The following is a 281380-nucleotide window of genomic DNA, read 5'->3' on the forward strand; positions in this document are numbered from 1 at the left end:
CACCAAGGACCGCGGCAGATTTTGACTCCTTGCCCCGAGTGCTACAGGGCCCCCCTCAGGGGGTGGGCAGCCGCCTTCAGGTCTTCTAGCCGACCTGGGCAGCCATTACGGACGACGCCTTCGTGCTCTCTGTTGGTGGTGGCTTCTCCATTGAGCTGACCACTCCCTTACCTGGAGGCGTCATCCGTCTCTTGTCCCCTCGCTTGCGGCCGAGATCACCGCCTTGTTAGCGAAGGGGGCAGTGGAACAGATCCACGACTACCTGCAGCTCTCCCTCTCCCCTACCTTTTTGGTACCCAAGAGCTTTCACCTGATTCTCAATCTCAAGAGAATCAATCGGCACATCAGTACGGATCACTTTCAATAGAGACCTTGGCATCCATACTTCCATGCCTCAAGCCAAGCGATTCGACAGTATCCATAGACCTGAAGGATGCTTACCTTCATGTCCCTAAAGCCCCAGCATCCAGGGATCTGCTAGGCTTTTCCTTCAGGGGGGACATGTTTCGTTTTCGTGCCCTACCTTTTGGCCTGAAACCTGCACCACGCCTGTTTACCAGGCTTGTATCGTGCATGGCGGCTTTTCTCCGGCAGCGAGGCATGAGGGTGTTTTTTGCTAACTGGACGAGTGGCTGTTAGCAGCCAGCTCCCAGACCCTGCTCTCTCACCAGTTAGCATATCTGCTGAGAACAGTGCAGTTGCTCGGGTTTCTTATCAATTGGGTGAAGTTGGAACTCGTGCCTACAGTGTCCAACCTTCCTGGGTGCAGTGATTGACATCCTCCAGCAGAGCTGGTGCGCCCCAGCCCAGCGTGGATGGCTACAATCATATCCACCACCAGAACCTGGCTTCAATTCCTTGGGTATCTGGCGAGCCTGGTTGATGTGTTACTGGATTGTTGGCTACACATGCACCCACTTCAGATTCACCTCCTCAGACATTACCACCTGTCATGCAACCGCCTGATGAGGATGGTATCCCTGCCCCCGGCTGCCCGCCTGCTGCTCAGGCAGTGGTGCCGCCTGGAGTTTCTGAGCAGGGGCAACCCCCTGCAGCACCCGCAGCCCTCAATTACAGTGACCACTGATGCATACCTGCCAACTTTTGAGAATGAAAAATAGGAATCCAAAATACGACAACGCGAACATCCTACTTGATTCTCACACTATTCTTCCTTACCACTCTCTGTGTTCCTTTCTCTACCGTCTCCACTAGTGCAACTTCAACCTCTAGCCCATTACTGTCTCCCACTCTTCACTTTCTGCCCTCCTCACAACCCCCATATGTCGCTTCCCTCTTCGTTTCTCCTCTTTCTAGGCTCTTCTGCCAAACAGCGATCCGATTAAGGACTACATACACATGGTGTCACCGCAAATCTTTCTTCCTCATTTACTTCACCATGCAAACCTTCAAACAACACATGTCGAATGTTTGCTTTGATGTTCTGAAGTGAATAACAATAATATTCAACTCCGTACGCTGATAAAATAAATGCCGGATGTGTGCTTTTACGTTCGAAAGTAAATGTCAATAGCATTCAGCTCCGGAAGATGCTAAAATACATGTCGAATGATTGCTTTTACGTTTGGCATGTTTGGAAGTGAACAGCAGTAACATTCTGCCCCATACGATGATAAAAAAAAAAATATTGGATATTTGCTACGGTACATTTCAAAATAAATATCAGTAACATTCAGCTATACGTTTCATAGTCCAAAATGTCTGATGTCTGCCTTGACGTTCAAAAATGAAAAACAGTAACATTCGGCTCCGTGCGATGATAAAATAATTGTCAGATGATTCATTTCACTTTCGGAAGTGGACAGCAGTAACATTCGGCTCCGTTCGATAATGAAATAAATGTTGGATGTTTGAAATGAATAACGGTAATATTCTGCTCCGTACGATGCAAAAATAAATAACAGATTGTTGCTTTAAATTTTGGAAATGATTACTGGTATTAATCCGCTCAGTTAGATGCTAAAACAAATAGCAGATGTTTGCTTTCACGTTTGGAAATGGATTAGGATAGTATTCAGCTCCGTAAGATTCTAAAATGAATGTCGGTTGTTTGCTTTTACATTTAAAAATGAATAACGGTAACTTTCGGCTTTTTACAAAGCTAAAACAAATGTCGGATGCTAACAAATGTCAGCAAATGCTCCCATTTTCTCATTTCAAACGTAAGTTTTGACCTCCTCAATATATGGCCATCAACTTTTATAATAATATCTACGCCTATTTGTCAAATCTTTAAACACAGAGTAAGATGATTGAATTTTCTATTCATTTGTTTTAGACATGGACATCTGTATCACTTCAATAATGCTTAATATTAATTTGTCTATGTTTAGTAGGACCGATTTAGTTTTTCTAATATTTTTCCAGATTTTTTTTTGTCACCAGATTTTACTTTCGACCACCAGAAAATAAAAATCAATGATATTGGTGGCCCGATAAAACTTAGTGCGGAGCCCTGTGTATTCTATTCTTCACTGTGATCGGCCTATACTTCCAGATTTTCATAATCGCATTGCTGGGAAAAAAAAAAAGTTTCAGTGCTTGCGTTCTCGGGGAAGTAAACTTCGTGAAAGGCAAAAAAAAAAATAGTTTAAAAAAAGGCACTACGAGGTAGATTGATGTTTTGACAGTGTACAGAGCGTGATTAATGGCAGAGATATAACTGTCAACGTAAGCAGGTGCGCCCCGACGGTTGAGAAATCTACGCGCACGGTCTGACTGTCTCGATCAAAATCAAAACACAGTGGTTCAAGAAAAGCAAATGATGGGGCAGCGCGTAGTGCTATCGTAAAGCACTCCATTCGCACGGGTGCTATGTGCATACCATGTACGTGTGTTGGTAGGTGTTGGGGATTTTCCTTGTCAGCTGTGTATCGGGTATTTCTTCTTGGGCGCGCGATTGTTCTGGTCTCAGAATATTTACAATCGAGTGTGAAAACATGTGACATGTCTTCGCTGTCCACGCGCGCTTAATCGGAGATGCTGAGTGATGTTTACAATTTCGATTCGAGCAACATGCTGGGAAAAACAATAAGTTGATTAAGATCGGGACATTAGATTTCCCTTCAAGGTAACCGAATTTCGAGTTATCTTTTTCGAGCTACGCGAATTTTAATACACGGAAACTCCATAGGAACAATCGGGACTTTCATTTCGCCCCCGAGGTAAGTGAGATTCGGCTTATCCGACGTCGAGGTATCCGAGTTTGACTGTAGATTGTTCTAGAGTCAAACGTGAGATCTAGTTCTAGTATACGTCTTAAAAGTGTCTAATGAGTAGATTCTAACTAGGAAGTAAGAACCTAGCTGGATCAAACATTAGATCGATTAGTACATTGATATAGGTGATACTATAGATAGAACTACTTTATAATTAGAGAACTAGATCTAACTTTTAGGCCTAGTAGAGTCTACTAGCTGTTCTACTGCGTTTCCGACTTCTGCACTGAAATCTTTCCAGAAATGAATGAACAAACAGTGCGCAGTAGTTCTCCTAGTCCAATTCCCAGCTGAATTGTTTCCAGGATGGCAGCATTGGTAGCTCCGAGTCTAAGTGGGGCTAACCAGAGAAATTTAGATTTAACCTGTGGTCAGAGAGCTAAGGTTAAATAACTCGAGTTTCGTAAACATTAACCTGAGAAAAAACTATGGTTAAGCTTTATGCAATAGAAAAACTCTGGTTAAAAATTCTTAACCAGAGTTTCTGGATTTAACCATAAAAAAAAAACTCTGTATAAGGCTTTATGCAACAGGGCCCAGGGGGATTAGTGCATACTGGGCCCTTTTCACCGGAGTGTCGGTTGAGGAGATTCAGAAGGTGGCTTATTGGTGCTGCCCGAACTCCTTCATCTCCTATCTTAGGGACATCCCCGCTGTAGTGCCCTCCTTTTCTTGGGCAGCCCTCCTGTCGGCGGCTCAGTCCCGCTAATACACCGCTCTTTGCAGCCAAGCCTCCCGCTTAGTCCATGTCGGTCTAGCATACTATAACAGATAGGTGGTCGGATGTACTGATAGTAGATCATGAGGATCAGGCGTGATCCTCTTATCTACGAGGTACATACGACCACCTGTGTCCCCCCCCCCTCCTTCCCCTCGCCTCGCGGCGCGACATGTCTGTGTGTCCTGGTTGCGAGTGCCCTTGGTGCGTGGAACTGGAGGAATAGTCATGGCGGGTGACAGGTTACGTGTGTACGTCCCGTGGGACACGGGTGGTGTATGGTAGGCCATCAGTGTAAAAATTTAGTTTGATGTATGGGCAATTATAGGGAATAAGAGCATACTATAACAGATAGGTGGTCGTATGTACCTCGTAGATAAGAGGATCACACGCCTGATCCTCATGTTTTACAAAAGTATTCAATGGAAAGTACAATAGCACGCAGTTCAAGATATGTTTTGCATAAAAACAATGTCAAATTCTAAATTTTGAAGCAAAGTCTCATCACGGTTGAAAAGCCAATACAAAAGCTGTAACTATTTCCATATCAGTCATTCTCTCATACCATACGAAACATTCATAATGCTGTATTGACTTTCTTGTGTAGTATGAATTAAAATCGTATTTTGTATGTTTCCAAGCAGTGATGTGACCCATCTGCATATTTAGAGAATATACATATACATTTGCAGTCAACCTCGCGTAAGTCGACATAATCGGGACTGAGCAAAACATGTCGACTTACGTGAAAGTCGACTTGTAAGTCAACATTTCGTTGACTTATAAATGAAAACTAATTTCCCCTGTACAGAGTAACATTTGGATCACGACACGGATCGCTACCCAAATCTTACTCCTTTTGCCGCCAAAACATGCCTACTGACATTAGCAACAATGTTTTAGTTCATGCGTAAGTCTCATGTGGATAAGTGACAACGCACAATTCCCAAATCTCTAGAGAGATTTTGAGAGAGCAGGATCGGAAACCTGGGCCCGTTTCTAGACACTTTACGTTTTAAATCTGATATGAAAACTCAAATGCAAATTCCCCAAATTGCATGCAATGTTGCGATTTAAATTCAAGTGCATTGCTGCCGAGATATGCTTGTGAATTAGTACGATTCTGTCGAGATAATTTTTCAGTGCCGACTGAGTTGATATATGTGTGATTTTCCTTCCCTATGTCACGATATTTGTTTTGCTTAAATTTCTATTGCCATACTCTGAAAATAGATTGTTCTCACGCTTTGACTTGCAACATTACCGCTCTGTACGGCGTGGGCCCATCTGAAATAAAAAGAAGAAAAGTTTGTTAATCCGAAAACAACATCTTTCAGATTACTAACCTTCGTAAAAACAAACATCTTTCCATTGTTGGAATAATTTAACTTTGGACTGAGATTTAAACCTTTGGCATAGCGAACTGTAACAATAATTCGCTACCATTTTTTCATTGACATTTCATGAAGCAGCATGCGTTTCGGTATAGTTTGAAACGTGTAAATGTTGCGATGTCTTTCCCCTGCTAGTGCAGACTAAGTTCGGTCACGGCGAAAGTTCTGTTATGAAATACAAAATAATGCATATCTTTTCAACAATAATGCACTTCCGTATAGATTTTTATGCGTTTAAATGCAATTTCTAGTTTCGTACAAAAACCGCAAGTCTTTTGTGCAACGCTCTTGCATTGTAAATACAGCATTGTTTGTGATTTGAATGACTTGCATTTGATTTTTAGAGTTGCATTTAAATGCAATTAAGTTTTAAGTTTCCTACAATTTTCTAGTTTCGTATGATTATCAAACGTAAGTCTTTTCAGCGTTTCGTGTGATTTGATGGACTTGCATTTGATTTTCAGAGTTAAGTTTAATTGTTGATTTTCCATACGAAATAAAGAATAATGCAAGTCTTTTCAACAATAATGCACTTCCGTAGATGTTTAGAGATGCTTTTATACGCAGTTTCTAGTTTGGTACAAAAACTGCAAGTCTTCTCTGCAACGCTCTTGCGTTTAAATACAGCGTTGCGTGTGATTTGATGGACTTGCATTTGATTTCTAGAGTTGTGTTTGATTTTTTAATTTTGCGTACAAATTAGAAATGCAAGTCTTTTCAACAATAACGCACTTCCGTAGATGTTTAGAGATGCTTTTAAATGCAGTTTCTAGTTTCGTACGAAAACAGCAAGTCTTCTCTGCAACGCTCTTGCGTTTGAATACAGCGTTGCGTGTGATTTGATAGACTGATTTTTAGAGTTGCATTTAAACGCAATTGATTAAAAAAAAGTTCCCTACAATTTTCTAGTTTCATATGATTATCAAACGCAAGTCTTTTGTGATTTGATGGACTTGCATTTGGTTTTCAGAGTTGCGTTTGATTTTTAATTTTACGTACGAAATAAAAATGGAAGTCTTTTCAACGATAATGCACTTGCGTAGATGTTTAGAGATGCTTCTAAATGCAATTTCTAGTTTCGTATGAAAACCGCAAGTCTTCTGTGCAACGCTCTTGCATTTGAATACAGCATTGCGTGTGATTTGATGAACTTGCATTTGATTTTAAGAGATGCGTTTGAACGCAATTGAGTTTCAGGTTCGCACAATTATTTTCTAGTTTCATATGATTATCAAACGCAAGTCTTTTCAGCAACGCACTTGTGTTTAAATGCAGTTACACATGATTTGATACACCTGCATTTGATTTTTTTTTTTTAAAGTTGCATTTAATTACAATGTAGTTGCATTTTAATTAATTTTCCAAAAACGGACCCAGGTTTCTAATACTGTCTCGGAATAATTAACATTAGAATATTCAGATTAACGAAAACACCTATTTCATGTTCGGATAATGAATCTATACTAGGACCTATATACAGTGGACTCCCGTTATAACGAAGTCCTCGGGACCGGCAGTTTTCTTTCGTTATAACGAAATTTCGTTATAACCGAATGAATAAACAATAAAAATACATAGAGTTGATGTTGCGGCCCTAAATTTTATTTTGTTGTAACCGGAATTTCGTTCTAACCGTTTGTTATAACGGGAGTGCACTGTATATGGGTGTACAAAATTTGTGCGTTTTGAGAATAAGGAGAGGGAGAAAAGGGGGAGAGTGAACTGCCTTGGGTACTACATGTAATACTCCAGTGTAAATGAGTGTATGCCCCTTCTATTCTGGCATACGACGCATGGCGCGAATGCTACCGCGCCATACATTAGCGAATTACCGAGTAGAAATGCGAATCGGAGCGGGAAAACAATTCATTTTCAGAGAATGGCGATAAGATTTCGAGCAAAAAAATTGTCGACTTAGACGAGGGAATTAACACGTATCTCAGCTCAGTCGGCACTGAAAATCAGGTCGACTTACGCGAGTTGTCAACTTAAAAATGTCGACTAAGACGAGGAAATTTTCAAGGATTAACAAAGGCAAAAATCGGGACTTTTCTATCGTGTCGACTTAGACGAGGTTTACTGTACATGTATCACAGATATGACTGAAGGTGGACTTTGATGATTTAGTCGATTTGTGCATAATTAATACTTACTTCTCATGAGTGTTACCATCAAGCATTTCTCATTTGTGCAAAGTGTATGCTTAAACATGCATGGGTGTGCAAAATCTCTTCCCTATGTGAAATGTAATGTAAAAGAAAATAGATTACTCTTCATTTATGATTTTAGGTAAAGATAAGCAATGCAATTGTACTTCGTGTATTCTGTTGCACGAATAGACAACACCATCCTATCACTGTGATGCACATCTCTTCAGTAAGATTCCCATTGCTCATTTCATTACATCAGAAAAAAATGGGTATGTCTGAGTCACAAGATGAGTAATCAGAAGAATAACTGCACATCAAAATTACTGTGATTTGGTTATTTTATTGCACAATGTCAAAATTAACCAAATACTGACAGAAAAAAACAAAGTCATTGACAAGACAGGCTACACAAGTGGTATAAAGCAAAGTATAAATAGCTGCAGTATACATGTACATGAATGAACTACATGTACTAAATTGAAGTTGGTGTACCTTTTTCTACCAAGAGGAAACATGCATCATACACATTGTGGACCAGCCATTTTAATTTAACATATTTTCACATAAATGTTCTTAACATCTAAGAACAAAGAACAAAAATGTATGACCAATCTTTCAAGAAAATAAAATCAAACATATGTTTGTCCTCCATATGCAGGTGTGCAAAAGTCTGATACCGAGTAGCATTATGAAGACCCTGTCTGTTATGGTGCTTCGGTTATAACGAACATGGTTATAATGGAATTCTTTTTACAACGCAGTAAAAATTCTTGTCCCAAAATTATCAGACCCAGTCACACTATGCATGATTTCACTTTCCGGTATTTTGCATGGCGTAGTTTGGGCAGTGTGACCACCCACTTCTCTAGAAGTCACCAGTGAAATTTCCCACAAAACTTCCTGCACGCACTTGCGAAGTTTCTCACTTCTCGTGAAACTAAGTGTAGTTCTGTGTAGTGTGGGTGCGTGGCTGAAACTTCAAGAAGTTGGTGACATGAAAAAAAAAATCCATTCATGTTGTTCATGCACTATGTGCATTCTTTTTGTATCCTGCTGCGCATTGGCATTTTTCCGTTAGAGACTGAAACTATGTGTACATGTAGTTTTGTATCACTGAAACTACACACCGCGTGCTCAATCTTCAGGAAATTATCATGAAGGAAACTACAAGTGTCATAGTTTCTGGTAGTGTGACAGCAGCTATCTACATGGATATAGCTATACAGTGCACTCCCATAATAATGAACACAGTTATAACAAAATACCGCTAACAATGAAATAACAAGAGACCCGGGGGTCTTGCGCTCACCTGAGTATCGCAAGATCACCTTCAATGCATTCTTGCAGACTCTTACCTATTGAAGATTTACAAGTTACTAAGACACATTAGAAACTTGTGGTGGGGGTATCTTTGACGGCTGGGGGCATAGTGTCCATTTGCATATTCCATCACATTGGTAAAAATACCTGCCAAGTACACTGTACTTTATAGAACGTTGGATTACGCAGTTTGGGAAAAAAGAAGACTCAAAGCCCTATCACTTTTGATTCTAGAGAAGAGTAGGTTTGGACTACCTGGGGCCCCCAACGAAAGCATGATGCGCATTCAAACACTTTGAGATCCTATCCCCATAGGAATTCTACTAGCCAAGTTTGGTGAAAATCCACTATGTTGTTTTCAGCAAGATGGAAATTTAGGTTCCCCCTCCCCTCGACTCAGGGGTGGGGGTGGGGGCAGCCTTCGATCTGCATGAACAAACTTGGAACTACAGTCATCAATGAACAAACTCAAAGTAACTTTGCTTTATCACTTCTGGTTTTAGAGAAGAATTGTAAATATTCCTCAATGTGGGGGGGGGGGGGGGCGAGGGGAATTAGGCCCCCTCGGGTCCCCAAAGGGCTGCATGGTGCCCTATTGAATAAATTGAGATCTTAACCACCTGGCATGCTACCTGTCAAGTTTGATGAATATTCATCAAGGGGTTTTCGACAATTACAAACATTTACATCACCATTTGGACCCATTACATCCCACTCCCTTGGGTCCCGGAGGGGGGGGGGGGGGGGGGTCACCCCTGATTCTGCCATGAACAAACTTGAAACAACAGTCATCAATATACTGACTCATTGTATCAACTTAGCTCAATCACTTCTGGTTCTAGAGAAAATCTTTAAAGATTCCTTACTGGGGGTGGGCCCCCAGGTGGGGCACAGTGCCCATTTGATGGAATTGAGATTCTATCCCCCCCCCCCTAGGGATGCTACCTGACAAGTTTGGTAAAAATTCATAGTGGGGTTTTCAAGAAAAAGATGAAAATTTATAATTTTGGTCCAAATTTAGGCCCCCTGGGGCCCCCAGGTGGGTCATGGTGCCCATGTGATGGGAATGAGATTCTATCCTCGTGGGGATGCTACCTGCCAAGTTTTGTGAAAATCCGTCATGGCATTTTCAAGAAAAAGATGAATATAATTGGGCCCCATTAGGACCCCTCCCCATTCCCTCCCTTGGGTCCCAAGGGGGGCACCCCTGATTCCACCATGACCAAACTTGAAACTTCAGTCATCAATGTATAACTCATAGTACAGTGGAAACTCGATATAACGAGTCGTTTTCCTCGTTATAGCCAATATCTCGTTATATCAGTAGGCATAAAAGAAAGCATAACATAAAGACATTAATTTGCACATGTGGGACTACCCATCATCTTTCAATCAATACTGATAACTAGGTAATTTGTGTGAGGTAATTACTCACCTTTATAGGTAAGATGTTTTTTTGCCAATGAAATCTGATATCAAGAATGTTTTTCTTAGTAATTGTAGATGTTTGATTTGTAAAATCTATATAGCTTGCGATTGTGTGAAGATCGTCTGTGGATTGGTGTTTGGTTATGGTATGGGTGTGTGTTGTGTGTGGAAAGCTTGAATATGGTCTGCACAATGCTGTGTGTGTGTGTGACACAGTCTGTATATATTATGACTGCGTGTGTGTGAAGATGGGGAATTCCCTATGATGTAGAAAGCCAATCACCGCATCAGATTGTCTCACACTTGCTAAACGTCATCATGATGTCATGTATACGGCCGTCCGGCCCACATTTTCTGCATGTATCAGTGCGCGCACACACACACGTACAACATGCAGTGCTAGCTGTAGAGTGAACTGAAGAAAATATGTGTGTGCAAGACAGTTTTTGGCGCATCGAGCTTTACAATCTCGGAACATGATGCACAGGCGAAGTAGAGCTTTACCCGAAGACATTTTGCTTTACCTCGCTATAACAAGTTTGACTGGCTATGTTTTTCTTTGTTTGGAAATCACAAAATTTATCTCGTTACAGCAGTTATTTCGTTATAGCCGATCTCGCTATAAGAGTAGCATTTTACGTAGACTTGTGTGGAAGGAAGTTTGGGACCGGGAAAATTTCCTCGTAATAACCGATATCTTGTTATAGCAGTGTTCGTTATACCGAGTTTCCCCTGTATTAACATAGCTCTAGGTCAATAGCACAATCAGGGTATGCAAATGCATAACAGGGGAAAATGAAGAAACTTAGTGAAAATGTGTTTTTTGCTGTTTGTTGTAGCTGAGTGTTCAAATTTTCATTTCATGTAAAGAAAGAGTCAACATTTCGCTTAAAAATGTGCATGAATTAGCATTCTAATTAGGGGTTCAATTACATTGAAATGACTAATATATTGGAAAAATTCATTAAAAAAAGGAGAATGTTTTTTTCATCTGAAATTGCTTTTAGATATTCCTGATAAATACCCCTTTCATTCACCACTAGCACGTAGCCATGACATATCACAAAATATGAATTAATGTCATATTTTCACTACTCAAAATGCACGATCAATTTCGTAGGCATTACAAATGTACTTTGAATTCATATAAAACCACTTTTATATATTTTATATTTCACTTTTTCCAGAAAGTGAAGAGGTGAAACTTTCAGGAGTAGATAACAGACATATACTGGCCATTATTACAAAGTTTTATCAAATTAGGGCTGGTATTTTGGAAGATATATTTTTCATCAAAAAATTATCTGTACAGTTTGACCTTGAATGTGCGCATAGTGTTTGGACCCACTCTCGTATTTGTAAACACAGATAGAGGAATGAATATGAGATTTATGATGACTTGAGTTGATATCCAAGCTGTGACACTAAAAAATGACATATTAAACCAAAATACTGTTTTGTTTATATCTTTAAAAATTGAAAAAGCATTGAAATCAGAACACTGAACACTTATCACATGACCTTCATGCAGTAGAAGGTGGGCGTGGATCAGTCTTATTTTTCCTCAGCAATTTGTAAATATATAAGAAAATAAGTTCTTATAGCTCAAATTTGCTAAAATTTTCACACAATGGATTACGTATAATTCATGGAGCACTAAAAAAACCAAGGATATTCAATACAGGGAAAAGATTCTTTTAAGTAGTCAAATTAGGATATCCCTCACTGAAAATACTAAAAAACAGCTGCACTTATTTTCCTCAGCATTTGAAAATGGCTCAAAACTGGCTGAACATTTATTGGCAAACAGCACACCATATTGTAGTGTATCTTCAGTACTTTTACGAAAAGCAGAAAAATAAGCTGTTTCTCCGTGTATAGCTGTACAGCATGGGTTGAAAGGTCACAATGTCACAAAAATAAGCTAGCATTACACTCCTACCATGACAGGACTTCAGACTTCATAACTTTCTCCAGCAGAAAGGAAGCACTGTTTTTTATTGCATGCAAGCAATGCCAGAAAAAAAATCCATCAATTTGATACCAAACACATAGGGGTAGACTTAAAAGTCGGACCTCAAATCTTGATTTTACGTAAGTTGTAAAACACTTTTTTTGATGCATTACGTGGGTTTGGGGGGACTTTTTGGTTATCAATCTTCAATAATTAACAGTAAATGAGAAGAAATTATTGTATTACCACATGTGATTATTGATGTCTAAGCATACTGCATGTGAATTTTGAAGTCAGTTGGTGCATTCTTTGAGAAGTTACAATTTTTTAAAGTGAGAAAACCATGATTGCATACCCTGAGTGTGCTTATCACCTCTATCACTTCTGGTTCTAGAGACAGATTTTCTAAGATCCCCTAATTTGGGAGATTTGCGTCCCTCTGGGGGCCCCTTGGTGGGGTATGGTGCCCACTTGTCGATCGGACGATTTATCTTGTTACAAGTGGATTCTTGTTGTATCCAATCTCATCATAACGGGATTCCCCTGTACTAATGCTGTTCCATCGCGGCCTTCGGAAAGACGCTTCATGAACTTAACGGCACTTCTTGATTGCATTCTGTTACTGGCAGTATAGTCACTGCATGCACGCTAACAGTAATTCAGACAATTACACGGATAGTGGACCTCATATTCAACAGTAGTTTTGGGTTTTTAAAACAGCGCGTGATTTTGCCCGCTGTTATAAGTTGAAATAAAAATGCCCTTATATCTGCAGATTCAAAATGCCCTTGTATCTGCCCAGATTTGGTTTTTTTTTTTTTCTTTGTTTTGGGGCACGAAAACTATCTCGAAATAACAGGAACTTTGAATTCCCATAAGATGCAAAGTTAGTTGGGACCGGACAATTTCTCTCGTTATAAGCAGACTCTCTTATCTGATCTTCCAACAGGATTCCCCTGTACTTACTGTAAAAGTGAAGGCCACCCTAAATTTTCATAAGTCCATTTGCCTAATGCTCTCATAATACAATATTTCTTAACCATGAAGGGGGAAAAAACACTATAAGAGGATATTTGTGTGGAATGACTGCTGCTACAAAACAGCACCAGATAAGTGTAAATTTGTGTAAAACTGGACAAGAGCATATTGTACTCATTTTAAAGGGATCATACAGTTTTGGTTGAGACCTTATTTCATGTTTCTAACAGTTTTTGGTGAGATAATGAGAAACCTCTTATGAAATATGAAAGAGCATGTAATTCTATGAGGAATTCAACATTTATTTGATGAAAATTGGTTTTGAAATGGCTGAATTATCCAAAAAAAAAGAGCGATTCTAATAAAGTGTGGGACCCACACTTTATTACGATCACTTTGTTTTACTTTGTTTTTGGATGTTTCAGTCATTCCAAACCCAATTTTCATCAAATAAACTTTGAATTCCTCTTAAAATGGTATGCTCTGTGCTATATCATATGTGTTTCTAGGTATCTCGCAAAAAGTTAAAAGCCCAATTCTCATCTCCACCAATACTGTACTATCCCTTTAAGTCTTCTTAATAAAAGAAAAAATATATATTTTCACAGGATTTCTGTTTTTGTTATCAAAATAACTATTGATATCCTTCCATCTAAAACTGTAATATATAAATAAACTATAAATGGGTGAGTAAGATTGGCCTTTGACCTACATGTATCACCACTAGCATGCTGAAAATTACCTGATGTACCCTTGTTACCATATCTTATTGCCACTAAACATTTCCAGCTGAAGCTGCTGGGAAATTTAATATTTAGCTAAAGTTCATTGAAATTTGACCATAAGGGATTTTGCCAAATATCTCGTCTGCACATCTACAGTTTACATGTACAGTAGGCCTACATCTCATGTACCATATATGTCCACAAATAGGTGCTGGTCAACAAATATTAACCGGATGCTTTTGTCTTCAATAGTAATGATATCTAGGAAAGATGGATGAACAGACATCCTCAAAACAGAAATTTTGAGTAGAGGAACAAAGTGAGGAAAGCTTTAAAACAATTCGCATGTAAACACACGGTATTACCGCATCTGTCCACCTTGTGTAAATCCAGAAAAGATGCATTAAAACTTTCCTCACTTTGTTCCTCTTCTCAAAATTCCTTTGTATGTGTACACTGACATTTACAAGTTGAAAAATTGACTACCATGTCAACATGATATAATACTCTCACTGAGGAAATCCCATATAAATGGCCATGCACAAGTAGAGTATAATGCACATGTGTGTATGTACATACTGTAACTGTGTCCAGAATGGGAAAGAGAATTATATGGATTAGGATAGCATGAATTCGGTTCTCAATGTTTTGTTTGTCGGGTGTTTGAAAGCGGCAGGTCAAGAAATAGAACCTCATTGTATCCAATCAGATTGCTGATCAGATGTTTTTCTTTATCGAGATGCACTGAAAATGTCCTCCTTATAACCAAACTCTCGTTATAACCGAGCTCGTTATAACCAATTTGTTCTGCCATAGGTTTACATGCAAAGGAAAATGGGATTAACACGATCACCTCGTTAAAAGCGGTTCCTTGTTATATATAATGGAACTCGTTATGACAGGGTTTCACTGTATAACACTGTTATCATACTGGGACACACTTTGTAAAGAATTGCTGACATAATTCAATCATTTCTTACAGTGACTATGCCTTTATCAAAATATGATACTTTGCTTCAGTTTGTCCAGTATTAAATGTTATCATTCATTCAGTTACCTGCTTTATATTTATTTTATCTTTCACTGTAATTCACTTTTATTCAGAAATAGCAAAGAACAATCACAGTTCTTTTGGCAAGAAATTCATACCCTGTAGGGTCATGCTATACACTTATGTATGACAGTTGCAGCAAAACAAGTTTGTGAGCTTAAAGACATCCAACTCATGCATATCAGCCTCTAGCCTCCTACCACCCCCATAATGTTTGCAAACTGAGAGGCTCACAGGCACAGAACTCGAGTGCAAATTCCTTTCCTTCTACCAGTATTGTAGTTCATGCCAAGAAAACATGTACTTGGATAGTCTGGACCATACACAAACCACACATGAAATCACTGATGAATACACTACTCACAGATGAATAACTAGTTTGTGGTGAATAACTAGGACCTCACTTTTACATGAAATAAGCATTCACCATACATTACCTTTAAGCATGACTCATTCATAACAATGTATACATAATTTCACTAATGATAAGAAATCCCCCAAATTATGGCAATAAGAATACAGAACAATAACCAACAGTACGTGTATTTGGTACCAATTTTACCACATCATAGTATCTGAGCACTCGAGTTTTACATCATTTAAAGGTCACTGACTTTAAATAACAACTGCATCTGAAGTGCACATTTCCCCCTCTAAAGCAGCACATACTTAAATCTTCCAGGTGGGGTGCACAGTTGTAAACTGAAAGAAAAAGAAACATGATTGTATAATGTAAAGTATCCTACTTCATGGTGTAAACCCTTTGCAGATCTTTTCTCCCCCTCCCCCCCCCCCCCAAAAAAAAAAATAGAGAAGAAAATCCATAACTGAAGCATTGTGTACAATCTGCTGGACCATGCGACAAGAAACTTTACAGCACTTTTCCCCTATAAAACAAATCATTCATTTTATACTATATGTATCAAGGCTGCTATCACACTAATAGATAGACAGCATTAAAGTGAAAAATCAAGGAATATAGCTCGGTAGATTTTCTGCATGACTTCAACAATTACATATGAGTAATTACTGCTCACATGAATGTTTCATGGGAACACACAAGATATATCTATATGGGGTAAATCAGAAATACATGTACACGCATATATGAAACTGGATTTCAGACACAAAAACAACAAAATTATTGTAATATGCTGCTAAAAATACCTCTGACAGCTTTGGCCCCCTGCACTACAAACCTTTTTCCCCCTTCATTACCAAATAACATAAATGAACAATTCAATATCCTTTGATTGGATGGTAGCAATATGACACAATGAAGGTGACACAAGGTGAAAAACAAACAAAAAATTCCTTAATTGTATTCCCTATACAGGCAAATAGGAATACAATATAAAGCCTTGTCACTATTGCACAACTACACACAACTGTACATGTATCTATTCTTCATTAATCTATACCAGAACCCAAATAACGTTGCAGTCTTTCACTGCCATTCAAGGTGTTTTAATAGTGTCACAACAATAAATAATGAATGGCCACTTTGGTCGCAAATATGGGAAAGAAACACGTGCAGGACAAAAAAAAAAAAAAAAAAAAAAAAAAAAAAAAAAAAATCAGAGAAATTAACCTGCAGGCATCATGCCGTTTTTCCACCAAAAAAGACAAAAAAAGGAAAAAAAAATGTTGAAAAGATGAAGTCCTTTGAGGAAGATCCATTGTTCTAGTCTCATGTCACTGTCGGCCTTGATCTCTCAGCGACAATGGAGAATATAAACATGCATGCCAAGCAGAGCTTACACTATTGAAACAAAGTATGAATAACAAAACATTAATAACAAGAAACACATGTGTTCTTCATACATGTAGTGTGCTGAATTCATTCATTCAAAATGAATTTATGACAACTGATACATAATCTACAGCTACATTGTATTTCAAGCCTAAGAATATGACAATGAGCTAGTGGTAATACGGAACTTCTCCTTTTTGTGAGCTATGTACATTTGTATAAATCAAAATTTGACGCACAAAATAAGTCACTAGCACACAGAAACAAGTGATCACAACAAATACATCAGCACTTGACTGTAGGATTGAGAAGGTCTCGATCTTAAAATCTTTGTTGTATAGTAGAGGTATTCTCTCCCACATCACCAATCCTGTCAGCTTTGACATAAAAAAAATATATATATCCACTCTGAGAAAAGCAGTAAGAAACATATGCTAGTATTTAAAAGCATCACAAACAAGAGTGATCAGAATGCAGTAGGCAGTCAACTGGGATACTTTTACACAATTACGCACTGAAGACTTTTATCTCCTATAAAATGTACATGGCCCTTATGCGCATTTTGATGAAGTGCACCTTTTCTCTACATAGTGACAGAGGGCCGACTTTTAAACTTTCTGCACAGAGGAAATATTTCCAAGCTGATTTCCATCCATTATACCAAACAACACCCAACAATAACAGAAAAGTATTGCCTACTCGTTTAACCCTGAAAAGGCCCGGGGGAGGGTTGAATCAACCCCTCCATCGACATTTTTCGCGACTATTCCGCGACTATACTCGCGACACAGACATTCTCCGAAATTGGTCATGAGGTCGATCCATGTTTGCTTGTGTATGACAAGTTCTGTGCATTTTGAATGTGCGATCAAAGATCCTACACTACATAGGATCTTTGGTACGATTTTCCAGAACCACAAAAATTCGATCGATCAGATATTGGTATCGCAAGGTGATATCGCTTGATATCGGCTACAAGCACAATTGCATATGCAATAGGGAGAATTGCAGTAATACTGGCCTCATAAATATCTGTAGAATGGATGAATACTGCACATTCAGTGCAGCAGTTGTAACTGTTCATTCAGCACTAACAGCAGTGCAATGGGTCTCCAGTTAGCCAGGGCCAGCGGGGCAGGTGTAAAGTGCAATGAAGCCTGAAGCTGCACAGTGTTCACGCAGTGAAGATGAAAAACAAACAAATGTGATTTCAAACTCAACTTTAAATCCTACAAAACTTACATGCTTTACATGTATACCTAAAGTACTCCAAAGAGAATTAACATACATTCAGGCTAAATTACCATTGTAACAGTACGTAGTTGTGATCAGAAGTTCAGACACGTACTACTGTACTCACTGTAAGAACATGAACTTTAAAAAACTTTTTATAGTGCATGCGATTGGTCATTGAATGAGCTAACAGAAAAATGAGAATGCAGACAAGATGGTGATCCTTATCACCTAACACTGCCAAAAACTTCAGATTGCCCCCACCATGCCAGCCTGCGATGACTAAGATCAGATCAAAATGTTGGCTGCGATGTCTACAAATGTGCTGCAACCTTCACAAACCATGCATAACACAAACACATGCAAATTCATCAATTGTACACACACAAATCAACACACACAAATTTCACCCAATGCGGCTGCAAACATGTCATTATTGGGGCATCCGCCGGTCAGCCAATGCCAGTTAGCGCATGCCGTCAAACCCCCGTTTGAGACGAGACCCCATTGGCAAACAAAGCTGATGGGGTGCTATACCCCCCTAACGAGTCCTCGTTTGAGAAGTGGGAGGATATGTATTTGCCCATTGCAAAATAACTTTCTACTTAGGCGTGGCAAACCTGGAGGCCAAGACAGGGTTTAATGACTACAACAGCTGTCATATTACGTAAGAGCATGATAAGGACATCTGCCTGTGGCAGACCATTCAAATTGAACTCAATTTTCTCTATTCTTTCTCAAATTTTCAATTTTATATTCTATTGAGAAATTCTATGGTCATCCGTTTTAAATTTCGAACGAAAAAATTTGACCCATAAATAACGAAAATGTATACACTCACACATACATACACACACACGCACCATGGAGCTACATAGCCCATGCCAAAACCAGAACAATCTCCCCCTCTCGTGGGTGCCAGAGGGTACTTTCATGCATAGTTAACATGCCCATCAACTCTACACGAGTATAAAGTGTGCAGGTGATAAAAAGGACTAAATTGTGAATCCAGTCACGATAAAGACACTGCACGATAAATGACATTATTTCAATAGTGAGAATGGAACTGTTGGCCATGATGCTGCTTTCCAACATTAGTGTCCACACCATCCTGCTCTAATATATCTGGAAATACTCCAGCAGGCAAGAGCCACATAATTTGCTTAAGGTGTGTTGCAAGTGTCCCAGAATACATTTGTTGATTGATGTTATCCTCTTGAAAGGATCCCATGGTATATCTCTCATTTGGCAAGTGTACATACACATTGGAGAAAACAAAATAAATTCAACCTTTTTCCCATGCACTGACGTTCTTATTCTGAATCACTCAATCAATAACCCTTGAGGTGACTCATCAAGGAGAGGACATGGAGGTTGTCCATAACAAATGCAGCATGACTATCATCAGGATATGCCCTCACATGATGGCTGTCTGGTGTCTTCAGTATTGTAAACATTGGGATCCCTCTGTTGAGATGCAAAATAGGAATGAACAAAGTAAACACTTTCTGTTTTAAAAAAAAAAATCATATACTTCATGCCAATATTCTATATTCAAAATCTAATAATTTATGAAACACATTGTATGTCAGCTTTAATTCATACCTACCTGGTAAACAAATTCCATGATATAAATTTGGATCATATCAAATAGTGCACATAAACAAAGACGTGCATAGAGGCAGATAACTCAAGACATGATTGCTGATGCACAGATAGTGGTATACCAGGTAGTTTACTAATACTTCACTATGTCTGTACCTGCTAGAGACCCTTTTTCATCACGACAGTTATATTACAGAATATTAAAAAATTTGCAACTTTCATAGTCATTTCTAAATTCTGTACCACTAGGTAAAATCCAAAAACTGCAACCACACCTCCCATCATATACATGCACAAAACTGTAGATCTATTCTCAGAAATCCTTATATAATAATGCCAAATCTACTATTCCACAATTAGTAGAGCGGTTAAGCCCTCAAAATCATGAGAATTGTGCAAAATTTGACTAAAGCATGAAACTTTCACCAGTGTTAGTACATACCATAAGATTCACTTTAAAGGTATTAGCCCACATTTGCAAACCCACGAAAATCAAAACTGCATAAAACAGGTCCAATATGACTTCAAGTACAAGTTATAACAGTAACATATATCTCACCTGTTGCTCTTTGTCTATACCATTCGATAAAAGAGAGAAAATCATCGTTTTAAAATCAATTTTCAAACCGGGTCAACCCGACCCAAAATCCAATTACGAGCGCGGGCTAGCTACGTACATGTAACTTACACATGTCATGTATCGCATGCATGTAGTACGTACGTGGACCAGAGCTAGCGAGCGTTATACGTATGCATACGGTGCATTTTCAGTTATTTTTATGAAAGTAATGGACTAATTGGAACGAAATTTTGCACAGGTGTTACTGCAATCATACCCAGTCTCCATGCTAACTATGAGACCAATTGCTGCAGGTTTACAAATGTGGGCTAATACCTTTAAGATCAGGAGGTAAGTCTGATTTGACCTCTGATGACCTCCAGAGGTCAATGAACTTTACATATCACAACTGTTCAGAGACATTTATGAATGATAGATGTGGTTATGTTCTACTAAACATGCATTTATACTAAAGAGAAATCATTTTCTGATTCAACAGAGCACTGAAAGGTTTTTCCCTTCGACCTCTGATGACCTCAAGAGGTCAACGACCTTTAAATATCAGAATATCGATGTTCTGAGACATTTGTGAAATGATATATGTGGTTATGTTGCACTTAATATGCATCTCTACTTCAGGGAAACCATTTTTCGATTCCACAGAGCATTGACAGGTTTTTACTTTTGACCTCTGATGACCTTTAGTGGTCAATGACCTCAAAATATCATAATGATCTGTGATGTCATTGGTTAATGATAAACATTGTTAAGATGTACAAAACAAGTAGATTTATCTTATATTGAAATTGTCTTCATATTCTAAAGAGCAGACAGGTTTCTACCTTTGACCTCTGATGACCTTGAGAAGTTAATGACCTCAGAATATCAGAATATTAAACTATGACATCATTGGTTGGTGATGAACAAAGACCTTGAGAGGTTGATGACCTCAGAATATCAGAATATTAAACTATGACATCATTGGTTGGTGATAAACATGGTAAAGATGTACAAATCAAGGATATCTGTCTTACAATAACATTGTCTTCATATTCCAAGGCACACAGACGAGTTTCTGCCTTTGACCTCTGATGATCTTGAGAGGTCAATGCCCTCTATAGATTATCAGAATAGTTTGGCATCATTAATGGTAAACATGATGATGTTCTAGAGAGCACTCTTAGGCCCTGCTTATTAACGAGCCATTACCTTTCACCTATGAAAATCACACAAGGTCAAAGACCTCTAATGAAATGTGAGGATATTGATATTGATATTGTGATAGTTAATACCGTAAAACGGGGTGAAAAGGGACGGCGAGGTGAATAGGGACAAAACCGAGAAAAGTTTTTTGAATGTGTATGTTTCAAATTTGCTTGAACTTGTTTTCTTATTTTTATCACAGGATGGAAGGACCATCCAACAGTGTCCAGAAAGTGGTCCTCCTGATGTGAAAATTTTTTAAAAGGGTACTGGAGGTCCAAATAAAAAGTTTTCAAAAAATCACAAAAAAATCAGGGCGGTCAAAACTTTTCTGCTCCTGTGGCCATTGATAAATGAAATCTGCTAAAAAAGGTTCATGAATCTAGCCTATTAGGTCCTACAACATACCTTTAAATTTGAAATAATTATTTCAACAGGAATTTGTGACAGCACATTTTTTCTTCTCTTGGGCAAAAAATCAGTTAGACTGGGGTGAATAGGGACACCATGGTGTTGTTTGATTGGCCCTTTAAATTTTCTGTATGATTAACTATTATAATGTCATAAATTGCTCTGAAATGTTTGTTATGTCCAGCTATTTCCAATAGTGTGAATTTTTATTCTAAATCTCTTGACAAGAGAGCAATAAGATCTTTGGATATGTGGCTTCACTTTTGTATACATAGATGAGAGTGAACTTCGCTGTCTTAACCCTAACTTGGGGAGGAAGGGTCTGGGAACCCTGGCCCCACCCACCCTCTTGGGAATTTTTTTCACTGCCTAAGACAGGCTAGGACTTTACCACTTGTATTTCATGACCCTTTTCTCTGTCTTCTGCATGTTTTAACGCCAACAACACATCTGTTTGGGTCAGACCCATACTATAGGTGCCAGCTTATAATTGCTGTAAGAACTCCCAAAATATTCCCGACATCATAAGAGTCAAGTTACACTGAATTTAGAGTGTATGAATAAGATTGTACATCATGATTTGCCACTTGAAGAAGAAATGGGTTAATATTTGAGTGTAATTAAATGGATTAGTAAAGTTTTGACTTACTTTTCAATCTTAACCTTTGACCTGATGGGTCACATTTTTTTATATCAGCTCATTTTGTTGGGCTGTTGAAATTTTTGTTAAAGATTGATTTAACAATGGAATAGATTGCTCTTAAATGTTTGTATATCATTTTTAAACTCTGTAGTTGTTCTCTTAATCCAATTCATTGGATGGATTGAAAAAAAAATGCCTTCAAACAGCTTTTTTTGGATCAAAATTAAGTGTTGTCCCTGTTGACCCCAAATTTGGGGTCAAAAGGGACAGCATCATTTTATCAAAAAACATACTTTTCCCCAAAATATTCATTTTCTTTCACAATACCAAATTAAAGGTATTTTAGGTGGACATAAAATCCCCACATAAGATTGAGTCTCTGGGCTGCATGAAAAAAAATACAATCATGAGAACTTTAAATTTGTCCCTATTCACCCCATTTTACGGTAGTTAATTGTTTATAATGTAGGGCTTACAAACCATGCATATTCTGTTACCCCCCCCCCCCCCCCCCCCCCAAAAAAAAAAAAAAAAAAAAAAAAAAATTGGCTACTCATTCCACAGAACTTCTCGGGTAATTATCCACATCGGGTATGTGCACAGAGCAATGGGTGTCGATCTGTTTTCATGTGGGGGGGACTTGGAAAATATGTGTAAGCATAAGTCCATGGTGCAAAGGAGTGGAGCGGAGGGGGAGGGGGAGGGTGCGGGTGGGGGATTGGATTTTTGCAGTTTTAGACCTGAAATCAGTGAATTAGTGCAGCTCTTGTTTAATGTGTGCGTCATCACTTATATGGAAGTTGATGGGGGTGTGCGCGCTTCTCACGCCCCCCCCCCCCCCCCTCCCGAAGACGAAGTTTTGGAATTTTTAGAATCTGATGCATACGTTTTGGGGAATATTTGGAAAATCATGGATCGCCAAAGTGTACCGAGTCTATATGGATGGGAACCCAACAAGGGCAGCGTTGGCGAGGGTAGGGTATTCCACTCCCATCCGAGAGAGCTCTTGTATTTTGAGAAATGAGATTCAACGATCTGGCACACATGCACTTTTAAAGGAATACCTCAAAATTTGTATCAGGTGTAGTAAGTCAGCCATCTATGGAGGGAGACCAATCGAGGGATGGATGTGGGTGGAGGTATCCCCCTCCCACATTATGGAGCTTTTGTATTCTTCTGTTTGCAATTCAATGATCTCGTGCCACTCTTGGTTTAACTACTATTTTGAAGAAAAAAAAAGGTCCATCCCCAAATGTGTAGCCATAATCAATGCATGGTGGGGAGGTTGATATAGTGAAAGAAGGGTATGAAACGGGCTGTCCCCCAAACCTTCCCATGCGAGGGAGCCTTTGCATTAAGAATAGAAAAAAAAAATCTTGTAAACACATCTAGGATGGAACATTTGGGAAATTGTCAGTAAAAGGAGTGTAATGAATCATAGGGTAGAAACTGAGGAGGGAAGGGCTAATTGAAACAGGATGCCCTACCCCCTCAATAAGAGGGACTTTCTTTAATTTGTTGGAACTGAAATTAAAGATCTAGAACATACTTTTTGATGTTATAGAAACAAAAATGGTTACCCAGTAATCTCAAAAGCACTTAGTTTATATTGAAGGGGACCTAACGGAAGATAGTGTGGAGGGGGTATGCAAAGGAAATTTTGCCTTTTAATTTGGTGCGTACTATAGTTGAAATGTGCAGTCAATTTATTTGTTATCAAAAAAGTGTTTAAAAAAATCCGCAACTCAGGAAATACTTGGAGGCAAAGTTTTATGTCCCCACCACTCACCCTCCCATATTTTATCGGGAGGCGGAGCAACTGCCTCTTGCCCTCCAAGATGAACACTCATGTATACATAGGAAAGCCTTTTCATCTTTAGAATTCAAATTAAAATATCCCTTTAAAATTTTTTTCATAGAATTAGGGAAATTATCAATCCTCAAAGTATGTTTATATCTGAAGGAGCCTATTGGAAGGAGATATCCCCTCTCACAGAAGGGAGATTTTGCATTTCAGAATCAACAATCTGACACACACTTAAAGTGAAAAACCTGGGCAGTTTTCTGTCTAACAAGCAAAAAAACAAAACAAAACAACAAAACAAAATAAAACAACACACAACAAAGTCCACATCTCACAAGTTATTGGGACGGGGGTCAACTATCCCTGCCACCACACCACCCCTCCTCCAAACTGATGTATGTGCATGTGTTTTATTCCACTTGTTGAAAAGAAGAGAGAATTGGAAGAAACAATATTGTTCAGTGGTCGCTATCCCAGTCAAGTAAATTGTTTATCAATAAGGTGATTTCCTTCACCTGTATACCTTAACCCTAAAAGGGCCGGGGGGGGGGGGGGGGGGGGGGGGGGGGCGGAATCCCCCTCGACATTTCACGCTATAATTCTGTAATGCGAGAAGGCCTCGTCGCAAGGCTTGTCTTTGTTTGTTCAAGTCTCGCGCAACTTTTGAAACCAAATTTGCGACGTCCGCGCATACTTTTGCCAAGCCACGCCCGTTTTTGTAACGGAATGTCGCCCCAAAACGGGCACAGTTTTATGATTTTGTGTACATTTCCTATGGAAAACAGTGCTCTGTCATGAAAGTCATAAAAACCTGATTATTTTTACAATTAATCACTTTCATTGATCAGTTTTGTGCTAATTATGGTAGAAAAATGGTCAGTGACAATTTCCAATGAAAAAACAAAGAAAAAACAAAAGTTGAGAAACAAGGAAATACATAAGAAATTCTGAAACAATAAAATACATAAGAATTGAAATGAGTTTTGGAAGTTTTTGTGATGTACAATTGTTGAATATGCTAAAACAGATTTACAGATCAAAAATTAGACTCTCACTGCTTTTAATTAGGCTAAAATATGATCTTGAGCTTAATTTGCATAATTAATTAATTAAAATTAGAAATTGAGTGTTTGAAAAAATCTTATGACATAATCTTGTAGATTATGACGCGGGTCTCATGCATTTAAAATTTCTTTGCGATCGCACCACTGATGGCTGAGATCTCGGGGGGGGGGCGGAATCCATCCCCCCTTGTTCACTTTGCCATGATTTTCTTTGTACACGTATAAAAAATAATTCAAGACTGAAAATGAAACTGATACATTACTAAATGCTAGACATGATGCACATATTGTGTATTCTATAGCAATAAAAGTCAGCAACTCAAAAGGCATGTGCTCATTTCACATGAATATTAGCGATTATCCTCTAGACTCTGGAGGATATTGAAAGATATGCATCGAAATGTAAGAATATTGATGTCTGCTTTCATTGGTTTGTAATGGCCAGCTGTTTATGAAATAAACCGAAAAAATGTGTTTTGTGTGTGTGTGTCCAAAATTGTTTGCAGAGTATTCCACACGCTGTTCAATTCTGAGTTCCATTTAGGACAATGAGAAGGTTGTTTTTTTTTTTCTCAACTACACTGTAATATCAAAATCTATTGAAAAAACACATTATCATTCCTTTGTGTTGGAGATCCATGCCGGATGGTCAAAACAAACATTAAAAAACCCAGATATCTCAGAGCTAATTGTTATTACAAAAAAAGATTCTTTGGGAGTAGGCCTACTTTGTGTTCTTGCAAATGATGCCTGACATTTCTGGTCATTGGCAGTTTTTGAAGAATGCAGCAATGGAGCCACAACTTCCTGCGGAGTGGATATTGTGGAGTTCTTGATACAGAACATCGTCGCTGAATTTGCCTGTGCTGTACTTTCTTACAGGGATTGGCATTGTAGTTTGTTCTTTTTCTTCTTCTTTTTTTTCTTTTTTTTTTTAAAGTGTGGCTGTAACACTGCTTGTTTTGCATGTGATGGTCATTGCAGCTGAAGAGTGCATATCTTCTCTGGATCATTCCAAACTTCATGATGTTTGCCTGGGTGAGTGGATCCCAGAGGACAGTCCTGAGCAGTATGGAGTAGCAAAGCACCTGAACTTTATCTTTGTCTGGAGAGAGTCTTTGGTTGAAGTATAGCCTTTTTAAGCTGCTGTGGTGATGTGATTCCAGCTGAGATTCCTGTGGGAGTAGACTCCAAAATATTTTGCACAATCCGCTTTCTCCATGGTTTGCCATGAATGCTTATCTATTCCCTGGGTAGAACTCGGATGGCAAAAGCTAGTTGCAAAGCACAAGATTGCTTCATGTGGAATGCATGTTGCGCCTCACAGTATGTCGAAGTTTTCAAGATGGTCCATGATGTCGCAGCTATGGACTGTATACTGTAAAAGTGGTTTCTTTCGCGGTGGTTTTATTTTCGCGCTTTTCGCGCTTTGAGGTTGAACCGCGAATTTAACATCACACGAAAATTTTTTGAACTCATCGCTTGTTACAACGCTATCATTAATGACTGCGAATTTAAACACACGCGAAAAAGTCGGCACCGATGGAAACCGCAAAAGTTTCTGTACGCGAAAGAAACCACTTTTACAGTACTCCAGGACCATAAGTCATTCATCGCAGTCATACTGTAACAACCCACAAGCTTGACACTGGCCAATACAGGCCCACCAGCTGGAAACTATGCAAATATTGCACATGAGCTTGACACTATAGGCAATAAGTTGACCATTGACTATACATAAAATATCAATATTCTGATATTTTGAGGTCATTAACCTGTCACCTTCGTCAGAGGTCAAAGGTAGAGACACGTAATTTCTCTTGCTCTGTGGAATAGGAAAACAATTCAATTGTAATACAAGTGAACATGACATCTTAATCATGTTTATCATCAACCTATTGCACCAAATATCAATGTTCCCATATTTTGAGGTCATTGACCTCGTCATACCTCATCATAGGTCATCTGAGGTCATCAGAGGTCAAAGGTAGAAACTTGACTTGAAACTCTGTGGAACATTGAGGCAATTCCACTTACAAAAATTAGAACATAATTATTGTGTTTCAGTTACGAGTGATGCATCAAATATCAATTTTGTGACATTTTGAGGTCATTGACCTCTGGTGGTCATCAGAGGTCAAAGGTAGAAACCTGTCAGGGCTCTGTGGAACATGAGAACAATTCCACTGTAACAAGAATTAGTTTTAGTACACCATTACCGTGTTAATCATTAACGAATAACGCAAAATATCAATTTTCTGACATTTTGAGGTCATTGACCTCTGGAGGTCGTCAGAGGTCAAAGGTAGAAACCTGTCAAGGCTCTGTTGAACATGAAGACAATTTCACTGTGACAAAAATAAAGTTTTAGCACATCATTACTGTGTTTATCATGAACCAATGACGCAAAATATAAATTTTCTTACATTTTGTCATCAGAGGTCAATTCAGACTTACCTCCCGATCTTAAGATTAATCTTATAGCATGTACTAACAATGGTGAAAGTTTCATGCTTTAGTCAAATTTTGCACTATTCTTCAGCTTATCTGGGCCCCGTTTTATCAAAATATAAATTTAACGTTAAGTCAAGATAATCTATGATTAACTTCTCATATCAATTCTAAGTCCACTTAATCTATGATTAACTTCCAAGCTAACTTGAAGTCCGTTTTATCAAGACACCCACAGTTGGAAAAAACTTTAACTTCCTCCAAAATCAACATATAAGTTTTCTCAATCGCTCCAAATCCATGATAACTTGATAGTTGATAAATTATTAACTTTACGTTGAGACAGCTAGGTAGACTCAATTGTAAGGCAATTTACAGAAGAAAGATGACTGTCACACTTTCTGACATGCGTAGGCCTACGTAGAGCTAGTCCGTCAATAGATACTAATTAAGAGTTTAGTAGGCCTATACAGAAAATAAAGAGTTCAATTCTGTAGCACCAAGTACGACAGTAAGATCTAACCAGTGAATAGGCCTAACGTTTAATAGGCCTAAGTAACGTTACAGCGAGTCGTTTGTACTTACCGTAACACAGCAGATTAGAGTCTAGAGCGTCTAGGTCTAGAATTTCAACATGTATAGACTCGCGATCTATTCTTTACAAAGCCGATCTGCGCCGTAGAGGTAAAAACAAGCTACTGTAGTCACCACACTCACAAGTTTCCATAATCCTACACGTAAACACACAAGACTTGAAACAAATGCATACACGACCTTCACCTTGGACAGTCAGTTACTGTACGTTTATAGTCCAGGCTAGAAGGCACCCAACCTTGTTTTTTGATATATACAATGTTTTTTGACGGTTTCTTGTCAATTCGAGGGTGCTGATTCCAAATCCGATTGATGCCACTTGCGTAACCTTGAGCATTTTCGGCAAAATGCAGAAATCCAAAATGGCCGCCAGATATGCTAATTCGGCCATGATAAACACAAAAACGTGCATTATATGACCAATTATTCCACCAAACTTTGTACATTTCTGCTCCTAGAGTTACTCAATCTGCATTTGCAAGAGAATTTTCGTTTCATATAGGTTCATTAATAGTATTTAAAGATCATTTTTTATTCAAAATGGCCGCCATTCCTATGCTTATGTACTATATGAATGGCAAAACATATACATGGACAGTCATATAGAACAAAATTACTGTATTTGCAGTCCCACACCTACGCTATCATAAAGTGTTGCATGTGCAATACAAATATGTTGGGTATCACTTACAATATAGAGGGCCTACATGTATATTTGAGCATTTAATATTCATAAACCTTACGATGTTTAACACAATTTCTTATATATTTCATTTTGTCTCAACAACGAATATAAGTGCACTAAACGTCTCGCAAGAAATCAATATACCATCATATTCTACATGCAGGTTGAATATAAAAAGGTAATACTAACACAATATATCAAGAAGCCTAGATACAAGGTATTTATCAAATAATGTTGAAAATGGAGGGGAAGCTAGAAAGTAAAGCTTCTAATATGCATTCCCCTAAAACCATAAACAAAGTACAGAAAAATCCTGTACAGTAAGTGCAGAGATACATGGTTGCAGATAAAAACACATTGGACATTAATGACACAGCTAAATACCCTTTACATTGTAGATTTGTTTTTTTTTTTCCAGCAAGGAGTTGGGGAGGGAGGAGTCCTGAGGCGAGTTTGAAATGGATCATAACCTCCATCGCTTTGATATGATATAATTTAGAAGTACCGCCTTGATATTATCGAGCAAACTTGATTTTCTTATTGAAGTAAAACAATAACAAAAACTGGTAAAGGCATAAACGAAACTATCCAAACGCAATACCGAACAAAATATTCATTGAACATCAATCGAGGAGCAATGTGAGATACCTCTTTCAGTTCTCTCACAGTTCCCAGGTGTTGATAATATACACTTTGACATCATGATTTCATTCAGTCTTGTCTTAAAACTAAAACTGTCATTTTTATTGTCTTTAAAGAACCCTTTAATTGCATGTTTGGCAGCAGGCGACATCAGCCCCAAATTTGCAGAATTCTCAGGCTTATTAGTCCTGCAATTTCTTTAATTGCAACCACATCTTATGTGGTTCAGCACTTCCTCAGGGGTCAGAGGGCGATTATTTGCCATAGAAACAGAATGAAGACATGAAGACTTGCTTGATCACCACCCGTTGAAGCCCTATGGCTTTGTTGCCAGGCCAGAGACAGTGTTGTAGGTAACTTGGGTGGTATCAGAGATGACATCAGACCAGCATCTTCACCAACCTGTTTTGGGGTCAAAGCTTTCAAGTTACGGGAGGGAAATCTAGGCTTGTGGGATTTCAGATGCATTGATGGCAGGTTGTTCAAGGGGGCCTTTCATGAAGCCTTTTGTCAGATCTTTTCTTATTGACAAACTGTTATAAGCTACTAAAATCCTTGCATCTGATTGGCTGAGAGCAAATTTGTCAGACAAAACGCTTCATGAAATACCCCCCATGCTATCGTGTTTGGAAGGTCAGGGTATGCGTTGACGGCACTGGTGACACTTGCCATCCTTTCCTTCCAGCGTGAGGGAGAGTGATCGATTGCCATTGAAGGAGGGTGTACTTCCTTAGCCTATGCTTGGAAGGCTTGCCACAGAGGGCTACCTTGAACATAGCGTTGGCAAGATGGTTACTAAGATGGAAGGCATGGGTCTGATGATAATCTTATAAAGGTTGGGGCAAAGTCTCCAGAAGGTGAAGTACATTTGAACCTCTCTTATCCGGCCTCCCTTTATCCGGATCTCTCTATTATACAGACGCAATCTCGCCGTGATTTTTTTAAATAATTACGGGAGGAAAGGGGGATTCTCAACTCCTTGAGAACTCCTACACAAACACACATGAATAACATATTAATTCCAACATGATTAACATACATTACATCAAATTTCCTTCCAAATTGCTTACCTTCAGACATTTTAACACCCCCAAACATCCCCAAATCATCGCAAGAACATGGACAGATTATGCGCTCGAGTCCTCTCATATCGCATTGCCACATATAGGTCCATACACAGCCGACGATATGACTAGATAGGCATGCATTGTTTCGAGTCATTGGCTGAGCAGCGAATGACATTGAACACTCAAAAATTGTTCACACACAGTACACACACAAAGAGAGAGAGGGAGACCATCTACCAATGGCGACCTACAGTCGACTTTGCCGAGCCGTGATGATCGGATTTTGAAGCGTAGTTTCGTCGCCTCGTACTGTTTATTTTCAAGATCTACTTGATATATTTCTTAATAATTATATAGGTAAATCATCCCAAGAATTTATAAAAGAAAATGATTTCATTCTTGCAAACACGAACCTCTATTTTGGGGTCTGTTACTGAGTGTAACAATGAAAAGGTTGCAGTATACACATTACTACATGACTGTGGTACTACAATGGGCTGCATCAGTACATGTGTATATATATATGTACATTTATATAAAGCATTGAGTCTCCTGTATCCGGCCAAATCTCTTATCCGGATGAGCCCCGGTCCCGACTTGTCCGGATACGAGAGGTTCAACTGTACTCCTCCATTGTCTTGAGATGGTTCAGTACTCAGCTCATGTCATCCAAGGACTTTCTATGAAACGTGAAGGCAAGATCATGTGCAAACTTCCTACGCGAAGTGAATGTTATGTCACCATGTATATGTTTAAAAGAGTTCTAGTGGACTTAGTTTACAGCCACCTTAAGGAGGCCATCATTCAGAGTCCTAACACAGTTGGTCTGGTTACCTAGAGCAATCCTGAATCTGCAAGTGCTGTAGATTAAAGACAAGCAGTGTGAAGGGGTGCACATCACGAGACCGACACCCACTAGTCATACAGCTCACGAGTAATATAACCCATGAGTTATACAGCTCACGAGTCATACAGCCCATGAGTTTGACACTAAGCTAACAAGGCCCACGAGACCGACACATTAAGCCCCGTGTTGAGTCTGTCGAACTCGCGGGCTGTTTTTGCCGATTGTCGAACTCATGGGTTTTATTTGCCTAATGTCGAACATATGGGCTGTATGACTCGTGAGCTGTATGACTCATGGACCTGTTTTCAATGTCGAACTCGTAGGCTGTATGACTTGTGGGTGTCGGTCTTGTGGGATGACCCCGTGTGAAGTTGTTATAGCACTGCTTTCAGAATGAGGCAGCACTGTACATATCTCAGAGTCTCCCTTGACATCATATTATACGCAAACACATTCACTCCGAAAAAAACTGGTGGTAAGTTCATCTACCATATATAATTCATCTGGGTTAACATGAAAAACTTTCGGCCATTGTTTTCATTTCAGAGATTTGACGACAGGAAGTGAGGTGGTCCCTTTTTTCCAATTTCCCCTGCCTCATGTTCTTTCTCGGATAAGGGGACTGAATGTATGATATCGCTTTTTGACAGTTAATTGGGAATTTAATTTGTGTCATCACCTAGGATTCAGCCTTTTCATTCAGTAAAGTAGAGTGAATATTATGATGTTGAACATCTCAAGGCAAGTAAGTGTCAAATGTTCATATCTAATAATTCCTGATAAACGATCTTGACGTTGGCGTCAATTCAACTTTTGGTGGATTTTTCCAAATTCCTAGGGGAAAATTCAGATTGAGGGAGTAAATTTGGATGTTTGCATCAAAAAACAAAACAGCTTTTGTTAGGAACAACCTTCTGATTTATAATCAGCACACAAATTGATAAACAGTGTACCTGAGTGACAGAAAAAAAAGAAGAAAATTTGTTTATTTCCATGCACACTTTGCCGTCCATAATTGTGATGGGGTATATGACTGGCATCCATTTTGAAGTTTTGTATTAAGAAGGATATAATAAGCCTAAAAACAATAAATTTTCTGTTTGTTTGCTTGTCTGTTTGCTTGTGGCACTTAACAGATTTGCATTGCACATGCAAAACTTCATAAAAGCGTAGGTATGTGACTGAAAATTCGTCTTCTATTTCTATGCATGTGTTTTGCCATTCATATAGTACATGAGTATAGGAGTGGCGGCCATTTTGAATTGAAAATAAGCTTAAAATACTAAATGCACCTCTTCAAAAGAAAAATTTCTTGCATATGTAGAATTACTCAAGGAACAAAAATTTAAACAACTTTGATGGAATAATTGGTCATAAAATTGACATAACTGGGATTATGATGGCCAAATTAGCATATCTGGCGGCCATTTTGGATTTTTGCATTTTGCCGAAAATGCTCAAGGTTACGCGAGTGGCATCAATCGGATTTGGAATCAGCACCCTCGAATTGACAAGAAACCATCAAAAAACACTGTACATATAAAAAAACAAGGTTAGGTGCACTTTCTATGGAGCCTAGCCTGGACTATTATATCCATGTCAAAAGGTTAGATCCTACGTAGTGTGCGTGATCTTTATGGTACGCGCGTACGCAGATTTTCGTTGAGCTCGAGATGTGCTGGATCTATCGACCTACTTTCTTCAATAAAACGCAAAACAACCAATTTTGCGATTCTGTTGCAAACCCAGCGCTGTAGCGCTAACATAGAGATATCTCTATGAGCGCTAATAATACTGTGTCGCACTAGCAGACTATACGCTTCCGTGGCCGTGGCAATCATGTATTATACGTGTTTATGTTGTTTTGCTTTATGTATTGTATTGTTTTTAAGCAGACTGTAACGGAAACCAGCCTCGTCCTGTGATTTTTGTTTTGACTAAATCAATAATTAAGTCATGGTGATCAGCCGTAACTATAATCGACTATTAAGTCTCTTCGTAAAACGGAAACAAACAGTTGATTTAAAGTTATAGCGGACTTCAAGTTGGATAAAATTAGCGTTGATTTCACAATCAACGCTAACTTTATCTTGATAAAATAGGGCCCTGCTCTACTAAATGTAGCTCTGCCACTGATACCTAGACAATGACATACAGTAGCAGTGGTGCCCAATGAAAGACAGTAGAATTGTTAAAGGCCCTGTCACACCTTTCCGGGTAAGCTACGCGGGCTTGTTGCAAGTAGGGATTTTCCAGCAAAGCAGGAAAATTTTCTGCAGGCAGACAAGGATGTTGACGAGTTCTGTACTTGCGTCTTACCTGCTAGACACATGCTACTTACCTGCTACTTGCGTGTATTCTGGGTGACCTGTGTGAGAGCTTCAAAACCGTTTCTGTTACAAGCGACATAAAGGGGCTGCGAAGTACATTGTACCTGCGTTCCAGCTGCGAAGTACCCTCGTATGAGTTGCCTGCGAGGTGCTGCCACTAAGGGCCTCCTACTGGTGTTCTATGTGTACCTCTGCGGGCAAACCCCCACGACTCAACCGGAACGAGTTTTGAGCATGCCCAAGGCCTTGTCACACCGTGTCTGGGAAAGCATTGCAGGTTGATTTGCTGGGAAATTTTTTGCTACCCAGACCTTCCAGCAGTTGGCTCGCACCTGACAGTACATAGTGCGTATCTCGCCTGTAGTTGGCCATAGTTGCCCTGAGGTGCGCATGCAAGTCCCATTAACCTGCAGCCAAGTTTTGAGCATGACCAAAATTTTTCCGGGTGAGTTGTGGGGATTGCCCGCAGAGGTCCACGCAGAACACCAGTAGGAGGCCTGTAGCTGCAGCAGGTCACAGGCAGTTGACCCGCTTAAAGTACATAAGTTATGCGTGTCATCTGCATAACATTCTGTGGGACATCTGGGCCCTGATTTATCAAGATAAAGTTAGCGTTGATTGTGAAATCAACGCTAACTTTATCCAACTTGAAGTCCGCTATAACTTAATCAACTGCAAGTTTCCGTCTTAGGAAGAGACTTAATAGTCGATTATAGTTACAGCTCATCACCATGACTTAATTATTGATTTAGTCAAAACAAAAAACACGGGACGAGGCTGGTTTCCGGTACTGTCTGCTTAAAAAACAATACAATACATTAAGCAAAACAAACAACAAAAACATAATTGTTTGCCATGGCCACGGAAGCGTAGTCTGCTAGTGCGACGCAGTATTATTATTAGCGCTAACAGCCGCTGACTTAGAGGTATAAGTTTGCAACAGAACCGCAAAATACGCCGTTTTGCATTGTATCGAAGAAAGTAGGTCGATATATCTAGCACATCTCGAGCTCAACGAAAATCCACGTACCGTAAAGATTCCGCCGCACACTACGTAGGATCTCAGTAAATCTAATGCTAAAACGTCACACTCAAGTATTCATTAAACATACAGTAACTGACTGTCCCAAGGTGAAGGTCGTGTAGGCCTACAGAATGCATTGTTTTAAGTCTCCCACTAGGCTGAAGTCCTGTGTGTTTACGTGTAGGATTATGGAAACTTGTGAGAGTGTGGTGACTACAGTAGCTTGTTTTTACCTCTACGGCGCAGATCGGCTTTGTAACGAATAGATGGCGAGTCTACATCAACATGTCAAAATTCTAGACTTAAGGCCACCGCACACTACACGATCAGACTGGTCTTAAAGTCTTAAGCCAAGCTGGGTCTTAAGACCAGTCGTACGACCCGACACCGCACACTATACGACCCGACTGTAAAGCGCGCGTAGTGCGCACTGCGTGCGCTTGCATTTTACTGCATTGTGAATGGCTGAAAGCCTACAACCAGTCGTAGAAATTCAACATGTCAAATCTTTACGACTGGCGCTAAGACTCAGTCGTACTGGCAAGACTGTGACGTTACACTTCTAGTCTTAAGGTCTTAAGACCGGTGAATCGGGGCAAAATCGTGTAGTGTGCGGCGGGCTTTAGACGCTCTAACAGTACGTGTTACGGTAAGTACAAACGACTCGCTGAATGTTACTTAGGCCTAACGTTAAGCCTATTATTGGTTAGCCTAACTTAGATCTCAAGTTACTGTCGTACTCAGTGCTATAGAATTAAACTTTTTATTTTCTGTATAGGCCTACTAAAGTTTTAATTAGTATCTATTGACGAACTAGCTCTACGTAGGCCTACGCACGTCAGAAGTCACTGGTTTCCTCGCATATGGGTTCTTTGGCAAGATATGCATTGCTTGCACACAGACGCGGTTCCAGTTACAGTACCGTACTCGCTTAGTTGCCCTTGCTGGCGATGGCTTGACTTGATTGGCGGGCGGGCGGGCCGAGGTGCCGGGCGCGCAGGCTGGGATATGAGACTGCTGTCTAGGGTGTTTGCGTGCAGCAGTCGCGAAAGCAATGCGTGCCGATCGTGAATTTCATGCAAGGAAAAGACCATAATTACATGAAAGAAACGCAACTAAATGTTAGAGAAAGTGAGCAGCAGTTAACAGACAAACATTTGTGACAAGACCCCAGCTAGACTAGGAAAGTGTGACAGTCATCTTTCTTCTGTAATTTGCCTTACAATTGAATCTACCTAGACTGTTTCTACTTAAAGTTGATATTTATCAACTGTTAAGTTAATCATGGATTTGGAGCGGTTGAGAAAACTTATATGTTGATTTTGGAGGAAGTTAAATTTTTTCCAACTGTGGGTGTCTTGATAAAATGGATTTTAAGTTAACTTGGAAGTTAATCATAGATTAAGTGGACTTAGAGTTGATTTTAGAAGTTAATCATAGATTATTTTGACTTAACATTAAATTTATCTTTTGATAAAACGGGGCCCTGCCATATCAAATTCCTTCAGAAGAATTCCTTAACTGAGTTGTCAGCCCTCACTCGCCACCCATGTGCCTACACGCGGGTCAAATGGAATGGACGTAAGTCGAACGTAAGTAGCACAGGTCAAGCAGGTAAGACGCATGCGAAACTCCCCCAAATCCTTGTCCGCCTGCAAAAATTGTCCTGCGTGCTGGAAAATCCCCACACAAATCAAGCCCATGTATCTTGCCCGGAAAGGTGTGACAGGGCCAAAACTTGGCTGCCGGAAAGAGGACTTGCGTGCGCAACTGCGGGTAACTACAGGGAAGATACGTGCTTGGTACTGTCATGTGTGGGTCATCTGCGGGGACCTCCGGGTAGCAAAAATTGTTCTTCGCAAGTCACACACAAGGCTTGTCCGGAAAGGTGTGACAGGGCTTTAAGACAGATATAACACAGAACATGAATGACCAAATCCTATTCCTGTATAAAAGCAAGAACACACTCACCAGTGAATATGGAGGAGGAGGTTGCCTGAACTCATAGTTGGAGACATACGTGTACATTGGAGTGAACATTGGGTCACCAGTCATCTCTGCATCTCCTGGCTCATCATCTCGTATATCCACTCCACCAAAGACACACTCTGCATAACTAGGGGGAGCTGATGGTCCAAAAGCAATTTGAGACCATGCATCACAAACATATATATACATTTTTTTCATTTTGAATTCATGACAACATTTTTATTAAAACTAGAAATGTTGCTATGGTGACTGGAATGCCTCCACCATATCACATTATTCTACCAATAGGTCTGGAGTAAATCTTGACAGTGTGGAAAGAGAACAGTTACACATGACTGATAAAAAAAAAATATGACATGTTTAAAAATTTTTGGTCAAACCCCACCTGTATTGAGTGTTTATTCATGTACATAACTTAAACTAGATTTCATTGGGATGGCTAAATTGTCATTTGATGTTTAACCCTTGCCCTTTGACTCCATGGCCCACATCTTTCTTCAAATAATCACTTGATACTTCATACTTGATAAGTAATCCCTTAAGCAGCTCACACAGGATGCTATGCTGGGATGATAGTTGAAGTGAGCCATTTGAAAGAGTGTCACTATGTGCAGAAATGGTGGTGGGCAGACATTAACAATTAACTAACATAAAAAGTTAAAAAATTGCTACGTCACGTGCAATTAAAAACCAATCCAATGTATCTAAATCATATGGGCTGCATCACTCTGATGAAGGGGAGGGCAGCCTCCTTGAACCTGGACATTCCCTTGAATTGACAATTTAGCTAGCCAGTTTGTTCCAGATCCTTATTGTTCTTGGGCAAAAAGAGAACTTGAAGGTGTCAATGGTTGCTTCAGGTATAACATACTTCAAGTTGTGATCACGTCTTTTGAAGAATTTTGCTGGGATGTTATGGAAAAGGTAACATTAGGCAAGGATCCGGCATGTGTGAAGTGAGTCCCATTCCAGTGATGACACAAGAGCAGAAGGTGATGCAGAGTTCACGTAGTCAGAGTACACAAAGTGAGCCGCTGATCTCAGTACTTGCTCAGGCATGTTTTTTACCGTGACAGTGTGTGGGTTCCAAGCCTCACAGTCATACTCAAGTTGGAGTGCACCACAGCTGCGTAAGCCTTTGACTTCACATCTCTTGTACAAGAGGTAAGAGTCCTGCGAAGGAGACCAAGAGTATGACTGGCTTTCTGTTGGATGAGTTGGCAATGCTTGGTCCAACGCACATCAGAAGACTCCTAAGTACTAATCTGTAGTTGCCAACTCTGGGGATCAGTCCATATAACAGGGGATATTGTTGGATGATTGGAGTACGTTTGCACGTAATAGTAAGCTCTGAACACTTATTGATGTTAAAGTCCATCATCCATTCAGTAGACCAACTTGACAGCTGTTGGAGATCATTCTATAGGATTTGGTGGTCATCAGAATGCTGGATCCCACATTAGATAAATGTCATCTGCAAACAGATGCATTATTGACTGTACAATGTACAATATCTTGGATGTTGTTGATGTACAGTCAGAACAGGGTTGGCCCAATTACAGATCCCTGCAGCATGCCAGATGTTACATCCCTCCAAGTACACTTTGACCATCAACTACAACTACCTGTTTCTAATCACTAAGGAGCGTCATGATCCATTTGCAGAGAGTTACCTATAATTGTATAGAATTCAAGTTTAGTACACAGGAGATGGTTAGGATTCAGTCAAAAGCCTGCTTGAAGTTGAAGAAGATGATGTCTACCCGAGTTCAACATTGAAGAATAACAGAACAATATAATCATGTGTGGCTGATATTAAAGCCAAAACATAGTTCTGGTATACGCCTGCAAAAATTGTCAAATTTAGCTCCCAAATGTACACATATGCCTTAGAAATGTGTGGAATAATGCTGTAGTAACAACATATTTGTTAGGTAATAACAAAAATGTAAAATATTAATCAAAAAGGTTTGCTGGAGTTGCAATCTCTGAACTTACCCGATCGGGGTCAGGCTAACTCAGAATTGGGGACAACTTGGCCTTGCTTTGATGGCGGGGCCAAGTTGTCCCACTGGATTGTACAGTGTTGTACTATGGGGGCGCCTCACGTTCTGGCTGGTCGCAGTCATGGGCCAAGTTGATACAACAGTATGCACACGCATCAAAGAACCTTTTTGGCATGCATGCAAAATTAATGTGCACCTATCAAGTGCCTATGTATAGAATATGGTGATCACGAACTGTGTGTAAATTGTCTGATATAGGCCGAGTTTTCCCTGAGACTGAGTTAGTCTGGATCCTTCTGGAATAAAAGTCAGTATACCGACCACATTTTTGATCTCAAAATACTCCAAAACAACTCATCCCAGCAAATCGCGTCACCCAGGTAAGTTTCTTGGTAGACTCTTTCAATATATTCAGGGTTCATACACTTTCACATTTTCAAAATTCCCTGACTTTCCATGACTTTCCAGAGCAGAAAATGTAAATTTCCATGACCATTTTACACGATGTACACATCTTATTCTAAAGTGTGTAAAAATACATCATCATAATACTAGGAAGCAAAAACAAAACAAGTGTGTATACGCGGTTATACACACTTATGCTTTGTTCTGAAAGCAGCTCCTTAAAGGGGAATTTTCCCCAAACAACAATGTGGATTAGGTGAGTAGAAAACAATTTTAGAAACCCAACAGTAAAATGTTGAGCAAATTTTGATAACCTGTTAACAAGAATTATGCAAAATTGTGTATGTTGCCCTCTTTGGACAGAACTGTTTTCTTCCATGTTTTCTTCTAAACATGATAAAACACAGGGATGCCTTCCATTGTTCCTACTAAATTATTGAACATTTAACATTCTATTTTCTTTTTCGCGAGATACAATGTACACATGCGTGATATTAGGTCAGATCACAGCACAACAAGAAAAAAAAAAGATAACGCATTCAAAAAATTTTCATGTAGCGACACTTGTGGCCAAAAATGGACAATTGGAATGCGTGTGCAACTCATCATTATATCCTTTTCATTTTTAGATCCGACTTCCAGTTCTTTTGCTGGTTAGCAAATATGAGTGTGGATGATTAAAGCCGAAATAATTTATGAAATCATTGCGATCTCGCCAGGTGACAGTAGCGTAAAAATAGTTGAATAGCACATGTTAACCTATTATACTTAATCGGTGTTCAGAAAAATAAACAAATGCATCTTACAGTTCAAGAACTGATGTACAAAACGCGAAGAGATTTTCGGAAGAAAATGAAGAACGCATTTTTAATCCCTTCGGGCGCAACGATGATACATTGTATAAAATTACAGCTGAAAGAATTCATGAAATCATTGAATTCCCGCTGGGCACAAAAAGCGTAAAATACCTCGCAAATTAACGGTAAACAATGCATGTATATTACTCTGAAATCATCGCGATCTCGCCAGCTGACATTAGCGTAAAAATAGTTGAATAACACATATTAACCTAAATCAGAAAAAGAAACAAACGCATTTGAATAGATCTGGATTTGTCCATTATCATTTAACAAATGATAATTTAAATATGAGTGTGTATGATTAAAGTCAAAATAATTCCTGAAATCATCGCGATCTCGCCGGGTGACAGTAGCATAAAAATAGTTGAATAACGCATGTTAACCTATCATACTTAATCGGTGTTCAGAAAAAGAAACAAATGCATCTAACAGTTCAAGAACGGATGTACAAAACGTGAAGAGATTTTCGGAAGAAAATAAAGAACGCATTTTTAATCCTCTCGGGCGCAACGATCATACATTGTATAAAATTACAGCCGAAATGATTCATGAAATCATTGAATTCCTGCTGGGCACCAACAGCGTAAAATACCTCGCAAGTTAACGGTAAATAACGCATGTATGTTACTCTGAAATCATCGCGATCTCGCCAGGTGACAGTAGCGTAAAAGTAGTTAAATAACACATGTTAACCTAAATCAGAAAAAGTAACAAACGCTTTTATTAGTTTGAATAGATCTGGGTTTGTTCATTATCACAATTTTAACACTGCATTTCACAATGAAGATTTTTCTTTCTTTCAGAATGGTCTACCAGGTAGATTTGCGTAAAAATGATCTTAACCTTCCAAATTCAATCCTGTCGCATATTTTTCAAGAACGGGAGTACAAAACGCGAAGAGATTTTCGGAAGAAAATAAAGAACGCATTTTCAATCCCTTCAGACACAACGATCATACATTGTATAAGATTACAGCCGAAATGATTCATGAAATCATCGAATTCCTGCTGGGCACCAACAGTGTAAAATACCTCGCAAGTTAACAGTAAACAACACATGTATGTTACTCTGAAATCATCGCAATCTCGCCAGGTGACAGTAGCATAAAAATAGTTGAATAACACATATTAACCTAAATCAGAAAAAGAAACAAACACATTTATTAGTTTGAATAGATCTGGATTTGTCCATTATCATTTAACAAATGATAATTTAAATATGAGTGTGTATGATTAAAGCCAAAATAATTTATGAAATCATCGCGATCTCGCCGGGTGACAGTAGCGTAAAGATAGTTGAATAACGCATGTTAACCTATCATACTTACTCGGTGTTCAGAAAAAGAAACAAACGCATCTAACAGTTCAAGAACGGATGTACAAAACGCGAAGAGATTTTCGGAAGAAAATAAAGAAAACATTTTTAATCCTCTCGGGCGCAACGATCATACATTGTATAAAATTACAGCCGAAATGATTCATGAAATCATCGAATTCCTGCTGGGCACCAACAGCGTAAAATACCTCGCAAGTTAACCGTAAACAACGCATGTATGTTACTCTGAAATCATCGCGATCTCGTCAGGTGACAGTAGCATAAAAATAGTTGAACAACACATGTTAACCTAAATCAGTAAAAGAAACAAACGCATTTATCAGTTTGAATAGATCTGGTTTTGTCCATTATCATTTAACAAATGATGATTTCAATATGAGTGTGTATGATCAAAGCCGATATAATTTATGAAATCATCGCGATCTCGCCGGGTGACAGTAGCGTAAAAATAGTTGAATAACGCATGTTAACCTATTATACTTAATCGGTCTTCAGAAAAAGAAACAAACGCATCTAACAGTTCAAGAACGGATGTACAAAAGGCGAAGAGATTTTCGGAAGAAAATAAAGAACGCATTTTTAATCCCTTCGGGCGAAAAGATCATACATTGTATACAATTACAGCCGAAATGATTCATGAAATCATAGAATTCCCGCTGGGCACCAACAGCGTAATATACCTCGCAATTTAACGGTAAACAACGCATGTATGTTACTCTGAAATCATTGCGATCTCGCCAGGTGACAGTAGCGTAAAAATAGTTAAATAACACAAGTTAATCTAAATCGGAATAGTTTGAATAGATCTGGGTTTGTTCATTATCACAATTTTAACACTGCATTTCACAATGAAGATTTTTCTTTCTTTCAGAATGGTCTACCAGGTAGATTTGCGTAAAAAGGATCTTAACCTTCCAAATTCAATCCTGTCGCATATTTTTCAAGAACGGGAGTACAAAACGAGAAGAGATTTTCGGAAGAAAATAAAGAACGCATTTTCAATCCCTTCAGACACAACGATCATACATTGTATAAGATTACAGCCAAAATGATTCATGAAATCATCGAATTCCTGCTGGGCACCAACAGCGTAAAATACCTCGCAAGTTAACAGTAAACAACACATGTATGTTACTCTGAAATCATCGCAATCTGGCCAGGTGACAGTAGCATAAAAATAGTTGAATAACACATATTAACCTAAATCAGAAAAAGAAACAAACACATTTATTAGTTTGAATAGATCTGGATTTGTCCATTGTCATTTAACAAATGATAGTTTAAATATGAGTGTGTATGATTAAAGCCAAAATAATTTATGAAATCATCGCGATCTCGCTGGGTGACAGTAGCGTAAAAATAGTTGAATAACGCATGTTAACCTATCATACTTAATCGGTGTTCAGAAAAAGAAACAAATGCATCTAACAGTTCAAGAACGGATGTACAAAACGTGAAGAGATTTTCGGAAGAAAATAAAGAACGCATTTTCAATCTGTTCGGACGCAACGATCATACATTGTATAAGATTACAGCCGAAATGATTCATGAAATCATCGCATTCCCGCTGGGCACCAACAGCGTAAAAATACCTCGTAAGTTAACAGTAAAGAACGCATCGTCCATCGAGTAAGCTAAGCAGACACAATTTTTTGAAAGGTTCTTGAGAACACATGAGTGGCAATATGATGCAAAATTATTTACATTGAAATGATTGTGTTGTCAATATTCTGTAATAAAATGCTTTAATTCAAATTTTATATAAAAAATCAAAGCACTATCACGACTATCTCGATCCAAAAGTAATCATACATTCGTGTTATTAGATGACTGACGCTTCGATCATGCACGCAATTAATGCCAATCACATCACCAGTAGCGCTCATGTCACACGTGTACACAAAGGCACCACGGCACCTTACACCACTGCAAGTCGATAGTCATACACACAAGTACACGTGCACATGCACATGAAGGACGCAATAGACACAATATCTGCGTGGAGTCTATTACGAAAACGGTCTTAATATAAGAAACCATAAATTTGACAAACTATTTTTCCTTTGTTGACAAGAGAAATCAAATACCATTTTAACAAATATCTTGAAAAAATGATTTTCCCTGACTTTCCAGAAGAAAAAATTCCCTGACTTTCCCTGACTTTTTGCTTCTGGAAAAAGTATTTTTAAATTCCCTGACTTTCCAGAAATTCCCTGACACGTACGAGCCCTGTATATTGCAAGCAAATATGAAATGGTGCCAGACGGGTTCTCAAACCCTTACCAGAACTATGTTTACACTGTAATTGGGTCAATTTGAACAATTCCACTGTGAGGGAGCATCATATCTCAGTAATGGAATGGGTTCTGATTTCAAGATTTGGTCAAGAGTTAGATTATACTAAAATAAGCTGAAATATGTGACTAAGTCAATTTTCATGAATTTTCAACATACGTTGTTTTGCCATCTCAAGGCCGGACTGAGCTGGAACAATGCCACTGTTGTAGCTGGGAGGTGTTAGAAAAGGAGTTCAATCTGTGTCTAATTAATTTGTGCAAATTTATGCATTGGTTCTACAACATGACAATTGAAAGCTCAGCATTCCACTGGCTTTGATGTTCTATGCTCCAACTCACTCTTCTATAGAGTTTTGATCAGAATACTCAATAGTGAGTTTCTTATTTACTAGCGAAGCCATACTCACCCATCCTCATTTTAGCATTGCTATTTGTTACCCTCGATGCTAATAGCCACCGGTAAATATGATGTATTTCTCCTTTTAAGCCCCTATATTCCAAAATGGGTAACCCCGCCAGAAGCCTATACTGTGAAACGAGGAATGTTCGCATGCATTTTAATTTCGCGAATTTCGCGAGCGCCAAGATTTGCGAAATGAAAATGCACACGAAAGTTCTTGTCTACACTAAATGCATTGAATGCCAGTGGCAGTTCGCGAGAATTTCATGCCGCAAAAAAGGCCGTCTGCTCCAATTCTCGAAAAATTCATGCCGCGAATATATCATGTTTTACAGTATAAGTGGCCCTCCCACCGCCTCTTTCCTCTTTCGTACTTCTTATGAAAGTGGTGTGATTGCCACCGGGGAGGAGGGAGGGTTCATGGGTAAGTATGGCTTTGCTAGTAAATGAGATACTCACTATTGAGTATTCTGATTTATGGCAATTTGCCATACTTGCCCATCCTTGTTTAACCCTAACTGCACGAGGGGGGGGGGGGGGGGGGGGCCTGGGAGGCCCCCCTCCATACTTTTGGCGATTGCATCGCGACCGCTGGGAATTTTGGATTCTCGCTTCATGACTTTTTCCCCTGAAGTCTTGCGCACATTTTGATACCACATTTGTCCATATCGGACCTACCTAGGGGGTGTTATGGGCCAATTAGTATGCGCATGTCATTAAAACGGCTAATCGCTGCATATATTTGGGTACAGTTACATACTGTCGATAGACCATGGCTTGCATTACTTTATAAATTTTGCTCAGGAATTGGTTTTCCACTTGGTTCATGCTTCTATATTGTTCTGAAATAAATTGGGCAAAGTTTAGAAACAATGATATACATAAGGAATATAAAACAATAGAAAACATAAGAAATAAAAACAATACAAAACATAACAAAAAAGTTATTTTTTCTCGGTTTTTTTCCTCTCTCTGAGGGGGAAATTGAGTTTTTATCCACAAAGATGATTCAAATAACTCTTATCCTTCCACATGATCTACTGGGCACTCTTAGAAAACAATAAAATACATAACAAATTTAAACACTAAAAACAAAAGAAATAAAAACATTGGAAAAACAAAAGAATAACAGTGATATTTTCACTTTTTGAGACAAAAAACATGATTCTGTAAAGTTAATTTCAAAAATGTTTTATGAGTATGGCAAATAACTTGTTTGATTTTTCTCACATTTCTATACTTTTTTGTGTATTCATTGATATTTCTTATATTTTGCACGCAAAATAACATATAAGCTAATTCTTATTTAAAAAATCATAAATTTACATAAATTTGCATAAATTATACTGCAAGTTTACAATATCAGGGACATCAGAATACAGTTGAAAAGTATGGTAGTGCCCATGGGTGTGTAAAAGGATAATTTTACTTCCAGTTTCATTTTAATACGTCATACATTTCAAAAGTATGCAAACATTCATAAGGAGTAAATTTGCATATTAATAGTTTATGCAAATCTGCTGTACTCATAAAAATAGATAAGAATTGATTTATTTCACGTTTGGGAAATATTATTCTTCATTATTACACAGTTTTCATGTTATTTTGTACTTGCTTAGGCTGAAATTATGAAAATATCCCCCAAATGAATAAAATACACATTATGAATAATTAATTAGGTAATTATGCATAAAAAATTGCATAATTGATTGAAATAAATTACACCATCAGATTCAGCACACGAAGATCTATCAGCATGCAAATTTTCAAGTTCATCGGATATTGCGTTTCCGAGATCAGCTTTCATGGCTGGAAGGACCACCTCACATGGTTTTCAAGATTCTCTGATTTTTGGCTACTAAACCCGATTTTGGAATCACATGAACTCTGTTCTTTTCCTAGCAAATGTGACCTGATTCTAGCGAGAGTGCATGGATCAGACTACGTCTTTCATTTGTGGCTATAGCTAAGATAAATACAGTCTTCACTGACAAATCAAGCAAGGAAGCCTTATGCATTGGTTCACAGGGAGCTTTAGTAAGTCTCCGTAGGACATTGGGCAGGTTCCATCTTGGACACAGAACTCGCCGAGGGGGATTCTGTAGGAAGAAAGCTCTGGTTAGTCTACACAGAAATTTCCACTTAGATACTGTTTCTCCATTACTAAAAACCTTTATGGATTGCTCAAACAGCTGATCTATATCCTCTAATGGAAGAAATGCCAAGTCCCTCATCAAATGGTAAGAGTAAGAAGTCCGCTATCTTACCTAGAGGGGCTGAGGTTGGATCAATCTTTATGCTGTCACATCATGTGTAGAATCGTTGCAGTCTTGAATCGTAAGTGTTCCTTGTGGAGGGTCTGAGAAATCTAGCAGCCATATTGGCAGCCCTCTCTGATAGGCCTGCATCTTTTGCACTTCTCCTGAAATGGGCCAGAGTGTCAGGCTTAGCTTCCCAGGATTTGGGTAATACGTCTGTGTCCCTGGTTGTTCCAGAAAGTCTTTCTTCACTGGGAGTGTTCTGGGAACGTCCACGTCCAGTTTCATCAGACGTGGTAACCATGGTCTCCGTGGCCACCACGGAGCGACAAGAAAGATTGTTGCATTGTCCACTATCACCTTCTCGAGCACTTTTGGGATCATTGAGAATAGTGGGAAGGCATAATCCAGTATCCCTTTCCATGACATTGAGAGTGAGTCTACTGCACAGGCTTGTGGGTCGTGATGTTTTGTGCAGTATGTGGGAAGTTGTTTGTTTAAAGCAGATGCAAACAGGTTGATTTGAGACTGCATATTGATTATCTGTTTCCCGGTTTTTCCCGTTTGAGTTGCCACTAAGTGGGGAGAAACTTCAAGCGGGACAGAAAGTCTACTATGTAGTTCTTTCCCTGGTATGTGGCATGCTTTCAGAGAAATGTTGTGTTTCAGACACCACTCTAGAATCTGCACTGTCAGACGGCAAAGGGTTGGAGATCTTGTGCCCCCTAGTCTGTATATGTAGGACACTACCGTCTTGTTGTGCTTCCCCAACATCCCAAACTTTTTCTGTCTGTGATGTGAGCTCCCAAACCATGTAGGGATGCATCTGTCGTTATGGTCAAAGAGAGGGAGAGGGGTTCCTTGCTGCTTTCCCTTTGCATAATATGTGAGGATTGATCCACTTCTTGATCACAGTCGTAATCTCTGATGACAGTACATGAATGTGCTAAGTTTCACTTGGATACCTCCAACAGTTCTTAAAGCCTCTCTTACATCCCGTCGTGCGTGTTTAGAGATCGTGCGGACTCAGAGATTCCTGTCAGGAAGTATGTAGTAAGTACTTAATGAGTGGGTGTGTCTTGCTCAAAAAGTGAGGCCCGCAAGTGGTCTGTACGCCTTTATTGGAAGTAGGAAGAAGTAAGGAGCACGTAAGATCTCTACTTCTGTCGCACACAATGAGTGTGATAATTGTACGTGAATTGCAAGTGAAGCGTACGTTTTCAGAAATCGTACTTATGAAGTAAGAGAAACGTAAGGAGCACGGAAGTGTTAAGCACGACAATCGTGCGTCAAATTGGAAGAACGCATAGATAATCCTGCTACCTGATTTTCCCTTGGGAGCCATTGTGCACAAAATGTGAACTCACTGCAGAAAATGTCGACGCAGAACTGAAAGCATGCTGTCCGTATCAGCTTTTATATAGGAGCACGATGTACCTGAGCATGTCTCAACATGTACTTCTGACGCACTTTTTATCGTGCTGATCACGTTCGTCGCGTCTGAGCGTGACGTACTTGACAAGTAAGGTGGTAGTACTCACCATGCATTTTGGAAGTAGGTAATACGCACGGAGGAAGTGCGCTCACCCCCCCCCCCTTTTGTTAACACATACATTGAAAGCAAGTGGAGAGTAAGCGCCTCTTGCGTGCTAAGTACGCCTTCATGGGAAAATACCCGGAATTGTTGCATGTTTTGCCTGCGTTACACGCACGCCTATCAAACTTACTTGGTACTTTTGTCTTGCGTACTCCGAGCGTGCCCCACGCGACGAAAAACTGGCCGGCCAGTTTTCAGGCTGCGTGCTTTGCGTCGTGTTTGCGACCACCAAAAAAAGTACTTTCCACTTAAGTGCATCTCACTACTTGGCCCATTTTTGGCACACAAACCACTTGTAGTACCACGCACAACCAGATGTAAGAGAGTCTTAAGTTACACTGTCTACAAAATCAATATCAGACAGAAGAACGAATGGACAACCCGAAAACGTAATGCCTCTGGCGACACTTCGTGGCTGAAGCATAAAAACTGAATTGATCAAACATCAGTAAGCATATATCTGCTATGGGTATTTTGTTCTTCTTTACTATTCAATTCACAAAATGATTTTGCAGGTGATGGCATTGTGCAATAATATCAATTTGTCTTTACTTTTTACTACCATCCTACAGTATACATGTATAGCTTGCTATCAATGAAGTTGAAACTTCTCTCTTGTTTTTACAAATATCTTACCCTCTTCTGGTGACAGTGGCGGGGTGTACATTCCCGGAAAGCTCATATCTATCCCTCCAGAGCTCACGGCTAGCATGTCAAAAGGGGTGTAAGGTGGTGCTCTGAGGGGGACGGTGCCAATAACGATGGATAGATGCAAGTAAAGATTCATTGCGCCAGTAATGTCCAGACAAACCTGAAATGCGAAATGGAACTGACATGACTTGAAAGAAAATAAGCTTGGGTAATTTCCCAAGTTCTTTTGATGACAAATTTCACGTTTAGCTTCCAACATTACAGAATTCCAAGAATCTTTCTTGAATGTATTGCATTCTTTAAAATTGGATAGACATAATTGTTTGATTATGGGTGATTTTAACATCGATCTTATTGATATTGGAAAAGATTCAGAAAACTTTCTAATTGTCATGCATTGTATTGGATTGTCTCAAGTGATCTCTTTTCCAACTAGATTAACCCGAAATTCTGCTTCCTTGATTGATCATTTGTAAACAAATATGGACATGTTTAATATACATGCAGGTGTTATCGAGGCTGATGTTTCAGACCATCTTCCAATCTTTACTGTCTTTGAAAGTATGTTTAATTTTAAAAGTATCGTCCCAACTTTTGGGAAAGTTGTACGATTGTATAAACATTATGATGTCGATTTATATTGTTTAGACTTAGCCAATGCAAGGTGGGATTATGTGTATAAGTGTAAAGATGTGAATGATGCATATTCTGTATTCTATGGTATATTTCGGGAAATATGTGATAAACATGCTCCATTAAGAAAAAAACAGTAGTACTAGTCATTCAAAATGTTACCCTAAAAATCCATGGGTAACAAAGGCAATTTTAAAATCAATTAAAAAGTTATACAAATTGTATAAAAAGTATAGGTCATCAAATTTTGATCTAAGATATGAAAGGGAGTACAAGGTATATCGAAATATTTTAACTACTGTTTTGAAAAATGCCAAACGGGTTTATTATAGTTACAGTATGTTTAATGATAATAAGCAAGATTCGGGTAAAACATGGAAATGCTGGTAAAGAACATACTGCAAGTTTAGAAATTGAAGAGTTGGTGGTTAATAAAGTTGATGAAGTTAAATCTGTTTTTATGCAAAAGAAATAGCAGAAGAGCTTAATGACTATTTTGTTACTGTAGGACCAAAGTTGGCAACTAAGATTCCTGAAACACAAATTAATCTATTATGAAAAGAATTCTTGGGGGAAAAGAATAATAAATCGTTATTTTGGAGGCCAGTTACAGAGAAAGAAGTGTTCGATATTTTATTCGCATTAGACTCTAAGAAATCACATGGATATGATAATTTACCAGTAAGATTATTAAAGGATGCAGCAAGTTTTGTTTGTAAGCCACTGCTTTACATTTTTAATTTGTCCTTAGAAACTGGAATTAATCCTCAAGCCTTAAAGATGGCCAAAGTAACACCAATATATAAAAAAGGACCAAAATCGGATCCTGGAAAATACCGACCTATCTCCGTTCTGCCAATAATTGGAAAGGTTTTAGAGAAAATTGTAAATGATAGACTGGTTGATTTTTTTGAGTCCAATGATATTTTTTATAAACACCAGTATGGCTTTCGTAAAAGATACAGTACGAAATTGTCTTTAATGGATCTTGTAAATACACTAATGACATCACTTGATGAAGGAAAAGTGACAGTTGGTATCTTTATAGATTTTAAAAAGGCTTTTGATACGATAAATCATGATATTCTTCTATGTTAACTGGCTCATTATGGTATTCGTGGAATTCCACTTCAATGGTTTGCTGATTATCTGTCCAACAGATCTCAGCTGCTATCTTATAGAGGAATGGTCTCGACACCGAAGACTATAACTTGTGGTGTCCCGCTAAGGGTCAGTTTTGGGGCCTACACTCTTTTTGATATTCATAAATGATTTGCCACGCTCTTGCTCTTTCTTTAAATTCAGATTGCTTGCTGCGATTCAAATATTTTTCATACTTATGCTGCTCGCCAAAAAGAAATAGATGTGAATGAAGTAAATGAAAACCTGCACAAAGTTCAAACATGAAAACAAATTATATGGTAATCAGAAGAAAACGCCAGTTAGTTGCGATGAGGGGTGCAATAAAACTATCTGACACAGACATTGATGAAGTGAGTGTTGCATCCTTCATCGGAACTCAGATTGATTGTCATCTTACTTGGAAACCTCACATTCAGTTGGTACATAAATGTGTTCGAAGGAAAGTAGGTGTATTGTATAAATTAAGACAGTATGTTCCGCAGCGCATTCTTGTTGCTTTTGTATAAATCTTTTATACAACCACACATATCATATGGTATTGAGGTATGGGGCAGTACTTATAAATCTCACTTAAATTGTATACATATTTCTCAAAAAGTAGCTCTGAGAGCTATAACATTTTCGACTTTACGAACACATTCAGAACCATTGTTCCAACGATTCAAACTTCTAGATGTTGTTAGGTTACATAAGTTCTCAGTTTATGTACGATCTCTGCAATGGAACTATTCCGCACCCTCTGTATGACTATTGCCAAATTGTGCATCATACTTACAGGACAAGAGCAAATGAAAAAAGAATGTTGTACTTATCAAAATTTAGAACCACACAGGGACAATTTTCGATTTCTTACTTAGGACCAAAACTTTGGAACACATTGCCACGAGAAATACGTGAACAAAGCAAAAGATCTACATTTCGTAAATGCCTTGCAGATTTCCTTCTCTAATAGATATTATATACTGTATCAAGTATAATTGGTTTTCTATGTTAGAAAATGAATGATGTACATTGTATAAATATGAACAGCCATTTCAACTAACCATGTAATAATTTTTCTTTTGTGTTCAGCTTTTAGTATGAAGATCAAGGTGACCAATCTCGGCTAGCACTTGTGCTAACTTTTCATTTCCTTGTTAACAACAACAACTTTGTAGAATTAGGCTACATGTATCATATTTAAATCTCAAATGTCATCATTTAATCATGTTATTGTAAAGGAGTAATAGATAAGTTTTGTTTTTCATATATGTATGTAAATACAATTGTATTATGATTGAAAATGCACATGTTCAAATGTTGTTGCTAATAAAAAACTTCAAACTTCAGACTGATATTAGATTAGAAGGAATGACTTTATCAATGTTTTACTGGATAAAGAGATAATTGAAATCTTACGATGTTTGCCCTAAGGAGCCCATCCCCCAAGGCATCTATGGGGACCACCATTTGGGTTAAGTTTATCAATGAGATCTTACTTCAAATGCCATGAAAAAAAAATGAAATTCTCTGTACAAATACGCAAGATAAACATAAATCATGTTATAAGGACTGTCACCATGACAGCACAGCAGAAAAGAGGAAAATCCTTGAGTCCCAATGTTACAAAATGTACATTCATGTTGACCCATGGCAATCTGGAGATTCTGTTGGAACAAGGTGATGGTCACACTACCCAAAAGGAGGGCGGAATGGGGATTTTCAGTGCGGATATGGGGCCTGTTTCATAAAGAGTTGTGATTGATCTTATACTCGATTTATTGAGCGTAACTTGGTAAATCAAGCATAAATTCAATATTGAGCGAAAGTCCTGCTTCATAAGACACGATTGATTTCAAGAAAAATCAAGCGTAACAGCAGACTGAGCGTTAATTGCCATCAATCGCAAAGTTATTTATGAAATGCAATTTGCCACTGAGTGCAACTTACGCTCGATTTATGGACAAATAGATATACTGATAAAGTTATGAGGCCCATTGTAACATATAAAATGTCACTCAATGCTTGACTCCACTTGTTTTGTAGTCTTATACCCCCATCTCACTAGATGGCGATTCCGCTACGATCATAAAAAAATCGACAAAGCGCGGTGGATCGTGGCTTGATCGCTTTAAATCTTCTCCATCGTATCTTGAGCGGTTCAGAAGCACGGAGGGTCGCCACCATCACTACGGTCAGCGACCTCGCTACGGAAGTTTTGAACATGTCCAAAACTTCCATAGTGAGGTCGCCGTGGTTTTAGAGCGTATCACAATCGCCTCACGAGCGGATTAAAAGCGCCACATTCGTAACTCTGACGGGGTAGCAACGTGTTAGGCATAACTCAAGCACATCGAAAGCAGCCCCCAACACCTATGATAATTACCACTTTTACAGTATTACGTAACAGGAACCAACCATGAACGAAAGAAAGTGATGCACAGACCACGAAAGTTCATTTTTCCATGTACACTCAGTACAAATCTACTCTGTTTGTTTGTCATATACCACTGCAAGTCAATGAAAGTAAATTAAGTTGTAATCTTTTCAAATATATCTTCCTAATTGTATCCTTGTAGGATACGATTTGTAGTTTGTTCGTAAGCCGGTTCTTTATTACTATAAATTTTACCCTTTTAATTGAATGGATGACTTAACTACTAGTGCAATTTCACATCACATTCTAACTGGTGTGTTCTAGAATGCTAAGATGCAAGGGTAAAACCATATTCTGTATACAGTGAAACCCCGTTATAACGAGGTCCGTGGGACCGGCGATATTACCTCGTTATAACCGGTACCTCGTTATATCCGTACGCATCAAAAACAAAGAAAAACATAGGCACGACATCATATACCTATAAATGAAACCTAAGGACATCCTTTGCGTTATTTACACAATTATGGATCATTATCATTGAGAGAATAAAGGGAAATTATTTGTGAATTAGACGAAAAAGTAGGGGCTGAAATGAGTTAAATCTTAATTGTAATAATTCTTGTTTGTGAAGTTTTTCTTAACACCAGCGCAGATAGAGTAACAAACAGGCCTTTTTTTACCATAACTTGCAAGGTATTTTTACGCTTATAGTGCCCAGCGGGAATGCGATGATTTAATGAATCATTTCGGCTGTTATCTTGTACAACGTATGATCGTTGCGCCCGAAGGAATTAAAAATGCATTCTTTATTTTCTTCCCAAAAATCTCTTCGCGTTTTGTACATCCGTTCTTGAAAAATATGCGACAGGATTGAATGTGGAAGGTTGTGATCCTTTTTACGCAAATCTTTACCTGGTAGACCTTTCTGTAAGAAAGAAAAATCTTCTTTGTGAAGTGCAGTGAAAAAATTGTAATAATGAACAAACCCAGATCTATTCAAACTAATAAATGAGTTGGTTTCTTTTTCTGATTTAGGTAAACTTGCGTCATTCAACTTTTTTACGCTACTTTCACCTGGCGAGATCGCGATGATTTCAGGGTAACATACATGCGTTGTTTACCGTTAACTTGCGAGGTATTTTACGCTGTTAGTGCCCAGCGGGAATGTGATAATTTCGTGAATCATTTCGGCTGTAATTTTATACAATGTATGATCGTTGCGCCCGAGGGGATTAAAAATGCATTCTTTATTTTCTTCCGAAAATCTCTTCGCGATTTGTACATCGATTCCGTTCTTGAACTGTTAAATGCGTTTGTTTCTATTTCCGAACACCGATTAAGTTATTCAACTATCTTTTACGCTACGGCGCGGCGAGATTGCGATGATTTCACCAGTTATTTCGGCTTCAATCATACACACTCATATTTAGATTATCAGATAAATACTAAATACTAGATAGATGCGTTTGTTTCTTTTTCTGAACACCGATTTAGTAGGTTAACATGCGTTATTCAAACAGTTTTAGTAATTTTACGCTACTGTCACTCGGCGGGATCGCGATGATTTCATTAATTATTTCGGCTTTAATCATACACACTCACATTTGCTAACCAGCAAAAGAACTGGAATTCGGAACTAAAAACGGAAAGGATATAATGATGAGTTGCACGCGCATTCTAATTGCCACAAGTGTCGCTACATGAAAAGTTTTTGAATGCGTTATCTTTTTTTTCGCCACTTCACGCACGCGTATCTCGCGAAAAAGAAAATCGAATGATTGTGTTTAATAATTCAGTAGGAACATCGGAAGGCATTCTTGTGTCTTATTGCGTGGTTTAGAAGAAAAAATGGAAGGAACGGTTCTCTGCAAAACGGGAAAAAGACTTGGATAGCGTGAATTCGGTTTTCAATGTTTCGTTTGTCGCGTGTTTGAAAGCGACAATTTAGTCATGAAATGGAACCTCGTTATATCCGATCAAATTGCTTATGTTTTTCTTTATCATGATGCACTGAAATTGTCCTCGTTATAACCGGAATCTCGTTATAGCCGAACTCGTTATAACCGATTCGTTCTACCATAGGTTTGCATGCAAAGAAAAATGGGACCGACGCGATCACCTCGTTAAAAGCGGTTCCTCGTTATAACCGAACTCGTTATAACGGGGTTTCACTGTATCCATGTTGGTTTGACAATGACATCTGCCTGAAGAAATTCAATCATATAATCCATTTTATACCCCGATCGCTTGAGATCGTAGCATGAGCCCAGCGTAAATGTATCACTGTCGCTCCAATCGTATCACTGTTGTAGTGACGTCTTGATAAGCGTACGAATATCGCAATATGATCGCTTTGATCGCAGAAGCAGCGCGTCTCGTCGGCTTGGAAAAGCGACCAAAACGTGGCTGCGTCATAGCATTATCATGGCACTATCGCCTACAGTGCAGGTTCAGTGTAGAGAAACCGTAGTGTAATCGCCTCTGAGGCCAAAAATGGAGACGGACGGCGATCACGCCACGATTTGTTAAATTGTCACAGATTGCCATGGTCGCCACGGTCGCCTTCCTAGTGAGATGGGAGCCTTACAATACATTTTGAACATGTGTACTGTTGTTATGCACATGGCTCTAATTGACCTATAACAATATACAAATAATGAATGTTTATGAGTGTAATGGACAGAATATTTCATGAGGTGAAAAATGAAATGATCCATTCAATGAGGCGCAGCCTTGTTGAATGGATCAAACATTTTATCTTTCACCGAATAAAATATTCTGTCCATTGCACGAATGAAAGACATTTATTTATTTTATATAATGCCTAAAATAGATCCTTGTCATTTGATGCTTTATCAGTTTAGAAACAAGAGAGAATCTGAGATAGCAATAGTGCTCACTGAGCGCTTTACGCTAGCGCGTTGTCACATACACACACTGCAAATGCAAGCGTTTTACACGCGCAGTGTGCCAGATCTTAGCGAGTGTGCAATGGACCAAATCGTATGGATCCAAAATTGCACGGTAAATGGCGCATGGATGATGATGTCATAGTGAAATGGGCCGAATGATCAATGTCAAACAAACAATCAAATGATAAGGATCTCTTCAGACATTATATAACATGCAATATGTATGAAGATAGAGATGCAAGCCTTTGATTATGCATGCATGGTCTTAAGGTTCACAATATCTACACAGCAGTATTGTTGAAGGGGCGATACTGAGTGATTTGATAGACCATACAATTGTACCTATAAAATTACTATTATTGCCATATCAGACATCTGAGCTGTGGTTCTACCAAATTGTATTCCCCTCGCTTTTACACAATGTACAAGCCGGTTAGGACAAGTGGGGTAAATTTCTCATACCCCCCTCTCTAGCAAATGCCTACAGGAGTTGCATGTTAAAATCGGGAATATAGCATCTGAGCACTTGAGCTCCCAATGACAAAAATTTGCTGTTGATGAGTTTCTCGCAGAGCGGTTTCGTGAGAAAGGGCAAATTCCCAGCATTAATACATAAAAATAGTGGGTGATCACTGCGTTCTGTGTTGCGTGACCCTAGATGCACTGTACTCAGTATGCTTTCCACTTGCCTGAGCTGTGTGTATGCGCGTGCATGTACACTTGTATGCATATAATGCATAAAGCGCATAGTGGTAAGAGCCAGCCATAGCTAGCTGGCGCAAGATCTGGGCTACGTACAAAGTTACCAAACAATTGCAACACAAAGGTCAGCAAAATGGCAGCCTCCAGATGCAGCATGAGTAAGAAGAGATTCACAAATTTTGACAGTAAGGAATACGACGGGATTTTGCAAAACAAAGACGCATAGACCAAGAAGAAGGCAACAAAATAAGCAGGACGATATTTAGGGAGTATCTTGTGGAAAAGGGTGCAGATGTGGATATCTAAATGGGGGACAAGAAGACAATGCCTTTGATATTGGCAGAGTTCAACATAAAAGTATGGAAAGTTGATGGGACTCGTTACAAGACATCTTCACTTCAAAGCATAAGTGCAGGTAATAGTAGGCATCTCAAGTCAGTCCATTCAGAAATTATTGATAACACCACGGATGTAGACTTCACTAATGCAGCAAATGTCACATTCAAGGCAGCAACAGTACAACTGAAGAAAATTGGGAAGGGTGACATTAAACACCATGAACCCACTGATCCTGTACACATTGAAAAATATTACAAGATTTCAGTTTCTGATCAAGACTCTCCATCTGGGGCCCATTTCATTAAACTTGTCATCAGTGACAAGTTGTCATAGATGTGACAAGCCACTGAAATTCTTGCATCTGATTGGCTGAGGCAAATTTGTCATAGAAATGTGGCAGTTGTCACTGATGACAAGTTTTATTAAACGGGCCCCTGGTCTGCAAGCTAAGGTATGGTTCGAACTGTGTAATAGTCCATACCTTTGCCATAGAGGACGCAAAAATATGAGACATCTAACAAAAGACCATTTTGAAGTGAGGAAAGATGCCAATGGATGCAAATACTTAGTACAATTGTTGATGAACTCACCAAGAAGACAAGAGAGTATAATCTATTGTCTCGAGCAGATGGAGGACATATGTGCGCTATGGGTTGTTCAGATTGCCCTATCACCTCGTAAAAAAGATACTGCGGGAAATTGAACAACAAAAAAACAATCTCTTCCAAACACCCAAATCATCCATGCCACAATCCAGACCATGGTACAGGAATTGTACAGTTGGTAAAAATACTCTGGGTGACGCTATGTCAACAATTTCCAAGAAGGGTGGTCTTTCAAGAATTTATACCAACTATTGTGAGAGGGCAACTTGCATTGGAGTTCTTGATAAAGCCGGTTTTGAGAACAGAGATTTGCCAGGTGTCCAGTCAAAACAATGAATCAAGTCTTTCATACTGCACAGGAAAGTGTGCAATAACACCAAAATGGCAATGTTTGACACAATTTCTCATACTCTTGGTAGGTTTAGACACCAGGAGGTGGCTCGGTCAGTGCCAGCTGCTACTGTAAGTGTTCCACCAAAGCAGGATGAAATTCAGTCCCCAATTCCACAAGTAAATCTACATGATGTTGGTGAAACTGTCAATGAGAATTTCAATCTAAACTTTGATCTATATTTTGATTGGGAACTTCCAAATTCTCAGACGTCTGTTGTGGAGATTCATTCTCAATCAGAAGTCACTAAGGAAGTAGCTGTTGTGGAAAATCAAAACAATGTCGATTGTAGAAACACCACGTCCACCTCCAACACTACAACTTGGCAAACAATGCCAATGCAGCAAACACCATTTGTGTTCAACAACTGTAAAGTAACAATTAAATATAAACTTCAACTAACACTGTGATCAAACTGTTACAGGAGAGGAGGAGCCAATTTCGGATTTCACAAACTGTTGAAACTTCAGATTTAATTGACATAATTTATCAACTTTTCTATGAATATGATGACAGTGTTTGGTGTTGACAGTTTAGCAGTTGTGGAAGATTTTTAGCTGTGATTAAAAATTCATTTTGGAAAGGGAGTTCAACACAATCTCTGCTGGAATTATCAAGCCCTGTTGTAGCCGCTGTACTTTGGTTAGTAAAAGTCATTTGTATGTCAGTTTCATAGATTTACTATATCCCCCTCTCTTATATGCCTATCGGTGATGAAAATTCACTGTTGACAGTTTCATGACAGAGGGCAAAGTACCATATGTTAGCACGTAAAAATACAGGATGATCGCTACTGGTAAGAGTGCGTGTGACTGCGTGTGCTGGCTGTTACGCAAGCTGCTTGCCTTATTAAGGCTGTGTATGTGTGCATGCATGATATGCATGCAACGCAGAGGTGTAGAGCTGAAGCTGGTGCCAAGTGGAATTTTGTAATTGGGAAGCTGTTATAACAATTTCTGTCACTGCTCAAGATGTCTGAAATGGGTAACAATAATGATATGGACTGGCTACTTTGGGGAAATACATTTATCGCCCTCACTAGAACAGCATTGCCCTTGTCTTCGACTCTGGCAATACGATTCTACCTCAGGCAATAACTTAGTATCCCCCTCAAGGCCAGTCCATATCATATGAATACACTACCGTGATGGCAGAAGTGAAATTCTACAAGTTATTAAGTATTCATAATACATTTCATGCTTCACATGCCCTTTCCTCGTCTTTCATGCATATTTCACTGAGCATCTGGGGAGCATCATTCTATCCCATCCATTCGGCTTTCCAGTTTTATATGAGCTGTGCTGATTATAACTAAAACTATCAATGAAGGTGATTAATACCCCAGTCCAGCAGCTCAGACTCCTATGAAAAAGAACTGCACCAGGGTTTGTTGGGTATAAACACAAAGGGCATTTTACACAAATACATGTACACCTATAGATCTTCATCCACACCAAATTTGACCCAACAGCTTAATTTCTATAGTCAGTTTGATGCAAAAATGTGTGGTTACTATGGTAATGTTTTTTTCTGATACTAACATAATGGTGTCTTGCATATCTACAGCTATAAATATTACATACTAAATTTGACCTTAATTGCTTGAATGCTGTGGAAATAATATGATTCACACAGTTTTGGGGAAAATGTGGTTACCATGGCAACACTTTATCCAACAACCACCAAAAAACATGTCTTGCACATCTACATTGTACACCTCAATGTCATATAGTCCACCAAATTTGATTTCGATTGCTTCAAAATTGTGGTTCACTAAACTGAGAAGTTCACTCCACATGATTTTCAAGAAAATAAAAATTATGCAGATTACCATGGCAACACCTTGTCATATACAAATACAAAGAGTGTCTTGCATAAATGCACCTATGGATCATTATACATACCAAATTTGAAATAATTTACTTAAATACTGTGAAAGTAGTTTGCTCCACGTTTGTGGAAAAAATGTGGTTACCATGGCAACGCTTTTCTGACAAACACAAAAAACATATCTTGCACATTTACAAGTGTACACCTCAATGTCATCAAGTACCCTAAGAATCATCAAAATTGCTTCAAAACTGTAGGAGTTCGCAAATCAAGTTTGCAACAGACTGCCCAACAGCCTGCCCGCACAACTGCCCACCCGATTGCCCGACCGACCACATACTGATTCCTACACATGTGACCGGCGACAACGGTTTCAGGCAAAAGTCAGGAATTTTGAAAATTCATTATTTCACTGAACCTCATCGCCCATTTCCTAAGCTTTGCATTCATATAATATAAAACACTTGTATTCTCCGGCACAATATATATATAAAAACATAATGCACTTTTTAATTTGTCAGCCTGATGAAATTGCGAGAAAACAGGCTTTGAAGATTAACCTCTTGCTTGGACAATGTCCGAGTGGCGATGTGAGGTGAGAATCACCCATCCATGCGATGGTGCCAATTGAGATTAAGCCCCGCCTCAAGCAACCACAGCGCCTTCTGATTGGCTCACTGAGAGGTTCCTCAGAACAAAGCGTATGGAGCCGAAATACATAATGCGTTTCACCCCCGGTTTGTTTGCCTGTACGTCTTTCAAGATGGTGGATACAATAATTGCACGCCTGCTGGTTTATGTGTGTATGGCATGTGTCACAATGTGACTGAGAGTGCGAGTGTGGAATGCGTGAGATTCCTTTGTTCAGGCAAGCCATCAGGTGGAAACAGGGACAGCAGGGGTAAACAGCGTAGAAATTCAGAATCGGGCAAGCCAGTTGGAGAGAAGTCGTTAGTGAGAAAGGACAGTGTAGAAGAAAGAGGGAGGCTCAGTGGAGCCAGGGTAGAATAGCTAACTGAAAAAGGGAGAGTTGGTAGGAAAGAATAGGTGTTTAGTTAGGGGGAGATAATTGGGATAGATAGATTTAAAGCAAAAGGGGAGAATTAGTTGGAAAGAAAAGGGACATGTAATAAAAAGGGGGAAGCTAGTTGGAACCAGTTTAAGCACTGTAGAGGGTGGAGTTATATTAGAGGCGACAAGGAAAGTAAATTTGGAGGGAAAAAGCAGTTGGATCTGAACATCTGTCAGAGCAGGACATGCTCTTCTAACTCACCAGTTGGTGATAGGAGTAGAGAGGTAGCTGATTGGCCTACAATGCAGCGCTGCATTTCAGGCAGGAGAGTCATGGCACAGCAACCCCACGTATAAGGGCAGGGCATGCGCAAGACATGCTGCAGGCACTGACAACAGCTGAAGTCTCCTCCTCACCATTACTTCAGGGTCTGAACACCAGATCAGACATAAGTACTTATGTAGCTGTATTAATTTGTTTTTGTAATATTATTCTGAATTTGTCACTGTTGTTATATTTATTTTTGTCTTGTATATAGAGATTTATGTTTGTTTGCTGGTTCACTATAATATGTGAATTAATTATGTTAAATGTTGTATGTCAGATTGGATATGTTATAAAATGGTAAAATAGGATTTTGTTTTAGTTTGGCAAGAAGGCAGGCTAAGTCAGCAGGCAAATGTTATATGTAAAATGTTTAAATTTACAGCGATATTTGTGACCCGCAACAACGGTTTCAGGCAAAAGTCGCAAGAGCAAATTCCCTCCTAGGCGGGGTACAAAGATTTCGACCATTATTTTTGTCGATTTAGGTTTCTTGCAGAAATCGAATCTTTGATATGTTTTCTACATCTATACTAAATTTCATAGCATAAGACTAGTTTTTCCTATCAAAAATGGAATTTTAAGCACCCTATGTTGGATCGCACTCGTCAGTTTCGAGCTTCTTTCAAACGCCACGCCAATATCCCCAGTGTTGCTACGGGGAAGGGTCTCGCATGCTGGTGCGTCGCATACATTTACATAATTCGGCTTTCGGAGACACCAGTTGCAGCGTTTAGGGAATGCTTTGTCCACGTGTGCATGATTACATGCTCCATATATTGTTCTTGCTATTATAGTGGTTTATATACGCTCGCTCTGTAGTTCGTGCTCTTCGTTTGGCTTTCTTTCCAAACTATTCTACCGCAATGTTCGACAACGGAAGTGAAACAAAAATCATGAAGCATGAAATAATCGTGTGCAAAGAAAACTAAATATTCTCAAATTTGTGTACTTGTACATGTAGTAAAAATTATGACAGCAGACTGACTCAATGGAAGGTAGATGAGAGGAAAGGAGTGGTCACATGTGACCAACTACATTGTATATTCAAATACTACACATCAAGATCGCACCAAACTAACGAGTCGTGTTTGTTTGTTTGTTTTAATTTAATTAGCACCACCAAACAAAGCAACATATGCATGTCTTGTAAAAGCAAAACAAACAGGAAGCGTGACCCTTGCCAGCACTAGCAATTTTTTGCCTTCAAAAGGGTCGCCAAAGATAAAGACAAATCAACCACAATGAAAACGCGATTTGTAAATGTGTGGATTCGCCACCGCTCCTGTTACATGCACACGGTCATGGCGTGTGGATGCCACTGCATAATACGTGCACCATACACATGTACATGTACACCATACGTGCAATTATCGCATTCGCTATCTTGAAAGACGTACGGGTATACAAACCCGAGCGAAACGCATTGTTTTTCGGCTCCATATGCTGAGCTCCGAGGAAGGTGCCCGGGAAATTTGACTCTCTCAGTGAGCCAATCAGAAGGCGATGTGGTTGCTAGAGGCGGAGCTTAACATCGATTGGCACCATCGTACGGATGGGTGATTCTCCCCTCGCATCGCATTTCTCTTTCTATGCCCACTTATGGTGCCAAAGAATACAAGAGTTTTATATCAATGCAAAGCTTAGGAATTGAGCAATGTGATTCAGTGGAAAAATGAATTTTCAAAATTCCCGACTTTTGCCTGAAAAAGTTGTCGCCAGTCACATTTGTGGATACAGTGTATTGTGTTTTTCTATGGTTGTATCAGGAAAATACAATTCAGGTTCTGTTTGGATTTTAGTAGCAAGATTTTGACCTGGTTTACCTTGTCTATGCTCTGTATGTCTACATGTTCCAGCACAGGCCTATGGAAACTCTGTGGAAGCCAGATTAAATGGAACACTATCATGCACATAGAGGGTGGTGATCTGCAGTCAATAGACTGCTGCAACAATGGAGCTATTCAGCCAAGACTTTCTACCTCTTTCAAGTACACCAGATCACAGCTGTTTTCTCTAAGAGGTCATGCAAGCAGGACAATTCCTGTAGAAGCTTACAATGTCTTGAAAGAAAATGGCATATTCCATGCGAGAGGCAAGCGGGCTGGCTGTCACATGCATAGACGTGAATTCAAACATGTCAGCCCATCCAGTCAAGCTTGTAAAACTGTTGATGTAGATATTCTCAAGGTAGTATATTGGAATGCTCACTCTGTTTTAATAAGAGTCACTTTGTGTGTGACTTTGTTCTTGAGAAGGACATAGATGTGCTGTTTCTCACTGAGACGTGGCTCCCTGCCGAGGATATGTGACCCACTACAAAAAAATGATCCTAAAGTCGGGCGAGGTCGATTATTTGAAAATTGCATGACACAATTCCCTAATCTTTCTGCTTTAAATTGATATATAACACATCTTATAAAAATAATCAGCTGCGGAGATATCGATGTTTAAAAAAGAGCATGTCGAGACGTCTGGGAAATCACTGTTTCGAGAAAAGCGCCCTAAAAGTTCTCCTTGCGACGCAATCACGATCAAGGGACACGCAAGTCAGTATTCACCTCCGGACAATAGAAGGTAAGCCCTAGCAACCCCCGAAATGTTCATTCAAACACAGCGTCGATGGTCTCCTCACCGACCAATCAGTGACCAGGAGGCCAGGAGAAGTGGCTGGGCATAGCGCACCCCGCCAGCACGCACCAGTCGACTGGGCAGTGTGCGAGCTTCACGCTTCGGTTAGCGGCAAGCAGCAAACTGACCAATGAGATCACTCTGGTCGTTGTTAGGGGCGGAGCCTATGTGTGGCGCTCAATCCAAATGTTCGAACCAGTTTCTGCTTCGTTGAAACGCCAAAAAAACATGGCCCAGAAAAACGCTATTTTTTAGTCTTTCCTTCCATCATTTTGCTTCAAAATTTCGACAGATGATAGAAGACATGTCAGACTCTAATAATATGTCAAATTCAGAAAATCGTAAGTTTTGACCAATTTTGATGCTCTGACTTCAACTCGATTTTCACGGCTTCTACCGTGCGCGACTTTAGGACTATTTTGTTGTAGCGGGTCACATATAGTCGTCACAGGAGAATTGTCTCCACCTGGGTACACTTTCATCAATGTATCTCATTCAGCAACCATCGATCCAGGGCATCATGGTGGTATCGGTATCCTTGCAAAGAAGGAACTCAAACTTGTACACAACAAGGATGTTTTACATGCACTTAATGTTTCTACATTTGAATATGCTATTGTGTCTAACATTTCCCGAACATTGCACTATGTGATCATTTACAGGCCTCCACCATCGCCAAAGAACAGATTTAAAACTTCCACATTCATTGCAGAGTTTGAGGATTTTGTCCAGGAACTGAATCTGCTACCAGGAAAGTTGGCAATAGGTGGGGATCTAAATGTTCATTTTGATCGTCCAAGTCAGGCTGACGTGAGTAGAATCAACTCTGCTTTGGAGTCATGTAATCTCGTCCAGCACATTAATCAAACCACTCATAGACTCGGTCACACTTTGGACCCCTTGATCACCAGATCAGATGAGTCAATTCTGAATGATATTGAGGTCTGTAACAACCACGAATCTGATCACTATGTTATTTGTCTTCATCTAAACATACCAAAGCCTCAGGTATCTTGTCAAACTCTCACTTTCAGAGAGTACAAGGATATGAACCATGAGAATATTTCAAATGATCTTGGTACATTGCTCGATGAGGGTGCTTCTCTTGAAGACTGTAGAGATGGTGATAAACTTGTTGACTTCTTTAACTTTGATGTGACGATTGATCATCATGCTCCAGTTACAGTGCGGACATTCAGACACAGACATCATCCTCAATGGTACAATGAGGATATATCCTCTGCCCGTCAGGAACGTCTTAGGGCGAAAAGGAGATGGCGCAAAGTGAAATCCCCCGAGAACTTCAGGTCTTACCACAACGCAAAGGACAAGGTCAAGAAGGCTCTCCTCAATGCTAAATCTGAGTACTTTAAGGAAAAGCTTTCAGACTGTACTCCTAAGTCTGCTTTTGGAATCATTAATTCTCTCCTCAACTGCAAGGACACTGTTTTACCAGCTCATGATTCACCAGATGTGAGCAACCAGTTTGCATCCCTCTTTGCTGATAAGGTCAAAGATATTAGCTGTGACCTGAGTAAACCAGTGCAGCAACTTTGTCTAGAACCCCATGTACGCAGATCTAACAAACTCAACATAAATTTGATTTTTCTGAGGTAACTGCTATTGAACTTACATGGATAATCATGAAGAGTCCTTCTATATGACTTGCTGTCTTGATCCTTTACCTACATGGTTGCTGAAGAAGCATCTTCCGATTCTTGCTCCTTTGTCTCTCTATCAACAGGAACCTTCCCAGACTCATTGAAGCAAGCTATTGTGATTCCAGTGATAAAGAAATCCTCATGTGACAAGGACATTCTCAAGAACTACCATGGTACACACCAGTTTCCAATATCGAGTTCAGATCCAAGATCATCGAACGTGTAGTCACATCTCAGCTTGTTCAGTACATGGATGAGTCTCATCTCTCCGAGTCCTTTCAGTCGGCCTATAAGAGTAACCATAGCTGCGAGACAGCCCTCCTCAAAGTCCAAGATGATATCCTTCGCAGCATTGACAAAAGGAAAGGGGTTATGCTGGTGTTGCTTGACCCGTCAGCTGCGTTCAATACAATCGATCATGAAATTCTGCTCGATCGCTTACACGACACCTTTGGTATCAAAGGTTCAGCTCCACAGTGGATGGCTTCTTACCTCACAAATCGAAGGAGTCGTGTCTGTGTGTCTGGTCACTTGTCTAGGGAGTGTACTTCAGTAGTTGGCATTCCACAGGGTTCTGTAATCAGGCCCCTATTGTTCATCATGTATACCAGTCCTCTTGGAAATCTTCTTCGTGCTGAAAATGTTAAGTATCATATGTATGCAGATGACGTGCAAATCTATCTTGAGTTTGACCCCAGTGACCCTTCCAGTGTTAAACTCACTCTGAATGCACTGTCCAGATGTGTGGGTTAAGTGCAGGAATGGATGACTCTGAACAAGCTGAAACTCAATGAAGAGAAAACAGAGTTTCTTGTTCTTGCCTCCCAACGCCATCTTAAGCTTGTACAGGACATCAAACTTGCTCTTGGTTCAACTCTCATCTCTCCATCTGATCATGTGTGCAATCTTGGAGTTATCTTTTCCTCTGATGCAAAGATGAGCATGCATGTTTCACAGATCTGTAAGTTAGCTAACTACTACATCAGAAATCTGTGGAGGATCAGAAAATTTATTGATGCTTCTACTTGTCACGCAGCAGTCCGTGCATTGGCCTTATCGCGACGCGACTACTGTAATGCTCTTCTTGGCGGAATCAGTCAGGCTGATGTGGATTGCTTACAGAGACTTCAGAATGCTGCCTCTAGACTAGTGTACCATGTTCGTTCTTGTTCTCATGCAACTCCTCTTATACATCAACTCCACTGGCTGCCAGTCAAAAGCAAGAATATCCTTCAAGCTTCTCCTACTGGTCTACAAAGTAGTCAACAATAGAGCAGAGTACATTGGGGAGTGTCTGGTACGACACTCTCACTCTAGGCGCACTTGTCTTTCATCATTCGTTACCTTTACTCAACCACACACGAAAAAACTAGCCAGAGATGCAGCTTTCTCTTCTTCTGCTCCTAGACTGTGGAATAAGCTCCCTCCTCTTCTCAAATCTTCACCCACACTTGATCATTTCAAACAAAACTTGAAGACTTATTTATTTTGATGTCCCTATATGTGCACTGGACTTATACTGTCACTACCTGGTATTTTGTATATATTTTATCTCCTATGGCGACCAGGGATGACATGTCATAGCGCTTTGCATCCAGTGGAAAAGGGGCTCTATAAATGTCTACTATTATTATTATAGTTAAAGTGAATGGAGTTAGAAGTTTGTTAGGTGATAAGTTAGAATACAAATCTGGTTGCTGAAGGATTTAAATGAGAAATGGATATAATGTTAATAGAATACAGTTTTAGTTGTTGTTGTGAGACAGTTCATATACGAGATGACCTGTAATGTTCTTATTTTAAGTGAGTATATGATTATATACATGGCGGTGGTTTATTTCTGTAGTATGTACGTATAGGTCTGTAGTGATGGTGGCAGAATACAGGAGCATTATTGGTTAGGTGTAAAGAAATATTGAACTGTAGCTCATGATTGATACTACCCTGTGAATAAATAATGTCACATGAGAGGTGGTTATAATATTCCCATATAGATCTACACCGACGAGCTGGGCTCGATGGCATCATCATTATCTCGACAGCATGACCGTTATCTCGACGGCATCTCGGTTAGCGTGAGGGCAATTCCCGCTAGCTGGACAGAGTTCCCGTTAACTCAGTAGTCCCTCCGGTGCCTACGGTGACATCTCTGTCGACACGACGACAATTCCCGCCAGCCGGATGACATCCTCGACACTGCGATTATCTTGGCAACCTTGGCAATACCTCACAGACTATCTCATCACCCACTCCCCCCCCCCCCCATTCCCGTCGGACAGTATACATTGAAACCACACGTGCGCACAGTAAAGTAGCAAACCACAGGTATTTGGTTAAACCTGGGGTCTATAGGATTTGTTTAGAGTGTCTAAAATTTATTAGTATAATTATCTCATTGGTTTGCTCCTGAAACGTTTCTATAATTTTTTGTGTAGATATGAACAAGATTATATTAGGGGTTATTTGTGGGAAAGTGTTGTAAAAAATATATTTTTTTGTTACTGGATTTTTGTTGAAAAATAAAATAGCATAAGCTGCATTTTTTTGTTCAGTAAATTCACGGAGTGTTTAAGCGCATTATTTACAGTGTATCTTATAGCAGAACCTGACTTATCGTCAGTTGTAGATAAGACAGATCTTAGAGCTGACAGCATGCACACGCCATGCCTGTGTGTACATGTAAGAGGAGCGGGTGGCACATTCGTATCCACATCTTAAATTGCATTTTCATTGTGGTTGATATTTGGTTTGTTTTTTGTTTTTGTTTTTTTTCCATCCTTGGGGACCCTTACGAAGGCAGAAAAAATTGCTAGAGCTGGCAAAAGTCACACTTCCTGTTGTTTTGTTTTTTTTTCAAGACATATATATGTTGTATTCTGCGGTGGTGTTTATTAAATAAAAAAACAAACACGATTACTTTTAAAGGTTGGTGCAATTTGACGTTTAGTATTTGAATATTGGTCATTTATGACAGCTCATTTCCTCTCCTCTACTGTCCTTTGAATGAAACCTGTTTTCATTCTTAAAGGACAAGTCCCACCTTCATGTACATGTGGATTGAGTGAATGCAAACAATATTAGCAGAAACACATCAGGGAAAGTTTGGGAAAATCGGACAATCTGTTCGAAAGATATGAACTGTTAAAGTATCTGTGCAGTCACTGCTGGATGAGAAGACTACCACAGGGTATGATGTCATATGCATACGATATAAAGAAAAATACAAAGACAATTTCACAAAAACTTCACTTTTTGAACAAGGAAAAGTAGAAATTACGCGGTGCGTAATATATGTCCCCAGCGAGAAATAGCATTTAGTAGCAAAATGTACAATATAGGTAAAAAGATCACGGTCAAAGGTCAAAGAAGTCAAAGGTCAAAATTCTGTGTAGAAGTTTTGAAGCCCTCACCTAGTGCCATCACATAAAGCAAACGGAATCGAAATCGGGTTAGAAAATGGCGAAGGAGTAGCATATGGTAGCAAAAATGTACAATACAGGTAAAAAAATCAAGGTCAGGGGTCAAAGAAGTCAAAGGTCAAAATTCTGTGTACAAGTTTTGAAGCCCTCACCTAGTGCCATCACTTAAAGCAAACGGACTTGAAATCGGGTTACAAATGGCGGAGTAGCATTTTTTAGCAAAATGTACAATATAGGTAAAAAATCAAGGTCAAAGGTCAAAATTCTGTCTACAAGTTTTGAAGCCCTCACCTAGTGCCATCACATAAAGCAAACGGAATCGAAATCGGGTTAGAAATGGTGGAGTAGCATTTTGTAGCCAATGTACAATATAGGTCAAAAATCAAGGTCAAAGGTCAAAGAAGTCAAAGGTAAAAATTCTGTGAAGTTTTGAAGCCCTCACCTGGTGCCATCACATAAAGCAAACGGAATCAAAATCGGGTTCGAAATGGCGAAGGAGTAGCATTTTGAAGCAAAATGTACAATATAGGTCAAAGGTCAAGGTCAAAGGTCACAACTGAAATTCTGTGTAGAAGTTTCAAAGCTCCCATGTAGTGCTATCATATAAAGCAAACAGAATCAAAATTGGCTCATAAATGACAGAGAAGTAGCAAATTTAACATTTTGATCACACACGGACGCACAGACGGACGGACGGACGGACGGACGGACGGACACACAGACACACACACGTACGGAGCCCGTTTCATAGTCCCCTGCTCCAACTCGTTCGGCGGGGACAATAAAGTGCACATTTCTTTGACTTGTTACTGACATACATGTGTATCTTAAGGGTAATATTATTCCCCTGTTCTTTTGTTATGCGAGAAAAGTGAAAAAAATGTTGAATTTTCTTTATTCTTTCTTTATATTGTTGTACACATGTGACATCACAAGCATAGTAGTCTTCTCATCCAGCCTTGAGTGAGCAGAAACAGAAACTTCAAAAATTAATAACTTTTGAACAGATTGTCCAATTTTCCTCAAACTCTCACTGATGTGTTCTACTAATACTGCTGCATTCACCCAACCTACATGCCTATGAAGGTGAACTTGTCCTTTAATACTATAAGCACACAGTTTCGAGAATATTGTAAGTTGTCATATGTCATTTGCTGCAATTGACAGGTGAGCTTCTGATTGCATGTTGCACGATATGTGATGCAATACTGTGCATATTGACGCAGCGTTCGAAAGTACAGTCAACCTCGGATACCTCGAATTCGTCGGGACTCAAGAAAATGGTTCGACGTACGCGAACTTCGAGGTACGCGTACATCGAATTTTCTCCGACTTATCCGACGTTTATCGATGTTCAACATGGTATCTGTTAAGAGTGCCTATTGATTGTTTGCATGCTTGTCAATTGGTATTGAATCAACTTTTATATGAATGAATTGAATGAAAATCGGAATTGAAATCAAAATTTCAGAAATAAGATTTTGGTGGCCCAATCGCGCCACCAAAAAAAAAAGTCGGACGTTTGCCTTTACTTTTGAAAATGAACAGAGGTAACAATCGGCTCCGTAAGATGCTAAAATAAAAGTCAGATGTTTGCTTTTAATTTTGGAAATGAATAACGGTAATATTCGACTCGGTATGATACTAAAATAAATGTCGGATGTTTGCTCATACTTTTGGAAATAAGTAACGATAAGACTCAGCTCCGTATGGTGCTAAAACTAATGTCAGATATTTGATTTTGCGTTCGGAAATGAATAAGGATAACATTCAGCTCTGGAAGACGCTGAAATAAATGTCGAATATTTGCTTTGACGTTCGGAAATGAAAAACAATAATATTCAACTCCGTACGATGGTTAAATAAATGTCGGATGTTTCCTTATACTTTCGAAAGGAAATAGCAATAACATTCAGCTCCGGAAGATCCTAAGATAGATGTCAGATGATCGCTTTTATGTTCGGAAGTGAATAGCAGTAATATTCTGCTCCATACGATGCTAAAATAACTGTCTGATGTTTGCTTTTAAATTTCGAAATGAATAACAGTAATATTCAGCTGCGTTCAATAGTAAAATTAATGTTTGATGTTTACTTTGACGTTCGGAGATGAGTAACAATAATATTCAACTCCTTACGATGATAAAATAAATGCTGGATGTTTGCTTTTATGTTCGAAAGTAAATTGCAATAACATTTAGCTCCGGAAGATGCTAAAATAAATGTCGAATGTTTGCTTTGATGTTCTGATATGAATAACAATAATATTCAACTCCGTACGATGATAAATTAAATGCCGGATGTTTGCTTTTACGTTCGAAAGTAAATGGCAATAACATTCAGCTCCGGAAGATGCTGAAATACATGTCGAATGATTGCTTTTACGTTTGGCATGTTTGGAAGTGAATAGTACAGTGCACTCCCGTTATAATGAAATGCTCGGGACCGGCAGTTTTCTTTCGAACAAAGACAATATATAACGAAAACAAGGAAGCCACACATATGTGAAATCCTGTTTGTTGAATACTTGTCATACACTGGAAAGCTATGTGAACAATAAAACAAATAGTTAATCCATTTCAGATTATTGTTATACAAATGATGCACAGGATAGAGTGCGTTAGTGGAGGCGTATAGCGCACTCGAGGGTATTTACAATTGTGAAACATGCACGAGGCGAAGCCGAGTGCATGTTGCACTACACTGTAAATACCCGAGAGTGAGCTGCATCTCCACTAACGCCATGAAATAATCCTGCGCATCATTTGTTTTATAAAATGGGTCGAAAACTAACAGCATTTTTCACGTACCTTTGTGGGTCAATACCAGTCAGCTACATGTAGCACTCACTCGAGAGAGTCGAGTCAAGCACGTCGCTCTCAGAAATCCCGCACATAAGTACTGTACGTATAAGAGTACAGTATACGTACGCCACATAATATATATGTTATGCACGCAAGAAAGGCCGGCCGGCAGCCCGAACTGGAAGTTGTTTACAGGATTGACAGCGCGTATAGTAGCGCGCGTCGCACTTGTAACAACTGATTGAGTGCGCACTGGTACTGCAGTGCAATGGTACTAAAGTAATCAAAGCCCACGTGACTCATTTCAGCCCTTCCTATTGGCTACGTTCTTGAACCCATTTTATAAATTACAATATACGCAAGTTCCCCTCGGAAACTGTGCGTGACACACCAAGCGAACACACAGTAATGTGACGCGTTCGCCCATGCAGAGACGCTGTAAATGCCTTGTTCCGCTACGTATTTTCGAAAGCGATCCATATTTCGTTATAACGGAGCACATTTCTTTTGTTTTTCTTTGTCAGTGGTGCTCGGAAAAGACTTTTCGTTATAACGAAAATTTCGCTATAACCGTGTTCGTTATAAGCGAATTTTGTACCATAGATTTTAATGGCGATAATTTTGGGACCAGAAGTTTTACTTCGTTATAACCGTGTTCGTTGTAACGGGAGTGCACTGTAGTAACATTCTGCCCCATACAATGCTAAAAATATTGGATATTTGCTATTACATTTCGAAATGAATAACAGTAACATTCAGCTACGTTTGGTGGTAAAATGATGTCTGATGTCTGCCTTGACTTTCAAAAATGAAAAACAGTAAAATTCGACTCCGTACGATAATAAAATAAATGTTGGATGTTTGAAATGAATAACGGTAATATTCTGCTCCGTACGATGCAGAAATAAATAAAAGATTGTTTCTTTTACATTTGGAAATGATTAACGGTATTAATCGGCTCAGTTAGATGCTAAAACAAATAGTGGATGTTTGCTTTCACGTTTGGAAATGGATAAAGACAGCATTCAGCTCCGTAAGATGCTAAAATGAATGTCGGTTGTTTGCTTTTACATTTGAAAATGATTAACGGTAATATTCGGCTCTGTAAGGTGCTAACATACTAATAAATGTTGGATGATTGCTTTTACAATAAGAAATGAATAACGGTAACTTTCGGCTCTTTACAATGCTAAAACAAATGTCGGATGCTAAGAAATGTCAGCAAATGCTCCCACTTTCTCATTTCAAACGTAAGTTTTGACCTAAATATATAGGCATCAACTTTTATAATAATCTCTACGCCTATTTGCTAAATTTTAAAACACAGAATAAGATGATTGAATTTTCTATTCATTTGTTTTAGACATGGGCATCTGTATCACTTCAATAATGCGTAATATTAATTTTTCTATGTTTAGTAGGACCAATTTAGTTTTTCTAATGTTTTTCTTGATTTTTTTTGTGTGTGTGTCACCAGATTTTACTTTCGGCCACAAAAAAATAAAAATCAGTGATACTGCTGGCCCGATAAATGTTAGTATGGAGCCCTGTCTATTCTATTCTTTATTATGCTCGGCCTATACTTCCAGATCATATACCACACTATTTTCAAAATCGCATTGCTTGGAAAAAAAAAGTTTCAGTGCTTGCGTTCTCGGGGAAGAATAAATGAAACAAACTTTGTGAAAGGCAAAACTAGAAATATCACTGAAGGTGATTAATACCCCCGCCCCGTGACGACAGTCTTACCCAAGGAATGATCTTTCCTTGATCTTCTGCCATTTAAATGCCGTTACCATGGCAACGCAGCTTCCGACACGTCCGAAAAATATGTCTTGCACATCTTCCCACCAAGACTATTGTGTGTGCCACATTTCATAAGCTTTTGTCAAAAACTGAGGAAGTAGTTCAATCCACAAGATCTTTCCTTGATCTTCCGCCATTAATATGCCGTTACCATGGCAAGGCAGCTTCCGACACGTCCAAAAAATATGTCTTGCACGTCTTCCCACCAAGACCTATGTGTGTGCCACATTTCATGAGCTTCAGTCGAATACAGAGGAAGTAGTTCAATCCGCAAGATCTTTCCTTGATCTTCTGCCATTTATATGCCGTTACCATGGCAACGCAGCTTCCGACACGTCCGAAAAATATGTCTTGCACATCTTCCCACCAAGACTATTGTGTGTGCCACATTTCATAAGCTTTTGTCAAAAACTGAGGAAGTAGTTCAATCCACAAGATCTTTCCTTGATCTTCCGCCATTAATATGCCGTTACCATGGCAACGCAGCTTCCGACACGTCCAAAAAATATGTCTTGCACGTCTTCCCACCAAGACCAATGTGTGTGCCACATTTCATGAGCTTCAGTCGAATACAGAGGAAGTAGTTCGATCCGCAAGATCTTTCCTTGATCTTCTGCCATTTATATGCCGTTACCATGGCAACGCAGCTTCCGACACGTCCGAAAAATATGTCTTCCACATCTTCCCACCAAGATCAAGGTGTGTGCCACATTTCATAAGCTTTGGTCAAAAAACTGAGGAAGTAGTTAAATCCGCAAGATCTTTCCTTGATCTTCTGCCATTAATATGCCGTTACCATGGCAACGTACTTTCGGGTACTGTCAAAAAATGCGTCTTGCACATCTACAACCAAAGGCACACATCTGTACCAAGTTTCATGGAAATTGGGCAAAAACTGAGGAAGTAGTTTGCAACACAAAATTTTCCATCATTTTGGCTCATAATATGTGAGCTGTTACCATGGCAACATACTTTTTGTCACTGTCAAGAAATGTGTCATGCTGACCTATATCCTAAGACAAACATTCAATATGAATTCCATGAGAATTGGAAGAACACTGATGAAGCAGTTTTGCCATGAAGCATTTTGCCCTATATTTTACCAATAACATGCCGTTACCATGGCAACGCACTTTTTGCCACTGCGGAAATATGTGTCTTGCACATTAACATAATTAACAGATGAACATCTGTACCTAATTTCATAAAAATTGATCAAAAACTGTGGGAGGAGTTCGCGACGCAAGATATGTACCCATTTTTGCCCATAATATGCCGTTACCATGGCAACGTACTTTTGGGTACTGTCAAAAAATACGTCTTGCACATCTACAACCCAAGGCACACATCTGTGCCAAGTTTTATGGGAATCGGTTGAAAACTGAGGAAGTAGTTCGCGACGCAAGATTTGCAACGGACCGACCGCCCGCCCGACCGACCGCCCGACCGACCGCCCGACCATCCGCCCGACCGCCCGACCGTCCGCTGATTCCTATATACCCCCTTCAAACTTCGTTTGGCAGGGGTATAAAAATATATATATAAAAAAGGCACTACGCAGGAGATTGATGTTTGGACAGTGGAGCGTGATTAATGCCAAAGATATAACTGTCAACACCTAAGCAGGTGCGCCAGGACGGTTAAGAGATCTACGTGCACGGTATGACTATCACGATCAAAAATCTGAACACAGTGGTTAAGGATAAGAAGATGATGGGGCAGAGCATAGTGCTATCATGAGCACTCCATTGGCACGGGTGCTATGTGCATACCATGTACGTGTGTAGGTAGGTGTTGGGGATTTTTCTTGTCAGCTGTGTACCGGGTATTTCTTTAGGCGGACGATTGTTCTGGTCTCAGAATATTTAAAGTGGAGTGTGAAAAGATTTGTGACATGTCTTCGCTGTCCACGCGCGCTTCATCGGAGATGCTGAATGATGTTTGCAATTTCGATACGAGCAACAAGCTGGGAAAAACAATAAGTTAATTAAGATCGGGACATTATATTTCCCTTCGAGGTAACTGAACTTCGAGTTACTTTTTTCGAACTCTGCGAATTTTAATATACGGAAACTCCATAGGAACAATCAGGACTTTCATTTTGCCCCTGACGTACAAATTGTAAGTGATATTCGGCTTATCCGACGTCGAGGTATGCGAGGTTGACTGTAGATCGAAACTGACGAGTGCGATCCAACATAGGGTTTTTAAAATTCCATTTTCGATAGTAAAAACTTAATCTTATACCATGAAATTTAGCGTAGATATAAAAAACATATCTAAGATTCTATTTCTGAAAAAAAAACCCAGCAAATCGACAAAAATAATGGTCAAAATCTTTGTACCTCGCTTAGGAGGGAATTTACTCTGTGACTTTTGCCTGAAACCATTGTCGCGGGTCACATTGTATACAAGTACAGTAGACCTCGCTTAAGTCGACATCGCATAAGTCGACAACTCGCTTAAGTCGACACGATAAAAAAGTCCCGATTTTTGCCTTTGTTATTCCTTGAAAATTTCTTCGTCTTAGTCGACATTTTATAAGTCGACAACTGGCGTAAGTCGACCTGGTTTTTGAGTGCCAACTGAGCTAAAACATGTGTTAATTCCCTCGTCTAAGTCGACATAATTTTTTTCGCTCAAAATATTATCACCATTCTCTGAAAATGAATTGTTTTCCCGCTCTGATTCGCAGCATTTCTACTCGGTAATTGCTAGTGTACGGCGCGGTAGCGTTCGCGCCATGCGTCCATTGTCTTGTACGCCAGAATAGAAAGGGCATACACTCATTTACTAGTACATTTGAGAATTACATGTGGTACCGAAAGTAGTTCACGCTCCCCTTTTTCTCCTTCTCGTTATTCTCAAAATGCACAAAGTTTGTAAACCTATAGGTTCTAGTAGAGAATCATTATCAGAACATAAAATATTATCCGAATATTCTTACGTTGATTATTCCGAAGCGGTATTAGAAACCTGGGCCCAGTTTTAGAAAATTAATTAAAATGCAACTACATGTAATTAAATGCAACTAAAAATCAAATGCAGATGTATCAAATCACGTGCAACATTGCACATAAACGCAAGTGCGTTGCTGAAAAGGCTTGCGTTTGATAATCATGAATATGAAACTAGAAAATAGTTGTACGAACCTGAAACTCAATTGCGTTTAAACGCAACTCTAAAAATCAAATGAAGTCCATCAAATCACGCGCAACGCTGTATTCAAACGCAAGAGCATTGCAGAGAAGACTTGCGGTTTTCGTAAGATACTAGAAGCTGCGTCTAAAAGCATCTCTTAACATCTACGGAGATGCATTATTGTTCAAAAGTCTTGCATTATTTTTTATTTCGTACGCAAAATCAAAAATTAAACGCAACTCTGAAAATCAAATACAATTTGCAAGTCCATTATATCACACGGAACGCTGAAAAGACTTGCGTTTGATAATCATATACGAAACTAGAAAATTTTAGGGAACTTTTTTTTTTACAACTCAATTGCGTTTAAACGCAATTTTAAAAATCCAATGCAAGTCCATCAAATCACACGCAACTCTGTGTTTAAACGCAAGAGCATTGCAGAGAGGACTTTCAGTTTTTGTACGAAACTAGAAACTGCCTTTAAACACATAAAAATCTATACGGAAGTGCGTTATTGTTGAAAAGACTTGCATTATTTTTTATTTCGTAACGGAACTTTCGCCTTGACCGAACTTAGTCTGCACTAGCAGGGGAAAGACATCGCAACATTTACACGTGTGAAACTACCGAAACGCATGCTGCTTCACGAAATGTCAATGAAAATATAGTAGCAAACTACTGTTACAATTTGCTATGCCGAAAGTTTAAATCTCAGACCAAAGTTAAATTAGTCCGACGTTGGGAAGAGAATTGTTTTTACGAAGGTTAGTAATTCGAAAGATGTCGTTTTCGGATTAACAAACTTTTTCTTCTTCTTTTTATTTCAGACTGGCCCGCGCCGTACAGAGCGGTAATGTTGCGAATCGGAGCGCGAGAACAATTCATTTTCAGAGTATGGCAATATATAGAAATTTAAGCAAAACAAATATGGCGACTTAGGGAAGAAAAATCACACATCATATTTCAACTCAGTCGGCACTGAAAAGTTATCTCATACGAATTCACACGCATATCTTCGCAGCAACGCATTTGAATTTAAATTGCAAAGTTGCATACAATTTGGGGAGTATGCATTTGATTTTTCAAATCAAATCTAAAACGTACAGTGTCTAGAAACGGGCCCAGGTTTCCAAGCCCGCTCTCTCAAAATCTCTCTAGAGACTTGGGAATTGTGCGTTGTCGTTACTAATCCGTGCGAGATTTATGCATGAATTAATTGTTGTTAATGTCAGTAGGTATGTTTTGGCGGCAAAAGGAGAAAGATTTGGGTAGCAATCCGCATCGTGATCTCACTCTGTATATGGGAAAGTCAACAAAATGTCGACTTACGCGTAAGTCGACTTTCGCGCAAGTCAACGTGTTTTTCTCAGTCCAGATTATGTCGACTTACGCGAGGTTGACTGTATATCCCCTTATACACTTTGTGTGTGTGGGGGTATAATGACTTTTTGAATCATACATGACACCTCCATCTCACCGTCAGGAAATACTCTAGCTTTATGATGCCACAGTTGGTCAGAGTGGGTGTGATAGGTGGAATCTTGAGGAGTTTGTTATTCCAGTTTTCTGTCCGTCGCCCTCGTATTGTGGTTCCCTGAAGAGCAGCAACAGCATTACGAACTGATCTTGACTTGCCATCTGCAAAGAAAGTGGTGCGTTGGTACAGAGTCGCCCGAGGCTTGATGCGCCGTGCTGATCCGTTTTGGAACTCTGCAGATATCGCAATTGACTCTCCTGCACAAATGATAATGCAATGACAGTAACAGTGTTTTGCTCTCATCAGTCAGATGCAAGGATTTCAGTATCTTATAACAGTTTGTCAGAAAAAAATAAAGCACGCTTCATGAAATATATACCCCCTGATGTACGCGATAACTTCCAAATCTGCCAAAACTAATTTATTACAACAAATTAGGTGATCCAATTAATCCAGTAATATGTTTCGAGCCCTGACTTCAATTCAGATGACCTTATCATATCTGTTACATCCGTGATTGGGGGAGAATGGCCGTGGGATTTTGAGATTCTCATCACTGAAAAGGGAATCATACCTGTCATCGTGCCTACAGAATTTAAGATTTGATAGAGCATACATATATATATATATATTACTAACAAAGATGCAAAATGAGCATATATATATATACTAACAAAGATGCAAAATGAAAATGTTGTACCTTTGAACCTCATTTGCACGTCCAAGATGGCATCTAAGAACAAAGTTGTTAGTTTGTGAAATGATTCTTGCAACATGGCCTTTACATGTGCAAAACATGGGAAAGATAGTCAAGGACACATACAAACATTTACTAAGTCAAAGATACAGGATGAAACATATACATGTATAACAGTTGTATAACCTATTACATTTGTATGACCTATTAAATTTACAAAGCCAAGATGGTGTCTGATGAAGTACATGTAGTTGTTATCTTATGAAATAATGTACGAGACATGGACTTAACATGAGCAAAATATGGGGGTTATATAGCATGTTTTTCTTGAGCTATAGCGAAGGAAGTTTCAGAAAGAAAGAAATATCTCTCGACATCGAAGCAAAGTTTCAACCTAAACCAAGTTTTTTGATGTCATCCCTACATTCAATGAAAAAACGGACAGCACACTTCAGATTGCCGAAAGTATCAGCTATGTACAACATATTAAAATCCTGGAGAAATTCACTGAAGGATATCAGGGTTCGAAATTGGCGATGGTCTGCTGGCCATTGGCCACCCAAAATCATGTCGGACTAGCTAAAAATCGTCAAATTTATAAGTTACTAGTCCGTGTGGCTAGCCAACATATTGCTTTAGTGTCGATCGTTCAGACTGTACTGTCTGTCAGTAGACAAGTGCTGAATAGAAAAGTGTGTGCACACGCAATTGCTACAAGCGAACAAAGCTTTGTGCGCTTGAATCCCTGGCCTGGGATGTATACATTGATCGCCGTCGTAAAATTGTATATCCATATAAGTCGCGTGTGGCTGGGGAGCCACCTAGCTACACACTGTATGTAGCTTCCAGCCACATATTCATTATTTTGAGTTGGGGTACGGTAGAAGGCGTCCCACTGTCCAATGTCTGCTTTTCTTTCTCTCTTCTTTGCTTCTTCATCCGCTTATTCCCTTGCCTCCCAAGTACGAACTGACTTTTAGAGTATTGTGTGTTCTTTACGATGTTATTGCATCATTTTTCTTCAATTAAGGGGCGAGTTTCTGTTCATGTGTTGCATATTTTGTTTGACGATGAGCAGGTGAAAAGTGTTCAAACTTTGTTTCCTGTGTTCTGTGAAACTCGATACAGGCCTAAGGAGATCTGATATAACAAAACACCTGAAGCTAATTCCTCCGGTCCCAATGAATTCATTTTTTTTTTGTGTGTGTATTGTTCATGTACTACTGATGTAAAGATTGCAAAGAACAAATTGTCTTCGTCCCAAGGATTGCGTCATACCAAGTTTCGACTTTGTTTATTTTTTTCGTGTGGCGTTCTGTGCTGCAAACTTCGGCTAAGGCATACGTATTGTTTTATTTCCATCATTTCTCATACCTCGTTTGGTACTATTTCTTTTGTTTAATGTCTCTTTATTCCTTCCCTTTATATTTCGAAGTATTTGAAAGTAATTCTGTCAAGTGTCTCGCACTGTACATGCATTTTCGGAACCGCTATTTCTCCGCTTTGATGCAGTATTTTGAAGGAAGTTTGATCCCAGCCACTTCAGTGTGCTGTGTGATCTTCTGTAGTGTTTGTGTTGTTGTCGGGGAGGTTGTTGGTACTTTGTGATTTGTTTATTTTCGAGTGATTATGGTGGTCGTGTTTCTGAATGTTAACAGGAAAGGGGCCAAATGATCTGAGTGATGGTGATGATAATTACTGATGCTGGTGGAAAAGACAGCTTGCTGAGCATACCTGTCCTTCGTCTTATTTCATTTCTCCCTCTTTTACTCTTCTTTCCCCTCCCATGAATGATGAAAGAAATTACATGCACCTCAAAAAGAACCACGTGCTAGCAACCTTCCTAAAGTTAAATATATGTTCATTACTAGCAAAGAATAAGGGGGGAAAACCACGAAAGCGAAGAGATTGTGTATGCAGTCTCTTACAGGAAACTCGACACCCCCCCCCCCCCCCACACACACACACACACACTTGTGGAAATTTCCACAAAAACAGGTGCCAGACGAAAGAATGCCCGCACTGGAATTCCTTCTAGTTATAAACAGCCTGGAATATAGATCGAAGAACTACAAAAATTGTAGCTCGTGAGTTGAGTTAAAGGAATCATTGCAAAAGATCATGATGCTAAGCAACACATCATGATTCTACAGCCTTTCTTTTGGCCCATAGTAGAAACATCGAACAGTTGATTACAGTGTACTTGATAGAGTATTTTAAACGTTCAATGAAATAAAGAAAGGGATTGATTAATCAGTCAATTAAAAATTGAATCACAGAAATATATGAAAGGTCTCGTATGCCGAGACAATTTCACTATGATCGAGTATGTAATGCAGCCACTATCTGGTTAGACAGCAAAATCATGACAATTTCACACTCATCAAAACTTTTACTTTTCAAAATTTGAAGGAACTTCACCTATGAACTGAAGCTCCACTAAAATACTATACTCAGATGATATGGCTATCAGCATTCGTTCATTTTTTGTTTTGTTTTGTTTTGTTGTTGTTGTTGTTTTTTACTCATAAAAGACATGATTTCTTTGTATCAAAAAACGTAAAACTGTTTACTGTTACCAAGCCATTAAACACAGCTACGGCGCATTCGATCCATCGAACGTGCAGTAACCTCAAACAAGCCAGAAGTATATGGTGCATTCCTTTGAACTTGAAAGTGAAACCATGTGTTTTGCACATTGTCATATCCACACACAGAGTGGCATTTAGCAATCATCGTTATGGCAGACTTTCTGATTTCAGTCAGGGAAAAAGAAACTTGAATATTACGAAAATGATGTTTAAAATCCAACAAATTAGATGAAAAAGCCTGAAGACAACGCATGTTTATTTTTAATGGTAAACAATAATTGAAAACACCCAACAAAGTTTTGCATTCGCTCACACAAAGCGCTCTTCAGAAGATAAAAGTACATGTATCCCCCCTCCCCTGTGAGGCAGTGGAAGTTTCCATGCACTAGTACATATTTATTGCGTGTAAGCAATCAATTAACGCTGAACATTGTGTAGTTTGGAATCTTCATCGTCTTGTTGGTGACCAGCTTGAGTACATTGTATACTTTGGCGTGTGTCCTAATTTTTGTTTAGAGCCCCTAGGCCTCATACGTCGTTGGGTTTATTTTAGGTTTTAAAATAGCAAAATAAGAGAGATTGAAAAAATCTTAATACTGATGGAAAAATAAGAATTTGTGCTTCCAAAGGTTGGCAGCTGTATGTACCAAAGATTGTGAATGTTTAGGAATAGTTGCTTCTATTTTATATTTTTCCAATCTTCTGTGTAAACATACGTTTATGCCTAAAAAAAAAAAAAGGGCTTAGCTTAAAACGAGTTGACCTTGAATTAGGCCCGTATTTGTCACTACTGAAACATTTGTTTCGTAACCAGTTTTTCTTGTGGCAAGAAAAGAATCTAAACATGTTCAAAATTTCTTTGCAACAGAAAAACAAACATTTATGACAATGAAAACTTTGCGATTTTGATTGCAATTGTTTACGACTTTGATTGCAACTGTTAACGAACCCTGTCGAAAACCTAAAATTCCCTAGAATTCGCTACATTCGCAAAAATTCACCGCTTTGTGAGATACCCCCGTAAAGTATCTCACTGAGCGGTGAATGTTTGCGAGAGTAGCAAATTATAGCAAATTCAGGGTTTGTTAACACAATTTGGTATCAAATTCGTAAACAATTGCGATCAAGTTCGCACACAGTTTTCATTGTTGTAAACAGTTTTTCTTGTCGCAAAGACATTTTGAACATGTTCAAAATTTCTTTACAAGAAAAACCGTTAATGACAAAGACAACTGTTTCCAAATATGATTGCAATTGTTAACGAACCCTTTTGAAAACCTAAAATTCCCAAGAATTAGCTATGCTCGCAAACATTCGCCACTCAGTGAGATACCCCCTTAAGGGCTGATTTTGCGGAGCACACAAACGATTTGCGAAGGATGCGAAAGGCAAAATCCAACATTCGGAGAAGCTTTTACTAAATGTATTCCTACAATGAAGTAAAAAAAAAATAAAATTCTTGCGCAGTTTGTGTGAAGTTCTCACAATGTACGTGCGAACGTCGTGTGTACCATTGCTGAAATACAGCCAGTTACAGACGCGAAAATCACGCAACAGAAATGCAATCAACACTAAATTTTTGAATAATCATTGGAGAAAAGTTTCCAAGGAGATTGATACAGCTGTAGCTGTATTAAGTTGAAGTTTTTCTCTTTCCTGTATTTCTCATTTCTTCCCCTTTCATTTCTCTGTTGTGTGTGTGTGCCGACAGTTTTTCTGATGACCTACCGCCACAAGCATTTGTTTTGTATTTTGTTTGTTTGGTGTTTTTTTTTTGCAGGTTTCCCCCACATATTACTTTAAGTTTCAAATGTAATTTTGGCATGCTTTAGAGTAATTCAAAGTATGATTCTGTGATTTGTTTTTAAGTCAAACATTTTGTCCTCTTTGCTGTTTCTTTTTTTAAATTCATATTTCAAGTTATTGATTGACTCAACAAGATTGTATAGACTAGTATACTGTGGAGTTTGTTGGCATAATGGAACATGCATTATGTACAATGTTTCTCAGGACAGCAGTCAATATTTTGAAGAGTAGTCTGTAACATACATTGTTTTACAGCAAATGAAATTATGCAAAGGGGAATTGTCTTGAGGAGTACACATATGATTGCTTTGATTAAGAAGAACTAGAATTATCACTGATGATTATTAATACCCACGCCCCTTGTGTTGCTTTATAGTATGTGATGTCATGAGGGCAATGACGTTAAAGAGATGGTACAGTATTGGTGGAGATGAGAATTGGGCTTTTTACTTTTTGCGAGATACCAAGAAAACACTTGTGAAATAGTACAGAGCATACTATTTTAAGAGGAATTCAAAGTTTATTTGATGAAAATCGGGTTTGGAATGACTGAAATATCCAAAAACAAAGTAAAACAAAGTGATCGTAATAAAGTGTGGGTCCCACACTTTATCAGAATTGCTCTTTTGATATCTCAGCCATTTCAAAACCAATTTTCATCAAATAAGCATTGAATTCCTCACAGAATTACATGCTCTTTCATATTTCATAGGAGGTTTCTCGTTATCTCACCAAAAAATTTTAGAAACCTGAAATTAGGTCTCAACCAAAACTGTACGATCCCTTTAATACCAAGTTTGTGCACTTGTCGAATTGGAAACAGAGTAAGTTTAGTTTACTGTACAATTACAGAGTTGACACCCAGTACAAAACTTACAGCATGACTACACTTAAAGACCATCTAAGTGCACATTTGCATGGGTGTACATGCATCAAACCTCCTGCCTAGTGGGAATGACACAGTCAGTTTTTCAATGATGTATGAATGCTCTTCGCGTGTAGATTGCGCTGCAGTGTAGATCGCGCCTAAGTTCACTGCCAACTTCACAGATAGGAACCTAATTAGTGATTTACTAAGAGGCCATACGTCAATGGGTTAAGAGCACACCACAATACCATGTGTACAATGCTTATCGGATAAAGTTCATTGACCATTTGACCTCTGACCTTGTTGAACAGCACCCATATCTGAACCTGACCTCCATCTTTAGGTTATATTCCTGTGGTGTGAGTTTGGTGGTCATAGCTCAAATCTGTGTAAGTTATTGAGAGTACATCACAATACTGACAGTAGAGTTCATTGACCTTTTGACCTATGACCCTGTTGGACTGCACCCATATTCAAAGTTGACAGGCATTTTTAGGGTACACATACCTATGGTGTGAGTTTGGTGGTCGTAGCTCAAAGCTGTGGAAAATTCACAGATTACACCAAACTGTAGATGATGCTGACAACAGAAAAGTGACACCTACGTTGTATGTCTCGCTTCCTGCTATGTGGGTGAGTCAAAATGGTCCTCTTGAGGCTAGTAATGGCAGCAAAAGTACATATAACTGTAGTCCACGTACACAACCTGTGGGAGTACCTTACCTGGACAGTATCCTTTGCGGTCAGTGCGAATTGACATACTGATATTCCCAGCTACACAAAGTCCACAGCAGACTGTCTTCTCCTGAAAGCCTGTCTGTGGTGCCTGAATCAGAATGGGAAATAGAAAAAGGTTGGCAGCATGTGATGTCAAACTGCAGGGGGCTTGACACATTTTTTGTTGAATGCATGGTACAATATAAAGATGTTGACCCATTCCAGTGAACAGCAATAATTCATTGGTAACCGATATCAAAAGTATCTATAGATTCTCTTCCCAAATACAATTTCCTCACTCTCGTTAATGGAGGGACAGAACACAGAACAGAGAAGTTCTGCTACTAACATGGATGTGCAACAGGACCCTACGTATTTATCTCTGGTCAATAATGCACACTTCTTGCCATTTATCACTGGTCCTTGACTGACACTTTCTGTTTTTGTTTTGTTTTGTATGTTGTTGTTGGTGTTTTATTTTTTTGCTACAAAATGTAAATGCCTTTTATATGATATTTATGCCTTTTTGGACCTAGAAAATAATAACTTACAACTTGCAAACATAAGTGATTCTGAAATAAATCGATTGACAGGGATGCCTCTACCTTCTCACACAATTTCTATATTGACCCTTGCTTAATACTTAGATGAAGTCCCTTTACCTTTGATCTTCATGACTGACCTCTATCCCCTCTGCATTCCAAAATCCTTGGCTGACATATTTCCATCATTGGAAATTCACATTTCCACAACTTTCCAAGCCAAATTTACATCCAGAACATGGCATTCTCAGTCAAAATGCAGCCTTTTGACCTTCATCTTAAAATCTTTTCACAATATTGTATGCTATATCAACCCATTGAGGATGGACTGATTTTGCTATAACACGCATTTCCCATAGATACTAGCCTGAGTATTCTCGGGGCTCATCTTTAACGGGTTAATAGTATTAACAATTTCAGGATACAACTAGAATGTCGCTATGGCGACTGGTATGCATCCATCATATTGCATGGTTCTCCAAATGGGTCTACAATACAACTTGACAATGTGACACAACAGTTTCACATAAGTGGTAAAAAATTAAATTGACACGTCTTGTCACAAATATGTTAAGTGTTCACTTTCCTTGAACTAGGTTTCATTTGGAGGATGGCTAAATGACCTTTGATCCTTGTTCTTTGACCCAATGACCCACAATTCTTCAAATAATAACCAAGTAGTAACACCTATTCTCATGACAGCACTTTGAGTTATTTTCAAAATTTTTGAGAAAATTGTGATGTTTTAACATTTTCACTTGACCTTTATAGACCCCTAGCCAAAATCTTTTGCTACAGAATCATTGTGTAGTAATGCATAATACCTAGTTTACGTTTATGCATCTGGGTCAATCCACATCAAATCAACCAATTTTCAGACAATTTGTAACCCAACCCCCTTCAATTTTCTTCAAACTCGCACCAAATGTGTCCCCAAACGTCTGACAGAAGATTCTGAAATATTTTGGCCAAAGGTCAAACGGTAGCTAAAAGATACGGCCTCACTTAGCAACCAATGCGCGGCCGAACAACTGAATTTAAATAAAATTTGCTATGATTGACTGCTGCAGCCAAGTTAGATGAGATACATTGCTCATTTTCTGTTAAAATTGGAAGAACTTTATGATCCTAACATGCACAATATATTATGGTGCCAATCTGACAATCCTTTATTGCACAAGAGGTCACCGAAAATGGTGTTACGCATCAAAGTTAATGTTTTTGGGTGCATGTTTGGAAGCTGATAACTTCAAAATTGAATCAGCTTAGAATCCAATATTATACACATTTAAAGACTCTAACTTACTCTACATACCTACCAAATATCAGCCACAAAGTATGCTTCGTTTTCTTGTAGGGCGCCCTCAAAGTTGGATTTTTTCAAAAAGTTGCCAAGTTAAAGGTCACAAATCACCACTCGTCCCATCGAGGAACGACACCAATTTTTATTTAATGATAGACATTTACCTATATTTTCATAGCTTACAAAAGAACTTTAGTAACCAGAATGTTTAATAGCTTTTTAATGCATTTGAAAATGGTCGTAAACACCAAAAAATCAATGTAAATTGACACGTGGGTTTTTTAGCACATTTCAAATTGCGATAAATCAGAGATGAAGTGCCAAGACACAATGGTATCTGGTGTAATGATAGTCTGTAATTAGTACCAAAAGGATATACATCACAAATTGTTCTGTCTTATTGGCAATGACCTTGAAAATGCAGCTGGAAACTACAAAGAAAAAAAACAACCCAGTAAATTGGTCAATTTTCCGTAGCCATAATGGTGTCAAACTGTGACCCCGTTTACAGTGCGAGGCTCGGCCGCTGCCGAGCCACGGCCAAGCCCACCTTCATTTCAGTGTAAACGCGCAAAAGGCCAAATGCGAGGCCAAAATTGGCCTCCCATTTGGCCATGCTCTGGAGGTGGAGCCCGGCCTTTTCTCTGTGTAAACGCAAACTGGGCCAAATGCGCGGCCAATTTTTGTCTGGCTTCCAAACCCTCTGCATGTACTATTTCGCTATTCAGGATATTAACCCCCTCAACGTCGAAAATTAGTATAGTTTAAGGTAGTTTTGTCCTGCAAAGGATTTTTTCCTTCGGCAAAGGCCTTTGCCCGAACGGCGACTTCGTCACCATGGAATTCAGTTGGCAAAGGGTCTGAAAACCAGACAATACCAAATTGCATTTGTTTACAAGCAGAGCGCCACTACGACAAAATATTGAAAGGTTTGAATCAGAAGCGTGGCCGAGCCCGGCAGTGTAAACGGACAAAATTGCGGGGCCCTGATTCGCAATGGAGGCTGGGCTCGGCCGCGGCTCGGCCCAGCCCCGCACTGTAAACGGGGTCTGTGTTTCCATCAATTTTAGTTGTGTGCCATTTCAGTGCTCAAGGTGACTTTAAGCTGAAAACTGCTAATCTTGTTCCATTCCTATTCTTTTTTTAAGCTACAAATAATATTTCAAATTATCTCCAGATCTTTTGACCTTGACATTGTTCTGAACACTGCTGTAAATTCCTTAATATTAGCATATTCCCAACACACAAGATTTACATCATTTCAAAATTGATTTTCTCTCAGACAGAATGCATGATCATATTTACAGTACTGGTAGTCTGTAACAAGTATTTAGAGGATCTACATACTATTGCGGTTGTGCGATTTTCATTCAGGATATGCTGATACCATGGCAACGCATTGTTGGACAATGACGAAAGATGGAGTTTGCACATCTACGTACCATAGCCGTCACATGTGCCAAATTTCAAGCCATATGCTCACAGACTGAAGGAGTTAATCTTGTAACTAAATCCACAATACTTTTGTATTCTTTTTAGTGAGAAAATGCTGTTACCATTGCAATGCATTGTTCAACAATGACGAAAGATTAAGTTTGCTCATCTATGTACCATAGTGGTCACATATGTGCCAAAATTCAAGCTAAATGCTACAAGACTGCGGGAGAAAGCTAAAGCCACAACATTTTCAAATGCTTTTTAGGAAAAAAAATGTTACCATGGCAACGCATTGTTTAACAATGACAAGTTTGCACATCTACGTACTTTAGCAGTCACATACATGTAGTACAAAATTTCAAGCCAAGTGCTCAAAGACTGAGGGAGATAACTGAATCCACAGTATTTTTGTATAATTTTCATGGGCAAGTCCAAGATAAGGTCCCCTCAGAAGGCAAAATTTCATCTTCGCTCAATATTGACATGTTTGGTATCATTTTGAAGCTTATGAGTTGAAGTTTTGGTTTCCATGAAGGAAAAAATGATATTATGTAAAAAGGAAAAAATGATATTATGTAAATTTATGCAAATTTCAAGGGCTCATTTGCATAAATGTGAAACACAGTGTTACGTAAAGGACATTTATAAATATTCACATTTATTCAAAGGAAAGCAAATGATATTTGATTAATATGTGGACATAAGAAGTTCATTAGTTTAACTTGGTACGAAAATTTAGGGATTATGCAAATGATTATGCAAATTAGCTCGTGTCCTATCATGAGATGTCCCATACATAACAATTGAGGTCATTTTTTTAGGTTTTTTTCTGAAATTTCTAAGGTTATTTGAATGCCATTTTGGAAAGTTCTCATTTATTGTTTAGAGAAGTTAAATACCATAGAAAGAAGAAAAAATAGTTAAAGAAATATTTTTTATTAGGCAATGAAATAATGTTACGTAAGGGACAAATGCGTTACGTATGGGACATCCTCATACATATTGCATGTGAATGCATGTAGCCAGCTGGGAAGGTCTCTCAGTACACAAATGGTCAATCATCCTGAAGAAAGCATCCCAACTTTGCAGCTACTTTTGAGTTATAGACACTTGAAACAATACATGTACTTGACTGAACAATTTTCAGAAAGGGGGAGGGGGAGATGGCAAAATACACAATGAAAATCAGCATTAAAGGGATGGTATAGTTTTGTAGAAATGGGGATTCAGTTTTCAACATTTTACGAGATGAATGGACACCAATTATATGAATTATTAAAGAGCATACAATTCAAAGACTAGAGGAATTCAAAGTTTATTTGCTGGAGATTCAATTTGAAATGACTGAGATACCAAAAACAAACAAATACAAAGTAAAATTAAGTGGTCCTAATAAAAAATGTGACCCACCTTTTGTTAGGACACCACGTTTCTGGATACATGTATCTCAGCCATTTCAAAACGGATTTTTGTCATGTGAACTTTGAATTCCTCTTAGAATTGTATGCTATTTAAATATTTCATAAAAGAAGTGCTAATTATCTTGTAAAAGTTGAAATCAGAATTCCCATCTGAACCAGAACTATATAGTCCCTTTAAGTACGATGTAGAGACCTCTGATTTAAAGGGTACTGAAACCGAATACATTTAAGCAGATTGAAAAATTGCAGTTCAAATACTAGTATATTGGGTACTGTTCACCACACAATTTAGAGCTCTAGCTACGTTGTAGCTGCATTGTGTAACACATGCATGTGATGATAATGATGATGTTACTTCAATGACAAACTGGATCAGTATTTGACTAATTTCAACTGATTCTACCTAAATAATTATGCAAAAATCTTGTTTATGGGTATTTTGCAAAATTATTTTGCAAAATACTCATAAACATGGTTCTCAGCACACTAAACGAATGGGGGACTAAGGGCATGCATACTCAGGTTGGTCATAAGAATATAAAAATATGATTGAATATGATTATGATGATAAATATTTGGGGAATATTGTTTCCTTGACAATCTGGGTCAGTATTTGAGTAGTTTCAACTGATTTTATTTCAATAATTATGTAAAATACCCATAAACATGGTATTCCACAGACTAAACGAATGGGGGACAAAGTGTCCCATACGTAACTGTCCCATACGTAACACGTCCTGTCTGTCTTTAATTAGAACCTGTAATTAGAGCTTTTTGCCTCATGACATGAAACTTACCTCTAATAATCTTGAGTGTTGTGACTGTCATCACAGTGAGTTACAAGTTGTAGAATGAAATACTTTCAGAGAGTTTTGAGGTTGACTTCTCCTAGATATCAATCACCATGATAAAGTTCAATATGATCAAAGGACATGAACACTATTTTTCAGGTCATAAAAGTCTCTGAATGTCCCATACGTAACGCGCGCGTTACCTTGGACTTGCCCTTATTCAGAATTTGCTGTTACCATGGCAAAACATTGTTCAACAATGAAGAAAGATTAAGTCTGCACGTCTACATACCATAACCGTCACATGTGCTAAATTTCAAGCCATATGCTCAAAGATTGAGGGAGTAAGCTGAATCCGCAATATGTTTGTATTCTTTTTATTCGTGAATAAATGCTGTTACCATGGCAATGCATTGTTCAGCATCGACAAAAGATGTGTTCTGCACATCTACATACTGTAGTGATCACATGCGCCAAAATTCAAGTAAAATACTCAAAAACTCAGGGAGTTAGGTCAATCAACGTATTTTTGTATGATTGGCAAAAAAAAAACTGCTGTTGCCATGCAACAGATTTATTTACAAACAAAAAAGGTATCTTGCACAACTACACATTACATTGATTCATTCATCCCCAATTTCAACTGAATTGCTATAAAACTCAAGAGAGTAGTTCGATCCAGAACATTCTGTAAGATTTCTTGAAAATTTGCCATTGCCATGGCAATGCATTACGCAATACTAACGAAAAAGGTGTCTTGCACATCTTCCTTTGGTAGTGGTCACACATGCTAAATTTGGAGTTAATTGCTCAAAAAATGAGAGAGTAGTTCGATCCACAAGTTTTTATGAAAATATGCCGTTGCCATGGCAATGCATTATGTGATACTAATGAAAAAGGTGTCTTGCACAACTTCCTTTGGTAGTGGTCACACATGCCAAATTTGGGGTCAATTGCTCAAAAAATGAGTGAGTAGTTCGATCCACAACATTTGGTAGGATTTTTAAAAAAATTGCCATTGCCATGGCAACACATTATGCAATACACTGTACTAACAAAAGAGGTATCTTGCTCATTTTCCTTTCATAGCCGTCACACATGCCAAATTTAGTGTCAATTGCTCAAAAAATGAGAGACTAGCTCATTCCACAAGATTTTTTTGCGACGGATGGCCCGCCCAACTGCCGACCAACCGCCCGCCCATCCGCCCTACCGCCCATAACCCCCCACCGCGCGGCCACCCACCATCCAAGTGATTCCTATACTCCCAATACATTATGTGCGGGTAGGGGTATAAAAATGTTTAAAACTCAAATGAATTTGGCCAGCAGGTCATGCTGCCCTGCCAGGGACCCATTAACTCTGCGTGTGCCACGTTCCCACATTCGACTCAGTCGGGCTGAATAGTTTCGCATATAATTCTGCTCAAACGCACAAACCTGCAAAAACTGATCGATAAATCGCCAAATACCACAACACAATGAAAGCGTTTCTTGCGATTCTATTCCTTTCACATATATAGCTTGCTTTTTATGTAGTAATGGACTAGCAAGCAGTGTTCCCTACTGAATTTGCATTATGTACATTCTAAGTTTCTTTTACTGTTTTGTGTGCAAAAGTCATGCCTTTACAGTAATGACAATGTAGCTACTGGGCATTTGAAAGAAAAATAATCAGAGTTTTCATACAATTTACATCAAAGCAAAGCCTGGTAATTTCTCTACAACTTTGCTAACTGCACGTCCAATTCAACATAATTCTATTACAGATGATTTTGGAAAACAGAATGTTTTCTCAAAGCATGACTATGCTGTTGTCTCAGAGTAATGTGGCACTCAGGGGGTTTCCACCATGGCACATAAAGAGTCGTAAGTGCACCTTCACCATTCGAACACATTGTATCCACCTTTGTATTGGCCCAATCCTATCTTGCTTGGCCTTCACACATGCCTAATTGTGCCACTACTTCCACTCTTATGAGAAAGTTCAAATATTCCTTCAACCTTGACTTGATCTGGAGGGAAAAGATAGAATGACAAACTTTTGAGGCCTTGGGTACCTCTTCCTAGGCCCCCATTGATCCAATTTTATTATTTAAAGTTTTGCATCCCCTGCATCTCAGAATCATTATTACTGGGTTTGGCAAAGATCAGATCATGCATTTTGAAGGACAAGATAACTTGTCAGTTTGCTCTTTGGAGGTCCCACCACAAAGTCAATTCCCTCTGAGGTACCCATATAGGCAAACACTCTCACTGTCATGAACATTTCGTATTCTTTACCTTTAAAAACATGCAGGGCAATAATGTCTCATTGCTACTTCTGTATGTAGCTGGAGAATATACAGGTGTAATTGAAATTTCCAGTTTGGGGTATCATAGGTCCTTATCCTGCAGATCCCCCCAAGTGGAGTCACCTTAAATCATCTGATAAAACTGGTGTCTCGTGGGCAATTCCACGGTTACTGACGTTACGCGTAAGGATTTTCATAAAATTGTTTATGTTGTAGTTTTGTGAATGAAAGCGACCGGGGCTTGTAATTAGCATTGATGAATGAGTTCATGAGAATGAAGAAATAGGTGGAAAGTTTTTCTCTCAAACTGCATTTCTTATCACATAGCAAAGTGAAAATGTGTCGGTAACTGACGTTACGGAAAAAGGACATGGGAAATTATGGTGTAGATTTAAATGGAAATATCTCATGTCCCTGACTTCTAAACTTTGTGGCCCGAATTCACAAAGGTGGTTTCAAATGAAACTACGGTTTCTAGAAACCATGGTTTTTAGAAACCGTGGTTTCGAGTCTGCGATTCACAAACGGTGGACTCAAAAAAACCACGGTTTCATTTGAGTCCACGGTTTGAAACCAAGGTTTCAACAGTGGACTCAAATGAAACCGTGGTTTCAACAGTGGACTTGACCTCAGAAAAGGGATTTCCCCTATCTAATTTCACACTGAGCATGCTCAGTAGAGTAATGAACACATACACACATAGCATTGTCATGTTGTTGTTGTTTTTTTATCAAAAAAAACATTAAAAACATTAAAACATGAAAAACATATCTCCTTAATTCCCCTGTATGCTGTTACCGAGTCTTGTGTATATTCAATGCAATGGAAAGACCCCCCCCCCCCCCCCCCACACACACACACACATTGGATGGAAACTACTGACCCTGGCCTGGATGACCACAGTCACGTTGCAGGAAGGATTCAACGTTTATTTGATGAAAACTGGTTTTCAAATGGCCGAGATATCAAAAAAGCGACAATAATAAAAGGTGACAGGCCACGCCTTTTATTAGGATCTCTTTGTTTCACCTTGTTTTTGGATATCTCAATCATTTCAAAACCAATTTTCATCAAATAAACTTTTCATTCCCCTTAGAATTGTGCTCTTTGACATCTCATAGAGTGGTTTCTGTATATCTTGCAAAACATTAAAAGCTAACTCTTCACCTCAACCAGAATTGTACAGTCAGTTTTATATACAGAGTATGTAATTACAATGAAAAATACATCAGACATGGTCTCACAAAGTATGCACATAGTATGTACTGTAAAACAGTTTAGTCATAAATGACGATTTTTAATCACCGGCCATCCAATGGCCTGACAATGAAATTTACAAATTTGCAACATGTATGACTCGCGTGACACTAACAGTGTATACCTTTGTATTCATTCATATTCATTTCCTTAAAAAATAGAGACAATGCTACTACAGTGTATTAGGATCATTTTACTGGTACTTATGAACGTACATGAAGTTATCAAAATACAGAAAATATTGTGCAGTTGATGGATTATGATGTGTTACAAAAAAATAAAAAGTTCAACAATGTTGACAACATGTAAACTCTGTCGAAAAATAACAAAGTTGTCTAACACAAAAGTACTGCATGTACATGACTTCATTTATCGCTATACATGTGAGATGTTAAGAGAGTAAAGACTCCCTGAGCCTACTTGAGATGTTGGATTTTAACTAACTTGTCTCAGTTCCAGCAGCCTGGTTTTGTTCAACCTTCCCGTGAACATCATTATCATATTCAGCCCATCCTCCTCTGGCCCCCAAACAATACATAATACAATGCATCAAGTATCACTTTTTCCCTAACAACATGAGTGGGCCACTCAAATCCTTCAGTTTTGGACATGTGACATTTTAATAGACACCCAGACTGTTTACAAGTGTCCAACCACCTGTCTAAATGTATACCAGGTAGCCCTGAATATTATGGCCACCAACAGCTTATCCAGAGTAGCCACAATTAAGATAGTAAGATTACCACTTATCATGCCTGGTACATGTTTAATGTTTCCCTTGTCCAATGGTCAGTCCAGATGAGAAGGGGGTAACTATGAGAATACAGTTCCTCAGCATTATCAAATGACCACAGCCTGCCTTTTTACATTACCTCCTGTCAAAAATATATTCTGCTGACATGTAGGTCAGGACATTCTTAATCAACTTACCTTATCTAAAGTCTCGTATATCGTCCACACCTAAATACATGTATATCTATTGTTCACTCCCAATGTTTAACTGTATGGTTTTTACTTTGTGAGCAGTCACATGTTTATAATATGATCACATAATTTTTGATTGGTGACAAATCCTTACTACCAACATAATAATGTACTTTGTCACAATGGCATTACAATGTACAGTACGTTAGCCGTGTTCAGTAGTTTTATCCTCTACTACACTACTAGTACTAATGTGTTAAATATTTTCTACTAGAAATGCAAGACAGTGAGATGGACAATACATGAACATGCAAATAATTATACGTCTGCCAACTTTCCTGAACTACATGTATCTAGTACAGAATAAATCCTGATAAAAAGGCATTATCATAAAGAGAGAGATGACTGTCATTGTCCCCGGACTTAATTAACTGCAGCCATGTGAGATTTTTCTTATGCCTATGAAATGTGGAGCGACTCTGCGGCTTACTCATCAAGCTTGGGAGACACTTTCTGGGATATTTGGATAGACATTCCAACATTCTCTAACCGAGGTGGCTTTTGATGAATTGTTTGATTTTAACAATTTCCAAGTCGTAAGCCCCTTACATGTATACAGGATTGTTGTCACTTTTTGACACGTCCTGGCCCCATGTCAGGATGGTCAATGAGAGTAAACTTCAGTTCCATCTTAGAACCAATCACCTTCAGCCTTTACATGACATTGCAATGTTCCTGTCTATTCATAGTTTACTAGTTTTGACAATTTCACTAAGAATGTGTTAAAGGGATGGTACAGTATTGATGGAGATGAAAACTGGCCTTTAACTTTTTTGCGAGATACAAAGAAAACATGTATGAAACACATTGTAGTACAGAGCATACCATTTTAAGAGGAATTCACAGTTTTTTTGAAAATTGGGTTTGGAATAGCTGAAACATCCAAAAACAAAGCAAAACAAATGATCGTAATAAAATGTGGGTCGCACACTTTATTAGGATCGCTCTGTTTTGGATATCTTGGCCATTTCAAAACCAATTTTCATCAAATAAACATTGAATCCCTCTTGGAATTACATGCTCTTTCACATTTCATAAGAGGTTTCGCACTGTCTCACCAAAAAAATAATGAAAACCTGAAGTTAAAGGGATATTCCCGACGATTTTCATGATTTCACATCATGTAGTACATAAATCGACAACTCCATGTATAGACTTGTGGAATTTATTGTGGCTCTTGAGCAGAGAAACAACACTTTGAAAAACCTTAAAGATGGCCCTTCCCTTTTGCATTCCTTCCCAAATAGCACAGAACATGATATATTCCACCAGAATGACAAGACTATTGTAAATCTATAACATTCCTGTGATATTTGAAGGTTGTTAGCCGTTAAAATTCAAATGATGCACCAAACGCTCACCGTAACATATTCTGTGTACTAGGCACAGCTGCATACATTACTCCTCCTGTGGTTGTAATATGATACTTATACTTCGAACAACAGATGTGCATGTTAAAGCTGTCAGAAAAGAAGAATTCACTAGCTTCTCTTAGTTTGTTATAGATAGCAAATAACAACACACCACTTACATGAACTACATGTACAACTAAGTGCATCAAACAGATCTGTAAAACTAGACTAGTATTTAGATTTGTAATTTTTGCGAAGTTCGCAAAAAGTATTCAAATCTTAACGGTCAATATACTAGTAACTAAACAAATACACGTAAAGACCCTCTTGAGTTCAAAATTGACAGGTTTCCAAATAGTGTTTTCTTCAATACCTGTAAATATATCTAACTGATCACTATTTTGAAGTTATTCAACCAGGAATATCGTCATGTTTCAGACTTCAACAACAGAAACATTGAATTTTCATAATTTTTTTGTACACAATCAATGGAAAATTGTGAGGGTATGACATGGCTAGCTCACCACATTGTACAAGAACTGTTTTGTAGAATTTAGGAAAACTTCAAAATGTTGTAACTTCCTTATTTTTCATCTGGTTTCAGTCCATTTTTTACTGTTGAACTCATAAGATTTTACTCTTTTTTTATCATACTAACATATTTGGACTGGATTTCCTCTTTACGTCTCAACCAAAAGTATACGATCCCTCTAAACATAACTGATGTACACCGTACATTTTAAGATTCTTTAACTCAACATTAATTTAATGGGGTCTACATGTATATCCACTGTTTATATTGTATATACAGTGTATGTATATATTTATGAATTATATATATACACTGTATATACTTTGGGGGGATAACATAAACCAGTTGAATAGAAAAGGGTAAGTATTTATTTGACAGCATGTATTCCAGGATCAAACATCATGCTTCATTGTCAATAAGCCATGATTACATTTCTGGTGATATTTATTTTTGTTTAGTGAGACAGAGGACTAACAAAATATTGTTGTTGCCATTTCATACGATAGCATAGTGTCTTAGAATGCCATGGTCGTAATACAGCAACAAAGATGTTCGGATAATGAGATTCATAACCTGAAGTAATTTGAAATTATTGTAATGCAATGTCTTTAAATGAGATGTCATTTTTCTTTACATTTATATATATTTATTTCATCACATTTACATTCTATATAGCCAGAAATGTTAGGCATTTTACTGTTGATACATGAATTGCCATTCATCAAAAATTGATGAGAAAAGAAAGAGAAGCATATGATATGCAAATAAATTTCACTTGCGGAGAGCACAATCATTCAAATGAAAAGTGGTTCTCCATCATTTTCACAGTGTGTGACCACAGAGGGAAAAATACTATTGATATCTTATTTGAGTATGTAACGAGCACAGCTAATATGATTCAGCCAACTAATTCTTGCCAGTGGATGCATTAAACAAGAGGATTATCATACTGATGGGATATCTACATTGATCGAATACCTGTTCTTCCTGTCGAGGAAGTACAGGGGTGGTATTCTGAACACCGTTTTATCTCTGTTGTAACTTGTGTTGTAACTTGTGTTGTAAGTCTGTGAGTTACAACACCGCTAAAACAGTTGTAAATCGGTATTCTGAAAACTGTTTTAACGGTGTTGTAAGTCATGATAACCACGCCCATCGGAATAATCATATCCAATAGGAAATACAGTCAACCTCGCGTAAGTCGACATAATCGGGACTGAGAAAAACACGTCGACTTACGCGAAAGTCGACAAAATGTCGACTTATAAATGATAACTAATTTCCCCTATAGATACAGAGTAAGATCACGATGCGGATCGCTACCCAAATCTTACTCCTTTTGCCGCCAAAACATACCTGCTGACATTAGCAACAATTATGTTTCAGTTCATGCATAAATCTCGCGCGGATTAGTAACGACAACGCACAATTCCCAAATCTCTAGAGAGATTTTGAGAGAGCGGGATCGGAAACGTGGGCCCGTTTCTAGACACTGTACGTTTTAAATTTGATTTGAAAAATGAAACGCATATATTCCCCCAAATTGCATGCGGCTTTGCGACTTAAATTCAAGTGCGTTGCTGCGAAGATATGCGTGTAAATTCGTATGATTCTGTCGAGATAATTTTTCAGTGCCGATTGAGTTGAAATAATATTATGTGCGATTTTCTTTCCCTAAGTCGCCATATTTGTTTTGCTTAAATTTCTATTGCCTTATACTCTGAAAATGAATTGTTCTCGCGCTCCGCGATTCGCAACATTGTGCCGCTCTGTACGGCGCGGGCCAGTCTGAAATAAAAAGAAGAAGAAAAGTTTGTTAGTCCAAAAACGACATCTTCTGGGATTACTAACCTTCGTAAAAACAAATCTCTTTCCATCGTCGGACTAATTTAACTTTGGACTGAGATTTAAACCTTCGGCATAGCGAACTGTTACAATAATTTGCAACTATTTTTTCATTGACATTTCGTGAAGCAGCATGCGTTTCGGTAGTTTGAAACGTGTAAATGCACTTATGTTGCAATGTCTTTCCCCTGCTAGTGCAGACTAAGTTCGGTCACGGCGAAAGTTCTGTTACGAAATAAAAAATAATGCAAGTCTTTTAAAAAATAACACACTTCCGTATAGATTTTTATGCGTTTAAACGCAGTTTCTAGTTTCGTACAAAAACCGCAAGTCTTTTCTGCAACGCTCTTTCGTTTAAAATACAACGTTGCTTGTGTTTTGATGGACTTGCATTTGATTTCTAGAATTGCGTTTAAACGCAATTGAGTTTTTAAGTTTCTTACAATTTTCTAGTTTCAGATGATTATCAAACCCAAGTCTTTTCAGCGTTCCGTGTGATTTGATGGACTTGCATTTGATTTTCGGGGTTGCGTTTAATTTTTAATTTTGCGTACGAAATAAAAATAATGCAAGTCTTTTCAACAATAATGCACTTACGTAGATGTTTAGAGATGCGTTTAAACGCAGTTTCTTATAGTTTCGTACAAAAACTGCAAGTCTTCTCTGCAACGCTCTTGCGTTTAGATACAGCGTTGCGTGTGATTTGATGGACTTCAATTCAATTCAATTAATTCAATTCAATTCATTTATTCATCTCATTTTCGGATAAAACAATACAACAGTATTGGATTTTACAATACACAAAAGGATAATCAATCATTTACATATAACAGTGAAAATGAAAAAAGAGAACTTGAGAAAAGCCAAAAAGGCCTTGTGAAGTAAGTTCCCTTACGATTATGCACAAAGTAATTGATTTTTAAAGGACAAGTTCACCTTCATAAACATAAGGATTGAGAGAATGCAGCAATATTAGTAGAACACATCAGTGGAAGTTTGAGGAAAATTGGACAATCGATGCAAAAGTTATGAATTTTTAAAATTTTTGTGTTGGAACCGCTGGATGAGGAGACTACTACAGCTTGTGAGTCATATGCGTACAACAGTATAAAGAAAATGTAAAGAAAATTCAACATATTTTCACTTTTTTCGCATAATAAAAGAGCACTTGACTTGCCTCTTTCTAAAGGCAGGGGGAATAATATTACCCCTAACATATGTCGGTAACGAGTCAAGGGAATATGTACTTTTTTCAAAACATGGAATTTTGTGAAATTCTCTTTATATTTTCCTTATATTGTTGTACGCATGTGACATCTAAGTTATTCATACACTGCAGTAGTCTTCTCATCCAGCGGTTACTGCACAAAAACTTCAAAAATTCATAACTTTTGAACAGATTGTCCGATTTTCCTCAAACTTTCAATGACGTGTTCTACTAATATTGCTACATTCTCTCAATCCTTATGTTTATGAGGGTGAACTTGTCCTTTAAGGTACAAAGTGTAGACATGGACAGAAAACCAACAAATACAACAAAACATAACATAACAAATCAAAACAAAAACATAAGACAAATGATATGATAAATTGACTATGACTATGTGTGATTTGCTAGAAGGTATATTTTCAAAAATTTCTTAAATGAGGACAGGCTATTGCGTGAACAAATATCTCTAGGAATCGAATACCAGATTAACGGAAATTGGTGACGTACAGAGTTTGAAACCAGATTTGTTTTTACTACCCACGTATGAAATCTATTGCAATTTCGTGTATTGTATTTATGAATTTCATTATTAGTTGAAAACATACATGAAATATTATGGGGTAACATATCTTTGAAATAATAAAATCCCAAAACAGCGGTATTATAAGTATACAAATCAAATATATTCAAAGTATTAAATTTACGAAAAAAAGGAGCCGAATGAGCAAGATAATGACTACCAGAGCATATTCGTAATGCTTTTTTCTGCAATTTATGTAAAACTTCTATCTTGGTTTTATTATATTTGCCCCATACAGATACACAACTTGCATTTGATTTTTAGAATTGCATTTAAACGCAACTGAGTTTTTAATAAAAGTTCCCTACAATTTTCTGGTTTCATATGATTATCAAACGCAATTCTTCTCAACGTTCCATGTGATATGATGGACTTGCAAATGCATTTGATTTTCAGAGTTGCGCTTAATTTTTAATTTTGCGTACGAGATAAAAAATAATGCAAGACTTTTTTCAACAATAACGCACCTCCGTAGATGTTAAGAGATGCTTTTAAACACAGTTTCTAGTTTCTTACGAAAACCGCAAGTCTTCTTTGCAACGCTCTTGCGTTTGAATACAGCATTGCGCGTGATTTATGGACTTCATTTGATTTTTAGAGTTGCGTTTAAACGCAATTGAGTTTCAGGTTCGTACAACTATTTTCTAGTTTCATATGATTATCAAACGCAAGCCTTTTCAGCAACGCACTTGTGTTTATGTGCAAAGTTGCTCGTGATTTGATACACCTCCATTTGATTTTTAGTTGCATTTAATTACATGTAGTTGCATTTTAATTAATTTTCTAAAAACGGGCCCAGGTTTCTAATACCGCTTCGGAATACTAGTAATCAACGTTAGAATATTCGGATAAACGGAAACACCTATTTCATGTTCTGATAATGATTCTCTACTAGGACCTATAGGTGTACAAAATTTGTGCGTTTTGAGAATAACGAGAAGGAGAAAAAGGGAAAAGTGAACTGCTTTGGGTACTACAAGTAACTCTCCAATGTAAATGAGTGTATGCCCCTCTATTCTGACGTACATGTACAAGACAATGGACACATGACACGAACGGTACCGCGCCGTACACTAGCGAATTACCGAGTACAAATGCTGCGCATCGGAGCTGAAAAACAATTCTTTTTTCAGAGAATGGCGATAAGATTTTGAGCGAAAAAATTATGTCGACTTTAATAGACGAGGGAAATAACACGTATTTCAGCTCAGTTGGCACTCAAAAATCAGGTCGACTTACGCGAGTTGTCGACTTATAAATGTCGACTAAGACTAAGAAACTTTTAAGGAATAACAAAGGCAAAAATCAGGACTTTTTTATCGTGTCGACTTAAGCGAGTTGTCGGCTAATGCGATGTCGACTTAAGCGAGGTTTACTGTATTGTTAGAAGTAGCATCTAAAACATTTCAACCAATAAGATTGCTCCCTTGGGCAAATGCGCCTTGCTTAACTCTGCGCGTTTTAACAAGCGCTCATTCTCTGGCGTGCGCACAAATAGGACAACGGTATGCACAGGTAAAGAGAGCCAGAGATAAAATAAAGTTACAACAGAAGTTTGATCATTATGCCTTCTTACCGGTTTTGACGTATAGTTGGTGCAGTAGGGGATTCGCAAAGCTATCTCAGATTGAGTCTTTTTATTTGAAATTTTGTTGAAAAAATAAGATATCTGGCGTTCATAAGAGGAACCCAAATTTCATGGTTTATGGGGAACTAGACGCTTCTAAATTAAGTTAAGCCCTTGCAATGCCATGTTATTATTATCATTATTATTGTTGTTGTTGTTGTTGTCACTATCTTCACAAGATATCTCTTGGAGATCATTATCACGTAAAGTTCCATCATGGAACCTTAGACTTCTAATACTTTTCTCAGGATTCGCGCCATCCCCAGCAATAAATATTTTTGAAACACCTAAAGGTACTGATAATGAATTCTTATTGGTGAAGATAGTGAAATCATATTAAAACATATCTAATATTTCAAAAGATATTTTTGAAATGAATAGTGCTTAAAAAAAGTTACTGCCGACAGTGCTGGTAACCTTTCTGTTCATGTGTTTGTGTTTTTATCTATGTGCATAATTATGCTACGCGTATGTACTTGCAATGTTACTGTTACCAAATTTTGTATTGTGGAATGAGTTTACACTTTGTCAAACTGCTATATCATTTTCCTTTCTGTACTTACATTGTTTTTATTTTTTGTGTATCTTTTTTATTTTGAACTTGCATACCACAATATTGAGTTGATGAATAATCTCACCACCTAACATAAGTTAAAACGAAAGTTACAACGGGGTTATAACACCTTCCACCCTGTTTTATCTCAGAAGCATAAATTTGCACGGGGCATGACTTACAACAGAAGATAAAACAGTTTTCAGAATATCGTGTAATCTAATGGGTGTTCAGGTTTGCGCCCACTGTTACGCGCATGCGCATACCCTAAGACAATGGTATGCGCAGGCAAAGAGTGCGCAAGATAAAACACAAGTTACAACAGAAGTTACAATAGAAGTTACAACAGAGATAAAACGGTGTTCAGAATACCGATTTGTTACAACAGACTTACAACAGAGATAAAACAGTCTCAGAATACCACCCCAGGGCTTGTTCCCCACCAGGACTCCTGGGGGGCATTTCATGAAGCATTTTGGTCGGATATTTTTCTGACAAACTGTTACAAGCTATTGAAATCCTTGCATCTGATTGGCTGAGAGCCCAATTTGTCCGACAACTTGTCGGACAAAATGCTTCATGAAATGCCCCCCTGATGAAGACATGAGTCCTATCGATAGCACCTATAACTCCTGGATAGCAGCAGTACTTGTAGAATCTCTGGTGGGTAGATTCAATATCTTCTCTCGTAGTTGGAAACCTGATGAATTTTCTCTTCCTTCTTGCGATGGCTTCCAAAACGTCTCTGATGACTCTGCAAACAGACGACTGTGACATTGATGCCTCGTCCCCATGCATCCGCTGAATGAATCTTAACAAAAATATGAAACCAATTGAATAGATTTTTGGGTGGATAATCTTTTATCAAATGCAATAGTACACATTTGATAAAAATACAAAGAAATATATAATTTACTTTAAGCCTGTGAAAATGACTGATCCTACTCCCATGCAAATAAGTTTCAAATGCAATAATTTCCCACGTAAACTTGAGTATTTGTTGTCCCCCCCCCCCACAACAAAAATGGTACAAAATGATACAAAGACGAACATTTAGCAGCTCTGTTAAATCGCTGGTATGAGGAAAACAATTAAAAGTCTGAATAAAAGAAAAGCTGAGCAATACTAACATTAAAAGAGAGTATGCAGGTCTAGTGCTCACCAGGGTACACATATCTCCTGTACTACCAACCTTGGGGAACCTCCAGCTCCCTCCCATTATGGATAGTCCCACAGAGATTGGTTATGAATCCCCTCACTACTCAAAACAACAACAGCAACAACAACAACAAAAGGACAAATATATGAAATGCAATTTGTAAAATTTAATGAACAAAGATTTATGCACTTACCAACGGCATAAAAGCGGAGAGTGTTCAACACCTGTACATGAACAGGTGGTGCATCATTCCAATCTGTGTCCCTCCTCAGATCACCTTTTTAGCATGTTGATGAGGTGGAGTGCAGAGTATCTTTCGGAAATCTGTAGCGCACTTGAAAAGCTTCATCCTCATACAGTTCAAATGGATTCCGCCTGTCAGCCAATCCTCCTTGTATCCTTTTACCTCTCTGGGAATGTACGGAGGAATAAATTGGACACTGATATAGTTAGAAAATATGTGGTAAAACAAAATGATTCTTATTGTTTGTCATAAAAACATATTCAATAATGAGGTTTATGAAACAAATATCTACAGTACTATTCTGTTAACATTTCCTACGTGCTGTTCACCTCAGCTCTACCAAAGAGTGATAGCAGGGTTGGTACGAACAACTCATTGGGGGTGAACATTTCTACTACTATCCTCATGATCAGTCAATACTTGGTGTTTTTTCATCTTAACTAATTGAAAAAACAACTTGAAGGTGAACAATAGTATTGGGGAGAACATTACTGTATACGCTTAAAACAGTAATGTGCCGCTTAATTGTCCATCTAATTCACTTTCATAGGACGAGGAAATTAAAAAATGAAATACAGAAAGACAAGAAATTGTCGTTACTAATGTCAGTTTTTTCAACTGTCAACTAGTGATTATCATGAATTTCTTGAGCCGAATGATCAGTTGTAAAGTACTTGCATAGTCCAGTCAGTAGAATACACAGAATTGAATAGGTGATCTTGAAAATGTCATTTTTGTTAATGCCCACTACTCTAATTGCCATACATTTAACTTGAGAACTATAATTATAAGAAGCACCACTGCATGCTGATGTACATACATGTGTAATTTGGAAGAAGAATAATTTAGTTAGATTATAAATGTATGTCAACTTCATCAGTGGCCCGGTTGCCACTGGCAAAACAAAAGTTTTCTAGAGGCACCAAAAACTAGCCCTTTGTGGCCCGGTTGGCCACTCATAACAGTCATAGCAATGTTTCTTGATTAAATTTATTCATGAAAAGTCAGAATTATGTGCTTACATGCTGTTTTGCAATCGTATCCGAAATTGAATTTGGCCACCAATCATCTTGGTTAAGTGGCCCAGCTGGCCACCCGAAAAATTAGTTAAGCCATGTATGTAATAATAAATTCACTTCGAAGAAGCCATGTTGTCCTACTACAATGCTTTATCATCCTTAGGAAAATATTGAAAGTTATATGAAGGCAAGCACCAAAAAATGAAACAAAATAATACCTCTCTCAGTCTTTGGAGTATAGCTGGAGATGTCTCAAATGGTTGGCAGCCATTATCGGTGTTTCCTACATATGATACAAAAAGGACAAAGACCTTAACTGCATTCAAGAAATTGATTCAGACTATCAAGTCTTATGACATTTTCAACAACAAATACCTGCGAACAACAAATGAATACAGTTTAAAGAGATATACCCAATAATTAATTTATTTGGAGATTCAGCCACGTTGATACATTTTTCTTTTGCAAGTAAATTATTTTGGGGAATTTTACACTGCGAGATGATTTAATGAAATCATCAAAAATAAAAGAGAAGTTATGACATCTTGACAATATTTGGATTAGTATACATTAAAAGAGCTTGTGGGTCTAGCGCTCATACTAGCTCATGTAGTATTGCCAAATTTCGGGCATTTTTGTAAAAAAAAAAAAAAAAAAGAAAGATGTTACCCCAGAGCCCCCTGGGGAGCTACACCCACCACTTGTACATCTTTAACTCACCGCCCCTTACAGATTTTCCCTCCAAGTTTGGTTAAAATCCGCTTGTCGGTTGTTAAGATAAGAATGGTGAGCGACCGCTACAATTCACTTGAGCTATTCGGCCCAGGTGAGCTAAAAACGCTGATCAGAAATATGCAGATGGTCAGTGCCAAATCTGGTTAAAATCTTTCCAATTGTTTTCGAGAAGATGGCAATGTAGAAAGGATGTTACTGCTGCCCCAGGGCCCCTCTTAAGAGTATCCCATTTGTACAATATCATGTCCCTCCCCAAATAGATGCTTACCAATTTTGCCATTTACACAGACCTAGTGATGTCATTTTTTTTTTACAGTAATGATCTGTTTATTTACTCATCTGATTTCTTCAAACATTCAAAAATTCCATATCTTCTTGTTTTTTTTTCATTCTCTACTATTACACACTTGTATCACGGTGGATTTTAGTTTAAGGCTCAAGATCACGAATGCAATAATGAATCTGTTTCCGAATTTCATTTATTAGCTACCACGGTGGAATCTTACAGTGCAATGATGAACACATAACCTTCTCACAGGGTAGTAAGTTCAAACTTGTAATTATGATTAATAACAAAATCTCCACAAGTCATGTTTTCAAACAAGTATTCCACATTTTTAATTCCTCCCCAAGTTGTGCATTTATGAAAGGATTCTACTTACGGTTTTGTTTTTTTACAGCAAAACCAGGCTTCCTGTTGATTGCAGTCAAACGATGTGTCTACTGCAACAGATAAATCACAAAAAATGGCAATTTTGATAAGTAACTCAGTTGATAATTTTCAAAGCAGGATCATGTCATTAAATATATCGAAGGACAAATCGTCGGCTCCTCAATATAATTGGAAAACATACCTGGTACATCACTACATACAGTGTACCTTCACATCAGTCACTTCCGCATAGGCCTACATATTTGACAATTCTCGAGTAGGCCTAGAAGCCGTTATGATTGGTCAATTGGTTAACCACTTGTTAATCCGCATACGATGTGCTTCGTAAATTTCGCAATACACATGTAGGCCTATGTTCCTTCGAATCTCTGTCGTTTATATCAGAGTTACTCTGTAGTGTTAGTAAAGTATATCAAAAAATAACAATAATAAAGTATCGCTTATGTCTTGTATGATATCTATTATTACTACGTAACAAGACATCAGCGAGTTGCGACAGATAAAAACGATGGCCTTTACAGTGGCTTACAAAAACACCAATCAAACATTAAAATGACACGATACTAAAAACTATACTCAGCGCAGTGGGAATAGCGCAACAAACGCAGCTCGTAGGACCTAGACCTACTAAACTAACGATGTTGGTACGCGATCACCGGCAAGAGGTTGCAAATTGCTGTAAAAACAGTAACAAGTTAGGCCTATACGGTCACGCTGCTGGCGTGCTGCTTCAACATCTGCAGTGGGCGATCGATGCGCAGTTAGCCATGTTCGTGAACGATTGCTCGTGTTGCTGCCTTCTCGGAGGACCGTCGTATCCTATCTTTACGGCAATTTGCAAACTTTTGCTGGTGAGTACCAACGTCTTTAGCAAGACGTTTTTGTCACGCTTTTCCCACTGAATATTTTGATCATGTTATTACTACTGATTACTAATACTAGAGCAGGCCTCGAATTAACCGACGGCCACCGACGGCCATGGCCGTCGGTGCCCTCTCGTTGGCCGCAATGCCTTTCTTTCCTTGATCAAAGTTACGGCCAAAAAAAATGTCCCTTTTTCTTGTGGCAGTGGTGCCCCTTTTAGAATGAAAGTTATTATTTATGACGTATAATATGCCCTTTCTCAAAGTCTACTCAAATATCATACCTTCAGTTCACTCGCGTCCCAATATATCTGATTCAAACTCAAAGTATCTTTCCGAGATACAAGACGACGTGTACGTACATGTGTCTACACCCGACTGGCTTTTACCGTCCCGAATGCCAAAAGCATTGCGGCCATAGAGTTACTAGCTAAGCGCTAGGCAGCGGCGAACCGGAGCAAGTGGTCACAAGGTTTGCCAGGGCTGTCGGACGGCTGCGAGCTTTGCCATCTCTCTCGCTCTGCATTCATGCCACAAAACTATGTGATTCATGCCCGCCCGCCCGACCCGCGGCCGCGCGCCGCATGCTCAAAGCAAAATGGCGCCTGAAGTGCTCCAAAGCGAGCGCGGCGTGTGCGTTGAGAACGTACTGTATTAAAGAACCTACATCGTATTGCGTATGGCCTACTGCCTAACGTCGTCTGCTGCGGAGAGATCTTATGCGTGCGTGCGCTGCTGGAATGTAGCAGCACGGTCGATAGCATACAGCTCTATGGGGCATTCACATCACGTATAAACACCCAACATGCCCTTTCGAATGTGGCCTTGGTGCCCCTCTGACTGACCCAAGTGCACTGGCCTCTTGGAAAAAGTGCCCTTTTCTAAATGGCCTTGCCCCTCCAAAATCCTATTTCGAGGCCTGCTAGAGTCTAGAACTACTAGACGTGTTTAGAGTTCTAGTTTCTAATATTTATAAAGTCATTTTAGATTCTTAAATGTTCGATTGTGTAGTTTGTAAGCCATTGTAAGACGGACTCGCTGCGGAAAGAGTTCCTTTTGGGACAGCCACCCCAATTACATTGTACTAACTGGTTAGACCAGGGGCCTGTCTTATAAAGACTTGTGATAGAAATCAATCACAAGTTTTTTGAGAGCTGCAATGCAAGTTGCGATTGATTTGGGGACCTGTGATTGATTTGAAGGCTTTATAAGACGGGGCCCAGGTCTACTAGCTAGGCCCTAGATCTACTCAGTGGGTCAGTGCAGATCTAGCCAATACAACTCTACCTAGCCTAACTAGCTATACACAGCCCAGTCGCTGTACAGCACAGCGTATTAACAGCGTCTGGTTGGGCTATAGGCCTAACATTAGGCCTACCAAGCCTAACCTTGCTTGCGATACGCACGAATGCACACACGCAACACGCATTTTGGGTGGCTGTCCCAAGAGGAATTCTTGCCAAACTGAACAAAGGTCTAAAGTAACCCCGGTGTGCTCCTCCTTGGAATTGTAGACAGTTATCAAAGACAAAGGTTATAGTTTATACATGTACTGTCCAACGCTTCGCGTTGCTTGGGGCTGGTCGCAGTTAGGTCTAGACTAGGTTGTCAGGCTTTCATACTTCTTCCGTGAGAACTCACAGGTTACCTACTAGGCTACGTCTCTCGTTCGAGACTGATCCTCTAGATCTATACTATTTTGGAATGGTGTATTGGAAGATCAAAATTTTTCTTCAATTCTAGCCAGTTTTGTGTCCCTGCCTGACCATGGGCAGGTAAAGAATAGAGAGAAGTGGCAGAGCTCCAGCAAGGTCACAAGAAGAAGGATGTGTGGTAGCTCGCCGCTATTGTGCGAGAGGGCGACACAAAAATATACGTGTAGGACTACACAAAAACCTGCTGACGATAACGCATATATCTCTATATCATATCCCGTGTTCTGCTTGGTAGCATTGCATGCATTTTATACCATCAATCTCAAATTTTCGTCACAAATAAAAACAATGGATGATAGCGCAAAACACTTCTCATCACTATAAATGGATAAATTACTCACGATTTTCTAAAAGTTGGAGCGAACGCTCGTAACTCTCCAACCATCAACAACTCTTATTCTCTTGCCGAGTGATTCAAGAATTGCCGCGCCGACCACCAACTCGACTCTCGTCTGCAAAATAAGTCCCGAAATGCTGCTCTGTGATTGGTTAAAACCATGGTTTCAGTCGAGTCCACTGTTTCAGACCACCCCAAACAGTTGACTCAAAATCGTGACGTAGAAGACTGCGGAGAAACCATGGTTTCTGCCAAAACCACCTTTGTGAATCGCAGGTTCAAACCATGGTTTCAAATCTGAGGTTTGAAACCATGGTTTCGAGCGAAACCACCTTTGTGAATTCGGGCCTATGTGTTTAATATGGCAATAAACCTAGGTTCTTAGGAACAGGTGTACAAAATAACGTGCACTTTAGATACTTCCTTTTAGCACCATGCCAATTTCAGTAAAGGCATGACGGTAACTGACGTTATGCTTACATTTGCCATAGGGTTTACACATAGAAAATCATGATTAGGAATAGTTTTGTGATATTTTATAATTCTGACCTTTCAGAGTGATTTGTTTGATATGGAATCATACCTTGGTTCATCAATTACAAATACCCAAATGAAATGAAACATAGTCCATTTTCTTTATGTTTTATGAAAACTTAAAGGTAAACATGTCAGTAACTGACGTTACACATACTTTTGCTATGAGGTTTACCAAGAACTAATTTATTTAACAGGTTATTATACTGCTGCAGTATATCAGCAACAATCCCAGGCATTTACTTAGCAACAAATTAAAACAAAATCTAAAGACAAAAATGGGGTTGGGCCCTTAGAGGGCAAGCTCCCCCCCCCCCCCCATGCCATAGCACAGTTGAGCAAAAATAATGTAAATGCACCAGAGGATATTTCTTGACATTTGTCTTAAGACTGAATGCTTATTCAACAGTTATGATTACACAGAGCCATTTAGATTAAGCAGTTCCAAGTATAAATATTGACATAACTCAGGGTTGTTGTTTTTTTTTTTTTTGGTTGTTGTTGTTGTTTTGGGGTTTTTTTTTTTGATGAACAGGAAAGTTTCTATCTAGAGTACCCCACTCATAATGCCCTCCAGTACTACACAAAACACAGATGTTTTTGTGTGTGGAAAAAAAAAATCTTTCAGGTCATGGGGAAAAAACACATACAAATAAAAATATTCACAGATATGTATGAAATCTACTGTGATATATTCTTTCTTCTTTTCTTTATTTTACTACTTCTCCCTCAAGGCACTGTTAGGGCCACAAATAAAAACTAGAAATGTCTCTATGGTGACTGATACCTCCGCCATAATGCATGATTCTTCCAATAGGTGTATAATACAATGTGTAATCCATGACATTTTTACATAACTGGCAAAATATTGAAATGACAGGTTTGTCAGAAATGTCTTGAACTGGGTTTGCTATAATTTTCTAAGAGTGCTGGTATACATATTTGGGGAATTTTGGGGAAGTTTATGCATTGAGTAATTTCAAAGGTATGAAGAAAGAGTGTGATAACGATACAACATAATTTTTTGGGGGGGCATTGAAACCTGTTCTTTGACCCTTAACCTTTGACCTTTGACCTTCTGGCTGGAAATTTCCTGGAGAATCTCCATTAGGTAATGCATGTACTAAGTTTTGAAACTAATAATGCAAGCATTGCATATACTAGTATATGAGGGAAATAGTAAAATTTTGAGTTGACCTTGACCTTTGACCACTGACTATTGACCTATGACCCCTAAATTCCCCAGAGAATCCCTGCCAGACAGTACATGCGTATGTACCAAGTTCCATGAAAATACATTTGAACCATTTGCGAGAAAAGTGATATTGCAACATTTTCACCTAACCTTTGACCTTTTGACCTTTGACCTTATGACATGAAACTCTCTCTGGATAATTTTTACACAGTAGTACATGTCCACACCAAGTTTCAAGAAAATACCTTTGGGCATTGCATAGATATGGGGGAAATTGCAACATTTGTAGCATTTGACCTTGACCTTTTGACCTTTGACCTCTTGCCAACGTCACTAAAATCTACTCAACTAATTGTCCCATCATACATCATCCTTGGACCAAGTTTGGTGAAAGCTGCTTCATCCAGTTTTGAGTTATCACGTAAACAGATAAATTTTAGGATTTGACCTTGATCTTTGACCTTTGACCTCTGTCCGATTTCACTGAAAAACTAATGAAGTAATTGTCCCATCATACATCATCCTCCAACAAAGTTTGGTGAAATTTGCTCCATCCAGTCTTGAGTTATCGCGTAAACGGATACAATTTCATGATTTGACCTTGATCTTTGACCTTTGACCTTTAGCCGATTTCACCCAAAATCTTATCAACTAATTGCCCCATCATACTTCATACTTGGACCAAGTTTGGTAAAATTCCAGTAAATATTCCTCAAGTTATCGCGTAAACGAAAGTGGACGGACGTACGGACGGACGGACAACACAAAAACATAATGCCTCCGGCACCACTTCGTGGCGGAGGCATGAAAAATGATCTCCATTATCAATAATGATTTAAATGAATAGTGTTACACTTTTAATATTTTTTCTGTGAAGAAGAAACATGCTTTCTTGGTCAAAAGGGCATTAATGTATTTGTTTATTCCTTGCTTGAAGGAATGTAATTGTTTTTCTTTTCCTTTTCACTGGTATATCAAGGCTTGCAAATTTATCCCAGATACCAAGAAATAGGACTTTGCACCGAAAGAATTCTAAGATCAATGTAAACGAATCTTCCTGTTCATAATTATCATGTATTACAAAAATGTCCCTGCATGAATGAAATAAAGTAATCAACAAATATGAACAGTTTTTTATTTTACCCTAGAATCACCTCTCACTTTGAGCAACATCAGTGTTAGTTTCAAACAGTAATGACAGTACATGCCTTATGTCAGGCGTGCTTATCTATGTACCATTTCAAGATGTGCCATATTAACTAAACCACACATTTAAGTGCAAGCAAAGAAATATATCTGTTCCTGGTCAATTCCATTGTGACTTATGGGACAAAGTGACAATTTTTGGGAATTTCAAACCAGTATTTTGAGAAAATAGTTGCATTAAATGCATTTTTCTCAGTGCATGGTTAGATCCATCATATCACAGTTTATGAAAACACCATACTTAGTTTGAAAAGTATCATTGCATTACATACAGCAAGGAAAAATTGCTGTCGTGACTTATGGGACACTTGAGGACCACCGTTTTTCACATGGGAAAGTAAGTTCTGAAATATTCTTACACACAGAGTCTCTGGAAAGATATTTTCTTTCCTGAATGTAGCAAAGGGTTGGTGCTTACCCTGAGCCAAGTGGTATGAATATCTACTCATTGGTACAGTGGCAGGATAGGGAAAAACAGTGTGACTGATGGGACACAAAAACGTGACTTATGGGACGCTATCAACTACCACATTTTGAGATTGAGAGAATAATATTTACTGATGCCGGAACAAGTTCTAGAACATCATTAAACCAATCTATGACCAAAGAACATTCAGAAAATAAGCCATCTGAGAATTACACAAGCTGTATTATGGTCATAATAGTGTTTCAGAAATGAGACATAAATTCTGCAAAAATTGGCAATTTTCATGAAAAATGAAGGTTTTTCGGACGTAACTCCACTCCATGTTCACCGATGTTCACAAATGAGGTATCAAAATATCCGTTGTGAAAGGCTGCTTTGAGTAAACACACTCAGATCATCTAATTAAGCTTCATTAATCATCTATACTCAATAGTTTGATTTTCATAAAATGCAACCTTTCCGTGAAATTGACCTCCTGCATTTGCCTTGAGGTAGAAACTCCATGCAGCTTCCAGAAAAAAAGAAAAATGCTTGCAAAAGTAGTCATTAGTAAAGATTATAAAACTGTTGGTATACAGCTGTACACAAGCTTTTTAATAGAAAAAGGTGGTTACCATGCAACCACATCATTGATTAGGCCTACAAATTTGGTAGCTTTATCATCCCGTAGGACAGTGAGTACTGTATAGTAATTTGAGTGCATTATATATTGCATGCGGTAAACCTAAACTTCCAGATGACTTAACCTTACACTTGTGCTGAACCGAAAATCAAAAGCTCAAGCCCCCGCCCCCGCCCCCACCAAAAAAAAAAATATGATAAATAAATAAATAAGATAAAGTGAACCAAAAAAAAAAAATGTATCCATGGACATACAGTGTACCATGGTGATGACATCATTCCCTATCAAAGGGATTGCTGCTCTTTGTTGATAACCTTTGACTTCCCAGATGTATTGAAATGGCCTAAAGTCAAAAAATTTGCCTAAGTTATAATTACTGCCATGGTAACTGACGTTACATACTGGTATATGACGTTTCGGTAACTGACGTTACACATTTTGATGTGTTCATTTGACTCTCCAGTATGCCAAGTATCCTTATTTTCTGGTATTGAAAGGGAGGCATATTGGGCATACATTAGAAATCCTAAGTTACATCATACAGCTCACTTTCTTTGATAAATAATGTTAAAAATTCCTCGTTTTTGGTAACTGACGTTACATCCATCATTGTCAAACTAATTAAAAGTTTTTATAAAATTCTTTAAAGCAACCAGCTTTTTCTTTTTATCATGTGGTAAAAGACTTGTCTGGTAACTGCATGCATATAAAAAATTGTTGTTTAGAGTACTAATAAAGTGGATATACAGAGGGTACATTATGTGACAATACACTCTTTTTTACCATTAAGTTATAGGCATATTTTGGCAGCCATTTTGAAAATCAAAATGGCCACTTTTATAGAAAAACATAATGATTCTTAAAAACTTCAACTCAAGTATTGTCTGAAAATGTATGGTGTTTGAAACAAATATCATTTTGAATTTTCGGCATCTGTGTCCTACATACCGTGGAATTGCCCTCCTGTATCGAAGAATGTTTCCTGCCAAGTAAGGTGAAAATCTGGTTGTGGATTTTACAGAGGAAATATGAAAATACATAATTTTATAATCCTTAGGTCCCATCCCTACTTATTTCCCCCTAGGTGTCCAGTCAAGCCACTACAGCCGGTGTTTACAAACTCATATCCATTACCTATATAAGTGTATCTAGATGTAATACAACTTGGTTGCATTACTTCCGGATCTTAGAAAGGAGACCTTTAAAATTTACTCACATTTGGGTTTTGGGGGACCTACCCCTTGGCCATTTGAACAACTTATGCATCCCTTATCCCTACGACAGATTCCGACAAAATTTAATGGAAATTGGGCCATGGATTTCAAAGATGAAAATACAAACACTCTAGACTTGAGATACATACTGGTAATGCAAGCACAGAGATGCACAGAAATGCAGAGTTTATGTAATTGTGACTGTAATTGCTATGGGCTCTGGACATGTTTACACACACACACACACTGCTCTTCCATTTTACACTATTATCACACAGTGACTTTTCATTACACGCAAGATATGTAGATATTTATAAATCTCTGTCAATGAAACTGAGACCTTACTTTTGCACAGAATAAAAGAGAACGACTGCTCACCAGTAGAGTGGGAGTGTTAATGTCAATGTGATCGATGACAGTGAATGCTCTTTTGGTTTTACTGTTGAACCCCCATGGCTTATCGATCTCAGCCTTCAGCCAGTAGCGAATGCGACCATACTTGCCCTCAAATGATGTAGCCACTCTCCTGCACAAGACAAAATATTGACATTGTGACAGAATGATACAATATTTAGCTTCAAAAATGCCATGACAAAGCACATGCAAATTATTTCATGTCACGCAGACTGTATCACACTTTCTGAACAAGAACAATAAAATTTCTTTTAGCATTTATTAGTGGAAAAATGAGTAAAGAAAAATGGGATTCCATCAGGATGTTTGCCCCAAAAACCCTTAAAGTGAAAACAAAGTTTTGGTAAGGGTTTGAGAACTCGTCTGTCACCATTTCATATTTGCTTGCAATATATCAAAAGAGTATACAAAGAAACTTACCTGGCTGACGCGATTTGACGGGATGATGAGTCGTTTTGGGAGTATTTTGAGAAAAATTATAAAAGTCGGAAAACCGACTTTTATTCCAGAAGGATCCAGACTAAATCGGTCTCAGGGAAAACTCGACCCTATTTCAGACAATTTACATGCCGTTCGTGATCGCCATATTCTACTGTAGGCGTATAATACCCAATTCCAAACGAGGCCTAATTGACCAGACAGGAAAGTGCGTCCTAATCCTGTACAAAACAAATGGACAGCGTGGTCCTCAAGCGTATATGCACATCACCTCAGTTGCCGAGACGCGCTGTCATTGAAGTTTTTGTTGTTGTTTACCAAGCATCTTTGATTGTTTTTAGAGGTGCTTAGGCACACACTAATTTTGCATGCGCGCCAAAGAGGTTTTTTGATGCGCACGTTGTAACAACTCGGACCTCGGACCATTACTGCAAGTAGCTACAACGCGAAGCGCTATACAGGCCGCTCCCATAGTACAACACTGTACAATCCAGAACCAGAGGGACAACCAAGACAACTCAGCCCGCCGTCAAAGCGAGGCCGAGTTATCCCCGAGTCCGAGTTTAGCCTGACCCCGATCCAGTAAGTTCTGAGACTGAACGTTTTTGGTTAATATTTCACATTTTAGTCGTTACCTATCAAATATCTTGTTATTACAGCGTTATTCCGCACATTTCCTAGGCATACGTTCACATTTGGGAGCGAAATTTGACAACTTTTGCTGGCGTACCGGAACTTTGTTTGGGCTTTAATTCTCAATGCTTAAGTGGTCAGAAGCTATAGCAGTGTGTTTGTGTGTGACACACACACTTAACCTGGCATAAACCCGAACGATAAATTATTTTCAACTTGGGGATAAATGCAAAGAATCACCGAAGTGATGCAGCTTCTTGAGTATGTAACAATGCATTTTCAAGAAGATGAAAATGTGAAGATTGGCCTCAGTTTGATCTCCCTCCCTCCCCCCCTCCCCCATTAGTGACTACAGTTATAATCTAAATTACACCCTAGCCCATCACTTACAGTTTGAGAAAAGATTTGTAAAGATTCTTTACGTTCAGGGTTTTGTCTGCCCCCCCCCCCCCCCCCCCGCATTGTGCTCTAGGGCATAGTGCCCATTTGAATAAAATATCCTTTCCACATCTATAGGGATGCCACCTGCCAAGTTTGGTGAAAATCCATTATGGAGTTTTCAAGACCCCTCCCCCCTCCCACATTCAAGTGGGGCACCCCTGCATCCGCCATGAACAAACTTGAAACTACAGTCTTCAATGCACTAACTCGCAGTAGTAGCTTTAATAGCTCTATCACTTCTGGTGCAAGAGCAGATTTTTAAAGATTTGTTAAATGAGTGATCGCGATAGCTCACTTGAGCCTTCTGCTAAGGTAAGCTAACAAGGCAAGTGCCAAATTGTGTCTCGCCCATTCGCGTACAAGAAATTAATATTTTTCTAACTCCCAGAAGTTCATTGACCCACCTATGACCTTTGACCTTGAGGTGACCTTCAACTCCCCAAGGGACATTTACCATCCAAGTTTGGTCACAAACGGACAAAGGGATCAAAAGTTCTGAGCCATAATCGAAACGCGCCATAAAACTTAACAATGGGCCCTAAAAATTTGTTGACCCCTTTCTATGACCTTTGACCTTGTCATGACCTTTAATTCCCCAAGGGACATCTACTGTCCAAGTTTGGTCACGAACAGACATAGGGATCAAAAGTTACGCGCCCTAAAAACTTAACATTGGGCCCTAAAGTTCATTGACCTCTGCCTGTGACCTTTGACCTTGAGGTGCCTTTCATGTTTGGTAAAATGTGTAACTTTGTATAACCACTCTTCCCTCCAAGTCTGATTGAAATTGAAATCCTCAGTAGAGAGTTATTCAAGTTTTTGTAGCATTACAGACAGACGACGGACGGACGGACGACAGACGGATGGACGACAGACGGACAGACGCCGCAGGCGATCCCTTAGTCTCCCTACACCTCCGGTGGGCTCAACAAAAACTGGAGAAGTAATTCAATTGCAAGATTTGCTACGCACTTACTCTATACCATGTGAGGAAGACTTATTGGCTTTTGCACCAAAACATGAAGTGAGATTTGTTTTAGCCGCAAAACACATTGAAAGATGCAAAATTTCACATATTACTTTCTGTGCACATTTCTGAAAAGTAAACCTTCTATTACACAGGTTACCAACATTCATATCTGATCTCAACATCATTTGTGTGCTATGCCAACATCTTCGTTTCCAAGATGTGAAAATAATGGACTTATTAGGTTTTGCAAACAAACTCTTCATATTATTATTACCTCCGCCAAGGGAGGAGGTTGTTTTCGTTACTGTTGGTTTGTTTGTTCGTTCGTTCATTAGTTACAATGTAGTTAGTTTGTTAGTTAAGATAATTGTAGTTTGTCCGTGTGCAAAATAACTCAAAAAGTAGTTAACGGATTGGGATGAAACTTGCAGGAAAGGTAGAAAATGACACAAGTAACAAACGATTAACTTTTGGTAGTGATCCGAGAATTTTGGGGGAATTTATGAAGGATTTTTTACATTTTGGCAGGTAGGGTCAATGAAATTGGGAGTTCAGGCTGTGCATATTTGAGGTTTGCCTGCGCGCACTAAAGTGCATGCTCTAGTTTCTGCTGGGGTGAGGCGTGCCGTGCAGCTGAGGGTTTATGACGTAACAAAGGCTTCTATATTGGGAAACCAGGCGACTTTCAGCACACATTCCGTATGGGTGGAAATCACTGAAAGAACAAGATCAGTGGTGAAAATGATTTGCATGTTTGGCAGAGGTCTGCGCTCTCAGAGTGCTTCTCTAGTTATTATTATTATTATCATTATTATTATTTACAGATTTTATAATGGGGGTCTGGGGTCCTTGTATCGATTGTCACCCTAGTGACGATTTCCGAAAAGTTTGGTGACAAATCTGAGCATGTGTTTTCAAGAATCAAAAGAAGAATATGTGGTGGTCCTGACCCCCATCCCCCACCCCAGCCCAGCCCTGAATTTACCGTGAACAAAGCAGAAACTACGGCCATCAATCTACTTACTTATAGCACTAAATAAGCTCATCTCTTCTGGTTCTAGATACATTTGTAAAAATTTACATTATAGGGGTTTGTCTCTCCCTGGGCATTGTGCACCTTGGAGCCCCCAAGTGGGGAATGGTGCTCATTTACACAGGCTATACATATCCCATCAGCCTAGCGGTAATCCCTGCCATGTTAGGTGAAAATCGGATTATACCTTTTCAAGAAGAATATAAAAAAGTTACATTTTGTCCAGCCTGATCTCCACCAATCACCACGTTTGCAAGTATAAATACATTCATATTTTATCACCCTTGCAGTAATTACTGTCAAGTTTGGTGAAAATTTGACCGTGTGTTTTGAAGAAGAAGAGATGTACAATTTAGGCCCAAATTTTGAATAATAATAATAATAATAATAATAATACATTTATAAAGCGCATAATAAGCACATGCTTCTCTATGCGCTGTACAATTCAGATACAACATACAAACAAATGACTAACAAATGTAACACTCAACATAATAAATACAATAATTAACAAAAGGAGTAATGAATGTTTATCTCAATCAAGGAAGACGAAACAGGTGAGTTTTAAGACCGGATTTGAAATTTGCAAAACTGGGTGCACATCGAATTTTTTGTGGTAAATTGTTCCAAAGCGTAGGTCCAGCAACTGCGAAAGATCTGCCCCCGTAATATGAAGTGTTGGTTCTGGGAATGTGAAGAAGCGCTTGGGTGCTTGAGCGAAGGTTGCGAGGAGGGTGATACTGCTTGAGCAAATCTGCCAGATATGTTGGGGAAGAACTAAGTTGTGCCTTGTAGGTCAGCAATATGAGTTTGAACATTATACGTCTGTCAACAGGTAGCCAGTGTAATTTTTTGAGGGTATGGGTTATACTTTGTTGACGAGGAGTTCGTGTGACAAGCCTGGCTGCGATGTTCTGCAGCATCTGCATGCGGTGGATGTCGGCAGAAGGAAGGCCATACAACAAGCTGTTGCAAGAGTCTATCCGGCTGGTGACAAATGCATGAACCAGTGTGAGTGTAGCTATATTTGTGAGGAAACCTCTGACTTGACTGATGCATCTGATTGCTGCCATAGCCGATTTGCAGACGGTTTTTATATGTTCCTTCATACTGATGTGCTGATCAAAGACGACCCCCAAATTTCTAGCATGAGGCACAGGATTGATTTGGCCATCACCAACACAGACATTCAAAGGGTTGGGTTGAGAACAAAACTTTGATGTGAAATGGATCACTTCCGTTTTGGCATCATTCAGAGACAACTTGTTCTTCATTGCCCAAGCTCTGACATCAGCAATACAGGCGTTTAATCTTTTCAAAGATTCTTCACGCTCGGTGTTCTTAAACATTATGTACATTTGAGTATCATCTGCATAGAGCATTACATTCACATCATGGGCTCTTATGATGTCATTTATTGGTGCTGTATACATCGTAAAGGAAAGGGGCCCGATGACGGATCCTTGAGGAACCCCTAGTTTGTCACTGCAGGTTTCCGAAAGGGCATCTTTTATCTGAACTGTATGCGTTCTGTTCTTCAAATAGGAGCAGAACCATTGAAGAACAGTTCCCCTAATTCCAAAGTAGCATTCCATTCTATCAAGCAGAAGATCATGGTCGATCGTATCGAATGCTGCGCTAAAATCTAGCAACACCAGCACCGCTTCCTGACGAGCATCTAAAGCCAGAAGGAGATCATTCTGGACCTTCAAAAGAGCTGTCTCCACACTAAAATGTTCACGATAAGCCGACTGGGTTTGAGGAAGGAGATCATTCTCACTCAAATACTCCCTGATCTGTCTAGCAGCAGCTCTCTCGACTAATTTTCCAACATAGCTGAGATTTGCTATAGGCCGGTAGCTTGATATATCATCATGGGGAAGATCATCCTTTTTTAGTCTGGGATGAATAATTGCATGTTTCAAGCATGTTGGCACAATACCGTTTTGTAAGCTGGTATTCACAATTTCAGCAAGAACTGGGGTGAGACAGTACATCACATTTTTAAGGAGAGTAGTGGGTATTGGGTCCAGATCACAATAAGCATTGGATGTTGCTTTGATGATTTTGACTATTTCATCCTCTGCCACCATGTCAAACTCACTCAGACTAGATGAGCAATGCTCTCGGACGGAAACAGACAGGTCCTCGTAGACTGAAGTATCTATATTCTGCCGGATGCGTTTGATTTTCTCGTCAAAGAACCTACAAAAAGACTCTGCAAGTTGAATGGGGGAATCATGACGTGGCAGGATCTGGTTTGATACACTTGGTGATGACAAAGTCCGAACCATGCGATACAACCCTTTTTGATCACGAGGATCAATTTTCTTCAGAAAATAATCCGTTTTTGTCTGGCGAAGAAGTGCAAAGTAAGCTTTACACTTCTCTCTATAGATGTCCGTATGAACTTGAAGACCAGATTTGTAGCATGCCCTTTCAGCTTTCCTACGCTCTTGCTTTAGTCTCCTTAGAACACCAGAATACCATGGAGCGTGAGGTCTAAGGATGAATTTCTTCTCCTTGCGTGGGGCATGTTGATCTAACAACCTCTGCATCTCCCTGTTATATAAATCGGTAATATCGCTGCAATCATCGGGTGGATTTGTGATTAATGAAGAATCCTCAATGTCCTGTCGAAATTTTACCAGATCAACATCCTTGCAGTTCCTCAGGATAACGGAGCGTCTGACAGGAAGAGGCCGAGCAATTGACAAGCCACAGATTGCTGACCGATGATCAGAAGGCAACGAAAAATCAGTTGTTGTTGTTAATACTAGATCATCACATTCACGAGATATGACGAGATCAAGTGTGTGACCACTGGAGTGGGTGGGGCCCTTTACGTGGTTGCGAAGATTTGCCCCATCCAACAAGCTAAGGAATCGTTGGGCATCGACATTAGTTGGGTCATCAATGTGAAAGTTAAAGTCGCCAACTATCAAGAGCTTCTGACGGTTGGTGCAGAGAACTTCAATCAGACCAGATACTTCACTGAAGAATTTACTCATAGTCTCCCTTTTTCTACCAGAAGATGGCGGCCTGTATATGACTATGAGACGAAGATCTACTGATCCAGGGGACTTCAGTATCAAGTCAATATACTCAAAAGACTGGAAAGTCAATCGTTGATTAACACCCACGTTGAACCCTTCATGCACCAGTACACCTACTCCACCTCCCTTCCCGCCCAGTCGGGGGGAGTGGTGGAACGAGAAGTTCGGTAGTGTTGACTTAATGTCTGCAAGGGTACGATTGTCACGATCTGAGTTAGTGAGCCAGGTTTCTGTGATAGCAAAGATATGGAGCTTTCTGGATATTACAAAGTCACATAAAGCTGCAGACTTTCCGCGGGCCTTTACTGAACGTGCATTCCAAACAGCAAAGTTTGTACATGAATATGGTCGTAAACTCATGTTTCTCTGAATGTTTACGACTTCCCGAGTTCTCATGACTGTTAAGGGAAGTAAATGCTTCTGCTTCTCATTACGCACAGATATTCTAGTGCGTATGTGGTTCACCCTGGAAGGCCACTTGTTTTGTTCCTCCTTGTCCAACATATCATGATTTGCTCTCTTCTTCCTGACACCAGCGCATTTTCCACGGTGGGTTTTCCTATACCTGACTTCATACCGTGATATACCAAGCTGATTTATCAAGTCCCGGAGGGTCCCAAGAGGGGCACTCCTGGATCCACCATAAAGAAATTTGAAACTACAGTCAGCATAGTACCTTCTCATCAATAAGCTCTAACACTTCTGGCTCTAGAGAAGAAGCCTTTTAAACATCCTTAACCCACATCTGCCGATCTACAGGATGTCCCCCAAACACTGATTTGGATCTACGGGATAATCAGTAGCAAAAATGGCTTGGGCGATGATGCCATTTACTGTATAAGCTGTTATTTTTGCGAGGGTTTATTTTTCGCGAATTTCGCAAATCACAGTTGGATCGCGAATTTAAAAACACACAAAAATGTCTTCATGCGCTCTGTTAATAGTGCATTAACGTAAGCGTCGGCGTCGATTCGTGAAAACAACATCGTGAAAATGTGTATGGCCTCGTCATTTGCAAAAATATCTGTACGCGAAAATAACAGTGTATGGGTACAAGTATACAGGGGTGGTATAATTAGACCGTTTTATCTCTGCTGTAAGTCTGTTGTAGCAAATCGGTATTCTGAACACTGTTTTATCTCTGTTGTAACTTGTGTTTTATCTTGCGCTCTCTTTGCCAGCGCATACCATTGTCGTAGGGTATGCGCACGCGCGTACCAGTGGGCGCAAACCTGAACACCCATTCGATTACACGGTATTCTGAAAACTGTTTTATCTTCTGTTGTAAGGCATGCTCCGTGCAAATTTATGCTTCTGAGATAAAACAGGGTGGAAGGTGTTTTAATTCTGTTGTAACTTTCATTTTAACTTACGTGAGATAGTGAGATAATTCATTAACTCAACATTATGGTACGCGAGTTCAAAAAAAAAAAAAGATATACAAAAATGAACAATGTATGTACAGAAAGGCAAAAGATAAAGCAGTTTGACAAAATGTAAACTCATTCCACCATACAAAATTTGGTAACAGTAACATTGCAAGTACATTCGCGTAGCAAAATATGCACATACATGTGTATAATAGATAAAAACACAAACAAATGAACAGAAATGTAATCGGCACCGTCGGCAGTTTGTTTCAAGCACAAAAACACAAATTCATGAATACAAAACTTCCTATACAGCATGCCAAAGACCTTCTTTTAGAAAGTTTCCTCTGAATTATACTTAATTGATACCGGATATAAAAAAGTAAAAGTCATTTAACTTTATTTTATGGTACCATTTATGATCATTCATCTTTCAAAATATTAAACATTTTCTCTTTTTACGTGATCTCACTAACTTCACCAATGAGAATTCATTTTCAGTACCTTTGGATGTTTCAAAAAATATTTCATAAGTGCTTGTTCTACAAGAAATTTGAAAAAGCTGACATTGGATATTTAATTTTTCACAAATATCTAGATGTCAATTAATCTTTTGAATGCTGTGAGTGCCCTTAACAAACAATTAATAGTTAACAAAACACAATAAGCATGATAATTTCCTATCCCTTTAATGGACAATCCTGTGCCAAAATAAAGATAATGATAATATTAGTAGTAGTAGTAGTAGTAGTAGTAGTAGTAATAATAATAATAATAATAACAATAATAATAAGGCATTGCAAGGGCCTGTGAAGCGTATAGTTCCCCATAAACCATGAAATTCAGATTACTCTCACGAACGCCAAATATCTTATTTCTTTTAAAACAAAATTTCAAATAAAAAGACTCAATTTGAGATAGCTTTTCGAATCCCCGTACCGCACCAACTATAAGTCAAAACTGGAAAGAACGCATAATGATCAAGCTTCTGTTGTAACTTTATTTTATCTCTGGCTCTCTTTACCTGTGTATGCCATTGTTCTATTTGTGCGCACGCCAGGGAATGAGCGCTTGTTAAAACGCGCAGAGTTAAGCAAGGCGCATTTGCCCAAGGGAGAAATCTTATTGGTTAAAACATCTTAGATGCTACTTGTAACAAAATTTCCTATTGGATATGATTACTTGGGTGGGTGTGGCTTTCAGGACTTACAACACCGTTAAAACGGTTCTCAGAATACCGATTTACAACTGTTTTAGCGGTGTTATAACTCACAGACTTACACAGAGATAAAATGGTGTTCAGAATACCCCCCCCCCCCTGCTTATTACAGCCTGTGAACTTTGACCTGACATCCCTCAGTCCTTTGCCTCACTTCCTGTCACTGTTGTTTGGATTGGTATTCACTTTTGAGGTTTACAGCTAACATAATAGGGCGCTCTACATCTAATTGAGATCAAACACTGCCATATAATGCGGTCTACTTTATAGTATTGTAATGGAATCAGTTTAGAGCATTGGAGTTGGTGTCTCTGGTACGCCTGGGGCCTGTTTCACTAAGCTCTGGGATCAATCCTTGAGTTCAATTCAATTGATCCCAGGGGCAGTTTTGGGATTGATCATTCCCAAAAAGTTAGGAACTGTTTCACTAAGCAATTTGGGAATGATACGGAGCTGGGAATTGAACCCAAAGTTGGGATTGATTCAGATCTGACCCAAGTTGGGAAAGATCCATTACACTCACTGAGTTGCGCGCTTATGATTGTTACGTCATGATGGCGATGACCTCACACAGAAGCGTCATAATGGCAATGAAGTGATACAATTTGTCATGTGCTCTTATGTTACATAGAGCGAAAAGAGAGAAGAGCAAAAAAAGTACGAATGAAGGGAAGGAAGAAAGAAGGGAAAGAGAGAAAATAAAGAGGAAGAGGGTGAGGAAAATGCCATGTAGTATACCAGTAACACGCCAAGGCTAAGTGCATATATATTGCCCAGTATAATATAAAGACCATTCACAGGGTGAAATTATTAATTCAATTATGTTGAACCTCATACTAGTACAGAATTTTGTGCTAGTTGCACCTATATGCCACCTTGGGCATTTAACATACATGATGAAGTTATAGATATCAAGTGTAAAAACAGTCGTATAAACACTGCAGGAGCCAAAAAATTGGACTGACGTTTCGGTCAAAGACCTTTCTCAAGACCTTTGTCAAAGACCTTTGATAAAGGTCTTTGACCGAAACGTCAGTCCAATTTTTTGGCTCCTGCAGTGTTTATACGACTGTTTTTACACTTGATATCTATTTACTACACACCGACGCAGAACTTTCATATTTTGATATATATATATACATACATACATACATATACATATATATAATGTATCTGTTCCACTCACACTGAGACTGTAATTGCTGTCATTAATGTTTGGAACAATATTGTATTCTTTATTTGGTATATATGTTTGTTTTTTTGTTTGCCATTTTCATCTTTGTTGACATGTTTGAACATACATGTATGGATGTGTACGTATATCTATCTTTTCATCTTTAAAGCGCCTGGCCATGAGCACTGAAAGGTGGACCTGTGTGCTATATATTATATGGTTACATGTATAATATGATATATAAAATACATATCTATACACAAAATTCACTGTGCGCCAACAAAACCATCAACTACAGCACTCGAGACACTTCTGAATAAGTCAACTGTTACAAAAATATTCACAATTGATGCAATTAAATTGTGCAATGTCAAAATGCTACCGGAAAAAAAAAAAATGCAATGAATACACACTCATCATCATCTGAAAGCCTGTATTTGGGTTTCAACACCACTACATCACGTTCACACGTGAAGGGCAAATCATTCACATCTGGGTGTGTTAAAATCACATAGAAGAAACAATGGTAATTGAAGTCATGAATGAATAAGATATGAAAATCAACACCAATGAAACTTTTAATACTAGTATGCATCTTTCTTCTACATACAGTAGCTTTTCTCTTCTCTTACAACTGAAAAAATATTCAAATTCAAATCAAATTCATGGTAGAAACGTACACATTACAACATGAGACAACTCCATTCAGACATTCCCTCTTTTAAGCCTCCAACACAAGACACAAGTTTGTTTTTTTTTTCATTGTTAAAGGTCAAGAGTGAAGTAGCATATATGCATAACAAGGAGAATGGAAAGGAGAGAAAGGTAGCATATTATGCACACCAAGGAGAATGAAAATGGAGAATCATAGCAGTGCAAGAAGAGAGCAATAAGAACTAGAAATGTCGCTATGGCGACTGATGCCTCCGCCATAATGCATGATTCTCCCAATAGGTGTATAGTATAATGTCTTTACAATGTGAGATAACAGTTTCACATAACTGGCAAAATATTGAAATGACAGGTTTGTCAGAAATATCTTTAATGTTCACTTTCCTTGAACTACGTTTGCTATAATTGTCTATTAAAGAGTGCAGGTACATGTACTTGGGGAATTGAGGATTAACTGACCCTTTTATAAGTTTATGTATTGAGTAATTTTCAAGGTATAAAGAAAGACTGTAATTACAGTATAAAATAGATTTTTTTTTTTGCATTTAAACCTGGCCTTGACCCTTAACCTTTGACCTTTGACCTTCTGGCAGGAAATTTCCACGAGAATCTCCATTAGGTAATACATGTATATTAAGTTTTAAAAATAATAATGCAAGCATTGCATATATATTAGTATATGAGGGAAATAGTAAAATTATGACGAGTTGACCTTGACCTTTGACCCCTGACTATTGACTATTGACCCATGACCCCTAAATTCCCTACAAAATCCCTGCCAGTCAGTACATGTGTACCAAGTTCCATGACGATACATTGAACCATTTGTGAGAAAAGTGAAATTGTAACATTTTCACCTAATCTTTGACCTTTTGACTTTGACCTTATGCAGTAGTACATGTCTACACGAAGTTTCAAGAAAATACCTTTGGGCATTGCATGGATATGGGGAAATAGCAACATTTTTAGCATTTGACCTTGACCTTTTGACCTTTGACCTCTTGCCAATGTCACTAAAATCTACTCAACTAATTGCCATATCATACATCATCCTTGGACCAAGTTTGGTGAAAGCTGCTTCATCCAGTTTTGAGTTATCACGTAGAAAGATAAATTTTAGGATTTGACCTTGATCTTTGACCTTTGACCTCCGTCTGATTTCATTCAAAATCAATCAAGTAATTGTCCCACCATACATCATCCTTGGACAAAGTTTGGTGAAATTTGCTTGATCCAGTCTGAGTTATCACGTAAACAGATACAATTTCATGATTTGACCTTGACCTTTGACCTTTAACCTTTGGCCGATTTCACCCAAAATCTAATGAAGTAATTGCCCCATCATACTTAATACTTGGACCAAGTTTGGTAAAATTCCAGTCAATATTACTCAAGTTATCGCGTAAACGAATGCGGACGGACGTATGGATGTACAATGTACAAACGGACGGACAACCCGAAAACATAATGCCTCCGGCACCACTTCGTGGCGGAGGCATAAAAATAGATTCAAGGGAAATTGAGCAAGAAAGAGGAAGTATGATATACTTGGATTTTAGAGGGGGATGGAAGAGACTACAGATTTATAACAACTTTGACACACAATTACATAGACAAAGAAAAAATGAAGAAACAAGGACTATGACTAAAATGGCTTACTCATTGCCTTAGATGGTTTCTATTTGAATCTAGTCAGATAGAACAAATACATAACAAAGTGGCTATTTATTACGCATATAATATGATGGTTATCTTAGTAATATGACACAAATTGATTACAAATAAAAGATATCTTTTTTTAAGCTCACAAACGTTCACAATGAGATGAAATTCAATGTCGTGTCAAAAGTTAAAGAGTGAGGTTTCAAAGTAAAAGTATTCACCAGCCAAAGGTATAAGTTTCCAGGAATCTGCTTACAGCATACTCTTGTACTTGCTATTACAGTATTACGGAATGAGGGAAATCCTGGTGGGGCAACGACATATCACACAGTCTGACACCGAACAAATCACCACCACTAATCAAACTTAAAGGACAAGTCCACCTTCATATACATAAGGATGGAGAGAATGCAGCAATATTAGTAGAACACATCAGTAAAAGTTTGAGGAAAATTGGACAATCTGTTCAAAAGTTACGAATATTTTAAGTATCTGCGCAGTCACAGCTGGAAGAGAAGACTACTACAGTGTATGATGTCACATGCGTACAACTATACAAGGAAAATAAAGAGAGAATTCCACAAAACTTTACTTTTTAAATAAAGTGCAAATTTCTTCGACTTGCTACTGACATATGTTAAGGGTAATATTATTCCCCCTGCCTTCTGAAAGAGAGAAGTCGAGTGTTCTTTTGTTATGCGAGAAAAATGGAAATATGTTGAATTTTCTTTATTCTTTCTTTATATCGTTGTACTCATGTGACATCACAAGCTAAAGTAGTCTTTTCATCCAGCCATGACTGAGCAGAAACTTCAACAAGAGACCCAGGGGTCACGCGCTCACCTGAGTATCGCAATTTCACCTTCCATGCATTCTTGACCACTCTTACCTGAGAACATTGGAAACTTAGGTCTGCATATGGATCCCCCCCCCCCCCTCCCTAAACTCCAGGGTGGGGGGGGGGGGGGGGAGGCAGCCCTGGATTTGCAATGAACAAACTTGGAACTAAAGTCATCAATGTACAACTCATGGTATTAACTATGCTTTATCATTTCTGGTTCTAGAGTAGAAGATTTAAATAGTCCTTAATGTGGGGGGGGGGGGTGGGCCCCCTAGGGGCACCCCAAGAGGGACATGGTGCCCATTTGAAGGAATTGAGATTCTATCCCCCTAGTGATGCTAGCTGCTAAGTTTGGTCAAAATTCATCATGAGGTTTTCAATAAGAAGATGAACATGTACCAATGCAGCCCCCATTACAACTGTAGGACTTCTCTCCATCCCCTCTTCTGGGTGCATGAAAGAATCCCTTCAAAATTTGACAGATTGTGAAACCTTTTTAATCCCTTTCTGAAATATTATTCAAAACTGATTAGTTTGTTTGGTTGGTCAAAGTAGACTCATAACAGAACTCTGATCAATTGGTTCAGTTCATGTTCTCTGCTTTACCATGTATTATGTTTTGTCGACCCTATAGTCTGTGCAAAATGCAAACTTTGGGATTGAATGAGCATAGATTCTGTGTACCGGTACGTGATTTTGTTGCAAACATTTTAACATAACTTAGCCATGTCCTGCCCCCATACATGTATCTGGTTGCTAAGCGAGCGTACACTGACAACCATGTCTGTAATTATAAGTTTTTGCGTGTTTTAGCCTACTGTTCCATAGGACCTAATAGAGGATGAAATGGGGGTGTCTTGGCTGCAACGTAATGCAAAATAGTAAGTAAATACGGCCGTTAATGGCCCTGAAATGTTTTTTTTTTTAATTATTTGCTTTATTTTTTATGTGACATACATGTAAGCATCAAACCATAGATGTAATAGAGATAACTGGAAAAAAAGACCTTTTTCAAAGATGTACCATCTCATACTTTGCGTCATTTTGATCCAACTTCAAACAAGTTTTGCCTCTAGTATCACCTCTATCATAATATCAATCTTCAAACTCAACATTCTTATATCATGGAAATGTAGTGAAATGTGAAACTCCTATGTGTACCTATTTTGTACTATACTTCCGCATATCGAGTACCCAAAGTGTATAAGAGGGTACTATAGTCCTGAATCTGTGTAGTGGTTGGTCGGGCGTTCGGGCGGTTCGTCTCAAAGTTTGCGTCGCGATATTTTGGATTTTTTTTATCCGTTCTGAATTAATTATGATGAAATCTGGCGTATATGGTGATATTGAGTGATTATTTTCACAAGTTTGAAGTAAGTGAATATAAATTTAGTGTATGAAATTGAGACGTGTGTATTTGTAGGATATGGTTCTCGTGTGTGTTTGTTGGAGAAAGCATCGCCATGGTAATTTAATTTTCCTAAAATTTTGTGGGGTGAATATTTCCACAATATTTAAGAAATATTACTTTTAATTTGGAATGCGCAATGATTTATATGTGTATTTATGTAAGACACACTTTGTGTTATTTTCGTAAGGTGCTGCCATGGCAGCGGTATACAACTGTAACTATAATTGGAATATTTTTTTTTTTGGAGTGAATTAGAAAAAAACATAATTGGGATATGTAGGTGATATACTGTTTGGTGAATATAATGATGATGCAGGAAACGATAGTAATGAATATACGATTATGTGTTGAATAATTGTATAAAAGTGACATATATTAATAGTTTTTGTATAGTTGTATTAAACGTGGATCGGGTTAATGTATTATGGTGTTATGGTACATACAGCTGTATGCCAGGGCTCGACATTCACCTGTACTTAATATTTCTTTTTCTATATAATTAGTAGGACCGATTTAGTTTTTCTTGATATTTTTTTTTCGGGCCACCAGATTTTACTTTCAAGCCACCAAAAAATAAAAATTCAATCCGATCGGGCCGCCAAAAATAAAAGTTAGTGTGGAGCCCTGTATATGCTATATATTGTATGTTAGTATGAGTTAGTTTCATTCGCATTCTGTGATATATCTGTGGTGTACCTGTGATGTATCTAATGTTTATTTTGCTGTGATATCCGATGTACAAAGAATTTCCAGAGTGAGCAATAAATCAGTAAATCAATCAGTCAATCAATGTTATCAATCGATCAATCAAATTAACAAGAATAGAGTTAGTGCGTTTGCAATAAAACTCATAATCATGTTAACGCTTAGGCAGATTTGCTGTTTTTATCGGAAGTTTAAATATTCATATTCTCCATCCTGTAATGCTATTGTTTTATTTAGCCATAGAATTATGTTTCTGAAGATATTTTATACTCTTTTATTTGTTATTGCCATTTTTGTGCTATTTTGTGGCCTGTTTGATGTCTTTTGCATTGATTTATTCACTGGTTTCGCCGTCCCTGATTCACCCGATACTTCGTCACTTGAATGACACTTTTTACGTGTAGAGAGAGAGAGAGAATTCAAAGTTCAATTGTGGGTTTATGACATCACCTCCGGACCGTGTAGTCGCGTTAAACGATCAGCCTTATGTCAAGGATTATCTGTATTAAATTGTGATTATTTTACCCCTCCTTACCCGACCCTTCGTATATTAGGGCACCTAATCTACGAAATGTCGGGTAACGCGACCACCCGACGCGAACGCGAACACCCGAAGGAACGAAGTAAGCGGACGACGCACGACGGACGCCGGACGAAGAGCGACTGCAATAGCTCACTTGAGCCTTCGGCTCAGGTGAGCTAAAAATTCATAACTTTTTAACGGATTGTCCAATTTTGCCCAAACTCTCACTGATGTATTCTACTCATATTGCTGCATTCACTCAACCCACATGTCTATGAAGGTGAACTTGTCCTTTAAAGTAATGAAAACTTTATTCTTCCCTTGCTTCCTCAGACGGCATGGTCCCAGCTTCGAGCCATCTTGACTTCCACTGTGGGCAGAACAGGCCACACCCACTTTGTACAAATGCATATTCATGACACTATTAACACATTTACAGTAAAATATTTATACAATAATGCCTAAACTTTCTTGCTAAATGACTTTTGAAAGAATGCCATTGTTGTTAAATACACAGGGAGATCAAAATCAAAAGTAACTTTTTATTCCCTTATCACCTCTGAATCAACTGTTGTCGTATTCGTGTGGACTTGTTATGTGGAAGTTGGAGATGATGAATAAATTGTTACATTACTGTTGGCTCGGCTTATTCATAAATTGCAGGACAGAATGATGCCGCAGTTGCAGATCCCCCTAGTTTATACACAAATCCCTCTTAAAAGAAAATGGTGACTCTGCCATGTAATGTGGCTACAGCCAAGATCTACAACAAAGATGACCATGATGATGAGGAAACAGCATAGCGCCATTTATGTGTAGAAACATTCAACGGCGCCCAGCTCCCAGAATGTATCACACGTCATTCACAAAGTTGCTTGAAAAGATAAGGGTTCAGTTGAACAGATTTGAAAGCTCAACTTGAAGACAAGATCATCTGTAGCTACAATGCTTGGACAAGACAGTCCCCTAGCTGTTCTCCACGGCTGCATGTAAGAAGGAATAGGGTTTCATATCCTCCAATAGAAAGGACGAAGGCTGTGACTGTAGATGTTCCTTGTTGACGACACATAACGAATAAAACTCAGCAATTATCCCTTCCTGAGGTAAAACAAAGCATATAAAATAAAAAGAGAAACATTGAAGACGTCTTGAACCACCAAATGGTTTTGTTACTGTTATTTTTTTTTTCCTTTCACATTAATTCTGTAATGACTCATACCATAACTTGATGGACTCTCAAAGCTGGTCACATTTAAAAGCAAAAGATTATTTTGCAAATAAAAAAAAGACATGGGCATGTGGGGGGTAGCATAGGTCTGTATTACACTGAAGCTACAGATCACATTGCATCTCTAGCCCAAGTAATGCTATTTTTCATTTTGATATCTAGCTTAATTCAAGACAAAGTCATGTTGCAAATAGATGTCACTCTGCCAATTAATGAAGTCAAATCTCTCAGGACTTAATAAAAACAAAATGATGGGCAATGGTGATTACTTTAACCCGTTGAGGACGGACTGATTTTGCTACAACATGTATTTCCCATAGACACCTGCCCGAGTATACTCGGGACTCGTCCTCAACGGGTTAAAGTTAAATATTACACTACTTGCATTTTTGGGTCTCAATACCAACACTTGCATTGGCCATTATTTGACTTAATGGGACTGTACAGTAGTGGTTGAGGTGGGGATTCATGTTTTGAACATTCCTAAGTGAGATAATGAGAAACCTCGTATGAAATATGAAAGAGCATGTAATTTTAAGAAGGATTCAACGTTTATTTGATGAAAAAATGTTTTTCAAATGGCTGAGATATCAAAAAAAAAAATGATAATAATAAAAGGCGACAGGCCACGCCTTTTATTGGGATCTCTTTGTTTCACCTTGTTTTTGGATATCTCAGCCATTTTAAAAACAGATTTTCATCAAATAAACTTTTGATACCCCTTAGAATCTCATGGAGTGGTTTCTGAATATCTCACAAAACGTTAAAGGACAAGTTCACCTTCATAGACATGTGGGTTTAGTGAAAGCAGCAATATTAGTAGAAAACATAGTGAGAGTTTGAGGAAAATCGGACAATCCGTTCAAAAGTTATGAATTTTTGAAGTTCTGCTCAGTCATGACTGGATGAGTTCTAGACAACTATAGCTTGTGATGTCACATGTGTACAACCATATAAAGAAAGAATAAAGAAAATTCAACATATTTCTAATTTTCTCGCATAACGAAAGAACACTTGACTTCTCTCTTTCAGAAGGCAGGGGGAATAGTATTACCCTTAAATACGTCAGTAACAAGTCAAAGAAATGTGCGCTTTATTCAAAAAGTAAAGTTTTGTGAAATTCTCTTTTAATTTTTTCCTTATATCGTTGTACGCATGTGACATCATACACTGTAGTAGTCTTCTCATCCAGCAGTAACTGCACAGGTACTTACAAAATTAATAACTTTTGAACAGATTGTCTGATTTTCCTCAAACTTTCACTGATGTGTTCTACTAATATTGCTGCATTCTCTCAGTCCTTGTGTAAATGAAGGTGGACTTGTCCTTTAAATGCTAAATCCTCACCTCGACCAGAACTGTACACACCTTTAAAATCAACTTTGGTTTTGAAAGAGCTTTCTGTAACATTCAGGGATTTGGATTCATGACATATCTCATGCCATTTATTGATCTTGATTTGCCAATGCTGGATCACATAATACCAACTAAAAGTATCTGACGATCCTTTACAGAGAAGAAGAAAAAGAAGAATTTATATTTCTCTGAGGGAGGCAGATTTAAGACGCTAGAAGAAATGAATTCAAGGAAATTTCACACTTGGTATCACGAAAATAAGCATTCAAAGTACATGGTCTCATCATAGGATAAAAATGTACATAGGTATTGTGATTAGAAAAACCACTACCACCACATCCCCATTATTTGATGATTTTTTTTTTCCCTCCCACAATAGTATGATTGAGTCTAAAACTGGGTATAGATAATAAATTGAAAAACCTTTTGAATAATGAGCTTTCAGAAAATTTAAAGAAATGAAACTTACACCTTTCCAGTCAATCAATGAGCTCAAAGCCTGGTCAGAAATTCACCTCTCTCATAAGGTTTGCACAGTCCTCTTGTCCACTGTGTAGAAGAGTGCATCACATTCAGAGCCAGTCCCTTCTGATAACAGAATAAAGCAGATTACAAAGTTTAACTATACAAGTCTGTAGAAATATGCTATGACAAGTAAAATATCTCAACCTCTAATCTTTTCTCAAATTTGTCTGTCATTACTCAACCTAGCGGGAAAAGGAAGTGTCACTGACTTGCATTTGTGCCTTGTACTTTCATACCCATGTACAGATATTCTGATCTTACTGTAATACCAAATTGTATGAAAATGGCAGGAAATACTACCAGCTCTTTTCCAATCACTCACGTAAGTTGGAACCAACTCGGTAAAGGAAATTGTTGATATTGACATTGACTTGCACATGGTTACTGCAAAAACCTCGCTCTTCGCAGCATACGCTGCGCTGCTGCCTACGCCATCTTACCTAAAGTACAGGTAACCTACACAATGAGGGATGCAAATTGAAATAGGCTATGGTGTAATATGAATTAACTTTGGTGCAGTCTGGTACAATTTGTTGTACCCCCCCCCCCCAAAAAAAAAAAAAAATGCACAGCAGTTCAATGCAAAAATATAACCACACGTAAAAGCATGGAATTACGTCTTTACGCATACCCGGTTGTCAAATTTAGGACAGTGTTTTAGTCGAATTATGGACGGCTTGTTCCTACAAAACAGTAGTGGAACTTGATATAACATCCGTATAGAGCTCTAGGGTCTAGTAAACATGCAACCATGGATACCAAGTACTAAGCACCAAAAACAAAATCAGACAAAGATATAGAGGTCTCTCATGGAAGCAGCATGCTACGTTGCCATTACTGCGTATCTAGTTCTCGACTAATCTAATGTTAGATCTATGTGTTACTAACGTTAGATATCTAATGATACTGACGTTAGCTAAGTAGTAGTAGACCTATATCTATAAATAATGGAATCTACTGCACTGTAGACTGCACTCGAATTGAACAGTACAGAGTCTAGGTCTAGACAAGAGAGACTCAATTGTTATTGTGTTGAAGAGTAGAGGTCTAACAATGTTACGTAGGGGCCTAGAGGGTCTAGAGATTAGTAGAGTTTCTAGGCAGAAAAAGCTGTCTGTCCGGAGGGGCTCAAATTGGAATTTTAAATAGACAGCCTACGCGATCGCTTAGCGGCGTCTGCGATATTGCCGACATTTCACAAATTATTCGAAGCTCACTTAATCGAAATCTTATCAGTGACAAGTTGTAACTAATCTATCATATTCTAGGTCTACAGTCATGAGTCTACAAGCATGAACAAAGCAAGGTGGAGCTAGATGTGGATTACCGGTACCGTATCAGTGGCAGATGGAGACTGACATACGTGTGCATAATTACACACATGGGACTAAGCAAATCACGATTGTTGCAATTAACATGTTCAATACAAACAGAGTAAAGAAATCGTTGGGCACTGCTTCCTTATGACTGCCAGAACAGACTTGAAATGGCATCAGCCATGGAAATGGCATCAGCCATGGAAATGGCAATAAACATGTCATTCGAAGATGAAATTTGTGTACTGAAAATGACATTTGACCACGAAATATTAATTTCAATGTTTCTTTACCTTACCTTCTGTTTGGTTGTCATTGCCGCGTTTCTCTCCTTTAGCTCTCACTATCGATCACAGCCTCGTTCACTATGATTAAATCAGTCGAACTCAATTAATTATCGTTCCCAACCAAAGATTGATTTAGTGAAACGGGTCACAAGAGTCGTTCCCAGGATGGTATCAATCCCAGAGTTGGGATCGGCCTTGGGTTGGATCGATTTCCCATGTTAGTGAAACAGGCCCCTGGTTAGGACGTAGGGGGCGTGCGGTGACCCCATGGCCGTATGAGTTCCAGTGGGGGGTCACGGGTCGCATGTGGGCATACTCTCGCTCGGGTAGTAGGAGCGAGGAGTGGTGAGCTGATGCTCGGCAGGGGCGGACGTGTCCTCGGTGTCTCCCTGTGGTTTTGTAGTGCATTGTATGCTAAAGTCTTGTATACGCTGGGTGTATCGGCCGTTCATGCAGCAAGTGCAGTAAGGGTTGTGCATCGTGTCAGGCGACGAGCGCTGACGGGTCGCCGGATTGGCGAGTATGGTAATAAAGTTTCTCCTTCGCACGCAGTTCGATCTAGTCATCTCGGTGAATTATTGATGCTGTCTCGGCATGATAATGCGATGTGATGTGATCATTGTGAGTTTGAGTGAGGTGTCCGCAAACTTACCCAAACTAGAATTATCACTGGAGGTGATTAATACCCCCGCCCCTAGTGTTGCTTTATAGTATGTGATGTCATGAGGGCAATGACGTTAATACCAAATTTGTGCACTTGTCGAATTGGAAACAGAATAATTTTAGTTTACTGTAAAATTACAGAGTTGACACTGAGTATAAAACTTACAGCAAATGGAAACATGCTTTCCCCTAGCATCACTACACTTAAAGACCATCATACACACCAAATGTGACCTTCATAGCTTGAATAATTTATTTTGATACGAAAATGAGTGGTTACCATGGCAACACATTTTCCTTAAACTAACACATTGGTGTCTTGCAAGACTACACTTCTAGATCATGATACATACTAAATTTGACTTTAATTGCTTGAATGATGGAAAAGTTATTCGATCTGCAAGGTTTTGGTAAAATTGTAGTTACCATGGCAACAGTTTGTGTGACAAACACAAAAATTATGTGTTTCACATCTATACCTCAGGGCCATAATGCCTACCAAATTTGGTTTCAATTGCTTGAAAACTGTGGAAGAAGTTCACGCAACAGGATTAAAAAAAAAATGCAGTTACCATGGCAATGCATTGTCCGATACAAATACAAAGGACATTTTGCAAAACTACACTTACACATATGGTGTAAAGAGCATCATACACAGCACATTTCACCTTCATAGATTAAATGGTTCAATTTGATACAATAATGAGTGATTACTATGGCAACACATCTTTCTTATATTAACACATTAGTGTCTTGCATAACTACACCTTCCAATCATCATACTTACTAAATTTGACCTAAAACTGCTTGAATGATGTGGAAGGTATTCAATCCACAAGGTTTTGGTAAAATTATGGTTACCATGGCAATGCTTTGCCCGACAAACACAAAAATTATGTGTTCCACATCTATGCCTCAAGGCCATAATGCCTACCAAATTTGATTTCAATTGCTTCAAAACTGTGGAAGTTGTTCACTCCACAAGATTTTGAAGAAAATATGTGGTTACCATGGCAACGCTTTGTCAAGTACAAACACAAAGAGTGTCTTGCATAACTACACATGTAGATCATCATAGATACCAATTTTGAAATTGATTGTTTAAATACTATGGAAATTATTCAATCCACAAGGTTTTGGTAAAATTATGGTTACCATGGCAACGCATTGTCCGACAAACACAAAAAACATGTCTTGCACATCTATACTTCAATATCATCATTTATCCTAAGCCCACCCAACCGACCAACATCACGGTGATTCATATATATACCCCCTTCACACTATTAGTGGTGGGGGTATGAAAAGATCCCACACAATAACTGGAGAAATCCGGAACCTTATATTACGTATTATCCATACAGAGGATTTTTAGAGCCCAAATACAAGTGTTATTTTGTCGACGCACCTCATAACCTCCGACCCACTTAAAGAGTTTGTTGAACTCGACCAATATTTTTTGCCGAGGCCACCAATATTTAAAATATTGGACGGCAAGAGGGGGATTCCCCAAAGTTTTTTATAAACTGCACCGTAATTGGTTGAGATATACACGAGATGACCTGAAATATGAAGTAAAAACGTCTCTGATTGGTCAATCACGAATTAACTAAAATATCGTTTCTTCTAAAATTCTGTGTTTATGCAAACAAATTTCATATATCAATAAGCTGAAATTGTTTTTCATACAATTTTTCAAAATGTCACTTTCATAACAGGAAATTAAATTTAGGTTTGATGAAAACAAGTTGCATTTTTTGTGCATGCAGGCGACAGTATGACGATTGATCAGCTCAGCGCTACACTGCTAGATACAGTAGCCCGCGCGCGATATACATATAGCCGGCAGCTGCCGCTTGCATTTGCATGCATGTTACAGTACAAAGTACATTACGTGTTTAGTACTTCTACTAGTACCAAGTACAGTAGGACTACAGTACTAGTAATTTGATCTTTCACGATCTACGGTAAATGTGACGTGAATTGTGTCTCAGATCTCGGATACAAATACATCTAATTCTGGTCTAAACTCGGCCTAATAGCAACATGATGGCTACCTTGGATACATAAATCACTGTTTTATCGAGGACTGAATTGGATTAACTTGCACTGAAGAGTGTACATGTACCATACCCCATGTCAGGATCAAGTAGTGAACACAAGTACAGTAGGAGACCATACGGCACTCGGAGACAGAAAGGGTAGGCCTAAGTGAAAACATTCGTTGCTAAAATCCTCTGTATGATAATAATGATAATATTGGATGTCCTATTTTCGGTTAATACAAGGATTAATTGGACTCGCTAAGCAAAATATTGGACTCATCTTCGACTCGTCCAATATTTGTGCATAGCTCGTCCAATATTTCCTTGTATTAATCTCAAGGCCATCCAATATTATATATCATCTACTGGTAAAAGTGAAAAATTTCGCGGTGTTGAAAATTTCGCGGTGTTTAAATTTTCGCGCATTTTGCGCAACCACAAACTAGCATGAAAATAAAAGCACACAAATATTTTTGCGTGCCATTTGTTCCAGTAGTTGATGTCTTGATTCCGCGGAATTAAAAACATGCAAAACTCTTCTTACCCGGCCAAGCGCGAAAAATTAGTCACATGAAAATATCCACTTTTACAGTATAAGGTTTATGAGTGAGACCACCCTTGTCCACAGTAATCAATTTCCATTCAATATTTCTTCATATTTGTAAGCATTAAAACCTTATAAGTTATCTCATATCATTGGAAAGCTTACATAAAGACAGAATATTTTTCATCAGTGGTTTCTCTTCAGTGATATGATTATTCATAAAAATGTATTTCATACATAAGTATTCATATCATAGTACGTTACATAATTCATCACATGACGCTGATCTACATCTTATATTGATCAAAGAATGTTACTTTCTCTTCCAATTAGAGTTTTCTATAGTTTTCTTCTCAGAAGTGTACATGTACTTAGGTAACATCACCTTAAATTTGATACAGCACAGTTTAGTGAACACACGATGCCTCCAGGGGGCAACAATTTGAGATCCTACCCCCCCCCCCCTTTCCCCATGCTACCTGCCTTTGGTGAAAATCTGTCACAGGGTTTTCAAGAAGATGAAAATGTAAAAGAGTTCATGCACCACGGACGACGGATGTCACACGACACAGGACGGAGGACACCGCACAATTTGTGATTGCAATAGCTCACTTGATTCTTTGGCTCAGGTGAGCTTAAAAGTTAAAATGCATGTTTACATTTTAGCAGTTGGGTCAATGCACATATTTATTGTATGATTTGAATAAAAATGCTACTGCCATGACAACAGATACATGTACTATATTGACATTAAAAAAAAAGTGTCTTGCACGATATCCTATAGCAATCATATGTCCCACGTTCTGACTAAAATGCTTTAAAACTGAGAGAGTAGTTCGATCCACGACATTTTGTATGATTTTTATAATTTGCCAATACCATGGCAATGCTTGTGTTAAACTTGATACTAAAAAAAACTAGAAATGTCGCTACAGCGACTGGTATGCCTCCGCCGTAATGCATGGTTCTCCTAATAGGTCTATAGTACATGTGGACAATGTGTGATTACATTTTCACAAAATTGGCAAAATATTAAAATGATAAGTTTGTCACAAATGTGTTATATGCTCACCTTCCTTGACCTAGGTTTCATTGGATGAATAGGAGAGCATGTATTTGGAGATTTAAGAACTTTAACTTGACTTTGATCCATTCATAAGTTTATGCACAGAGTAATTTTCAAGGTATGGAGAAAAGGTGCAATTTCTGTATTGAATAGTAAATTGTTGCCATTTTCATCTGGCCTTTGACCCTAAAATTCATATTAAGATAATCACTGTCAGACAGAACATGCATAAATATGTACTAAGTTTCAAGATAACTTGAACCATTTTCTAGATAGTATTATGGAGAAAACAGTTCGTTCAGCACTTTCACTTGATCTTTGACCTTTGAGGCAAAAAAAAAGAGAAAAGAAACTTAACAGAGAATCTCTTGGGTTATATATAATGCATACACCAAGTGTAAAAAAATAATAATTCTGCTGGCATTACATAAATATGAGGGAAATAGTAAAATTTTGAAGTGTTGCCCTTGACCTTTGACCTCATGAACCCTAAATTCTCTAGATAATCATTGTCAGTCAGTACATGTACTATGTTCCATGAAGATACCTTGAACAATTTCCAAGGTACAGAGAAAAAAGTGAAATTTTAATATGTCTACTTGACCTTTTGACCTTTGACCTTTGACCTCATGACCCCAAAACTTTCACCAGAGAATCTTAATTGGGTATAACATGTATACACAAAGTTTCAAGAAAATATCTTCAGGCAATGCATAGATATGGAGGAAATAGTGAAATTTTATGTATTTGACCTTGACCTTTTGACCTTTGACCTTGAGCATGTGCACCCAAAAGTTGATAGGCACAACTTCACCCCCACAGTACACATACATGCCAAGTTTCATTAGGATACATCAAAAGGTTTTATAGTTACGCTTGCCACAAAATTCATTACAGACGGACGGAAGGACAGACGGACAACCCGAAAACATAATGCCTCCGGCACCACTTCGTGGCGGAGGCATAAAACAGAAATTATGTCACTATGGCGACTGGTATGCTTCCGCCATTATGCAAGGTTCTCCTAATAGGTCTATAGTACAATGTCTTGACAATGTGTGATGACAGTTTCATATAACTGCAAAATACTACAAGGCAAGTGCCAAAATGTGTCTCACCCATTCGGGTAGAAGAAATTAATGTTTTTCTAACTCCCAGAAGTTCATTGACCCCACCTATGACCTTTGACCTTGTAGTGACCTTCACTCCCCAAGGGACATTCACCAGCCAAGTTTGGTCACAAACGGAGATATGGATCAAAAGTTATGAGCCATAATCGAAATGCGCCGTAAAAACTGAACATTGGGCCCTAAAGTTCATTGACCCCTGCCTGTGACCTTTGACTTTGAGGTGACCTTCATGTTTGGTGACATGTGTAACTTTGTATAACCACTCTCCCCTTCAAGTTTAAGAAATTTACGTCCTCAGTAGAGAGTAATTCAAGTTTTTGTAGCGTTACAGACGGACGGACGGACGACGGACGGACAGACGCCACAGGTGATCCCTTTGTTTCCCCTCACCTCCGATAAAAATGACAGATTTGTCACAAATGTGTTGAATATTCACTTTCCTTGAACTAGGTTTAATTGGATGAATGGCTACACTGTATATTGCCTATTAGAGAGCAGGTATTTGGGGATTTTGAGGATTGACTTTTACTTGACTTTTGACCCTTTCATAAGTCTATGCATTGAGTAATTTTCAAGGTATGGGGAAAAAGTGTGATTTCAGTAAATGATAAAATTTTAGCATTTTAACCTGGCTTTTGACCCTGGCTCTCTGACCCTATAACCCTAAAATTCCGAAGAGAATCACGGTAAGGCCAAAAAAAAAAAAAAATTGTTGCATTGGCTAACATGAGATTTTCAAATAGGGTCGGTCGGGCGGATTTTTTTTTTTTTTTTTTTTTTTTTTTTTTTGCTACCTGCATTTTACGTGTAAAACTCGTGCTCAGCTCAGTAAACAGTTACAACTGCTGCACCGAATGTGCTGTGTTCATCTATTCTACAAATCATTTATGAGGCTGATATTACTGGAATTATACCCCTTCACAGAATTTAAAGATGTTGAAATCCCTATCCTGAATGTTTTTCACTTCATATTTTACTATTTTGACTTAGATAAGATAGATGCAAATTGACCCATATGTACGATCTTTTCATAGCACACGGCGATCTCTATTACAGTCCCACATACACAGATTCGTGTAAGATCTCCACACAAGAAACCTATGGCAAAAACTGTGCACAATACATCGCAGTCTGAATGCTACGTATACACTGAATAAATCTTGTTAGAGTACGTGTCCGTGTTGGAAACAGATGACGTACTGATCAAGGAAGGCTTATGCGAGGCGCTAGATCTCTCCCTCGTGTATCCGATATCCCCAGAGCCGTTTCCACTTCCGGGTTTGTGCGATCGCGATCGCAATCAACAAGATATTTGATATCGATAGCAAAAAAAAAATAATAAAAAAACATGGGGTCGGCAGAATTTTTAGGGTCGGGCGGGTTACGCCAATGCAACAATTTTTTTTTTTTTTTTGGCCTAAGGTAGAACATATTTAAGTTTCATGATGATACCTTTCGTCACTTTCGAGGTACGGAGGAAGAAGTGGAATTTTGCACTATCACTTGACCTTTTGGCAAGAAATTTCTCAGAGAATAGATCTATTGGGTAATACATGTACAGTATATAAAAGAAACCAAACCCAAAGAGAAATGTGGATTGAGTGAAAGCAGCAACATTAGTAGAGCATATCAGTGAAAGTTCAAGGAAAATCAGACAATTGATGCAAGAGAAATGAATTTTGAAAGCTTTGGTATTGGAACCACTGGATAAGGAGACTACTTGAGTTGATGACATGTGTGGACAATATAAAGAAAATATTTAAAGAAAATTCAACATGCAGCGGATTGCTTTCACTTTTCTAGCACAATGAGAGAGCACTTGACTAACCACTTTTAGAAAGCAGGGGAATAATTACTACCCTTTCCATATAATATGTCAGTATCAAGTTGATGGAATGTGTAATTTTCATGAAAAATTTTCGTGCAATTCTCTTTATATTTTCTTTATATTGATGTCCACACATGATGTCATGAACTCTAGTAGTCTCCTTATCAAGTCATTACAACACCAAAACTTCAAAAATTAGTAACTTTTGCATCGATTGTCCAATTTCCTCAAACTTTCACTGATGTGTTCTACTAATGTTGAGCTGCTTTCACTCAATCCGCATTGCTCTATGGGTTTTGGTCTCCTGTAAGTTTCAAGAAAAATCCTGCAGGTATTGCATAAATATGAGGGAAAAAGTGAACTTTCCAGGAGTTGACCTTTGACCCATGACCCCCACATTCCCTACATAATCACTGCCAATCAGTAAACGCATATCAACAAAGTTCCATCAAGATCTCTTGAACCATTTCCGAGATATGAAAAAAAAAAGTGAAATTTTAACATTTTCACTTGACCTTTGACCTCATGACTCAAAACATTCTCTGGAGAATCTTTATTTGGTAGTACATGTAAACACCAAGTTTCAAGACAAGAGACCCGCGGGTCTAGCGCTCACCTGAGTATCGCAAGTTCACCTTTCACGCAGTCACTAATCTAAATCATTCACAGCTCTACCAAAATTTGACTGGGCATTCTCAAGTAGAAGATGAAAATGTATAATAAGGGCCCAAATCTGTTAAGATTCCTTAATTTGGGGGGGATTGGGGCCCCCTGGGGCCCTCTGGGTGGGGCATGGTGCCCATTTTGATAAATTGAGATCCTCACCCCCTAGGGATGCTACCTGCCAAGTTTGATGAAAATCCGTCATGAGGTTTTCAGGAAGAAGATGAAAATGTACAATTCAGGCCCCCATTTGGATCTCGCCATCCCTCCCCCTGCCCCTAAGAGGGGCATCCCTGGATCTGCTATGAACAAACTTGAAACTACAGTCATTAATGTACTCACTCATAGTATTATCTTAGCTCTATCACTTGAACTGATTCTAGAGAAGATTTTTAAAGATTCCTTCATTTGGGAGGTTTGGGCCCCTTGGGGCCCTTCAGGTGGGACACGGTGCCCATTTGAACAGATTGAGATCCTATGCCCCTAGGGATACTACCTGCCAAGTTTGGTGAAAATTGGTCATGGGGTTCTCAAGAAGAAGATGAAAATGTACAATTTAGGCCCCATTAGGACCCCTCCCCACTCCCCTCCCCTGGGTCCCAAGGGGGGCACCCCTGATTCCGCCATGAACAAACTTGAAATTACAGTCATCAATGCACTAAGTCATAGTATTAACTTAGCTCTATCACTTCTGGTTCTAGAGAAGAAGATTTTTAAAGATTCAAATTTGGGGGGTTTGGGCCCCCTGGGGGCCCCTTGGGTGGAGCATGGTGCCCATTTTAACAAATTTAGTTCCTAACCCCCTAGGGATGCTACCTGCCAAGTTTGGTGAATATCGGTCATGGGGTTTTCAAGAAGATGAAAATGTAAAAAGTTTACGCACGACGGACGCCGGACGAAGAACGATCGCAATAGCTCACTTGAGCCTTTGGCTCAGGTGAGCTAAAAAAAAAACTTCAGGCATTGCATAGATATGGGAGAAATAGTGAAATTTGAGCATTGATCTTTGACCTTAATGTGCACCCAAAAGTTGGTAGTTGCACAACTTCGCCCGCTCATACATTATACAGGCCAAGTTCCATTAGGATACCTCAAACCGTTTTTTAGTTATGCTGTCCACAAAATTGATTAAGGACGGACAGAGGGACGGAAGGACGGACAACCCGAAAACATAATGCCTCTGGTGACACTTTGTGGCGGGGACATGAAAAAACAGATTGCACATCTATGTGTGATAGTGGTCACACATGCCAAAGTTCAGGTCAATTGCTCAAAACATGAAGGAGTAATTCAAATCATATGATTATGAAACCGAGTGACAGACCGACCAACCAACTGCTTAGCCACCTAACCTCATGATTCCTATATCCCCATACACACTATGATTTGGTGGGAGTATAAAAATCTGTCAAACCACTTTCCACTGTCTTCACCCCTCTTCTTTTATAATCTCTTTGAATATCATAATTGTCAGTTCACATGTTATAATAAAAGATGTACAATTTGTACGTGTACCTCGACCTTTAACAAAGGACAATACTGTTAGGGCAATAGGTGCAAAATACAGAATTTTCAATACTCACCCATAAGGTATCTGAAAGCTGAATCTCAATTCATGATGTCCTGCCCGCAATATTGGATTACTGCCACCTTCATCTTCATCTGCACATCAAAAACATTAAACACTTCAAAGTTCTTCTTCTAAGATACTGAATTATCCTGCTATTTGCTTTTAGTATCATTTACTCAAATACTATACAGCTGAGAAGTGCTTGAGATGTATCACAGGTGATTTAAATGTGATATTTTTCTTACAGGGATTAAAGAGCAAAGCTCCAGTTCAAGTGATGTGTTTCTAAAGGAAACCAAAACCCAAATATTTATATGTGGATTTAGTGAAAGTAGCAATATTAGTAGAACACATCAGTGAAAGTTTAAGGTAAAAGGACTGTCACAGAGGGATGAATGTTGGGAACAAAAGGCCTCCCTGCGACTGGGATCTTTGTATTTAGTCAAATGGTTGAATATTTCTAAATGCAGCAGATTGTTAAAAGTGTGCATCAAAATAAGTAACCAATCACACTGTATAATATAACATCGAGTTTATCATACTGCTTTCAAATATAATATTGTAAACTTCAGTCCAAATTCCTAATTCTTCCACTTCATCCCGAGCTTGGTTGCTTTGCCCTTTGGTCCCTTGCTGGGTGGCTCTAGACTTTTGATGATGCCCTGCCTCGCGTAGCGGGTCATCCCTCTTTGTGATTGTTGGATTCCCAACTTTGGTCCTAATCGGAACCTCCACTCTGTTCTGTCTCAGAACCCCTAACACCCTGTTGATTTTAATAACATGATTATTTCCCTTGTAATTTGTGGTCTTTTGTTATTCTGGATTCTCTTCATCAATCTTGACGACAAAATAGGTAGCATGATTCCACCCTACTAACCACAAGTCATTTCCATTATAATATTTCACAGCATATCATTGCAGGGTTCGAAATTGGCGATGGTCCGCTGGCCATTGGCCACCCAAAATCACGTCGGACTAGCTAAAAATCATAAAATTATGAAGTTACTAGTCCGTCTGGCTAGCCAAAATATTGCTTCAGTGTCAAAATTGATTCTAAGTAGTCCGCCTGGCTAGTTAAAAAAAAGGTTAAGTGCGACCCCTGCGTATAATCTTTCAACATTGAGTATGGGATACTAATCAGTCCATCCAAATCTAAATATTGTCTTGGGTTCATATTTCTTCCACATTGCAATAGAAATTTGGTTTGATATAGACCGATGTTATTCATACAATACCACATTGGGAATTACATAACTAGAAAATTATAAGGCACAAACAACTTTCAATCAAATGGTTACACTAAATGCGTTAGTCAAATACCGGTTAGTGATTGGCTAAACACAGTCACGTGATGAGGCACACTGGTTATGTTCGCCCATGGGCAGAACATTTTTGTAATGTTCTCCCATGGGAAAACATTTTCACGTAACAAATGACAAACGATACCAAACGACTGAACGATCATATCAACCCATAACAGATGATGGTATTTGACTAACCCATATACATGTAATATAACAGATGATGACTTTTGTTGTCGAGAACATGTATCAAACGTTCCACCCTAAGGGTTTGAAATACTATTTCGGGAGGCTATAAGTCCCTCGACTTCGTCTCTGGACTTATAACCTCCCTCAGTAGCATTTCAAACCCTTCGGTTGGAACATTCGGTATGTTCCCTCCCCCGCCAGTCATCATCTATATAATGTACTCATGACAGTTATTGGTGTTTTTACTCTAACCCTCCTCGTGAGTGACTCTCTTCCGTATAATCAGGCTGTCAGAGCTGATATGCACCAAATTCCCAATCACAATGCTTCCGACACTGCACTACATTCAACTTCCCAATTTGGAGTGATGTACATGTTGTAGCCTGATCCCCGAGTGTTCAGCAATAGCATGCAGCATCTGAATTTTACACCTTGAGAAATATCTCTATACATCGTCATCAAACCATAGGCTTCTGTGTAGTGTAAGTCTAATGAGGTGACTTCTTGGAAAGTTTGCAGAAGTTCTGCCCCATTTCCTTATAAGCTGCCGTTTCCGGCGTGTCAAAACTTTCTCCGCTTGACGTCAGTACCTCATGTCCATTGAAAACCAGGAATTCTCTGAAATGGCCCATCTTGACCAAACTGTTAACTTGTGCTGTGACATCTTTAATGACGTCCACATTTCAGACAGTATTAGGCATACAATCAGGGGATGCCTATGTTCCTTGTAGTTTGATGTCACATACAGTTTACTCATTCTGGAAACATTTAATTCCAACCCACTGTCTTTAAAGGACAAGTTCACCTTCATAAACATAAGGATTGAGAGAATGTAGCAATATTAGTAGAGCACATCAGTGAAAGTTTGAGGAAAATCAGACAATCCGTTCAAAAGTTATGAATTTTTGAAGTTTTTGTGCAGTAACTGCTGGATGAGAAGACTACTGCAGTGTATGTATAACTTAGATGTCACATGCGTACAACAATATAAGGAAAATATAAAGAGAATTTCACAAAATTCCATCTTTTGAAAAAAGTACACATTCCCCTGACTCGTTACCGACAAATGTTATGGGTAATATTATTCCCCCTGCCTTTACAAAGAGGCAAGTCGAGTGCTCTCTTATTATGCGAAAAAAGTGAAAATATGTTGAATTTTCTTTTACATTTTCTTTATACTGTTGTACGCATATGACTCACAAGCTGTAGAAGTCTCCTTATCCAGCGGTTCCAACACAAAAATTTTAAAAATTCATAACTTTTGCATCGATTGTCCAATTTTCCTCAAACTTTCACTGATGTGTTCTACTATTATTGTTGCATTCTCTAAATCCTTATGTTTATGAAGGTGAACTTGTCCTTTAACTTTCACTGTGCGTCACAAAATCCCCCTATTTGGTTAAAAATGCTGATGCAAGCAACGTCGTTACATGGTGTAAGTCGCACTACAACTAAAGCAACATCAATTTTTTACAATAATATTGATTAAAGACAAATCAATTAGCAATTACATGATAAATAAAAAATATGTCTCACCATGATAAGGACAATCGATTAAAAAGTTCTTTTTTTTTTTTTTGAAGTTTTGGTGCTGTCATCACGGGATAAGGGGACAACTACACACTTCATGACATCATTATGGAAAACAAAATAAAGAAAATATACAGAAAATTCAACATACACTCAGCAAAAAAAGAAAGTAAACACTTTTTTGAGTTCATAATTTTCATAGAAGATTTTGATGAAAATCAATGTATTATATACCATATTAAAGGTAATTTAATTGACTACTAAGCTCATAGGTTGATTGAAAAGAAAACTTTACGCATGAGTGAGCACATTCGTTTTTGTTCTCCAAGGCACAAAATTAAAAATTGCAAAAATTGACAGGTTCTCTTTCATTTGCAAATGCCCTTCACGATAACGCTGACAACAAAAGACCAGTTTAACACAATGAGAGACATGAATGAAATTGCAAAAACAAGTTTTCCTTCTCTTCATCTCTTTATAACCTCTAAGAAAAGCAAAGTGGGAAACTAAAGGGGGAAATAAGAATTTTCTGTCAAATCAAACTTCAAGTGATGTAGAGAATAATAAGCAAACAGATGATTAAATGAGCAGAATGTCTTTATTTATTTCTTTTAATCTAGTGTTTTAAGAATTCATGAGACAAATTCAAGAACCAAACAATATTTACAATTTCCTAATTTAAACAAAAGCTCAAATTTCTACCATTTTAGTTAAAAATCACTTCTCTTATTTCATTTGAATTTAGATTTGACATAAGATTCTTTATTTTCCTCCATTATTTTTAGCTTTCATCGATCATTTGGGCTTTAAAGATATCATAGAGATCAAAGGTTTATTTTTGCAACTTAATTCATGTTTCGTTTTGTGTGAAATTTGTTGTTTGTTCTTAATGTTCTATGGGAGAGCACATACGCATGAATGACAACTCAGTTTTGCAATTTTTGCTTTTGTGCCCTGTAAGAGAAAAACAAAGGTGTTCACTCATGCGTGAAGTTTCCCTTTTTGTTGACCTACCAGGTTGATAGCCAATTAAATTACCTTTAATATGGTATATAATACATTAGCTTTCATCCAATATTCTATGAGAAATATAAACTTGAAAAAGCGTTTACTTTCTTTTTTTGCTGAGTGTATTTTCACTTTTCTGGCAAAACGACATAGCACTTGCCTCTTTCAGAAAGCAGGGGGAATAATATTACCCTTATTGTGTCTGTAACAAGTCGATGAAATGTGCACTTTTTATGACAAATTGAATTTTGAGGAATTCTTAATATATTTCCTTTATACTGTTGTCCACAATGATGTCATAAATTATAGCAATCTTCTTGTCCAGCAATGATGGCAACAACCTTTAAAAATTCTTAACTTTTGAATCGAATGCCCACTTTCCCACAAAAGTTTCACTGATGATATACATGTTCTAATAATATTGGTGAGCACTGTCACCAGAGCTACCAAGTCTCACGCATTCTGAGTGAGACTCAAGCATTTAGGGGCCATCTCACAATCTCACGCATGGCGTCCATTTTTCTCTTGCATTGGGAAAAATCTGCAACTTGGGCCTATAATAATGAGCATAGCCCAAAGGATTAAAGTGATAGTTGCAATTGAAGGTATATTTCCCTTTTTTCTTTCAAAATTAGACGGTAAGAATAGTCCCTTAAGTACCACTTGATCGCGCCGTAAGAGCTAAAAATTGAAAAAGCTCCCTATCGTGGGAGGGGTAAAAAACCCCTCCCACCTTCGCTCGCGTGAACATTCGCGCGCTGAGATGCCGAGTCATGAAAATCTCACTCATAACATTTTTTTGAACTTGGCATCCCTGTGTCACTCAACCCACATCTGTATTTGGCCTTTGTTTGGCCTCCTTTGATTAGATTTACACCCAGCAGCTTGCACGATTGCGGATACCATGGAATGGGAAAGTGTGAACTGAGAAAAGAGGCTCTGAAGTACAGTGTCTATTCATGCGATTAATCTTTACCAAACTGTGCTGGCTGTGGGATGAATGGAACAAAAAACAGGAAGTAAACCACGAGAGTAACAACAATGAAGGGATTATCAGATTAAACTGAAATTAGGCATGCCTCATTCACACATTCTGTCTATAATTAATGCTAACTTTCAAAGCAGTAGGACTATCCTTTCAAAAGTTATTAGAGTTGAAAGTGAAGAGTGTGGACAAGGTTTTTCAGAAATGAGAAAAGGGATTCTAAAGACACACGTAATCACATTATTCTACCAAAAATGTTCGAGATAAACTGCTAAAAAAACACACCTTCCTTCCCATTTCATGATACCAAATTTAAGCATAATGTAAAAGAAGACCCACTCTTTCAGAAAATATGAAAAAGCCAAGTTCGGCTAGGTTGACCCATTTCACTTATTTTCAGTCCTCACGCAAAATCAGTGTGTGCAACTTTATGTTCGTTTTGTGGTGCACGGTCACATATTCTTTGACAGTTGCCATTCATAGTTTTGCAATGTACCCCATTGGGCAGCGAATGAAGATTGATACAATCGGGCCACCCATGTCTCCCCATGCTACTGAGTCCAAAGCTTTAGATTTATTGTTTACCGGCACTCTAAACATCTACACTATGACTGCAATGCATACATGTTGACAGGAGGTAAGAAAACACACAAAATTTGTATAATGACTGAAAAGATGCTGAACTGTAAAATTGACCCAAATAACACAAGCCAAAGCTTTACCTTTTCCAAACAAGACCTGCTTCATGTAGAAATACTCCTCCTCAGCATCATAATACTTTGTGTATGACCCAGTCTGATGCCCACCACCTCGCGATTCACTCCAGTGAACCTACAAAGAAAAATGATGTAATCTGAGTAGAGTCTAAGGGTGGGATTTCACGGAGCACGCGAACGATTTGCGAAGGACGCGAATGACAAAATCCAACATTCCGAAAAGTTTTTCTCCGAATGCGTTCCGACAATGAAGCCGAAAACTATTCTTGCACAATTTGTGCGAAGTTTCCACGACGTATGTGCGAATGTCGTGTGTATCATTGCTAAAGTACAGCATGTTACCTACACGAAGAACACGCGACGGAAATGCGAACAACGAAAAATTTTCAATAATCATGGGATAAAATGTACCCAAGGAGAGGTGGAAGCTGACTTGAGTTGATTTTTTTCTTTCCTCTATTTCTCCTTTCTTTTTCTCTCATTTTTCTATCGAGTGCTTGCCTACATTTTTTTTTCCCTAGGACCTATTCTCACTAGTAAAGCATTTGATTTTTTTTTGCAGTTCCTCCAACACATAATCTCTATATACATGATATACAGTTCAAATGAAATTTTGCATACTTTAGATTAATATTAAGTGCATTCTGCGATTTTTTTTTTTGTATATCAAACATGTCTTTGTCATTGGTAGTCTTTAATTTCTTTTGTTACTGTAGTTGTTAATGATTGTTTGATGTTTAGATGTATGGTACGATTTTTATTGGTAGAAAACGTATAGGTCATACATCCCCAAACATGTGCCAAACGTTCCCGAGAATGTCTCAAAAGGTACGCGAACAGTTTGCGATTACGTCATAAAATGATCAGAAAAACTTCGCAGATTTCGCGTAACATACGCGAGACATTCTCCAAAGTTTCGGAGTCTATTTGGGGTTTCACGAACATCGCGCGTGTCCTACGAAGGTCTTGCGCATATGACGAGGCTTTAAAGACACTTTCGAGAACAATTCACGAGCAACTCACGACCAAGTGTGCGGAAAAGGTTCGCAACAAATTTCAAACTTTTTTGAAATCATCGCAGAAGTAAAGACGACATTCACGAACAATTGACGACGCTTCCGAACCCTCACGTTCGTTTGGCGATCTTTTGCAGACTAAAATACGAATGCTGGATTTTGCCATTCGCGTCCTTCGCAAATCGTTCGCGTGCTCCGTGAAATCCCACCCTAAGTCTATCTCTTTAAAATTTTGACCTCATACGGAATGTAATAGAGTTCTATTGTTACTTTCATTAGGCCTAACATTAGATTCTAGATGGTGTAGGGCCTAGCCCTTATAGGCCATGGGCTAGTAGGGGTCAACGTGCACCCCCTCTGCACCTAACATTCATTGTTGTTTCCATGTAGCCCTTGGTCTGGAGAGTCAGAAAGTGATGTTAACCAAAAAAAAGTTGGGTCTCAAGACCCGCCCCATGACGTTTTGTGACGTCACTTCCGGAACGACCTCTTCGCGAATATGGGGGGAATAGCATTTGGGTATTAATAAAGTGGTCCCCATGCCTTTATTTTTCAATGATAACCAAAGATTTTGGTATTTCTAGATTCCTCAAAAGATGGGAAATATGATGCAAAGCAAAGTTTGGCAATATAAGCCCTCAGTTTGTCGTCATCAACAACGAAATGGGCAACAATGTTGACAAAATTCAACAAAATTTTACAAAATTTGTGCAATTTTTCAAGTTTCACCCTTTAAGTTTGTATATTTTTGTGAAAAATTTGTTAAATGACTTGAAATTTGGTCTGGATATTAAATGAATATCCCTTTTTAAGAAAACAAAAGATTTTGGCCTAATTGTAATCCGATCTTCTTCTGTAGACATTCAAGTGAGCATGCGCGGTGTCTGGAAATCAGCCTCCAAAATGCTTTTTTTTTTAATGTCCAGTATCAAAAATGAGTTACAACAAATCTTTTTATCATGTAAATTCACAGCTTTAATTAATCTTTACAATCAGCAATCACCTGATTGAATAAAAGTTGCCTTAAAATGAGAAATAAAAGGTGACCAAGGTTCTTTTTTATGATGACTTTGGTCACGACATCGAAGATGAAGACGACGTCAAAGACTAGAATTACGACATAGCAGAGATTATTTTAGATATGTTTTAGTCTCTTTTAAAATTTCATGAAATATTGTAAGTCAAGTTTGTAATTGGGTCAGTCAAATATGTACATTTCCTCGTTGGTAATGATTTCATCAACGTCAATATCTGATTGTTTGTTTATTCCGTTGATTTCATTGAATTTATATTCATTTGATTAATACGCAGTATGACCTAAACTATTTTGATTTTTTTTTTTACTATTTTCTTTCGAAAATTTGGCAATAGAGACTTGCAGGTCATCAACAACGAAATGGGCATTAGTGAGGTTGACGAACTAGACCAGCACAAGCTCTTATGCTAATTTAGATATTCATTACTTTGTGGTTAATTCACTATATCAATCGGAATTTAGTCCGGATGTTAAAGGATAAGTCCAGCTTCGTGTACATGTAGGTGAAGTAAATGCAGCAATATTAGTAGAATTCCACATTAAAGTTTGGGGACAGCGGACAATCCATTCAAAAGTTTTGAATTTTTAAAGTATCTGCACTGTCACTGCTGGATGAGAAGACTACTACAGTGTGTGATGTCACATGCGTACAACGATATATACAATGTACGGAAAATATAAAGAGAATTCTACAAAATCTTATTTTTTGAAAAACGTGCATATTTCTTCGACATGTCAGTGACTTATATGAAGGATATTATTCTTCCTGCCTTCTGACAGAGACAAGTCAAGTGTTCTTTATTTTGTAAGAAAAGTGAAAATATGTTGAATTTTCTTTTTATTTTCTTTATATCGTTCTACACATGACAGTGACATCACAAGCTGTATTAGTCTTCTCATCCAGCAGTGAGCGAGCAGAAACTTCAAAAATTCATAACTTTTGAACAGATTGTCTGATTTTCCTCAAACTCTCACTGATGTGTTCTACTAATATTGGTGTATTCACTCAATTCACATGTCTGTCAAGTTGAACTTTTCCTTTAAAACAGCCATCTTTCATTAAAAAAGAACAAATGAGCCATTATTCTAATCCTGGCCTCTTCTGTAGATGTTCAAGAGGGCAGGAGGAGTGCAAAATAAGAACCAACAAAATGTCCCCTTTGGTGACTAGTAAATTGATAATGATATATTAACTCGTTTGTTTCAAGTAGAATTGGAACTTAAATCATTTTGTTTAAATCATTAAACACCTGCTGAATTACATTTGACTTCAGTGATGACAGCAAAGACAGCAGCGTCGATGACAAAATTCACATTGGAGTTTCGTCTTAATCCCAAATTCAACTGAATTTAGCAATTACTTTAAGACGACCCTTAAAGATTAACACCATTAGCTATGAGGAAAAGAAGATTTTGATTACATCTGCATTTTGCCTTCTCAACAAACTCGAATCATTTAAAGAGAATTTAGTATGTTTTTTTTTAATAATCCTGAAGTCTTTAAGATGTTTAGTGTGCATGCAAGGTGTGTGAAACAAGCCGCCGTAAGTTCTTTTCTGCCGTCTAGCAATCAGTTTTTCGTTAAAGCAGGGATCTCGCCAGCGTATATCACCCTTGTCGGCCCCGACAAGCGTGCGGTTTGAAGAAGCAATTGCCGACAAGGGTAAAACTTGCCGACAAGGGTAACACCACGCGTGAACTTGCCGACAAGGGTAACTTGCTTGACGAGCTAGGTTCGGACCAATTTCTCGTCTTTTTCAGTCTTTATTATCTGGCTAGAAAAGAAGCTAGATGTTGAAAGCAGCAGCAGTTTACATACTTATACAGGCGCAAAAATTTACCCACGCAGTCACCGCACCGATCACAACAACGCGGCTCAACAGAGCGACGTACTAGCTGATACCAGGGAGGTCTCACCTCCCTGCTGATACACACCACATCACACACTTGCTCACTCACATGCGCTCTGATTTGGGATCCACACACACATGCGCCAGCCGGCCACTTACAGCTGCCTGCGTGTACAACGGTACAGTGTATTGTGAGAGGGAGAGAGAGGACGGAAGAGAGGGTTGGAGGCCGAAGGAGGCTGAGGAAGGCTGACACGTACTCGCTTGTTGTCACGCTTGTTGTCGGGTTACGCAAAAACAAACGATATGAAATGCATGCCCCCCTCCGCCAAAGGTTATATTTTTTTTTTTTTTTTTTGGCTGCTTTGGTTTGTTTGTTAGTTTGTCTGCCTGTCTGTCTCTCTATTCGCAAAATAAGTCAAAATTTGGGAACAGATTAGGATGAAATTTTCAGGAACAGTTGGTTGGTAAAATGGCGCAAGGAACAGATGATTAAATTTTGATAGTGAGCAGGATTTATAATACCACCGAAATTCACCGCCAGGATCCAGGATCTTTAGATTTTGTTTCGTATATTTGAAAGGATTCGTATCAATTCTTTAGGAAGCTGGCCATCGGCAATGACGCAAAATTAGATGCGTTCAAAGCATTGCCGCAGAGAGAAAATTAACTCCATTTTTTGTTAAAAAAAGAAAAGATAAAAGAACGTGCGATGGAGTAAGCAAATGCAAATTGTTATTTAGGTTTTGGTAGTTTCAGTGGGTTATTTTTTTTTTTAAATCTAAAAAGCCATGCGTTCCATTTTAGCCTTTTCAATTTCTATGGATTTGTAAACGTCATTCGTGAATATTCCATTTTCCTTCTCCGGGCCGAAATTTATAGTAATTCTGTCATGATGGTCTTTCAAGTTCAACGTATACGTAATGCTCCACGTGCTTCTGGCTTGGTTTGTTAAAATGTGGGTTAGGGGGCCTTCACGGGCAGAAAATAAATGATGATCATTCATCAATGTTCCCAGTTGGTTTACATGCTATGTACACGCTGTTTACGACCACTGAAGCAAGGTGGCAGTACGCGCGACATTCTTTATCTGACACCTGGCTTTCGTGGAAATTTCCATGAAATTTCCACAAGCCATGATATCAAGTTTCCCCACTGCTTGAGGTCGTGCTTTTTTTTTTTATTCTTCATTACGAACATCAATTTGTTCTAAAAGTGTAGATAATTTGCTTTGAGGACATGTTTCTTTCTTCTTCTTTTTTTCATTGCAGCATCGGTAACATTTTGTTTTGTTCATCGTCCCAGCATGGCAGGGGTTCAGGGGAGGAGAACGATAGGAATGACTGGGGAGAAAATAAACTGAAAGAAGGAAGCATCTTTTGAGCGAGCTGTCTTTGTTTTTCTCTACATCAGCATCAGTTATCGCCACCAAGATTCATTTTTTTTTTCGTTACTCCTACAGATTAATGATAAAATGATGCTAGATTCTTTATTCTGAAGGTTCGTTCATCCAAAAATGATTAAGAAAAAATGTCCGTTCATTTCACGACGAAATCAGTTTTGTTATTTCGAACGTTCTGCCAGTGAAATTTCGGAATAAAACGACGGCACAAAACAGCGTGTTTTCGTACTCTAAGGGTCTGTTATTCCGACAGAAGTAGTATGATGAAATAATAAATTATAGATTCTTTATTCTGAAGGTTCGTTAACCGAAAATTGAATAAAGAAAAATGTCCGTAAATTTCAAAACGAAATCAGTGCGTCATTTCAAACGTTTTGCCAGTGAAATTTTGGAATAAAACGACTGCCCCAAAACAGTTGCAGTTTTCTTACTCTGAGGGTTCGTTACTCCGACAGATTAATGATAAAAATAATGCTAGATTCCCTATTCTGAAGGTTCGTTAATCCAAAAAATGATTAAGAAAAAATGTCCGTTCATTTCACAACGAAATCAGTTTTGTTATTTCGAACGTTTCTGTCAGTGAAATTTTGAAATAAAATGACGGCACAAAACAGCGTGTTTTCGTACTCTATAAGGGTCTGTTATTGGGCAATTCCATAAATTCGGACGTACATTTTGAACACATTATTAAGCTGCCAAAGATACAAAGATTGAGAATAGGAAACTTTTTTCTGGCCATGATATGACAAGTGGTTGGTAAAAAACAATTAACTATGAAAAAATTATGTCAAGACCTCAGTGACCTTGGAATGATTAAAAAATAGCATGTGTTCGGACGTACACAGAAAAAGTGAATTTTCTGACTTCATAAGTTCAGTCACAAAGTTCTGTGAAGTATGCAATATTTTTCTAAAAATTCACATTATATCAGGTAAAGTAGATGTGAAATGATGTAGAAATGTAAAAAGAATTAACAATTTAAACAATTAACATGGAAATTAACATGTTTGTTTTTTGTTTCGGACGTACAGTTTCGGACGTACACGACCGCCGTTTCGGACGTACACTATGTACGCCCTCAACAACACTTATAATAAATGCAAAAAGAATTTTGTTACATAACTATTAGTCATCCTAGGCCCTTCTCAGATGATAGCACTTGTCTGTCATGTCAGCATTACCAGTGTAAATGAATAAAAGAGCTTCAGAACATGAAAAATACTGTATACATAGGATCTGTGCATTATCAGCTGCATTAATACATACAAATTCAGGCATGATACTTGTATTACAGAACAAGAATTCTAATATCAAACTTTGTGATTATAACACAAAATACAGCCTAAAAACTAACTGGCCAGAACAACAGAAACACATGTGTTGCAAATTGTAGGTAACCAATTACTATAATATTAATTACAGAAATATTATATTTCTGTTTATTTTTTTTCACAATGTGATCAAGGTACAAAATAATGTACGGTCAACGAAGTACTGTACCAGATGCATTTATTTACAAACAGAAAGAAAAATACAATTTGTGGAAAATCGAAAGATTTACAATTAGTACATGTAGTAGCCAATAACTGTTTGTAACATACTGACTAGATATTTGTTACATGTATACCATGGTGGCAAAACAATACATTTTTTTACAGAGAACAGTAGAGTAATCCTGACACAATGGATATTGTTCATGGGCAAGTCAAAGCTATTTGACTTTGCCATCTCATGGGAAATAAGAGTAAAAAATAGGCCTGTTTTGCCAATATTATAATTAAACCCTAGTCTATATCAAAGCATATTGCAGAAGTAAACAAGGACCTTTACAATTATGGAAAAAATTAATCAAAAGAAACCATTTGCTGATTCCTTTATGTTGATTCAACAGTAAGTACATGTATTGGACCAGAAAATTTTACGTGAATTTTTACTCTGTTCTTAAAACTATCTGAACTTACAATGAAAAGAGCAGAGCAAAAATTGCATGGTTACATTCAATTTATGAGTGAGTTATGTATTTGCATGAAGATAAATTACAAATTAGACAGGGCTGCACACTTACCCATTTTTTCTACTGGTCGGACTGGTCTGTCAGACCAGTATGTACCCAGTTTTTCCATCTTTTACTGGTCCATTCCTTTAAAAAAAAATTACTGGTCCGACAGTAATTTTTAATTGTCCTGGGCCATCGGACCAGTGCCAGTGTCCAGCATTGAATTAAATCATTAAACTTAAAAAAATATGATATGACATAGATACTACAGTAGACCGTGAAACCGATTTTGAAAGAAGATAAATACATCATAGCGTAATCAAGAAAATTGACAAAGGTTTAGGAACTAACCGAAGTGAATTGAACATTGTATGTCTATGAGGTCATAGGTCGTAACAATGATGTACTAATATATGTCTATTGTTGTCTAAATTGCAGGCTGTGTGTCCATATAATCTGTAATCAAAATGCATGAAGATGCAGATGATAACTTCAAGTCACAGGATTAGGATTTTAAACACCAGCTGACAAAAATGGTAGGAAACAGTACATTGTAGTATTACAATGTGAACGCAAGGTGATAAAAAGCTGAATACTCAGTCTTGGCCAAAATAGGAGGGTATTTCATACAACAAGCCACCTTCTCTGCTCTGTGTAAGTAAGCAAGTAATCAATATCTGTCCTTGTAAAGACACATTGTCTAAAGAATGTATCAGAATGTTGATATATGACCATTCCCTACTGTTGGTGGTTTTCATACATTCCACAGTATCAACCTCAGACCACGCTTTCTGTTCAGCCTAACTTGTTTGTGTACACACATACACTTGTACATGGACAGAATTTGTTTATTTAATGATAATTAAAATTTTATTAAATATTATAAACCTATTTATACAAGAGGAATAGACACAGAAATGTATTCCTTAAACATGTAAGCTCAATAGAATTGTTTTTAATGGGTTCCAGAGCACAGTAAGAAGTCAACATGAAAAATGTTTCGGACGTACATAAAAGTTGTTTCGGACGTACATAAAAAAGTGTACGTCCGAACACATATTTTTTCATTAATTAGAGATAATTACACAATTCTAAAGTTACACATTTGAAAAGCAACAAAAACTTGCTTTGCATTGAGATTTTGCAGTTTACTGACATTCAAGTTTTTATGTAAGATTTTAAAAAAAGTGTTTTTTTGTTTCGGACGTACATTGAAATAATGCATAAAATAAAAGTAAAGAAGACAACATAAATTGTCACTTTCACATTCTCTACCCTATGGATATGGAAAAAGTGGTTCATTACCTTCATATTTAATGATGTAGTGAGTTGAAAAGTTTTGTTTTCTTTCACAAAAAATATCAAATGAAATAGTGGATTATAAAAGTGGTTCCAGAGCAGTTGTTTAATGGCTTCATTGAAATCACTCCTGTGACCTTGACCTTGGTTAAGTGCATTTCTAATTTACATTTTTGAACAGTTTGAACAATTTTCATCAAAATGATATATAATTTGTGCTGATAATTTCATTTTGAAAAATTGACCCTCTGGTTGACAAATTTATGGAATTGCCCTATTCCGACAGAAGTAGTAATGATGAAATAATAATAGATTCTTTATTCTGAAGGTTCGTTAACCGAAAATTGAATAAAGAAAAATGTCCGTAAATTTCAAAACGAAATCAGTGCGTCATTTCGAACGTTTTGCCAGTGAAATATGGAATAAAACTGCCCAAAAACAGTTGCACTTTTCTTACTCTTAGGGTTCGTTACTCCGACAGATTAATGAAAAAATAATGCTATATTCCTTATTCTGAAGGTTCGTTAATCGAAAAATGATTTTAAAAAATGTCCGTTCATTTCACAACGAAATCAGTTTTGTTATTTCGAACGTTTCCGTCAGTGAAATTTCAGAATAAAACGACGGCCCCAAAACGGTTACAGTTTTCTTTTACTCTGAAGGTTCGTTACTGCGAAAGAATAACGATATAATACTTTAGATTCTTAATTCTGAACGATTGTTAATCGGAAAACGATAAAGAAGAAATGAAAACGGTTACAGTTTTCTTACCCTCAGGGTTCGTTACTCCGAAAGAATAATGGCAAAATAATACTCTACATTCTTAATTCTGAATGATCGTTAATAGAAAAATTATAAAGGAGAAAATATTCGTTTATATCCAAACAAAATCAGTTTTGTTATTTCGAATGTTCTGCCAGTATAATTTCGGAATACAACAACGGCCCCAAAAGGGTGTTTTCTTATTCTGAAGGTTTGTTATTCTGAAGCAATAACGATGATAGATGATAGATTCCTTTCTGAAGGTTCGTTGATCGGAAAATAATAAAGAAAAAATGCTTGTTGATCTTCGAGCGAAATCAGTTTTATTTTGAACATTCATCTGTAGTACCGACCTTTGGTGTTGTTGTTGTTTTCGATTACAAACCTTCGAAGTACTCAGTAATGAATCGTTTCATTTTATGATTAAACAAACCTTCGGAATAATGACCATCATTACATTTTTGTATGATATTTCTTTGATGTCACGGCCAAACTACCGCAGTATACCCAGAAAGGAAAGTGCAACGATGTCCCGAAAGTTCTCGATCGCTTCTCGCGCATCTGCATGCCATAGGCCTACCAGGTGGTCGAGCAAACGGCGAGAAAGCAACACGGCGCGCGCTGTTGCGATGCAGAGACGGCTAATTATTGCAACAGTGAAACAGGAAAGGCCTAAAAGAAATCGGAACCTCCACCATCGGCACCTACTTCTCTTTCATTTATTATTTAGGAACTGCCGCTAACAAAAGGTATGGAGTTTCTGCATTGTTTCTGTGAGAATATGCCCCTCACAACGTTCATTACATCTCCGTGAAAATGTCACATTTAGTGGCATTCTAGCGGCGATTTATCTGTGTTGTATTGAGCATTAGCGAAGGCCCGTACCCACCCCCAGAACAGCGCGCATAAATGCCGACAAGCGTGAAGAAATTCCTGGCGAGAACCCTGTAAAGATCAGAAACTTCAAAAATTGGAGGCAACTATACAGTTCTTTTGTCACCATTTCTATTGATCATAATGACAACATAATTCTATCATAATTACGACAAATCATTTAATGTGACTATAAAGGCATGTTTATTATAAGCAATTCCCCAATTCATGGGACATTAATATCTGAAATGGTTATTAGACAATGATAGTTCAGTAAGAAGAGTTTGATTTCATAGATCATATGAGGCATATAATACATTCATTCTTTGCTAAAAGTTGGTTGCTGTTAGATACTCAAAGTCCAATAGCCTTTTTTTCAAGAGTATTTTTTTGTTTAGTCAGGTTTCGTAACTTATGCTTTGAAAATATCATTAGCATTCATACTTAGTCAACACTAACCAATTATATTTGTGATACCTCTTTTTAAATTTTCGTATTCCATCTGAAAGTATAAAGAAACTTTATAAATGTAACATTGTTCACAGTAGAATTGGTTATATGATGTTTCATAAAAATTATTTGCTAATTATTATGTATTTTTTCCAGCATGATTTACTTCCAATGAAATTATTGAGGGTCCAACATCGAAATGCTTCAAATGATTACCACTGGTTTAATACCGATATTTTGAAATTGATGGAGTCATTTACCAGCTCTAAGTGATCCTTTCAAAGTCTGACACTCATTTGCCCATAAACACTGTTACAATTAAATTTCAATGTCACTATCATTGTAACTCTGTGATTCTATTGGTTGAATGAATTCATTTTCACTACTTTCACTGTCACTATCAGTATCGGGCTCTGATTCATAGGTCATGGTGCCTAACAAGATGTCCCCAAGCTGATGCGGAATCATCTCGCAATCCTGTCCGTGTCTGATATTCATTTACGCATGAGTTCTGAACCAAATCAAATTCCAATGTCCATAATGGTCATTTTCTGAGTGCGGTACTTGTATATGTTGAATTAATCCATTTTTACTCATGTCACTGTTGCCATACCAGTATCGGCTCCGATTCATCAGCCACAGTGACTTCCAGGATGCATGTCCCCAAGCTGATGCGGCAGCACCTCCCCTGAGGTCCACAGAGGTCGCATTAGATCTTCATCCTTTGTCCATCCATGTCTTTCGTTTGGGTTTGTTGCTACTGTAGCTTTCATATTCTTGTTTGATAATTGCATAGGACATGCTGCTCTAAAACCTTTCAGCAGGGCGGTATCATAGCCAGATCAGAGTTTTTTGCCTTTGTGACATTAGCCATTTCACTGCACTTGGACTGTAAAGAGTTTGGAGGGCATTCACCTTCTTCTGTTACCATACAAGGCACTGGTAAATCGTTCCAGTTCATCATCATCTCAGCTTTAACATTTCAAGATTCACCAAGCTTTGGAAATACAGCATGAAATGACTCATCAGCCTCGACATTGTTTTTACCTTCCCCTTACCGATAAGGCACTAGTGGTATTGCAGCCAGTAAATGCGTGGAGTCCTAGAAATTATGTACATACAAGGGCTGAATTAGGAAATGGGACAGCTGAGGTGATGGATGAACTGAAAATGTTTTGCTGTGCTTTGCATGGTAACAGTAGAATTTGGAGGTGAATGCTCTGCGATTCTTGACAATACAGTCTAAGTGCAGTAAAATGATGTCACAAAGGCAAAAACTTTTGATCTGACTTCTCAGAGACGTCTCTGAACAGCATGTCCTCCGTAGCAATTATCAAACTAAGAATATGGAAGCTAGCAACGGACCAAAATGAAGATCATGGGTAGACGAAGGATGAAGATCTAATGCGACCTCTGTTGACTTCACCTCAGGGGAGGTGATGCCGCATCAGCTTGTGGACGTTCTGAAAGGCACCATGGCTGATGTATCAAAGCCCGATACTGGCATAGAAGCAGTGACAGGAGCAAAAATGAATTCACTAAACCTATACACTCACAAAATAACAATGATGGTGACATTGGAATTCGATTCAGAGCTCAAAAGAATTTCAGACTTTGAAAGGACGGCAAAGTGATTCGTTGTCATCCCACGAGTTCAACATCCACGAATTATACAGCAAACGAGTCGTACAGCCCATGACTTCGACAGCAGGCAAATAAGGCCCATGAGTCCGACAGTATACAAACAAGGCCTGCAAGTTTGACACTAGGCAAACAAGGTCCACGAGTTTGACACTTAAAGCAACAACCCCCTCCCCCCCCCCAAAAAAAAACCTCACAACTTAAAAACGATCCACGAGTTCGATATTCACATCGCAGGGCCGTAAATGTGTTTTTCTCGTGGGTCTTGTTTATAACGCGTCAAACTCATGGGCCTGGCTTGCCTGGTGTGAGATTCAAGGGTGTCGAACTCATGGGCTGTAGGACTCACAGGCTGTATAACTCGCGGGCTCTATGACTCATGGGTTGTATGATTCGTGGGTGTTGAACTTGTGAAGTGCACCCAGTGAATCAGCATCATTCAGCTTCTGGACATCCATAAGGCACCATGGCTGATCTAACAAAAGTATTGACTTTATTAAAAGTTAAATGTCTACAGAAGACGTCTGAATTAAGATAATGCCTTATTTGTTTTGTTTTTTGTTAAACATGGTTATTTATCTAATATCCAGACTAGATTTAATTTCATTTAATGATATTACCACAAATAATGGATATTTAGATGTTTTAGCGTGAGAACTTGCAAAAAACTGCGTGGATTTTAAGTTTGTCAACCTCATGTATGCCAACTTCATTGTCGATGACCTGCAAGTCCATATTCCCAAATTTTCGAAATAAAATGAAAATGATGTTAATATTATAATCCTTACCATCGAGAAATTGTACATCGTGATTGAATCGTGACTCGAACTCGGGTCCTCCGATCGGGAGTCGAAAGTTTTACCCACTATGCCACAGAACCGCCAAGAACCCACAAGTTAGCATTCCCAAGTTAAAAACAAACAAACATTAAAGTAATTTAGGTCTCCAAAAGTCCATTGTCTATATTATGCATCATGTACATGTATAGTGTCATTCCGGTGACAAGTTCAATGTGGATGCAATTTCTGAAGAAAATAGAGGAAAAATCATGTCAAAATATTATCCGTGCCTGATACAGTATTTAGAAATGTGCCAGTGAGTGCAGCGTAGTTGAGATAAGTGTTTTAATTGTGAAACTAGTTTTAAGCATTTATCTAAAGGGGAAATCCAGTCCAAATAAAAGTTAGGCCGATAAGAAAAAGTAAAATATTACGAGTTCAATGGTAAAATTGTGATCGAAATCGCATGAAAAATATGGAAGTTACATGACATTTGAAGTTTTGCTATTTTTTGAGGAAATAGTTCTTGAACGGTCAATATGAATATGCAAATGACAAAGTGAGCATGTCATCCCCTCACATCTTGCCATATAGTTTGTACATAAAATTTGATATTTCCAGTTTTTCATTCAAACACAATTATGCTCGAGGCTCAAATCATGATATCTAACATCACTATAACCAAGTTACATTGTATGCAACCAGGAATAACATCATTTGTCAGACTTCAATGACTGAAACATTGAATTTTCTTTATTTTTTTGTACACGATCAATGGAAAATTGTGAGGTTATGACATGGTCAGGTTACTCACTTGGATATTCTTATCCACTGTACAAGAAATGTTTTGCAGAAATTAGCAAAAAATAGTAACTTCCTTATTTTTCATCAGATTACAGTCAAATTCTTACCATTGAACTCGTAAGATTTTACTCTCTTTTTATCAGACTAACTTATTTTTAGACTGGATTTCCCCTTTAATCAGGATTTGAGTTTATTGCAAAGAAATAAAATGCCAGTAGAATTGAAAATTCATTATCTTGATTTCCTTTACTCTAAATTTATCGCTAAAATCAATCAATTGAAAATGAGATTTGTAAATGAATCCCTGCTATGTCGTATTTCTAGTCTTTGACGTCGTCTTCATCTTCGATGTCGTGACCAATCATCATCAAAAAGAACCATAGTCATTTTTGATTTCTCATTTTAAGGCAACTTTTATTCAATCAGGTGATTGCTGATTGTAAAAATTGATTAAGGTTGTGACTTTACATGATAAAAAGATTCGTTGTAACTCATTTTTGATACTGGACATCAAACAAAGGTATTTCGGAAGCTAATTTCCAGACACCGCGCATGCTCACTCCAATGTCTAGGGCAAGTCCAAGATAAGGTCCCCTCAGAAGGCAAAATTTCATCTTTGCTCAATATTGACATGTTTGGTATCATTTTGAAGCTTATGAGTTGAAGTTTTGATTTCCATGAAGGAAAAAATGATATTATGTAAATTTATGCAAATTTCAAGGGCTTCATTTGCATAAGTGTGAAATAGAGCATTACGTATGGGACATTTATAAAAATTCATATTTATTCAAAGGAAAACAAATGATATTTGATTAATATGTGGACATGGGAAGTCCATCAAATAGTTTAACTTGGTACAAAAATTTAGGGATTATGCAAATGATTATGCAATTAGCTCGTGTCCTATCATGAGATGTCCCATACGTAACAAATTGAGATCATTTTTTTAGGTTTTCTCTGAAATTTCTAAGGTTATTTGAATGCCCATTTGGAAAGTTCTAATTTATTGTTTAGAGAAGTAAAATACCATAAAAAGAAGAAAAAATAGCAAAAGAAATATTTTTTATTAGGGAATTAAATAATGTCACGTATGGGACACGTATGGGACATCCCCATACATATTGCATGTAAATGCATGTAGCTAGCTGGGAGGGTCTCTCAGTACACAAATGGTCAATCGTCCTGAAGAAAGCATCCCAACTTTGCAGCTACTTTTGAGTTATAGACACTTGAAACAATACATGTACTTGACTGAACAGTTTTTAGAAAGGGGGAGGGGGCGATTGCAAAAAAAAAAAGAAAATGAAAATCAGCATTAAAGGGATGGTATAGTTTTTGCAGGAATGGGGATTCACTTTTCAACATTTTACGAGATGATTGGAAACCAATTATATGAATTATTAAAGAGTATACAATTCTAAGACTAGAGGAATTCAAAGTTTATTTGATGGAGATCCAATTTGAAATGGCTGAGATATTAAAAAACAAACAAATACAAAGTTAAATGAAATGGTCCTAATAAAAAATGTGACCCACCTTTTATTAGGACACCATGTTTCTGGATATCTCAGCCATTTCAAAACGGATTTTTGTCATGTTAACTTTGAATTCCTCTTAGAATTGTATGCTATTTAAATATTTCATAGAAGAAGTGCTAGTTATCTTGTAAAAGTTGAAATCAGAATTACCATCTGAACCAGAACTATGCAGTCCCTTTAAGTAGAGACCTCTGATTTAAAGGGTACTGAAACTGAATACACAAGCAGTTTGAAAAATTGCAGTTCAACTACAAGTGTATTGGGTACTGTCCACCACACAATGTAGAGCTCTAGCTACGTTTAGCAGTATTGTATAACACATGTATGTGATGATAATGAAGATGTTACTTCAAATTAGTGTTTCTTGCATCATTTTTTTTTTTTATTGCAAGTGATAAACAAATTGTCCTTATTCAGTTTTCAGTAGTAGCCATGACAAAAATCATGGGTATACATACTGAGGTGTGACTCGTACCAATGACCTGATTGCTAGACAGACATCATGTACAATGTATATCTACTCAATTACTGGGGTTCCATGCAGCAGGTATTGCATATTTATCAAAATTAATATTTCTCGTGTCAAGTTGTTTTTTATTGAAACTGAATGGCAAATTGTCCTTCATCTACGGAAGTAAACACTTTACTATTCAATTTTTTTAGTATAAGTTGTAACTATCCTGATAAAAATACAGGGCATACAAACTCAGGTTGGTCATAAAAATATAGAATATTATTTAAGATTATGATGGTAAATATATGGGGAATATTGTTCCCTTGACAATCTGGATTAGTATTTGAGTAATTTCAACTGATTCTACCTCAATAATTATGCACAAATTTGTTTAAATGGGTATTTTGCAAAATCATTTTGCAAAATACCCATAAACATGGTTCTCCACATACACTAAGCGAATGGGGTATAAGGGGCTTGCATACTCAGGTTAGTCATAAAAATATGAAAATACGATTGAATATGATTATGAATGGTTAATATTTGTGGAATATTGTTCCCTTGACAATCTGGATCAGTATTTGAGTAGTTTCAACTGATTTTACTTCAATAACTATGCAAAATACCCATAAACATGGTTCTCCACACACTAAACGAATGGGGGACAAAGAGTCCCATACGTAACTGTCCCATACGTAACACGTCATGTCTGTCTTTAATTAGAACCTGTAATTACAGCTTTTTGCCTCATGACATGAAACTTACCTCTGATAATCTTGAGTATTGTGACTTTCATCCCAGTGAGTTACAAGTTGTAGAATAAAATACTTTCAGAGAGTTTTGAGGTTGAAATTTTTTTTCAAAAAAAACATTTTTCTGGTCCCATACGTAACAGCACACATTTTCTCTTCTAGAATATAATTCTGAATGTCATTTTTCTCCATTTTTTACCTGATTATACTTCTCCTATATATCAATCACCATGATAAAGTTCAATATGATCAAAGGCCATTAACACTATTTTTCAGGTCGTAAAAGTCTCTGAATGTCCCATACACTGTACGTAACGCGCGCATTATCTTGGACTTGCCCTCTACAGAAGAAGATCGGATTACAATTAGGCCAAAATCTTTTGTTTTCTTAAAAAGGGATATTCATTTAATATCCAGACCAAATTTCAAGTCATATAACAAATTTTTCACAAAAATATACAAACTTAAAGGGTGAAACTTGAAAAATTGCACAAATTTTGTAAAATTTTGTTGAATTTGGTCGACATTGTTGCCCATTTCGTTGACGACAAACTTGAGGGCTTATATTGCCAAACTTTGCTTTGCATCATATTTCCCATCTTCTGAGGAATCTAGAAATACCAAAATCTTTGGTTATCAACGAAAAATAAAGGCATTATTTATAAAGGCTTTATTAGGATAATACCCAAATGCTGTTGTATTCCCCCGTATTCGCGAAAAGGTCGTTCCGGAAGTGACGTCACAAAACGTCACGGGGCAGGTCTTGGGACCCAACTTTTTTTTTGTTAACATCACTTTTCTGACTCTCCAGACCAAGGGCTACATGGAAACAACAACGAATGTTACAATTGTAAGTGCAGAGGGGGTGCACGTTGACCCCCACTAGCCCATGGCCTATTACTTAGATCTACTGAGAGCTACAGTGGAAACTCGATATAACGAGATGGTCGGGACCGAGTCATTTTCCTCGTTATAGCCGATATCTCGTTATATCAGTAGGCATAAAAGAAGGCATAAAATAATGACATTAATTTGCACATGTGGGACTACCCATCATATTTCAATCAATACTGAAAACTTGATATTGTGTGTGAGGGAATTACTCACCTTTATGGGTAAGGAGACGTTTTTGCCAAGGAAATCCAATATCAAGAATGTGTTTCTTATTAATTGTAGATGTTTGAATTTGTAAATTTATATAGCTTGCGATTGTATCAAGATCGTCTGTGGATTGGTATGTGCATGGTTATCGTATGGGTGTGTGTTGTGTGGAAAGCTTGAATAATATATGGTATGCACAATGCTGTGTGTGTATGTGACACATTCTGTATGTACATTATGACTGCGTGTGTTTGAAGACGGGGAATTCCCTAAGTAGAAGGCCAATCACAGCATCAGATTGCCTCACACCTGCTAAACGTCATGATGATGTCGTGTATACATATGGCCGTCCCACCACATTTTCTGCATGTATCAGTGTGCGTGCACACACACACTTCACACGTACAACATGCAGTGCTAGCTGGAGTGCATTGAAGAAAATGATTATGTGTGTACAAGACAGTTTTTGGCGCATCAAGCTTTACAATCTCGGAAGATGATAGCACGGGTGAAGTAAAGCTTTACCGAAGGCATTTTGCTTTACCTCGCTATAGCAGGTTTGATTTACTATGTTTTTCTTTGTTTGGAAGTCACAAAATTTATCTCGTTATAGCAGTTATTTCGTTATAGCCGATCTCGCTATAAGAGTAGCATTTTACATAGACTTGTGTGGAAGGAAATTTGGGACCGAGAAAATTTCCTCGTTATAACCGATATCTCGTTATAGCAGTGTTCGTTATACCGAGTTTCCCCTGTAGCAGTAGCCTGTGAAGAACAAAATACCTACACGTGTATTCCTACATAGTTCCAAGGAGTTTCAAGAGATGGAGTTCCAACTGGCTGTAATTATTCAAATAGTTGTCACTTTTCTATTGATGTACACAAGAAATCCACAGGTGCATCTGTGCCGTGGATGACGGGGTTTGATGCCATCGTCTTGCTGAGCAATCTGAAGATTCATTTTGAACGTTAACTTAATGTTGGCTACATATTGCTTGTTTAAAATCTATTAAATGAAACGAAATCTCACTTAATGATAAAGCACATTAAACAAAGGTCATTCCTTTCCAGAAATTGTCTATGTGCAAAAGTGTAAATCAGAGCTGTACCACGTGAAAGTGTTCAAAACTGTACCCTCCTGGAAAGCCGGTTTTATCCCTTTTCCACTTTAAATTCTGACAAATAAAACTGATATGGAATAATCTTCAAGTATAATTCTTTAAATTACAAGTAATGTGCCTAAAGTTGGTACACTAAATAAGGGTTTTCATGTTCTAGTTCCAAAATAGATGAAGTCTGAGTGTATCTTTTGTGTATCACATTGTGTGTCAATATAAATGACATTCTATGCATATCATTTAAGATATAAAAATTATATAACAAATTTGCAAAAAAAAAAAAAAATGTTTTTTATTTTACCTTCTTTGGTGTATGTTTGGTACAGCGCGTTCTTGATTGGTACACACACATGATTTGTATGCGCTGTAATGCAACTTCATTCATTTGCACGCGTCAACATTATTTCTCATAAGAATCATGTACTGAGCTGTACCAATCATGGCACAGCGCTGTCTGGAGGCAAGACTGACAGTATTAGGGCAAGTCCAAGATAAGGTCCCCTTAGAAGGCAAAATTTCATCTTTGCTCAATATTGACATATTTGGTACCATTTTGAAGCTTATGAGTTGAAGTTTTGATTTCCATGGAGGAAAAAATGATATTATGTAAATTTATGCAAATTTCAAGGGCTTCATTTGCATGAATGTAAAACACAGCGTTACGTATGGGACATTTATAAAAATTCATAAAGGAAAGCAAATGATATTTGATTAATATGTGGACATAAGAAGTTCATCAACTAGTTTAACTTGGTATGAAAATTTAGGGATTATGCAATTGGTAATGCAAATTAGCTCGTGTCCTATCATGAGATGTCCCATACATAACAAAATGAGGTCATTTTTTTAGGTTTTTTCTAAAATTGCTAAGGTTATCTGAATGCCCTTTTAAAAAGTTCTAATTTATTGTTTAGAGAAATTAAATACCATAGAAAAAAAGAAAAAACCGTAAAGAAATATTTTCTATTAGGCATTGAAATAATGTTACGTATGGGACAATGCGTTACGTATGGGACATCCTCATATATATTGCATTTTGAATGCATGTAGATAGCTGGGAAGGTCTCTCAGTACACAAATGGTCAATCATCCTGAAGAAAGTGTCCCAACTTTGTAGCTACTTTTTGAGTTATAGACACTTGAAACAATACATGTACATTGTACTTGACTGAACAATTTTCAGAAAGGGGAAGGGAAGATGGCAAAATACACAATGAAAATCAGCTTTAAAGGGATGGTATAGTTTTGTAAAAATGGGGATTCAGTTTTCAACATTTTATGAGATGACTGGAAACCAGATGAATTACTAAAGAGCATACAATTCTAAGACGAGAGGAATTCAAAGTTAATTTGATGGATATCCAATTTGAAATGGTTGTGATATCAAAAAAAAAAAAAAGTAAAATGTCTTTTTATTGCAAGTGATACACAAAGTGTCCTTATTCAGTTTTCAATAGTAGCCACAACAAAATTCATGGGTATACATACTGAGGTTTGACTCAAATCAATGACCTGACTGCTAGACAGACATCATACAACCCTGTACATCTATTTGATTACCGTACTGAAATTCAACGCAGCAGGTACTGCTTATCTGTTAAGATTAATATTTGTTGTGTCAAGTTGTTTTTTATTGAAACTAAATGGCAAACTGTCCTTCATCAATGGAAGTAAACACTTTACATTATTCAATTTTTTAGAGGTAACTTTCCTGATAAAAATAGGGCATACATACTCGGGTTGGTCATAAAAATATAGAATATGATTGAATATGATTATGATGGTAAATATTTGGAGGATATTGTTCCATTGGCAATCTGGATCAGTATTTGAGTAATTTCAACTGATTCCACCTCAATAATTATGCAAACATTTGTTTATGGGTATTTTGCAAAATTATTTTGCAAATACCCATTTATAAACATGGTTCTCCACATATTTGGGGAATATTGTTTCCTTGACAATCTGGATCAGTATTTGAGTAGTTTCAACTGATTCTACCGCAATAATTATGCAAAATACCCATAAACATGGTTCTCCACACACTAAATGAATGGGGGACAAAGTGGGGGACATCATGTCTGTCTTTAATTAGAACCTGTAATTAGAGCTTTTTGCCTAATGACATGAAACTTACCTGTGATAATCTTGAGTGTTGTGACTTTCATCACAGTGAGTTGCAAGTTGTAGAATGAAATACTTTCAGAGAGTTTTGAGGTTGAAAAAAAAATGTTTAAAAAAACATTTTTCTGGTCCCATACATAACGGCACATATTTTCTCTTCTAGAATATAATCGTCAAGGTCATTTTTCTCAATTTTTTACATGATTATACTTCTCCTAGATATCAATCACCATGATAAAGTTCAATATGATCAAATGCCATTAACACTATTTTTCAGGTCATAAAAATCTCTGAATGTCCCAAACGAAACGCGCGTGTTATCTTCGACTTGCCTATTAATGTAACTATCTCTGTGCATGTGAGCTCACTAGTCACTTGTAATCTGGCTGCTGTTGATTGAACATCATGACCAACTGCACTTGCTCACCATTCAGTGCGGGCGCAACAACTGGTGCGGTCCAAAATGAGGACGTCTTAACTCGCCTGCTAATTTCCAGCTTGAAATTTAGATTCTAGTTTGGCAAGAGGTCATGAAGATCAAAAACTTTTTGTGAAGGTTTACATGTACTAGTCTTTGCTGCCCTGTTTACTGTGAATTTGAAGAGGTATAACAGGCTGCATCTTTCAAACATGATGTCACATGATGTAGATCATGCTCTAGCCTCTAGGATCTCCTCTACATAGGGGTTCCATGAGGATGTGAATTATCTATTGGCTTCAGTGTGTCAAAGAATACTAGGCTGTACCAATCATGGGCTCATTACTCATCAGATTAGTGGCTGGGCATGGCCAGTCAAGTAATTTTCATTTTGATTTTTGATTTTCATCATTTTTTGTGAAATTTTTATTCGAGCGCATCCCCGTGTCTCTACCATTATTTATCACCTATCTTTTATAAGTAGGGATGGCGAAAAAAAATTACCATCACAAAGACATAGATCCTAGATCAAAGTATCTTCCTCAGAAAGTGGCTGATGATTATGCAATGAGACTATCTGCGCGGCAGATGCCACATGCTTCAAATACAGTATATACCAAAAGAAACTTTGCGTTAATCAACATTAACGTTTCATTAACGCAAGCGGTTTCACCTGAATCGTTAGTAACGCAAAGTAACGATCGGGAAAATTAACGTTTGTAGTAACGATGAGTAACGATGAGTAACGATCCCTCACGCAAATTAACGATGTTTCGTTAAAATTAACGATAGGTAACGCAAGAACTCACACGAGATTTTGGTTTTGTAACGAGACCTGGTGAAAGGACGACGTAGCCCCTGCCGAGTGTAGCGATTTAGCGGAGTCTTTTCGCGAATCGAATCACGATTTCGCGAATGGTTTATTTGCGACCGGCGTCACCAAAAACGCACGCCGGGCCACCAAAAAAAGCCGGATGTTTGCCTTCAGTTTTGAAAATGAACAGCGGTAACTATCGGCTTCGTAAGCTCAGGCCTCGAATTAACCGACGGCCACCGACGGCCATGGCCGTCGGTGCCCCTCTCGTTGGCCGCAATGCCTTTTGTTTACGGCCAAAAAAAAAAAAATGTGCCCTTTTTCTTGGGGCCGTGGTGCCCTTTTAGAATGAAAGTTATTATTTATGACGTATGATATGCCCTTTCTCAAAGTCTCTTTAATAAGCTTGAACAACTTTCCTGATCTCAAATATCATACCTTCGGTTCACTCGCGTCCCGATGTATCTGATTCAAACTCAAAGTATCTTTCCGAGATATATACGAGACGACGTGTACGTACATGTACGCCCGACCGGCTTTTACCGTCCCGACTGCCTCCGCAGCGCAGCGGCCGCGAGTACTGTACTAGCTAGGCAGCGCATATTCAGATAGAGTAAACAGTGAACTCCAAGTTCACCAAGAAAAAAGAAAAATCCCACGATGCCAAGGGGTGCCAAACTGGGGAATGGGGAGGGGTGGAGAGAGAGAGAGAGAGAGAGACCAATCAACAGAAGAAACCGCGCGTACTGGCGCATTCTTGGAGGTCATGAACTGTCTGTCACAGACTAATCATAGCAATCTACACGCGCACGCAAATTCCTTTGCCTGGTGGTTTTGCCAGCCAGCTGTCGGAATGTGCTTTGAAGTTTCATGGCAGCCTGGGTGTGAATGGGTGTCGAGTTTCAATCAATACCTACTGTTGTTTTATTCCTGTTTAAAAAAAAAATGTTGTTTCACCTGATAGAAACGCGGAGATCGGGAATGTGTTACAGCTGTAGGGAAGAGGTTTTTGTTGTGTGTTGCACTGTGTATGTGTGTGTGTGTGTGTGTGTGTGTGTTTGTTTTTCTCGGTTTGTTTTTCTTCTTTCTTTTTTCATTAACACCAAACATGCCCTTTCCAATGTGGCCTTGGTGCCCCTCTGACTGACTTAAGTGCCCTGGCCTCTTGGAAAAAGTGCCCTTTTCTAAATGGCCTTGCCCCTCCAAAATCCTATTTCGAGGCCTGTAAAGCTGCTAGATTAAATGTCAGATGTTTGCTCTTAATTTTGGAAATGAATAACGGTAATATTCGACTCCGTATTATACAAAAATAAATGTCGGATGTTTGCTCATACTTTTGGAAATGAATAGTGGTAAGATTCAGCTCCGTACGGTGCTGAAATTAATGTCAGATATTTGATTTTGCGTTCGGAAATGAATAGGGATAAAATACGGCTCCGGAAGATGCTGAAATAAATGTCGAATGTTTGCTTTGACGGTCGGATATAAATGATAATGAATTTCAACTCCGTATACGATGATAAAATAAATGCCGGAAGTTTACTTTTACGTTCGAAAGTAAATAATAATAATATTTAGCTCTGGAATATGCTAAAGTAAATGTCGAATTATCCCTTTGGCGTTCGGAAATGAATAACAATAATAATAAACTTCGTACAACGACGAGATAAATGTTGGATGTTTGCTTTTACTTTCGAAAGTGAATAGCAATAACATTCGGCTCCAGAAGATGCTGAAATAAATGTCAGATGATTGTTTTTACGTTCGGAAGTGAATAACAGTAATATTTTGCTCCATACGATGCTAAATAACTGTCGGATGTTTGCTTTTAAATTTCGAAATGAATAACAGTAACATTTAAATGCGTTTGATGGTGAAGTTAATGTTTGCTTTGACGTTCGGAAATGAATAGCAATAGTATTCAACTCCGTGCGATGATAAATAAATGTCTGATGTTTACTTTTATGTTCGAAAGTAAATAGCAATAACAATCAGCTCCGGAAGATGCTAAAATAAATGTTGAATGTTTGCTTTGGCGTTCGGAAATGAATAACAATAGTATTCAACTCAGTACGATGATGAAATAATTGCTGGATCTTCGCTTTTACGTTCAAAAGTAAATGGCAATAACATTCAGCTCCGGAAGATACTAAAATATATGTCGAATGATCCCTTTGACGTTCGGAAATGAATAACAGTGATATTCAGCTCCGTACGACGATGAAATGCCGAATGTTCGCTTTTACGTTCGAAAGTAAATAGTGCTCAATAACATTCGGCTTCGGAAGATGCCAAAATAAATGTCAGATGATTGCTTGAACGTTCGGAAGTGACAAGCAGTAACATTCTGCTCCATAATTAAGATGCTAAAATAAATATCAGACATTTGCTATAAATTTAACATTTCGAAATGAATAACAATAACATTCAGTTGCGTTTGATGGTAAATGTAATGTCGGATGACGTTTGAATGTGAAAAACAGTATAACATTCGGCTCCGTACGATGCTGAAATATGTCAGATGATTCATTTCACTTTCGGAAGTGGACAGCAGTAACATTCGGCTCCTTCGATCATAAAGAAAATGTCGGGTGTTTGCTTTTGAATTTGGAGATGAATAACGGTAATATTCTGCTCCGTACGATGCTAAAATAAGTAACAGATTGTTGCTTGTACATTTGGAAATTATAAACGGTATCAATCGGCTCAGTTAGATGATAAAATAAAGAGCGGATGTTTGCTTTCACGTTCGGAAATGAATAAGGATGATATTCGGGTCCGTAAGATGATAGAATGAATGTCGGTTGCTTGGTTTTACATTCCGGAAGGTGTTAAAATACTTGTAAATGTTGAATGATTGCTTGAATTTCCACCAGAAATAAATAACGGTAATTTTTTGGCTCTTTACGATGCTAAAACAAATGTCAGATGTTTACAATGTCTGCAAATGCTCCCACTTTCTCATTTCAAACGTAAATTTTGACCAATTTAATAGGCATCAACTTTTATAATAATCTATAAGCCTATTTGCGAAATCTTAGAACTCAGAGTAACGGTATAAGATGATTAAATTTTCTCCCTATTTTAGACGTGGGTACCTGTATCACTTCAGTAATACTTGATATTTATTTTTCTATGTTTAGTAGGACCGATAGTTTTGCTTGTTTGTTTTTCTTTTCAGGCCACCAAAAAATAAAAATCAATCATTTTGGTGGCCCGATCGGGCCACCGAAATAAAAGTTAGTGTGGAGCCCTGGCCTTTTGTGGATAAAGTGTCTTGCTTAAAGGCAAATATCGGGCTTCGAGGGGATTGAAACCGCAAACCCGTACCATGGCTAATTGATTCAGATTTTACTTAAGTACATGTACTTGAAGGTCAACTTTAGATAGACTTTTTTTTTTTTTTTTTTTTTTTTTTTGCGATACAGCTGGGGCTCCATGCGCATTTATTTACAACAACAGTATAATCAGAAGACGAGCAGAAAGAATGTCAGCACCAGGAGTAATCGCACCGGGCCGAAAGGGGAAAAGGAAAAGTATATCCTGAATCTATACCCCCCACATTGACAAGAAGACAAATGAAAAAAGAAAAGAAAAGAAAATGAATGGACCCACATGACGCATAATTTTGGTAAATCTGCGGGATATTCGTTATTTCATTTTGCTGTGTTCAAACTATACACCAGTATAGCTTTTCGAGTGTGATCTTAATGCGTATGAATGTTCTATGGACTTTAAGTTTATAATGCGAAAGAGGGTAACTATATAACAATTAACGACATTGATAACGCCAAACAATAGGAAATTTCAGAGTGCAAGAAAAATAAGACGTCCCGGAAGTACGCCAGACATCATAATTGCTTTTTTTGTTCCTTTCTAGCTCCACAGCATCACCTAGGAAATCGATTTGACCAAGAACAAAAGCGCGTCCCTCTTTTCTTCCTGGGCAATTACCCCGGACCCTTCCCCTGGCCCTAATCCTAACCATAACCCAAACTCCTCACCCTAAACCTAACCCTAATCTTTACTCTAACCTTACCATTAACCAGTATTTAGCGGGGGAGGGGGGGGGGGGGTAATTGCCCTCTGGGGTTAATTGCCCGGATTAGGTTGCAACACACAACAAAAACCTCTTCCCTGGCCCTACACCTTCCCGATCTCCGTGCGTTGTCAGGTGAAACGACATGTTCAAATACAAGAATAAAACAACAGTAGGTATTGATTGAAACTCGACACCCATTCATGCCAGCCAGGCCAGGCTGAAATGTAACTTCAAAGCACATTCCGACAGCTGGCTGGCAAAACCACATGGCAAAGGAATTTGCGCGCGCTTGTGGATTGCTCAATAAAATTGGAGGGCCTGGGAGCGGGAAAACAAGGGTGATTACTGAGTAGTCTGTGAGTTATCAAAAGCAGACCTTTCCAACAATTGCAAACGTCATGATACTATTAAAATTTTTGTCTTCCTTTTGGACTGAAAGAAAAAAATCACAAAGACGAGTTGAGTACACGTTGTATCACAATTTTTTACATAGCCATGCAAAACGATTACTACACTCATGTTATGACAAGAAGAATCAATATTCCAAGACAAATACAAAGCAGCCTCGGGTACTGACGGTGACAAGAAACGCCACGCATTCACAATGCACGTTGGGGAGCAACAGGGAGGTGGGAAGAGACTCTTCCCGCCTCCCTGGGAGCAACATGGAGTTGGCAGGGAGGGGTGATCCTGGAGTTTGTGGGAACTTCCCGATACTCGGTGACAACAGGGAGGTGGAAGAGAGACACTCCACCTCCCTGGTGACAACACGATTGTGACGATCTCAAAGCATGGACCCTACCACGCCCAGCAAATCTGCGTGCTACTTCTCAAAAATTTGAAGGAACTTTGTCTCTGATCTGTTGAGTTGTTTTTGCTGAATATCAGGAGCTTTTCATGCCTGACGTTCAAATGGATGGTTGCCAAAATTTCATAATCTATAAATCTCTCAGTAATTTATTTTAGGCTGTTGATGCTGCCGTAAAAACATTAGAAATTTCATAGGAACTAGTCAGGATAAAGACAAAAAAATCTCCACACAAAACAAATACAAGTATCTTTTATTGTCATTGGTAGTCAAATTTGTGTTATACAGATACATTGTATGATTAAAGCAATAGGTATAGTATTAACTATTGTATTACACGTAGTAACACTTTCATGGTAAGTTTGACGTTTTAAAAATCGCAGGAGAGTTTTTTTTTTTTTTTTTTTTTTTTTTTTTTTTTTTTTTTTTTTTTTTTTTTTAAAGGAGCAGTGCAACCATTTCTAAACGTGAAGGCATGATAAATGAAAGGAGAAAAAAAAAACAATCAACGTTTGTAATCCTGGGTCTTCGACTTGAGCTATCTTTAATTAAACATTCCTTCTCTGTTCATCTCCAAGACCCCAGACTGTTCATGACCTCCGAGAATGCGCCAGTACGCGCGGTTTCTTCTGTTGATTGGTATCTCTCTCTCTCCACCCCTCCCCATTCCCCACTCTGGCACCTTGGCATCGTGGGATTTTTCATGTTTCTGGGTAAACTTTCATGTGAAGCGTGCCTATCAAGTCACCACTTGACTCACCTGCTGGCAGTGTAATAATGCGAGCAGAAAGTGGTAGACATTTTCTTCTGCTGCAGCTACTTTTACTGCCGAAATACTCGGCTTTGTCACCACACACTACCACCAGTTATTCGGCGAGACACACGTTGTGTATTGGAATATAAATGGACTTTTGCACCTTCCTGAATTGAGTAAGTGTCTGACCGTTGTTGAAATCGTGACATCGCTAACGTTAGACAGTCGGCGTTAGTTTTAGGCTTGCGTATGCGTGATTTCATGGGTTCAATGTTCGATGGAATATGTTGGCTGTGGGGAAAAATGTGGCTTCGAAATTTTTACTTGCCCGATTCCATTGACTGCGCCCATGAGTACAAATTTGACGACCATGACAATACGACATTGCCAGGGGAGTTCTGCTCAACTACAAAATCTTTTCGGTATTTGATATCGCTATTTAAATGCCTTCCGCCGGCAGGAAATTGTCCGTAGTAAATATTACGAACGACAGCTACTTAACCGAGGCATCTCCGAGTCTCGCAATTTCCGAGATTTCTTGCCAGTCCACATGACAAGTCCGCTAACGCAAGATCTAAAAATTAACGCACAGTAACGATCTGTAACGCACAGTAACGATCTGTAACGATCTGTAACGATCATTCACGCACGGTGATCGTTAATTTTGTAACGCAGAAAGATTAACGCAGTACCGATCGGCGCTTGCGTTACACGTAAATTTAACGCAAAGTTTATTTTGGTATATACTGTACTTACGAGTGGCGGCATTGAACATGGAGGGCATTTCACACAAGATTGAACTTAAAATTTATATTATTTTAAGATTGACTAAATATTATGGTATGCTGTGTGTGTCTTCAATGTTGCTCAACATTCTATTAAATAAAAATGAAGATTTTGGAGACCTTTTTCATGTAGGGCCTAACGTTAGGGCCTAACCGTTGGCGTTTGACATTCTCATCTAGTCTAGATCTAGCTGGACTCTAGACCAGTAGTACAAGAATAAAGATAACATAAATATCAATGGATATTCTGTAAACTTTACCGGTAAAGATAGACTCTACTGATAATTTGAAGTGGATGATGATTTAAACGTTAGCCTAAATGAAATTGAACAGGGAAACCAGTGACATATCATAATTTTAGTCAATCTTAAATTAAGTTCGACTTCATGAAACATCATGAAACACCCCCACCCTGGCTTCAAAGAAAATACGACAGTTGTGACTCCATCCATGCCTTTCTTGAACCTCCTTGCTAGTTCTTAAACTTCTAACATTTATAGGTCAAGACAATCTCACCTTTGCCAGACCACGCATATATATTCGAATTCCTCGCATTTTCATGTCCCCTCGCAGGTCAACAGCGACATGTCCGGATACAAATTCGCCAGCAGAATAGACTGTCTTGTTGTTGTCCAGCACAACGTGAAAGTCCTTTAGTTTCACCATATTGCATTAGCACAGCAATGGGATTGCCGCGGCGTGCGAACGGATACAGAATCTGATGAGTGATGACCTCTTGTTTCCTACGACTCGAAGCCAAACCCAAAGGAAAGTTCCTATCATAACATGTGATCTGAAGAAGTCCCCATGAGATAACCAGCTATTCCTCTGATCATATGTTATCTAATATCTGCCGTATATACATTTTCTTCAGCCTATCAACTTGGTCCATCTTTACAATAGATTCTCTAACATTTTCAAACGCTACACACTCGGCTTGATCTCGGCAGCTAGCTACCGGCTATACGTACGTGTATACGTACCGAGACGTACACAATGCGATCGCAAGCAAAGAGTATAGAAGCGCGTGCGCTACTCTTTGACAGCATGCAAAATTGACCTAACCTTGTACGCGCGCTGTGGGTGGATGTGTAGCTAACAACGAGCTACTACTGAGCCCGCATTGAAGTCAGCCGGAATCGCGTGTAAAGTCTATGCTGTACATAAAGTCTATTTTGCGCAGTTGTATGGAACGCTCATGGGTGAGGAGCCTTTTGGGTAAACGTACGTAACAACGTAACGTCGTCGTCGACGTTTAAAAAATGTTTTTATTTGGTTCGCTACGTCTCCGTCATCGGTTTCTTTATCATGGATATTCATGAATATTTATGAATATTCAAATAAGAAAATCCAAAATTTGAAAAAATAGATAAAAGACATTGAAATCTAAAGTATTTATGCTGGGTTCAAACTTTCTGTGTTATAAGTTGTGCCTATACGTTATTGTTCAGTTATTCACAATTTCAAATTGTGTAACTAGTATGGCAAAGAGGTATTTTAGGCCTGATTAAGATATATGTGATTTGATTTTAGTGACCATTACAACTTTTTTTTTTTTTTTTTTTGCCGGTATATAAAGGAATGTGATACATACATCAACTGGCTGTCATACACACATCACTAGCTGTCATCGGTGGCGGACGTATCTCTTCACCTCTCCGCCTCTCTCCGCCTCTCTCCTCACGTGGACCTCTTCTTCTTCTTCTTCTTCTTCTTCTTCTTCTTCTGATTAAGTCTGCCTCCTTCAATAGACTGAAGATTCTTGCAGACTGGTGCAAGCGAGCGAGCGATACGGGTGAAGGCTGAGCCGGGTTTTTGATGAGTACCTCTTTGGATAATTAGAAGATAATGTTAGATTAATGAATACTAGGATAATTCATAAATAAAATTTGTGTAATTTACAGTAGTTTTTCTCTGGGGCACCTGCGCCCCTGAATACCTTTGTCTGTCTATGCTGTTTTTCTTTTCTTTTTTTCTCTCTCTCTCTCCCTACTCTTTAGTTGTGTTTTCCGTGATACACACGGTTCTGTTTCATTTACTCATCGGTGTCTGAGTGATACATCTCATCGTGTTTCCTCTCCCGATACCTTTCCATTCCTTGTATCACACTTACCCTCCGCTTAGCAATTTGCTACGCTTACATAATCATACTGTATATTCTTTAAGCGTACTTTGATTTTTGTTGAATTTGTAATGGTACTTCTGCCTGTACACGATTTATTCCTCATATCTTCTGTTTGTATTGATTGTCTGCATACTTATACACGATTTATTCCTCATATCTTTATTTGTATCGATTATCTGCAAACCAATACACGATCTATTCCTCATATCTTTGTTTGTATCGATTCTGCATACTCGTCACTGTATTAGCATACACACTGGTATAGATATTAATTTTCCGGTATACTAGTGCGCTTAGAAACATCGGTATTAAGCGCCTTATAAATGTATTGTATTATTATTATTATTATTATTACAGCAGTCTTTTAATTTCATTAATATCTTTTTCGCAGGCTGAGGTGGGGAACTTTCCATCACACCCCGCATTGCTGGTTTTTTTTTTGTGTGTGTGTATTATCATACCATTTCTGCAGTTTCTGCAGTCTTTTTTTTTTCTCTCTTCTCTTCTAGTTTCCAGTTGAGCGCGGTATATACCTACAACGCTCCCTTTATATCTTTTCCCACTGGTTTCCATAGTTTTCACTACATACCCACAGGCAGGCCCGTAGCCAGGGGGGGTGCGTCGGGTGCGTACGCACCCCCCCCCCCCCAAATTCTGAAAGGTCCACTTTTTCATAATAACGGTTTTTAGCAATTCTCAAGATAACAATCCAAATAAATATAAAGACACATTATATGCTACGTAAATGTGGAAGAGTACGTTTAACAATGTTAAAAATAATTGTACGAAACCCTTTTGTTGTATGAACCATCGGATCGTCCCCATGCACACAAACACAAATGTTATGTATCAATTATTTTGTGCGAGCTATTATTATATTGGCACTGCATGCCATGGCCCTTGGCGCGTGTGACCGGTGGTTTTTTTTTTTCCACTGGCCGCCCGAGTACGTGCGATTCGTGGATGACATTGAGGTTGACACTTGCATTTTTTCACAGGAACAGAGGTAAGTGGATGAAAATCTAATAGCCTCAAGTTTACATATATGATAAAAATTAAAGAAATTTCCTCGAAATTACTATAATCGAAAACCTGAGACATTTTATATCTACGTCTCACAAAGATATAGTACATGTATATATAAGTACATGTTGGCATGATAATGCCTGGGGATAGATTATTATGTCAACTATTTTCCATTATGAATGCATGCTCCAATCAAATTGTGAAAAGGTGGTCATGAATTCGCATTTCTTACGAACGATCAGGAGAGACAAAACAAAATGAAAGGCCTGTCTTACTCCAGTTCTCTATTAGTTATACATTTTCTCATGTTGTGACAGTTCGATTGGTTCTCATTTTGAAGTGAGCCAAAACCTAAGAACATTCTCACTTATAATTTCCAAAGAGTATTATGCAGGCACGCAAACTCAATTTAGTTGTATTTCATTTAAATGTAATGGGTAAGAGGGTATGAGAGAGAATGCTGAGCTATGAAGTAAAATGGTAAAGTAAAAAGTTTGTCAGATAGTATTACAAAAGCCTGAATATTGCAAGAGCTCCGGAGTAAAAACAGTAAGGGAAAAACCCTATGTATGATAACATTGTGAGAGCGTTAGACTGCATTGTGACGCGTCGTTATTTAATTTACATTCTTTATTCATATTTTTCATAAAAAACACAGGTAATGAGCCGGATTGGGTTAAAATTCTCACTTACAGCTTTGTAGAAGTCTGAGTCAACAGTATCACACAGTACTTCAAGACGTATTAGTACAAACGATTTCTTGAGCCTGCACCGTTTCAGGCTCTGTTCTGGATACGGCGGTAGAAACTCATTCTTTTTTGTTGTTTATTTTATCATTATTTACTAATCTCTTTTCTAACTTACAGGTAGCGGATTTCTTTGCAGGCCAAATTCGGAAATGTACTGTTGATTATTACTTATACATTTTTTCATGTTGTGACAGTTCGATTGGTTCTCATTTTAAAGTGAGCCAAAACCTAAGAACATTCTCACTTATAATTTCCAAAGAGTATTATGCAGGCACGCAAACTCATTTTAGTTGTATTTCATTTAAATGTAATGGGTAAGAGGGTATGAGAGAGAATGGAAAGTGCTGAGCTATGAAGTAAAATGGTAAAGTAAAAAGTTTGTCAGATAGTATTACAAAAGAAACTCATTCTTTTTTGTTTGTTTATTTTATCATTATTTACTTATCTCTCTTCTAACTTAAAGGTAGTGGATCTCTTTGCAGCCCAAATTCGAAAATGCCTAGAGACAGCTAGTAACCATATATGCTACTATAATTTAATAAATAAGAAATAACCATTCCAGTATGTATCTTAGTGTGCACAGTAAGACAGATCAAATCAAATAGGAAAACATCTGAGCACTAAGCCTGAGGTCTGAATTTGCACTCAACTTCTTCCAATGGCTAACGGATGTTTAATTTTTGAATTTCACTGACCTCCAAATTTCACAAAGAAAACCTTCTTAGCATGATGGTTAATATGACATTTGACTGATATTGGAGATGTTTGCGAATCGGATCTACTACCTTTAATATTATTACATCTAAAATGATTATTTGAAAGTTCGGAAATGCTGGAAGGTTTACCACAAGGAGGCAAAATATAAATGGTTCACATTTACAATTCATTTTGTTTTTAAAATTTTCTTATTTATTTTCGTTTTTGACAAACTCGCATACCAACGGCTGATGTACTGTATAGTAAAGTGAATGTTTCATCTTCCAAACAGCATCCAATGGGATGGAAAACTCCAACTGAAAGGTGGACACCGTGACCATACTCGCTAAAGAAAACGCGTAATAGGGGTCGTTTTTTCTCACGGATTAGATGGAAAGTGTGATGTACGAGCGTATATAATCAAAGGGTATCAAAAAGGCCGAAATTTGGGAAAATGGTATATTGTTCAATCATGATGAAGTACTTCTTTAGGGTGCAGGAAACATTTAAGGAATACTTGTTTTTAAGGCCCGAAAAAATCATATGATCATTACTCGTCTAGGGGCCATTTTGAAAGTCCATGTATGAGCATGGTGTCCACCTTTTAATTGTCGCTACCCCTCCCGGGACAGTATCAAAGGACCGTTTTGTTAATTAACGAAATCCCCCCTTCCTTTAAAAATCCTGGCTTCAGGCCTCAACCTGCTAACGCGGGTATACAATAGAAAAAATAAAAGTTAAAACAACACCAGGAAAATCACTATTCTCAATTTTGCGGCGCGCTACGCGCGCAAATTCTTCTACAACTTTTGTAGTTCGGTCGTCCAAAGAATATATATATATATATATATATATATAATTGTGTGTGTGTGTATGTGTGTGTGTGTGTGTGTCATCATTGGTATTGGTACCGAAGGTCCGTTTTTTTAGTGACCGCACCCCCCCCCCCCCCCCCCCCTTGAAAAATCCTGGCTACGGGCCTGCACAGGTCACTGTTAGGTGCACTAAGATCTGTACAGTTTCTCTATACTCCATATTTTATACACTGTCTTTCTTTCAACGAACAGTCACATTCCTTAGCACGGAGATTAGCCCAAATACTCACTGCAAGTTCCTCTGAAACTTTGCGGGAATCCTTTTCTTCCCTCAGCAATAACAATCCGTTTTCAGCACCTCTCACAAGCCGACGACCTCTGTTTAGCCTCCACGTTTTCTTCCTCGCACTTGATCCCTAATCCTTTCATCAGTGAATTAGGACCAATCTGTGCCTGTGGTATGGTCCTCTCCAGTGCACCTGTACAGTCCCCTTTTTCTCATTTTCTTGTTTTGTTGTGTTTTCAGCACTCCCATACAATCACTACAAGACATAAGTTCGGTTCAATCAAATCTATCAAAATATGGAGGACACTGAAACGGAACTTGACCCTGACCCCAATGACACTATATGTTCACTCCTGTCAAAAGAAAAAAAAAACGATCCCGAAAAGACCCTATATATATCACTCGAAGACAACGAAGATGAATTCCACACCCCTTCATGACCGTCAATCTCACTTTTTGTTACAATACCCGGAGTTGACAAAAACATAACTCAATCCAACCCTATTCAAGTAGCAAGAGAAATCAACCGCATATATAGCACGACACGTCGTACAAGTACAACGCCACCCTAAATCGTTCGTCATTAAATGCGCCAACTCAAAACAAGTCCATTCTTTTTTAGCGACAACCAACTTCTGCAACACTTCAGTCTCTATGACCACCACATAAGGGAGAAATAAAGCGCGTTCCAGTTGATTTATCAGACGACTCAATTCATCAAGAATTACGGGATCAGGGAATCAGCGATGTACACCGCATTTACAAAAAGGTCAATAACACTCGCTCTGCCACATCCGTTGTCATTGTCACTTTTAACTCAAATCTCCTTCAGCTGTTGTACCACAGGAATAGTCCTGTGGTATTTTGGGACGTACCACAGGACAGTACCACAGGGCAGTACCACAGGACAGTACCGCAGGGCAGTACCCTAACAAAAAAGTCCTGTGGTACTCCCTGTGGTACTTGTCGGTACCACACAATGTACCACACACTTGTAATGTTACCACAGGAACTGTGTGGTACTGTACCACAGGCTTGTAGGGTACTCCCTGTAGTACTTGTCAGTACCACACAATGTACCACATAAATAAATGTTACCACAGGAACTGTGTGGTACTGTTTTACAGGCTCATGTGGTACTCCCTGTGGTACTGGTTGGTACCACACAATGTACCACACAAATATATGTTAACACAGGAACTGTGTGGTACTGTGTCACAGGCTCGTGTGGTACTCTGGGATGTACCACAGGGCAGTACCACAGGACATTACCACAGGAAAGTACCACAGGACAGTACCACAAGACAGTATACACACAAATTGTCCTGTGGTATTTTGGGACGTATACCACACGACAGTACCACAGGACAGTACCGCATGAATTGTCCTGTGGTATTTTGGGACGTACCACAGGACAGTACCACAGGGCAGTACCACAGGACAGTACCACAGGGCAGTACCACAGGACAGTACCACAGGAAAGTACCACAGGATAGTACCACAGGACAGTACCACACGACATGTCCTGTGGTATTTTGGGACGTACCACAGGGCAATACCACAGGACAGTACCACAGGACAGTACCACACGACTTGTCCTGTGGTATTTTGGGACGTACCACAGGACAGTACCACAGGGCAGTACCACAGAGCAGTACCACAGGACAGTACCACAGGAAAGTACCACAGGATAGTACCACAGGACAGTACCACACGACTTGTCCTGTGGTATTTTGGGACGTACCACAGGGCAATACCACAGGACAGTACCACAGGACAGTACCACAGGATAGTACCACAGGACAGTACCACATGACTTGTCCTGTGGTATTTTGGGACATACCACAGGACAGTACCACGGGAATTGTCCTGTGGTATTTTGGGATATTACCGCAGGACAGTACCTCACGACTTGTCCTGTGGTATTTTGGGACGTACCACAGGACAGTACCACAGGGCAGTACCACAGGACAGTACCACAGGAAAGTACCACAGGATAGTACCACAGGACAGTACCACATGACTTGTCCTGTGGTATTTTGGGACGTACCACAGGACAGTACCACAGGATAGTACCACAGGACAGTACCACACGACTTGTCCTGTGGTATTTTGGGACGTACCACAGGACAGTACCACAGGGCAGTACCACAGGACAGTACTACAGGATAGTACCACAGGAGTGTACCACACGACTTGTCCTGTGGTATTTTGGGACGTACCACAAGACAGTACCACAGGGCAGTACCACAGGACAGTACCACAGGATAGTACCACAGGACAGTACCACATGACTTGTCCTGTGGTATTTTGGGACGTACCACAGGACAGTACGACAGGAATTCCTGTGGAATTTTGGGACGTACCACAGGACAGTACGACAGGAATTCCTGTGGTAATTTTCGATGTATACCACAGGAGAGTACCACAGGAACTGTCCAATTAAATCCCACAGGAAAATCATAATATGGTGCTATTCCACACAGAAGTACCACACAGCAAATTAAATTCGTAAGTACCACAGAAAAATGCTACAGGATATTCTTTTTTTTTTCTTAACATTTTATACCAGAGGACTATCACATCAGGAGAATATCAAACAGCAGTACCACACAGGAGTACCACACAGGAAAATTGTAAGGCAGAATCTACTGAAATTCATTACAAAAATACAAACAGAAAAGCACATATTAATATTTCTCAATTAATTGATAGATGAGTTATGCTGTGAATTATAGCAATTGATTTGCCATTACTTATCCTGTCCTATACTCCTACAGTATTACCTATTTAGTGAAAGTGCTGATGTAAAGCATGAGAAATTTCATAAGGACTTCTGTGGTACGGTACTCCTGTGGTACTCCTGTGGTACTCCTGTGGTACAAATTTTTACATAGCTCATGAATATTCATAAAAAGCACTCTAGATTTTAGAAAATACATATATGACTTAAAAAGTCAAAGTATTAATGATGGAACTTACTTTGAACTGTATGAAAGATTGTCTAATTATGTTATGTTATTCCCAATATCATAGATATTGTTATGAAAGTGTAATTTCATATCTTGATAATAAAGTATAATCGAGTTAGTAACCATGCCTTAATGCTTTACGGATAGACGGCCATATATATATGTACTGATACGGTCGATGGCTACCTAGGAATAGAATATGACTATATAGATCTATTATAGGACTAGATTGGCACTTGGCCATTAGACTCTCGTTTGAGGTTATATGTTAGGAGTAGGACAGGTTATTAACTAGGGCCATGTTTGTACTGAAATCCATCACTCACCTATCAGGAATATTCCTTGATATGTGACTAAAATTCTCCCAGATTTTTTTTTCCGAAATGCTGTGTGGTACTGCCCTGTGGTAATGCTGTGTGGTAATGATCGACCTGTGGTACTGTCCTGTGGTACTGTCCCAAAATACCACAGGACAGTTCCTGTGGTACTGTTCTGTGGTACTAGTCCTGTGGTACTGCCCTGTGGTACGTCCCAAAATACCACAGGATTTCCTGTGGTACTGCCCTGTGGTACGTCCCAAAATACCACAGGAATTCCTGTGGTACTGTCCTGTGGTACTGTTCTGTGGTACCGGTCCTGTGGTACTTTCCTGTGGTACTGCCCTGTGGTACGTCCCAAAATACCACAGGAATTCCTGTGGTACTGTCCTGTGGTATGTCCCAAAATACCACAGGACAATTCCTGTGGTACTGTCCTGTGGTACTTTCCTGTGGTACTGTCCTGTGGTACTGTCCTGTGGTACCGTCCTGTGGTAATTACCACAGGAGTACCACAGGACTTTTTCGTAAGGGTAAAACAGGATAGTACCACACGACTTGTCCTGTGGTATTTTGGGACGTACCACAGGACAGTGCCACAGGGCAGTACCACAGAACAGTACCACAGGATAGTACCACAGGACAGTACCACACGACTTGTCCTGTGGTATTTTGGGACGTACCACAGGGCAGTACCACAGGAAAGTACCACAGGATAGTACCACAGAACAGTGCCACACGACTTGTCCTGTGATATTTTGGGACATACCACAGGAATTGTCCTGTGGTATTTTGGGACGTACCACAGGACAGTACCACAGGGCAGTCATACCTCAGGACAGTACCACACGACTTGTCCTGTGGTATTTTGGGACGTACCACAGGACAGTACCACAGGGCAGTACCACAGGACAGCACCACGGGAAAGTACCACAGGATAGTACCACACGACAGTATACCACACGAATTGTCCTGTGGTATTTTGGGACGTACCACAGGACAGTACCACACGAATTGTCCTGTGGTATTTTGGGACGTACCACAGGACAGTACCACACGAATTGTCCTGTGGAAATTTGGGACGTACCACAGGACAGTACCACAGGAACTAATCCTGTGATATTCCTGTGGTATGTGTCCCAAAATCCCACAGGAAGATCATGTAGTACTATTCCACACAGAACGTACCACACAGCAAATTAAATGCGTAATATCACACAGTCGTGCCCCATACCAATACCACACGACAATACCACACATTTTTATTATACAAAAGGAAGTACCGCAGAAAAATACATGATATTCTTTTTTTTTCTTAACATTTTATACCAGCAAGAGGACTATCACATCAGGAGAATATCAAACAGCAGTATCACACAGGAGTACCACATAGGAATATTGTAAGGCAGAACCAACTGAAATAACAAAAATATAAACAAAAAAGCACATATTGATATTCCTCAATTAATTGATAGATGAGTTATGCTGTGAATTATAGCAATTGATTTGCCATTACTTAACCTGTCCTATACTCCTAGAGTATTGCCTATTTAGTGAAAGTGCTGATGTAAAGCATGAGAAATTTCATAAGGACTCCTGTAGTACTCCTGTGGTACAAATTTTTACATAGCTCATGAATATTCATAAAAAGCACTCTAGATTTTAGAAAATACATAAATGACTTAAAAAGTCAAAGTATTAATGATGGGACTTACTTTGAACTTTATGAAAAATTGTCTAAGTATGTTATGTTATTCCCAATATCATAGATATTGTTATGAAAGTGTAATTTCATATCTTGATAATAAAGTATAATCTAGTGAGTAACCATGCCTTGATGCTTTGTACGGATAGACGGCCATATATACTGATACGGTTGATGGCTACCTAGGAATAGGATATGACTATATAGATCTATTATAGGACTAGAATGACACTTGGCCATTAGACTCTCGTTCGAGGTTTAGGAGTAGGACAGGTTATTAAGTAGGGCCATGTTTGTCCTGAAATCCATTACTCAAATATCAGGAATATGCCTTGATATGTGGCTAAAATTCTCCCAGATTTTTTTTTTTTATCCTGTGTGGTACTCTCCGGTGGTACCATGGTAATGCTGTGTGGTACTGCCCTGTGGTAACGCTGTGATATTCCTGTGGTATGTGTCCCAAAATCCCACAGGAAGATCATGTAGTACTATTCCACACAGAACGTACCACACAGCAAATTAAATGCGTAATATCACACAGTCGTGCCCCATACCAATACCACACGACAATACCACACATTTTTATTATACAAAAGGAAGTACCGCAGAAAAATACATGATATTCTTTTTTTTTCTTAACATTTTATACCAGCAAGAGGACTATCACATCAGGAGAATATCAAACAGCAGTATCACACAGGAGTACCACATAGGAATATTGTAAGGCAGAACCAACTGAAATAACAAAAATATAAACAAAAAAGCACATATTGATATTCCTCAATTAATTGATAGATGAGTTATGCTGTGAATTATAGCAATTGATTTGCCATTACTTAACCTGTCCTATACTCCTAGAGTATTGCCTATTTAGTGAAAGTGCTGATGTAAAGCATGAGAAATTTCATAAGGACTCCTGTAGTACTCCTGTGGTACAAATTTTTACATAGCTCATGAATATTCATAAAAAGCACTCTAGATTTTAGAAAATACATAAATGACTTAAAAAGTCAAAGTATTAATGATGGGACTTACTTTGAACTTTATGAAAAATTGTCTAAGTATGTTATGTTATTCCCAATATCATAGATATTGTTATGAAAGTGTAATTTCATATCTTGATAATAAAGTATAATCTAGTGAGTAACCATGCCTTGATGCTTTGTACGGATAGACGGCCATATATACTGATACGGTTGATGGCTACCTAGGAATAGGATATGACTATATAGATCTATTATAGGACTAGAATGACACTTGGCCATTAGACTCTCGTTCGAGGTTTAGGAGTAGGACAGGTTATTAAGTAGGGCCATGTTTGTCCTGAAATCCATTACTCAAATATCAGGAATATGCCTTGATATGTGGCTAAAATTCTCCCAGATTTTTTTTTTTTATCCTGTGTGGTACTCTCCGGTGGTACCATGGTAATGCTGTGTGGTACTGCCCTGTGGTAACGCTGTGTGGTAATGATCGACCTGTGGTACTGTCCTGTGGTACTGTCCCAAAATACCACAGGACAGTTCCTGTGGTACTGTTCTGTGGTACTAGTCCTGTGGTACTGCCCTGTGGTACGTCCCAAAATACCACAGAAATTCCTGTGGTACTGTCCTGTGGTACCGGTCTTGTGGTACTTTCTTGTGGTACTGCCCTGTGGTACGTCCCAAAATACCACAGGAATTCCTGTGGTACTGTCCTGTGGTACGTCCCAAAATACCACAGGACAATTCCTGTGGTACTGTCCTGTGGTACTTTCCTGTGGTACTGTCCTGTGGTACTTTCCTGTGGTATCGCCCTGTGGTAATTACCACAGGAGTACCACAGGACCTTTTCGTAAGGGTTAGGCTGCGTTCACATAGAAGTATACTATTTGGGTATTCGGGACTCGTTTTCGAGGGCACGCGAATCGCTTGAATCGAACGATAGGATTTCCTCACACCGGTTCACATAAGAGGGCACTATTCGAAAGTACCGAATAGCTGTGAAAAGTATAGCAAAGTGGGAATCGAGCTTGTTCGATTTTCTTGCAGCGTATACCGTCCCTCGTTTATGAAAATAATGACAATTTTGGTCTGGATTTGCCCTTTAGCAAAAATAAGCATGTAGACTGACATTCTGATGCAGTTTAGAAATTGTTTATAAGATTTGCTGGGTCCTGGGATGTAGGAGGAAGAAATCCTCACTGCATGGGATGGTGAGTTGACGGTGCGGGTGATGGTGTACTCGGTGCGAATACCGAATACCGAATACCGAATACCGAATACTTCTATGTGAACGGGGCCTTATGCAAGGATAACTGCATGTATTTATCTACAGTATTCATCTCATACAAAGTCAACGGCGTAGCCAGGATTTCATCTGGGGGGGGGGGGGGGGGCGGTTAGTCTGCGAGTGAGCGAAGCGACCGAGCCCGAGCGAGCGGAGCGAGCGAGGGGGGGGGGGGGGGGAGGGTGTGGGAGGGGATGGGACACGGTAAGAACTTTTTGCATTTTGATGTTGTAAATGGTGCAGTTTGATGCATGTTTTTGCGCGTTTTATCGACGTGAAACAGTCCCACTTGTTTAAGGTAGCAGTTTATTTTGATGTAGATTATTATTGAACAATTTACCTATAAAATGGTATGATTTAAATACACTTCTTGTATTAATTCTTTTCACTGAATATCATGAACGCGACTGAACCCGAGCGAGCGGAGCGAGCGAGAGGGGAGGGGAGGGTTTGGGAGGGGGTGTCCCCCCTCCCACGGTGAGAACTTTTTGCATTTTGATGTTGCAAATGGTGCAATTTGATGCATGTTTTTGCGCGTTTTATCGGCGTGAAACAGTCCCACTTGTTTAAGGTAGCAGTATATTTTGATGTAGATTATCATTTAACAATTTGCCTATAAGATGTTATCATTTAAATACGCTTCTTGTATTAATTCTTTTCACTGAATATCATGAACGCGACTGAACCCGAGCGAGCGGAGCGAGCGAAGGGGGAGGGGAGGGTGTGGGAGGGGGGTGTCCCCCCTCTCACGGTGAGAACTTTTTGCATTTTGATGTTGCAAATGGTGCAATTTGATGCATGTTTTTCCGTGTTTTAACGAGTTGAAACAGTCCCACTTGTTTAAGGTTGCAGTATATTTTGATGTAGATTATTATTTAACAATTTATTTGCCCATAAAATGCTATCATTTAAATACGCTTCTTGTATTAATTCTTTTCACTGAATATCATGAACGCGACTGAACCCGAGCGAGCGGAGCGAGCGAAGGGGGAGGGGAGGGTGTGGGAGGGGGTGTCCCCCCTCACACGGTGAGAACTTTTTGCATTTTGATGTTGCAAATGGTGCAATTTGATGCATGTTTTTGCGGGGTTTTTTTAACGAGTTGAAACAGTCCCACTTGTGTAAATGGTATCATTTAGATAATCTTCTTGTATTAATCATTCTTACACTGAATATCATGAACACTGTCTGTTCAGCAATCAAACAGAAAAAGCATGCACAAGAGGGTGTAGATAGGGGCATATCCCCTCCACACGACGATGATTTTGTGTTTTCAGACCTGAAATTCAGCGATGTGCAAATTTTTGGTGCAATACTTTTTCATCGAAGTGATAAAATCACGGAATTCAGCTCTTATTCCGAATGTGCACCATCTGTGTGTATGTATAAAGTCTATTGAGGTAGAGTTTAGGGGGACGGGGGATTCCCCCTCCCGCTCGCGGAGCTTTTGCGTTTTTAGAATTGAAATAAAGCGATCTGGATATAGCCATAGTCTACTTCTATATGCATGGCGGAAGGGGGGGGGGAGGGGGAGCGGGCGAGCAGGGAGAATGCGTGGGCCAGTGTTATCTCCACCCTTCCCTTCCGATGGAGCTTTTGCCTTTTTTAGGTTGAAATTGAGATATCTCGTCTACGCATATTTGATGGAATCAACATTTGGGAAATCACACACACACACACAAAAAAAAAAACTGATGGGGAGGGGACTGAGGGAGGAAAGGGTCGATTAAAAGGGGAAATTCCTCTTATACATGAGGGAACCTTGAGTTTTCGGAATATAAGTGATAAGTCTTGTGCACTCAGAATTATTCATTTTTTTTTTCAAATCTAAAAAGTGTACTAAGCTAGGGAAAGAGGCACAGGGGGAGGGTTTGGGAGGGGACCCCCTCCCAAGCACGAAAGATTTTGCGTATTTTGAATTGAAATTCAACGATCTGGTGCACACTTTGAGTGAAATATTCAAAAAAATATCTTATTTGATGACAGGTTGCAAAGGAGACCCGCTTCATGTGCATGCATACAGTGTACACGCATTTTTTTTCCGCCTCCCAAATCCCCGGTCCAAATCTGGGGGGAGGGGGGGGGGACCGCCCCCATCGCCCCCCCCCCCCCCTGGTTACGCCAGTGTACAAAGTACTAGTATATCGACACTGCAAGGTTTTTTTTTTTTGGGGGGGGGGAACCCCAATGTGCATCATTTTCAAAGTGTCCATATATGATAAGCAGCTTTACATCCCTTCAATGTGCAATTTCTCATGATGTAGGTCGAAATATAATGAGACACACATTTATGATTGTAAAAAATTATTTAAGAAATGAAACACCTCTTTTCTCCCAGCTATTTTACAGATTTATTTATCTTTTCTTTGTCTTTTCTTTTTTTTAGAGCCCTCAAGAGGAAACCTGTTTACTTCCTGAAATGGCCGCTGTTAGGGGTCCCTGGCGGCAATATTTTTTTTTTTCCCAGTCTAGTACCGGTATCAGAGTAAAAGGCTACTCAAAAGCATGCATTTTGTATTATAAGAATGCAAGCTCTACTTTTCACATGTCACTGCTTACCAGTGGAGATGTTGAAATCAACCCAGGTCCGTCTTTAGTGTGTCAGCTACTAAAGATCATGCTGTTGATAACTATACAAGACGTGCATATATAGTATTTCGGACCTTTTACAGCTGAACCCTTACAATGTTTACTCCACTAAACCTTCTTGTAAGTGCCTTAGGATTAATGAAGTGACATGGCAACGAATAACAGCACTACAGATTAACAGAGTGAAAAAGACTCACAGAGGTAAAAGAGTAGACAAAATAGGGATCAAACTGTGAAGTTGTTACACGAAAGAAAATTTGTGAATTCTGATATTTCATGTATAAATTTGAAATTTGCTATGTTAAATGCCAGATCGCTGAAGAACAAAACCGCTGAATTTGTAGATTATATTCTTGATCATGAATTAGACATTGTTGCTATTATTTTGTGAAACATGGCTTACGCCTAATGATGCTGCTCCGATTGGTCAATTGACACCATGGCTTCACATTATTTTAAGCACATTCCCAGAGTTGGCAAACGAGGAGGAGGAATAGCTGTGTTGTTCAAAAGTCAATTAGATGTCAGAATTGTAGGTTCCCCAAATGTTACATCATTTGAAATGATTCAGATAACTCTGAATTATATGCAGAAATCGTTGCATTTCATCAATGGATATCGTCCACCTAGTTCAGTACAGTTTCAGATTTTCTTGGATGAGTTTTCTAATGTTCTCGATAGACAGCTTCTCTGCTCGTCTGACTTGTTGATTGCAGGTGATTTCAATATACCTATGGACTCATCAACTTCGAATTCGAAGTTGTTCTCTGAATTATTGTCAGCCTTTAACATGATTCAACATATTAATGATCCAACTCATAATCGATGTCATGTATTAGATCTGCTTATAACTCATAAAGGTAACACTGTACAACTTTGTAATACCGGTGTTGTGGAAGGTATATCAGATCATTCAGCAATAATGTGTGAATTGAACCTTCCTAAACGTTGTATCAAAAAAACATTTGTTGTTACACGGAATTTGAAATCTGTAAACCCACAAGAGTTTGTTGCTGATATTCATGTTAAGTCTCTTTTATCAGCTGAATCTCAAGTTAATAATGTTGATGATGAAGTGAATTTGTATAACACCTTACTCACTGCCACCCTTGATAAGTTGGCACCTGAGAAACGAATCAAGGTCACAATACACCCCAATACGGAATGGTATAGCCCAAGCAAAACTGCTTCGTAGACAGTAAGAAAGGAAGCCAGTCAAGGTCCACAAAACTGGAGATTCACAAGCAGATGTATCATGCACAAAGACGATGTGTAAATGCCTTGATTAAAGATGCTAAGTTACAATATCATTCAAAAAAGGTTACGGATTGTGGGAAAGATACAAAGAAGTTGTACAAAGTTGCTAATGCTTTACTTTACCGAAAACAGCGATCTCCTTTACCAGAACACCTCACTCATGGTGATCAAGTTGAGTTAGCCAATTGTTTTAATGAATATTTCATAGATAAAATTGTGGCAATCCAACGGAGTTTCCCAACTCGTTGTGAACAGCCAAATGACATTGTATGTGAAGTCAAGTCAGAATTGAGTGAGTTTCAGTCTGTCACTGTTAATGAGATGGAAAAGCTTATTAAGAACTCATCTAACAAATCATGTGAACTTGATCCAATCCCAACAGATTTGGTTAAGAAGTGTGGAAGAGTTTTAGCACCCGTTATCACGGGGGCATCCCACGAGACCGACACCCACGAGTCATACGGTCCACGAGACCGACATCAATAGTAGGTCCATGAGTCATACAGCCCACGAGTTATACGGCTCAGGAGTCATACAGCCCATGAGTTCGACACTACGTACAAAAGGCTCATGAGACCGACACTAAGCAAACATAGCCCACGAGACCGACACTAAGCAATAAAGGCTCATGAGACCGACACTAAGCAAAGAAAGCCCACGAGACCGACAGTAGGCAAAAAAGGCCCACGAGACCGACAACAAGCTAAAAAGGCTCACGAGACCGACACTAAGCAAAGAAAGCCCACGAGACCGACAGTAGGCAAAGAAGGCCCACGAGACCGACAGGATAAACAGCGCCATCTACATGTCAATCAGCTGTACAGGGTGTTCCATGAACGGAAAAATAACATACTGGCGGGTGTAATTTCGTAACGCTATCAATTGAAAGATGGTGACCATCTACATAATTATGAACGTCATCAAATATGTATTTCTACATACTTGGGGGGGGGGGCAAGTGTGTCAGGGAGCGACATTGTTATCAAGTGGAAAAATTGAATTATATTCTTCATGCCCCCGCTCCCCCCCCCCAAAAAAAAAATAGAAGAATTAGTATTTTTCATCCCCCCCCCCCAAAAAAAAAAGAGACAAAAACACAAATGAATTTAACAGAGGACAATAACGATGTATGAATTAATTTTAGAGCATTGATAATGCCATCGTGCTATTTTTAAAAGGCTTTCCCAGTTTTTAGCTAGAAAATGGACAAGATATAAATTTTACCTCTTCTCTTTCCCGATTCACTAGTTACTTATTCTATTTTAGATATTCTACCCTCCTGCTTTGACGTTTTGCAGTAAGATATATTTTTAATTTTCTCTGTAACTATGATGTAATTCTACTGATTGAAACGTTTTATGTCGCGGGGATTCACCTCAGTTTTGTGGCTTGTGTTATTCTCCTCCGAACAGTACATCTTATCGTGAAATACAATAGCTGTTTTCATGGATGCATCTGGGTTTTTCCGAATCCCTAACGCTACCTTAATAGACGATTACGTTACTTTTTTTGTAATTGATACTAAATCAACACCCTCGCAGGTTTATTGTAGAAAGATCTGTTACACACTTTTACTGTACTTTGTTCATTCTTTTTTCACAAACGCACACCCATGCAAACACAATTAAAGATCCTGATCATTTCGGGGGGGGGGGGGGGGCAACTGGTGGGGTTACACCCTGTCGGAGATGGCAACTCTTCTCTTCCATCTCTCATATCTTCCTATGCTATTATCAGGACACCCTATACAATTTATTGCTCTATAGGTGGCGCTGTTCATCCTGTCGGTCTCGTGGGCCTTTTTTGCTTATAACCGGGGGGCCAAAAGCTAAAAACAGAGGTCGAGTTGCACTCTCTCTTCAAACTAAGTAGACCATGCTTATTTTCAAGTTTTTATTGTAACAAACAACATTCCACTGGTCTACCTCAAAAATTTTGTTGCGAAAGCCTCCAAATCCAAGATGGCGTCCAAGATGGCCGCCATATTTACTGAATTTGTTATTTAAATGATAGAATTCGATAGAAACATCAGATTTCATCAAATGTGATGTCATATCAAAGAGAATAAAATTTTCTACAAGTTGATACCATTTTTGTGGGTTATTGTGATAACTGGATTGAGATTTTAAGAAAAAAACACTCATTTTTGATATTTTTCTGAAAAAAGGAAAATCATGAAAATGCTTGATTCAGCATAAATCAGAGAAAGACTGAAGAATTATCTTGAAACGTTTCAAGAATTTTGTTTGACATATAATTAATATTTGGAGAAAATTAGGGGTCAGTACCATTTTCGGTTCGGGAGTTATAATGTCTCAAACTTGAAAACTCACTACGTAAAAATGGCCACTTTAGTTGTGACCAAGACCTTGTTGGTCATAAAAAAGCTTGCGCGCGCCAAGACTACTACACGCTCTACTTGCACTGGCGATTGTAGCAGTGCCAGTGGTGCGTGTAGTAGTCTTGGCAAATGCAGACTTTTTCTTTGACAAACAAGGGTTTGTACCTGCAAACTAAATTTTCATACCAAGTGGTAGCTCAGGTGATACTGATCGCTATTATTTCAAAGTAGATTGTTCTGAAGCAGATGAGATGAAACCCAAAAAAAAAAAAAAGTGTCAAATAGAGGTAGTAGCTTGAAACTTGGCACCAATCTTGTTATAAATAGTTTAAGACAGAATTTAGATCAACCGCTCAAAAAAAAAATCAAGATGACAGCCATCAAAGTTGACATAGTGCATTGCGCCAAATTAAATGTATTATTTCAATTTTGATACAATTTTGTCTGTTGCGCTATCTTAAACCGTCTTAGGTTTTTATGGACACATTTTAAAAACAAATCGAGTAGAAGTTTTTACTTTTGATGTGAGGAGTGAATAACAGAAAACGGTGAATTTAGAGTGAAATTGGAGTGATTTTTGAGTGAAAATGTTCATTTTCACTCATTTTAGAGTGACCTTAGGCAGGGCCCCACACTAACTTTTATTTTTGGTGGCCCAAAGGCAAATATCCGACCTTTTTCGGTGGCCCGATCAGGCCACCAAATTCTTCATTTCTGACATTTTGGTGGCCCGACGTGCGTTTTTGGTGGCCCTGGGCCACCGGACCACCGTTAGTGTTGAGCCCTGCCTTAGGGATCACTCGTCACACTTCGAGTGATCCCCGAGGTCACTCTAAAATGAATGAAAATGAAAATTTTCACTCTCGAGTGATCCTGATATCTATATTATGGGAAAGCATCTACCAATGGCATAAGTTCAGATCAATTGTGACACTATAACCCACAAGAAATCAGCCTAAAAACAATGTAAGAAAAATCTGATAACAGTAAATACAGTTTCAGCATGTTTATTTGTAAATGTGAATATACAGCACGAATAATCAATTTGGACAATTTTATTCGAACGATATACTGAAAAAGTAATTTCGCACAACACATTTAAGAGCAAAGTTGAGAAATTGCCGCCACGTCAGATTTTTTTTTTTGGGGGGGGAGGGGTTCGGATCAGAAGGGCTTTCAAGGACATCTGCGGATCAGACATTATTACACATATTATACCATCATCATTCACATTTCTACAATAGCAGAGTAACATACAAGTAAAAAAGCATATCTTGGATACAGAAGCATTTCTTTTTTATCAAAGATTGGGCCTTACCCAAACACTGGAATGAGCTCCACCCCCCCCCCCCCCCAAAAAAAAAGACCCTCAATATGGTTTACAGTAGTACAATATCGTTCGGATGTATAGAAACATGTAATAGACAGCAATATAAGAAGATTGAACAAAATACATCAAATTATAAGTTATAAGTTGAGATTTAACTTTCACGCAAAACACTAAAGGTATTGTTTATCATTGGGAGAGATATCACATTCGATTTATATGTGCAGGTTAGTTGTATCACAAAACATTCTACCATGTAAAAAAAAATATAATAAAGCCTAAAACATACGGAGATAACACCATTTCTTTTCAAGAAACCATAACCATGATAACTGTTAACAATCTAGCTATATATAAAAAGACATTCTTATCAGATCTATTTAGTATACTAACAATATTTAGCATTGATTATACTGATTTAAGTTTGTGCATTAGTTGTTCTATCCCTAACTCACAGTTTAGAACTAGTTTGAGGAATTAAGTAAAGCTGGGTTTTTGTTTTACGTGCACTAATCACGTGCTAATGGTAAATAATGCCTTGAACGACAACCTCGATTAATTACCGCCATCTTGAATTTTGTGTGGATACTATTTTTATCGCTAAATAGTACACATTGGCAAAATTTGTGCCAAATTCCAAGCTCCTATCTCTTTTTGGAAAATACTTTCTGTTCAATCTTATCTGCCTCAGAACAATCTACTATGATGAAATGCTACAGTAATAGCGACCAGCGTCACCTACCACTTGGCATGAAAAGTTAGTTTGCAGGTACTTGCAAGTCACTAGACCATAACAATATTACATGTGACCATGTAAACACATTGTATGCAAAATTTATAATGCATAAATATAATTTTTTCAAGTTTTAGATGTTAACTTGTCAACAGTGTATGATATTGCCTATAATTCCAGAAATATGAATTATGTCTCAATCTCGGTAAATCTCAATCTCAATCGCAGGTTTCAAAACAATTCTTCAGTTCTTCTTTTTTAAATATTAAATCATGCATTTTTACATTTCTTCCTTTTTTCAAAACAATTTAAAAATATGTATCCCCCCCAAAAAAGAAGCAAACAACAACCCCCCCCCCCCCCAATTTATCACAATACACAGCTAAAACGGTATCAACTTTTAGGAAGTTTTGCTCTCCTTCATAATGACATCAAATTTGTTGCAATCCAATGTCTCTATCAAATTTTATGTTTGAAATGTTAAATTCAATAAAAATGGCGGCCCTATTGGACCGCATCTGTACTTTGGAGGTTTTTGCAACAAATCTACTGAAGTGTACTTACGGAACATTGCTTAGTATACTTATTATTATGTATGGTCTTGTTTATAGAGAGAGTGGAACTCGAAAAATAAGGACGATCTTGGATTTGACCCTCTGTGACGTCTTTGGGAACAGATGCGTGCAAATATATATTATGTTAAATTGGATTTCAAGTTTTAGACATTATAACTCCAGAACCAAATACAATACCGACCCACAATTTTCTCCAAATATTGATTATATTATGGGAAAGATGTTAGTTTCTGCATGGTTTTCATAAACATTCTTAATTTTATTTTTTTTTTTACTTTTTAGAGAAATATTCATGGTGCATTCTGAAAAATGTCTCCATAAAAACCTAAGATGGTTTGAAATACCATTAAAATGTTCAGAATATATAAAAACCGTATAAATAGACAGCAAAACAGACAAAATTGTATCAAAATCGAAATGATACATTTACTTTAGGCGCAATACACTATGTCAGCTTTGATGGCCTGCAATTTGAATTTTTTGAGTGATTGATTCAAATTTTGTTTTAAACTTTCTATAGCAAGGTTAGTGTTTCGAGCTTCAACCTCTATTTGAAAGATATTTTTTGCTTCATCTCATCTGCTTCAGAACAATCTACTTTGAAATAATAGCAATCAGCGTCACCTGAGCTACCACTTGGTATGAAAAGTTAGTTTTAGGCACAAACCCTTGTTTGTCAAAGAAAAAGTCTGCGTTTGCCAAGACTACTACACGCACCACTGGCACTGCTACAAGCGCCAGTGCCAGTGGTGCGTGTAGTAGTCTTGGCGCGCGCAAGCTTTTTTTACGACCAACATGGTCTTGTCACAACTAAAGTGGCCATTTTTACATAGTGAGTTTTCAAGTTTGAGACATTATAACTCCCGAACCGAAAATGATGCTGACCCCTAATTTTCTCCAAATATTAATTATATGTCAAACAAAATTCTTGAAACGTTTCAAGATAATCCTTCAGTTTTTCTGTGATTTATGCTGAATCAAGCATTTTCATGATTTTCCTTTTTTCAGAAAAATATCAAAAAATGAGTGTTTTTTCCATAAAATCTCAATCCAATTATCACAATAACCCACAAAAATGGTATCAACTTGTAGAAAAGTTTGTTCTCTTTCATATGACATCAAATTTGTTGAAGTCTGATGTTTCGATCAAATTCTATCTTTCAAATAACAAATTTAGTAAGTATGGCGGCCATCTTGGACGCCATCTTGGATTTGGAGGCTTTCGCAACAAATTTTTTGAGGTAGACCAGTGGAATGTTGTTTGTTACAATAAAAACTTGAAAATAAGCATGGTCTACTTAGTTTGTAGAGAGAGTGCAACTCACTCGTTAAGTAAGTGACTTTTTGGGGTATGGCCCTCCGGTTATTAGTGTCGGTCTCGTGAACCTCTTTTGCGTAATGTCGGTCTCGTGAGCCTTGTATGCGTAGCGTCGGTCTCGTGGACCTTTTAAGTGTAGTGTCGGTCTCGTGGGCTTTGTTTGCTTACTGTCGGTCTCATGAGCCTTTTGTGCGTAGTGTCGGTCTCGTGAGCCGTATAACTCCTGGGCTTATTTTACTTGATGTCGAACTCGTGGGCTTTATTTACTCAGTGTCGAACTCGTGGGCTGTATAACTGGTGGGCTGTATGACTTGTGAGCTGTATGACTCGTGGGCTGTATGACTCGTGAGCTGTATAACTTGTGGGCTGTATGACTCGTGGGTGTCGGTCTCGTGACGTGCACCCGTTATCACAAGAATCATAAATGCTAGCCTGAGATTAGGTGTAGTTCCACAGGTGTGTAAAAAAGCAGTTATTCATCCAACTTTGAAAAAAGCAGGCTTAGATCAGGAGTGTCTAAAAAATTACCGCCCAATTTCAAATTTACCTTATTTAAGTAAATTGCTTGAAAAGGTTGTTTTCTCACAACTGACAACGTATCTGCAAGATAATGAATTGCTTGATTCATTTCAATCTGCGTACAAGCCTGGTCATGATGTAGAAACACTGTTAGTCAACTTATCAGATATTGTGTTCAGTTAGTGGTAACATCACTGCTCTTATCATGCTTGATATGAGCTCAGCTTTTGACACAGTCGATCATGCTATTCTGATTCAACGATTGAGATATTTGGGCATCAAAGGAACTATTCTTGATTGGTTTATATCCTACCTATGTGATCGATCTCATTATGTCAGAATTGGTGATTCTACCTCTTGTAAAACTATAACAAAGTTTGGTGTACCTCAAGGTTCTGTTGGAGGCCCGCTGCTTTTTTCTCTGTATATGCAACCAATCAGTGAAGTATTTCGCAAGCATTGGATTAGTTATCATTGTTATGCGGACGATATACAACTTTATTTGTCTTTTAAACCCACTGTGTCTTCATTGTCATCCGCCATTGCAAAACTCGAAGCATGTTTGGAAGACCTGAAAATCTGGCTTACATCCAATGGCCTTAAACTAAATGGTGATAAATCTGAGTTTCTGTTATTGAAATCAAAGCATATGTTAAGCAAAGTTCCGATTATCAGTCATGTCATGTCAACATCGGTAGCACTTGCATTACTCCGTCGAAAACAGCCCGTAATTTAGGTGTCATATTTGATCAGGAAATGTCATTTCGAAGTCATGTAACTCATATTCAGCGGAATGTTCGATATCAGTTGCGTAATTTAAGTTTCATAAGGAAATATTTGTCTAAATCTGCAGCTGAGATACTTATTCATGCTTTGATTTCTTCTCGGTTGGATTTTTCGAATTCATTATTGTGTAATCTTCCAAAAAAAAAAAGATGTCACAAAACTTCAACGGTTGCAAAATTCTGCTGCCCGATTGTTAACTTTTACTACTAAGTTTGATTCCATGTCACCAGTTCTCCGTTCCTTACATTGGTTACCTGTAGAAAAAAGGATTATTTTCAAGATTCTGTTATTAGTACATCATTCAGTTCATTCTTGTTCCCCAATATATATAAGTAATTCTGTTAAAAAATACAATCCGACACGAAGGCTATACGTTCATCATCAGATACATTCTTACTCCAAACACCCAGAGTAAAACATGGGTATGGTGATCGTGCTTTTTCCCTTATGGGACCAAAATTGTGGAATCAGTTACCTCTTCAGTTTAGGGAACTGTCATCTACAGAGTCATTCAAATCCAAAATTAAAACTTATCTGTTCCTTTCATACTGAGGACTGTAATTGCTGTATGCCATTAATGTTGGATCAATATTGTATTTTTAATTGGTATATGTTGTATTCTTTATTTGGTATATATTTGTTTTTGTTTACCATTTTCTTCTTTGTTGAAATGTTTGAATATGTATATGCATGTAAATATATAATATCTTTTCATTTTTTGAAGCGCCATGAGCACTGAAAAGTGGATCTGTGCGCTATACAAGTAGCCACTATTTTTATTATTATTGTTATTAAGTCACTATAGTGTGTGTAAAGTCTACGGCAGTCTACTGACAAAAAAGGTCTGAAACCTAAGACTAGGGTAGTGAGAGAGTACTAGTACTCAGTAAGTGCGCTTAGCCTACCAACGTTGTACGAGCTTTATCGGGGTTGTTTTTCCAGTACATGTGTACCAGTGTACCCTCGATCCTACTTCAGCGGTAGGTACTGCACTTTTGAGGCTATAAACCCACATTATGGCTGGAAGAGGCCGAGGTCGTGGACGAGGTCGTGGTACATTTGCTGCAGATGCTCTTGGTTTGGGAAGGGGTGGTGAATCTCTGCCAGCTCCAACAGTTCAGCCACCACCATTGTTTCCGGTCAGTCCCTCGCGTAGAGTTTGATGTTTGTTTGTTCGTCTGTCTCTTTAACCTTTCGCGACCACATTCTACTGAATTTCTAGCTATATTGCCAGTATTTCCTATTGGTATTGCGCAGACCTATCCTCCGGTCGCCAGGACCACTAAAAATAAGTGAATAAATTTGTTCAGCAGCGTGTTCAATGTAAACTGCTTTTCAAGTCGAGAATAAAAAATTAGCCTAATTTTACATCTTCTTACAGTAGTAGGTGCCTACTACTAGTGTAGGCCATGGGGTGAGCTGGTTTTTTCGCTTGTTTCGTTCCGACAACTGCGGCACTAAAATTTCTCCACAGCTACGTGTAAGGCCAAGTAAAAAAAGAAACCAGTTTCTCGTCCTCGCGCGCATCGATTTTGGCCGCCGCATCGATTTTTTTTACTATTTACTATTTTCAAAATGGCGCTGAAAATACCAAGAAATTCATAATTCTCGTCCCAGTCCGCTCCCCGCCCGCATCGATTTTCAGTTGCCGCATCGACTTTTTAGATATTTACTATTTTTTCGGCCGCCGAAAAAAAAATCGACAATTCACCTACCAATCGTGATGTCTCATTTCTAATTACGCCTTGCGTCCTCTACTTAGCTGTAGTACAGCTGTAGCTTCTGTAGTGCGTATGTAATAACGCATGCATTTCACACTGCGAGCTCGGCAAGAAGGAATGACCCACAAAGCAGTCGAACTGTAGTTGGATGGGCGCGGGCGGGCCGGCCTGGGCTAGCTGTGATGTACAGCGCACTCGGTACGTCGTGAACGCGAGCGCGGCTACATTTTTGCGATCAATCGCTGTCAATATTCCACGTATATTTCGCGCATTGTTCGTATTTTTCCCCGTTTGTATTTCAAGCGGATGAATTGTACTGTACAAATGCTTGTGAGGATTGTATCGAGTTTGTATACATTTTCATGTCATTGTGACTATGTGCATGTGGGCAATTCCACGGTATGTAGGACACAGATGCCAAAAATTCAAAATGATATTTGTTTCAAACACCATACATTTTCAGACAATACTTGAGTTGAAGTTTTAAGAATCATTATGATTTTCAATAAAAGTGGCCATTTTGATTTTCAAAATGGCTGCCAAAATATGCCTATAACTCAATGGCAAGAAAGAGTGTATTGTCACATAATTGACCCTCTGTATATCCACTTTATTAGTGCTCTAAACAACAATCTTTTATATGCATGCAGATACCAGGCAAGTCTTTTACCACATGATAAAAAGAAAAAGCTGGTTGCTTTAAAGAATTTTATAAAAACTTTTAATTAGTTTGACACTGATGGATGTAACGTCAGTTACCAAAAACAAGGAATTTTTAACATTATTTATCAAAGAAAGTGAGCTGTATGATGTAACTTAGGATTTCTAATGTATGCCCATATGCCTTCCTTTCAATACCAGAAAATAAGGATACTTGGCATACTGGAGAGTCAAATGAACACATCAAAATGTGTAACGTCAGTTACTGAAACGTCATATACCAGTATGTAACGTCAGTTACCATGACAGTAATTATAACTTAGGAATATTTGTTGACTTTAGGCCATTTCAATACATCTGGGAAGTCAAAGGTTATCAACAAAGAGCAGCAATCCCTTTGATAGGGAATGATGTCATCACCATGGTACACTGTATGTCCATGGATAATTTTTTTTGTTCACTTTATCTTATTTATTTATTTATCATATTTATTCATTTTTTTGATGGGGACGGGGGCTTGAACTTTTGATTTTTGGTTCAGCACAAGTTTAAGGTTAAATCATCTGGAAGTTTAGGTTTACCACATGCAATATACATATAATGCACTCAAATTACTATACAGTACTCACTGTCCTACGGGATAAAGCTACCAAATTTGTAGGCCTAATCAATGATGTGGTTGCATGGTAACCACCTTTTTCTATTAAAAAGCTTGTGTACAGCTGTATACCAACAGTTTTATAATCTTTACTAATGACTACTTTTGCAAGCGTTTTTCTTTTTTTCTGGAAGCTTAGTGGAGTTTCTACCTCAAGGCAAATGCAGGAACAGATATATTTCTTCGCTTGCACTTAAATGTGTGGTTTAGTTAATATGGCACATCTTGAAATGTTGCATACCTAAGCAGGCCTGACATAAGGCATGTGCTGTTATTACTGTTTGAAACTAACACTGATGTTGCTCAAAGTGAGAGGTGATTCTGGGGTAAAATAAAAAACTGTTCATATTTGTTGATTACTTTATTTCATTCATGCAGGGACATTTTTGTAATACATGATAATTACGAACAGGAAGTTTCATTTATATTGATCTTAGAATTCTTTCGGTGCAAAGTCTTGGTATCTGGGATGTATTTGCAAGCCTAGATATAACAGTGAAAAGGAAAAGATAAACAATTACATTCCTTCAAGCAAGGAATAAACAAATACAGTAATGCCCTTTTGACTAAGAAAGCATGTTTCTTCTTCACAGAAAAAATATTAAAAGTGTATCACTCTTCATTTAAATCATTATTGATAATGGAGATCATTTTTTTATTTGTGGCCCTAACAGTGCCTTGAGGGAGAAGGAGTAAATTAAAGAAAAGAAGAAAGAATATATCACAGCAGATTTCATACATATTTATGAATATTTTTATTTGTATGTGTTTTTTTCCCATGACCTGAACGATATTTTTTTTTTCACACACACAAACATCTGTGTTTTGTGTAGTACTGGAGGGCATTATGGGTGGGGTACTCTCGATAGAAACTTTCCTGTTCATCAAAAAAAGAAAAAACAACCAAAAAAAAAAACAACAACCCTTAGTTATGTAAATATTTATACTTGGAACTGCTGAATCTAAATGGCTCTGTGTAATCTTAACTGTTGAAAAAGCATTCAATCTTAAGACAAATGTCAAGAAATATCCTCTGGTGCATTTACATTATTTTTGCTCAACTGTGCTATAGCATGGGGGGGGGGGGGAGCTTGCCCTCTAAGGGCCCCACCCCATTTTTGTCTTTAGATTTTGTTTTAATTTGTTGCTAATTTAATGCCTGGGATTGTTACTGGTATACTGCAGCAGTATAATAACCTGTTAAATAAATTAATTCTTTGTAAACCTCATAGCAAAAGTATGTGTAACGTCAGTTACATAACGTCAGTTACTGACATGTTTACCTTTAAGTTTTCATAAAACATAAAGAAAATGGACTTATGTTTCATTTCATTTGGGTATTTGTAATTGATGAACCAAGGTATGATTCCATATCAAACAAATCACTCTGAAAGGTCAGAATTATAAAATATCACAAAACTATTCCTAATCATGATTTTCCATGTGTAAACCCTATGGCAAATGTAAGCGTAACGTCAGTTACGTAACGTCAGTTACCGTCATGCCTTCACTGAAATTGGCATGGTGCTAAAAGGAAATATCTAAAGTGCACATTATTTTGCAAACCTGTTCCTAAGAACCTAGGTTTATTGCCATATTAAACACATAAAGTTTAGGGTACAGGGACATGAGATATTTCCATTTAAATCTACACCATAATTTCTCATGTCCTTTTTCCGTAACGTCAGTTACCGACACATTTTCACTTGCTTTGTGACAAGAAATGCAGTTTGAGAGAAAAACTTTCCACCTATTTCTTCATTCTCATGAACTCATTCATCAATGCTAATTACAAGCCCCGGGTGCTTTCATTCACAAAACTACAACATAAACAATTTTATTAAAATCCTTACGTGTAACGTCAGTTACCGTGGAATTGCCCATGTGTGTGCAATGTCGGAAGGTACGGTGCCGGTGCAGTGGCCGTGCCGCACCGTATTGGCAAAGTGTGCGTGTCTGTAGCTAGCTGTAGCTGTAGCTGTCCAGGGTCGGTCACCGGTACTGTACCATCCCCTGGGGGGCGTTTCATCAACGAGTTCGTCGGAGGTTTTCACCGACAAATTTGCTATCAGCCAATCAGACGCAAGGATTTCAGTAGCTTTTAACAGTTGTCGGTGTAAATCACCGACAAAAAGTTTCATGAAACACTCCCCTGGTCTGTCAGCTGTCTGCACGCATGCATGAACACATTCGAATGTGTAGAAGCCCGTACACTCTGCTCTGTAACATTGCATCTGACGGCGATGTATTATTCTATTTTGAAGAGAAAATGAATGCACTTTTCCAGCAAATGTAGAATTATCAAATGGGTGTATCTACAAAATAAATAACTTTTCCACGGATTCTGGTTTGTCTCGTATCTCTGCGGGATACTTTTCTTTACGATGTAAATTCACGGACACGGCCGTGAGTCGTATCATCCCATTCTGTAGTGTGGTATACAATCATTCATCATCCAAATGATGAGTGATTATCAAATGTCTTTTTAGAACATGAAGAAACATCTTTAAATGTTCAATGCTATAATGCCATATCAGTATCATTTTGACATCCATCTGCAATTGTACAAGCTAGTTTCCAGTTGAATGTGCTACAATTGTACTGTGAAGAAATGCAGATACATACCAGCTGTGTGGACACAAAGTCACAAACACCAATGATGAATAAAGCAGTGTTTTTAATATCATGGAATTTATTTCAGTCGTATATCTTTGTTGAAAGACATGTTTTATACCTGTTTCATTTAATAGCACAATACATCAGAATTGCAAGTACACTGGTATCAGAAATGCCATTACAACACTAAATACCAGTATTAAGATGGTCATTTTCCCTTGACATCTGTAGTGGAAAGAAAAAGCAAATGTATTTCTGCATGCATGAAGTTTCATTTCAAGTATGGTACATAATCTATTTGTTTGAAAATGCACAGAGTGCAGGCAAGACATACACTTGGGACCTGGTCTCTCATAACACAGCTACCAGAGTGATATTTCATTTCATAAATTGGATATAGAAAATATAAAACCCTCTCTCGTTACCTTTCTCAGAATTACCGGACGAGAAACACATATTACTTTCATTTTTACAATCCTCGAAAAAATAGTAAGATATCAAATAGTAAGGACCTCCCTCATCGCCTTGCTCAAAAAACCCGGACGAGAAACTACTATCTTTTTTTACTTGGCCTAAAGGCTACAGGAAAAAGTTCGACACAAACCCTCCTGCAGTATTTTGGTAATTTAGGGGGAAACAGTGAACTTTTTTGTCACTGAGGAGCTGAATATGTACACTTTGCCGTGTACGATATTCATTCGCGAACGATCATGTGATGTATGTTATCCAATCCGAATCGAGAATTATTGTTTACGAGTCAAAATGGCCGCCCCCTGTGAGCCTGTCGACGCGTCTACGTCGTCTGCTCAGCCGAAACTTTTCAGATGCGTTATTATGCATGTAACATCGATGAAGTTTGAAAATTTCACGGCTATGACAAACCTAAGATAGACGAAATCTATTTTGTGTGCCAAAGAGTGGATCAAATTGAGTGGGGGAGACCGTGAAATCGCAGACCAGACCGAAGTGATTCAGCTGCTCAGGGGGACTGACTGCAACCTACGTAGTAGGATAATTTACAGGTTAGTTTACGTGCGTACAGTCGTAGTAGCAGTCGACACTGCAGTGCAGTCTCTCTCTTATATATGCGTATAAATGTTAATGACCATGATGACTACAAGTACAACGTTAGCTATGTTATGAACGTTGCTTGTGTATGTTATAATGGGCGCTAATGCAGTAGCTTAGCTGTTAGCGTGTCTGTTACATTTTAGATAAATTATCTTGAATTTCACCTTGGCATGGCATAGCGCCGTTATAATGTAGCCTAACATAGATGTAATTTTACATGTTGTTCTACGTACATCCCAGGTTAGGTTGATGTAGCTGATCGGTGATATTGAAAAAGGATTGAAAAAGGTCTAAACTGCATGTAAATTTATATTTTCATAATCATGGCCATGGAGTATTAATATTAAAAATCCATCCTGTTTCTCTCACCCCGAAATTGGCGAATCCCCCCTCAAAACACACATTTAGCATCTCATTAAATTAACTTATTAATATTTGATATAAATAGATTTAAAAACCCAACAATGACAATAACATAATTTCAACAATTAAACTCCCTAAAACATATGATTACCATTATGTTGTGCCAAACTATAAAGCAGTGGGTGGTGGTGATAGTGAAAGGCCAAGGATTACTAGTATTAATGATGATAAGGCAGTTGTATTCATGATTATGATAATTGATATGCATGTGATCAGGTGCTGAAAGCTGTAGATGTAATTTAAAATCAGTAATTGCACTGCAAGTACAAGTTGAAGTAGTTGATGATGACAATGATCATGAGGTGTTAATGATTAACTGGCATAGTACTAGGGCCTATTAGTAAGTACAAGATTCAAATATTGGCAGTCAATAGTCTACTGTACATTTAATGATATATTGAGTGTAATGTTCAACCCCTCCCTCTAGCGTTTAGCCTTTTTTTCCCCCTAACAAAATCCAACGGCTAATCATTGCTGTTCATTTCTCCATTGTATTAAATAGGATTCCATGAAACGTGCTACAAGAGGTTTATAGATAGCAAACGCCTGAATCTCGCTAGGAAACAAAAGCTGAAGGAGGAGCCTGGTCCGTCAACAGGAGCATCTGTTTCCTCCCCTAAGATGCTCACATCAAGATCAAGATTTTCTTCTGGAAGCTCTTCAGGTTCTGCTGTGTTGCCTGTAAAATGCATCATTTGCAACAGAGTCAACCTGCTCATTACTTGCCAAGGGAAATAGGTTAATATGATTGATATTGAAGCATGAAAACATTGTCATGTTACTATAAGTTGTCCTTGATAAAATGGAGCAATTTATATACACCACTGAAACATTCACACACATACACAAAGAACTTCAGTGCAAAGTTCAGAAACAACAGAATGTACTGTATATGCACCAATGCTTTGGTCAATGTGATTGATATTCAAGAATTGACATCTAACCAAAGTTGTGCAGGATAAAATGTCTTTGTAATACAGATTGCTTCCTGTATTTTGAATGCCAATGTTTATGCAACATGTTTTGACTCCTTGCCTCAGTATGTGATTGTTCGCCTTTTAGCAAACATTTCTGCCCACTATTATGATTTGATTAGGGTTGAATTATTCTAAGAACAAAGATGTTTTCCTAAGTGTGTTTTTTTTTTCATAAAACTGAATGACTACGATTAAAATTTGTTTCTCCCACTCTGGGAAAAAAAAAATATGTAACTATTATTAATACTGAAACAGAATGTTCACGTAGAAAGGTCAGTACAATGTAGGTGTGAGGACAAAATCAGTTTGCTAAAACTAATACACACCAGCCAAATGAAAATTGTGCATAAGTTGAGTCAGGTTTGCACAGATCCTCTGATATTGGAAGTTAATTGCAATGTTATCATAATCTTTAATGCCAAACCTGTTTTATTCTCTCCAAGATTTTCAGGTACACATTGCCTCCAATACAGAATCCAACAGTTTTCACTCATGAATGGGTAAACTATAATTTTGTCTTTATTTTATATATTGGCATTTTTCAAAACTTTTACACCCTTTCAAGGATATTTGGACCATGGAATGTTCCAGGAAATTTATTAAAACTAGAAAATTTGAATGATTATCATTTTGAGCTATCTTACATGAAAGGAGGTAGTGTCCCACCATGTTGTAACCTAATGATAGCAATGAAAACTTCAGGAAATTTTATGAAGATTAAATTTTCTAGTGCTAAAGTAATGTATAATATTTCATGAACAACGTGATTGCTATGTGATCAAAGTATATTAAAGCTTCTTAAGAAGAAGAAGAAGAAAAGAAAAACATGTTTACTGATAAACAATATGATCTGTTTAATAGTAATGTCTCATGTGTGTAAATGAGTTTGTATGTGTGCGTGTGAGTGTATATAATATGTCAGCGTTTTTATGCACCTGTGTATGTGTAATGCACTGATCAAAACATGTATTATATCATTGTCTGTGTTCATGTTTATGATAATCTTTTTTATGATGCTGATGTGATAAATGGCCAAGGCATGTAGAATAATATTTTAATACACTTGGGTATATTGAATCTTCATAACTATGTGTGTGCGTATGTGTGTGTGCATGTGAGGGTGTGTGTGTGTGTGTACAATAAGATTCTCCCACATGCACGCGGACACACACACAAACAAACGCACTGATTTTTTTTTTTTTTTTTTGCCTTGAATGATTAGTCATTTGATTAATAACATGTCTTTGAACAGAATATAAGGCATTTGCCTTGACCTCTGACGGTCAGTCAGTGCTCTCTCTCATATGGTCTCGAACCACTTTGCTCTTGTCCTCCTTTGCATAGCCAGCATCAGGAAAAGTTGAAACATGATATATAATGCAACTATTAAACCAAAACTTCACTTTTTTTTTCTAGGTATATGGCTAAAAGCAGTGCTTTACAAATGTGTATATGTATTTCAGGCTAGAAACACTATGGGAACTATACTGCGGCTAGCAGCCCCATACGCATAGCGTCATGGGGCTGTGAACTGTAGCATACAGGATCATGACGGATGTTTTATCGCGGACAAATATCAACTTAAAATCGGAAAAAAATCTTCAATTTGAAGACTTATTAATGAATTTGAAGTATTGATAACAGAGTTCGTGCAAGGTTTGCTTCTGCAAATAGTTCCTTTCTGTTCAAATTGATGACTAAATGTGACTCGGTCGAGAGGAAACTGGGAGAGCTACACTGAATTGACGGCCAGCACATGCACACACAGACATCTGATATCCAGTCAATGGATTCGAAATTTGTGCGCAGTGATGTGTGCGCCTGCGCTGACCGTCAATTCAGCGTAGCTCTCCCAGATTCCTCTCGACCTAGTCATATTAAGTCATCAATTCGAACAGAAAATGACTATTTGTAGAACCAAACCTTGCACAAACCCTGTTGTCAATACTTCAACCTTACTTGTAAGTCTTCAAATTGAAGAATTTTTGTTCGATTTAAGGTTGACATTTGTCCGCGATACTACCCTGTCATGATCCTAAATGCTACAATCTGCAGCCCCATTACGATATGTGTATTGGGCTGCTGGTCGCAGTTTATAAAATATGGATTTTCTCAAAAACTGCAGGATATTTCGAGGAGAACTTTTTACAGTATATTTAGGATGTACAAAACATCACATTTCCGCATTCAGAAAGTAGTGCCAGTGTTGCCGGAACGAAACCCATTTTCTAAGCCTCTTTTTCAGCTTCACCCCATGGCCTATAGCCAGGAATGAGAAATCTTCCTGTATTTATTAAAACTAGGTCTAACGTAAGAGTTTCTAGATGTTTTCTGATAGGGTCTGACTCTGATTAGATCTAGACTAGATCTGTATGCTGATAATCATATTTTCACGCTAAGTAATCAGCTTTAAATTTATATGAACTCTAAATATTGTTAGTTACTCTGGAAGTGGAGTAACTATACACAACCTAGTCTAGTCGCTGTATGCTTCGCACAGCGTCTGGTGGTCGGGCTAGAAGTGGAGATGATAGAAAAATAAATATTTAGTCTAGAAAATCAGAATTGATACTAGCTAAACTTCCGATAATGCAGCTCTCCCACCATAGACTCATACGGACAAGCAAAACCAAATAGACTTGCTGGAGAAAATTCAAAGAAGAGCTGTTCACTTTGTATGTGGGAACACACACCAGAGTCAAAGAGAGAGGCCAGTGTCACAGCTATGAGGGAAAGTATCTGTCTGGAGTGTCTCCCTTCCCTAGAAGACAGGGCTAAGAAAACAAGCTCGACTTACCACCTTCTACAAGGCAATTTAACAACCAAATTGCAGTACCCATACCACACTACCTCAAACAGAGACAAAGACCCCGTTTAAAGTGCGGGGCCAATTTTGTCCGTTTACACTGCCGGGCTCGGCCGCGCTTTTGATTCAAACCTTTCAATATATTGTCGTGGCGCTCTGCTTGTTGTAAACAAACGCAATTTGGTATTGTCTGGTTTTCAGACCCTTTGCCAAATGAATTCCGTGGCGACGAAGCCATTCGGACAAAGGCCTTTGCCGAAGGAAAAAATCCTTTGCAGGACAAAACCACCTTGAACTATACTAGTTTTTGACGTTGAGGGGGTTAATATCCTGAACAGCAGAATAGTACAGGCAGAGGGTTTGGAAGCCAGACTGCAATTGGCCGCGCATTTGGCCCAGTTTATGTTTACACAGAGAAAAGGCCGGGCTCGGCCGCGGCTCGGCCACGGCCGAGACCACCTCCAGAGCGAGGCCAAATGCGAGGCCAATTTTGGCCCCGCATTTGGCCTTTTGCGCGTTTACACTGAAGCGGGGCTGGGCACGGCCGCGGCCGAGCCTCGCACTGTAAACGGGGTCAAAGAACAACATGAAGCAGCCAGCATCAACGCTTTATGAGAACCGGCTCTACCTTGGATGCGTACAATTATACAGTTTTTTCCCAAGAAAAATCAGAGACTGGAATAGGCTTCCTCAACACATCATTGAACTGCCCTCTGTTCAGCAGTTCAAGAGAGCCAAAGAAGCCACCTAAGCATGGCAGAGATTTGTTTTTACTTGCACAATGAGCACATCCTATACATTTGAAAGAGCACAAAGCACAAACAGCATCCACTATCTGAAACACCACACCACAAACCCTCATCCAGTTGCTGAACAGGCTTTGATGAGAAGGACCACAGAAGTAGAAGTAGAAGTAGAAGTAATTACATTACACTCGCGACCCACAGCGAGTCGGGGCTTGCAATGATTTCGAGTGGAAGGAGTTTTGTTGGCTGAATGAGAAATTTTCCTGTTGTCCTATAACAGATGTTCTTTGATAATCATAATTTCACCCTATCAGCTTTATTTTACTCTGGAGACGATAGAAAAATAAGTATTCAGTGTAGAAAATCAGAATTGATACAGCCTAATCTTATGACATGATACTGCAGTGCTCCCGGTTCCCTGTACTACACTGAATATTTCGCAATGTTTTTAGTTTTGCGAATTTAGCGAGTTCGGTGCTATACTGTATACGCTATAATTTTTGCGTACATAAATTTTTGCGAATTGCCGATGTCACACATTTTCGCGAGTGGTTAAATTCGCGATTGGCGGACCAGAGAAAATATGAAGTGGCAAAGAAGGTGTGAATTTTCAACTTACTAACATATAAGAATGATACGAGTTATACACTGCATGAAAAAGACTTGCCAAACTCTGCGAACTAGTAAGTTAGAATTCAACATTTTTGAAGTGGTTAAGTCCATCGCGCTAGATTTCTGACGAGTGGTCCCCTTGCGATAATGGATTGGCTCTCTACAGTATTCGTAAGTAGACGTGGACGTGCGTAAACAAGATTAGCCAGTATGGTCTGTTAGGTAACCGTGACATGCTAGTACTGAAATGTTCGTATCATCATCAAGGCAAGGGATTCATTTTGGAAGGTAATATTTTCGCGTGTTGTTAATTTCGCGAATAGCTCCCGACTCGCGAAAATAAAACCCCCGCGAAATATATAGCGTATACAGTATGTGAATCTAGAAATGCGAAAATATCGGATGAGATGTGCATACATACATTGTGCATTCCGCGTGTGCTGTACTTGACAATCGCAAATTTAACCACTCGCGAAATTGTCGTGAAGTCAGACTCGCTAATAACTATGCTATAGAAAGTATACTCATGAAGCAGTGATGCATTAGAGTGTATGGAGATCTGGAGAGCTTTATCAGTCTGGGAAATCTGCTCTTGAGGGGGCTTCATCTCACAAGGCACTCTTTCCCTTATGAGCACTTCTTGGGTACTCAAGTCAAGAGGCTCCCTCCCCCACAGTGCTCATGAGGCCTCCTCTTCACTTCTCATCCATCTCACATCTGATATATATAAATGGTAACAAGTTTTCACTTTAATCTTTTGTTATACACACATGTCCACTCTCCATGATGAGAAAAAGAAAAAAATTGTATCTATTTGTTTTGATGATTTTTGTCAAAACACGAGAAAGACATAAAAAATTAACAACACCCTGTTTGCAATCGGTGCATATGTGCCCGCTATTTTCCCGTACTTTCGCAATGGGAATTGGCGCTTATGCAGCATTCGTGAGCCCAATGAAGGTGTTCAGCTGAAGATCGTGGAGCAGCGCATATTGCATAGGAATTGTATATCGTGCCGCAAGCCAAGGTACTAGTGTGCACAATGGCGAAAACTGTGCCGGGTTTGGCCTTGGTCAATCTTGACCACTGGGTTTGTCATTGGTCATATTTTTATGATAACAGCATGTAGAAATAATCTTGACTATGTAACAAACGCAAGCAGAAGAAAACGGACTAGAAATGGATATAATTTATTAGTGGAAAAATGAGCAAAGAAAATGGGATTCCATTGGGATTGGTACCCGAGACCTCCAGATTGCCAGCCCGGTGCTCTACCGACTGAGCTATAGAAAGCCCTAGTTCAATGTTCGTCCCAGAAACACTAAATTCTCAGTGCTTGGATGGTCAGAAGCTATAGCAGTGTGTATGTGTACTGTAAAAGTGGATATTTTTGCGCCACTAATTTTTCGCGCTCGGCCCGGTAAGAAGAGTTTTGCGTGTTTTTAATTCCGCGTATCAAGACGGTAAGTACTGGAACATATGGCATGCAAAAAAATTTGCATGCTTTTATTTTTGCGCTAGTTTCTGGTTGTGCAAAATTCGTGAAGATTTCAACACCACAAAAATTTCCACTTTTACAATAATAGTATGCTTCAAGCAATAATTATTGTATGTATTGTGCCTGTATAATAATTTTATACGAACTATTTCATTTGGCAGAACTTGTATCAGTAACCCCTTTCATTTCTTTTAGAATGTTCTTTGAATTTTGTCTATGATTTTAAAATGTTTTCCTTGCTTGTTTTTTAGCTACTAGAATTCCACCCAGCCCCATTACCTCAGAGTGAAGGTAGTGAGTACATGTTCCTGTTGAAACAAGAATACCGAGGCTATATGAGAGATTCCCCATACTATATCAAGCCTTTAAACAAGAAGAAAGGTAATTGATATGGTATTTCAGCCTTTGTGCAATTTGCTGTAATTCAATTATGTGAACTCCTACAAACAAAAGAGACAATGACATCTGTCAAGGATGGGATAAGTTGCATAAAATCCTCTTTGGTTTAAAGAGAAACAACATGATGCATATTTGGAGTACCGGTATCAGGTTACTTGACTTAAGAATTTGAAGTGAATGTATGAAGTTTGATTTCCCACTTCCAGAAAGTAGTGCAAAATGTCCCTTTCATGTCTCATATGTCATTGACTCATTTGCCAAGCATTTAACATTTTGTACAACTACCCATATTTCAAATGTGACTTTTGGCACAAATGCAAATTGTTATAAACGAGATATGAAACTCGTCACTTGAAGACGAGTTAGGTGATACACTGGGGGGGCATCAGATATCGGTCACCCGTGATTGACCACGAAAAGGCTGTGATTTGCGACTTGAAGCTATATTGAGATACATTTATGAAGTCGAGTTCTTTGTGTTTCAGATCAAATTGTTTCTGTCATGCAACCAAATGGAAATTCTGTGCGTGTGTCTGCATGTGCGAGTAAGTCGATTTTACAGGCTATCTGAGTACATTGTAAATTATACCAAGAGGTCTTCAACACAAACAAATTGAAACATGACAAAGTGTTAATTAAAGGCCATCTTGACTTTAACATTGGCATTTTCAAACATGAACTTTGACCCTTATTTGCATAAGGGCAAGTCCAAGATAAGGTCCCCTCAGAAGGCAAAATTTCATCTTTGCTCAATATTGACATATTTGGTATCATTTTGAAGCTTATGAGTTGAAGTTTTGATTTCCATGGAGGAAAAAATGATAAAATGATATTATGTAAATTTATGCAAATTTCAAGGGCTTCATTTGCATAAATGTAAAACAGCGTTACGTATGGGACATTTATAAAAATTCATATTTATTCAAAGGAAAGCAAATGATATTTGATTAATATGTGGACATAAGAAGTTCATCAAATAGTTTAACTTGGTGTGAAAATGTAGGGATTATGCAAATGATTATGCAAATTAGCTCGTGTCCTATCATGAGATGTCCCATACGTAACAAAATGAGGTCATTTTTTACGGTTTTTTCTGAAATTGCTAAGGTTATTTGAATGCCCTTTTGGAAATTTCTAATTTGTTGTTTAGAGAAATTAGATACCATAGAAAAAAGAAAAAACAGTAAAAGAAATATTCTTTATTAGGCATTGAAATAATGTTACGTATGGGACAAATGCGTTACGTATGGGACATCCTCATATATATTGCATGTGAATGCATGTACTTAGCTGGGAAGGTCTCTTCAGTACACAAATGGTCAATCATCCTGGAGAAAGCATCCCAACTTTGTAGCTACTTTTTGAGTTATAGACACTTGAAACAATACATGTACTTGACTGAACAATTTTCAGAAAGGGGGAGGGGAAGATGGCAAAATACACAATGAAAATCAACATTAAAGGGATGGTATAGTTTTTGTAGAAATGGGGATTCAGTTTCCAACATTTTATGAGATGACTGGAAACCAATAATATGAATTACTAAAGAGCATACAATTCTAAGACTAGAGAAATTCAAAGTTAATTTGATGGAGATCCAATTTGAAACGGTTGACTCAAATCAATGACCTGACTGCTAGACAGACATCATACATCTACTCGATTACTGGAATTCCACGCAGCAGGTATTGCTTACAATGTATCTATTAAAATTAATATTTCTTGTGTCAAGTTGTTTTTTATTGAAACTAAATGGCAAACTGCCCTTCATCAATGGAAGTAAACACTTTAAACTATTCAATTTTTTAGTAGTAACTATCCTGATAAAAATAGGGCATACATACTCACGTTGGTCATAAAAAATATAGAATATGATTGAATATGATTATGATGGTAAATATTTGGGGGATGTTGTTTTCTTGACAATCTGGATCAGTATTTGAATAATTTCAACTGATTCCACCTCAATAATTATGCAAAAATTTGTTTATGGGTATTTTGCAAAATTATTTTGCAAAATACCCATAAACATGGTTCTTCACACACTAAACGAATGGGGGACAAAGGGCATGCATACTAAGGTTGGTCATAAAAATATAAAAATATGATTGAATATGACTATGATGATGAATATTTGGGGAATATTGTTTCCTTGACAATCTGGATCAGTATTTGAGTAGTTTCAACTGATTTTACTTCAATAATTATGCAAAATACCCATAAACATGGTTCTCCACACACTAAATGAATGGGGGACAAAGTGTCCCATACGTAACTGTCCCATACGTAACACGTCATGTCTGTCTTTTATTAGAACCTGTAATTAGAGCTTTTTGCCTAATGACATGAAACTTACCTGTGATAATCTTGAGTGTTGTGACTTTCATCACAGTGAGTTACAAGTTACAAGTTGTAGAATGAAATACTTTCAGAGAGTTTTGAGGTTGAAAAAAATGTTCAAAAAAACAAAATTTTTCTGGTCCCATACGTAACGGCACATATTTTCTCTTCTAGAATATAATTGTCAAGGTCATTTTTCTCAATTTTTTACATGATTATACTTCTCCTAGATATCAATCACCATGATAAAGTTCAATATGATCAAAGGCCATTAACACTATTTTTCAGGTCATAAAAGTCTCTGAATGTCCCATACGTAACGCGCGTGTTATCTTGGACTTGCCCATAACCAGGATGGACATGTCTAATCTTGTTATATGATGTGATCAGGTTAGAGAGCTCTTAACAGCTACAAGCCTTCAAAATTTTGCAGCAGTCGAAGCAATGTTGCCTCCAAAACAAAACAAAGGGAAATTGTGTTTGTGTGCATTTACATGACAATGTGATTTAGACGAAAGCAGCATTACCTCAACTGAACAAAAAAAGTAAAAGAAAAGCTATTTTTTCTGCATCCTTTGGGGTTCAAAACTGCATGGGTCCACACTTACACTCTGGCGAGAGAGACAGCGTCTTTAACCATGTATTGTAGCTATACGTCTCCATGAACCAAGTGTGTGGAACGTAAGATTTATATGTGAAAGATGAATCATAACGGTCACCTGTGATTGACACATCTTCAGAGAGGACAGTTAGAAGTTGAAGCAGTACCGTACTAAGTATTTTCTCATTAATTCAAAAGGAATGATATCCTTACTTGTAGGCACACCACAATGTTGCCTCTGAAATCAAAACCAGCACTCATGCACAAGTGATTGCATTGTGCATTAACTTCCCTATATAAGCTACCAGTGAAATGTGTCATAACATATTTAATTGTCATATATATGTAATTCGATCACCAGTGAATGACTTTAAAGAAGAAAGATATCAAATCGAACTCTTACACCGTAACCCAAGATGATTTCAGCATGATACTCTGTTCTGTACCTCCCCAGATGCCAACAGTACACATCACCCACGGCTACTAATGAAACAGCTATGACGAAAATAAAAGCTTCGTCTTTTCCAAGGCAGGACGACACAGAATCCCTTCATCTGTATTACACTTTTCAGGGTGTGGCACGAAATACTTCTTTACATGTACCAATATAACAAGTTCTTGGAGAGACCTCAGTGAAAAAAAATTGAACCCCAGTCAAGATAGCAATGAATCTCCAAGGTATGTTCAACAAATGACAGCATCATGCACAGTGTCATACGTGAGAGAATGACTGTCTCCAGTTTGTATGCTTGCATTAACCTATCATTTCACCAATATCCATTGCTATGTTCAGATATTGAGCGCTATTCAGACAAGTACCAAGTTGGATCCAATGACAGTGGGATAGGGTGGCAGCCAGACTGGAAAAGGTTTCCAAAAGAGCTTCAAATAGGGCCAAGGAAAGCCAGACGACCAAAATCAACGCGTAAGTATATTGTACATGTACATGTATAATGCATGAATGTATCACATGCTTTCATGGACACATTATTGACATGAATTTTGAATGTTTATAATGGAATTTCATAATATGGTGCTAGTAATACTGTATTTCAAAGTTTATGTAAAATTTTCTCCATTTAATTGGACTTGCTATTTTTTTTCTGTAAGTGGTGCCAGTTCAGTGACAGTTTTAAGAAATCTGAGTTAGTCAACAAATAAGGCTCATAAAATATGAAATAGCCTATTGGACATGCATGGTCAAGATGACAGACATTCAACAATCAATGCATCTGATATTAGGGTTCAAGGAGCCCTGCTGGAATGAAACTCCTGAGCTGTATTCTCTTTGTGTGTATTGTGTACATCTACAATAAATTTCTTACTGTTCCACCTTTTGAAAATATATGCCATACTGTTATGCCATTAATCTACCTTCACACCCAGTTGAATCATTATGATCTCTGTTGTTGTTTTCCCAATGTCCATACTTGTGACACTATGATATTGATGATAAGAATAATATGAAATATTTATATAGCACTCAATACAAATATGTTTCAAAGCACTTTACAATTATCACAAACAAACATTGTTGCATCATGTGGTTTTTCTGTGTTTTATTTAGAAACATATTTGACTGTTTTTATGCCTCCGCCACGAAGTGGTGCAGGAGGCATTAAATGTTTTTGGGTTCATCTGTCCGTCTGTCCTTCCATCCGTAATCAATTTTGTGGACAGCGTAACTAAAAATCATTTGAGGTATCCTAATGAAACTTGGCATGTATGTGTATGAGTGGGCGAAGTTGTGCCTATCAACTTTAAGGTGCACATGCTCAAGGACAAAGGTCAAAATGTCAAGGTCAAATGCTCAAAATTTCACTATTTCCCCCATATCCTAGAGAGAGTGCTGACAGCGGCTGGTGGTTGCTCTCGATCACAGGCTCTCTTATATTCCCCTTATTTCACCTAGTATAGGTGATTTTAGTGCATAAGTTTTGTATCAGCTGAACTGTAATGTTCCAGAGACCAAAACTGTGCATGTAGGAAACATGGAAACTTGGCAAGTTTCCTGCATTTTGTGGTTGATTTTGATGACAAATTTCTGTCAGATATCCATTACTGTAAAAGTGGATATTTTAGCGCGACTAATTTTTCGCGCTTGGCCGGGTAAGAAGCATTTCGCGTGTTTTTATATCCGCGGGAATCAAGACATCAAGCACAGGAACATATGGCAAGCAAACATATTCGTGTGCTTTTATTTTTGCGCTAGTTTCTGGTTGCGCGAAATGCGCGAAAATTTCCACTTTTACAGTACATTGCATGTGGATGTAGCACAGAGCTCCTCAACCTATTCATTACAGGGGACCTTTCATGCCGTGCGACCAACTGAGTCCCACTTTGAACTTGAGAATAGCCATGCTATTGTTCCTGCTAAGGAGTCCTTTCAATGGAACCACACTACCATGACTTTGAGTCTGAGAGTCATTCAGTATACAGCGGTTTTCCTTCATGTCTATGCCCCTGCTACAGTACCAACGAATGTCAACTTGAGACTGATGTCTGCCATAGAATCCAGTCACTCAATCTCATGTGTAAACCATGTACTGTGCATGGTGAGTGGCAATGTTCACATCAGCAGCCATGTTCCCGTTACTGGAAGTTCGGGAAGAGGAAGCGATGGAGAAAGCGCGGGAAAAGAGGAGGAGGGAGACATGTTGGCCATCCTATTCCTGTGATCACATCGCAACACAGGAAGTTTTCACAACGTCAGCCTGGTCGAAGAGAGCTTGTTCAGATTTCCACTGAGCTCTCCACTCATCATCTTCAACGCACATCGAATCATACCATTCATCGTCATTAGATGATTATTATTATTACTTGATATATTTCTTACCTACTGCAGCCTCCATTGGACTTAGTGTGATTATTGCTTGATTTGAACAATCGGACATTGATAGCAAAGAGCAATACTCATCTATAATCACGCTAGAACACTTATCATAACTGAGTGAACAGGACCCGTCACCATGAGCTCCATCTCCTGCCCTGCCCCCTCCTGCATAATTTCTTGGCCAGCAGAGACTCCTATGAAGGTGTTGGTGCGTCTCCTGGACTTACACAGCTGAACGGCTCACCCTCCCGCCAACACACCCTCCCCCAAAGGCCCAGCTGCCAAGGCAGAGAAAGTCAGGAGGCCCATTGTTACGCAGTCAGGCACCAGTGAGGAGTGGGCATACTTTTCAGCAACGGTGGGCAGACTGTAAGGCCGCTACACATCTTGAGGGGGCCGACATTGTGTTCCAACTCCTGGAATGCTGCGATGAAGCCCTCAGGAAGGATCTCACCAGAACCTACGGAGTGCTCACCTCTAGCGACGAGCCCACCATCCTGCAGCGCATCAAGACCCTTGCTGTACGCCAGGAAAATGTGAAGGTGGCAAGGGTACAACTGCAGCAGATGCAGCAAGACCGTGACGAGCCAGTTCGTGCCTTCGCTGCTCACCTCAGGGGCCAGGCTGGTGTATGTGGCTTCCAAATCGGTTGGGAACGTGGTGCCCAGGTTGATTACAGCACTGCAATGTGCCCAGGTTGATTACAGCACTGCAATGATAAGGGATGCGTTGATCAGGGGGCTGGCTGACGAGGAGATAAAGTTAGACATCCTTAGTGAAGCTCAACAGGACATGCCCTCTGAGACTGCCTTTTGGTACGTGGAGGCCAAGGAGAGTGGAAAACGTTCAGCTGGTCATCTCCATGGTGGTGGTCCCATTATGTCAACTACCGCCACAACCAGTTCCTACAGACGAAAGGAAAAAGACCACCTGCAGAGTCCCCAGGGGGCTCCATGAAGACAACCCCTACCCTGTGGCCACTACAGTAAATTTGGACACGGTGAGGTGAACACCACACGGCGAATATGTGCTGCAAGAAGTGTAACCTGCGACCAGCCAAGCCCCCACGCCTTCCCCGCCGAATGATGCGACAGCTGCCTTTGAGGCCTTATGCTCCATCGAGGAATCTGGTCCCAGGTCAGTCCTTGCCATCACGCTTGACCACCACGTCTACGACGAGTTTTGTGACTCATGGGAGAAATGGGCCTCGGACCCTCAACCCCTTGTCAATGTCATTGTCCAGGCTTTCCCTGCGGACACTCATGCCCTCGGCTTTCCCGCCGCATTTGTCAGCCCGACTGACGCCGTCTCATGCCCTGCCATTGCTGATACTGGATGCCAAACCTCCCATGGTTGGGCCTGCACTCGCCACCTCATTCCTGTCTCCATGAGGATGAATGCTGCCAATAGCCAGCGCGTCACAATCTTGGGGGTCCTCGCCCTTCGGGTCTCCAGCACTGGCCCGTCAGGGGAGATTCGCCAGACACACCAGCTCGTATACTTTAGTGACTCCACCGACAGGTTGTTCCTCTTCAATCAGGCATGTGTTGCCCTGGGAATCATCTCGGAGGACTTCCCCACTGTAGGGGGTGTGCTCGGCCCTCGCATTGATGAAGAGGATTCATCCCCTATCACGTTGCAACCGGACAGTACCCCCATACCTGATTGCCCATGCCCACGACATGAGGCCCCACCCCAGCCCCTTCCCACTTCCCTTCCCTTCCCTTCCCTTCCCGGCAACCGAGGAGAACCGTGCAAGACTTGGAGACTGGCTCCTTGAGTACTACTGGTCCAGCACTTTCAATGTGTGTAATCACCAGCCCCTGCCGATGATGTCTGGTCCCCCTATGCGCCTACTCGTGGAACCGGGCGCCAAACCAGTGGCTCACCACACCGCCATACCCATCCCCGTCCATTGGCAGGATGAAGTGAAGAAGGGCCTTGATCAGGATGTCCAACTCAGTGTTCTCGAATCTGTCCCAGTAGGCACCCCCGTCACATGGTGCCACCACATGGTCATCTGTGCGAAGAAATCAGGTAAGCCCAGGCGTACGGTTGACTTCCAGGCACTCAATGGCTATGCCACCCGCGAGACCCACCATATGCAAACCCCGTTCCACCAGGCCCGTGTGGTTCCACCTAACACGTACAAAATGGTGTTTGATGCATGGAATTACAGCATTCCCCTTGATGAGTGGGACCGCCATCTCACCACCTTTATCACCCCGTGGGGTCACTATCGCTACCTCGTGGCCCCACAGGGGTACATCGCTTCGGGGGACTGCTATAGCCGCCAGTTTGATGACATCGTGGCAGACTTCCCAGCAAAGACAAAGTGTGTGGACGACACACTCATGTAGTCGGCTTGATGTATGTGGTCGCAACGGCATCACCTTGAACCCATCCAAGTTTGCCTTTGCACAGCAGACCGTCTGCCCCTGCCCGCGCTTCCTCCAGGCCATCGGCAAATTCCCTGCACCAAAGAACGTCACCGATGTCTGCAGCTGGTTTGGCCTGGTGAACCAGTTCGACCAGTATGTCATCAGGGTGGATGGCTCAGGACATGTCACACTCTGTAACAGGAAGTTCCTCTGCAAATACCAGCCGGTTATCCCTCGGGTGACCCTCACCACATACCCAGGCCCCTCCATGGTCTCGCCTCCACCTCATGCCATTCACCTCACAACGACGGGTCATGATAAACCACCCTTCCCCACAACAGAGGGCACACTCCCCTTGGCACTCCGGGACACTTGGCACTCCGGGACAGGCCCAGTGATCAGCCCGTCTCCGGCTCATGGGACCATGCCCCATACCCCGCAGTCACCTGTGGACCTGGAATCACACTGCCGTCTCCCCCCCCCCCCCCCCCCCTCTGTCCGTGTTCTCCTTCCATTCAATGCCCCGGGACGTAAGGAGGAGCCTCTCCCTGCAGCACCAGATGCTGACCCTTCCCCTCCCACGCTCCGGCGCTCTACACGACGGCGGGCTCCACCGGCTCATCTCCGTTACTGATCAGACTTTTCATTGTTCTTTCATCTCGTTAGATGGACATTATTTGTTGGTTAACTTTTTTGCGCGTTGTACTTCAGTTGACTCTTTTACTTGTTGCTCAGTTCCTTGTTATTCAGTCTTTCTGGTATCCACGTTTTATTGCTCCGAAAGACTTGGGGGGGGGGGGCATAGATGATTATTCTTATTACTTGATATATCTCTTACCTATTGTAGCCCCCATTGGACTTAGTGTGATTATTGCTTGATTTGAACAATTGGACATTGATAGCAAAGAGCAAAACTCATCTAGTCATGTCCAATATTCTAATTTTAGGATTGGCCATTGGAATGCACGTTCTATGAACAATAAAATGACCATGCTCTGTGACCTCATTCTGGACAGTGACTTAGATTTGATGATTATAATTGAGTCATGGCTAAGAGGGGATTTTCGAGATGATCATATCCTAACTGACATTACCACCACGCTACCTAACTACCACATCCAACATGTCCATTGGCACTCACATGGTGGAGGTATATGTATCATTCACCGCACCAGCCCGAAGATCACTTTGAACAACACTCCTGTCTTCACGACATTTGAGCACATGGACCTCACTATTTGCATCTCTCCATCTATAGTTTTCAGACTTTGTGCTATCTACTGTCCACCACCATCTGTGAAGAACAAACTTACCTTTGAAGGATTTGTTCATGAATTTTTTGTGCTGCTCGAATCTGTTCTAGTTCATTGCCATCAGCCACTGTTGATAGAGGATGTTAACCCTATCTGTGTCACGGGCCGATTAAATCGGCCCAAAGTCTGCAATAGAAATGCTTCAGCCAATATAATCGGCCCTATTTTGATTGACAGATTACTTCAAAGGCTATAACACTACCGTTCTGTAAACTCATTTGTGATTGGCTAATAGTGTAAGGAAACGATATCCAGTGTGAAAAAAGCTACCCCACCTTCAACCAATCAGGAAAGCCTTCTCAAAGTCCAAGAAATTGTGGTGGCCCCGCCCATGTGTATATTTGCATTCAGACTGCAATGTATTGTGTACAGTTTTGCCACAGGCTTCTTGTGTGGAGAACTTACACGAATCTGTATGAAGAGCTCAGTTGCAAAAGGTACTACATCCATTACCCATCAAAATCCACTTTTTGGTCTTGATGTACTCATTTTTACGACCTCTTTACACCTATACTAACGAAAAGTTGAATTTCCAACCAGAAAGTGTTTAAAAATTACATTTAAAAATCAGTTCGATTTCAAAAGGTACTACATCCATTTTATTTGGGTTGCAAAAGGTACTACATCCACTCCAATGACATCATCATGAAATTGACCAATCAGAGAACAGCATTGGCTTGACCCTTTACCATTGTCTACTGACTTTAATCTGTAAACAATGGAAGTTGGCTTTTGGCTTTTTGGCTCTCTGTTAAAATCACCAGGCAAATCTGACCAATATTTTGAAAAACTCATCACATTTCGATCAAGCAATGTAGGAAAATAAAGGAGAACTCATTGATAAAACAAACCATGCCAGGAGAAGGATCTTGAAATAGAAGCAGTCAACAAGAGTAAAGGAGAAACGATGGAGAAACTGGAGAAATTACGCGACTCTCATGTAGTCCCACGTACTGCATTTACTGTTAGTTACCGGTACCATGCATTACTGCTAGGGTGTTGAGTTTGAGCCATAAATTGTCCCCAGAATAAAGTACAGACACTTTGTAGGTATGGTCTATTTCTTACATAAATAGCTTCACAGCTAATAAGTGTTTGACAACTAGTCTGTTGCTTTTGACTTCAGATGTACTTGTTTTCTTTTTTTCTGGACGCATCCAACGATTTTTAAGAGTTGTCTATTGGCATTGCTGTTGCAACATGTTCAGAATGGAAAGTTAGAATGTTCAACTACGAACCAGATGTAACGTTAGTGTGCACTCAGCATGTTTGTACTGTAACCTGAAATCCACTTCAACTTCGTGAACTTGGAATACAGCAAACTTGGAATATTTACCTTTGAGCTAGTTGCCGTAAAACTGTTCGGTGTGAATGTTTTTGGATGAACTTTGGAAATGTTGCATCTCCAATCTTTGGAAATGAACTGGAGCATCTATTGGTAAGTTAAAAATCTGAAACGTGCCAAGATTCATTTGTAGATGTCTTATGAGTATTTCATGTTATTAACACTGCTCTGTGACTATGATACCGGCCTAGCAATTAACAGTAGCAGCATGTTAGCACTAGCAGTATCATCGCATGCACCACTCGCACCAAGCCCACGGCCGATTGGTGTGCTACATCCCCGCGACTACAGTACATGTATCGAGTCAAATACTCAGTACATGTACTACGTAGTTGAGCGCTTGTACTCGCACTCGTGCCGCTCGCTACATCGCTTATCGTACGCTGGCATAGCAAGCTATAGTAGCAGAGGCTCTGGATGAAAACAGCGACCTTGTGTATTAACCCGCTGCGGAGCGCGAATTCAAGAACCCGTGAATATGTTTTTGATACGCTCAGCGCGTATGTTTTCGAGATGCTCAGTGCGAAAAATTAATCACACAAAAATATTGACGTTTACAGTATCTCGAAAATAACTCAAGGTATCATCATGAAACTTATTTCATACTTATGCATGTTCTACCTAACAGTGATTCTCATTGGAACTTTAAGGTCAAAGGCCAGGTTTAAAGGACAAGTTCACCTTCATAAAGATAAGGATTGAGAGAATGCAGCAATATTAGTAGAACACATCATTGAAAGTTTGAGGAAAATCAGACAATCCGTTCAAAAGTTATGAATTTTTGAAGATTTTGTGCAATACCCGCTGGATGAGAAGACTACTACAGTGCATGAATAACTTAGATGTCACGTGCGTACAACAATATAAGGAAAATATAAAGAGAATTTCACAAAATTCCATCTTTTGAAACAAGGCAATCGCCGAATTGTGTCTCGCCCATTCGCGTACAAGGAATTAATATTTTTTATAACTCCCACAAGTTAATTGACCTGCTTATGACCTTTGACCTTGTGGTGACCTTCAACACCCTAAGGGACATTCACCATCCAAGTTTGGTCACAAACAGACAAAGGGATCAAAAGTAATGAGCCATAATCGAAATGCGCCATAAAAACTTAACATTGGGCCCTAAAAATTTGTTGACCCCTTTCTGTGACCTTTGACCTTGTGATGACCTTTAACTCCCCAAGGGACATCTACCGTCCAAGTTTGGTCACATACGGACATAGGGATCAAAAGTTATGAGCCACAATCAAAACGTGCCCTAAAAAATAACATTGGGCCCTAAAAGTTTGTTGACCCGTCTGTGACCTTTGACCTTGTGACGACCTTCACCTCCCCAAGGGACATCTTCCATCGAAGTTTGGTCACAAACGGACAAAGGGATCAAAAGTTATGAGCCATAAACGAAATGTGCCCTAAAAACTTAACATTGGGCCCTAAAAGTTCGTTGACCCGTCTGTAACCTTTGACCTTGTGGTTACCTTCAACTTCCCAAGAGACATCTACCATCACCCAAGTTTGATTGCCATTGTAGCAACATGTGCTGAGTTACGTGTGATAAGAGAGTCTTGCAAGTAAACTTAAACGTATGACCTCAAATGACCTTTGACCTTATCATGTGACCTCTTACGGCACCATAACATGAAGGTACCCCTAGTGCATCCATCACCCAAGTTTGATTGCCATTGTAGCAACATGTGTCGAGTTACATGTGATAAGAGAGTCTTGCAAGTAAACTTTAACGTTTGACCTCAAATGACCTTTGACCTTATCCTGTGACCTCCAACGGCACCATAACATGAAGGTACCCCCAGTGCATCTATGACCCAAGTTAGGTTGTAATCCAAGCAACTTATGTGAAGTTATTTGTCAAAAGAGAGTCTTGCAGGTAAACTTTAACATAGAAAAGAGAGTCTTGCACATACTCTTTAATTTATGACCTCAAATGACCTTTGACATCATCACATGACCTCTGACAACACCATAACATGAAGATACCCCTAGTGCTTCTATCACCCAAGTGTGGCTGCCATTGCTGTAACAGATGCCAAGTTATGCATCATAAGAGAGTCTTGCAGGTAAACTTTAACATTTGTGACGGACGACGGACGGACGACAGACGGACGACGGACGGACGACGGACGGACGACGGACGTCGACGGACGGACGACGGACGGACGACGGACGACGGACGGACGCCATTTGGATCCCTTAGTCTCGCCTTCACCTCCGGTGGGCGAGACAAAAAGTACACATTCCCCTGACTTGTTACCGACAAATGTTATGGGTAATATTATTCCCCCTGCCTTTAGAAAGAGGCAAGTCAAGTGCTCTTTTATTATGCGAAAAAAGTGAAAATATGTTGAATTTTCTTTTACATTTTCTTTATACTGTTGTACGCATATGACTCACAAGCTGTAGTAGTCTCCTCATCCAGCGGTTCCAACACAAAAATTTTAAAAATTCATAACTTTTGCATCGATTGTCCAATTTTCCTCAAACTTTCACTGATGCGTTCTACTAATATTGTTGCATTTTCTCAATCCTTATGTTTATGAAGGTGAACTTGTCCTTTAAATGCTAATATTTTGCCATTTAATACTGAAATCACACTTTTTCTCCATACCTTGTAAATTACTCAATGCATAGATTTATAAAAGGGTCAGAAGTCAAGTAAAAATCCTCAAATTCCCAAATACCTGCACTCTGACAACTTAGTCATTCATCCAATTAAACCTAGTACAAGGAAAGTGAACATTCAGCACATTTGTGACAAACCTGTCATTTTAATATTTTGCCAGTTATGTGAAACTGTCATATTACACATTGTCAAGACATCGTACTATGGACCTATTAGGAGAACCATGCATTATGGCGGAGGCATACCAGTCGCCGTAGCGACTTTCTAAATTTTCTTTGTTTTAATCGATTCCCCCAGTCATAGTACTGTAAACGTGGAAATTTTCGCGGTACATTAATTTTCGCGGATTTCGCGCTACGTTCGGCTAGCGCGAATTCAAAAACGCGCGAATATATCTTCACAATTTTCTATGCACATTTTGAACGGGATGAATTGTGTGCGCTTCGTCGTTGATACTGCTACGTAGTACACTGTACAGGCACGTTTACGCTACTAGTACTGTGCGAAGAGACGATAGATTGCTGTGTACTGTAGCATGCATGTGTGCACCGCACGCACCGATGCTACATTCCCCCGTGACTACGGTACTACAGTCACAGCTGTACTACGTATTTGAGTGCTTGTACTCGCAGTAGAGCCGCTCACTACGTCGCTTGTCGTACGCTGGCATAGCAAGCTATGTAGCAGAGGCTTTGGATGAAAGCAGTGAATGTGTACTACAGTAAAGTAACCTGCTGCGGTGCGCGAATTTAAGAACCCGCGAATATGTTTTCGAGCCGCTCAGCGCGAAAAATTAATCGCGCGAAAATATTGACGTTTACAGTATGGTCTAAATGGATACCACGGTATCTGTATTTCATAATTCCCCCTATCTGTTTTATCACAGGACTTGCAGCTGTACGAGCGTGCTTTTACGCAGACCCCATCATCATATTTCTTTCATTATGACCATAGCTCAATTCTAATGTATATAGACCTTTGTGCTTATACTGAGACAAACTGTTGTACATTCTGTTGAAGTTACATGTAATTTATGCCTTGTATGATTTTAGTATTGTATGATCATATTTTTTTGTGTGTGCTATTTGTGAGAAATATGAAAATAAATTGAAGTTGAAAAATCGAAATTGAGATTTCCACCTGTCTGGACTGTTTGCCCTGTTACAAACTTTGGTCAAAATTATTTTTCTTTGAGGGCACATTTTGCAGATTGCACTTCTAAGAACTTTCTATCAATATTGGCTATTGATTTGTTTCTTGTTTGATTCTCATACAGTAACTGTCAAGCCATCATTGTCTGCTACAAGAAGAAAAACAACGGAGAATAAAGAGGATGTTATCAAAAAACTAGATGTGAGTCGATATGTAAGAAAGAGCAAGATTATGCTGCACCTTGTCACTCAAGTATGATTTGTGTGTGTGTGTGTGTGTGTGTGTGTGTGTGTGTGAATCATTAAAGGGATTGTACAGTTATGGTTGAGACCTAATTTCAGGTTTCTAACATTTTTTGGTGAGATAATGAGAAACCTCTTATAAAATATGAAAGAGCATGTAATTCTATGAGGAATTCAACGTTTATTTGATGAAAATTGGTTTTGAAATGGCTGAGATATAAAAAAAGAGCGATTCTAATAAAGTGTGGGACCCACACTTTATTACGATCGCTTTGTTTTACTTTGTTTTTTGATGTTTCGGTCATTCCAAACCCGATTTTTGTCAAATAAACTTTGAATTCCTCTTAAAATGGTATGTTCTGTACTATATCATAAGTGTTTTCTTGGTATCTCGCAAAAAGTTAAAAACCCAATTCTCATCTCCACCAAACTGTACTATCCCTTTAAAGTGCTTTCCACATCATGGTCAACACAAGTTGACTTTTTGTAATTGGAGTGAAATCAGGTGATCAGAGCGATAGGAGTGCAATCAGAATTTTATATAGAAAAGAAAGTTATGGAATATTAAAGTCTAATGTTTTTAAGTCCTGGTAGTGTGGGGAAACCATGGAGTGGGAAGGTGGGCACAGCTTGGATTTATTTGAGAATACCTGTAACAAATTTTGTAAAGCTTTATCACTGATCACTAGAAGTACACAGACAGCTGAAGAATCTTGACTGGAGTTGACTGTTGCCAATGAGCATACTCTTCAATGCACATATTCGCTGACACATGGCTAACTGATGCGGTTTGTGGTTTTTGAGTGCCTGTGGTGGAAAGCAAAATCAGTTGGACCACCCATATTTCTACATGCTACTGGGGCTTTAATAGCATACATTCAAATGGAAGAGGCGATAATGACACCTCCTTACCTACACTGTATCTCCTAATGGTGTCTCCACAGTCATATTATTACAATACAGGAATGCTGTTATAAGGAGATTGTCAGTTCCAGGTGATTTTTCTCGTTGTATCCGAACACTTGGGGAAAGTACACTGTATAAACATGCTGTGGTAAAATTGGGTTGCTTGTATTGAGTAATATGACGGCGCATACTCCTTGGTTGCGTTCTATTTGGCAGTGGCAGTTGTTAGTCACTGCCTGCATACAATTCAGACAATAAAATGGAGAATGGAGTCTGTCTGGCTTTAAAACAGTGTGTGATTTTGCCTGCTGTTTCATTCAGTTTAAAAAAAAATGCTGTTTTATCCGCACAAATTCACCATTGTTTTGCTTTGTTTTCAGACCCGAAAATGATTTCTGATAAATGAAACTTTGAATTCCCATAGGCAAACACGCAAAGGTAGTTGGGACCAGAAGATTTATCCCATTATATTAAAGCGAATTCTCGTATCCGATCTCATTATAACGGGACTCCCCTGTATTTTTTTTTTCATTCAGATGGTTAAATACCAACAGCTGCCCGTTTCTCCCTAAAAGTAAGCATTAGTACTTGTAACATATTATGCATCAGCACAATAATTTCATGCAACTGATACTTCACAGTGTTATTGAATTCAGCAGAAAAGAAGGGAAATATTGTGAAAATTGTTTTATAGTTGAAAGGAAGACGTGTGAGGTGATGACATCATCACTCCTGCCAATTTTAGGGGCTGCTGCTGCTATATTGTAAAGCAAGGAGGGGACACAACATGCTTTACCCCTCAGTATAATATGCCATGTGTTCTTTGGCTCCTTAGTTCACATTTATTGGTGGCTGCTGCACTAATGGCTCATTCCCATCAACTGATACATGTCTTGTCAATGTTTCAAAGGAATTAGAGCAGAAGGAAGAAGGTGCCAAGTCTGGTGAAGAGGAAGAGGAGGATGAAGCAGGAGAAGGAGAGGAGGAAGAGGAAGAAGAATACTATGATGAAGAAGAACAGGAAGAGGTATTCATACATACTGCAATATTTGTGGCCTGAGCTTCATCTTGTCAAGAAAATCCTTCGGAATTCATGTCCCTGTGTAAAGTATCATGAATGCACAACCCTTTTCAGCTCACCTGAGCCAAAGGTTCAAGTGAACTATTGCAATTGTTCATTGTCTGGCATCTGGTGTCTAGCGTCCAGCATCCAGCATCCAGCATGCGTCCTGCTAAAACTTCATACATTTCTTTAAACTTAGTCTTGAAAAGCCAATGGCAGATTTGACCAAACTTGGCATATAGCATCCCTAGAGGATAGGATCTCAATTTACAAGTCTTCTTATCTAGAACCTTAAGGGATATACTCAGCTAACTTTATAGTGCTGTAAGTACTTTCCAGTAGATTGGTGGCTATAGCTACCAATTTAAGGGCCAGTATTCACATTTTCATCTTCTTTCTGAAAGTACATGATCAAATTTTCTACATACATGTACTTGGCAGGTGTTTTTGCCAGTGCGATAGAATATACTAAGGACACCATCCCCCTGGAGGCCCTCAAAGCTGCACCCCTCCCCCCCCCCCCCCCAAGTTTGCCATGGTCTTTGGTAATAGTCTTAAAAAATGCATGGAAGATGAACTTGGGATACTCAGATGTGCGAGAGTTCTATAGCATTATGGCTAGGGTGATAGAAAAAATATCTGTAGGCCTACATACACTTTTGTATGAGCGCATGCCCAACTCCTGTGCCCCCAGGGGTCCCAGAACCCCCAAATTAGAATATCTTTGAAAAAAAAAAAAAACTAAGTACATATCGTTTATGACTGCATTTATGCCCCTGTTTTAAGTCCGGGAAGGTGGGGGGGGGGGGGGGGGGGGGGGGGGTGGGGGGGGGGGGGGACTTATGTGGGACCAATTTGCTCATTTTAATCTTTTTTTTTTGAAAACACATTTTGAAATTTGCAGCCAAGCTTGGCAGGGATTATTGCTAGGGTGACAGTATATGCCTTTGTATGTAGGGTCTTTACAGGGAACCCCTGAACCTCCAAATTAGAAGATCTTCAAAGAAAAAAAAATTTTGAAACTAGATATGCCCTGAGTAAATGCATTACTGTAAAAGGGGATATTTTAGCATGACAAATTTTTTGCGCTGGGTCGGGTAAGAAGAGTTGTATGTTTTTTTAATTTTGTGGAATCAAGACATCAAGTACTGGAACATATAGCAAGCAAAAATATTCACATGCTTTTATTTTTGCGCTAATTTCTGGTTGCGCGAAATGCCGGAAAATTTCAACACTGCAAAAATTTTCACTGTTTCAGTAGCGAGTGTACTTTCAACTTTGGGGACCAAACTTGATGCCAGTTTTCACATTTCAATCTTCTGTTTGAAAATGCAAGATCAAATTTTCTACAAACTCAGCAGGTATTATCATCTGTGTGATAAAACATAATACTGTATGTACAAACAGATACCATACTCCCTTCCCCTCCAAGTTTGTTACATACAGTTGTATTATGTTATAGGTTATAGTCTGCAAGCATACATGGAAAGTGAATTTACAATACTCAAGTGAGCATTAGACCCCTGAATCTTTTATTTTTCACTGCAAGGGGATTTATGACAACTAGCTATTGTGTATGGCCCAGCAATGACCCACCTTTAAAATGTGCTAAAATTCATGTGCGCGCACACACGCACACACACACACACACACACACATACACACATACACATAGATTGCTATAACTTTAAAGTCATTTTCACTAGCCTTTTTTCCTTCATATTATTAAAATGTAGTATGTTTAATCTGTATCTGGGCAGTTATCCCTTGAGCAACTACTCGCCGGATCACTACCACCCAGATAATTACCCCCCAGGGCTCTGATCCCCACTGGGGTAACTTACTACCCCCCCCCCCCCCCCCCCCCCTTGATAACTACCCCTGGATAACTACCCACTGGACAACTACCCTCCTAGGACAATTACCCTCTAGGGCAATCCCCCCCCCCCCCTCCCAAAAACTACTACCCAGTTGTAATTTTTCTAGAGGTTTGTATTACATGTGCCATATTAGAAGACAAAGCTCATGTACGTTTGAAGGCTCCTTTCTCTTGCACTGTCATCATTCACTCTTTTTGCATTCAATTTATTACTGTTTTAACACATAAGATGATAAACATAAGAAAATGAGAATTGATTTCACAGCAAGTCATATTCCCTTATCATAAGAGAGGGGGCCCTCGATATTAAGCCATGATTTCTGATAGGATCTAAGCACCGTATCATGAAAGTTGTCAGCCCTGACAAGTTGTCAGTCTCTGACAATTACCATAGTAATGGCATTCGTTGTAGGTCCATGGTAACCAGAGACTCCAACCCAAAGCACCTCCTGATCTGGAGATTCTCCCGCCTGAAACCCCTAGCAAACGGGAGACTCAAAGTTGATGTGTGCGAAGCGCGAAATTCCCAGGGTTCTAGATGCTCTCTGGTGCTAGCTAAGGCTTATTTTTTCAACATACGATAGAAATAAGTAAGAAATCCTTTCCAACGGGAGACAAAGAGCCAGGGCGGGAGAAATTAAATCTCAAGCAGGAGAACGGGAGACTTTGCAAAAATGGGTTTTCGGCGGGAGATCTCCCGTCGAAAACGGGAGAGTTGGAGTCTCTGGGTAACAAGTCAGGCACCATAGCTTCTCAGCCAATCAGAACCCATGATTTTACTGGAATTATCAGAGACTAACAACTTGTCATAGCTGGCAACTTTCATGAATCAGTGCCTTGATCTGTCGTAGAGTATAATTACAGTTGAACCTCTCTTATCCGGCCTCCCTTTATCTGGATCTCTCTATTATACGGACGCAATCTCACCGTGATTTTTCTCTTTTATTTTAATAATTACGGGAGGAGAGGGGGATTCCCAACTCAATCTAACCATGGCGACCTACAGTCGACTTTGTCGAGCCGTGATGATCAAATTTTGAAGTGTAGTATCGTCGACTCGTACTGTTTATTTTCAAGATCTACTTGATACATTTCTTAATAATTATTTAGGTAAATCATCCCAAGAATTTATAAAAGAAAATGATTTCATTCTTGCAAACACGAACCTCTATTTTGGGGTCTGTTACTGAGTGTAACAATGAAAAGGTTGCAGTATACACATGTACTGATGTAGCCCATTGTAGTACCACATTGTGGTACTACATGGGCTACATCAGTACATGTGTATGTATATGTACATGTTTAAAGCATTGAGTCTCCCGTATCCGGCCAAATCCCTTATCTGGATGAACCCCGGTCCCGACTTGTCCGGATACGAGAGGTTCAACTGTACAGCTAATTGTCCATACAAGTGTGAGTGTGCTAGTTTTCAAATTAAATGTTGATACTAACAGGTGTAAAGGGATAGTATAGTACACTGTGGAGATGAGGACTGGGATTTTAACTTCCTGTGAGATACCAAGAAACCATTTATGAAATAATACAGATTATACTATTCTAAGAGGAATTCAAAGTTTATATGATGAAAATCGGGTTTGGAATGGCTGAGACATCCAAAAGCAAAGGAGACAAAGCAATATTAATAAAAGGTTGGTCCCACCTTTTATTATTTTCAGCAAATAAACATTTGAGTACCTCTTGGAATTACATGCCCTTTCATATTTCATAAGAGGTTTCTCATTAACTCACCAAAAAGTGTTAGAAACCTGATTTTTCTTTTCTTTTTGGTCTCAACCAAAACCATAAGATCCCTTAATCCGAAAAAAAAGTATGCATTTTCTTTTTGTTTTGTTTTTTTTCAATTAAAAAAACAAACAATGTTCCAAAAATACATTAACAATGGGAGGCTTAATTTTCCTGGTGCAGGATAAATGTAAGAGGGGTGATTGTTTGGGCCTAATTTTAACAAAGGAGGTAATGCTCTGTGATAACTATACTACTACAATGTAGTAGTTGTTAATGCCCAGCGATGCAGCAGGGCAATTCTGGAATGAGTGTTACGGTATATAAACAGTAATATCACATCGAAAAAATGCCTTAACACAACTGGTGGCAGTGATAGGCATTGCCCTATAGGGAATTGTCTTAGGGGGAATTGCCCTGAGAGGTTTGTTATCTTTGGGTAATTATCTTTGGGTAGTTGCACTGGGGGAATAGCCTTGGTTGCAGGGGGTTATCACGCGGGTGGTAGTTATCTAGAGGGTACTTTTCCCCATGGCAGTTATCCTGGGATTGTTGTCTGGGAGGATAGTTGTCCATGGGGTAAGTTATTGTCAAGTTATAAGCCCTGGGGGTAAGTTATGGGGGGGGGGGGCTGATTGCTCTGGAGGGTAGCTGTCTGGATTGTAGTTATTATCCAGGGCATAATTATCTGGGGTTAGTTATGGGGGGGGGGGGGGGTAGTTATCACAGAGTAGTTATCTGGGGTAAGTTATCGTGGGAGTAGTTGTCCTTAGGGGAAATGCCCTGGAGGTGATTGCTCTAGGGGGAATTGTCTGGAGTGTGGTTTTCCAGGGGGTAATTGTCCTAGACCCTTTTAATCAGTTTAACCCACAAGGATATGTACATGTCACAACTGTAGTTGACAAAATACAAATTTGTAAATCTCCATGATAAAAAAGACCAACAACAGGAACATGCCATTACAACAGTTGATGCATTAAGATAAAACATGTAACTGCAGCATGAATACATTTTGAAAATAGATGGCCAACCCATGCTTTCATTTGTTTCAGGGAACAGACTACATCTCATCTTACTTTGATCCTGGTGAAGACTATCTGGATGAAGATGATGGACTGGATGATGGCCCTGTTTATTGATTGTGCACATTCCTATAGCAGCAGAAAGGATGAAAATTCTCCAGGAGTGCCATCCAGTGCACAGTCTACTGCATCGGTCCTGTACACTGAATAAGGAATGTTTTCAATGGCACTGGTTCAGAAGGAGAAGGTGTGGTATTTTGCACATACCTTGTGACATCTACAGGTGATAACATGCTACGCTAACTAAATGATGACATGATCCATGCATCAAATGAAGGTAGTGCATAGTTTATGTGAAGTGTGTGCATAGTTTTTAAACAGCATAACATGAGGGCATATCAGAGGGCAACTAATTTTGTTTGATGAGAGCTGGAATGTCCAGCAGTATGAGCACATTGTAGTTCTGAATTGCTTGATGTGGCAGTATTTCTTTGGAAATGAGAGTAACATGAGAGTTTGTGTTGAAATGAAAAGAGTGATAAGCAGCTGGACAAAATGATGATAGCTGTGATGTGAAATCTTGCCCTTGCAAGAGAAAAAGAAAACACCTTTGCCAAAAATAGTGCTACAGCTCATGTGAAAGGGTTTTAGCTACAGTTGTCAAGCTTCTTGTCAACCAGATTAGGTATACCAGTGAGTTTAATGTGCATCTTAACTTGTGGTCTGACTCTTTTGTGGTCCAGCACAACTTTTCCACAAGGTCTTATATGCTGGTAGTAATAGTATCCCCCGAACAGTTTGGAGGATACTATGGATTTGGCCTTGTCGCCCGGCCCCTGGGTCTGTCGCTGCCGCTACATCCACCACAGAGATTTTCATGTGAGTGCTCTACCGGCTTCAGTTCTTGGATCATCTTCAAATTTGGGATGAAGGTGCATTATAGTAAAACAAAGATGCCCTTTGTTGTAGGTGGTGGCGCCCATGCTTGTTCCATCTTTATACACAAAAAGGTAAATTTTTCAGGGTCTGCTTGTGTGTGCGATATTGGCCATGTTTCAGACGGGGCACTTGCCCCCAAAAATATACAGGTGTATAGATATATATATAATTTTTTTTTTTTGGGGGGGGGGGAGGGGCAAAACAAGTTTTTGCCCCTCCAATGTGCCCCTGTAACAAATAATTAATCAATTACAACATGTATTTCAAGACCAAAATGAACAATAATGGCACTTTTCTTGTCTACAGATTCATAACTGAAAAATTGCTCCAAAAATGTGATCATTTAAACTTTCAATGAATACATTTCAGACTAAAACTGAATGGCAGAGTGAAAGTATCCCACTAGTGCATGCTAGCACAGACCTAACCTATGCATGCAATGCATCTAGTGGCTCATCCACATTAAGAAATCTTAGAGGTAATGGCCAATCCCAAGATGATGAACGAGTAACACTCTAGTGACTTTATCATGAACATTTCCAAAAGTTTTGGCTCATTAATAATAGATTAACGTAAATGTGCCCCCGCAAATTATAATTATAGTCCTTGGCAATGATTTTTTTACTATGTTTAATTCACTAGAAATTTGTTTTTAATGGTCTATAAACATGACTTTTATATTATGTTTTTACAAAAAGTCCCTACCATGGGAGGGGGTATCCCCCCTCCCACACCCGCCCCCCTCGCCAAGGATCTCACACTGTCACATAAATGTGCCGCCGTAAGTTATGTATTCATGATCCTTCGCAGTGATTTTTTTTTTTTGCTATGTTTGATTCCCTATGTGTTTTTAAGTTCTCTATAAACATGACTTTTATATTATGTTTTTACAAAAAATCCCTGCCCTACCCACACCCTACCCTACCCACACCCACCCCCTGCTTAGTCACTTCACTCCCTCGCCGAGGATCTCACAATGTCACATAAAAGTTAATGTGCCCCGTTGAGATTTTGCCCCCCCCCCCCCAAAAAAAAAAAAACCAACCAAAAACAACAACAACAACAATAAACAAAACAAAACAAGTGTTCTAGCATTTGGTTATAAGCATTTTAGCTCATCTGAGCTGAAGACTTGTGTGGACCATTACAGATTCAATCATTTACTTTCAAGAATAGATGATTAGCTTTAGAAAATTAATATTATTAGATTCAAGGGCTCGAGCAACCTGTTACAATCACTTTTCCATTGTGCACATGTACACTGGGAGTTGTCCATTGACTGTTTAAAATTTCATTTCCTTTTAGTAAAACTCAGATTTACCCGTATTTGGCAATCATCATTACAAGGGGCTTGAATTGCAACTTTTTTAGAATGTTACAGATGGTCCCAAAGGATAGAGCTAACAAAAAGTTTGCAAATTTTAGTTTTCTTTTTCAGATTTAGAAACACAACCAAGTCATATTGAATTGTGATATTTTCATAGGTGGACAATATAAGTTGTCCATGATAGCAGTAGTGGTGACTTAGTACTAGTATATGTGCTTATGGGGACAACTGTAATGGGGTTAATGCATGTAGTAATAAATTTACATTTTAATCGTCTTCTTTATAATACATGATCAGATATTCGTCAAATCTGGCATCATGCTTTTTAACATTAGGTTGATTCAAATTTGTTAAAATGGGGCAGGTAGCCTTTATGGCCCCTATTAGAGCCTTGCATGGGGCTGGATCCCACAGCTGCAACTGTGTGAGCGTCAAATGTCTATGCCAGATTCTGGGGTAATACAGCCAAGTTGTATTTTAAGATGCTTAGATACTTATAAGAAGTAAATATGGTGTTCATAAGAGTAGCAGCAGTGACCGATATTAGGTCCTTAACTTAGGTGAAGTAAAACAAGGGGTGGAGAAATTGTTTGAAGTCAGTCTGTGGCACTTCTGTCTCTTCAGAAAGACTGCCATGATTGAGAGTGCATTAATGCTTAAAATGAATGCTTCCTAAGTGTTTGAGTAAGCATATGCACTTGAATTGTACATTTGTACAAATAAATGACCACCAGTGACAAGTAAGAAAAAAGAAGAAGTTTTCAGCCTTTTATTTGTTTTGCTTTAAAGTGATTTTACCTTTTTCTTAATCATGACCAATGCTCCCAGGTTCAGGAAATTTGTGATGTGTTTACTGCAACATCAACACCTTCAGAAATTACTGAAGATTGTCTACATTCATTTGATAAACTTAGAAGTGCACATCAATGTGGATGATCATCCTCATTGATTTGTACATGTACCCTCTAAATTTGACATTTCAAATGAATGCAGAGAATTTTTGATGCTTTTGATGCTGCAGTAAAAACATCAAGAAATGTTGATCCTAACCAGGCTAGGCTTTTTTTTTTTTTACTGTTCTGTGCGATTCACAAAATACATGGAGTCATCAAGTTCCAAGATGAGAGGGGTAAAAAAAAAAATAAATAAATAAAAAATAAAATATATATATATATATATATATATATACAATATACATATATATATTATATATATATATATATACATGTATATTATATATATATATATATATATATATATATATATATACATATATGTATATGTGCGTGTGTGTGTGTGTATACAATATGTCCCCCCCAAAAATTCTTTTTTAAAGGCACACTTTCCTTTATTGCGTCATGCGCTTACTTTATTACACGCCCAGTTTTTCTTGCGTCATAATAAAATTTGCACTTTATTGTTTTAACAGTACCCATCAATTCTTTCTTTCTTTTGTGGCGTCACTCGTTAGTGCATATATCATGTGTCCAGCTAGCTTTTTGCTATTATTATTTGTATCTTGGCAACTTATGTGTCTTCTTGGTTTCTTGCATCTATTTCTCTATGTTCAGACTTACTTTGATAAAGGTCTTTGACGGAAATGTCAGTCCAATTTTTTGGCTCCTGCGGTGTTTTTGTACGTCTGTTTTTACTCTTGATATCTATTTATTACGCACCGACACAGAACTTTCATATTTTGATTACTATGTATATATATATATATATATATATGTGTGTGTGTGTGTGTGTGTATATACAATATGTCCCAATAAAATTTGCAATCAGAGTTTCGTGTTGATAACTACCAATATGATCAAACTGTCTAAATGCTACTTCAGGGTCATAAAATATAACATCTTAGCTATATTTTGCAGAAAACCCCATTCAATTTGGTCAAATGGTCACAGAGAAACGTGGATTGTTGTAAGTTATGTCATGGGTCTGATTCTTACCACGTTTGGCACATGGATGCTCTTGGAACTGCAAAATGTGTTAACACAATGGACAGAACTTGGAGGGAAGGGATTCCTGACATGTTCTACAAAACTCCTCATTTCTCTTTGACCACCGAAGCAAATCAGATGGGGTTTCCTGTAAGATGTGGGCTATGAGTTATAGTTTCATACCCTGAAATTGTATTCAGATTGATTCACTATTTTTAAAGTTATCATTGTGGAGGGTCCCGTTGTAATTTTTCTTGGGGACATCGGTAAATATCTACAATGTATATACATGTACATGTATATCACATATCCTATTGCCATAAAAATTTGGAAATCTAAGTTTGATCAATGATTCCGTCACCCTTATCTCTCCCTTATAATCAATGCATGCTAGGTACTATCAGAAAGGTTATCTGATTCTCTTTGAAATTATACCCTTCTTATTATTACACTATTGGAGATAGGGCAGTACAAATGTACAATGTACATGTATTTCAAAATACATGTATGGGATAAGGTCTAAATTGAAAGTTACAAAATGAACACACCAGTGATCATGAAGAGGCAATACAGAACATGTTCTTTTGTATGTAGTTGTGTTTTTCATTCTCATGTGGTAAGCTATGAATGGCAATTTTAAGAGAATGTCAAGCATAGGCCTGTAGTGCTGCCATATCAGGCGAGGTTGAGAGCTCATTTTGTATTTGGCTGTTCATCATACCATGTGTGAGCTATGTTCAAAAGGCCCATGCAATGGGATGTTTTAAAAAGATGTGGCAAAGAGTAAGCTGTGGGACCATTACAGAATGATGAAAACAAATTCAAAGCAACAGAAGCTGTCAAGGACCAACCCAACAGCACACGTCTGAATACAGTGCACTCCTATTATAACGAACACGGTTATAATGAAATTTTGGCTGCAACGAACTAAAATTCAGGGCCCCAAATTATCAAATAATTTTGTACACTTTCTTTGTTCCCATATGACAAAATTAATGACAGAAAGTGCCAGTCCAGAAGACTTCATTATAATGGCAGTTGCCTGTACAAACCACAACAGAACAGTAAGTCCATTACATCAGACTGCATGCTCTGCAGGATCACAGACAAATGGTACAGAGTATCCAATGAAGTGCTGTGAGGAGGTACAATTGTACAAGAGCATCTTATCAGACTGAGAAATTGCCTCCATGCTGCCCATCTCCAAACACTACAAACAGCACAGAAGGCAGCAATGACTACTCCACGCAAGCAGGCCCGCCTTCGTGGCTGCTGTGAATATCTCTGCTAGAACATTGTCATCAAAATCAACTAGAAATGTCGCTACAGCGACTGGTTATACCCCCGCCAAACAACATTTCATAAGCTTTGGTCAAAACAACATTTCATAAGCTTTGGTCAAAAAACTGAGGAAGTAGTTAAATCCGCAAAATCTTTCCTTGATCTTCTGCCATTAATATGCCGTTACCATGGCAACGTACTTTCGGGTACTGTCGAAAAATGCGTCTTGCACATCTACAACCAAAGGCACACATCTGTACCAAGTTTCATGGAAATTGGGCAAAAACTGAGGAAGTAGTTTGCAACACAAAATTTTCTATCATTTTGGCTCATAATATGTGAGCTGTTACCATGGCAACATACTTTTTGTCACTGTCAAGAAATGTGTCATGCTGACCTATATCCTAAGACAAACATTCAATATGAATTCCATGAGAATTGGAAGAACACTGATGAAGTTTTGCCATGAAGCATTTTGCCCTATATTTTACCAATAACACATGCCGTTACCATGGCAACGCACTTTTTGCCACTGTGGAAATATGTGTCTTGCACATTAACATATGCAGATGAACATCTGTACCTAATTTCATAAAAATTGATCAAAAACTGTGGGAGGAGTTCGCGACGCAAGATTTGTACCCATTTTTGCCCATAATATGCCGTTACCATGGCAACGTACTTTTGGGTACTGTCAAAAAATATGTCTTGCACATCTACAACCCAAGGCACACATCTGTGCCAAGTTTTATGGGAATCGGTTGAAAACTGAGGAAGTAGTTCGCGACGCAAGATTTGCAACGGACCGACCGACCGCCCGACCGCCTGACCGACCGCCCGACCGTCCGCTGATTCCTATATACCCCCTTCAAACTTCGTTTGGCGGGGGTATAATAATAAACATTGATGTAATTAAAGATCCCTTATGAGACAATAACTTAGATGAAAAGTCATGCAAATTAAGCCCCTGCTACTATTGACTTAATTTGTTGATGACCTTGTTAGGTTAGTGGTGAAGATTCTGTGATATTACTGTAACACCAGAAATGTTCATGTGTATTTTAATTTCACATGTCACGAGAGCCACAATTCACCAAATTAAAGTGCATGAGAAAGTTCTTGTCTACACTACATGCACTGAATGCCAGCGGCAATTTCCAGAAATTTCATGCTGCAATAAAGGCTGTCAGCTCCAAATTCAATTTAACTCATTTTTTTTTGACCTTATCCTACATATTAAGCACTGCACCTAAGGAGTAGGGTATATCAATTTTACAGATGATTGAACAAGCTTCTTTTTTTTTTGTGGATTTGTCAATTACTGAGTATCACCAAGATAGAAGAGCAATAATCGACCAAACTCAAAATTTCCAAACTTTTTTGAGGAATGCACATACAGAGATATATGTGTAGATGGATACAGAGAAAGAGTCTGGATGTGCTTCAAAAGAAGTTTAGATTGAAATACCACAGTACAAAGTTAATTCTGCACAACTCGATCCTGACTGGGCTGAAGAAAATGCATTGACAGAAGCGACATTCTCAGGAATCTAACGCACATAAGGCTATGCATAAATTGACACTCTTTTTTTTTTTTTCCAACAAATCCAATTATTTGACATACAAATGTATGTACATGCCATAGACTTATGCAGAATAGACTGCAGATATACATGCATAAATAACACAAGGACACACTGATTTTGTATCATAATCTGTCATATATTTCTTTGGACTTCATTACCTCATACTTCACTCACTCAAAGTAAGTACAGTATACACTACAGTGCACTCCCGTTATAACAAACATGGTTATAACAGGGATGATAGTGAGGTTTGTTGAAAAAATCGGAAATAAAAATTTTTTAGGTGATTTCGATACATGGAAAAAGCAAAATGTGTATAGACTTGAGAAAAAAAAATAAATCTGAAATCAGATTTAAATCTACAGAATATCATGCCTGTTATGAAATTCCGGTTACAACAAAGTAAAAATGCAGGCGGCAACGTTATCCACTCTATGTTTTTTATTGTTCATTTGTTTGATGATAACAAAATGTGGATATTTAAAAAAAAAAAAATGCCAGTCCCAAGGGCTTTGTTATAACGGGAGTCCACTGTATATAATACACCTTTATTCATGCATGTTTGCTTTATTTTGGTAGATTGTATGATGATTATTAACTAGTTATTTCACACAAGTACAAGTACAGCTTTATAGGCATTTAGATGGGAGCACACATTTGAAAAAGTGACTAGTAAGGCATAACAAATGGCAGGTGAAAAAAAATCAGAACAGAGAGATGCATTGTACATGTTTTACTATGGACATCAAGCAAGTTATAGAAAAAAATTGTTTTCAGAATGAAATGAACTCATCATGTGCATGGATTTAAGATGATGATAAGTGTCACAAACCTGTGTAACAGATTTACAAATACATGTCACATCTACAACATACATGAGAAGTGCTTGGTCCACAATTTTTGTAAAATTGAAACACACTGTACTCTGCCATAGATTTTGATTCGTAAGACGATTACACTATATGTGAGCAGTTGAATTCAAAATCATGAACCACAGTGTTGAAATGACAAATATGTATTACTCCTTTTCTGTAGAAACGTTAGTTATTTTCCATCATAGTGATGATATACATGTCCCAGGGCATTTATGTTATGGAAGGCAATAATTAACATGAGTTGTACATTTTGTGTACTTGTACAGTCTATCACTTGATTTCTAAAGTTCTTCAAATAAAACACTGCAAAATGTACTACAGATACAGTACAACATGTCAGCAACACAAAAGGAAAGTGTTTGAAAGTGCATGTGCACTGACTGATAACATTTTCAAAAGGTGAAGTTGCTGGCTCCTTCAAGATCCTACAGAACAAAATACATTGTATGGTAAACACCATGCACATCATCAAATCTGGTTACATGTGCACTAACTCCACTGCCATATACCGAAGATGCTGGCAAATATTAGCTCTTATACAGTGCACACCCATTAAAACGAATATGGTTATAACAAAAGTTTGTTACAATGAAGTAAAAATTCAGGTCCCAAAATGATAATCATTGAAGTCTTTGTTGCAAAATTGGCTTACAATGAACACCATTATAACAAAATTCTCATTATAACAAAGTCATTTCCAAATGCTATTGATAAAGAAAAACAACAGAATGTACTCTGTAACTGCAGATCGCTTATGAAGTTACATAGCAGACCAATCATTTACAGAGCATATCTGCATGGGCAAATGCTTCATATTTCAGTGTGTTTATTACTGGCTGACTGTGTCATGCACTGTTTCTGAGGAGAACTTGCATTCTTATGTGTACATGTATCATGTTAATCCGAAATGAAATGAGGTTCATTATTGCGAAACACACAAATTCCATGAATGTACATACAATGTACCTAGATGTTTGTTCGTTCCAAAATGAAATAAAGTTCATTAATCTCAATATGATAAGAATTTTTGTTATTCCGAAGGTTCATTGCTCAGAAAATGACCTTTAGTTTGTTAATCAGAAAAAGAAGAAGACATTACGGTAAGAAAAAAAAAAGCTGAGTGTACTAACAAACCTTATACAGCGCACTCCCGTTATAACGAACATGGTTATAACGAAATTCTGGTTACAACAAAATATTATTGGGTCTATGTTTTTTATTGATTATGAGTGCGGTTTTAACAAAATTTTGATATAACAAAAGAAACTGTCAGTCCCTAGGACTTCGTTGTAACGGGAGTCCACTGTACTGTTTTCAGACTAAACCTTTGGAATAACAAATCTTTTTCATTTTCCAGTTAATGAACCTTTCTAATAATAAACTGTTACTGAATCCTAAACCATCACTTTTCATAGGCCTACATGTATTTTCATACTACATTGCATGCATAAAAGTACAGACAACTTTCTGCTCTCTCTTAAAAGTACAATTCAAGCAAAATTAATAAGATAACAGCATATGATGAGTATCAATAAATGACACAATATACCAGTAAGCACGGTTAGCATGTTTTCGTCATATTCTGTATTGGTTCGGTCATAACAAAATTTTGATATTTAAATGAAAGAAAACTTGTCAGTCCAAAGGACTTTCTTATAACAGGAGTACACTGCATTCCCCTTTCAGAATGATCACAGGGGCAGAAAATTGTCCCAACTTGAAAGTTTTGACTACTGAGGAGAGTCCTATATGTGTATGACTTCATAGATACTGTTTTATTTTGTGCCTAGTACAGCTTTAATATGGTTTGAGTGACACAGTCAGATTATTTGCCTTGTGATTACTAAATACCCAAAGAGTTTTTTCCCCCAATTTGTAATGTTGTATTATAAAATGATTATATGGATCCTAATCAAATGACTAATTTTGCCTAACAGTCATTAGTTTTAACCTTTGACTGATTACTAATGACCGCTCAGAGATACATGCATGACTGTGGCTTGCCATAATCATGCTCAATGACATCACATTGAATACTTTAGCAATGCGCACTTACAAGCACACACTTGGTCACCTATTTACTTTAACAAGTTTTCATGTTCAGTACCGGTACCCAGTGTGTTTGGAACATTTCTTCGGACATCTTGGCTTTTTCAAAAGCAAGTTCTGATAAGTAGCCGAGTGGTATTTACCATTTTATAATACAAAGAATGTACAGGTTTAAGTTTGGGATGTAAGCAGAGATGCAGCTCACTCTCGGGGATCCACAATGTTGTGCAACATGCACTCCGCTGCGCCTTGTGCACGTTACACCATCGTAAATACAGCATCTTTGAGTGGGCTGCATGTCCACTGATGCCCTCTCACCTGTGCATTATTTGTATAATGGTACACTGTACTATCAAACACATCAGACATCTGAGCAATGTAATTTTTAAATCTTATTGCTTGACAAGCAGTCAAAATTGCGGGCCACAAAAATGCCCGCTGATAAAAGTCAGGGGGATTTTGCCAGTCAGATAGCGGGAAATACAGTAAGTTGAATAGACACTGTTAACATGCTATTGCGCACTTGTCGCTCAAGAGTTTGCACACTTGGCAAGTGTTCAAGCACTAAGCAAGAGATGGCTAGCCATGCATCCAGCAATGCAGACAACACACTGTCCAGAGATTGACTGAAGATGGCCATACGAATATGGAATTTTCAATTTTGCAGTTAGTCCTGACCTGAACTTTGTCAGAAGCCAATCAAGAGCCAAAGCAATACAATGCCCAAACAATGTCACACGATGGCATCTACACCACAGTACAAAGCTACACAAAGATATGAATCTCTATTGTAAAATGTACATCAGCAAGATCTTCAGGCTCCTTTTTACTTGCCCAAGATTTTGCTGCCGCTCACAAAGTTGCTGCCGGAGGCTGAGAAACTCCACCTGCGTCATACGATGGCTCAAGATGCCCTCACAAATGACAGGAATTTCATACAATCAGAGCAGAATTTTAAAATTTCCTTTATGGTATGTCCATCTCTGCTCAATTTCAAGACAGTGTGATGCTTGTATAATATCAAGAAGCTCTATAATCTATTTGTTTTTCCCTCTCTGAAATGCAATTTAAGATTTGATAACATTAACTGTCAATATTTTTAAGTTTGATCTAGATTCTGATATTGTTAAGAACTATCATTGAAAGATTAATACCCCTACCTAAACCTGGGGCCTGTCTTATAAAGACTTGTGATAGAAATCAATCACAAGTTTTGTGTGTGCTCCAATGCAAGTTGTGATTGATTTGGGGACTTGTGATTGATTTGAAGGCTTTATAAGACGGGGCCCTGAGGGAGTTAGCTCCACCCACAATATTTTTGTATGCATTTTATTGAATAAACATGCTGTTTCCATGGCAATGGATTGTTTAACATTGAAGAGAGAAGTACTTTGCTCATTTAAAAATCATACTGGACACGTGTGCCAGATCTCAAGTCAGATGCTAAAAAAAAATGATGGAGCTAACCCAACAATAATTCTGTTTGATTTTCATAAATAAAATGCTATTACCATGGCAATGCATTGTTCAACATTGACAAAAGATGTGTTTTGCACATCTAAACTCTATAGTGGTCACATGTGCCAAATCTTAAGTCCTTTTCTAAAAAAAAACTGAGAGGGAGATAGAGCAATCTATAATGTAGAAATTGTCCCACTTTATTTGGAAAAAAAAATGCAACAAAAATGACTTAACACAGCAGGGCCCCGTTTTATCAAGATAAAGTTAGCATCGATTGTGAAATCAATTATAACTTTGATCAACTTTAAGTTTCCGTTTTAGGAAGAGACTTATAGTTGATTATGGTTATAGCTGATCACGACTTAATTATTGATTTAGTCAAAACAAAAACACAGGATGAGGCTGGTTTCCGGTGCTCAAAAACAATACAATACATAAAGCAATGTACATAATTGTTTGCCACGGCCACGGAAGTGTAGTTAGTGCTACAGCCGTTGAATTAGAAGTATGTTCGCAACAGAACCACAAAATACGCCGTTTCGCCTTGTATTGACGAAAGTACGTCGATAGATCTAGCACATCTCGAGCTCAACGAAAATCGAGTACACGCGTACCGTGAAGATCCTGCACACTTCATAGGATCTTAGATCTAATGTTAGTATTCATTGACATGGATAATCTGACACAGAGGATTTCTGCAGTGGGACTGTCCAAGGTGAAGGTTGTGTATGCATTGTTTCAAGTCTTGTGTGTTATGTGTAGGATTGGCTTTGTAAAGAATAGATCGCGAGTCTACATGTCGAAATTCTAGACCTAGTAGACGCACTAGTCTACAGTGTTATGGTTACGGTAAGTACAAACAACCCGCTGTAACGTTACTTAGGACTAGAGTTCTAACTGGTTAGATAGATAACTGTTGTACTCAGTGCTATAGAATTAAGTCTTTACTTTCTGTATAGGCCTACTAAACTATCTTATAGTATCTATTGACGAACTAGCTCTACGTAAGCCTACACACGCCAGAAATCACTGGTTTCTTCGCATATTCTTTGGCACGATATGAACTGCACACAGACGCAGTTACAGCCCTCGGTTACTTGCCCTTGCTGGCGACGTGGCTTGATGGGCAGGCAGGCTAAGGCGCCAGGCACGCAGGGTGGGATTGAGACTGCTGTCTAGGTGTTTGCGTGCAGCAGTCGCGTAAGCAATGCATGCCGATCGTGAATTTCATGCAAGGAAGAGACCATAACTAGATGAAAGAATCATAACTAAATGTGAGCAGTTAACAGACAAACATTTGCAACAAGATCCAAGCTAGACGAGGAAAATGTGACACTCATCTTTCTTCTGTAAATTGCCCTACAATTGAGTCTACCTAGACTATCTCTACTTAAAGTTGATTTTTTTATCAACTATAAAGTTATCATGGATTTGGAGCGGTTGTGAAAACTTAAAGTTGATTTGGGATGAAGTTAAAGTTGATTTCAACTTTGGGTCTCTTGAGAAAACAGACTTGAAGTTGATTTGGAAGTTAATCATTGATTAACGGACTTAGAGTTGATTTGAGAGGTTAATCATAGATTATCTTGACTTAAAATCAATTCTATCTTTTGATAAAACGGGGCCCAGAAATCGTAATAAAACTGGTGATGTGATTGATAGCAGTGAGAATATCAGATATGGAATTTCATACAACACCTCAAAAGAATGTAGCTATCCAATTGGTCATTTACCCATCACGTGACATTCACTTAAAAGTACCGTATTCAGATAAAATCGCACGCTGTGACTGTCAGCTGTGCTATTTTCTTTGAGCAAAAATGGCTGGCGCATGGCTGATGTCGCCAGTTTCCATTGACTCCTGTGTTAAACTCACGATTGACTGGAAGTTTTTGTTCCATTGTATGGCTCTGATGTCACAATAAACAAACACTTGCTGCGCGCACTTGACAATTATAAGCGCGCTTACTTTAGTCTCCCATTTTTCTTCGACTGATCGGTTTTGTGTACGTACAAATGTACACGGCCAACTGGGGAAGCTACTCATTTACCTTTCACAGAAAATGTTTGCCATTTCTGTGCTTAATTCAAGAATCTGTGTGGACCACATCTGTTGACATTTGAGGTGTTGTATTTATAAAACAAATATTGTATGGTCTTTACTTGTGCAATGGAACAAGATTTACCATTCACTGTTTGTATAAAAGGCAGCAGCACAGACAGTACTAATCTCTTGTAGCAACCATGTTACATTAATTTGAAAGATATTAAAGTGAGTTGTAACAATTAGAGAATATTGTCATCATATAAGATAACAGTTTCAATCATTGAAGTTTTTCTACTAGTGGCCTACTATTCTACAGCATTTGTATGACTGCAATTCAAGCAAAGTTGGGTTGGGGTCAGATTGTTTGGAAAATAAAAATGCAGAACTAAACTTTCAAATGAGATCAAACTTGGAACCACACAGCTGTATATGACTAGTCAATGAGAACTTAGCCAAATCAGTTAAATGCATTCCTCTTGATTGTAATACAGAGATGTATACATCATTGTACGACACTAGTGCCTGCCTGTTTGCCCAAAGAAAGTAAAATTCCATGTTGAACAAGTAAAAATATAACAAAAGACCCTGGGGTCTCGCCACCCAAGTATCAAGTTCACCCTTTGCACATTCTTCCACACTATTAAATAAGGACACAGAAAACTGGGGGGGGGGGGGCAGCTTTGTGGGCCTCCTGGGGGCATGATATTCATTTATCATACTCATTCTGCCAATTATGTAGAAATTTGGCCATGCATGATGTTCATAAATTTTTGTGTAATCGATGACACTGGCAGAAATATCTGCCAATTATGTAGAAATTTGACCATGCATGATTTGCATTGTGTATGTACACTAGCAGAAATATCTGCCCATTTGTATTAGAAATTTGAGAATAGATGCATTTTCAAAAAGAAGATCCCATATAAAAACGGCTGCACATCACAAGACCGACACCCACAAGTCATATAGCCCACCAGCCATGCAGCCCATGAGTTATACAGCCAACAAGTTACACAGCTCACGAGTCATACAGCCCATGAGTTTGACACTAAGCAAAAACAGCCCACGAGTTGGACAGATACAATATGGCCCTAAATGTGTCAGTCTCGTGGGCTTTGTTTGCTTAGTGTCGAACTCATGGGCTAACTTACGGGAATAATATCATGCCATTTTCAGAAAATCAACCTCCCCTGACTATCGGATTCTTTTGTTGTAGCGGGTCACATATATTCTGTCACTACAGTCAGGGCTCTTGACTATCTTTTTTCTATACCGGTAGTGGTCCGTTCGAGCCACTAAAATCTTTAAACTGAAATTTTGGTGGCCCCCAAAAAGAAATGTAGTGGCTGATACACAGAAACATAATAATCAACTTATAATCTCAAGTGCCAGATCAGGCGACCATAAGATTCTCTTTTTGGAAATTTGGTTGCCCGACATTAATTCCTAGTGACCAATGTCGAACCCTGCCATAGTGATAGTGTAAAAGTGGAAATTTTCACACATTTCACGTGACCGGAAACTAGAGCAAAAATAAAAACATACAAATATCTTTGCTTGTTATATGTACAGTGGACTCCCGTTATAATGAAGTCCTGGGGACCGGCAGTTTTCTTTCAATACATTGAAATTTCTTTATATCCAAACAAATAAACAATAAAAACATAGAGACATAGATAATGTTGTGCTCTCAATTTTTACTTCATTGTAACTGGAATTTTGTCATTAATTAACCGTGTTTCTTATAATGGGAAAGCACTTTACAACCGTGTCACGTCGTGATTCCGTGGAATTAAAATACACAAAATTCATCTTGTGCAGCCGGGTGCAAAAAATTACTTACGCCAAAATATTTACAGTGACTATTTAAACCGCATGTTCTGATAACATCAAAATTAGGCCCAATCCCCCTCCCCCATACCCAGATCTGCCATGAACAAACTTGACACTAGTCACAAATCTACTTACTCATAGCACTAACTTAACCCTAAAAAGACTGGGAGGGTGGGGCCTAAAAGGCCCCACCTCGACATTTCGTGCGATTACTCTGCCACACGCAATGCTCTCGCCGCGATGCTCTGTGACTTTTTTCTTTCGAGTTTTCCGCACATTTTGACACCAAATTTGTGATGCTCGGGGGTACGGTTCTGAAGTTACATAACTTTTTGTACATGCACGTGAGACCGAAAATGGCTCAAAAATGTGATTTTGTGTACAAAGTCACATGGTTCATATAAATATGCTTATTTTTACTCTCAATGGCTAAAATTAATTTGTTTTAGGAGTATTATGCTTCATAAAGTGTCTGCCACAAATTTTGTCAAAAAACAACAAAAACAAAAGGTTAAAAAATGCAGAAATACATAAGAAATTCATAACACAATAAAATAAATAAACTAATTTTGATACCGATTTTTTTTTTCAAGTACATTTGTTAAGAATGCCACAAAGAATAATTAGACCAAAAATGAGCACTTTTGGAGCTTTATTTACTGATTTAGATCAAAGAGTCTGATTTCTCCCATAAATTAGCATAATTAATCAAAATAAAATAAAGAAACAATATTTTGGAAAATTTAAATATACGATCTTGTAGATTACATCGCACACTACCATTGTGCAAATTCCCGCGGCGATCGCGCGATCCACGACCGAGATCTGGGGGGGGGGGGTCCTTTAGCCCCCCCCCCCCCCCCCAGTTTTTTGAGCTACATTTTGTACCAAAATAGCCCAGTCTTTTTAGGGTTAACTTATCACTTTTGGCTTTGAAGATACTGTTCTGTAAAGATTGCTCAATTCAGGGGCTCTCTTCCCCCACCCCCAACTTGGTGAAAATCTGATCATGCATTTAAAAAAAAAAGATGAAAATTGAACAATTGGGCTCCAATTTGCTCCCCCAGCCCATCCCCAAGATCTACAGTGAACAAACTTGAACATACAGTCATCAATCTACTAACTCATAATGCTACCTTTCACCCTTCTGGGTCTACAGAAAAAGATTTGTAATACCCCCATCCACCATAATAATAATAGTAGACATTTATAGAGCGCCTTTTCCACTGGATGCAAAGCGCTATGCCATGTCATTCCTGGTCGCCATAGGAGATAAGATACATACAAAACACCATGAGGCATTGTACCCCAAGTACCCAAGGTTGGGAATGGTGCCTATTTGTACAGATACAGTGCACTCCCCTTATAATGAACACAGTTATAACGAAATACCAGTTGCAACAAATTAAAAATTCAGGCCGCAAAATAATCGGCTCTATGTTTTTTATTGTTCATTTGTTCAGTTATAACGAAATTTCGATATAATGAAAGAAAACTGCCGGCCCCAAGGACTTCGTTATTACGGAGTCCACTGTACATATTTTTTGAAGCTAGCGTTAATACCTGCAAAGTTCGGTGAAAATATGATATTACATGCACATTAAGCTTTATGGTACAATTTACTTGCCTGATTGGCATGTAAAATGGCCCCTTTGCCTCTCTGCTCTTCCTGTGGTACTGGTGATTTGAATCTCATTACAGTCTCTGGGTTAAGATGTTTTATCATGATCAATTGACAATATATAGGGCTGCACACTAACCCATTTTTTCTACTGGTCCAACCTGTCTGACCAGTAGGTACCCAGTTTTTCCATCTTTTACTGGTTTATTCCTGAAAAAGTTACTAGTCCAACAATGATTTTTACTGGCCCTGGGCCATCGGACAAGTGCCAGTGTGCAGCATTGCAATATATAAATAATTTGGTGGTTAACAATAATAATGAATAATTAATGAATTTTGGGCATGTAGGTTTTCCTTTTGGGCAAGTAAAAATATGAAGAGGTAGAGTGAAAAATCTACTTGTCTGAAGGGCAAATAAAAAAAAAAAAAATAAAGAGATAGAGTGGAGCCCTGTATGGATGTACACATGTATGTATATCACCAATCATTTTACACTTACAGGTAGTCATTAAGAGTTACACAAGTATATTATGATGATTTCAGTTGCAATAATCTGTAATAAAAATTACATTTGTAATTTTACTATATCCCTATTTTAATCATGCAATCAACAATAGAGATATCATACCAGTAACAGTACCCTGCCAAAGGAAGCTATTGACATGAATATAAGATAACTATCATAGATGATCTTTGTTTAAGTAATACACTATGCCAGCGAGAGGCACAACAATGACTATCAGCACTATTGCAACAATCATGTTCCTGAAAGTGCAGCCAAGGGTTGCACCATCGGAGGGGCAATCACTGTTGGATTTGGGGAATGCGAGGGGTTGAAACCTGGTCTCCTTCAAGACTGATGTGACTTCCTCAAGAGAACCCTTGTGGGTTTTAGTGTTTTCGAGGATGTTGTGTAAGTCCTGGTCCATCTTGTCAAAAAATTCCTGAGCAGCTTTGTCCTTGCCATCGAGAGACCCTGGTATACTAATAGTCCTGATGAACTCAGTCTGGCTGTCATCAGAGTCACTATACATTTCTTCATTGTGCAAATGTCTATGGCTACTGGGAGAGACTGGTCCGGTGTGGTTTGCACTTTGAGATGAACCCACTCTCTGAGCCAGCATCTCCCTTTCTTTCTCAAGAAGTAGTCCATCCTTCCTCATGGGAACTTTGAGCTTCCGCAAGGCAAAAAAATCCTGGTCAGCAATCAAATTGTTGATGCGTTTTAACTCTGAAACCTGGGCACACAGAAAAAAAAAGGTAACAAAACCATAAGGTATAACATCACAAAATGCACCTGGGAGAAGGGATACAAAATGTCAGTACTTAATAGTGTTAGTGTTATTCATATGTCATATTTGCATGTGGGATTCACCAAAAATGATTATTTCTTTTTTTGATGAATTGGTGAAACTAGTTTTATTTTGGAGATTATACAGCTTGAAGAAACTCATCACTGAGGATTTTCAAGGAATTATCCCATATGGAATTATTTCAAGACATGTAGGGCTTACATGTACAGGGTGTACACTGCATGCACATCAGTGAAAATGAAATCCAAAGGTCGGTATAATTTCGAGTGATATCGGGACAAATACAGTCTGGGAAGAAAACCATAATCATTTCATCACAGAAAGTCCTCATGCTGTACAGTGTAACACATTATACAATGCAGATTACACAGGTTCTCACATTATTCATAACAATATTATAACATGTTAGGTCCACCATAGGTTTGGTAAAGGGAATGCATCCTCGGGTACGACAGCTGTACCTACTAGTAAATACTAGTATTACTAATGTACTATACAATCAGTGCAGCTCTGTATGATGAGGTGGTATTTCAGGTAAATACGTACATGCAGCGTTTTACATGAGCAGTTGCCTGATTGCCTGGGACAAGTGAAAATCAAATTCGGGCAAGTGTTTTTGAACAATGAGAATACTTGCTCGAATTGGGCAAGCAAAAAAGTTTTGAAGCCACCTTTTTTTTTTCACTTATTCCCCGTAACGTCAACCAGTAGTACAGAAGCCCAATGGCTGTTTAGTGATGCAAACACTTAATATTTCATTTCTGCAACTTTCCAACCCTTACATGAAGAAGCCCCAATGCAATTCAACGGCAACACTTGATCAGACCAAGTTTGTTACTCATTGTGTTTAAGCGTGCGAATCAATGTGTGCTGGTCATTCAAATGATCATTGATAGTGTTTATTAAGCCCTTGACTTACACATGATTTTCTATATTTCCATATGCTTTGGATTTTCTTTTCGGGTAAGCAAAATTACTGTTTGGGCAAGTGTTTCGCAGCAAATTTGAAAATCTGCTTGCCCAACTGGGCAAGTGGTAAAATAAAGAAAAGTTATGTAGCACATTATGTACAATGTATCGGCACTCGCACCAAGGTTCAACCATGTGCAAAAGCATGACTCTACAGCCATAGGGTCTACAATACATGTATTGTAAAATTACTAGGTTTCCACATGTAGCAGGAGGTCAAATTTTGGATGCCGTTGTGGTCAAATTATGGGTAGCTTACATTACAGTAGGTAGCTGTAAACTCTCTTTTCCAAACACCACAAAAAAGTGGACTTTTAAAATTAATTTTGGCTACTTTAAAGTTTGTCAGAAGCACGATAGACACAGTTTCAATTGTTGTATTAAAGCAGACTTACACGACATCCATACTGTAAGGAGATTGTCTGCAGTGTGTCCCCTTCACCGATGTCTTTTTCAACAAACTCAAACTCGGATACCGTCTCTGCTCTGGTTTTCTTCTGTTGTTTTCCACTTCCTCGTACCCGCAGATCGGAGAGTTCAAGGTTATCAGCATCTGTATCAATTTCATCTTCTGCAATGTCAGCAGACCCAAATATGTATACTGTCGAGTTTTGGACATTCTGGACCTGCCCTGACATTGGTAAGTAATTGTGACGGTCATATTTGGGTTTATTTCGAAACCCAAGGATTGAAGTCATTACATCAACTTGCGTGGTTTGGACTGCTGTTATAAAATTACCTCAAAACTCGGCCGCGTTCAGCCGATTGACAGATTTAAAGTAACTTAAAATTCACATTCACAGACCACTAATTTACACTTAACAGATGCCACAAGCTGACCAAACAAGGCACAAAGTAATGGGCTACAACGACCCTACACTTCCGATTGGAGTTCTAAAATTAGAAGGTGTTAGTTTGACTGCTGCCAGCCTGAGCTGACAATACGGAGCCAGAGAATTCACGTAGCCGTAGCGTAGGGTAGGCATCGGTGGTCAGATACCGGTAACAGCGGTACGTAACCGCGAGGCTGCCCGAAGCGTAGCGTCGCGACGATCGTCCGTACGCGGAATTGCTGAATCCTTGCGAAAAGGGCACGGTAATAGTTCTGTTGTCTGCGTTGTTTTTGTTCGATGAAAGTCTTTTATTCGCTGCAACACTTCAACAGCGTTAGGTATCAGATATCAGGATGCAGGTGACTAATTGACAAAAATTCAGACCGATGAACACTGTTTTCAGAAAATTTCTTCAAGAGAAGCGTTAACGTAGTATTTATAGACAACTGCAGGTATAGTATTACGCTACACAGCACGCACGCACCAGAGTCGAGTAATGGCCACGTTTACATGATAAACAAAATGGCCTTTGACATGGATGCATTATGAAACCTAGTACTCTCGTACGTACCTACACACGGCGTACATTATCAACTCTCCCGACCTTTCACGGCCGCTGGTGAAACGGAAGTGGCTGCCGCCCGCTAGCGTTGAGCGGGTAAAGACCCTAGATTATACACGGAAAGAACGTGATTAAACAATATTATACCTTTAATGTAATACACTTTGAAAATAAAACATTCAGTTCTTTTGTAAATTACTTATATTGTTTGATTCACTAATGACAAAAAGTTGTAGAAAAAATGGAACAGAAATTGTGCACATTCTTAGATGACAAAGTGAAACTTTTGTATTAAGGATATACTGTACTAGTAATATAGTCTGCAACTAACAATATTGAGGGGGTCGGTGCAATTATAGTGTTAACCCACACTTTGGTAAAAAATGAGTTACATGCATTTACACCATCCCGAATCACTGTTCTATAATCCATAAAAATGTCATCTTGAAATTTAATCAATAAGTGGGGTTTTTAATGCAGTCACCTCTTTACTCCGAGCGTGCAAGAAACCATGCCACCAATGCTAATCCGCCAGGCAAAAGAAGAGTTAAATTTGAAAAACAGCTTGCAGAAAGTATTAGGCATGATTCGAAGTCATTTTGGAGCTACCTTCGGGCCAGATCAAAGACCAAGTCTACGGTGGGCAAGGTTTGCACTTCTTCATGCGGGCGATAAAACTTCATCTGACCATGAAACAGCAGAGTCACTGAATAGTTATTTTTGCAATATATTTACAGAAGAAGACACTCGAGAGCTCCCTGTAGTTGATGTACAGATCACTGAAATTTTGTCTGACTTTGACATCACTACTAAAGATATTGCAGAGAAACTAATTGTCAATCTCAAAGACGGGTAAAGCCCAAGGCCCTGATGGTCTTCATCCTAAAATCCTGAAAGAAGTTAGGAGGGAAATTGCAATTCCACTGCAGATTATTTTTTCGCAGTCGCTGAAAACTGATAGTGGCACTGACTGGGAGAATGCTAATGTCATACCAACCCATAAGAAAGAGAGTACATGCTGATCCTGGTAACTACAGACCAGTCAGTCTGACATCACGTGTTTGTAAGACTATGGAATCAATTGTTCGTGATCCATTATGAAGCATCTTGACAGTAATGATCTATTGAGTTGTGCACAGTATGGTTTTCGTTCCAAACGCTCATGTTCTCTTCAACTCTTGGATTGCATGGAACAGCAGTGGTCAAGAGTTCTTGACAATGGTGACAGTTTTGATGTAGGGGCCTACTTTATCTAGACTTCTCAAAGGCTTTTGATCATGTACCCCAAAGGAGGCTTCTCCTCAAGTTAAAACACGTCGGTATCGATGGGAATGTGTTGAGCTGGATTGAGGGTTTTCTCTGTGATAGGATGCAAAGGGTCGTTGTCCGTGGTGAGGCTTCTTCGTGTTGAGGGTGTGTTCCGAAGGGAAGTGTTCTAGGCCCGGTACTGTTCCTGATATTTGTGAATGATATTTCTAAAGATGTCGACTGTAATATGAGATTGTTTGCAGACGATGCCAAATGCTGGCAGTCAATTAGTGATCCGGGTGATACACAGTATACTGCATGGATACCATCCACAAACCATCCACAAACTTGAGGTCTGGTCCCGGATAGCAGCTCAAATTCAATCATGGGAAAATGTCATGTTATGCACCATGGTCATAGAAATCATCGGTGTGAATATCAGATGCATTCAAATGTTTGAGTTGAGTTGAGTTTATTTTATTTATACACGGAAATTTAATAAAAGCCTGCTTTCAGCTGGACAGCTGTTTTTCAGCAAGGCCGTGTTCGGATCACATCGAATAACACAGCATACAATCATACACACGGCGAAAAAGCAATAGTATAATATGCAATGATATACAATAAATAACAAACACTGAACAACTGGTCACAAAAACAATTTTCAAATGATCTGAGTTGAACACTAGAGGACAAAGTTGTTGGAGCAAGGTTATACAACGGTTTGAATATAAAAATTAAGGCTTGCTTTCATCTTCTTCCTTTGAGTCGGTCGACCTGAAGAGAAGAATAAAGAGTTTCCCTATTATTGTAACGGGTGCCAACCACAGAACTCTTACACATAGAAGAATCACTCGCCACCCGTTTTGTCGCCGTCGCTCGACTCATTGTCACGTGACGTCCGCCATTTTGCTTAGCGGAACTTTTTTGCGTGCAAATCCCAGCAGACGCCATCCACATACAGTGACTGCATGTTGCACCGTGTTTTTCTGACGTTCCGAGACCCTGAGCGAGGCATTAAAATGCCGTAGTGTGCGGCTGTAAACTGCACAAATCACTTGACAAAAGGATTTGGAAACAGGTAAGTTTGACACCAAGCCATGATGAGAATAACAAGTAATTAATTTCCCAAGTAACGTTACAATTAGGCGGATCGGTCGTATGTTGGCTTTCTTGTGAGCGCAGTAGCAAAAGTAGTCCCAGACACTGGATTTTGTGTTTGCCGTCGACATATCTGTTTACCACCAACTACCAAAATATGCAAAATAAAAAAGATCAAGTAGGCCTAATTTAGGCCCTGGGGCTATACACTCTGTACGTTGTGTGTTGGGGCAAGCAGCTTTGTACATGTTACTATCTATTTATGTAAATTTGAGCTTAGGTGTAAACTTTACACGTAGATTTATTCTTGTCTAGCTAGAGTCACGTACAGTACTAGTGGTGGGTCAGTGTCAGTGACAACACTCTACAGTCGTTTAGATACTAGATTGTCTAGACTGACTGTGTGACTAGTATTATCAGGAGCTTTCCATGGACCATGTCCATGCATGCAATCATCATCATGCTTGCCATAGTTGTATTGTAGGTACACATGTTTTATGATTATGAATATGAGGTCTATACAAATCTGATATGGTAATAATTTTCACATGTATCATATGTTCTCTGTGTGTTAAAAATCCTAGATTTCCAAGAAGGGGTGTTGCTCTTCGCCAAAGATGGATTGTGAACATGAGAAGAGACCACTGGATTCCCAAACCATACTCTACCTTGTGTTCTGACCACTTTGAAGAGAAGTACTTCGATCACACCGGCCAGATAACAAGGCTGCGGGCAGATGCTGTACCAACTTTATTCAACTTTCCACAACATCTCATGAGGGTACATGCAGAAGAACAAATTTTAATTTTGCATGTTAGGTGTTTGAAATTTGAGTTTTAGTTTTGAAATCCGTCCGACCAGGAGCAGACATATACCCTTCTGTGTATGTCTGCTTTAGAAACGGATTTTAATCTACCATCACATCGCATCCTGGTCGCTGATGAAGAATGCGATGACTAACCTGTTTGGTGTCTTGTTTCTAAATAATGCGCTTTCCTTGCCAGGATAAAGCGTTTTGAGGTCTATTGCCATTTTAGGTTTTTATCACATTCACTTCTGTTCTTTCAAACTATATTGCAGGATTTCACTTTAAATGGTGCTTAACCTAACAAGAGCAAGTGCAATTTTGCACTACATGTGTATATGAATGTATTGCCTTTGTTATCATTGCCAAGAATGCCTTTCATATTCTTGCCAGACAGTGTCCATTATTCATGGATTTATTTTTATGTTGTTGCCACATTGCCAATTTAATGCATGTTCATGAAACATATTGCTTTCGCAATATGCAATATTTTTCATACACGTATTTGCGAGACTTGTCTTGCCTGCATATTGTTGCCACGTTAACATTTCGTACTATACCATAGTATGTTTTCACACTCATAAGGATTTCATTTTGAATTGCGCTTGAAGCGAACAAGTGCAAGTGAAATCATGGATTATACAGTATTGCCTCTGATATTTTTTTTTTATATTCTTGCCAGTGTCCATTATTCATGGTTTTATTTTGCTGCTATATTGTATGCTAAGTGATTGTACATGCATTTGCTTTTATGATATACAAGACATGTAGTTGTCATATTTGTGACACTTGTTTTGCCTACATGTACATACTTTGAGATACAGTGTACTGTAGTATGTTTTCACACTCTTTAGATTTCACTTTGAATTTCGTTTGAAGCAAACGGGTGTGTGTGAAATCTTGCATTATACAGATGTTCATGTATTGCCTTTAGTTGATCTTGTTATGCCAAGAATGCATGTGATATTCTTGCCCGACAGTGTTCATTATTTATGGATTTTATGTTGTTGCTATATTGCATGATAGTTGATTATACAGGCATTTGCTTTCGTGATATACAACATTTGTTGTATATATCTGTGATACTTGTTTTGCTTACATGTTGTTACCAAATTATATTTTCATACTATACAGTGTATGGGGTAGTTTTTGTTAAACTCATTACTAAGGATTTAATTTTGAATCATGCTGAGCTAACAAGTACAAGTGAAATCTTACATTTACAAATGTTTTGCCTCTAATACTGTTACCAGGAATGCCTTTGGTGTTCTTTTCAGTGTCCATAATTCGTAGATTTATATTGCCATAGTGCATGCGGATCAACACAATATGTTTTCATACTATACCATAGTGCGTTTTTACACTCATTAGGATTTTCTTTTTGAATCACGCTTGAAGCTATCAAGGGCAAGTGAAATTGTGCACTATATTGATGTATTGCCTTAGATAATCTTGCCAGACAGTGTTCATTATTCATGAATTTTATGTTGTTGCCCTAGTGCATGTCCATTATAGATGTATATATGCATTTGCTTTTGTGATTACAATAGTTGTCACAAATTTGGGACACTGGTGGTCTTGCCTATCATTTGCATAACATGTTCCTGACGCATGTACTGCCTGTGATTATAGCCGCCGTATTAGGTATGATAATGGTACGTGTACTTCAAGCAAATGGTATATCACTGTACTGTGGTTGATTCTCAGCAATCAACTTTGACCTTGATAAATGTCAAATAAATTGTAAACAATCAGGAAAATTAACTCTGTCCAACTTAACTTCCTGTTTTTTTTGTGGGAAGACAATCTTGAAAGGAGTTCATGTTTGTAATGTGTGTGTGTGTGTGTGTGTGTGAACACACACACATATATATATATATATATATATATATATATATATATATACATACATAGATAATTATATATATATATATATATATATATGTATATATATATATATATATTGATTGAGTACCGGGTAGTCTACATGTTGGTGCAGCAATATCATGATATCGAAAGTAAAACAGGAACCAAGTTCATGTTGATCACCAACAATTTATTTACAGCACACAAATATTTGAGCGATTCGCTCTTTCTCAAGTGTTGTTGGAAATCGCTCAAAAATTGGTGTGGTGAAATAAATTGTCGGTGATTAGCATGAACTCGATTTCTGTTTTATTTCATGTATACAGATATACAGCGTATATATGCCTATAGGCCTATTGCTTCCTATACCAATATGTGCAATAGTGATAACTACATTGTACTACACACTACTAATGATAATGATAACAGCAGGAATATATTATATAAGTAAGGTGATGTTGTCTTCCAAATTTCTAACATGTTGAACGAGTATATGTCAGATGGGGAAGATGTATTACATGATCATATCCACAAATCATTGATTTTTACAACTGGACTGACTGGAAATTTAATTTGACCTGTTTAATGGGAGAAAAATCAAAAGCACGAACACACATCTTCTTACAATATCATTGGAGGGGGAAAATGCAAGACATAGGGTTGAGAGGGGTATCAGAAAAATGGCAGGACACAGACAAGGACAGGCGCGCGTCTTAGATTATTTTATACCAAAGCAGATCACGTCTCCGAAGTCAAATACTAGTAGATCTATCCAAAAGGGGAAAAACACCTGTTTCAATACAGACAACTTTCAGGGAAGAGTGTGAAATAAATAACATAAATGAGTACATGAATCTGTGGTCAACGCTGGATTGAGAAGTACCAGTTTGACAGTTTACAAGTTCAAGTAAATATCAAGGGCTATGAGCGGCTGTCATACTGCCCAATCAGTGAGTTGACCGTACCGTACTCGCGAGGAGCTGCGGAGGTTCCGCTAAGCAACATGGCGGCGTGTGCACTGAGGCGTCACATCCGGGGCGCGCGGTGGCGACACCGAGCTCAGCGGGTTGTGAATGGGTGTGATTCTTCTATGTGTAAGAGTTCTGTGGTGCCAACGCCTTGCACCATTCTTAGGCATCTGTTCTGAATACTACAGTAACTTGCAATCGATTTGGTTGACCCGAGTGACCAGTCCTCCAGATTACACTACAGTAGTCCAAATGGGGTTGGATTAGAGTTTTGTATAACAACAGGGAGGTATCCTTATCAATGTATTTTCTTATACGCTTGACTGCATGAAAGACTTTAAGCGTTTTAGTCTTAAATGCAGGGGTGGATCCAGGAATTCCGAGGCGCCTTTACAAAATTAGAGGGGGCGCACGCCACCCCTTTTCTTTTTATTTCTTTTGTTTTAACAAAAAATAAACAGGGGGTGCGTGCCCCGTGCGCTCCTTGTTTGGCGTGTGATTCTACTCAACTTTGGGGTCTGTGCATCGAATTTCACTAAAGTTTGTCTTTCATATACAGTGGCGGATCCAGAGGGCCCAGTGTGTGGTGACTTGTGACTACCCCATTGCAGAGGATTAATCCTTTAGATCTTCCAATCTGTATTTCAAGTTGGGTTGTTATACTCGTGTTATTATACAGTATAGCCTAATAGTAGTCAAATAATTCACTCCAATTGTCAAGTATTCAGTTGAATAAAGAACCTAAATGTAACTCTGAATCAGTATTGTGGATATTGCCATACTAACTTTATTGTGGTTGTTTCAATCATGAAAATACAAATACAAGACGTAAGCAGAAGTCCAGTTCATATCCAGGCCGTAGGCGTACCCATCAGGATTTTTTTAGAGGGGGGTGTTTAAGATTGGATCTATTCTTCATTTTAACTAAAAATAATTGATTGACAGGAGAAGCGGGAACGCTTTGGAAGTGTGGTGGAAGGAGGGGGTGGGAAGCGGGAAAAAGCTCAAAGGAGTTTTGCCGATGAGCCTGAAAAATGGTTATAATAACGATGATAATAATGACAATAACAATTATGATGATAATATGAATTCAATCAATTCATCGTTTATTGTCCATATGGGTATTATTTTGTTCTCTTTACATGTAACTCAATGGAGATTACATATTCAGAAGATACAGAGACATGTAGACATAAAAATAAGACATGCAAATATATGAAAGTGACATTAACAGGAAACAAGGAAAAGGAAATGTCAGATTTAATTATTTCATATCCATCTTAGATATTTCTGTCATTATGTTTATTATTATTATTATTATCATTATTAATATCATTATCATTATTATCATTGTTATTATTATCATCATAATTATTTCTATTATAATTATTATTGTTATTATCAATCATTATTATCATTATTGTATTGTATTGTGTTCGTAGTGATCTCATCTGAAATTTCATTGTTAACTTTACTTCTCTTTTTTCACGGTACAGAAGTGTGATTTCGTCACCAAAATTCACTATAAGCCCATAAGATAATCCCATCACCTAGGCTATCAGCCGAATATGACTCTGTTTGGGCACATCGCTTGCCGTCCGTAACCATTCTGCGAGCGAGCGACCGACAAGAAACTTTATTTTCTTTAAAGCGTAGATTCGTCATCAAAATACAATAATTGATTTATATCAAGTACATCTTCATGTCGCATTCGAGGATATCAAGTTACCCAAATATTGCAGGCATCACGCTACTGGAAACCATCTTGTTCCTAGATTTTACGAGCGATAAAATATTGTATACTGAGAACAGGTTCGTACTATGTTTCTCCATTCTCATCGGCATCTTCCGTTCTCATAGTGGGTATGATAGGAATATAGGCTATTGGTCACAGGCCATTATCCACTGACATTCATCTATTAGGTCAACCTCCGCCGGATTCCTTGCAGTTATATTATATACTAAAATTCTTTAAGTAAAGTATAATATAACATTAGATAGAGACACAAGATACAAACCAATTCCCTTTTATAAGAATAGTAATTATTAATATAACCTACAATGCTTAAGATACTTAAAATGCGAGTGAGCGAAGGGAGCGAACGCTTCCGGGTATTTCTCGTCCACTTTCTTTTTGTTTGCTCTTCTTTCCTTTCTCTTTCCTTTTCTATTCCTTTCTTTTCCTTTCCTACTCTCGTAAATGTTTTGTTGGGTTTTTTTACCAGCCAATTTGAGGGGACATGTGCATGCCCCCATGCCTCTTCCCGTAGTTATGCCAATGCGACTCATGGGCAATAATAATGAACTAGAAGGGCCGTCGAAGGCGGCAAACCCACGCCTCTATACAGTGCCATAGCCCTGTTGTTATGAAGGAAATTTATCTTGATTCTTTTTCTTACGAGTTACATTGAATTTTGCTTTAACTTATACATGAAATGTAGTATCCCAGGAAGTCACTTGGTTAAACATGGTTGGAGTGTTTGAAAGAGCCAAATTAAATGCAACTAATTGACAAATCGCCCTTCTTAACATGTATAAACACCGATTACTCCGTGTGTTTTGAGTAAGCCATGCTAATATAAAAAAAAAAATCATGGGCTTTACACTGATCGGATGGGAATCGAACAAACGACCTCCTGATTACTAGACAGACGTCATATCCACTATAGACTACCGAGCTATCGCCCGATAGCCAGTGTTGGTCCGAATCCCTTAATAGCAGCGAGTACTGCATATTTTTATTCAAATTAATAACTCGACGCAAGAATCATTAATTTAAAAAGAGCCAAATTAATTCAGACAAAGTAGAATAATAGGGCCTACAATAAGGCAACAGCTTGCCCAGGTAACCCACAATGCGTGTTTTTTGTCCGTACGTTGGTTTCTTGCGGAGACCACGTCCGCCACGTTTTTCTGAAAACGGAGGGAGCGGCAACCGCCGGAAGGGATGTCAACGCACGTCGGTCGTATACGGTTGCGCAAGGTGTAAGTACGTGGCCCGCAAAAACGTGGGCAAAATTTGAGATCCCTACGTGGGGAGTACCGATTCCGTACGGATTTGGAAACACGCAGACACGTCTTGGCATGCACTTTTAGTGCATGAGGATCTTTCGCTCACATCGAGCTGCGTGAGGCACATGCTCTCTACGGTCAACTCACTGCCACCGGGTGTCTTTTATACATATATTTTTTGTAAAAGACGCACGGTGTCAATTCGTTGTGCGCTCGTTGGCTGTAGAGAGCACGCGCATCCGTAGCCCAAACACAGCCCGGACGCAGCGGAAGTTTCTCATGCAGTAGCCTAGATTATAAAATGGGTTCAAGAATGTAGCCAATTGGAAGCGCTGAAATGAGTCACGTGTGCGTGCATTAATTTCTTAGTAAATGCACGGCCGGGGCCTGACGTACGTCACAATGTTTACACTAGCAGTGCGCACTCAATCAGTTGTTACAAGTGCGTCACGCGCTACTATACGCGCTGTCAATCCTGTAAACAACTTCTAGTTCGGGCTGCCACAACAGCCGGCGGCCTTTCTTGTGCATAACACGTGGCGTACGTATACTCTTAGTATACGTACGTACAGTACTTATGTGCGGGATTTCCGAGTGCGACGTGCGTAAATGTTTGGGACGAACATCTTCGGACATCTTGACTTTTAATTGAGCGAGTGCTACATGTAGCTGACTGGTATTGACCCACAAAGGTACGTGAATAATGCTGTTAGTTTTCGACCCATTTTATAAAACAAATGATGCACAGGATTATTTCGTGGCGTTAGTGAAGGTGCGGCTCACTCTCGATTATTGACAACGGTTGCAAACATGCACTCGGCTGCGCCTCGTGCATGTCGCACCATTGTCAATACTCTCGAGCGCGCCGCACCTTCACTAACACACTCTATCCTGTGCATCATTTGTATAATAAATTGCTACGTCGTGTCTGTGGGCTCCCAAATCCGTATGCTTTTGCCAACGGACGTTGAACGAGTGTGTGTGTGTGTGTGTGGGGGGGGGGGGGGGGCAATGCACGGTGCAATGTGCGTCCCTCAAGAACATACATGCATCCCCCAGTAATATTGGAGGTGTTCAAAAAGGGGCATTAAATGCAAATAATTTGATATTAAATGATTTTAGACATTAAGAGTAAAATCTTAGTCGACACCTATTTGAATCATTACAAAAAATCTTTCATTGCAACAACTTCCCATTTTCGTCTTGCACAGATGCACTGCGTGTGCGAATATATTCCCACACCAGACACTACAGAACAGAACTATACTTAGGTCTGCTGATACTGGCACGTCATGACAGGGCTATTTGTCGATCGTGGAAAATTAGGAACTTTTGGTTTTGGGCGCCTCCGCCAAAAAAAAAAAAAAAAAAAAAAAAAAAAAGGGAAGAAAAGAAAAAACCCCGGATATGAATGGGTCTAATAATTATACATGTATTATAAAAAGTCATTCAAATTATTGCATATCATTTTATCTTCAAAATTTTTGGTCAAATCATGAGACAGAGTACTGTCTTTTTATAGGCCTATACCAGTTTGTACACATTCACATGTCACTTGTCAACATGCCCAACGCTATTGGGCGCCCCCCCCCCCCCCCCCCCAGCCAAGGCGGTACAAAATCGGCTAGATGTTCGATCTTATTTGTTTTCAATTTTCCTAGACCTAGATATCTAGTGAATTTTAGGCGCAATAAAGTCATCCAACCACAATTTACATAGACTCACACTCAGTTATCTTTCAGTTTTAACTTTCAGTCATTGAAAAAATTCATAATTATCTACTATTATTAAAGATCACCAAGTCCATGTGCTATTACTAATTACATTGAGTAGCAAGTAACTTGCTACTCCCAGAGCTTCCAGAGCTTGCTGCTGCCAGTAGGCTAACTGTACTTGGTAGTCAGTGGTGTATTGTTAGGGAAAACGGTGCCCGGGGCAAGCCCGAAAATTGCGCCCCTAATTCCTGAAAAAGTGTTCAACCCCAACCCCATCCCGGAAGGGACTTTAAAAAAAAAGTCCTCATGATATGCTTTTCGAAGCACTTAAGAGGGGTCTTTTGAGGGTGATTTAAATGTAATAGGCAACCCTAAATTTGTATATATTTTGACGAGCGAGCGCAGCGAGCGAGCCGAAATTTTTTATATTTCAGCTTACGATAACATGGAATTCTTGTCATTTTGGGTTACTAAATCTTCGAATTACAATTCTAATCAATATAATATAGTGACGGCCTTAATAACGATTTATACTAACAGTGTCCAACCCCATTCCGGTAGGGACTTAAAAAAGTTCACATGATATGATTTTTCAAGCACTTTAAGGGGTCTTTTGAGGGTGATTTAAATGTAATAGATATTGAAGAATTTTGGCGAGCGAGTGCAGCGAGCGAGCCGAAAATTTTTGTATTTCAGCTTACAAAACATGGAATTCTTGTCATTTTTGGTTATTAAATCTTCGAATGACAATTCTAATCAAGATATAGTGACGATCTTATACGATCTATACCAACAGTGTTCTATACCCCAATCCCATCCCGGTAGGGACTTAAAAAAGTCCACTTGATATGCTTTTTCGAGCACTTAAAAGGTTTTTTTTGAGGGTGATATAAAATCTAATAGATTTTGATGAATTCTGGCGAGCGAGCGCAGCGAGCGAGCCGACAATTTTTGTAATTCAGCTTACAAAACATGGAATTCTTGTCTTTTTTTGGTTACTAAATCTTACAATTCTAATCAAGATATAATGACGGCTTCATAGATAACGATTTATGCCAACAAAATAAGGACTTGGAAAAATACTCTAAATTACTACGAGTGAGCGAGCCGAAATTGTTATATTTCCACGTCATCATTACGTTTTTACGAGATTTGCATCGCGATCGTCATCCCGAGTTTTTTGCACGTGTGGACAGAAAAACCCCGAAAATTGGCGGGATAAGCATCGCGATGCTAATCCCAAGAAATCTTGCGCTGGTTCGTCAATTAGCGGGATAATTGGCCCCGCGCTGGTACGTGTGAACGGTCGGGATTAGAATCTCGAGTTTTTACATCCCATCATGCAATGCGCACATCACAACAGCGAGGCTTTTTTTTTTACGAAGAGGTCCTTCACCTCTTTGGAGCGCAACAACAACAGCGCGCGAACCACACCTCTGACGCGTAAAAGACAATAGCCGGGTTCACACGTACAAATTAGCGGGATGACGATCGCGATGCTCATCCCGAGTTTTTTGGCGAGCGTCCACACGTACCAAATTAGCGGGATGGCGATCGCGATCGGTATCCCGCTAATTTGGCGAGCGTCCACACGTACCGAATTATCCCGCTAATTGCCGATAGAGACAACAACAAAGCCTGCAAACTGGGTCACACAGCGCCCTTCTCTATCACTGCTTGCGCGCACTTACCTTTGTCTATTGTCTTTTACGCGTCAGTGGTGTGGTTCGCGCGCTGTTGTTGTTGTGCTCCAAAGAGGTGAAGGACCTCTTCGCAGAGGCCTCGCTGTTGTGATGTGCGCATTGCATGATGGGATGTAAAAACTCGAGATTGTAATCCCGACCGTTCACACGTACCAACGCGCGGCCAATTATCCCGCTAATTGACGAACCAGCGCAAGATTTCTTGGGATTAGCATCGCGATGCTTATCCCGCTAATTTTCGGGTTTTTTCTGTCCACACGTGCAAAAAACTCGGGATGACGATCGCGATGCAAATCTCGAGATTTGTATCCCGCTAATTGGTGTACGTGTGAACCCGGCTAATGGGTGATTTCAAGTTCGGTGCTAGTGCTAGTGCTAGTGCTATCTCAGCACTAGCACCGGCGATAAAACCGAACTTGAAATCACGTCGGTGTTGGGAGTTGACCTCAAAATTATGACGCATTTCCGGTTGCTGGTGCTGGGCTCGGTGTTGAATGTCGTCTGCTGAACCGAGCTCCGCCGATTGTGTTAGCGATTTACGTGCTTTTTCGCCATTGACTAACACTAGCCCCTAGGGATTAACATTTTCGTCATTTCAAGTTCGGTGCTGGTGTTAGCGTTGCCGTGCGAGACTCATATTCACGTCCATAATAGATGCACGTTTTACGTGCAAAGTCTATGCTAATGCAATGGTCGCCCACGTAACGTACACGAACACTCTCGACGTGGCTTCATAAATCTGAGCCTGGGAGCAAAATTAAGATAGTTGTATTTTGGGGATTGGATGAAATTTGTGGAATTTTAATATTTATTCCCCACTATGTCCCTAAAACTAAGCAATTTTGGCTATATCTTTTAATATTTAACTGTAATCACGCGCAATCACTTTTTTCGTCGCGCAATTCCCGCGGAGCTCGCGGTGCTGTGATTCCAACACCTAGTGCTGGTGATCGATAATTTTGATCGGTATCGCCTCGTTAATCTGACCGTCGGTGTTGGAGCTCGATTTAACGCTGTTATTCGGGGGCTAGCACTAGCACTAGCACTAGCACTAGCACCGAACATGAAATCACCCATAATGGACAATCTAGTGCGCGCAGGCAGTGATAGAGAAGGGCGCTGTGTGACCCAGTTTGCCGGCTTTGCTGTTATCTCTATCGGCAATTCTCTAATAAGCGGGATAATTCGGTACGTGTGGACGCTCGCCAAATTAGCGGGATACCGATCGCGATCGCTATCCCGCTAATTTGGTACGTGTGGACGCTCGCAAAAAAACTCGAGATGTGGATCGCGATCGTCATCCCGCTATTTTGCACGTGTGAACCCGGCTATTGAGATAAAACAAGGAAGAGAGAGAGAGAGAAAATGAACACAAAAGAAAGGAAAGGCGGAATTCAAAACGGAAATGAAAGCGGTAAAGACAGCTTTTGTTTCATTTGTCAACATCTAAACATTGCTGAAGAGGGGTGTTGAACAGCTCAAACACCTCTCTTTTGCCCAAGGGAGGTGTTTGAACACCTCAAACACCCCCATTTTGGCAAAGGGGGGTGTTTGAACACCCAAAACACCCCCCCCCCCCTCGGTACGCCCTTGATCCAGGGCCCCGTCTTATAAAGACTTCAAATCAATCACAAGTCCCCAAATCAATCGCAACTTGCATTGCAGCTCACAAGAAACTTGTGATTTATTTCTATCACAAGTCTTTATATTAGGCCCCAGGCCATCTCTATTCTGTCAATGCAGTGTTGAATAAGAGTTTGAACTGACAGTCCCTGACATTGTGCATGCGTAGCCTGGTGATCCGGGAAAGTTGTGAAAGCTCACTGGAGGACTTTGCGTTGAATTGAAGAAACCGCTGAGTAAATCATAGAAACTGTTGTCATTCAATGAGATACCAAATATATAAACTGGACCAGAGTCTCACTAAAATCTGTATTTGGTGGTGTTGACCACGTATTATAGACACTGGCGTAGCCAGGGGGGGGGGGGGGCGATGGGGGCGGTCGCCCCCCCTAAGATTTGGACCGGGGATTTGGGAGGCGGAAAAAAAAAATGCGTGTATACTGTATGCATGCACATGAAGCGGATCTCCTTTGCAACCTTTCATCAAATAAGATATTTTTTTTAATATTTCACTCAAAGTGTGCACCAGATCGTTGAATTTCAATTCAAAATTTATTATGCAAAATCTCTCGTGCTTGGGAGGGGGTATCCCCCTCCCAAACCCTCCCCCTCTGTGCCTCTTTCCCTAGCTAAGTATATACACTTTTTAGATTTACAAAAAATTCTGAATAATTCTGGGTGCAGAAGACTTATATTCCGAAAACTGAAGGTTCCCTCATGTATAAGGGGAATTTCCCTTTTAATCGACCCTTTCCTCCCTCAGCCCACCCCCCATCAGTTTGTGTGTGTGTGTGTGTGTGTGTGTGTGTGATTTCCCAAATGTTGCTTCCATCAAATATGCGTTTGCGAGATATCTCAATTTGAACCTTAAAAAGATAAAAGCTCCATCGGAAGGGAAGGGTGGAGATAATACTCGCCCACGCCTTCTCCCTGCTCGCCCCCCCCCCCCCCCCCCGCCATGCAAAGAAGTAGACTGTGGCTATACCCAGATCGCTTTATTTCAATTCTAAAAACGCAAAAGCTCCGCGAGCGGGAGGGGGAATCCCCCTTCCCCTAAGCTCTACCTCACTAGACTTTATACATACGCACAGATGGTGCACATTCGGAATAAGAGCTAAATTCCGTGATTTTAACACTTCGATGAAAAAGTATTGCACCAAAAATTTGCACCACATCGCTGAATTTCAGGTCTGAAAACGCAAAATCACCTTCGTGTGGGAGGGGATATGCCCCTATCTACACCCTCGTGTGCATGCTTTTTCTGTTTGATTGCTGAACAGACAGCGTTCATGATATACTGATCAGTGTAAGAATATACAAGAAGACTAGTGTATTTAAATTATACCATTTTATAGGCAAATTGTTCAATAATAATCTACACTAAAATATACTGCAACCTTATTAAACAAGTGGGACTGTTTCAACTCGTTAAAACACGCAAAAACATGCATCAAATTGCACCATTTGCAACATCAAAATGCAAAAAGTTCTTACCGTGGGAGGGGGGACACCCCCCTCCCACACCCTCCCCTACCCCCTCGTTCGCTCCACTCGCTCGGGTTAAGTCGCGTTCATGATATTCAGTGAAAAGAATTTATACAAGAAGTGTATTGGAATTATACCATTTTATAGGCAAATTGGTCAATAATAATCTACACTAAAATATACTTGTACTGCTACCTTCAACAAGTGGGACTGTTTCACGTCAATAAAACGCGCAAAAACATGCTTCAAATTGCACCATTTGCAAAATCAAAATGCAAAAAGTTCTTACCGTGGGAGGGGGGACACCCCCCTCCCACACCCTCCCCTCCCCCCTCGCTCGCTCCGCTCGCTCGGGTTCAGTCGCGTTCATGATATTCAGTGAACAGAATTAATACAAGAAGTGTATTGGAATTATACCATTTTATAGGCAAATTGGTCAATAATAATCTACACTAAAATATACTGCTACCTTAAACAAATGGGACTGTTTCACGTCGATAAAACGCGCAAAAACATGCATCAAATTGCACCATTTGCAACATCAAAATGCAAAAAAGTTCTTATACCGTGGGAGGGGGACACCCCCCTCCCACACCCTCCCCTCCCCCTCGCTCGCTCCACTCGCTTGGGTTCAGTCGCGTTCATGATATTCAGTGAAAAGAATTAATACAAGAAGTGTATCTAAATTATATCATTTTATATAGGCAAATTGTTCAATAATAATCTACACTCAAATATACTGTTACCTAAAACAAGTGGGACTGTTTCACGTCAATAAAACGCGCAAAAACATGCATCAAATTGCACCATTTGCAAAATCAAAATGCAAAAAGTTCTTACCGTGGGAGGGGGACACCCCCCTCCCACACCCTCCCCTCCCCCCTCGCTCGCTCCGCTCGCTCGGGCTCAGTCGCGTTCATGATATTCAGTGAAAAGAATTAATACAAGAAGTGTATCTAAATTATATCATTTTATATAGGCAAATTGTTCAATAATAATCTACACTCAAATATACTGTTACTCTCTTAATTTCTAGGATTTATTTTTAAGTCCTAAGGATTTATTGCTTTAAGTCCTAGCGGACTGTAAATACAGACAAAACCTTAGGACTTAAAAGTAAGTCTTAGCTAGGATTTAAAAATTTAAGTCTATGTTCGACTTAAATTTCAAGTCTATAGGATTTATTTTTTAAGTCTTATTAGATTACATTTAAATCTTTCTTAGACTTGTTTTTAGAATAAATCCAGCTTGGATTTAAACGACGAAAGACTTATTTTAAGCCTTCCTTGGATTTATTTCAAATAAATCCATCATGGATTTAAACTCAGACTACTGAAAATGACAGCCAATTGATGCACTTTCTTCACATGTAAAGGTCTATTTATTTTAACAAAATCAAACTGATGCATTTTTCACAAACAACGATAAGTTACAAAATATACAGATGATTGTCATACACATGTAGGCTCCAGAAAAAATGAAATACGACATGATGAAAACAGAGCATATTTTGCAATAGTCTCAGATGGTCACATCTTCACATTCATGTTACTGATGCTTCTTTCACTGTGTTCTGTAAACAAGTTACTAGACGACTGGAACCTTCATTGCCAAATAGATTACTTTTTTCACTTTTTTTTTTAAATCTTGCAAGATGACTCCATACGACTCGATTCACTTTCATTTTATGTATTTCTTTCCCTGGTGAGCATCGTTAAGTCGTAAGATGGAAACTATGAACAAATATAAGATTATATATGAATTCTAATAACTTAAATTTTAGAAATGATGCCGTGTAATAAATAATACAGCCTCCATTAAGTTGACGTTTAGATTTACACCCTTTGTACGTCCCATGCATGCAATTTAAAAAATTATTTGATTTTTTTGAATGATGCATAGTATAAATTTAATCAAGAGGGAAGTAAAGGCCAAACTTAGTGTAATCACATTAGAAAAGAGAAGAAATTTCCCTACACAGAATGGTGTAAAGACTATGAAAATCAGCTACGAAATAAGGAAGATATGCCTCTTTTCAATTTCACACATTTCCAGAAAACAGATCTTGTCCAGTCTTTATGAACGTCCAAATGAGGGAATTAATGATGTCATTCCTTCAAAATATTTTTACACTTTTCACCTGCATGTATTTGCATATTCATACGGACTAGTCAAGAAATGTTTTCTGAAAACGTGTTACATTTCCTTACTTCTTACCAGACTTCCCTAATTTTTCCACTATTCCGTAGGGAAAATTTACAATTGAATCCAAACTGTATTACATACAACAGTAGGGAGCAAGATCTATGTAAACTCTGAAGTAAATTCACCTTAAAACATTAAGAAGCTCAAATAACAATTAACATTCTAAACTTACTTCTAAAATTCCTTGAATATCGATTGTCTGAAATGGATTTACATAAGTACATTTCCATACTGCATTTTGGTAGACAAAATGTTTGACAAAAGAATATACAAATTCCTGCTTAATCTATTGATATTTAAGAATCCATCTCAACTGATGACAGGGAACCATCTCAAGAGACTGTTCAAGTGAGATGGACCACTAGTTTCTTAATTACTTTGATGTCATATCTCGTAACAAAGCACTATGTTGAAGTGATGCAATCTGAATTTTTAACTAGAATTATCACTCATTGTGATTAATATACCCCACCCACAATTGAGGGAATTAGCTCAACCAGGATTATTTTTTCTTACTTTTTAATAAAGAAAAAAATTACCATGGCAATGCACTGTTCCACCTCTCAAATCAAGTGCTCAAAAACTGAGTGAGCAAGATAAATAAACTGACGATTTCTATGGTTTTTACTAAAAATTGTGTAACCATGGCAACACAATGTTGGACATTAAGAAAAAAATGAAGTTTGCACAACTATAGGCCCTATATCATAGCCGTCATATGTGCCAAATTTCAAGCTAAATGCTAAAAGGGTGAGGGGTTTAGTTGAATTCACATTAGTGTATCATTTTCATGCAAAATAGACTGTTACCATGGCAACACATTTTCCACACTGACAAAAGATTTTTTGCACATCTAGGTAATATAGAGGTAACATTTGACCGAAAGATCGGTCTGTATCTGTCCGTCGGGGAATGTTCCGCGGAGACTGCATCTGGCTTCACGGATCCCCTCCGACGGCGTTAATGGCAAAATACAAAAGAGTCCTCCGGACAGACGGATCTTTCTGTCTAAGGTAACATGTGCCAAATTTGAAGCCAAAATGCTCTAAACAGAGACAGGAGAATCGAAATGTTTGTATGATTTTCATTGAAAATGCACCGTTACCATGGCAACATATTGTTTAACAATGATGAAATATGAAGTTTGCATATTTCTGAACTACAATGGTTGCATGTGCCAAATTTCAAGCCAAATGCTCAAAGACTGAGGGAGTTACCTGAATACAAAATATTTTTGTATGATTTTCATTCAAACTATGTTGTTACCATGGCAACACAATGATCAACAATGACGAAAGGTTAAGTTTGCACATGTACGTACCATAGTGGTCAGGTGTGCCAAATTTCAAGCTAAATGCTCAAAGACTGAGGTTGTTACATGAATCCACAATATCTTTGTATGCATTTTAGTGAAAAGATGCTGTTACCATGGCAACGCATTGTTCACCATTGATGAAAGATTAAGTTTGCACATCTATATGCTAAAGTTGTTGCATGTGCCAAATGTCAAGCCAATTACTCAAAGAGTGAGGGAGTTAACTGAATCCACAATATTTTCGTATGATTTTCATTCAAAATATGCCATTACCATGGCAACACATTGATCGACACTTACGAAAGAATACGTTTACACATCTACATACAGTGGTCTTTTGTGCCAAATTTCTAGCTAAATGCTCGAAGACTAAAGGAAGTTAGCTGAATCCACAATATTTTTGTATGTTTTTTGGTTTAAAAAAAGCTGTTACCATGGCAACGCATTGCTCACCACATTGTTTCCATATCTATATACCATAGTGGTCATGTGTGCCAAATGCTCTAAATTTGTTTAAGGTGCCCATCTGCACTGAATCTATCCTTCCTCGTGGGTTCAAGCACATATTTTGGCTGGAAAACCAAAGTTTATTTCTTTATAAATAGAGAGTTTCATATTAAAGTGTTTAGCCACAACGTCATAATGAAAATAGCAACAAATCAGCGCTCAATAAATGTGATGGACAATGGCTCAACAACACTGTGGGAGTGATGAAAATTAGGTAATCGTTGAATAATTACAAAAGTGTTCAGGGGAACTTAAACTTTCTTCTTTCAATTTAAATCAATGCGGATCTGGCATTACTTTTTTTTTTTCATCATCAACCAGACATAATATACAGAAAACAAGCCAAAGATGAACAATAAATAAATTGAAACTGGACATGTATAAAAACTTGAAATATTGCAAAAGTGAGGCACACACATACATGATAGCACCTCTAAAGGAAACATTGCGGCATTAACTTTCCTTATTGTGTTATTTTCATTTAAAAATGCACACAAAAAAAATTACAAGGAAACTTTACTACAACCAGGGCATGACAGACATGCTTCTTGTGTGCATGGATTTGTAGCTCAATATAAATGGAAAAGTGAGGCACACATAACATAACTCAATATCCATGAGTCAAACATTATGCATGATAGTATCTTCAAAGGAAACATTGCAGCATTTTACCTGTGTTACTTTGATTTAAGAATTCACCAAAAATTAAGAAAACTTTGCTGCACATCAGGGCAAGTCAGATATGCTTCTTTTGTGCATGGGTTTGTGGCACAATGTCGAAAAATCTTACTAGCATCATACACTGACGTGTTCTTGAAGTTCGTGGCTAATGCCCAGAACGAAGCCCTCACTTGGGATTGTAGCAGTACATGAATATGCCGCCACAAAATCAAAGAATGCTTCAAGCACCCAAGCATATTTGACGATGAAGATACAGTGGGCTTTAAAGAGTCTGTCAAATTCTTGCTTCCGGTCATCTCCAGCCTGGACTTAGTATGGTCTTGTCCAGGATGAGAAAATACTGGATGTACGTCTAGTCACTCCCTTGTCTGACTAAGCAGGGCTGGCTGAAGGTGGCATCTTTAGCATCACTGAACTTCGCGCTTCTCGCTCGTGATGTATACGTTTCGCGCGGATCAACTTGCCGTTTCCCGTTTGCTAGGGCTTTCAGGTGGGAGAATCTCCAGATCAGAAGATGCTTTGGGCTGGGGTTGGAGTCTCTGCATCAGCAATGCCATGAACATTGGTTCCTACCTGAAAAGAGATTAAACATGTATAGCACTACTGATATTTCGAACTAAATTTCACTTGAATCGTTTGAGCAAATGACAAAGGCTACAATTATTATCAAATAAACTTTGCATCACATAGAGGGAAGTTAAGTTCTCAGTGAGAGGGCACTCTGGAGGGAAAAAATATTAAAATATAATTTTACATATTGATCTTAAATACAATGTACTAATAACATATTCATCACATAACTTTTAGTTTGTGATGTACAAGTAAATATTTCTGATATATTTCGGAACATATTATTCTAAAACATTTTGTCTCATCTGGTAAACCTCAAAGCCTTGAAAAAAGTTCCCAGAAATCAGATTACTTTTTGCCATCATCGGGGTGGGGGCCTACTTGATATTTACATGTTCCAGACTCATAAGATATTTGATGTACATATTATTACAAATCAATAGAAGTCAGCATGCATTTTTAATCCGTAATTTAATGAATTTAAAAGAAAACTGTCAAAACACGGTAGATACCCCTACACAATACTCATTGCTGAATGTTCTAA

The 281380-nt window shown here is 38.7% G+C and overlaps 3 protein-coding genes and 1 long non-coding RNA gene across 4 annotated transcripts; 1 reads left to right on the forward strand and 3 right to left on the reverse strand.

Moving 5' to 3' along the window:
- Positions 1-35390: 35390 nt before the first annotated feature.
- LOC139711862 (arrestin domain-containing protein 3-like) lies at positions 35391-180362 on the reverse strand. Its single transcript, XM_071623712.1, has 8 exons — positions 179855-180362; positions 150729-150837; positions 145007-145085; positions 114589-114736; positions 84547-84649; positions 77862-78118; positions 48656-48830; positions 35391-36998 (listed from the first exon to the last, which is right to left on the reverse strand). The coding sequence occupies exons 1-8, from the start codon at positions 180002-180004 to the stop codon at positions 36736-36738; spliced, it is 1284 nt and encodes a 427-aa protein (XP_071479813.1). The 5' UTR covers positions 180005-180362; the 3' UTR covers positions 35391-36735.
- LOC139711863 (uncharacterized) lies at positions 102119-106477 on the reverse strand. The gene is made up of 4 exons (XR_011709538.1): positions 106087-106477; positions 104908-104972; positions 103620-103836; positions 102119-103078 (listed from the first exon to the last, which is right to left on the reverse strand). It is a non-coding gene; the product is annotated as an uncharacterized lncRNA (long non-coding RNA).
- A 24321-nt stretch (positions 180363-204683) lies between the features above and the next one.
- Positions 204684-240422, forward strand: LOC139711861 (DNA-directed RNA polymerase III subunit RPC7-like). The gene is made up of 6 exons (XM_071623711.1): positions 204684-204881; positions 217782-217911; positions 221664-221795; positions 232663-232739; positions 234597-234713; positions 239424-240422. Exons 1-6 carry the CDS (start codon positions 204759-204761, stop codon positions 239508-239510), a joined length of 666 nt encoding a protein of 221 aa, XP_071479812.1. The 5' UTR covers positions 204684-204758; the 3' UTR covers positions 239511-240422.
- A 16613-nt stretch (positions 240423-257035) lies between these two features.
- On the reverse strand, positions 257036-259418 carry LOC139711855 (lysM and putative peptidoglycan-binding domain-containing protein 3-like). Its single transcript, XM_071623707.1, has 2 exons — positions 259033-259418; positions 257036-257593 (listed from the first exon to the last, which is right to left on the reverse strand). Exons 1-2 carry the CDS (start codon positions 259333-259335, stop codon positions 257036-257038), a joined length of 861 nt encoding a protein of 286 aa, XP_071479808.1. The 5' UTR covers positions 259336-259418.
- Between the last annotated feature and the right edge of the window lie 21962 nt (positions 259419-281380).

This window comes from Diadema antillarum, unplaced genomic scaffold, assembly GCF_040938485.1.
Source record: "Diadema antillarum isolate AM-2024a unplaced genomic scaffold, OU_Dant_1.0 seq00001715_RagTag, whole genome shotgun sequence".
Classification (NCBI taxonomy): Eukaryota; Metazoa; Echinodermata; class Echinoidea; order Diadematoida; family Diadematidae; genus Diadema; species Diadema antillarum.

Coding starts and splice junctions, on each gene's coding strand:
- LOC139711862 (XM_071623712.1), bottom strand. CDS start 180,004: ATGGTGAAACTAAAGGACTTTCACGTTGTGCTGGACAACAACAAGACA. Junction 150,838..179,854: donor ATATGCGTGGTCTGGCAAAG/GTGAGATTGTCT, acceptor TTTTCTTTGTAG/GTTCACTGGAGTGAATCGCG. Junction 48,831..77,861: donor AGCTAGAGTATTTCCTGACG/GTGAGATGGAGG, acceptor TTCGCATTTCAG/GTTTGTCTGGACATTACTGG.
- LOC139711861 (XM_071623711.1), top strand. CDS start 204,759: ATGGCTGGAAGAGGCCGAGGTCGTGGACGAGGTCGTGGTACATTTGCT. Junction 217,912..221,663: donor GCCTTTAAACAAGAAGAAAG/GTAATTGATATG, acceptor TGCTATGTTCAG/ATATTGAGCGCTATTCAGAC. Junction 234,714..239,423: donor ATGAAGAAGAACAGGAAGAG/GTATTCATACAT, acceptor CATTTGTTTCAG/GGAACAGACTACATCTCATC.
- LOC139711855 (XM_071623707.1), bottom strand. CDS start 259,335: ATGACTTCAATCCTTGGGTTTCGAAATAAACCCAAATATGACCGTCAC. Junction 257,594..259,032: donor CCTTACAGTATGGATGTCGT/GTAAGTCTGCTT, acceptor CTGTGTGCCCAG/GTTTCAGAGTTAAAACGCAT.